Source organism: Equus caballus, chromosome 5 (assembly GCF_041296265.1).
Source record: "Equus caballus isolate H_3958 breed thoroughbred chromosome 5, TB-T2T, whole genome shotgun sequence".
Classification (NCBI taxonomy): domain Eukaryota; kingdom Metazoa; phylum Chordata; class Mammalia; order Perissodactyla; family Equidae; genus Equus; species Equus caballus.
Genome location: NC_091688.1, coordinates 89,331,376 through 89,619,733, shown reverse-complemented (window position 1 = coordinate 89,619,733; position 288,358 = coordinate 89,331,376). Strand labels below are relative to the sequence as shown.

Sequence of the window (288,358 nt, the reverse complement as noted above, 5' to 3'; positions counted from 1 at the left end):
GGCGTCTCAGCCCCCTGAAGACGTATTTAACTAAATGAGAAGCAGCTCATGGGAAAATAACTGGGAAACCATTTTATCATACTAATGTACATTTCAAATTCAAATGTGAAAACATGATGGACAATAGAGGCAAAACTTTGACAAAAGCCATAATGCAAAGAAACATATTATGTCAAGAATTCATTTAGTTCACGTAACAAATGTCTCAATTAGACAAAGGGAGCAAGAAAAAGAGGCAAATGTTAATGTCATTAAATTAGTATAATTAATGTTTAGGTACTATGATTCAGCACGATTCAATACTTGTTCGAATTCCTAAGTGAACAAGTCATATATGAGGGTCTATAATTTTTTTTATTGTCTATGACTAGAAACAACATTTTGAGAGTTACAAATAGTACATTTGATTACGTTATGTTATAGAAGGTTATCTATATTATCTACATTTTATTACAGAAGCAGATGATTATTTCTGGGAATAATCAGAAGCCTGGTTATCCCTTGAGAGCATCATTTCCTTGTAGATCTGTTCGGTGGAGAGGCTTATTCCCTGGGGCTCCTCACTTGTTTCCAGACTGGGAGTCCTATCATTCGCCTAAGACTTCAAAACTCGTACAAAAAGCTTTCAACATGGAACTGGAACCATTTACCACTCTGTCTGTATCCTCCCTTCATTCACTTCTCGTGTACTTTTATGCAAAGTTACATAAGTAAAATATACAATTTCATTCACATTTCAGGCATTTATTGAGGACCATGACTCCCATCTCACAGTCATCCTCACCCCTCCATATTCTATTATGCTATGTGATTTCACCATGTAAATACCTCCAAATATCCTGAGTCTCATGGCTCCTTAATTTCCTCTATGCCAATGTCTTTCACTTGTATTTCCCTTCAGTAACTTAGCTCCACGGCCATCTCCTGAACTTTGCCCTCACGTGAAATGGAACGTCCACACAGTAGGATTAGAAAGCTTAAGCTCCATTATCTTCCCTCTTATTACAGCATCATTTCTTCTCAGACATCATGCTGGTATTCCTACCTTCTTGTTCTTTGATCTTGTTGAAACTTTCAGTCTCTTGACATCCAACTTTTTCTTTTAGTCTCTGGGCTTACTTCAGGCATTCCTTCCTTTTCTAAACACTCAGTTCACTTCAAGCATCCTTTGGCTCACAGCTTAATTCCTTTGCCTCCTTGACCTTTTGTGTCATCCTCTAAAATCCCCTTGCAAATTTAAAATATTAACAATTGACTTCTACTTCCCTACACCTGTTGAATTTTAAAACCAGAGACAATCACACATTTTACAGCTGTTCTTTCATTTATTTCAACAACTATCCTGATCCTTCCATTTTTACCTCCTGCAGTTTAGCTCGTTCCCCTGCAACATTAGAGACAACATTGACTTCTATTTCAGAAAGAGAAGAGGACGAACCACCTAGCATGAATTTTCTTTATTAACTCCCCACCCTCCTATAAACATATCTATGTCTGCCTTCAGAGTGATCTTCTTTTCCTCAGTCTCTTAGACTGAGACTGAGACTAACCCTCAATTTGTGCTTAAATCATATTCCTACTAAGATTTTCCATAATGACGATTCCTCAATAATGTTGTCTTTCTTCAACCTCTTCCTCTCTATTTGCCCTTTTCTATCAACATTAAAAAAAACAAAAACTGTATCTCCAGATTATACACCACCTTACATGGCATCAGATTATCTTTACAGTAGCCCTGGATGTGTCCCTGGTTAAGTCACTTAACATGGGAAATTCAAGCTCAGCAATGTTTTGAAGGTTCGGCCAATGTCACACTGCTATGATAGAGCACCTACTCGTTTCAAGTCTTTGGCTCTACTCCACCATGCTTTGTGAATTATCTTTTCAGATGCAATCTTCCAAATCAAATGCGTGCTCCTTATTCATTGTATCCATCACAGTGCTTAGCCAACACCTAACAAAGTATTGCTGGAATCTGGGCTTCGACTATGGTAAAGTAATCTCGATGATATGATGCTTTAAATGCTGCACTTATAAGACGCAATCACGTAAATGATGCTCATGATGTCCGACTTACAGAAGTGTAACAGAAGCTCCTTTCTAATGACAGTCCAATGGGGGTGAGCATGATCTTTTCAACATCTGAAAAGAGTAATGGTTTACATCACTGAACTATAAAACTGTACTGCCGACTCCTAATGACCTCCTTGACTATTAAGAGATTTCCCTCAGGTTCTCCAAGTGCCTGAAATTATATAAAAAAGAAAAATCTGAAATACTAAGATCATATTATAAAGTACACCTGGAGAAAATGCTTCCAGGGGTCATAAAATCACTAGGTTATGCAGATAAAACAATTTTATTTGAAAAAAAAATCGTAAAGAGAACTTATGCCACAAACCAAAGTACCTAAGAAAAGAAAGAAAAAATTCCGTACATTTTTCCTATTTTCCATTCCACTTGGAATAAATATGTATCAAGTATAATAAAGAAGAGCTTCTGTCCAAATAACTTTATATATTCAATTGTGAAATTACTACATTCATGTGCCACATAACAAGATTTCGGTCAACGACAGACTGTATATATGATGGTGGTCTCACAAGATTATAATGGAGCCGAAAAATTCCTCTTGCCTGGTGATCTTGCAGCTGTCTTGACACAGTACCACACTGCATTACTTAGGCGGTCATGGTGATGCTGGTGTAAACAAACCCACTGCGTTGCCAGTTGTATAAAAGTCTAACACATACAATTATGTGCAGTACATAATACTTAATGATAATAATTGACTATATTACTGGTTTGTGTATTTATTATACTATACGTTTTATCACTATTTTAGAGTGTACTCTTTCTCCTTATAAGAAAAGTTTGCTGTAAAACAGTATGCTGTTACACTGGCAGCAGCTTCATGAATCTCATATTTACTGAGTCTCTTGATTCCATCATTTTCTCTTGTGCTTGACTTGATCTCATGTTGCTTTGTTCATAATGGCCCCTAAGCATAAAAACTCCATTGCTAATGTTGCCAGTAAGAGGCCACATTGAGTGATTGACCTGGAAGTAAAATTAACAGTGATTAATAACTACAAAGGTGGAAAATCGGTGATGATTATTGCTCGTCAGGCAGGCACGTCTTATTCTACCATAGCTACGATCTTGAAGAACAAGAAGAAAGTGATGGAAGCTGTTAAAGGATCTGCTTCACTGAAGACAACAAGACCAACAAAAATTTGAGAAGGGCCTGTATCAGACATGGAGAAACTTTTAATGACCTGGGTTGAAGACTGGACAGAGAATCATATCCCTCTCAGATACATGACGATCACGGCCAGAGCAAGAAGTTTGTTTGTGATGTTGAAAGAAAAGGCTGGACCCAACTATGATTTTGAATTTACTGCTAGCTCTGTGTAGTTTAAATAATTTAAGAATCATTATTCATCACATACGTGAAAGTGAATGATGAGTCTGCTAGTGCTGATGTGAAAGCAGCTGAAGGAGTTTTGGAATCTCTAGATAAACTGATTGTGGAGGAAAATTACTTGCCAGATGAATCTCCCTATTCTGGAAATGGATGCCTGAAAGGACTTTATTCCATTAGAAGACCAAGTCAATGCCAAGTTTCAAGACTTCTAAGGATAGGATAACTGTCTTGCTTGGGGGCAATGTTGCAGGCTACAAATTGAAACCCTTTGTGATCTGGCACAGTGAGAACCCCAGGGCCTTCAAGTATATCAATAAGCACACACTACCAGTGTACTACAGGAGCAATAAGAGGTCGTGGATGACACGGCTCCCTTTCCAAGATGCCCTCCTGAATTGCTATGCCATGGAGAAGAACTGTTTGGAGAATAACATACCTTCAAGATTTTGCTTATTTTTGATAAGGCTCCCAGACATCCTCCTTTTATTGATCATCTTCATCCCAATATCAAAGCAGTGTTTCTCCCTCCAAACACCATCTCTTTGTTCCAACCAATGGATCAAGGAGTTATAGCAACTTTTAAAGCCTACTACCCGAGGAAGACCTTTGCCCAGGCTATTGCTGCAATTGAGGAAGACATTGAGAAAACACTGATGCAATAATGGAAGGATTATAATATCTATGATTGCATCAAGAACCTTTCTTGGGCTTTGGATGATGTCACCAAGGAGTGTATGTATGGTATCTGGAAGAAGACACTCAAGAGATTTGTCCATGACTTCAAAGGATTTGCCAAGGATGAGGACGTTGCAAAAATCAATAAGACTGTGATTGAGATGGGAAATAACTTTAACCTGGGTGTGGATGAGGATGGCGTTGAGGAGCTCCCAGAGGTGGTTCCTGAGTAATTGACTAATGAGGAGTTATTGGAACTGGACTAGGAACATGTAGGCGAGAAGAGGGAAAAGAACAGGAAACTGTAGGAAAAGAAAAAGAAGAACACTCAAGAAAATTCACAGTGAAGGGTTTAGCAGAAGCTTTTGCAGACTTCCACAAGCTCCTTAAAATGTTTGAAAACACAGACCCCAACATCAAAAGGTTTTCATTAATAGAGAGGAATGTTCATGGTATATTATCTGCTTACAAGCAAATCTAGTAATAAGATAAACAAATCAAGCAAACCACCATGGACATACCTCTGAGTGAGGAGAGTGACACTTCCTCAAGAGCCTCAGGTGGGTCCTTCAGGAGCTATTCCAGATGAAGGCATTGTTTTCATAGGAGATGGCAGCTCCATGCATGTTATTGCCCCTGGAGACATTCCAGTAATGTCCTAGGCCTTCGCATTCACTCACCACTCACTCACTGACTCATCCAGAGCAATTTCCAGCCCTGCAAGCTCCATTTATGGTAAGTGCCCTGTACGGGTGTAGCATTTTTCATCTTTTACACCATATTTTTACTGTATTTTTTTAAATAAAAATTGGCACCTGATTTAACATCTATTGCCAATCTTCTTTTTTTTCTTCTTCTTCTTCTGCTTCCCAAAGCCCCCGGTACATAGTTGTACATTCTAGTTGTGAGTGCCTCTGGCTGTGCTATGTGGGACACTGCCTCATGGCCTGATGAGCAGTGCCATGTCCACACTCAGGATCTGAACTGGTGAAACCTTGAGTCACCGAAGCAAAGCGCATGAACTTAACCACTGGGCCACGGGGCAGGCCCCTCCTGTATTCTTTTATGTTTAGATATGTTTAGATACACAAGTATTTACCACTGTGTTACAATTACCTACAGTATTCGGTACAGTACATGCTGTACAGGTTTGTAGCCGAGGAGCAATAGGCTATACAATATGGCCTAGGTGTGTAGCTGGCTCTACCTTCTAGGTTTGTGTAAGAACACTATGCTTTTTGCACAATGACAAAGTCACCTTAAGTAAATTTCTCAGACATATGCCCATCGTTAAGTGATGCCTGACTGTATTTGTAGATATTGCTTTTTAGTCATATTGTGGATATTGCTTTTCAGTATAACAATGAAATAACATTGCTCTCATCTGAAGAATGAATAGCTCAGAAGTAATTTTCCTGCTTTTCTTTTCTTTCCTCTACTATTTTTTAGGATATTATTGCCCTCAAGTGCCCTGTAAGTGTCACATCTGATTAGATGCATTTCCATAAGCTCATCTAGCATGTGTTAAGTGTGCATCTCTGTTTATTTTGGAGAATAGATTACGACAGAGAGATTTAATCCACATTTTAAATCCAGGGCCATCTGAGGAGAAGAACTTCAATCCCAAGATATTAGTAGTGTTCTGATGGAAAACTGATACCTGTCTTATTTACCGAGTAATATTCAAGGGCATTTCCTGTCATAAAAGAATGTAAAGACAAAAGTAAATACAGATCAGCACAAGTATAGTTGGATTTTAAGACCACCCTGTGCAGTTTGAATCAATCAATTTACTAATTACCTAATATGACATACAGTATAATACGAGAAATGCTGGAAATCCCAAACATAAAACTGATGTCATTAAACCATTGTAAGCAGAGCACTGTGCATCTTTGTCTATTATTGTGTATACTTAGAGGCCCCTTGTTCATTTCATGGCAATTATAATATTATTCCAATGGTACCAGTAACAGCATTTGCATTCCTTCACATTCTGTAGTATCAGCTCATGGAATGTATTAAACAGGAATCGTTCAACAGGAGGTGAAAAAGGAGATCAAGAAATGAAACAAATGACCCTCTTTGGCTATCAGTTTGGGAAAACTGATGAAGGTGTTGGAAAGAACTAGGCTAAGTGGCGCAGTGTTTTATAAGAGACTAAATTACATTGAGGTAATTTGATATATACAGTAATACCTGCTAAAACTTTAAAAGTAAAATAGCAATAAAATCACGTCTAATCTCAGAAACATTTGCCTGTTTTAGGGTTGGATATTCTTCTCTGAATTATTCCTTTCTGCTCTGGTGGAATTGGGAATGAGATATGACTTTTCATGTAATCATCCTACTTCCAATTAGATCCATCAGGAGTGGCAGTAGAAGTGGAATCTGCCAGTATGATATTCCATAATTTTAAAAACTATTCTCTAGAGAGATTATGTGACAGATGCAGACTTATACATCTTAGAGTGAGTGACTTCTCTGCTGAAGTTTTATGGAAAGACCTTCTTGGCTGTCTGGTGTGCTCTTAGACCCTTCTTCTCTTCATTTAGCAACTCAATAAATTGTTTATTTGAAATTTATTCACTTAATAAGCAGACAGAAGTTTCAATTTGGAGAAAATCCCACCGACCAAACCCCTGTCTCTTCACCCTATTATGTTTTACTTGATTGTATTTAAAGAGGAGTATTGGATGCATCATTGTTAACAAAGCCTCTTCTTTACCTGACTCTAGTCAGGCTCCTCTAACTCCTCTCTGGGCCGTCACCTTCAGTGTGTGTCCTGGTCAGGCTTGAATCACCCAGTTGTAGCGTGAATCCCTCATCCTTGAAATCTGATCATCATCAATATCTGATCACCCTTGATATAAGTCAGATTTCTTATCCCCCATACTTAGTATCTGATCTCCCTGGCCTGACCTCAGCAAGAATTTTATCAAGGCGATTTAACCAGAATCCTCTCTTTTCGTTCTTTTTTTTTTTTTTTTTTTTTAAAGATTTTATTATTCATTTTTCTCCCCAAAGTCCCCCGGTACATAGTTGTATATTTTTCGTTGCGGCATGTGGGATGTCTCAGCATGGCCTGATGAGCAGTGCCATGTCTGTGCCCAGGATCAGAACTGGCTAAGCTCTGGGCTGCTGTATCGGAGAGCGTGAACTTAACCACTCGGCCCCGGGGCTGGCCCCAGAATCCTCTCTCTTTCTTGATGTTTCCTCTTGTGAACTTTCCAGCCAATGGTCTCCACCCTATTCCTTGGCTATAAATTCCCACTTGCCCATTCTGTTTGGAATTGAGCCCAGTTCTATACTGAGGTTTCTTTTTCCCTATTGCAACAGTTTCTGAATGAAATCTGTTTTTACCACTTTATTGTCCAGCTCTGATTTTCTTTAACATTGTGAGTATGTATATTGTCAATAAAAGGGGTTTAATTTGCCCAAGTAGAAAGTAAATATACAGACTTTTGATTTGGTAAAATTTGGCTGGTACTGATTTGGACCAAAAGGTTTTAAATTTACATTTGTTTCTGATTCAGACAACTTAATCTCTCTTAGAGTGCCCCATGAACATTCTCTCCTCTCTCACCTTCACCATTAGGTTTAATGTTATCAACATTATTCCAGTTTCTATTGGTACTCAAGGAAATCGATCTGATATGTGCATTCATAGTGAGGTGTAAAGGAATTGCTGTATTATTCTTCCCAGAATTGTAGTTAAATAATAGATTTTTAAAAGTCCTAAGAAGAAGTCTAATTAAAAGAAGAAAAAAGCACAGTATGTTGGTGTTTCAAGCATCAGTAGGGGAGTTCTCTGGACCTGGAGAATCAAGTTGTAGTCATTAATTCCATCATGCAACCAACATTCCACTGCCTGTGCATAAAACTTGTGCTGATACAGATGCCCTATTTTTAAAATTTCAGTTATTATATATAGTTATTGGTATTCTTAATAATGGCATTAACTAGAGCTTAAAGGTAATTAATGTATTGTTGCATCATTATTTCTTCTTCTGAATTTCCACTTTATGAACCATTGTTTCTAGAATAATGAACTTTTTATTTTGGCATATGCTCTTCTTTCCCTATAGTCCAAATGCAAACTTATTTCTTTCTATAAAATAGAATTAATTTCCTCATTGCATTGGGCAGGGTACATAGTAAGTTATTGAGAGGTATAGATGTCTTATGGATATTTGTGTGATTTCCAGAGCAAAAGGCTTATGTTATCCTCCCTGGATAGTGTCCAACGCAACTCTCTCGTCTTTAAAGAGAGTGCTGATTTATTAGGCTTAACAGAAATGGATATAACACAATACCATATGTTTGGGCTGTAATCAAGGCATTGTTGGCTAAGGTATAGCATGGTTATCATACTATACATTTTTGCTGTTGCTGTTGTTAAAGAATGATTTTCAAGGGAAAGTAAAAATCATGATTCTCATACTGATATAAAAATGAGTACTTATTAAAGATTTTATTTAACTCGTTAATGAGGAAAATAAGATGTTGCAGCTGTTCAAAGAGAAGTCAAAGAAGCACAAATTTATATAGAAGCATGCGACGTTGAAATTAATGTAGAAATAGAGGCAAAGTTGGCTTTCCCACAGCAGGGGAAGGTTGCCATTTCACAGAACTTATTTGCATGTCGATAGACAAGAATTATTTTGTACAATAGCTCCCATAGAATCAACATTAGATAACCCAAAACAATGCACTATAGAAAACATAAAATTTTCCATCAGAGCACAAAGATTTCCCTACACTGTGTGGACATTATGAACTTGATTGATCTGTCCTCTTGGACTGCGGTCACATCTCCGTGGTTTCGGTAATGTGGGGATAGTGGCCCTTAGCTGAAACTTGGAAGAAAAGTCCTAGAGTTGAATTTACCATCCTAATGGATCAAACACTGACTAGTCTGCAAAGCTGCTCTAGTCACTCCTGCAGTTGCTGGCACAGAGGCGTAGTCTGGATTTGGTATTTCCAGAATACCTGTAGCAGCTAAGTAGCCAGTGAAGGCCAATGTTAGGACATTTGGAAACAACAACAACAGCAAATAACTAGGAACCTGTAATGAAAAACGATGCATTGTTTAGACTGTCATGCATTTCTGGGTTACTGATTCTAGTTTTTCTTTTCCTTTGAGCTGTTTTAAAACTGCAAATTCTAGATAACAGTTAGCAATGAGAAATAATTCTTGTCAATAAACATGCAATTAAATTGTGTCAAGTGGAGATTGAGTTGATTTCCTTCATTGCCCATCCCTCAACTACCCCCATGAAAAAAGCCAGTTTCAAGTCATTTGCAAGTTTATTTCAACATCCCTTTAGTCCATATAAAGTTGTAGTGCTTTGATTTCTCCCTTGAACCGATAGTAATGTCTTACCAGTTACCTCACTTTAATGATGAGTTAAATAAATTCTTTGATGTGTGTTCATTTGATATTTGTATGATAGGCATGCAGGTCTTTACAATTTATCTCTTAACACTGCAAAAGCATCCAGAACCTCCTCTTGAGTAAGAAGTAGTTGCAGTCTCTCCTTGGCTGAGTCACCTTACAAAATAGGTAGAAATGGGAGGAAATGATGGCAAATTAGATTACTTGTAGTTGATCTCTGTCCTTATAATTTCTCTTGTTCTTCTTAGGGCAAGTATTCCTTAGTTTTTGGAATAAAAACTAAATTTTTGGTTTATGAGGGATATTTATTAGATGAAAAACACTGTATAATTACCATACTTGGTAAGTGACTTGTCTTCACTGTATCTTATATTTTTATAGGAACAAATAAGATATTAAATTTAATTCAAATCATCTCAGTTCACTTCAAATCAACATGCCTCTGTTGTAAGTGTCCTGGAGGTGCTTTAAATTAAAAAAATATTTGTTACCTAGGTTATGTATATTTTGTGTAGTTCTCTGAGATTCTTATGGAAAACTATTTCATAATTATAAGGTAGTTTTCAGATTTGCATATAGGCAATAATCAATTATCAATATCTCTCCTGGGTATTGCCAGAAAGCAGTGTCTCCTTACAAAAAATAAATTGGTTTTTACCAACAGCCTTACTCAGACATAGATATTTTTCAGCTGTTCACACAAGTCTCTTAGCCTTCATTAGCACCAAGTAGTTATGCACGATGAAGGGAAAATATTTACCAATGGAAAACATATTGACATAGTGAAATGATGTATTCCGGCTATTAAATTTAGGAAGATAAAACCACATATGCAGGCATCTAATTTGAGGTGATATTTTTATGTTCAATTGCAATTGTTTGAAAATTTTTTTAGGAAGTGCTTATGTTCATAATTGCCTTGGCTAAGTATAAACAATAAACAAATACTTTCCAAAACCTACATCACTAAGAAATTTCTTATGACTTTTCTTAGGGAAGCAGCATTTGCACATCTAATGCCTTGGCACCTTGAAGTGGAAGGGACTCTATATCTGTAGTTAGGGCTGGTATAACAAAATACCCAAGACTGGTTGGTTTAAACAATAAAATTTATTTTCTCACCATTCTGAAGGCTGGAAAGACCAAGATCAAGGGGCCGGCAAATTCGGTTTCTGGTAAGGTCTCTCTTCCTGGCTTGTAGACAGCCCCCTTGTTGCTATGTCCTCACATGGCCTTTCCTTGGTGTGTGAATAGGATGGAGGGAGAGAGAAAGAGGAAGGCAGAGAAGGAGAGAGAGAACTCTGGTGTCTCATCTGATGAGGACACTAATCTTATTGAATAAGGCCTCACCCTTATGGCCTCTTTCAACCTTTATTTCCTTAGAGGCCCCATCTGCAAATACAGCCACATTTGAGATTAGGGCTTCAACATATAAATTTTAGAGGGGTACAAACAGTCAGTCCATAACAGACCATATAGTTCAACTCTCTTGAAAACTTTTGATTCTGTGTGTATAAGTATTTTGTTACAAATTGGAGAATCAATTACTCAATCTGAATAATATTTGCTTATACTAGCACCATTAAATCTTACAGAGAAACTGCCTCTTGCTTCCTGAAACCATCCTTAGTGCAAATATAAGACATATTTACATTCTGTTAGTGAAATATGCTTCCACAGTGCAGTGTGATTGGTTAATTTTGAGCTACCACGTCTTCAGTTTTGAAATAAGACCTTGCATTTGAGCAAAAGTATAATGGTCACTTACATTACAGCTTTTTAAGAAAACTATATATGTTTGTATTTCCCCATTTCTGTCACTAAACCCTTTGAAGAATATTTTTAGTGATAATCAGAATGAGGCTCTAATAGCAGAGTTGAATATATTATAACAAAGAAGAAGTTAGTCAGGACCTTAGTGCCAATACACAGCCATTGATGCATTGTGACTCTTCTCTCCAAAATATCTGCTCTTCAGGGCCTGTAGAGACACGTGTTAGTATAGGCTATGATATAGGCTCTATGTCTGCCAAAGTGAGATTGTCTCAACTGATACGTTTTTACATACATTTCATTTAAAACTTGTCTCCAAGGTTTTCCCATGAACCTGCCAGATCATCACGTTGCTAACAGTATCCTATGCACCCCAGTGTCTCCTGGTTTGCTACTTTCTCTTGGCCACAATGTGAAATTCAACAACTCTACTCAAGCCATGTTACACCAACCTTCTTCCTTCCCACACTCTCACTTTGCACAAAAACTTATATTAAGTATAAATGAGAAAAAGAAGTAAACCCCCCATTCCCAAAAGACTGAGATGTATTCGGTTATTATTAGAAAATTGCTTCTTGCCTTCATTATGTCCTAAAAAACATAAATGTTCTTTGTACTTTTAGTGCACAGTGGTGATTGTATTTCTTGAAGCATGTCTTTCCAAATGTCTCTCAAGTTCCTACTCTGGGCATCATATGCTTCTGTCATTTCTGTCATCTGTTTTGTATTACTTTTTATTGAGGTGGGGATTAAATGCTGTTGGAGAGTACATGGAATTAAAGGGAAGGATCATATGAGCGTGTCTGTCAATGGTCTCAAAATGCACATTCTCATTTAATATTTTAAAAATATCTCAGGGGCTTCCCATTGTTTTCCCAGAAATTGACCATTAGTACTATTTTCGCAGTCACTTTCTTGACTTTAGAAAATGCTCCTTTGTGGTCTTCTAATAAATTATGTGGACTCTGCTCCTTTTTGGAAGCCTCCCTATATTCTTCTGTTTTCATGAGGATTACAAAAGGGAACACATAAATTGACACACATGGAGACCTTATTATTGGGGAGTTCCCATGCAAATGTTATTTATTGGGAGGTGATCAGTAAGAATCATAAGAAAAATAGTTGGTATTGACCCAGCCAGTATGGCTCCTGTAATTATCATACTCAGCCATATAAATCACTTCTCTATGCAGCCAAAGATCCATGGACACAATTCCCAGTAACATCGTTGAAATTCAGCAGACAGACTTTGGAGCCGGACAGAACTGAATTTAAGTTTCAGCTTCAGCACACGTGAATTTAACTTTCTGGAAGTTATTAACCTGTCTAAACTTCTGTTTCGTCATTGGAGGTTGATGAAATTAGAGATTTTGAATATAAACATCTAGTATAGTTCCTGACAAATCTTTGAGAGTCAGTAAGTTGTTAGTATTCTTGAATTTTATGTTATATATCTGTGAGGTCAGGCTATTATTTGATTTTCATAGAAGTAAGTATGATGCAAATTTAGTCTCGAGCTGTGTATGACTTTGTAGAAAATCTTAACAATCTCAAATATTTTGTTATTTTTTCATAAAATCAGTGTGAATATCTTAAAAGTTTCAATACTTCTGTGTTTATAAAATATCATCCTATATAAATTGTGGAGAGTAGATTGCAAGGCAAAAGCGGAGGCATAGGGACCAGTTAGGAGGTTACTAGTCCAAAAGGATTGTGATGGTAACTTGGGAAAAGGGATGGCAATCTCATGGAAAAATGTAGATGGATTGGAAAAGTGTTTACAAGACAGAGTCAAGAAGATTCGGATGATGGGAAATAGGGCTATACAGATTCAAAGAAAATTTCTAGGCTTTTGGCTGAAGGAACTGTTTGCACTGTCATTTACCAAGAAAGAAGACAATAGACTAAAATCAGATTCAGGGATAAAGTGAATTCAGTGCTTTTTAAATTGATACATAACTGGCACACAATAAAATACACAAATCTTAAGGGTTCAATTTGATGTGTTTTGACTACTTTATGCACAGGTGCAATCACAGCACAAACAATATCTGGAACGTTTTCTTGACCTCAGAAAATTCCCTCATGTCTCTTTCCAGTTGATTTCAACTCCCCTTCCCTCGGCAATGATTTTCTGATTTTTATTAACAAAGGTGAGTTTTGTGAATCCTCAGACTGCATATAAATGGACTCAGATTAAACGTATTCTTCTGTGTCTGGGCTTTTCCTTTTAACAAAATGTTTTTGGGAATACTGTGTGTATTGATAGTTCTTTTACATTGCTGTGGAGTATTCCATTGTATGAAACTATCCCAGTTTGTCCATTCTCTTGTCTATACACTTTTGGGTTGTTTCCTCGTTTTGGTTACTATGAATGAAATTGTTATGAATATTCTTATACAAGCCTTCTTGCAGATATTTATTTTCATTTCTTATACGTTAATGCCAAGAGTAGAATTGCTGGGTGGTAGAGTAGATGTATGTTTAACTTTAATAAGAAATTGGCAAACAATTCTCCAAAGTGGTTTCCATTTTTGCTCTCTAAACAACAATGTATGAGAGTTCAACTGCTCTACATTTTGTCCTACATTTAATATAGTTTATTTGCCATTCTAGTAGATGTGAAAAGATCTCTCTCTGTTTTCATTTTAATTTGTGTTTCTTTGATCACAAATAATTTTTGAGTGCCTTTTCATGTGCTTATTGTCCATTTGAATATCTTATTTTGGAAATTGTCTGTTGAAATAATTTATCCATTAAAAAATTGGATTATTCATAATTTTATTAATTGTAGGAGTTTTTATATATTTTAGATATAAATATTTCGTCATGTGTATATGTCTTGTGAATATTTTCCCTGCTTGTGATTTATCTATTCATTTTTAAAATGGAATCTTTCCATGAGCAGAAGTTTCCCAATTAATCAGTTCACTTCTTTTAGGTCTTATGTTTTTCTGTCCTTATGAAAAAGTCTTTGCTTACGCCAAGGTTATAAGGATATTATAGATCCTTTTAGAAGTTTTTTGGTTCTGGGTTTTCAGTTTAGGCCTATGATTTATCACAAATTAATCTTCGTGTATGGTGTGAAACAGGGAGCTAGTTTCATATTTCATATGGATATTTAGTTGTTTACTCAACATTTGTCAATAAAAACCTTCCGAACTTATTTAGCAATTGGCCAGATATGTGAGTCTATTTCTGGACTCTATTCTGCTCAAGGATCTCTTTGTCTATCTTATACCAATATCACACTGTCTCAGTTATGGTAAGATTTGAAATTAGCTTGTGTAATTCCTTCAACTCTATTTTTTTTTGAGATGATTTTCTACATTCTTCGCATTTCCATATGAGTTTTAGAATTTTCTCACCAAGTTCTACTAGAAGTATCATTGGTATTTTGTTAGAGATTGTGTTGAACCAATTGGGCATTTTATAGAGGATGAACATCTTAAGAATATTGAAACTTCTAATTCATGAAATGGCAAACCTATCCCATTAGGTCTTCATTAATCCTTTTTCTATTTTTCAGTATACAGGTTGTGCATATCTTTCATTGGATTTAGTCATAATACTTCTTCTTATCTTACTTTTAATGACATTGTTTATTGCTAATAAGTATGAATACTAATTATTTTTATATGTTTATCTTGAATCCTGTGACCTTCATCAATTCACTTATTAGTCCTAGTTACGTTCTTTGTAGACTTTACAGAGTTTTATATTTACACAATCATGACATTTTCACATAATGACTGTTTTACTTATTTTTAGTTTTTATGTATTTTAAAAGTATTTTTACTTTATTGTGCTGGCCAGGACATCCAATATGATGCTGAATACAGTGGTGAGATTGAACATCTTGGCCTTTTTTCCTATCTCAGGGAAAAAAAGCTTAATATTTCATCATTAAATATGATGTTAGCATTAGACTTTTCATAAATGCCCCTTATTGGATTAAGGAAGTTTCCTTTTATTTTTAATTTGTTTTTTTTTTTTTTAAATCATGAGTGGGTGTCAAATTTTGCCAAATTTTTTTTTGCCTTTCTTGAGAAAGTCATATGCCTTTCTCTTTTATTCTGTTGATGTATTGCGTTACATTTTTGAATGATACACCAACCACTTGAGTGGCCAAGTGTGCACGGTCCCAGCTGAGGTCAATCAAGGGAATGTTCTGCCATCCCCAGTCAGCTCTCTTAATGGAAAAAAGGGTCCCTCTCACGCTCTATTTGGTGCCACATTTTTTCATTTTTGTGCATTTTGGTTATAATTTTGCTTTCAAAATGGCCCCAAGTATAGTGCTGAGGTGCTGTTTAGTGTTCCTAAACACAAGAAGGCTGTGATGCGCTTTATGGAGAAAATATATGAGTTAGATAAGCATCGTTCAGGCATGAATTATAGTGCTGTTGCCTGTGAGTTCAATGTTAATGAATCAACAATATATATGAGACAAGGTGTCTTTAAGCAGTAACACATAAAACAAAGCTATGTGTTGATCAGTGGATGAAAAGTTTGTGACCAGAGGCTCACAGGAACATAAGCCTGTGTTTCCCCCTAGGAGCCAAGGTTCAGTATCCACTACTTCTGTGTTTGCAGTGACTTTATAGAACGTAATTATTGAAAATAATGAGAATCAACTGTAAATGTATTCTCTGTTAAGCCACTAAGTTTTGGGGTAATTGATTTTGCAGCAATAAATAATATAACACATAAAATCCAATGACATAGCTTTTTTATAATTCCTACATGACCTGCTAACTAAAACACCCATCCAAGAGCATGTCTAATGACTAGCCAAAAACATTTGGAGACAGAATAAATGTGTATATTTGCAGGTGGATATTTATTCTTTTTTTGCTAGAATTGACATAGCTATGTAGACTGTTTATTTGGAATTACTGTATTTTAAGATATTCTGCATAGTTTTCTATTTGGGAGCAACTTAATGTACCAAGATTTGGCCACATCCAATGCCTTCCCACTTAATTTTGTTTTCGGGATCTTTTTCAGCAATATGTTGTGAACAACATACCAATATTAGAAAATACCTGTTTTATGGCTTTAATATTGCACAAATCCATTTTAAAAATTTACTAAACAAGGTTACTCTGGATATGTGGAAAAAGAGTATTTTGACAACGCATGATCCCTATTTGGTTTGTGTCCTCCATGATTACTCTCTACTTGTTTCAGACTTTTAAGACAGTGATTATTATTTAAGCTACAGAAGAACTTTGCCTAGTTCTGATGAGCACAAACAGGTGTAGGGTGAGCCATTAGTGAAAGATTAAATTGTTGGCTTCTTATTGGAAAGTTTCATTTAGTTTGTTAAAAGGTTCCAGATTGTGTGTAAAAATAGAAAATAGCTGAACTGGTCACAGGCATCCTGCTGGGAGTAGATGAATGGCAGCTGCAAAACCATTGTGAGATGCAAAAGCAGCATTTTAGCTTCACTAAAAAGACTGTGGGTCTCACTTTCCTTATAGCTTTGGCCCATGTCTTGCTGCCAGCTCAGCTGTTAAATTACTGTGATATTGGAAAACAAGTTGGAGCTGGCTGTGTTGATAAGGAAAATAATTTAGGAAGTCTATGTGCTCACTCCCAATAATGGCACCTTAAATGACACCTTAAAGTTAAAGAATAATAATCACAATATTCAATTGTATGATGTAAATATCAATATCTTAAAACATATATGAAAAGTAAAGTAGCTTACTTGTGGAATTAAATATTTATTGAAAATTTATAAAATTATTCATCTCAGAGACAACACTAAATCTGATGCTGGCTTTCTGTGGGAACAGAGATAATGGAAATCAAGTGGTTGTTTGACCCAGAAGAAATATAAGGGTACACAATATATTTATTTTAAATTAGATAACCCAAAAATCATATACATCAGATGTTCCAGGATTCTTTTTTTAGGTTTTACTAATAGTCAAAGATTTGGGAGTTCGAGCACAGCAACAGGACTCTTGGCCCTCACTCACATTCTTCGCAGTCTCCAATATTGCTCTGACGATCACAAGAGATGTGACCTATTTAGAGTTTAGTCCTGCTTAAACACAAAGTCACAATTCTTGCCTTCACCTGCCAGGGAAAGAGGGAGGAAGGATGTCTAAGAAGAAATTCATCGAGTACTTTGCTTCTATTCTCTTCCCTGCCACAACCTCTGCCTGCCTTCCTCCAGGTTAATAATTCCCACTGGCGATGAAGGGTTATGGCAAAGGGACCTTCAATCCATTACTTCAGAAAAAGAACAAATGGTTACAAAAACACCAAATTTTGGAATTGGGGCGGAGCAACCATTAGGTCTACCCATTTCTAATTTCCGTGTTTTAAAAGTCTCAATTAATAATGTTCATTGTCCTTAACACCACAAAATGGTTTAAATAAGATTTTACTTTCTCTGAATAATCCACAAGGAACCTGAACTAGAACTGTATTCTATGAATTATAGTTTAATAGCTGCATTATTATTTAAACTCGCTGTAGTTGTATTTGATTTTTTCCACCAAATTATTTTCAGTCTAGCCCTTTGGTCTACCCTACTGGAAATTTCCTTCATTGGAAAATCTATTAAAAAATTTGATTTTTTTTTTGAACTTACCCATTAACCAGTTCAGTTCACTGATTTGATTCTAAAACATAAGCATACCAAAAGACTAAAATAATTGGTTTGCTCTGAATTGCACAAGTTCAAATGGATAAAATCTGTGGAGGTAACAGGAAAGCTGAAAATAGCGTGAAAAGATTTCCTTTAGTGGTTTCTTTATGCTGGAAAGAGCGATGGATTTGTATTTATCTCTGAAGCAAAAAATCACCAATACAAGATTATGAAATAATATTTTCTTATTATAAAGATGTATGGTTTACATATAGGTTAGTTTGCATTAATAAAAATGAATTTTAATTTTAACTTTTCAAAAGATGAGAAATATTTGGTAAAATGCTTTAAACTCTGTTTTACTTTATTGTTATGGCCAGATCTATGCATAAATAGTTTATTAAATCCAAGAGAAAAAAGAAAAAAGTTAGTAAAATTAACAATTGATTATTTGTGTTTTAGCGATAAAATTAGTTGATGGATTTTTTAAATTAGTAAACTTAATTTTTTAGAGCAGTTTTAGGTTCACAGAAAAATTGAGTGGAAAGTACAGAGAGTTTCATTTACTTCCTGTCTTCACACATCCACAACCTCCCCCATTATCAACATCCCTCACCATAGTGGGACATTTGTTATAATGAACAATGAACCTATATTGACACATCATTATCAAACAAGGTCCATGGTTTACACTACAGCAGGGCAAACATTTTCCAGATAAGATATATATAATATATATCACATATACACACTTATAAACATATATCTTTATTCATATGATATCAAAAATTTTCTAAAATGTACACATTTATTAGCCAGCCTTGGTGGTCTAGTGGCCAAGATTTGGTTCTCTCACCACCACGCATCATGTTCATCTTCCAGTCAGGGAACCACATCACCCCCTGTTGGTTGTCATGCTGTGGTGACTCCCTGTTGTTGTGATGCTGAAAACTATTCCACTAGTATTTCAAATACCAGCAGGGTCACCCTTGGTGGGCAGGTTTCAGTGGAGCTTCCAGACTAAGACAGACTAGGAAGAAGGACCTGATACTTCCAAAAAAATTGGCCGTGAAAACCCTATGAATAGCAGTGGATCATTGTCTGATACAGTGCTGGAAGGTGAAAGGATGGTGCAAAAAAAAGGCCCCAGAAGGTGCTGCTTTGCTGTAGACAGGGTCAATGGGAGTCAGAATCTACTCAACAGTACCGACAACAACAACAAAAGCACATTTATTGTAAGATTGTAACAAAGACTGGACAATGTTTCCATCATTCTGGGGATGAAGCTTACTATAAATACAACCTTGGAAATCATCCAGAGATTGCAGTGATAGCTTTCTTCTAAATAGTCAGGTGTCCTTTCATTAAAGGTCTCATGTACTCTTAGAGGGATCCTGTGACAAGTAAAGTATAAATGCTCGGTGGGGACCAGAGAGGGTATATTTTCCACATTGAAGTGGTCCTCACTCTTTGACCTTACTTCTTGCAATGGTGCTAAGCTTGTGTAGTGGAGTCTGGAACTGGGCCTTACATGTGGTGAGATATCCTCAAGCAACTGCCGTTTGGCCTGTTTTCTGATTCCCTTCTCATTTTATTCAAAGCTATGTAAACTGGTGCTGGGGAACAGTGTGTCTCAGAAATCTTTTAGTTAATTCCTAACCTAGCACCAACTGATACTGAGTCTGTGGTCATGTAGCAGGCACTCAGATCTCTTAGTGTAATTAACTCTGATGGACCTGACAAAAATAGTTTTATGAACCTTCCAGTGGAGGGCCAGACCTTGAATCATTAAGAGCTCTGACTCTGTTATGGACTGGATATTTGTGTCCCTCAGGAATTCATGTTGAAATCCTAATGTCCAATGTGATGACCTTTGGGAGGTGATTAAGCTATGAAGGTGGAGCCCCTCCTGAGTGGGATGAGAGCTCTCTAGTCTCTTCCTTCATGTGAGGACACAGTGAGAAGGCAGCTGTCTGCAAACCAGGAAGTGGGCTCTCATCAGACACTGAATTTGCCAGAGCCTTGATCCTGCAATTCCAGCCTCAGAACTGAGAGAAATAAAGGTGTGTTGTGTAAGGTGTCTAGTCTGTGGTATTTTTGTTATGCAGTCCAAAGGGACTAAGACTCTCTACCTACACAAACAACCAGTATTCCTATGTCAAATTTTTATTTTTAAAACCTCAGACTGCAACCTTTACCAGGGAATATATAATTCCTTCAGTGTCCAATGGGTGTTTCTGGACTGTGGCAACACAATGTGCACTAGTGGTTAAGCAGACAGGTTTGGAGTCATAGACATCTGTGCTTTAATCAGATTCCTTCTTTTTAATCCCTGTGCAACCTGGGAAAAACTACCTAAAACACACTCTGGTTCTCAATTTATCCATAGAATAATTTCTGCTTGGGAGATTATAATGCTGAATAAGTATTTGTAGTTTAAATGAAAAAATGAATATCACCTTGCATAATTAATATGAAAGACAGGTACTCCGTAAGAGTTATTTTTCCCTTTACTCCATCTTTTAGGTTCCCAGTTTATTTTTGAATAAATTATGCTTGTAGTGCAATGAAAGCGAGCCCTATAGGCAGTGCGTTTCTACATCATGTCTACACAATATGGATAATGATAATATAAAAAGGCTCAATGTGACGTCATAAGGGGGTGTCTTACTGTCTCAGTATTACTACTACAATTATCTCATTTGAAAAATGAATTCCTAATTTCAACAGGGCCCTTGTATCATCACAGATTGCTCTTTAAGAATGAATGGGGTGATTTTACCACCTTTCACGCATTTTCAACAATTGGTATAAAGCACCAAAATTTTTCAAAGTGTGTGTATTTGCTTTTGATGGTATTTTCAAAAACTTACAAGTTGCCTTTCTATATATTCAGAACACTATTTTATTTTTAATATGGGACATAAATTCTCCCACCTTGGCCCCCAGGATACTGGAATTGACAGATATGACAAGTTGTGTTGCCAGAGACATGGTGAGTTTAAAGGAAAGAACAAAGTTATCTTTTGGCCAGTTTTCATTATACTCCATCACTTTAACTGCATTAATCCCCAAAAAGGACTATAGTTTTGATTTTGCATGAAAGAATTTTAAAAAGTCAATAATTTTGTGCATAAAACCTCTTTCCATTTCATGTTTTCTTTTTTAAAAAATAATTTTTACTATGGAAATTTAAAAATAAAAGTTAGAGAGAATAGTATAATGAATCCCCATGTACCATCACCCAACTTCAACAAATATCAGCATTTTATTAATCTTCTTTTCTCTCTCTCTTCTACTTTTTTTTGGACTATTTTAATCAAATACCAGACGTTATATCTCATTATCATCTTACCCATAAATACTTCAGTACCTTATCTTTAGTAAGGAAGAACATAAAAAAAATCATGATGTCATTATCATGAAGCTAACAAAATTGCAAATCATTTATATCATCTAATACCCAGTCTATGCTTATATTTCTCCTTTTGTCCCTAAATTGTCTGTTTTATGATTTTGTTCAAATCAATATCAAAACAAGTTTTACACATTGCATTTGGTGTCTACCTCTTGAGCCTCATAAACTATGGACTCCTCTTCCTTTTTATGTTTATTTTGCATTTTTTATTCATTTTTTCTAACTTCAAATTATCTCTCCCTGTAGAAAGTAAACAAAAGTTTTCTAAGGATTATGTTTTCCATAAGAAGGAAGTACTTAGTTGGAGCACACATATATTAGGATTTCTCTGTAAGATAAAACTCTGAGTACAGATAACACTCAATTCAAAAAGTAGTTTTGAGTGCTGACTATGGCTAGGTAGTGTGCAATTTAACTGTGATAGAATGTTGAGCAAAAAAGGTACAAATACTGCTCTTCTGAAGTTAAGTGTCTAGCAGGAAAGAGAGACATGGAATCAGACATCTAATACTCAGCATGAATAAAAGTGCAGGGCACTATGGAGACAAATAAGAGAAAACCTGACTCAGTCTGGGGGTGGAGGAGTGTTTAGACTGAATTGTGTTCTCTTAAATTCATATGTTGAAGCCCTAACCCGCAATGTGACTACCTGTGGTGATAGAGCCTTTAAGGAGATCAGATTAAACGAGGTCATGAGGTTGGGGCCTTAGTCTATAGGACTGGTGTCCTTACAGGAAGAGGAAGAGACACCAGAGCTCTCTCTCTCTGTGAGCGTATGTAGGGAAAACGTATCTCTGTGAAGACAGAGCAAGAGGATACTGTTTACGTGCTGAGAGCAGATTCCTCACCAGAAATCGACTCTGCTGGCACCTTGGTCTTGGACTTCCACCCCCCAAAACTGTGATAAAATGTATTTCTCTTGTTAAGTAAGTGGTATTTTGTTATGGCAGCCAGAGCACCAGACTAATACAAGAATTAACAGTCTAAAAGCAGCAATGGAGGTCCTGTCCTACCTCTTAACCCTAAAGTGCATGAAGTCTGAGAGAATTCCTTAATCCATTCACCAACAGATATTGACTGCAAACTGATTATACCAAGGGCTAGGCCAAGATGTGTGTTGGTGGAACAAATCATACATAGAGCATGTGCTCATGGGATGTATAATCTAGCGGGCCATACAGATGTTAAACAAATGACATCAGCTATAAATTCATCATTATAGATTATGTTGAATCCAGTGAAGAGGAAGGGAAGAGTCCTAGGAGAAAAAGAGCATTTCAAGCAGAAGAAAGAGGCTGAGGACAGAATAAGCTTTGATCCGTTCCAGAAACAGAACCAGGACTAGTATTTGGGGAGTGCAGTGAACAAGAGAATAAAGACCTGTGGAATGATGCTGGAGAGGAGGGAAGACCCAGATCACGCAAGGCCTAGGGAGCCATGCTTAGAATATGACATCAGTGGGGAGATGCTGGAGTGGGGAAGGCAGGAAACTACTGTCTGATCTGAGAATTAAGAAAATCGCTCAGGCTGCTAAATGGAGAATGATGTCCAATTGCGCAAAAGAAAGCACAAGAGTACAGGAAAGAGAGGAGAGGGGAGGATAAATGACCGGAGCTGCTCACATCTTCAAAGAAACTTAAGGATAAAAGATTTGTTTCTTGTTCAACATTTTCTTTACCACGGTTATAGCATCTGCCTCCAAGCACTAGAACATAGCTAGAGAAAATCACTCCATCCTAACCAGTCCCACGTCATATTTATGATTATAATCTGAAATCAGGCTTTAGAGCTTCCTGGAAACTCTTTTGCATTTTTCTAGTCCACTCATTTTTCCGTTCTCCTAGACCAGGGATCAGCAAATTATCGCCTGTGAGTCAATCCAGTTCTTCCGGTTTTTGAAAATAAAATTTTATTGAAACACAATGATGCTTATTTGTTCATGTAGTGTCTATGGCTGCTTTGCTACTACAACAGAAGGTGAGTAGTTGTGACAGAGACTGTATCATTCAAAAGCCTAAAATATTTAATATCTGGCTCTTTGCATCAAGTGTGCTAACTTCTCTCTTAGATGGCAATTAACTGCATTCTCTTCCATACGCAAAACTTCAACCCTGGTTCTCTTCCTTACTCTCAGCTGAAAATCTTGCTTTTTTATTTCACAAAGAGGGTAGGGAAATGCATCGGAAAAAATTTTGCATTCTTCCAACACCAAGTATATATCTCCCTTCAGCCACTACCCAATTTCCCCTTTTCTGCTTTCTTTTGATCTTCTTGATCTTGGTAAGAATTCCTTGGAAGAGTTATCCATACTTGCTATCTACATTTCTACTTTTTACATTCTGTAATGAAGTGTTCTGGTAAGAATATTCTTGCCAAGGCCAGTAATGACTTCCTCCTCACCCAATTCTTTGGTCAATTCTAACTTGCCTTCTAAGCAGCATTTGACAAAATTCATCATTCCCTCTGTCTTGAAGCACTTTCTTCATTTAGCTTCTCAAAGTCTGTTGATTATTCTCTTACTCTATGCTCTTCCAATTTTCTTTACCCTTTTGCAGATTTTACTTTTCTTCTAATTTTCTCGACATTGCTGCCCCAAGACTTAGCTCCCTTCCCTCCTCTCTAACACAACATCATCAATCTTATCCAGTCTCTTAAAGTAAATGCCATCTATGTATTGATGATTCCCATATTCACTTCTTTGAACTTCAGATTTATATTTCTCTACTAGGCAGTCTGGTTGACATTGCAAATTAAAGGTTTCTAAATACAAAGTCTCAATTTCCTCCTAAAATCTACTGTTCCTCATTTTAAAGTCACCTCTATTCTTCTAGCTGCTCAGGCCAAAAGTTCTGAAATTTTGGGGAAGTTCTCTCTTTCTCATCCTAAATTCAATCAATCAAAAATTCTATTAAATATGTTCAAAATATATTATTCGATCATTTCCTGATACATCTTCTTCTACCACTTTATGCAAGCCAATATCGCTTCTTATCTGGATCATTATAATATCCTCCTAGATAGTCTCTGCTACCAACATTGTCTCTCATCTATTCTCCATACAGTGCCAAAATGATGCTATTTAAATATAGTCATGCCAATATATAGTCATGTAATGGCATCTTTTTCCTTTTTGTTTTTCTCTCCAAGGCCCAAATACATAGCTGTATATCCTAGTTTGAAGTCCTTCTAGTTCTTCTATGTGGGATGCTGCCACAGCATGGCTTGATGAGAGGTGTGCAGGTCTGCGCCCAGGATCTGAACAGGTGAACCCTGGGCTGCTGAAGTGGAGTGAGCAAACTTAACATTTAAATATAGGGGATAAATATGGGGATACATTCTGAGATGTGTTGTTAGATGCTGTCGTCATTGTGTGAACATCAGAGTGTGCTTACACAAACGTAGACGGTATAGCCTACTACACACCTAGGCTGTATGTTACCAATCTTATGGGGCCACCTTTGTACATGTGATTCATGTACAAGCAAAGCATTGTTAAGTGGCACACGACTGTACTCAAAACTCTCCAGAGGCTCCATGGGACAACCATATAAAATTGAAATCCTTGTACAATACAGGCACAATAAGAAACAAATAGCACAGTCAAATTAACAATTTTTGGAGAGCTTAATCAAGGCTCTGTTTACAAACATATAGGCAAGGTAAAAGGGAAACTTGAAAATATAGTGGAGATAATGCAGGACAGTGGGATTAGTGACAGCGGAGGCTGTAACCACCCCTTGTTCTGTGTCACTGGTCAGGAGCTGTGACCTCCAGTTTAGAGGCAAAGCCAGCCTGAGGCAATCATGCACAGAGAGAGCTGGGAGATAAATACCTCACCATCACTCTCTTCTCTCTCTCTAATTTCTTCTCCATGCTTCCCATTAGCCAAATCCAAACAAAAGCTGAAGGGTAAGGCCGGCCATTGATGTGGCCCCTAAAAGGGCACAGGTAAGGGTACAGAATAGTGGGGAATATATCTGGAGGGACAAATGGAAGGCATCCACTTTATAAGGTCCTATAAAACTATACAGGATTTGCCCTACACTTTTCTACCTATTTTTGTACTTGTACTACCTAACAACCTTTTCCTTGCAAATACTGGCCTGCTTACTTTTAGCTATTTAAAAAGTACACTTCCGCAGTAAAAGTGGAAAATTTGAGGCATTTGTTAAGGGCTAAATCTCTACAAGTTACCAATCGCAGATGTGTTCACAAATGAATCCTTTCACACTTTACGATACAATGCATAGATATAAAATGGAACTTCCAAATTATTATTAATTTTTTCAATTTAGCACAACACATACCAAATGCATTGATAAATTCCTGGATTTCAATGAAAGTGCTCTTGTTTAAAATTTCATATCAAAAGAAGACTTCCTGGCATAACCACTACACAATAGCCTTGTTATTGAATTACTAGTCAACGAAATTGTAATGAAAAACCGAAAAGAGAACAGATATTAGAAAGTAGATATAAAACATCACTATTTGAAGACCATAAGGTAATATTCCTAGAAAAACATTAGAAACAGTAAGAAATGCAATAAAATGACTGAAAACATTTTTGAAAATTTCGTGTTTAAGCAATAACCCATATGTATATGATATAATGGTAGAAGAAATCTAAATTACAAGAGCTACCAAAAAATAAAATCTAGGAATAAACTAAGAAATTGTGCAGGATTCATTTTAAGGAAACTTAGAGAATATATTTTTAAAGATTTCTTTTTTATCCAGGAATTTTACTAATAAAAATTGACTGAAGTTATGTATGTAAATGTATATCCATCTTTTACATCCATAAAGCTCCACATAACTAGGCACATATACATATAAACACAACAAATACTCCAAAAGCTATTTATTGTATGATTGCAATAATGAAAAAAAAAAAATAAAGGAAAGAAAAAGAAAAAGAAAAGAGGGAACAAGAATGTCAGTGAGCAGGACATTTGATTTTCAGCTCTGGCTTGGAGTGCATGCCATGTGAAAAGGAAAACAATAGTACTCACTTCTTAGAGCTGTTGTGAAAGTTTAATGAGTTAAACCAGGTAAAGCACTGAGTACAAAGTCTGGGACAAAGTAAATGTTTTCTTTCTTTCTTTTTTTTTTGGAATGTGACCCCATGAAAAGGTGTTTATTATATCATTTAAAAAGAATTTTTTTTGTTTTTTTTTTTTTAGTTCGGCAACATTGGTTTATAGCATCATATAAATTTGAAGCATACATCATTATATTTCAATTCCTGTGTATATTACATAATGTTCACCACCCAAAGACTAGTTACAATCCATCACCACACACATGCGCCTATTCATCCCTTCTTCTTCCTACCTCCCCGCTTCCCCTTGGGTAACCACCAATCCAATCTCTGTCTCTATGTGATTGGTTTGTTGTTGTTTTTATCTTCTACCTATGAGTGAGATCATAACGGTATTTGACTTTCTCTCTCTGACTTATTTCACTTAGCATAATATCCTCAAGATCCATCCATGTTGTCACAAATGTCCAGATTTTATCATTTCTTATGGCTGAGTAGTATTCCATTGTGCACGTATACCACATCATTATCCATTCATCCCTTGGTGGGCACCTAGGTTGCTTCTAAGTCTTGGCTACTGTGAATAATGTTGCGATGAACATGGGGGTGAGTACATCTTTCTGCATTTGTATTTTCATGTTCTTTGGATAAATACCCAGCAGTGGAATAGCTGGCTTATATGGTAGATCTATTTTTAATTTTCTGTGGACTCTCTATACTGTTTTCCATAGTGGATGCACTAGTTTGCACTCCCACTAGCAGTGTATGAGGGTTCCCTTCTCTCCAATCCTCTCCAACCTTATTGTTTCCTGTCTTGTTAATTATAGCCATTCTGATGAGAGTGAGGTGATATCTCATTGTAGTTTTGATCTGCATTTCCCTGATAGTGATGTTGAACGTCTTTTCACGTGCCTGTTGGCAATCTGTATATCTTCTTTGGAGAAATGTCTGTTTAGATCTTTTGCCCATTTTTTAATTGGGTTGTTAGTGTTTTTTTGTTGAGATGTATGAGTTTTTTATATATTTTGGATATTAAGCCCTTATCAGATATACGGTTTGCAAATATCTTCTCCCAGTTTTTAGGTTGTCTTTTCATTTTGTTGATGATTTCCTTTGCTGTGTAGAAGCTTTTTAGTTTGATGTAGTACCATTTGTTTATTTTTTATATTATTTCCCTTGCCTGGTCAGACATGGTACTTGAAAATATGCTGCTAAGACAGATGTCGAAGAGTGTAATGCCTATGTTTTCTGCTAGAAGTTTCATGGTTCTAGGTCTTACATTCAATTGTTTAATCTCTTTTGAGTTAATTTTTGTGTATCACATAAGATAGTGGTCTAGTTTCATTCATTTGCATGTGGCTGTCCAGTTTTACCAACACCATTTATTGAAGAAACTTTCCTTTCTCCATTGTATGTTCTTGGCTCCCTTATTGAAAATTAGCTGTTCATAGATGTGAGCATTTACTTCTGGGCCCTTGATTCTGTTCCATTGATCTGTGTGTCTGTTTTTTGTGCAAGTAGCATGCTGTTTTGGTTACTATAGCTTTACACTATATTTTGAAATCAAGGAGTGTGATACCTCCAGCATTGTTCTTTTTTCTCAGGATTACTTTGGCTATTCTGGGTCTTTTGTTGTTCCACATAAATTTTAGGAGTCTTTGTTCTATTTCTGTGAAAAATGTTGTTGGAACTTTGAAAGGGATTGCATTGAATCTGTAGATTGCTTTAGGAAATATGGACATTTTAGCTATGTTAATTCTTCCAATCCAAGAGCATGGAATATCTTTCCATTTCTTTTTGTCTTCTTCAATTTCTTTCAACAATATTTTATTGTTTTCAGTGTACAGAATTTTCACCTCTCTGGTTAAGTTTGTTCCTAGAAATTTTATTCTTTTTGTTGTAATTGTAAATGAGATTGTATTTTTAATTTCTCTTTCTGCTATTTTGTTAGTTTGTAGAAATGCAACTGATTTTTATATGTTGATTTTGTATCCTGCAAATTTACCATATTCATTTATTTCTAAAAATTTTTTTAGTGGCTTCTTTAAGGTTTTCTATATATATAATCATGTCTTCTGCAAATAGTGACAGTTTCACTTCTTCCTTTCCAGTTTGGATCACTTTTATTTCTTTTCTTGCCTGATCACCCTGGCTAAGACTTCCAATACTATGTTAAATAAGAGTGGTGAAAGTGGGCATCCCTGTCTGGTTCCTTTTCTTAGAAGGAACTTTCTAAGTTTCTAGGAACTTAGAAGGAGCTTTCAGTTTTTCTCCATTGAGAATAATATTAGCTGTGGGTTTGTCATATATGGGCTTTACTATGTTGAGGTACTTTCCTTCTATAGCCATTTTATTCAGAGATTTTATCATAAATGGATGCTTTATCTTGTCAAATGTTTTCTCTGTGTCTATTGAGATAATAGTGTGATTTTTATTCTTTGTTTTACTAATGTACTGTATCATGTTGAGTGACTTGTGGATGTTGAACCATCCCTGCAACCCTGGAATAAATTTCATTTGATCATAGTGTATGACCCTTTTAATGTCTTGCTGTATTCGATTTGCTGGTATTTTGTTGAGGATTTTTGCATTGATGTTATCAGTGATATTGGCCTGTAATTTTCTTTTTTTGTGTTGTTCTTGTCTGGTTTTGCTATCGGGGAATGTTGGCTTCGTAGAATGAGTTAGGAAGCTTCCCCTCCTCTTCAATTTTTTGGAAGAGTTTGAGAAGGATAGGTATTAAGTCTTCTTTGAATGTTTGGTAGAATTCACCAGAGAAGCCGTCTGGTTGTAGACTTTTATTTTGGGGGAGGTTTTTGATTACTGTTTCAATCTCCTTACTGGTGATTTGTCTATTCAAATTCTCTATTTCTTCTTCATTCAGTTTTGGACTGTTGTATGATTCTAGGAATGTATCCTTTTCTTCTAGATTATCCAATTTGTTGGCGTATAGCTTTTGGTAGTATTCTCTTAAAATCTTTTGTATTCCTGAGGTGTCCATTGTAATTTCTCCTCTTTCATTTCTGATTTTACTTATTTGAGCCTTTTCACTTTTTTCCTTGGTGAGTCTAGCTAAAGGTTTGTCAGTTTTTTTTCTCTTCAAAGAACCACCTCTTGGTTTCACTGATTTTTCCTTTTGTTCTTTATTCTTTATTTCATTTACTTCTGCTCTGATTTTTATTATTTCCTTCCTTATCCTGATTATGGGCTTTGTTCGTTATTCTCTTTCCAGTTCCTTTAAGTGTACTCTTAGATTGCTTATTTGAGATTTTTCTTGTTTGTTGAGGTAGGCCTATATTGCTATAAACTCTCTCTTAGAACTGCTTTTGCTGTATCCCATAAATTTTGGCATGTTGTATTTTCATTTTCATTTGTTTCTGATATTTTTTGATTTCTCCTTTGATTTCTTGATTGACCCAATCGCTGTTCAGTAGCATTTTGTTTAATCTCCATATATTTGTGGCTTTTCTGATTTTCTTCCTGTAGTTGATTTCTAGTTTCATACCTTAGTGGTCAGAAAAGTTGCTTGGTATTATTTCAATCTTCTTAAATTTATTGAGACTTGTTTTGTGGCCTAATATGTGATCAACCCTGGAGAATGTTCCATGTGCATTTTAAAGAATGTGCATTCTGTGGTTTTTGGATGGTGTGTTCTGTATATCTACTAAGTTCACCTGGTCTAATATGTCATTTAAGGCCAATGTTTCCCTATTGATCTTCTGTTTGCATGATCTATCCCTTGGTGTAAATGGAATGCTAAAGTCCCCTACTATTATTTTGTTGTTGTCTATTTCTGCTTTTACATCTGTTAAGAATTGCTTTATATATTTAGACATCCTATGTTGGATGCATAGATGTCTACAAGTGTTATATCCTCTTCTTGGATTGTTCCCTTTATCATCATGTAGTGCCCTGCTTTGTCTCTTGTTAGAGTTTTTTGTTTTAAAGTCTATTTTGTCTGATATAAATATTGCTGCTCCAGCTTTCTTTTCATTGTCATTTGCGTAGAGTATCTTTTTCCATCCCTTCACTTTCAGTTTGTGTGTATCCTTAGGTCTGAAGTGTGGCTCTGGTATGCAGCATATATATGGGTCTTGTTTTTTTATCCAGTCAGCCTCCCAATGCTTTTTGATTGGAGGATTTAGTCCATTGACATTTAAAGTAGCTGTTCATAAGCATATACTTATTGCCATTTTGTTACTTTTTTTCTAGATGTTTTAGCAGTTCTTCTCAGTTCCTTTCTTTTTCTTTCTTCCCTTGTGGTTCCATGGCTTTCTTTAGTATTATGTTTGGGTTCCTTTCTCTTAATTTTTTATTGTGTACTCATTATAAGTTTCTGGCTTCCGATTAACATGAGGTTCATATATAACAACTACGTATCTAGCAATCTGTATTATGTTGATGGTCTCTTTAGTTTGACCTCTTTCTGAAATCTCTACCCTTTTATTCCCCTCCTCCCACATTTTATGATTTGCATATCTTATCTAACCTCTTTTGTTTGTATGTGTGTGTCTCTGTTACCCTCTTATCATGGAAATAGGTAATTCTAGTACTTTTGTTTTTTGGTCTTCATGTTATCTTCATAGGTGGTTGATCTACTACCTTTACTGTAGTTTTGCCTTACCAGTGATTTTATTGACTTTCTTTTGGTGATTTTCTTATTTGTGGTCTTCTCTTTCCTTCTTAGATAAGTCCTTTTAGTAATTCTTATAAAGCTGGTTTCTTGGTGATAAACTCCTTTAATTTTTGCTTTTCTGGGAAACTCTTTATCTATCCTTCCATTCTGAATGATAACTTTTGCCAGATAGAGTATTCTTGGCTGTAAGATTTTTCCTTTCAGCACTTACATATACCATGCCACTCTCTTCTAGCCTGTAAGGTTTCTGATGAGAAGTCAGCTGATAGTCTTATGGGGTTTCCTTTGTATGCAACTTGTTGTCTTTCTCTAGCAGCTTTTAGGATTCTCTCTTTATCTTTAGTTCTTGACATTTTAATTATAATGTCTTGATGTGGGTCTCTTTGGGTTTATCCTATTTGGTGCTCTCTGCGATTCCTGTAGTTGGATGTCTGTTTTCTTCCCTAGGTTAGGAAAGTTTTCAGCTGTTATTTCTTCAAATAGAGTCTCTGTCCTTTTGTCGCTCTCTTCTCCTTCCGGGATACCTATAACATGAATGTTAGTGCACTTGATGTTGTTCCAGAGGTCCCTTAGACTGTTCTCATTATTTTAATTCTTTTCTCTTTTCTCTGTTCAGCTTGGGTGATTTTCTTTAGTCTTTTGTCCAGCTTGCCGATCCATTCTTCTGTATCATCTACTCTGCTATTGAGTCCCTCTAGTGAATTTTTAATTTCCATTATTGTATTCTTCATTTCTGATAGGGTTGGTTCTTTTAAAATATATTTTCCAGTTCTTTGTTGAAGTTCTCACTGAATTCATCTATTCTTCTCCCAAGATCAGTGAAGAGCCTTATGACATTTTGTTTGAACTCTTTGTCAGGTAGATTGTTTATTGTTCTTTCATTTCATTCTTTTTCTGTTCCTTTATTTGGAATGTATTCCTTTGCTTCCTCATTTCGCCTCTTTCATTGTGCTTATATCTATATATTAGGTGGGTCAACTAGGTCTCCTGATCTTGGAGAGATGGCCTTATTAAGAGATGCCTTATGAAGCCCTGCAGTGTGCTTCCCTCTCATCACCAGTTCCAAATGTTCCAAGAGTGACCACTGTATGGGCTACATGTGTCCTTCTGTTGTGCCAGGCTTGCTCTTGCTGCAGATGCCCAGGGAGGTGAGGCTGTGCCCCTTGCTGGCTGATTGTAATGCTCAGCTGCATGTGGCTGCTATGGACCCTTCAATCACTTTATTGGGCATGGGGAGCCCCAGCACAGTTGGCTGCAAGGTCTAATAGCACATTCCTGTTGCAGTTTTTCAGTGAAGTGAGTATGCCCCCAGCATGGCTGGTTGCTAGGCTCAGGGGCTTAGAATTGCTGTAGGCCTCCAGCCTGCAAGGCTATTTCAGCTCTCTCAGGATTTCAGCTGAGTGGGGCTGCCCTGAAGCATGGGAATACCCAATTGTTTAAGGCTTTGGAAGGTGGGGTGTATCCCTTATGTGGCTGGTTGAGAAACACAAGTCTTGTATAGCTGACAAGCCTAACCACCCACAGGGCCACACACACTGTCAACACAGTCCCATCCTATGTGTGCACCCCAACCTCCTAAAGTGTACCCACAGCCCACCATAGAGGTCCCATACACTCCACCAATGCCCCATACACTCCACCTGCTCCTAACCTATGACGTGCCCTGCAGATGCAGACTCACTCGCCCAGCTGCAGAGGATCCAGGCACCCAACCTACACAGGTCCACAGGCTTCCAGAGGGCTTGCTGTTGGGTGGTGCTAGTCTCTAGGGCAGGCTGCCTTCCCTGGTTGAGCTGGATTAAATCAGTTCTCTAGTGCGTGGTGCAGACCCTGGGCTGACAGACCAGAGGAAGAACTTCAATGGTGTCTTCCAGCATCTGTGTCAGCATGCCTGTACTAGATCATGATAATGGCTGCTGCCAATGTCTCAGTCCCTGGAGAGGTCTCATCTCTCATCGAGATGCACTGACAGCCTATCAGGTAAGTCTCTTTGCACCAAAGAACTATACACCTTTCTTTCTGGTGATTTTAGGTTGCTTTCCAAGACAGATGAGTTTGTGAATGGGCCCTTTAAGAGTCAACTTTTCTTCCTTTATGTCTGATAGCTTTTCTGTGAGTGTTCCCCATGGTTGTTGGTAGCCAGCAAAGCCAGATATTATGACACTCATCTCAGTTGTGCTGAGTCCAAAGGATGCTTATAGCAGTAATGCTCCCCCACTCAGGTCCCCTACTACTCTGGGGAGGTCTGTGTACCTTAGAATGGCTCCCAGCTGGCCATGAAGTACTGTGGCTTGTGAAGGTGGCTTTTTTCTCTCCAAAAAGGAATTTTCTGCTTCTTCCACCTCGGTCAGGACTATCCCTTGTTGTGAGGGTTCTTTTTATCTAGTTTTCAGTTCTCTCTCAAGGGTAATTGTTCCCAGAGTAGTTGTAAATTTGTTGTGTCTGTGGGAGGAGGTGAGTTCAGAGTCTGCCTACACTGCCATCTTGACACCTCACCCAATGTTTTCTAGTAACAGTGATAATTGAAAGAATGGAATACAGTAGATCTATATATGCTGGGATGAAATCTCTCTAAGAACCATTAGTATATGAAAAAGGAAGGAATAAAACAATGTACATGAATGAACCATTTCATAAAATTTGTTCAAGAATATGATTACACGTATATACATGGATATATAGACAGGTGCATGTGTTCTTGCATGCAAATATTTAGAACTTACATTTTATTTTTTCTGGAGAGGTATATAGTAACTATTTAACTGTGGTTGTCATTTGAAAAGAGTATTTGGGATTAGTGTGAGAGATAAAGATTCTTTTACTTCTCATCTTACATTTTTTAGGAACTTTAATTTTACTAACCATATGCATATTTTACTTTCTAAAAGCCATACACTACAATGATGTCCTCAGATAGAAGTGAAAAATGGATTCTATATTAATTTCTTTTAGGACTCTAATTATGTGAGTGATGTGTGAATTTACATAGCTGTAAAGAGAATTCTGGAATGGCACTTATAAAGACTAGAAGATATATTTAAATAGAAAGCTTAATGTGAAAGAAATTTCTAGATTGATTGATAAAATTATAAGCAGATGAAGTAATCATTATTATATGCCTTTGTGAGAAAAACAGTGGAACATCTAAGTTGCTGATGCTGGAATTTCAGCAGACAGATTGGTGGGAAAATATCTAATTTGCCTTTAATATTTGAAGAAAACCAAAAAATATATGCAACACTTATTGTGGCTACAACTAGTGGTCACATTTGGAGTGCTGCAAAGTTCCAGCAGTTCAGCACTGATACCTCACCTCAGTCTATCACTGAAATCAACCAGATCTCATGCTGCTACTAGGAGATTGTAGGTTTAGCAATTAGCTAATATTACTAAGAGGAATATGGTGAAGAAAAGGATGATACTATTGGAAATAATCTTTAAAAATTGGAAGTTGTACAGTGGCACAATGGTATTGACTCAATTTTTGTTGAGAACCCCATCCACCAAACTGTTGCAAATCTAGACTTTTTTGGCCCTGATAAGTGGGAAGGGGATTTGAAGTGGCTTTTGAGATTCTGAGTAGTTTGATTATGAGCTCATTGAACAATTTCTGTTCACTTTATAGTGATGATGTAAGAGAAAAAGAGAAAACAATTCAAATGAAGGAGAAAATTTATTCCAGAGGTAATCTCTAAGGACCTGATATTGGTCTCAGCCCTGACCTCTTTCTTATGGAGGACTTATGGCTGATATAGAAATATTGAACCCTTCAGCTCTGGACACTTTCCTTCAAAGACTTATTGTACGATCTATTCTTGGAGATATATATCTACACATAGATATACGTGCAGATAGAGATATGAGCTGTATTCTCTTCATAAAGCTCTATTACTCTGTGATCCTCCATATTTCCCCACGTCAAGGAATGCTGCCTCTATGACAAAGAGACTGAGGGGGCTGTTTTCATACACTTCACCACAGTATAGGATTTAGAGTGAAGACATATTCTAATGCAAGTTGGAAACATCAATATTGGCATGCAATAAGAATACAATTTTCCTTTGCTGAATATATATGTAGTATAAATCCTTGAAATGCAAAACAGAAAATTATATTAATTACGTTAAATATCAAGTAGCACTGAACTATTTGCTTTTGTATTTATTTTCTGCTTACGAAAAGAGTTGATTAAATAATCTGAGATTATATGGTTTTGGTACAATTGAATTGATGTTGGAATGGACTGTTATGCATTCAAAATTATGTTCTATTGTCACCCTGAGCACAAAGCAGAAGAAATCCCTCAAGCCCAAGGTTGGCTTGAGCTGAGAATTACCTGGCAAAAGTGTGAAATGGAATTTAGGCTACTGCATTAAAGAAAAAATACAGTGTTAGTTACATTCTGCACGACTAAGCAAAACACATGATGAAACTTAATTATTTCTCCAAAGCTTGAAAAAGTTGTAGAGGAAGGTAATTTCAGGTTCCAAATTGGATACATTTCCTTGCCCTAGTAAGACTGAATTTTAGGTCTGTGCAAGGGATTTCTACTTTACTTTTCATTTACATGCCAGCTCTTCCAAGAACTGTTGTGGCAGTCCGCTAGAAACATCCTTTCATATTTAGAAGTAAAAATCATCCTTTTCTGGAAGTTAAGTTCTGAAAAATAAAATACAACTCCAGAATTACAAGCATGTTCAATTCTACTTAATGAAATATGAAGAATAGATTTGAATAACGGCTATGCTTTTGTTTCCCTGAAGAACACATGCAAATATGAAAGCCCAGCTTATATTAAAATGTCTACACACTTAACTCTGTATTTTAGATTCAATTATGAAGATTCTATATATCATATATATTAACATAATGAGATCTAATAATTAATTGAGAAAAAAATAGTACTTATTCTAATACAATTGTAGGTTTCATGAACACTTCCAAAAAGTAGTAATTATTGTGAAAGATTTAAAACAATCATTTTTTCACTACATTGTGATATCATTTGTTTTTTGTAATACATCCCTTTTGTCAATTTTGTCTTCCTTTAATTGATATTCTCCATTTTAAGAAGCATATCAACATAGTTTCATATTTCATTATTATTAATACCCTGAAGAATTTCCTAAAGATCTATTAGTTTCTCATATAAGATGCTGAAGATTTTATGTTTATAAATGTTACAAATACCAATAGTCTGTCTAATGTGTTATCCATCATGCACTTCTCAAAAAACTGATTATAACAAATTTACATTTACTCACAAATCCAAGAGAGGAAAAAGAAGAAATAAAACAGGCCACCATATTTTAATGTGAAGTTTAGTATGAATACTCTGAATTCACTTTAAAAAGAAATATTTAGTCAAGCGATCATTTTGGAACTTGACTGTAATAAATACGCATATTTTTAGAGTCAATATAGAGCTACAATTGCAAGGAAAGCAGATGTCTTTTTGCTTTAGCCAAATTACTTCCATTTTTTCTGAATATTAAATATATCTGTAATATTTGCATTTTTAAACAAATTTCCAGTCACAGTTATCTGATGCTGCAATTATTAACATATCTTTAAGAATAAGCATAGGAAAATTATACTTTTATTCCAATAGTGGTTTGTAAGTAAATTCAATTGCTTAATAATCGAGCAAACGATAACGGAAATCTAGGTGTCATTGAAATAGCAACAAAATTTGTTTAGATGCAGTCCAGCCTATAAACTGCATTTGCTTCTCACAGAAATCCTGGGTGATGTAATAGGTAATGGGTAATAAACAAACACAATAGCACATATTCAACAAGTGCTCTCTTCCTGGCACTGCGCCAAGAGGTCACTTGCTCTCTCTCATTAAGCTTTTCAGCAACATAGTGACACAGACACTACTATTATCCCCAATTCACAGATGTTGAGACTGAGGCACGTAGAAGTTAAGGAGTATGATTACGATTACACAGTTAATAAATGGCAAAGAAATAAAAATGAAAGTCATGATTGCTGTCTCCACGTGAAAGATGAAGAAAATGAAGTGCAAAGGTGTTACTTGGGCGAATTCACTCAGCAAGGAGGCATTAGGCCAGACGTGAGGAGGAAGTCTCCAACTCTGAATCTTGCACAATTACCACTAAACTGCACAACTTTGGTCTTAAAACTAATGGTATGTTCTGAATTTTTTGTAAATTGAATTTATATTTCATAGAAAATGTCAATTAATGTGGACATAAACTGAGTTATCATGTGACTTTCCCTCATTTTCTATACATATACATGAAAATTTATGGTTGGCTGTAAACCAAAGTTTACATCCTTAGTAAATTAAAACTACCATTTATGGCGTATTTCCTATGACCACACAAACTTCTGAGTGCTTTGCAAAAATTATCTCATTTAACAACCATAAAAAAATCTATGAAGAAGATACAATTACTCCCAATTTTACATGAAGAAATATAAACACAGATTTGAAAATCTAAAGGTCAAACAGCCAATACATTGTAGACATAATTGAAAATCAGCTCTTAATTACTATTCTATGAAGCCTCTAAATTACACCACAAAGTCACAGAATTCAAAATAACTTGAAATGAAAGGTGTTAACTTTTATTTTTTAAAATTACATCCTTTTAAAATATATAATATTGCCAATAATCTAAGAAATGTTATTTCAGTTCTGACACCAATGTACATTCTGCCGTTTTGTTCATATTTTTGGAAGACAAATGAATTCTCAAACATAAACTCACTCTAAATATTCTAAGATCATTTATGTTCTATGTTTTTATTATTCAACTCAAGTGCCCATATTCTATTGTCAAAGGATTGTCCCATGGGGCATTAAGTTTCCCACACTTGTGGATTGCACATATGTGGGAACCCTGAGGAGAAAGAAACGAGAAATGCATTTTTAGTTTAGACTCACAGGTCTTTATCCTTTTTTGATTTGTATTTAAAGAACTACATTTAAAATAAAGGAGGTAAAGCTTTTGATATAATGAAAATATGCATTTTACAGAGACAATCAGAAGAAAAATGCCTGCCTCTCTAGACCGTGATATCAATGGACCCCCAAGATCTTTCCACACTAACATGTGACTGCGTAAAGAAGACAATGCGTTATTTGCAAGGAAGATGACAGCATCAACAATCTTATTGACTGAGTGAAAATGCTAATATTATATGCCAGTCACACTGCTAAACAATCTTTATCAGAAGCCTATGTAAGAGGTAGTATTTTAAGCTCATTTCACAGAAGATAATGAGGCCAGGAATGTTCATTAACTTGTCCAAAGTCACACAGCAGGTAAGAAGCAGATTGTAGGAAGCAATAGAAAATATTTATAAACATTACCTTATCTACAAGACTCAATTCTTAAAACAACTTCCCTGTTGATATCCACAGGTAGCCGCGGGTGTGAAGTCCGACACACTCTCTCTGAGATCCAGCACCTAGTCCAGACCTCTGTATGGTAAACTCTCAATTATTTATGTTGAAGAAATAAAGAAATGAATGTAATTGCATTTAAAAGATGATGAGAATTCCCTACTGATATTTTTCTGATTAAGTCCTTATCTTCTATTTCTGTTAGCTCGAAATTCCATTTTTCTGTGAAATAATTGATATATCATATAGAGATATGGAGTATGGCTTAAGCCAAGTAAACCTTGTTTCTGCCTCATATCTTCTTGAGACCTAGTAAGGAGGAAAATGGAGGATCCTCAGCTACAGAGGGCGGGTAGAGGTCTCGGTTTCTCATCATTCCAGGCAGGGTTTGGAACAAGTTGATGAAGGAGAAGTGTGGGCAAGCTCATTCTGACAACTGGTGAGTCCTTAGGAAAACTGGATCCAGCCTTTTCTAGTCAGAAGAGGAGCCGAACCTTCCTCAACGGATCTCATTGGTCACAGCAGCAATAGTCTGGACACATATGATGGACACGTGGACTGTGCTTGTCCTCTTGCCTTCCGCAGTTCTAGAGATGCTTCTTGGTTCCTTCATTTTATAGGCCAGCGAGTGATACTCTGACTCTTAAGGCATGTGGCCAGGTGATGACAGTTGTGTAGCCTAATTCTTCAAGTGACAAAGCAAAAGTAAGCCAATAACCTCACCTAAAAGCCAATTGCCCTTTTAATTCAAATAGCATTTGAAATTATATTCAAACTCTTATGATGTAGTCACGTAATATCAGCCAGCTTAGTAAGTCAGATCTACTTTAGGAAATCATTTTGTGACCAAAACCAAAGAAATAAAGCCTCATATCAAAGTGATGATTCCTTGGTACTAGATTAGACACTTTTTTTTTTTTATTGTTGAGCTAACATTGGTTTCTAACATATAAGTTTCAAGTGTACAACATTATACTTGGACTTCTGTATTCACTACAGTGTGCTCACCACCAAACTCTAGTTTCCATCTGTCACCATACAATCGATCCCCTTTACCCATTTTGCAACCCCCAGTCCCCTCTCCTCTCTGGCAACCACCAATATGTTCTTTGCATCTATGTGTTGCTGTGTTTTGTTTTTTTTTTGTTCATTTTTTTCATATTCCACATATGTGGGAAATTATACGGTATTTGTTAGACATTTGTTAGGCACATTTTCATGTGCTATTTCAGATCCTCTTGTACTCTCTGTATACTGTTCCATCCAGCTGTGAAAGCAATGCAACTTGGCAATGCCTCACCTCAGTGCCTGCTGAGTGCCTCTCACCTCCTGGCCTATGGTTTTCCTGTTGACATTGGGATGTCACACATGGGATATCACATGTCCTCACTGGGTTCTCACATATGAGCAAACCAGGTGTGTGGGAAACTGAATGCCCATGGGACAATCCTTTGACAAATGAGAGATGAGAGCGAATATGTAAATATTTTTCCTCTTCCTCCATTCACACTCTACCCCCAACAGGCTTCCTGATATACATCATTTAACTGATGATCTGATGAACTGTATGTAGTTTCTAGGAGAGTGTTCCCCACGATTGATTAATTATGGTTCTTATTTGCCATCTCAGTAATTATGGGGTTTTGTAATGTGTCATCTTGGCTAATCTCAACATTTCCCAAAATTCCTTTCCCTTAATGTTTCTGATTAGGGATAGCCAAAAGAGAAATTTTGGCAAGATTTGTTCAGTGATAGATACGTATTTCTAAGAGTTACTGAGGCAGGGGTGTTAAAATCTTCAGTTATAATTGTGACTTTATTTCACTTCTTTAATTCTGCAAGATTTTGCCTTATTTGTTTTAAAACCATTATTAGGAGCTTATAAATTTATAGTTGTTATGCATTTCTAATAAGTTGATACTTTTTTAATGTTAGCAATTCTGATAGATGTGCAGTCCTATCACATTTTGGCATTAATTTGTATTTTTCTAACGACTGATGATGTTGACCATACTCTCATGAGTTTAGTTGCCATCTGTATGTCCTCTTTGATGAAATGTCTGCCATGACTTTTGCACATTTTCTAGGAGAATTGTTTGGTTTTTTTTTTAGTCTCACCCAAGTCTTAGCAAATGCCTGTGGTCCTCTGTGTGACAGAGCAAGATAGGCAGTCCTGTGAGGCGCTGTCACCAGACTGCTGCTCATCCACCTCTCTGCCTTGCGGGAGGTCTCTTGTTGAGCAGGGGGCTGCCCCAGGCAGTTTCTCATTCACCTCCCTGGTTGTGATGAAGTGTGGGACTTCCCACTTCATCACCCCCCCAGCCACCACTTAACCACAGTCTAGAGATGGCTATTCCACTGCAGAGCGATGGACTAATTGTGCTGTCATCTGGCCCCTTAATCCCGTGTCATTCTGCAGGATTAGAGTCACAGGGAGTTGAAACCATCCTGATCTTCCTTCTGCTTTACTTTGTGTAAGTAATAAACTGGCTAAATCCATTTAGGTTCATTGTCTTTTACTGACTGAACCTATGGAAATGTGACAAGCCAGCCCAGCAGCTGCCACCACCTGCTCCTCAGGAACTGTGACCACTTGACAATATTCATTAACCTTCCCCCCAAATACCATCTCTCTTGCCTATAATTACATTTGCTTACCAATCTCTCTGCCAATAATCTTGCTTTCTGAAAATCTCTGTCTTACATTAAAACCAGAGTAGCTTTTCTAAATGCAATTCTAATATTTAGTTCCCCCAGATGAAATCTTTTAGCTGATAGAGAAAGTGAAACATTTTACCATGTGTCTTAGCTAGTTCAGGCTGTATAACAGACCACAGACGGGTGGCTTATAAACAACAGAAGTTTATTTCTTACTGTTCTGGAGGCTGGGAAGTTCAAGACCAAGGTACTGGCAGATTTGGTGTCTGCTAAGGGCACACCTCCTAGGTCTTCTTGCTGTGTCCTCAGAGGGCAGAGGAGTAAGAGTCCTCTGCAGTCTCTTTTATAAAGGCACTAATCTCATTTGTGAGGGCTCCACCCTCAGGATTTAATCATCTCCCAAAGGCCCCACCTCCTACTACCATCACATTGAGCTTTAGGATCGTGACATATGAATTTTGGGGGGGACACGTTCACTCCATAACACCATGGCTTACAATGACTTCCATGATCTGCCATTTGACTACCTCAGCCACCTCATATTTTGCCACTCTCCCTCTTACAGTGGGAGTTCCAGTGGAATTGAACATATTTTCAGTTTTTGAGGCCAGGTACACATGTCAAATTTTAGGCACTGAAAACATTTAGTCCTGGGGCCAGCCCCATGGCCGAGTGGTTTAAGTTCACACGCTCCACTTCGGCGGCCCAGGGTTTCGCTGGTTCAGATCCTGGGCACAGCCATGGCACTGCTCATCAGGCCAAGCTGAGGCGGTGTCCCATGTGTTACAACTAGAAAGACCCACAACTAAAGTATACAACTATGTACTGGGGGGATTTGGGGAGAAAAAGCAGAAAGAAAAAAAAAAGATTGGCAACAGTTGTTAGCTCAGGTGCCAATCTTTAAAAAAAAAAAAGAAAATGTCTAGTCCTTACCAATTCTGAGCACAAAATATGGCAGCAAGATGAAGCTGAGTGGAAAAGCAGAGCAATGTTGGCTTCGTTTGGAATACTGGTCTTGCCTCATTCCTCTGACTTAATGAGGTGGGTGTGCATCTCTAAAATATATCCAGCAACCCGTGATTGGCATGTAACAAGTACCACACTTACCAAATATTAATGGGCTACAGGAGACTGCAAGTCTGGAGCCACATCTTATTCCCTTTTTCCTATATTTCCAGGAAAACAATGACTTGCCAATTCCTCAATTTTATAAAACCTCAAGGGGGATTACAGGGAGCTGACTTTGAAGCATGCTCGATTGAGTAGTATGTGCAACATTATGTAAATGACTCTAGGATTAATTAGGACCTATTTGCTGTAACATTTTGCTACAGCATTTGGAAAGCCAGCAAATGACTCATGTTGATATGTGTCAGCATAAAACCCTAGACTGCGAAAAGGTGTCTTTTTCATCTTTGATGCCATACTCTCTGCCCTCTCCACCTTCCTCAAACTCTGAAAAACTAAGCAGGGCTTTTTAAATATTTTCTAATTGTTTTTCAATACATGATACGCAAAACCAAAAATGGGGTTATCAATTAATTCCCTCCCCCCCCATAGAATGTTCCTCAGTAGGCAACTCACTAGGAAATCAAGAATGATGTTCCATAAAAGTACAAAAGATCTTGAAGAGGGAAGTTTCGAGGTTAAGATGTCATCTTAACACTTGTGAGGGAGAATGTGATCTTTCTCCTTACTGATAGGAAAGCTAACATTTGTGCATCACCCACTTTAATATGTTTAATGTGCATCTGGTACTTGGCAGTATTGGCAGAAGGAAAAATAAGAGAGAACAGAGCATAAATGTGTAAGAATGAATGCAGGATGCTCTGAATTGCAAAATCCCCTAGATATGAAATGGAAATGCATTTTAATTATCACTTTAGAAATACTGCTTTCACACTGGTATTATTAGTTGCAAACATATTCTCTTCAGGTAACAGAGTTACGTTAACGACTGTTGAAATTCAGCAGATATTTCCTGGGTCCTCCTCTCACTGTATTCACAACACTGAATTATGGTTTAGTGATACCACTCTCCTATGTTGTTTAGGGACAAAGATGGGATTAGGAAAATTGCTCTCAGCCACCATAGTAAATTTTCACCAGAACAATCAAGTAGGCAGCTATGGTAGATGACACTGGCTTTTACTTTGACTTCTGAATACATCATTAGAATGGAAATGACTTCACGTCATATCCCCAAATATATGTTCTGTGTTACTATCCTCTGTTGCTGAGATATATTTCCTAAGATTAGTACTGTGAGGGAGGAGAAAATTTCCTCCCCTTGCCCTCTTGGTTCTTATGGCAGGTCAAACAATTAAAATGACATAAGACAGGTTAACAGAAAAAAATAAAATATAATGTGTGTGCACAGGAAATTCACATGAGCATTAAAAATTCCAAAGCTAGTCAGGCAAAATGGGGTAATGTTGTTATTCTGCACTAAGGGGAGGCGGGCAGGGGTCTGAGCCTTCAAAGAGTAGGAGGCAATTTATAGGAAGATGAAGAGTTAAAGAGTTAATGTTTGATAAACAAAGGTTTGTTGGGCCATGTAGAGACAATGAGACATAGAGAGGACGTTGATCAAAGGGGCATTATTAGGTTCCTCTCTGTCTACCACACTGAGTTCATGTTATACTAGAGTTATCTATGGTGATGCCTCTTTCCTGGAACAGGTCCTCCATCTAAATTCTTTTAGATAATTCCTGGGGGAGGTAATAAGAAAAACTTAAAAATAATCAGCTAAAATAATGCTCATGTTAAAGAGATACATTTTGAGGTGGCAAATTTTGTTCCCCATCAGTATATTCTGTGTCCGTAGACTACAGCTTCAAAATAATCAGCACTTTTTGATGAGGATTTTTAGGCTGCTTAATTTTAAAATGGCTTATGATGAGGATTTTTAGGCTGGTTAGTTTTAAAACTACAGATGAGATTCAGGCTCCAAGGAGTGGAATTTGTTTGCTCCTTTGTTGGGAAACATTTACATTTCTAAGGGAAACCTCTATCTGTGAAGATGCCTCCCTCTCTGTGCCAGGAAGAAGGGGGAATGGTCTTATCTCTAGAAGCTCTTGGTCAATGCCAGAGGCAAGAACTTAAGTTGGTTACTGTCTGGCAACCTCATGTAACTGACCCTCCCCCCCACAAATCCTCCTTTTCTTTAGCCGAGGATAAAATTCAAGCGGTGACTTCTGCCATTTACTCAACCCGGTTTGATTCTTATCTAAAAGTTGTGGGACCGCCAAATGGCCAGACCATATGGGCACTGATACCATTTTAACTTTTTTACATATTCTTTGTCTTGTAAAGAGATAACTCACATACCTATGCCTTAAATTTAGCTCTAACCCTCAACTGGCAGCAGCAGGAGCTCTGACTGCCCGTGGGTCCTGTCCCCACGCACCAGCTCTGCCTGCCCATGGGTTCTGTCCCCATGCCAGCGGGGGCAGCAGAAGCGGCAGCAGCAGAAGCTCTGACTGCCCATGGGTCCTGTCCCCATGCTATTCCACACTATTCTCTAAATAAAAGAGCACTACTGCCAGATCTTGAGAGTCTAAGAAATCTTTCTTTCGACTCCTCGGCTCACCGACCCCGCATCATTTCTAACATTCTCTATTTTTAATTTTGATATTTGATGACATATGGTACATAGTCAAAGACTTATTCATGAAGTGGCTAGTATTCAAGTTATCATTGTATGGGGATAAAGGTGAATAAAATTTGGCTCTCTATACTTCATTTTGTGTGTTCTCTGCAGATTCCATATATTTTTCAAATCCCCCAAATCACTCATCAACAGAAATTGTAGTTAAATTTTTAAGTGACAGCTTACACTGTAATGAAATAATTACGTGACCACAAGGAAGCCCAGTTCAGATCAGTATAAAATGTGGCACTAATTCCATGCATATACTTTATCCATTTAACTTTTGAGAAAATATTTTTGGGAAAAGTGTCTTGCTAATTATCATGTCAGAACCCAAACTGCAACAGTAATCACTGGCTTGGAGTTGTATTTTGACATAAATGTCTTCCCTACAGTGAATGCTCCTGATTGCAATCTGCCATGAGGCTCGTTAACTCAAGCTTCTCTTAGAAGACCCTGCTAACTAATCGCATTTCAGTTTCATGTCAAAAGGTCAAACTATAGCATAGAATAAAATGAACCATATTCATATTATATGGAATTTTGCCCTGCAATATTATAACATTGTGCAATTCCTTTGCTACTATGGAAATACAGGAATATGTGAGTCTTTAATCATTTCTCTTCCAGTAATTTTGCATTAATATTTTGACATGAGAAACCAGAGGACTGGGATGTCTGTTCTGACTTTGTCACTTTGTAAGCTTGTTACTTTGGTCAAATCATGTTAATGCTTCCAGACCTTAGTTTTCCCATTTATAATATATAAGCGTTAGATAAGATCATTGATAAGATTTATTAGCGCTCAAAGGTTATCTTATAACAAGAAACTTGCTATTTAGGAGATCTTTAATCTGATTTAACGTGATTTTCATGTGAGATTTCATGAAAATTTTGTTGGTGTTATGAAATCAATGCTACTTTTTTTTTTTTTTGAGGAAGATTAGTCCTGAGCTAACTGCTGCCAATCCTCCTCTTTTTTTCTGAGGAAGACTAGCCCTGAGCTAACATCCATGCCCATCTTCCTCTACTTTATATGTGGGATGCCTGCCACAGCATGGCGTGCCAAGCAGTGCCATGTCTGCACCCGCGATGGGAACCGGTGAACCCTGGGCCGCCGAAGCGGAACGTCCTCACTTAACCGCTGCGCCACCGGGCCGGCAATGCTATTTTCTTAAAACTTAATTACAGTTATCTCATATGCTATATTTTCTTTAAATAATAAAACGTTCCTATTTTTGTGGAAGTATATTTGAAAGAGAAATGTATAATTTGTTTTTTTCTGAAAGACGTCACAAATATTTACCTTTTTGGATCGTATCTGTGTTTTATTTTTCCGTCTAGAATTAATATTTTGTAGAACATAATATCTTGGAGTAAGGACAATACATAAGTCAGCAGTTGAATATGTAATTAGATTTGACACGTGTAGAATGTGATGCTTAATTTTTTTCATCTTCAGGTCACTGCCACACACGGTCATGATGATACTAAGTCAGAAGACAGATAAGATAAGCAATTTAACACCCAAAGGACTCTTTGTGTAAAATCAAACCTCTTTGTGCCAACTTAAATAGAGAGCTTGATTTTATTCCAGAAAATGCAAAATCATCTAATCATCTAAAAGGAAAATGTCTTTAGAAGTGAAAGCATTCTTTAATCTGATAATTATAAAAATGCCAATCACTAGTTACTCCATATACTTTGAAGTATTCTTTGGCTCATGTAACATAGAGTTTGTTTATTTTGTTATTTTTATTCAGTTTTGTTCACATTTTTATTTCAAACATCATTGAATGGAGCAATGATTTTGTTGACTTCAACTCTCTATATGGCAGAGCAATTTGCTCCTGCCTTTATCCATGTACATTTAGAGTCAGGATAGAATTCTCTTTGGATCTGAGAGATTATGTCCACTTACATACAGTCCTATAAGAGGGGCATTGTTAACTGCAAAAGAAACTCATGTAATCTCCTAACAGCGTTCCAGTCAGTCGTTGCTGGATTTACTACACACTCAGGGTTTTTAAGTTAATGAGCTTATCTCAAGAGTAAGTCTAAATGTTTTTCAGAAAATGGAAGACTACAGAGGAGAGTATTAACCTGTTTTCAATTATCATTGATGATTCTGTAGATAGTTTTTAATTTAGCATCATTTGACCCAAGACAAGCAGCTAATTTTCCATTGTTTCAAATCATGTTAAAATCATATATATGTGCACATGTATGTGTGTGTATATATATACATGTATTTATTTATATGTATATATATGTGTGTATATATACACACACAAAAACTAATAGATAATATTTATGACTATTGAGCATTTCAAGATTGGGAGCAAATTACTGAGCCTCAGAAGAAATAACATTTAAAAAATCAAAATTAACTTATTCTAATGACCTTTGAAATCAGATTATATTATAAAAAGAATTTAGCAAATCACGTGCCTCTTAATTCTGAATGAGAATTTACAGTCAAAAATTAGAATAAAAAATGTTGAAGTTATGGATAGCATCATTTTGAGAAAATACTCAGTTTTACGTCCTGATCATCCATAATCTTGGCTTCAAGTCTCAGACTGTCCTCTCTTAAATGATTTAAAATCAAAGAATCTGAAAAAGAGCCACATTATATATTAGAAACCTCTGCTTCCAGCTTTATGATTGATTAGATATTCTAAAAACAAACAAACAAATGAACGTAACTTCCTTCTCCAATACAACTTGATCTTTGATACATTTTAACATGTTTATATTTAAATGAGTGACTAAGCTTACAAAGAAGTAAGAAAAATTACCAGGGATCCAAAAATGGAAATAGTTTGCTGAAACCAAAATTGTAAGCAATAAGTAAAAGCTAAGGTATGTTTCTAGGAGCAAATGCATCAGGTATCTAGATCTTAAAGGTAAATGATATACATGTAGGAAATTAGACATTATATTTAGGTTTACCAGAATAGAGAGAGATGAATGGGACACCACTGCATTAATCTGGGGTAGTAAAGAAGAGCTACACATTAGCAAAAGGGTAGGTTACTAAAAATTTTCTGAACAGCAAAAGGAATTTACAAGGACATCTGTCTGTCTCCATCTCAAAAGACCAAAAAAATATGACATAGAAACAATGATAATCAAGAGGCCTGCCCCGTGGCGTAGTGGTTAAGTTTGAGCGCTCTGCTTCTTTCGCCCCGGGGTTTGCAGGTTCAGAATTGGGGCATGGACCTACGCACTGCTCATCAAGCCATGCTGTGGTGGCATCCCATATACAAAATAGAGGAAGATGGGCATCGATGTTAGCTCCAGGCCAATCTTCCTCACCAATAAATAAATAAGTAAAATAAAATAAAATGATAATCATTAGAGTTCTGCTCCTCCAAGGACACATAAAAATAAAGTGAAACGATGTCACAAACCAACAAAAACTATTTGTAAGCCACAAAAGGAGGATATTTTGACTATATAAAAACTACAAATCAAAAATTACTCAGCAGAAAATAAGCAAAAGATATACACAGGAATTTCAGAGAAGAGAAAGCAGGAATTGTTAATAAACATAGTAAAAGAAACTTGGAGTCGTATGTAATCAAATAAATGTAAATTACATCTGTATTTATATATTATTTTATATTCAAATGGCAGAAAACCATATTCCAAGGAACTTTCAATATGGGAAAAGAAACATGAAAGAAAATGGACTCAATCATCAGGCAAGCAGGGCCAATGAGAGAGAAAGCAAGGTGCAATCACGTAACAGAATTCACCTTCCTGAGTGACTATGGGTGGGAAGAGAAAACAAATCAGCTCTTAAATTCTCCTCTCCTAGTGGGATTCACACTTAAGTGGTAAGTCATTGGTGGGCAATTCTCACCCAGGGGTGGTTTCCAGCAATGATCAGGGCCACCCCGCTCCAGCTTTCATGAGTTTTAGCTATCAAAATCTGCTTTTTGGTGCATCCTTTTAGGACCAGAAATTATCAGTTAAGTTTTGACATAGGCAGTCTCTGAAATAGGGTTAGCGTAGTATATTATTTAATTACAAGGCTACACTACTGCTTAGGCTAGAAATCTAACACTTTCCCCCTAATTCAAACTAGTACAGTCATGTTGTCTAACACAGCACAACAGAGGTTAGATAACAAACCCAAGTGACAGCATCAAAACACTCTAAATAGTACACCATTCCATTAAAATGTGCTAAACTTGAGCAATGTAAATTCTTTGTGCTCAATTTCCAGGAAGAAATTTGATTCCAAAAATAAAACTTCTAAATTAAGCTTCAAAGGAGTTAAAATCCAAAATTATCTTCTCCCTAATTTTTCGATGTTTACTCGCAGCCAGAGGCACCTTGATCAGAGGGTTGGTGAGAGATGGAGATCCTGCAATCTCTGTGTAGCCTGAGTTATCTTCCACGTGAAGGAGTGATATTCCTTCAGCATCTCAAGAGTTGAATTAATTCAGTTCTGAGTCAAGTATGTGTGTTAACATTTTTAAAGTGTCAGAGCTAATAGAACATATATGAATATATGTCCATGCAAAAATTAAGAGAAGAAATCAAATTCCCAATTCCCACAGCAATAAATGTATTACTTGTTATAACCTACATTGTTGTTGCCGGTCGGAGAGTCAGCAGTATTGAGGGGAATAGAGTTACATAGAAAATATCCAAGAAAAGAAAAAATCTTTTTTCCATTTTACCAGGATGCCAGTTATTCTGTGCTGTTTATTTAGAGTCTATAATCTATGAAATTGAACTCATGTTTGGCTGGGGGGGGGGGTTATGGAAATTCCATATACATATCCATGACCTCCCTTGGAAAGAACATTTGAGATGTCGCTATGTTCTGGCATATGTTAGCATATGCAGTGGTAATCACCAGGATGCATGAGATTACCTTTTTAAAACTCTCTTTCTTGAAGTGTAAGATGCATTCCGAAAAGTGCAAAATCTTAGGTGTGAGATTTGATACATTTTTGCAAAATGAAGCCACACAATATCCACTACCCAGAATAAGATATATAATGTATGGATACCACAGAAGCCTTGTTAGATCCCCTACTCCTTGCAGGACATTTGCTCCTATCCAAGATGTCCATCAGACATTTGGCCCATGCAAAAAGGTCTTTGATATTTGCTCCCGTCCAAAACCATTTGGTATGGGCTAAATATGCTCATGGACGTTTTGGACAGGACCAAATGTCCTATGGATGTTTTGGACAGGACCAAACATCTGCTAATCCACCCACCATTCATTTCCCCACTCCCAGTATAACCATGATTCTGACTTCTATCACCCTTGATATCACAATTTATTAATCTGTTTTGCTTATGAAAAATAATATTGGATATTTTTTCACCATTTTATCCATTTGAATATCTTTGCATTTTTTCCTGTTCAGTTTTTCTATTTTTCTTATTGTGGTAAGAACACAACATATCTCCCTGCTTAACCAATGTTTTAGTGTGCAATATAGTATTGTTAAATGTCGGCACTGGATTGTACAGCCGATCTCTAGAACTTATTCATCTTGCATAACTGAAACCTATACCCATTGAAAAACAACTCCCCATTAATTGGGATTTCTTCTTTGGCCAATGAGGTATTTAGAAGTTTATTAAAAGAAGATAGCAAGTGTAGAGCAATATGGATAACATGATTTGGTTTCAAAAAACTTGTGTAGGTGTGTCGGTTTGCATATATCTGAACAAGCAAAGATAAAGATGTGGAAGGACTCAAATCATCCTTTTATTATTAACAATATTAACCCAATTGATTATATCAAAGTAATTACAAAGGGAAAGGATGGTTGGGATTGAGCAATATTATTAATTTTTTACAAATGTACTGTTTCAATGTTTTAAAATCAGGGCCACTGGACTATATCACTCCAAGATGCCATAGGCAATGTTTGCCATGTGAATGAACCCCCTTGATGACAACTCCACAGAATAAAGTGTGAATGGTGCATCCTAAAGTTGCATCTATCTGTGGCTCCAGCTATAATAAGTGTGTATTATTTTTATACCTAATTTGAATTTTCAAATGAGAATGAAAAACCTATACATTGAAACTGCTCATTTTGCAGTGAGTCTTTTTTGTTCTAAAAACATGCTTGGCCTGTCTAAATGGGGAGTGAGCCCTCAGAAAGTCAAGTTGCCTGCCCATTTAGAAGTCACTGAGGACACTTGCCTTGACCCCAGCATGTAAATCTTTATCTCTACTTAAACCTCTGCTGATATAACTTGAGATAACGGACAAGCGCTAAGGTGGATCTCTTCTTTTTGTAAACACAGCCATAGCCTCATATCTGAGGAAACTACACTTTGACATCATCCACAGATGAGTCTGGTCACAGGACAGAAAGCTTCAGTCCTAGCTGCATGAGGAGTTCTGACCTCTCAACCTGGTATTCGGGTCCTGAAAGACCTTGGAGTCTACTTTAAAGACTTGAGGCTCTTTTCTTCAAGGTAGCATAACCACTCACCTCTTCTCCTCTAAGCATTTTTGAACAATTAAGCACAAACACAAGAACCTAAATAGCCAAAGCAATCTTGAGAAAGAAGAACAAAGCTGGACGTATTACATTCACTGATTTTACACTATTCTACAAAGCTACAGTAATCAAAACAGTATGGTACTGGAGCAAAAATAGACACATAGATCAATGGAATAGAATAGAGAGCCTATGGCGCTGGCCCAGTGGCGCAGCGGTTAAGTTCGCACATTCTGCTTCTCAGTGACCTGGGGTTCACCGGTTCGAATCCTGGGTGCAGACATGGCACCACTTGGCAAAAGCCATGCTGTCGTAGGCATCCCACGTATAAAGTAGAGGAAGATGGGCACGGATATTAGCTCAGAGCCAGTCTTCCTCAGCAAAAAGAGGAGGACTGGCAGTAGTTAGCTCAGGGCTAATCCTCCTCAAAAAAAAAAGAAAAGAGTGCAAAGCTAGAATAGAGAGCCTAGAAATAAACCCACACATATATGGTCAATTAATCCATGACTATGGAGGCAAGAATATACGATGTGGAAAAGAGAGTTTCCTTAATAAATGATGTTGGGAAAACTGGACAGCTACTTGCAAAAGAATGAAACTATCTTATACCATATACAAAAATAAATTCAAAATGGATTAATGACTTGAATGTAAGACCTGAAATAATAAAACTCCTAGAAGAAAACATAGGCAGTCAGCTCTTTGACATCAGTCTTAGCAATATTTTTTTGGACCAATCTCCTCAGACAAGGGCAACAAAAGCAAAAATTAACAAATGTGACTACATCCAACTAAAATGCTTTTGCACAGCAAAGGAAACCATTAACAAAACAAAAAGGCAATCGACTGGATGAGAGAAGATAATTGCAAACCATACATCCAATAACGAGTTAATATTCCAAATATATAAATAACTTACACAGCTCAATACCAAAAAAAGAAGCCACCCAATTAAAAAATGGGCAGAGGACTTAATAGGCTTTTTTTTCAAAGAAGACAGAGATGGCCACCAGGCACATGAAAAGATGGTCAATATCACAATATCACTAATCATAAGTGAAATCCAAACCCAAACCACAATGAGATATCACCCTACATCTGTCAGAATGTCTATTATCAAAAAGAGAAAAAGCAACAAGCGTTGGTGAGGATGTGGAGAAAAGGGAACCCATGTACCCTGTTGGGAATGTAAATTGGTGCAGCCATGATGGAAAACACTATGGAAGTTCCTAAAAAATTAAAGATAGACCTGCCGTTTGATCCAGCAATTCCACTTCTGGGTATTTATCCAAAGAAAACAAAAACACTAATTAAAAGATATACATGCACCCCTATGTTCACTGCAGCATTATTTACAATAGCTAAGATATGGAAGCAAAATAAATGTCCATTGATAGACAACTGGATAAAAAAAGATGTGGTCTATACATACAGTGGAATATTACTCAACCATAAAAAAAGAAATCTTGCCATTTGTGATGACATGGGTGGACTTATAGGGCAGTAAGCGGAGTGAAATAAGGCAGACAGAGAAAGACAAACATCATATGATTTCACTTATATGTGGAATCTAAAAACAAAACAAGTGAACAAATAAAACAAAACAGAAGCAGACTCAGAGATACAGGAAACAAACTTGTGGTTACCAGAAGGAGGAGTGGTTGGGGGGTGAGTGAAACAGTTGAAGGGGATTAAGAGATACAAGCTTCCAGTTATATAACAAATAAGTAAGGGGAATATAATGTACAGCTTGGGGAATATAGTTAATAATATTGCAATAACTTTGTATGGTGACAGCTGGTAACTAGACATCGTGATGATCATTTTGTAATGTATACAAATATGAAATCACTATGATGTACACCTGAAATGGACAGGATATTGTATGTCAATTATACTTCAATTAAAAAAAAGAATATTGTTAAATGACTTCAGCTTTGTTTGCTAAGAGAGACTTCAGGGCTCCCATCTCAAAAAAAGAGGCAATTTTGTGAGGAGATATATTAATAAGCTGGATGGTAGTAGTCATTTCATTATATATATCAGATAATATATATATCAAATCATCATGTTGTACATCTTAAGTATATACAGTTTTTGTAAAAAAGAGTATTGCTAAATATTAAAAAGAAGAATAAACATGAAAAGTAAAGTGGGTAATAGCCTTATTAATCAAAGCATAAGATTCCATCAACAGGCTTTCTGAGACAACAAGCCATTGTCTAAGACCATAATAGGGTGTGGTAGGCAGGAGCCTAAGATGAGCCCCAAGATTCCCGCTCCTTGATGTACACACCCTGGATAACCTCCTTCCCTTGAGTGTGGGTAGAAACTGTTAATGTGATTGTGCCTCACTCTCGAGATTATATAACCTTGTACGGCATAAGGGAGATTCTCCTGGGTGGACCTGATCTAACCAGGAGAGACTTTCTCCAGCTGGTATTAGAGGAAGAAGTCAGAGAGACATGCTCCTGCTGGCCTTGAAGAAAACTAAGAGCTATGTTGTGAACAGCTGATGGAGAGAGGCAACCCCTGGCAGCTGAGAGAAGTTCCTGGCCAACAGCTATCAAGAAAACAGGAACCTAGTCCTATAACCTCAGGGAACTGAGCTCTGCCAACAACTAGTGAGCTTGGAAGAGGATTGAGAGCCGTAGGTGAGAATCAGAGAGTGAGCGACAACTTGATTTCATGCTTATCAGATCCTGAGCAGAGGACCCAGCTAACTTATACCCAGACTCCTGGGCCATGGAAACTGAGATAATAAATTTATTTTCTTCACGCTTTTAAGTTTGTTTTGTGCTAATTTGCTACATAGCAGTAGAAGACTAATACATGGATTTCCTTCTCCTTTTAACATAAATTGAAGTTAACTTTGTAAAAGAGCAAGAAGGTGGCAGTAAGGTGTGCTCCACCTAAGGCTTTGCTGTTCCGAAAGGAAAGAGTACATGATACTCCAGGTCCCGCGTGAGTTAGTTGCCTTTAACGCAATTCACCAGTAAGATGATTCACTTCTACCATCATAAAAAACATTCTGCAAAGTTGTCAGAGAAAAAGACTGTGGGCCAAGTGTTAATCTGTTGTGTCTCAGTCTTACGCCTACCCAAGCTTGGTGACTAGGGCTGAGATTCTGAGATTCTGCAAACTAGATTTCCAGACTCCCTTGCTCTTAGGTTCTAACTAAAGGAGGGACCAAAGGGAGATTGGAAGTTGAGCAGAGGGAAGGAGGTACATTCCTTGTAGTCTCCAGTTCCTGTCAGTGTTGCTCCAGCAGCAGTTGGTGCCACCAGCCTCTGGCATCTTTCTGCACTTCGTACACTAGCCCTGTGACCTCAGAGATGACATCAAGAATGAAATACTACTGCCTCCTGATAAGACTAAGCACCAACTCTATGTCACTCCTCTTCTAAACTTCTGAGATCTGGTAACCCCACATCCTCCCTTTTGTTCTTTCAAACCTAATTGTGGTGGCTTCTGCTGTTATTTCACTGAATCACTGTAGTGCTCCCTTCATACCCTTTTAGTTGTCTAACACCTGAGTAATGAAGACCCTGTATTAAATCCCTTTTGTTTAAAATGCCTACTCTGGGGGCTGGCCCCGTGGCCGAGTGGTTAAGTTCGCGTGCTCCGCTGCAGGCGGCCCAGTGTTTCATTGGTTTGAATCCTGGGTGCGGACATGGCGCTGCTCATCAAACCACGCTGAGGCAGCGTCCCACATGCCACAACCAGAAGGACCCACAATGAAGAATATACAGCTATGTACTGGGCGGCTTTGGGGAGAAAAAGGAAAAAATAAAATCTTTAAAAAAAAAAATGCCTACTCTGATTCTGTTTGCCCAACTGAGCCTTTGCCAAGAGTGGACTAATATTATTTTCTCCTGGTGATTGAAGTCTAAGTCTTTTTCACTTTTGGAATTCTAAGAAATGTGGTAATAATTATTCCAATCCTACACGTTTTTTAATACGTGTACCAATATCCAAGCCTGTAACTATTTTACAGCAAGAGGTCCCACTAGTTCAGATGTCATTGTTGGATCATTGACCAAATTCAACCCCATATGTGCCTTGATTTGCAAGCATTGTGGATTAAAAAGCATTTAAATTAGAATGTTTTTAGATGAGCCATATGATCTCCAAGTTGTTTCATTGGTACCTATCCTTACTGTCTTACATTTTCTGTTGTTTTATTTTTAAATTTGCTTTCATGTTGCATCTAAGCTCAATCCTATGCCTGCCTTAAACAAATTTGCCTCTACGGAAACAATTGAACATATACTTATTCTATCTATTATTTGTTAATCCATATTATACCTATTTATTATATACTGGTGATTGTGCCTGAGCCTTTCACCTACATTATATTCTATAACCACACAACAATTTAAGGTTGATATTATTATCTTCATTCTAAAGATGATGGCCCCAAAGTCAAGCATATTAAATATCCCACTGAAGTGTGTAGGAAATTGTTTGCAATATAACAGCGGGGCTACTTTTAATGCATTAGCAGTGTACCTTAAACTTAAAAAATTTTTTTTTTAAACGTGATACTATTTAAACTTCGGAAGAGCAATATAAACTTCTTTTTACAGAAACACAAGGAATTTAAGGGTCCTGATAAGTATCACATAACTATTTAATACTAAAACTGGGAAAATAATTCAGATGTCCTAATAATTGAACTAGTGGTTTTCCAATTGCATCATATGATCCATCAGTGACTTTAAGAAAGCTTTAAAATGCCAATGAAAAATTAAAGATATTCACAGACATAGCTTTACTAAAACATCACTCTCTAAGATCATGATTATCATCCGAGACCCTGAAAAATAATTATGCTCTAGGACATGGCTATTTCTCTTAAATCTAGGAGACTAGTATCTCTTTTGAAATCTCTCCCTTAGACCTCAAACTAGATGGAAGAAGAAATACTAATGAGATTGAGATATGGTACACTTAGAAAAAGAAAGAAATTATAGAGGATGTTGGAAAGTGTAGTCATGGAAACATCAACAATAATAAAAATAGCCTTTTTAGGGCAGTGCTTCAAAGCAAAACACTGCTAACCATAGCCTTGAAAGAGAGTAATTGAGTAATGCAAGAACAGGGGAAGAGGAATAGGTGCAAGAATAGAGACAGTAGCAAAGCAGCTGAGTTCAGGCCTGTGAACAGAACACCTTCCAGGGGAGGTGGCTGGATTGAACTATCATTATCATTTGAGTGTCATCAGTGTGCCAGCAGTTTCTCTCTTTTTTAATTTACTTGTATGATGAAAAATGAAATTGCAAATGACTGCAAAACAATAGTACCTTGACTGTAGTTTTTAGGTTATTGCTTATTTCATAGTTCTAACCTGTTTACAATTGTTGTACCAATTTTTTACATCTCTGGGAAATGATGATCCTTCCCATCTATCTGCTCCCTACACATAAGCTGTAGTCTTATGAGAATGAGTCATTTTATGTTTGTCACGGACAGTTCTTGTTTAATTATGGAAGGAGGTTTGCCTCTTTGCTGCAAATCTGCAAGACAGTGCAGAAACACTAATTAAATAGCTAATAGACACTTATCTGCTCTCTCAAGATAGCATGTTGATACTTTACTTTGTTGATTTAGATTCAGCCTATGATTATCACCTTGTTTCCTGGTTCATCCATGAAAAATTTAATTACATCACTTTGTTTCTCTTGCTAAAATTTTCTCCAAATTTATATCCCCAGCCAGGGGAAATACCTTCAACATACATTCAGAGTTTGACCCTGCCCTGCCTCCACTGCTACTGCTCTGGTCAAAACCACCTTCATCTTTCACCTGGATTATTGCCATAGTCTCTGAATTGGTCTTCCTGCTTCTACCGCTGGACTCTGAGAATCTAGATTGCTCTTCCCAAACCAGATGACTCACTTGTTCTTCTTCCGGTTTCTGCACAAAAGTCACTTTCTTAAATGTCTACCATAAAAAGCCCTACTTAAAATTGAAATTATCCCCATCCACTTCCCATCATTCTCATTGCCTCTCTTCCCATTTGATTAGCAATTATTTACTTTAACATAATTTTTATTACAATTACATTTTCTGTTTTTGATCACTGTTTGTATCTCCAGTACCTGGACCAATGACTGGCCTATGGATGACACACAACAAATATTTGTTGCGTGAAGGATGAATCTCTCAGACAAATGCTGTGGAGGACATCATGTCCTCATTTAACGTATACAAATCAAGGGCCGGCCTCGTGGCTGAGAGGTTAAGTTTGTGTGCTCCGCTTTGGCAGCCCAGGGTTTTGCTGGTTCAGATCCTGGGCCCGGGCCTAGCACCGCTTATCAAGCCGTGCTGAGACAGTGTCCCACATAGCAGAACTAGAAGGATCTACAACTAGAAGATACAACTATGTACTGGGGGGCTTTGGGGAGAAGAAGAAAAAAAAAAAAGATTGGCAATAGGGTTAGCTCAGGGCCAATCTTTGGAAAAAAAATATACAAATCAAGTATATGAAGTCTGGAGAGAAAGAGACTGAAGATAAAAAAAAGAATGTAAATGGTGCAGGTACTTTGATCTACTTATCCACTGAACGAGCATCTGCCCCAGAATTAGCCTGACACAGTACTCGAATCTGCTGTTCCCCATGTTGTCTCAGAGGCCTTCTCACGGTGTGAAAATGATGCCATGATGAATGGGATAATTCTACTCTTTAAAGCTGTGTTCTTTTTATACATATGGTCCTAAATGCAAGCCGGAGAGCTCAGCTGAAGCTCAACCAAAGAACCGCTATCCATGCCAAGGCTGAGGGAACAACAGCTGTGCTGGACTTACATATCAAGAGAAGGCACATCAGTGTCCAACATGGTATTTACTAAGGGGTGTTTGACCAGACGTGATTTTCACCTTACAGCTTCACTTTAGACCTTAGACACTAGATGGGTGGAACTCCACTCTAATCAACAAGATTTTAATTTTTTTTTTTATAATTGAAATGACAAGCTGTATCAGGAACAGACATATGATATGCTATAAAAGCAAAGCTTTCCCACACCACATGTTTCCCATGCATCATCCTCTTTGAACAGAATTTATTTTTCAACTTCCCTGCATTTGCACATCCTTTCTTGCTTCCCAGAATTCCATGCTTCTTCTCCACTTGTCAGAATTCTACTTGCCCTTTGAGATGCATCCCAAGCACCTTTTTGACAGAGGTCTCGTTGTTGAACTTCCATTCTTCTTCAGCCGTCTTTCCATTCTTCACTGTATTATATCATTCAGTCATCTCTTTATTCTGTGTATGCACTAGATGTTGATTTTGCTTATTTGTCTATCTTGTCCCCACTGGACTTTTGTAAATTTTTTATATTTGCAAATTTCTGTACTTATTTGTTATTGATTTATTTGGCAATATTCTGAGGTTCTAGTATAGTGACTGCTATTTGTTAGGTACTCGATAAAAATTTCATGAATAAACGAGGATCAGGAGACCGAGGCTGATGCCTAGCTTTGACTAAAATCTGTCCTGACTTGCAAATAGCTTAACAAGGTGACTCTTTAGAACAGAGAACATATTTGTCTTGTTTACTTGTCAGGATTACTATACGAATTGGAAAATGAGATAATGTAGAGAAATTTATTGAAAGAGAGTTAATTAAATGCAAGATATTCTTACTATCACAGGCTGCAAGGTAAAGGCAAAAGACTTGGAAGTCCTTTCTGAATGTTCTTCCTCTCTTTTCCCCTCCCGCTCCTTATTTCTCTCCTCCATCTCTTCCTCCTTCCTTCCTTTATTCCCTCCTTCCCTCCATTCTTTCTTTCTTTCCCTCCTTCTCTTCCTTCCTTGTGAATACATTTCTAAAGATGAACTCGTCCAGTAAATTAATCATCTCTCTTCTATTTAGAGTAAAACATCATTATATTGTAGCACATCATGATACTTTAAGCCAATTTTTGAGACCCTCTCCAGCTCCACCTTCTCCCTTACCCCCAACTAAACCTCTTTATCTTCTAGCAAACTTTAACTCTCTGAGGAGAACCAATTTGGATTTTTCTTTACTCTGATAAACTTAATTTGCTCAGAAACTCTGACCTTTTCTCTTGAATTGAGAGTGGGAACCAGGATACAAGAGTACGTATGCAACATTATTCTTTTAAAAATATCTTTACTTGGAAATAGATTATTTTGATGCATATATATAAACGAAAAGAAAACAAAAGAATTTCCAACTGCTGCAGGATTGCCCCCCAGATTCCACAATGACATGGGTGGAATCATTATCATGGAGAGGGCTTGTTTCATTTGATCATATCACCTTAGTCATAACCGATGGTATAGGAATTGACAAATGAGGTCGAAACAGCCAACCACAGATTGGTTAGTAGGCCTACATAGAGGGCAGAAAAGCAAGTTCTGTCTGTGAATGTGTGAATATAGGTTCTCTGATTGTAGCAAATGTCCTTCTCTGGTGGAGGAATGTTCATAATGGGAGAGGTTGTGCATGTGTGTGGGCAGAGGGGAAATGGGCAATCTCTGCATCTTCCACTCAATTTTGCTGTGAACCTAATACTGCTCTAAAAAAATAATAAATTCTATTTGAAAAACCCCAATACAGTCCTATAGTCTATTTCCTCTGACACCAATAGCACAGTTAAGACTCTAGGGGAATATGAAAATAGAAGATAAAAAGATAATAATATAGTTAACGCTGCTGAGATCCTTCACCTTCTACTTTTTTCAGGACCCCATGCCCCTCTTTTCCTGAGACCAACAGGAGAACATGCCCAGTGGCACAAAACTCGACATGCTGCAGAGGGAAAATCTCTATATTTCACCAGACAATCCCAACAATCTAAGAAGGTGAGTGTTTTCGTCAAAAGGATGAGAATAGGGGAAGAATTTCCAAAAAGCTCCAGTAGGAGGACAACAATTCTGATTCGATTCTTTTCGGGGGATTTGATCTGTTAGCAAAGTTACATTTACCATGCTAAATCTGGATTTAAAAAATTCAGTAAAAGCTCAGAGGAACTTTTAGATATCACAATGATAAACTGTGGTTTTAGAGTGGAGTGCGTTAACACTACTTACTTTTTGTAAAGTAAGTAGAGCATATAATAACATTTTATTTTACGTTCTCTATATTACCTACATTTTATTCCTAAATTATATTCCTTTTCTATTGCTCATTAGGACTGGAGAGACAACTTTTTTTTACTGGTGCCCTTGAGTTTGCAACATGCATTTACAACAAATTCACATCTGCTTTCAAATAACACCATACTACTTCACAGGTAGTGTGAGTACCTTATAATAACAAAAATAATCCTAATCCCTCACTCTTTTCCTTTGTATCATTGCTGTCATTCATTTTGTTGATTTGTACACATAAATAAGCATATATATGCATATGTAATCAAACACATTGTTGCTATTATTACTTTGAACAAACTGCTATCTTTTAGATCACTTAAGAATAAGAAAAATAAGTTTTCATTTTATCTTCATTTATTTCTTCTCCTATACTCTGCCTTTCTTTATGTAGATATAAATTTCTGATGTGTAGCATTTCCATCTTTCTAAAGAACTTCTTTTAACACTGCTTGCAATGTCTACTAGCAACAAATTCCCTCAATGTTTATTTGAGAAAGTCTTTATTTCTCCTTGGCCTTTGAACAACAATTTCAAAGAGTACAGAATTCTAAATTGGGGTTTTTTTCTCTCAACACTTTATTTCATTTCTCTCTACTCTCTTCTTGCTTGCATTGTTTCTGAGAAGAAATCAGATGTAATTCTTATCTTTGCTCCTCTTTAGGTAAGGTTCTTTCCTCTGCTTCTTTTGAGATTTTTTATCTTTGATTTTCTGTAGCTTGAAAAATGATATGCCTAGGTTTAGTTTTCCTGTCATTCATCCTACTTGATGTTCTCTGAATTTCCTGGATCGGTGGTTCCATGTCTGATGTTAATTTGGAGAAATTCTCAGTCATTATTGTTTTACGTATTTCATTGATCCTGTTGGGAAAGCCAGTCTCGTGTGCACAATCTTTTGACTCCCACTCAGCCTTGGGCCTGGAACACCTCCTTACCGGGAGGTAAAGAGCTCCCACAGGCCGTGCCAGGCTTATTACCTTGTGTGGAATACCTTTCCCTGTTTTCAGTTCAGCCTATGCTCTTTTGTTCTGCTTAAGTGAGTGAGTCTTATAGCACCTGGATAACCCCTCTGTTATATTTGAGGACAAATATGTGTGGGAGGGATGGGTCCTTCCACCGTGGCATGAGAGGAGTGTGTGTAGGCAAACTGCCCTGCATCCGCTGACAGAAGAGACCAGCTGGTCATGGGAGACTGAACCCAACTACTGAATTTAATCTTCTTTTCTCTACATAAGTAAAGTTTTGTTTCGTCCAGTGTTTGACTGTGCTGTCTTTTCCATGACTCTGATATCAAGATGCAGTGGGCAGAAGTGTTTGGACTTCTAGTCCTGGTGGTTGGCATAGTGACGACCTTTGCTTTCCTGCATGCAGTTGGAGTCCTCCCAGGCCAGGGCTTAGTGACTGGTGCATGGTGTTCTGCTCCACGGTTCCTTTCTCTCTGTCTTCTCCTGCTAGTATTCCCATTACGTGTATGTTACGCCTTTTGTCATTGTGCCACAGTTCTTGGATATTTTGTTCTGTTTTTTTTCTCTTTGCTCTCTAGGATTGGAGACTGAGATATCCTCAAGCTCAGAGATTCTTTCCTCAGCTGTGTCCAGTCTAAATAAGCCCATCAAAACCATTTTTCATTTCTCTTAGTTTTTTTGAATCTTTAGCTTTTCTTTTTGGTTCTTTCTTAGAATTTCCATCTCTCTGCCTACAGTGCCCATCTGCTCTTGTATGCTGTCTGCTTTATTCATTAGAGCCCTCAGTATATTAACCACAGTTGTTTTAAATTCCTAGTCTGATAATTCCAATCTCCCTGCCGTATCTGAGTCTGGTTTTGATGTTCTGTCTGTTCAAATTGTGAGTTTTGCTTTTTAGTATGTTTTGCATTTTTTTTATGATTGCTTGATACGATGTACCTGGTAAAAGGAACATCCGTAACTGGGCTTTTAGTAATGTGCTGAGGCAGAGAAGGAGGGGACGCCTTCTATAGTCCTATGATTAGGTCTCAGTCTTTTAGCGAGTCTGTACCTCTGGATTGTGAATTTCTCATGTGCTGCTAAGTTCCTCCCCCAGCCCCTCAGGTGGGACGCGATGGCTAGAGCGGGCTAGAGTTAGGTATTTCCCTTCCTCCTCGTGGAAGGCTAGATCTGGCTGGAGTTGGCTACTTCCCTTCCCTCAGGTCAGTTAGGCTCTGATAAAATCCCAGCAAGTTAGGCTCTGGTTAAATAGTTGCTCCTAGGGGAAGACCTCGTGAAGAAGAACAGAGTGCTCTTGGGTATTTCAAAATGGTTCCTTTTCCCCTCCATCTGGAAAGATCAAAGGGATTTTTCTCTGATATTCACTGTGAGAACCATGTAGGGCTCCAGGAGGTAAAACTCACAAAAGTGTAGGAGCCCCTTGCCAGCTGGGTCCCCCTAGAATTTTCAGTCTCCCAGACTTGTCCACACAGCTTCCAGCAATTCATCAACTAGAGGTCAGGTTTCCCTGCCCTCGCACTGCTTCCCATGGAGGTTTCTGCTCTGGTAAATTGGGATTCTCTGTATTTGCCTGTTGATCTCTCCAATTTGAGGGGCAGCAATTTGCCCTGTGACCTCACGTCTCTTATGGATCTAAGAAGAGCTGTTGATGTTACGGTTTGTTTAGCCTTTTACTTGCTGTTAGGCTAGAGTTTCAACTTCCACACTCCTTACATGCTGAATGAGAAACCAGTAGTCCCAGTTTGGTTGTCTTTAATCTGGGCTTCATTAATGAAACTCAGTGCTCATGAAAAGCATGTAACACTTCTCATGGAGTTAAATTACTTTTATTCCTTCAACATATGTGACTCTGTTTTGCTCGGAATGGGTTGTTGACATGGGAGGCATCCAAACAGTCACAGGTTCCTCCTCAGGACATTTCTATTTGTGGTTAACAGTTTAAGTAGAACTTTCGAATTCACATTGATCACATCAATGAGATTACATAATTAGGACCTGCGTTTTCTTGTTTTAGAAAAGAAGACATTGAAAGACTGATTTGGGCAAAGTCATGTAGCCTTATTTATTTGACTTGAATGACAACAATTTCTTGGTAACAATTGTGTGTTATTTATCTTGATCACCCCAGTGCCTAGCAAGTTCCTGGCACATAGTAGATGAGCAATTAATGACTGGTGAGTAAAGAAGTAAAATGTAAAATTTGAACTTTAAGCTTCTAGCCTTTTACTCATTCCATTTTATTAAGGGGCTTTTAAATTAAAAATATTTTGAAACTTTTTGTTCTTGCCATTAGCATTTACTACTATTATTCTCAAAAGGTACCCCTGGGGGATATACCAGTGCAGGAACACGATGACATCAAGTTTAAATTGCTTTGTGGCTGAATACTGTACATAGATTTCGTGCCTTAATGTTATTTCATGAAAAAACATGTACTTCCTCGATAAACATTTCTATCTCTATAGCTTTAATTAGATCCAATTTTAACTTCAACACTTTCTCTCACTGAGTATTCACTTGCTAACTCATTTAAACTTATTTCTAGACATTACACAGAGGCAACACTGACATCTTACCTTGATTAAATGGACAAAGAAAGGCATATTTATTAGTAGGCCAATATGATTAGTCTTCATTTTAAATTTTAACAAAGGCGTATAAAGTACTAAGGAAATGAGCTGTACTTGTACGTAAATTTCCCTGGATATGCAGTAAACGGAGTTGTGCAAATTTGAGATCTGTTTTATTTTGTGGTGTTTGTAACCTAATGCTGTCTCTACTGTCAATCAAAATGACAACTGCAAATTCATTCATGAATTTAATCTGAGGAGAAGAGAGATTCCTACAGATGATTGAAGGAAAGGGAGAGTAGAGGAAAAAATGAAATTTGTAGAAACTAGGTGTTGTTGTCCACTATGGTTGCTAAAATTAGTCCCAAGTCCTCAGAGAAGTGACTGAAACAGAGCCCAGGTACTAGCTAATAATTTGGAAGGATGTAAGTTGAGATTAGAAAGCGAAAGTTTAAGGTCCATATGACAAATATGTGTGAGCTAGACTGGCACATTTTCTCATCTAGAAACAAACAAATAAACCAAAAACACCTGAATAGAAACTTTAATAGAAAATCTTAAACTTTTGGAAAATTGGTCTGTCTGTCAAACTTCATAATATGATTTAGGTAAGGGTTTTTGCTTGCCTCAGGGAGTCAGAGGGCTATTGGGTTTAACTAATGAGATTTCACGAAAATAGATGAATTCAGAGAAGAATAATTGCTCTAATATTTTTACCCTTTCAATAGTTAGGATCAAGGAAATTACCTATCCATATATACACGTTCCTCAGTGTGGTCCATTTACAAAATTTAGAGCACTGGAAAAAGACTACAAATTCATAGAAATATATACATTTCTGGAGCACAGTAGGTGGAATCCAATAGGGAGTGAGTCAACATATGCTGCAGTGAAAGACGAGAAGGAAAAGATGCAGGGGTACGAGGATAAGAAAAAAGGAGAAGAGAAAGAAAAAAGGAGACTTTGTTATAGTAGTAGCTCTGAAGTTGCGAGTTAATATATTACTGGTTTTTAGGTTTAACCTTTATTAACATTTAAGACGTCCAAAACTATGTAAAGAATACCACATCAAGTGCCCACGTACTTACCACCCAGCTCAAGAAAATACCTTCCCAATACAGTTAAATCTCCTTTACAAGTCTTTCCTGTACACAGCCAATCTCTCCTTTGAAGTAATCATTATCCTAATATTGCTATTTAGTACTGTCATGAATATTTTATACTTTTGTATATATGTATATATCCCTAAGTAATACACAGTGTTTTGAATATTTAAATCTTTATATAATTAGTTTCAATGTGTAGCTTCAGTTTTTTCACCCAACATTATATTTGTGAGATTTATCTATATTCATTCCCCCCCCCATGGTATGAATATATCAACATTCATTTATCTATTCTCCTGCTTAGACATTTAAATAGTTTTTCTTTTCTTTCTTTTTTTTTCTACAAACAATGCTATTTTCATTCTCCCAAGTGGTTGTGCCAATTCCCAATCCCGTTAGCAGTGTATAAACATTCCTGATGCTTCCCTACCTTGCCAACATTTGATATTAAGCAACTTTTTACATTTTTGCCAACTCAATTATTATGAAATGGTATTTCATTATGACTCACCTATTTTTTTCTTAATTACTAGCAAAGTGGAACATCATTTCGTATGTTTATTGGCCTCTCCTGTGAATTGTCTATGCATTGTGTTTGTTTCTTACTGTTTTTAGGAGGTGAGAAATACATACAGTATATTGTACATAAATGTACATGAGTATAAAAAATTAAATATTTTTTCAATTTTAAGGCTCTTTCTACTTTTGTGATGTGTCTTAATGAAAATAGTTTTACATTTTAATGCAGTCAACATATAAATAAACTCATCGCCCAGACTCCCATCCCTGTTAGACTTTGTGCATGCTACTGAGACCGAGTCTGTTCAGTCTATAACCTTTTTACTCTCTTTCCTCCTTGTGCGTTGCACATAGCCTTCATTGTCTTGCCCTTTATTGTACAAGTCCAAGAAATCTGAACTCCAAATGAATCCAATTCTCTTTGTACTCAACATCTACACAGGGGCTTCTCTTCACAGTAGACCCACCAGAACTCATAATCCTTTCACTCTGCTACTCTCCTAGGTAACTATTTCTTGCTTCCTTCTTAAATTTAAAACACTCTCTTATCCATCTTCACTCTCAGCTTATGGCCTTGCTTATTTCACTAAGGAAATAGAAACAATTGGAATAAAGACGCCACATACTTCATCTACCACAATATCCAATTAATTTCAACTGTGTCCATAGACCCTACATCATTCCTGTAACTGTGCTGTTCTCCTATCTAAAACTAAACCTTCTGTTAGATTCCCTCCCATCTTATAGGCTCAATCATCTTTCCAGCATTTCTTCCCTTTTTCTTTTGTGCACCATCAATTTCCCCTTTCTATTGGATCATTACTATCATCATACAAATAAGTAATAATTTTTCATATATTTTAGAAAAAACCTCTCCGGACTCTACCTCCTCTCCAGCTAGCACTCCTCCAACATCCCGTTTCTCATCTCCACTTTCTAACTAAGCTACTCAGAAAAATTGTATATAATTTCCTCTTTGATTCTCTGCTTTTATTCTTCTCTTTTAAGGTTTTTATTTTGAAAATTTCAAATATACACAAAAGTAGAAAGAATAGAGTAATGAAATTCTATGTTCCTATCACCCAGATTTAACAATTATTTGCCCTTCTGTCTACATCTATCCTTTTCTCTTTATTTTCTTTTTTTAGCTGAAGTATATAAAAACAAATTCCAGACATCATATAATTTTACTTCTCTGGTCAGGCTCTTGCCTTCACTATTTCACCATAACTGCTATTGTCAGGGTCAACTGTGACCACTACATTGCTAAGTCCAATGGTCAATTCTCACTTCCCCTCATATTTGACTCATCAGCACCATTTCATAACATTGATCACCTGCCTCACTGAAACATTTCCTTCACTTTTCTTCTAGTACATTCTACTCTTTGGTTTTCCTCCTATTATACTGGGCACTCCTTTTCAGTTTCATTTGCTGGCTTCTCTATCTTTAAATAATGGAGGCCTGGAGATTTACTTTCTTGCCTTCTTTTGTTCTTTGCCTGGATTCATTCCTGGGTGATCTAGTCCAGTCCTCTGGGTTTAAGGGCTGTCTACATATCTAATGATTTTCAGTTGTACCTCCAGACGAGTCTCTTCTAAACCTGACTCATGTGTTCAACTATTTCCTTGCCAGTATCACTCAGATGTCTAACAGGCATCTCAACTTTAATGTCCCAAACTGGACTTAGAATCTTTTCACTTTCTGTCAGCAAAACTCATCCTCTGAAATGCTTCCTAGTCTTTTAAAACAGCGTCTTCATTTGCATAGTTTCTCAAGCCCTAAACCTGCTGGTTCGTCAGACCAAAATTATTGTCTGTCTCTGATACCCAACATCCAATCTGCCACCTAATGCTTTTGGTTCTACCTTTGAACTAGATCTCAAATCTGAACAAACTCACCATCACCACTGCTAACACATCGTCACCTCTCACAGCATCACTGCAATTGGAATCTACATGGTCTCCATGTGTGGCTCACCACTTTGTTTATCCCACGGCAGATAGAGTTGATCTTAGAATACAAAAGAATGTGTATGTTCTAGATATATAATCTATAAGCTGCATCATGTCACTCCTTAGCTCTAATGGTTTTTTATTTCCAGCAGAGTAAAAGCCAAAGTCTTACAAGGCTTTTAAGTAAGGTGAACATACATTTGTTTCTCAAACCAGTACCCTTTGGGAAGCGAAAAAAATAATAAAACTAATTAAGATGATATGATTTTGAAATATGTATTTATGAATGGACAAATTGTATTAATTATATTTGTGGACATAAAATAACCATATTCAAGAAATATTTTCAAAACTAAAATTTTCTCCAAAAACACTATGTTTTTAAAAGTAATATTTAAAAAATAAACATCTTACTTAAAAATGAACATAACCTGAATAATTATTCCTGGTATATTTTCACACACTTTAGTGACAGCTTAGCCATAATTATCTCTAATGTTATGTCACTGGTGGTTTTTTTTCCTAAAAAGCATATATTTTTACCATGGCTTTATTAATTTTATTTTTTTAACATAGTTTCTAATATTATTCAAATTTGTATTGTATGGTTAATTTGAAAGTAATGATACTTTCAGTGTGTTCTTGTTTACAAGCTGCCGATAATTTCAATTTGCTGAAATCTTCAGAACTGGAATTTTCTAAGGGGCTTCATTTGTTGAATTCTTGGAATACTTATAATTTCTTGTCTTGAAAAAAATACATAAAAATTTAGAGGATTATTTTCTTAAAAAATGTCAATACCATTGTAGGACATTTAGCTTGATTGACAAAGCAGTTTTTCAGAGTCAACATTTCCAGAATATTGTTGATGTGGGGAGCAAAAAGATAAGTTATATGCTCCCAGAAAGAAATGTCTTTTTTTTGTATTTAACATTAACTTAATCAGAAAAAGTTTGGTAGTTATGCATGTGTTTGTAAATTTTGACAATTATAGCTACTATTTTTATTTACAGAACATTGCCGACGCAACTGGAAATTATATGTGCATCATAACCAGTTTAAGAATATCTCTATGTTTTTACCTTAGTAAGAACATCAGTATAATAATGTTATTCTTCAATATTTGTTTTACCGCTGTAGTGCTGAACTTACTAACTGAATTAACAAAAGCATTCACAAGAATGTCAGATCTATAACAGAATATCTTTTGACAGAATCAAATTTCAATAATTTTATTTTTATCCTACGAATTCTATGAAAAATCCAAACCACTATTGCTCTTACGTTATGATTTTTTGATGCATCAGATGACGCTGATGTGAAACTGGGATCTTTTAACTGTTGGTAAAATCCTGCTGCTAAAGGAGGCAATACATTAGCAGCTATTGCTGTATCTTCATATGTGCACAAGAGAAGGAAATAATTTCAAAGAAACTTGTGATCTAAAAGAAAAACCACAGTTAACACAGTGACATGTAAATGAATCTTCTGCAGGTACAAGGACTAAATCATCATCTTGTGTGCAATCTCAAAAAAAGAAACACCGAGTGTTTCTCAGTGATGCTTAAATTAAATGGTAAGGGATCTCGAGCAGATTTTTCCTCTGATTTTCATGAGGTCAGTGATATCATTATGGCCCCCATGGAAGATGACAAATGTTGACAAACTGCAACAGAGCAGCAGCATTGTACAAATATTACAAATGTTTGTAAATGTGGGAGTTTAGGAGATAGCGCAAGTCTATGAATCAAAGCCCAAAGGAAACTTGATACTTAGGATCTGGAAATGTGGCTGTCAGGGAATACCGTCTTCTTCTATACTGCCATAATTATAAGAAGAACCATTTATTCTACTGGACTGACCATAAAAAATGAAAAAAAAAAACCCAAAAAACCAGAGGCAGATCATGGTTTGTGTAGGTCCTGATAATTATAATTATAGCTAATCCTTATGAGGTGTTTCGTGTGTGTCAGGCACTGTTCAAAATAAAGTAGACATGTTAATACAGATCTTCCTTGACTTATGACGGGGTTACATCCTGATAAACCCATCATAAATTGAAAATATCTTAAGTCAAAAACACATTTAATACACTGACCTATCAAACATCATAGCTTGGCCTAGCCTACTTTAAACATGCTCAGAACAGTTATGTTAGCTTACAGGTGGGCAAAATCATCTAACTCAAAGGCTATTTTGTAATAAAGTATTGAATATCTCATGTAATTGATTGAATACTGTGCTGCAAGTGAAAAACAGAACGGCTGTATAGGGACAGAATGATTGTAAGAGTACCGGTAGTTTCCCCTCGTGATCATGTGGCTGACTGGGAGCTGTGGCCCAGCATCATGAGAGAGTATCATATAGCATACTTCTAGCCTGGGAAAAGATCAAAATTCAAAATTCGGAGTATAGTTTCTACTGAATGCGTATCGTCTTCAAACAAAAATTTGTAAAGTCAAAAAATCATAAGTTGAACCATTTTAAGTCAACGATTGTCTAAACATGTAATTCTTAAACAATCCTGTAAGGTGGCTTCCCATTTTGTAAATTCCCATTTACAGAGGAGAAACCTGACATCCGGAAAGCTTACGGGTTAAATAATGTGCATGCCTAGGATTACGTATGTAGCTAAAATGTGGAAGACTTGTACTGAAGCCCGGTGCTACGGATCGAATTGTGTCCCTCCCACACCTGAATTCATATATTGACTTAAACTTCAACGGGACTGTATTTGGAGATAGGGCCTTTAGGAGGAAATTAAGGTTAAACAAGGTCACATGGGTAGGCCCTAATCTGATGGGATTGGTGTCTTTATAAGAGAAGGAGGAGACACCAGAGAGCTACCTTGCCTTCTTGCTCTCTCTCCTGTGTGAGGACGTGGTGAGAAGGCAGCTGTCTGCGAGCCATGAAGGTAGATCTCACCAGGAACTGAATTGGCCAGCACTTTGATCTTAGACTTCCTGGCCTCCAGGCTATGAGAAATAAATTTCTATTGTTGAAGCCCCCAGTCTGCGGTATTTTGTTACGGCAGCCTGAGCAGACTAATATGCCAGGCAGCTTGGCACCAGAGTCTGTGCCTCTTACTGATGAAGAACTCTGGAGGCAACAGTAATTTATCCAGGGCTTTTCAAACTTGTGTGTGGAGCACCCAACTTGGCAGCCGTAAGGGAGCATTCCCATACGTGTTTGTTTTCTAGGGCTCCCGTAGCAAAGTGTCACAAACGGAGGGGGCTGAAGACAACAGAAATTTATTTTCTCACATTTTTGGAGCCTAGAAGTCTGGAATCAAGGTGTCGACAGGACCGTGATCCCTCTGGGGTCTCTAGAGAAGATTCTTCCTTGTCTTTTCCAGCTTCTGTGGCCTCAGGTGTTTCTTGACTTGCGGTGGCATAACTCTCATCTCTGCCTCTGTCTTCTCATGACCTTCTTCTCTATATGTGTTTTTATGTGTCCTCTCCTCTTAAAGACACCAGTCATTGTATTTAGAGCCCACCCTAATCCAGGGTGACCTCCTTAACTTAGTTGCATCTTCAAAGACACTATTTTCTAATAAGGTCACATTCTGAGGTTCTAGAAGGACATGAATTTGAGCGGACACTAGTCAACCCACTACCATATCTCCGAGAAACCTAGACTTGAACTACTTGAAACTTTTCAACTACTTGAAAACTTTTCTCTAGGAAACCAGGAAAAGGACAATTGTAAATGAGCCACCTTTCTTCCTCCCTCTGGATTTGCTGCTCAGAAAGATTATGCTGGTTTCTAGGCTCCTTTCCTCAGAAAACAAGAAAGTAACTTTTTTAAAATTTCCATGTCTTGAAGAAGGGGTGGTAGGATTTAGAGCTATGTATGTGGCCTGAAGAGAACAAACGTCAGAGTTCATTTAGAATTGGGATTACTCTGGTACTTGTGAACCTCAGACTATTCAACTTAAGCAATTATAGTGGTTGGAGAAGCTGGTTGAGCTTTAGGAAACAGTACTATTGAGGTTTGTTGATGAGTTTTTCACTTCCTGATGAATATTGAAAACTATAGTTGGTATTTATGGGGAATCCTTCTGAAGGTGTTGCCATTTATACTTTTCATTATTGCATTGGAATAAACACATACACATTGCTATGAAAGATAGTTTGCACATCATTTATTTATCTTGTTAATTTCTAGCTATGATAAGAACAAAGTACAAGAAATGGACTTTGGAACAATTAAGAACTTAAAAAGACTTTGAAAAAATAAAGAAAGCTTGGGGGCTGAGGGAAAAGCTCTATAATTTATGGACATTGAATTATAGATTTGAACATAATACTTCAAATTATGTGTGCCGGTGAATATCTTGAATTTTGGAATGTGGTGAGGATGGACAAATGTCACAATGGCAGACCAAGCAAATCTCAAAGTAACATATAGTAAGTGTTCTGGGTGGGCAAGCCCAAGGTCATATGTCCGTTAGTAGATGATATTAGGCAATTGCCTTCTTTGAACAGCTTGCCTGGTAAAGCTGGGAAGCACCTTCTACTGTATGGAGCTGTGGATTTACATGAAAGGCCAAAGAAGTCTTCTGAACATGGAGCACGAGGAATCATTGGAACCATGACCTCTTTTGCCCCACTGAGGTTTAGCGTAAAAAGAAAAAAAGTCTGATCTACTAGGGTGAATCCAGACCATGCCAGAATATTGGAAGAACAAAAGGAGGCTCTCTGAGGAAACCAGTCTGAAAAGAAAAGAGTGTGGACTGGTGGCCAAATAGCAGCAGTGACTGACCCATCAGAGGGGAGTGCTAGCGTGAGGCAGAGGGAGTAACTGACTTGGGAGTCTATATGGATCCAGTGTATTCTCTGGTGAAATGGACAGGTGTGTGAATTGAAAGTGCTGTGCCACTAAAGAGTGTAATATTTCAGGTCCAGGTAGCTTTGCTGTGATTGGTCTCTGATTAGACGTAAGTGAGGAGGATACATCCCTCTCTTTGACTTATGAAGCCGTGGAGACAGGATGTTTTCCATCTCAGAGGATTGCTGGCACTTTCAGATGAACTATCAAAGACTCTATTTATGTCTGGCTCCACTGTTAGCATGACTGTGGGCAGGGTCCATGCTTCAGTTCCATCATCTGTAAGTGGGAGTAATAACAGTTTCTACTCCACAAGATTGGTGCGAAGATTCAATGAGTTATACACGTGAAACACCCAGAACATTGCCGAGTGCATAGTAAGTGACCTTAATAGAGAGTAAGCACTATTATTAACAGAGCGTGACAAAACACCAGAAAAAGAAATAGTATCAGGAAAAATTTCACAGAAGATGTAACAAGAGAGCAACAAAGTCAGATTTGCATTTTCTGTAAAAGCTTTGATAGGAGAGTCATTTCCCCACTGACCATCACTGCCAGTGGCACCAGTGGGACCATAGGAAAAGGCCAGAGTAAGGGTTGTGACGGTAGCAATAACAAAAGTTAAAGCAGGAAGCTCATGAAGCATTTCCCAAATAGAAACGATTCTGAGTTTAGGGCAGCAAGCTCACTTAAAAACCTACCAGCTGGTGAGTCTGAAATCCAGGGTCCTTGCCGTGGCTTACAGTGTCCTACCTGACCTGCTCGCCGGCCTCACTCATCAACCTCTTTTCCCACTCTGCCCACCTCCACCCCTCGCTACACTCCAGTTTTTTCTGTTTCTCAAATATCCCAAGTTCTAAACTCATTCCAACCTCAGACTCCTGCACTTGAAATTGCCTCTGCCCGAAGTGCTCAGCTTCTAGGACTTTTCTTGCTGGCTCGTGCTCATCATTCAGGTCTTGACTGTGTTACCATCAGAGACTTTCCCCGACCACCTCTTTGAAAGTCCTCAGGAGACCCTAGTCACTTTCAGTCTGACCACTGTATTTTCTTTTCTGCTTTGTACTTGTTACTGTATGAAATTGTCTTTATTTGCTTACTTATATAGTAAAAGCATGGGCTTTGTCTCAACCTTTATTTTTCTTCTGATCTAGAACAGTGCATGGCATATAGTAGGAGATCAATAACCATTTGTTATGGGTGAAAAATATTCTGAGTGCTCAGCAGAAGGGGCTGGAATTTACAGGTGGAAGCTCTTCAGAGCCTGCAGCTGACCGGGGCCGACAAAGTCAGAACAGACATTGTCAGGACTTGTCACTGCCAGGTTGAATTGTTCCGTTCATGCGTAAGGCTGTTTGGGTTCTTCTAAAAAGAATGCAAACCTGTAATCCTCCAGTATACTTTGGACTGAACTGGCAAGTTTATCTCCATTCTTTCTTTGCTTTCCATTTATATTTTAAAATATAGGACTAAAGCAACATTAATTAAATAGGTGAATGAAAAAGAAAAAAGGATCTGGGAGCTGTCTCAGTTTATATGGATTTCTAGCATTTTGTTAATGTACTATTTCAAATTCATGGATAATAGATTGGCTATTCAACACATGATGCTGAGAAAACTAGTTAGCCTTTGGGGGGAAAATGTAATGAAAATTCATACCTCAGTGAAATCAATTTCAGATGGAGCAGTGAATGTAACATTAAAAAGTAAAATTTTGACAATAGTTGAAGAAAATAGAAGTGACTACTTTAGAATCTTCGATACAGGACAACTTTTCTATGCATGGCACAGAGGCAGAAACTATAAAGGAAATGGCTGACAGAGTTGCCTACAAAAACATTAAAATTTTCTGTAAGGAACAATAGGTCCTATAAACAAAATTAAGAGACATTTAACAAACTGGAAAAACATGTTTACAAAATAGCCTTAATATATTTAGAGATATAGTTACACACACACACACACCCCCATTTACAATTCAGTAAGAGGACACAACTTTCCCTAGACAGATGGCACTGGTGGCCGATTCATTAGTCATCTCTCTTCCCTCTCATTTCCTCTTTGTCAGTGTAGTCGAGTTCCCACTAAAGACATTGCATTGTCCCCAGAAACATTCTTGGAAGCGCCCCTGCAGCCAAGCCAAGAGTATGTGACTCAGTCATGGTTAGCGGCATCTGGGCTGAGGTCTGCCGGGCCTCCAAGGATGTGCTTTTCTCTCTGATTAAAAGAGGCTCTGAATAAGAACTACCCCTTTTCTTGTTAACTAGACATTGACATATTTATCTGGGGGGCACATTTTTGTACCTTTGAAGGATAAGCCAAAAGTTTCAAGCTTAAAGATCTAGCTCATACACTACGGAATTCGACTCCATATTTAATTTGAGAAGTAATTAATCATGCCAAAAGTGGAACATGATTTCATACTTTATCATTCTTTTAAATATCCATATCATCTTTCTTTTCTAATCTAGAAGCCTAAGCAGATTACATCTGTCAATAGTCTGAATTTTTTTAAAATTTTAAATCATGATCATGTCAAATATTTGAAGTAACCATCATTCAGAAGACTCGGGAGCTGAGTCTACTGTTTGTGAATCTGTTGCCGACCAGCCCATACAGTGACAGTCTGAGTTTTCTAACAGTCAAGCCACATAGTATGCAGTATTCCAGGCATCTTGGATTTCTGTCAACCAGGCCAAATGATAAAATAAATATCCATCGTCCTCAACAAGATTGTTGCATGTAAGTCCCCCCGCTTCTGACCCCTGTTTTAATCAGTTAAAGACCCAGCTGTCTGCTCCTCTGGCCCATCTGAGCCCTGCTGTTCCATGCATCACTCCACATCACTTTGTCCTTGGGCTACACTCCTGCACCTTCTAAACATTTGCTATATCCCCTGGAGTTGTTCCTCCATAATTGGCAAACTCCCTTACATACTCTGTGATAACTCAGCGTTCCCTCAGTCTCTTGCCTTAACTGCTAACTGCTTCCTTCCTGTGGACACCACTTCTGCCCTTTTCTGTTTATTTCCCCTCATCCAAAAGAACCCATCACCAGGAATTAGGCTTTCATGGGGCTAGCCCAGTGGTACAGTGCTTAAGTTCACACGTTCCGCTTTGGCGGCCCGGGGTTTGCCGGTTCGGATCCTGGGTACGGACATGGCACCGCTTGTGAAGCCATGCTGTGGCAGCAGTCCCACATATAAAGAGACGTAGTTGGGCATGGATGTTAGCTCAGGGCCAGCCTTCCTCAGCAAAAGAGGAGGATTGGCGGCAGACGTTAGCTCGGGGCTAATCATCCTCAAAAAAAAAAAAAGAAAAAAGAAAGAAAAAAAGGAACGAGGCTTTCATATCCTCCTTTATCTCCAGTATCACCTCCAGCCCATTACTCTTCCACTGTCTTGTAAAAAAGTCTATTTTTTTTTTTTACCTCAAGCCAATGTATTGAAGCCTATGTGCCCAGTTTACGGTCATTATCCTGTGTATCTTCAATGCTCACAGGATGAACCCTTAAGTGTCCTGGCATCTCGGTGTTCTGACCTCTTCAACTCCAATGACTTTCCCTTCTATTCCACTTTAGCAATCCACTCCAGTGGTCATTCCTAACATCATGTCATCACCTCCAATTTCTTTTCTTCTAAAATGAGTAATTCAAGTGTCACACTCTTTATCATGTCCTCTTAGACATTCATCTTGTCTATTCAGCTATTTGACACCATCTGTATCACTCATTCTTTCTTATCCATTCATTCCTTTATTTGATAGCAGGTGTCTTTCATGTCTTGTCATCCAGACTAAATTTCATCATTCATCATTTTAACAACACCCTTGCCAATATCTTAAACTTCTTTTCTCTCTCTCTTTTTATTTCATCACATTCACTTGGAAATGTCCCAAGTGAATAAACTTGACTGTTTAATTTTGTTCTGCTTTTACTGCATTAGCCATTAGCTACTTCTAACTTCATACCCTCCCCTTTTTCCCATTCCTAAAGTTTATTATCCAAATTTCTCAACTTAATTGCTTAAAACTTGCCATTTCCTTCCTTCTAATTTACTCGTTAATTTAGTCCTTCAGTATTCTGACCTCATTCTTCCACCAAAACAGTACATGTTAAGACTACAAATGATCTCCATCTTCCTAAATTCTTCAGACTATTATCAATAATTTATTGAACTTTCATCAGGATCCTGTGCTTTTGACTCACCCTTCTTTAAATAACTCTTTTCTTGGTTATCACATCATCATATGCTTTACTTCATTCTTTTCGGTCACTTATCCTCTGTTTCTTTCTGGGGGTTCATTCTTCTCTGCCTACTTCATAAACATTGATATTGCCAATGGTCAGTCTTACGCAATCCTCTCATTTTACATTATATGCTATAGACTGTATCATTAATACCTTGAGTTGAATTGTTCTCAATATGCAAATGCTCAGCAAAATATGGTTTTAGATTTACTTATCCCCAATTTGCAGACTTATAATGATATGTGTAACTGTTAGTTGATAGTTTCTTTTGGATGTGGTAAAGAAATCTCAAACCAACGGCCAAAACTGAACAAATGATTTCCATCTGTCTCCCCAAGAAAACAAACAAAAATAAGCACAACACAGCTTCTCTTCCAGTGATGCCACCATCTGTCCAATTGTATGAATTAGAAACCCTTCCTGTCCTGAACATAATCAATTCCTATCAGTTTCAACCTTCACACAATATAAGTTACTATCATTTCTCTCCAGGAATACTATTCTGGTGTCACAGTCCACCTCTCTGCTTCTATCTTGCAACAATCCCACCCAACAGTTTTCTACACAAGTCCAACTAGATGAAATTACTGTTTAAAACAATGCCTTTCTCTTACTCTAATAAAAAACATTTTAAGTGGCCTGTAATTATATGTCTATCCAATATCTCCTTCTCAGCCTCATTGTACACCTGTCTTCCCAAAGAGAAAGATAGGAGTCAAGATTGACCCAAAGATTTGGCCTGAGAAAATTCTAGGATGGCATTGACATTTCCTGAGAGGAGAATGTAAAAGGAAAGGGGAGAGTTGGTTGGTGTTATTATTTATAGTGGTGGAAATGTTCAGAGTTGTTCTTTTCTGGAAATACCTATTAAACATCCACATGGAGATGTTAGGTAGTCACTTTGATAGAGGATTTTGGAAATTAAGGAAAAAGGTGGCACTGGATATGTGGATTTAGGAGTCGTTTTATGAAATTACCTAAGAATTGAGTGTTAATAGAGAAGAAGCTCAAAGACAGCTCTCAAGCAAGCAAGCACTTAGAAGTCTGGATGAAGAGAAGAATCCAGCAAAGGAGAAAAATAAAGAGTGGTCAGCGAGATAGAAAAAAACCAAGAGTGGTGGTGTCCCAGAAGTTAAGTGAAGAAAGAGCGAGTAACTGCCAAAAGATGCTGATTCAAGTAAATTGAAGTCTGGGTTTCACGATATGAAGGTCATTGGTGACCTCTGCAAGTGCAGTTTCAGAGGGATGGTAGAGGTAATATGTTGATTAGATGGGTTCAAGAGAAGACAGGGACGAGGAAGTAGAATCAACAAATAGTGAATTTCCACAAAAGAAGAGATGTGTCTGACTTTGCTCACCAGCCTACGCCTATAATGATAAGATATAGTGGGCTCTCAATAAACATTTGTTGAATAAATGAATTAAGTGGATAAAATGAATGAAGAAAAAGTCATTATAAACCAAATTACATAAATGTATTCAGTATATTCATTTCTTATCAATGCCTTAAGTCACATATATTTTTTAATTCCAGTTTTCTTTATGTAATAGTACATAGGTAGTATCTTTTTGTTTCATTTTTTGAATTATCATAAAGAAAAAGTGATGTTTTATTTTGGTTTACAGTCATATGAATTTTAAGATTTGCCTGGTTTCCACCTTTATCAGGGTACAGAACATGTGTATTATCCCCCAAACTCCCTCATGCTATCACTTTCTGGTCACATCCTCCCTTTATCTCTTCCCACTGGCAACCATGAATCTGTTCTCTGTCACTATAATTTTGTCTGCTTAAGAATGCCATATAAATGGAATCCTTCAATATATAGCCATTTAAGATTGGCTCCTCTCATTCAGTTTTTGAGAGTCATTTGAGTTATGGTGTGCAACAATGGTTTATTCATATTTATGGCTGAGTAGTATTCCATTGTATGAATGTACCATGGTTTGTTACCCATTCATCAGTTGCAGGACCTTTGAGTTATTTCCATGTTCTGATTTGTTAATTAGTGTATAATCTCTCTCTCTATATATATAGTGTATAACTTCTATAGTATTAAGTTCCCTATAGTCTCACTAAGAAATACTATTATTGGAAAGGATAGTTAAAGGAAAATTTTAAAAATTTTTTATAACTATTTTATAAAGTGGTATAAAATGACAATCTTTTTCTCTTAAAGGAAAGCCTATTTTAAATGCTGTCATTTGTAATATGACTATGATTCACTAGCATTTGTGACTTTGTAGGCACAAAATGCTCTTGAGATTTAGTGTTTTAAGACCAATACACAAAAAAAACTATAAATATTCTGCATTGCAGATGATACATGAAATATTGTTTCTCTACTTCTCTTCAAAGCCTTTAAGGCTATTTGTATGAGTGCATGTGTAATGCTTTTCACATAAGGAAAATTGCTTCAAGAATCAGCTCGTGTATAGGTCCCTGTAAGCAGTGGGTTGTTTCTTCATGAATCTTCCATCTTTTTGCAGTTGTAATAGACTCTTACTTATCTTTCATATACCTAAAAACAAGTGCTAAGTGTAATTTATTTAAATATAAATAAAATCCAAAACATTTTGGAGGAATTTTTCTAATATCAAGACAACACTGGAGGTAGAGCATTCTTGGGATTTAGCAAAATAGAATTGAAATCAATCATTCATTTAATTCAATATAATAATAAGCCGTTGGGATTTTGCTTACAAGCTGAGTGGAGACAAATGTAAGGATGTGCTTGGAATTCTCACGTTTCCAGTCATTTCCAGAAATCACTGTGGGAGAACTGGAGAGAAATGTTATAGCTAGGAGACATGAAGAGGAGTAGAAATGAGCTCAACATTATCACTTAGTCTTTTATATTAATGTGCCTTCATTTGTACTCATTGGATCATAAGGTTAGGCAAAAATCTACGATCACACCCTCGTAGACATCATAGAGATGTGTGATGCGTAATGATAGAGATGTATAATGCAGCACATCCACTGGGGGTTAATCAGCTGTTTTTATTGTCTCTTAAACCAGTTTGAATTGGTGATGGCTTGAAGCCCATCTTCTTGTTCTCCATCCATATAATCTGAAGACAGCCAATCTGTTTTCATGAGGTGCGTTAATGGAAATATAATCCATTTTAATGCACGGCTAAAGCATATCAAGAAAAGCATATCCTCATCTTCCTATGTGTGGAGTGAAAGCTGCTCAGGGCTACCGTGTCCTCGGGATGTATGTGTGGAGCCACTCTTAGTAGTTAATAGAAGCTGGGCATGTGCATCAAGAAGATAATATTATAGTACTTGAGAATGTGCAAAGAGCTATATAATATTAGGGCTTTCCTCGTGGAATAGACATAAAAATGATTGAAATCCTGGTTTAAGAAAAAATGCATTCATTTTAACTGTCTTCTTTGGTGGTATTTATAGAAACAGCTTTTATTCTTCTCCAACAGCTTCCCTAACTGTGGAAAAAAATAAATGATCTCAATATGATGAAACATAATGTATAAACCTGCAACCTGCAATTGTTCCGGCTACCATTCAAGTACAAATAATCGCTTGGCTGGAATTTGGAAGAGAGGTCAAGGTGGCCTACCTCAAATTTGCTTTAAATTGAGAACAGAATTAAAAGATTCTTTTGTGTGTCTCTGTGCATATGTTTGTGTATATGTGTGCAAAATGATACTATAGCACATTAAGATATGGGGGTAAAACAATCAATGATCTAGTTCAAATAGGAAATGTTTCATGCTAAGTGTTGTTTTGCTCAAAGAGACTGTATTTTCAAGATTGTTGGCTTAAAAAAAAATTAAAACACCGTTTGTTTCAAACTCTTCTTCTTAAAATTTCCTATTTTTTGTCCCAGCAAGATAAAAATAATTTATTTTTTAAAAACATCCTAATAAACCTGTGATTAATGAAATTGAGGAGATTTAAAAATTTTAATTATCTTTCCACAACTATCTTTAAGCTTAATGTGATGAGGCCCATTGGCCATTTTTTAAATCTGCTGTCCTGCAGCCTCATGTTCAAATTCAATAAGCACTCACTGTTTGAAGTAGAACTGTATTTCCAATAGATTGTTTCCTTAAATGAGATCGCTAAATAAAAAGACGGACTTTCTCTTCTTTTTTCTCTCAGGAGGAAGTGAGTGGGGGGCCTGGACTGAGAGGCCTTATAAGCTATAATGTCCTGGGCTGAGCTGCCCATTGGATAGTTTGTAACACTCACCTGAAAAGGCACAACCTTTCAGAAGTCACGTCCTTAGAGACTCTGCACTTGTTAGAAGCTGTGATGTTAAATTCAGATAAACCAACACTTGCTTCTACCCAGGATTGTGTCTTTGCATTTTACTCTATACCGAGTTCAAGGTAATTAAATTTTTAAAATTTAATTTTCTTTCTCAAACACCATATGTGCTATTTTGATTCCGTTTCTGCGAAGGAATTTCATTTCTAAAAAGTCAATCCTATTATTGTTTAAATCTATTTAAATTTTACAACTCCCTCTTACTTATATTGGAGCTCTTTTTAGTAAATCCTAAATGAATGACCTTGTCTACTTATATTTCTGTGATTGTTGAGGTAATTCATTCTGAATATATATTTCATTCTCATGTATATACAGTAAACCAAAGTTTTTTTATTATCTTGGGATTTTCTAAAAAATGTGCCCATCAAAAAATAAGCTAAATTCTAAGTATAGCAAAAAAGAAAAATATTTGTATCAGTGTCAAATCTATTTATTCTTCCTATGATTGATTCCATTCAATATTTTTCTCTCCTTATCCTTACTTGAAAACAAACAAATAAAACCCTTCTTTTTTTTTATCAGCTCTCCTCCTCTTCTTTTTTTTGTTATTCTTCATTTTTAAAAAATCTATATTTTTCTTTGTGTATATTTTTCAGCTAATTGTTTCTTGGCCTAGAAAATGTACGTTCATTCAGTTTCTGAATCTCTTGCTTTTAAAGATTTTTCCAGAAGGTGGCACTAAAACACTGTAAAAAGATTGAGTCATACACTTTTAGATGTCACCTGGGAGAAAATCTCTGATGGGTCGTGAGGTTGTTCCGTGTAAAGAAGGTATATTTGCAAACAAAGAACACTTTGCACTTGAAAAATCTTGACAATGCATACCTTTAAACTACTACCAATACTTTAGTCAAATCTTCTCTTCTGTACCAAAGAAATCAATATTCTCATAGAGGTAATAGGAGTCTGCAGGAATGTGTTTGTCTCTGTTGGGGAGAATTAGTTGAGACAATCTTTGTCTCCAAAGAGTTTGCTAAGTGTTGTATAAAATATTATGTTAAATATGCATAAAATCAGAATTAAAAATGTATTTATTAGTATCCATATGGTTATGTTCTCATATCGACGCAAGGGAATTGGTGGGCATGCTCCAACACCTATTACTGTTGATGGGAATTATTTGTCTAAATCCCCAGGTCCCAGTGCATTGAGATGAAAATCTCCATAAGGATTTTAAAATCTGTATTTGTATTGCTTTCGGTTATGAAGAAACTAAAAGTATGGTAGTTGTTCTTATATCTTTAAACTTAGTAGGGATAAGTTGCACCTGAAACAACAGACCTTGAAGTGTTACTTATTCCAGTTAAACATTCAGTTTTAGTGTGATGATCAATTCAGAGCCAAAAACTAGAGAGGTTTCTTGGATTGCCAAGCCTGAATTCTGGAACTTAGCCATCCCCAAAGAGCTAGCGCAGCTGTTCCCATAGTAGCAGAGGTTGCTCCTGGGTCTAGCTTCCAAGAAGAAATATCTTCCTTTCGATGCCAGTTCAAGCAGATTAAAAACAGCAGAGCTTTCTTCTCCCTCCCAACACTTATCTCTCCAGCTCCTTCTGCCTCACCCAGTGGGGCTGCTCGGGTTCCCTGGCACCTGTTGTTCCTGGGCTCCATCTGGATTTGAAGCTGGTCCCTAGTGACCTGTAGAAATAGGTTCTTTCTGGAATGTTCCAGACCCAGGCAATGAGGAGTAAATGTCAGCTGTACTGCAGTAACCAGCTCATCCTGACTGACATGGCTGGTTTGGCATTTAACCAGAAAAGTGAAGAGAGAGTTTCAACAGTTGCGAGATCTCCTGCCCTACAGACCTAGAAGATTTTTGTGCCAGAAAAGAAACCCTTCCATCCAGGAACGCTTGGAGCCAGCCAGTCTTTTTCTCGGCTGATTGTCTTTCCCGGCTCTGCTTTTCCGAGCTTTGCCCTGCCTAGATGACTAATAAATATGATGGCTTGAAGAATCTGTGTGGTCTCCATCCAGCTGCATTCTCTGCCTCCCGTGGTCCCAAAGGCTTTCTGGCCTTAGTTAAAAGCCCTTCTGTTCTTGAGAATATACTGCCAGTAGCAGGAGACTGCATTTTCTGTCACTGGATAAGTTGATTAGCTGATGTATACTGAGTACCGACGATGTGGCCAGCGCTGTTTTGTGCTGATTGTATGAGGGATAGGGGACAAGATTCACATTCTTTTTCAAGTTTCTTAACCCTCTCCATTCTGACTAACCGGCTTTGAAGTAAAACAACCTTTTATTTCTTTTCCTTCTTCTAGGTTGGCTAAGTCTGCTATTTCTGTCCCTGCCTGCTGTGTTTGCCCAGGTGATGGCTGTCACATACCTATCCGGCCTTCCGTGTGTAATGAGCGGATTTTAAAAGGCATAATTGGAGACAGTGTATACTACAAATAGATAATTCCCTCTGGTTTTAGGAAAAGATGAAAAAGAGTCTTTTATGTTAGCCTGAAAATTCACTCTCCTTTATATCTTGACAGTTTTTAATTCCTAAAGTAAAAGAAATGTGTTTTTTTCCCTTCCCCATTTCCTGCTCCAGACAGAATTGCACCATGCCTGTAGTAATGATTTGCTTCACTGGGAGAGCAAATTGGTTGTTGACAATGGCTGACTGCAACTGACACTGCCTAATAAGGGAAAGAGGCGTTTTATCGATTAAGAGACAAAAGTACCCAAACTGGGTTTTGTCCCTTTAAACTTTATTGACTACAAAGTGGAGACCTTGCACCTTTTAAATATGAATTTAGTCTGATATTACAATTACTTTTACTGTCACTCTATTCATGCTGTCTAAAAGGACATATATATTTATTTCTTCACACAAGAAAATGACACTCCTTAGCAGGTATGTTGCTCAGAAATGTTTACAGACATCCACATCCAGAAAAAAATTCAAAGCAAAAGATAAATTGCTCTGATTTTAAGGGGCATTCTGAGGTCATTGCTACAATTTTCTGATTCGAAGTCATTGTCTCCAAGTTGAATATAACATTATTTCTTTTGCACAAGATCCTCAATCCATATCTCATTTACCTTATTTGAAGTCTTAATCCTCTAACACTAATTCAAATAACAGTCCACTTACTAGCTTTCAGGTTGGGTTCCTATTCAGTGAGAAGTGGCAGGCACTGGAATCAGAAGGGCTTAGTGGCAGGTTAGGTAATGGATGTCAAAGAAAGCCTGCACGACTCATCAGCAGGCAGAGTTGATAAATTATCTACTAAACAAATATTTTCTGGGCACTGTGCAAGGCAGTGGAAGCAGTGACCAAAATAATCACCATTCTCAAAAATTGTCGCTGTTCCCAACAGACTCATGATCTGGCAAGGCAGGCTGATACAGAGGAAACTCCAGGAGCTAATAACTGCCATCAACCGAGTGATTCTAAATGTCACATACCTGCTAAGCAGCTAATGTACACCATCTTGCTAATCTTCACAACCACCTTATGAAATATATATTATTATCTCCATTTTACCAACGAGTCAATTAAGGCTGAGAGAGATTATGTCACATGGCTGAAGTGTACCTTATTAGGTGACAAAGACATCATTTGAACCCAGGATTTTTGGGATCCTGAGACAGAGACCTTTCTCCACAACTTGCTATTTCCTTCTCTTGGAAATGCAAATGATCAAGTCAAATTTTCTGCCAGGAACACTGAGGTGAGCACGTAAAACTTCACAGAGAAAGCATCTCTTGGGACTGGGGAATATATTTTCTTGGCACATATCATTAGCTAATTATAAAAAGAAGTGTTAGAGTGTTACTAGGTAGTTTATATTTTATTCCACTTCAAGTTAGGAAAATACCTTGCTTCAAAGCTTTGTTTTTGTATATATTCTTTGTGGGGTAGATCACATTGTAGGCAATTTGGAGAAAATGTTTATAGCTGTACAGGCTGAGAATCTGGTCCTTCCCCAACACATATTTTAATGTATAGCAAAACACAGCCACAATATAGTCCTGTTGTTCGTGAAGCAAAGCTTGATTCTGGGACATATAAACAGGAGTGTAACTATTGGAAACATGAATTAATTCTCTCACAGTCCTTAGCATTTGTAAAGCTGTTATAGGAGCCTCATGTTTAGAACTGACCAAAGCAGTTTAAACAGATATGTGGAATCTGGAGAGAATCCAGAGGAGAGAGTCAGGAATGATGTAAAGATTCCTCAGTCTGCCTCATGTAAGAAAATAATTCAATTCAACAAACACTCATGTGCAAGGTACCCCAGTGGGAAAGGCACAGCCCCAGAAGGCTGCGCCCACATCTGTTTTGGTAATTAATATGTCCACAGTTCTTTACCCGGTTCTGGGTACTTAGTAGCACTTCAGTCCAGATGTGGTGAATTGAATCAAGGGCTTTGGCATCTAGTGGGGATGCAAAAATAAAAGAAGACCTGCAATCCCAGGAAAAAAACACAAGTCATACAATAAACACACAAAGAAGGAGGCAAGAAAGTGATTCATTCTGACTATTTGTTATTGAAGACTTCATGAAGAAGTCTAGTGTTGAGATGGGCTTTGCAATATGGGGGAAATTCCTACAGGATAAAGAGAGTGGGCATTTCTGGAGAGGGGGGTCTACCTGAAACATAATGGTAGAAGAGTTTATGCTTTATTGAGGAAATGCAGGATGGTAGAGCTGCAATATAAGGTTCATGAAGGAAAGAGAAACAGAGAAACAAGACTAGAAATTCAGTTGATCTCAGGTTATGAAAGACCTGAATGTCGTGTTAAGAATTTTGTCCTTTATTTATTAGGCAGTGGAGACAATGAGAGCTAACTTTTTTGAACTACGGTGATATCAAGTTTTCTAGTGAGTAAGTATGCAATTTACAAACATCATCTTACTTAATCCTCAAAATCATGCTGAACCTTAGAGAGTTTAAGTACTATTCCCAAAGTCACGTATCTGGCTAATAGCGTATGTGTCTAAATGGAGATCTGACTCTAGAACCAAGGCTGTTAACCATTACACTGAACTGTCTTCTTATCAGAAGCTTTTGGAGGAGGAAGTGATATGATTAGGAATATGCTATCAGTTGAAAGATGCATTAAAAATACTAGAGAGTAGAAATAATGAAACCAGTAAGATTATTGCCACAGTCCGAGCAAAATATCATTTAAGGCATAGCTATAGAAATGGCAATGAAAGTGAAAATAGAGCCTAGATATAAAAGTAATGTGAAAGGTAATCTAACAAGGACTCAAATATTTTGGATTTGGGGATGTGGTTGTCATTAGTGCTATTAGTCAAATAGTTTTAGCTCTTTCTCTTTATAGACACATTGAGTGCACTTTCTGCCCTCCTGTGGTTGGTTCGGGTCATCTGGTTAATTTGAGGAAATAAGTTGTATATGGAAGTGAAGTGTGGAATTTCTTACCTAGGTACTCAATCACCAATGTATGACCCTCCAGAGCTCTCTCTTTTCCTCTATCATTGCTACTTGGAATATCTGAGAAGGTAACTTCTTTTTTAGCCTGGTCCTTGAGTGGCTCTGAGGAGCGGAGAGCCAGTTGATCTTCGAAAAGCATGATCTATGAAGGACAAAGAAGCCTCTATTGCTGTAAACCACTGAGATTTTAGGCTTATTTGTTACCACAGCAAACCTAGCAGATCTTGACTAATACAGGGACTGAGGGTACCAGCTAATCTTTATTGAGCACTTACTATGCGACACACACTATTCTTGAATTACTTTATTTACTTCTCAAAAGGAATCTAGTAAGTAGAAACCATTATTGTCTTTATTTAGGTGAGGATCTGAGACATAATATTATTAAGAGAGCTTGGCTAAAGGTTTCTTAGGTAAATACTCAATCCCGGATTTGAATCTAGGTAATTTTCCCCTAATGACCACATTTTTGTACATCATGTTATCCTTTCATCACTTTTTCTGGTGAGGATGACTGGAATAATGGTTATGGAACATTAGTTGAAAGAGAGAGAGTAGGTTCCTTGAATATGTGTTGAGAAATATTAATATTTTTAGGTAGAGTTGAAAGTTTCAAAGGCAGAACTTTGGGCAATTTTCTGTAAACAAAACACTTGGGAGAAAAATCAAAGCTAGTGTGATAGACAGAATAATCCACTCCCCCCGCCCCCAGATGTCCACATCTTAATCCCTGGAATCTGTGAATATATTTTACGTAACAAAGAATTTTACAGGTGTGATTAAGTTAAAATCTTGAGATGGGAGATTATCCTGGATTTTCTGAGTGTGCCCAAAGTAATCACAAAAGTCTCTATAAGGGAAAGGAAGGAGATGTGATGATGAAAGTAAGCAGAGGCCTTAGAGTCAGGGAGAGTTTGGAAGATGCTACACTGCTGGCTTTTAAGGTGGAGGAAGGGCCCATGAGCCAAAGTAAGCAGGTAGCCTCTAGAAGCTGGAAAATGCAAAGAAACACATTCTCCCCCAGTCCCTACAAAAGGAACACAGTTCTGTCAAATATTTTGGACTTCTGACCCCAGGAGTATAAAATGATAAATCTCTGTTGTTTTAAGCTACTTAGTTTGTGGTAATTTATCACATCAGAGATAGGAAACTAATACAGCAACAATAGTAGATTTAAAGATTCGTCTAAAGTGACTTGATAGTTGATGCTGGGGGGCTGGTGAGATTGTCTGGAGAGGCAACGTAAAGCAAAATGAGAGGGCTAAATACTGAACTAATTATAATTTGTCTTCAAGAGGAAGACAAGGGAAGAGGACACAGTCGATGGCAAGTTAGAGGGTGGGTGCTGTACAAGAGGAGAGCAACCAGGGCAATAGTCACAGGTCTGCTGTGCGCGAGTGCTGCTCTCTCTGGAAGGAATGGGGTGACTGACCCACAGGCCAGTCACAAAAGCAAAAACCTAAGAAAAATAGGACACACCTGTGTGAAGCTCTGGCCCAGCCAGCTCAGTAGTAGTAGTAGTAGTAACAGTAATAATAATAAACAACGACCAACATTTTAATGACAGTTTACCATATGCTGGGTACTGGGCTCAGTGCTTTAGATGTGTTAATATTTTTAAACATCACAACAAGCCACTCAGCTATTCACTGTCACTAGCTTAGTTTTGTAAATGAGGAGATTATTTGCGACAAAACAGAATTTTAGTGGAAGAGCTGAGATAAGAACCTAGGCAGTCTGGCACAAAGTCTATCTTCCTAACCCCAATGCAGATTGAAATTTAAGAGGAATACAAAGGAACAAGGCCATTGTGAGTTCAATTGTCTGTTAATCCATTTAGCAGATATATAACCATGGAAAATTTTTATTCTTTTTGCACTTCCTTTTTCCTGTTTTTAAAACAAATATAATAATAGTAGTACCTATTTCATATGGCTGCTAGGAGGTGTATTGTTCTGGACCCTACTGCTTGCAGGTGATACAAACCCAACCCAGATAAGCTTAAACCACCTCTCATCCTGCTAAAATAGAAAAGGGTTCTGAGCTGGTTCCCAGCACGGAAAGAGAATCAGGAACTCTTGGAAAGGGTAGAAACCAAAGCAACGCTGGGCATCCCAGCAATTCAAGTGTCATCAAATCTTTTTTCTGCTGGTCTCTCATCCTTACATCAATCAGCATGTAAAATTTGTCCTGTCCTACAGAAAAATGTCTCCCTCTGTTCAGTGGGGAACATGACATATTGGATTTCTTGGGATCTTCCTTGCCACTTTCATGAGTACAGGCCTTTGATTTGGCCCATGGATATTTCTCAAATCTTATTTCCTTCCACTATTCCACTGGCTCTTCTAACCAGCTATACTAGTCTCACTGCTGCTCCTTGAACCTACCAAGCATGCTATCATTTCAAGTCGTCTACTGGAATTCTCCATCACAGCATACCAATAGTAATAACCAACTATAGAGTATTTATTATGTTTGGGCACTGATCTATGGACTTTATGTATAAATTAGTTCACTAAATACTCAGAATCAAACCTCTATTTTTTCCCCATTATACAGATTACGGAAACTAATTCATGGAAAGTTACCTTCCACAATGTCACACAGTTAATAAATAGCATAGCCAGATTCAAGGCCTAGATCAGACTTGGCGTCAGAGTCTGTGCTTTACATATTTTACTCTCTGGCTTCCTTCAGGACTCTGCTTAAACACCACTACCATTCAAATATTCAAATATTGGTTGGACGAATTGAGTGATTGAATTATTGTGTGTTTACTATGTGCCAAGCACTATTCTAAACACTTGCAAGGCACCAAAGATCCTTGGTTTTGTGCAATTCACAATAGATGAGGATTTGGGGGGAAGAAAATAAACAATAATTATAATATAAAAGTAAAGTTTTTAATATGTTTGAAGGTGATAAATTCTATGAAACAAGAAGGAAGTAGAGCAGGGAAAAAGGGGATCAGGAATAAAGTGGAGTAAGGCAGTTGCTAGTTACAAATGAAGAATTAAAAGTGAGAGAGTGAACTGCGAACCACCTGGATATGGGGGTGGGAGTGGAGAGAGCATTTTGGGCAGAGAATACAGCCAGTGCAAAGGCCCTGCAGCCGGAGCTTGACTGGAGAGTTGTCACTAGTATGGTTGAATGGAATGAGGAATTTACATGAGGGGTGGAGGTGAAGGATGTCAGAGGCAGGGGAGAAGGAAAGGGGCCGGGTCACCAAGAGACTTGAGGCTCCCTGTCTGTATTTGGTATTTGCACAGAGACGTGACATGATTTTGCTGGATGGATAAATAAATGAATTATTATAAAAAAGGGAAAAATATAAAACACTAGCTCCACTTAAAAAAAAAAAATCCTTGTAATGACTGGCCCCCTTTGCTTTGGGCTAGTGTCTATTTCTGAACAAATCCCATGACCATGACCAAGAACTTAGGTAGCAAGATTAGCTCAAATTCAGTCACTGCCCACTTCTCAAAATAAGAAAAATTTTGTGGCTAGAAAGATAAGTTATATGAGAAGGTGGTGGATTCATTTTAGTAACATTTAGTTAGTTTGGAAGAGAAAAAACAGTTCCCTAAAAGCCAGAGTGGGATGCCAGATATGGCTCAGGACAGTATAAATATTAGCAGGGGAATAACCTGTACATTCTAATTATAATGCTATTTTCTCTACTTTAGTCATTGAGAAACATTCTGTTTGCACTTGTGGCATCAACTTTAGATTATCTTTCATTAAACTCACTGTTCCAGGTGCTGGGGGCATAACGTTAATTGACCAAGATAGGCCTTCAAGAAGCTCACACTCTAGTGAGACAAAATATAAACAAATCATTGTAATGGGACATGCTCCTTGACATAATGGAGGATGCCCTGCCCGCTGTGGGGACATGCTGGATGGAGCACCAGCTCATTATTCTCACAAATCAGAGTTTCACAAAGTAGTGTCCATGGACTGCCTGGATCAGAGTCACTTGGGGAGTATGTATTACCATCCAGATCTCTGGGCCGCATCCCAGACCTGTTGAATCAGGATCTCTAGGGATGGGCTTAGGAATCTGCTTTTGTAACAAGGCTCCTAAAGACTCTTACCTACACTGAAATTTGAGAACAACTGACATATACTCTTTCTTTCCTCCAATGCTGCCTGGTAACAGTGCTGAGCACAAAACAGGCTGCGATGAGCGGGTTCACAGCTCAGCAGAGTCACAGGGGGATTTGCATGGTCGTCACTCTGCCACGAGATGCACAGATCTGAAAATCAGAATTGAAAATAGAACAGCACAGACTCCCAAGCTACGCTTCAGATTTTAGACCAACGCTGCGGTTGCCCTTGTTTGGAACCTAAATGTTACTGTGGGTGAGACGCTTCATTATTTTTTTATAGTCCATTGTGACAATCATTTTTTAAAACACTAGGCTTTTGAGAAAGTCGGTCTTTTGACCACTGACAAGGCAACTGTGATTCTCCTCGGGGTCAAATAGACATGGTTACCAAGTTAACCTGACTGCCTGACTGGGAGCTGGTGCTTCAACCAATACATTCCTCACATTACAAAGAAAGAAAAGAAAAAGAGAGAAAGAAAGAAAAAAGGAAGGAAGGAAGGGAGGGAGGGAGGAAGGAAGGAAGGAAAGAAACAAAGAACGTCTCTGTCTCTCTCTACCTCTCTCTCTCTCTCTCTCTCTCTCTCGTGTAAATTTTGGACACAGGACTTACTTATTCCCCTCACAAAGTATTTCTCTCTTTATCTATGGAATTCAATTTGGGAATTGACTGACGATGGTCAGCTCAGACATCTCCATCTCTGGAGTCTTGTTTCTCAGAGTCCCACATTAGTGTCTCTTTATTCCCTTGCTCATTTCCATTACCATAGTCTAGAGCCCTCATCTCCCCAAATCTAGCTCGCTTCAATATATTCCTAGTAGTTCCCTTTGCTTTTCTTTTTCCTAGCCCCAAGACTCAGCAGTGCTGCCTGATATATATTCCTAAAGTATCACTTTCATAACGCCAATGTGCTAGTTAGGCTTCTGGAGCCAAAGATTGGAGTTTTGCTCTGACCACCTTACATACAAGGGGATTATTGAAAGCAACTGTCTACTCTCTTACTCTCCCTGATGGCCCATGCGGTTTCATAATATGCTTCTCTCTACACATTTCCCCTTTTTAATTCTTACTCTGCCTTAAACAGTCCTTTATGCTGTCAGTCTGATTGGCTTAACTAAGAATTATCATCATCATCACTGGGCATATTGGGCAGGTCCTTTGTTTATCACTGGGCTGGGTACCCACCCTGATCCAATTAGTTGTCAGCTCAGTGCAAAGAATTGTCCATCTTTGTTTCCTGAGCAAGAGCCTCTGGGTGAGGGCACCTGTAACTTTCCAGCTCAATTACCTAAAATGGCTCTCTGTTATGGCCATAAAAATATTTAAACTTTCTCTCCCTGTATTTCAGTTTTCCTGATAACATGACCCCTACATTTTCCATTTTATTGCTGACTACTCTCTAATGTGTGCTCAGCACCATAATTAAACCAGTTTATTTCAATTGCTTCTACTTACTGTACATGTTCCCACCTCTACACCCTAGTCTGTAATGCTTATTCCACCAAAGCCATGCACCTCCCTCATTTCCCTGGATGGACACCTTACTCATCCAGCCACAACTCACCAGTTCTGTAAGAATCAGGTTCTATCACCTTCATACAACTTCTCCAAGGATTTCATCCCATGTTTATCCTCTCTTTTCTCATTCTTTCTGAACATTATAAGTACTGTCTTATTATCTATGCCTTATTATTCAGGTTCTTTATTTAGAGTGTTTTTTACATAATTCTTTGCTCTCTAATTGGCTTCTGTTTGTCAGTTTTGGCTTAGCACTGTGCTCCTTGTGTGCTAGGACCATATATTACTGTGCTTATGTGGCATAGTGCCCAGCCTAGTTCTAGACACATAATCAGTGCTCAAATAACTATTGTATAGTTATTTGAATATGAAACAGGATAAGCAATTTTTAAACAGGAAATCCCCTGAATTATTGTTACAAGGAAGATGATCAGTAATATCCAAAAGTATCATGTAACTGGTCAACAAGAATCTTATTTTCAGTATGAACCTCAACCATGAGTAATTCTTTTTACCAAAGAAAGAGGAATTTTATCTTTCTTCATCAATGCATCTCACAAAAGTAAATCTTGATCTGGTTAAAGAACAGAAGCTAGGAAGAAAGTTCCTTGAATGAAGTAGAGGACTTGGCTCACAGGAAAGAACTAGAGAAAGTCATTTAAGGCAGAGCAAAAGGCTTAAACAAAAGCATGGAAACAATAACACTCATGATGTGAGCTGGAGTTCAGGTTCATTGAAGCAGCAGCATCACCCACGCCCACCAACCCCACCTCCAAACGGGGTGCTAAGGACCACAAGGACAGGAATCTATTTGTCTTGCACAACTCTGTATCTTCAGTGTCTAATGCAATAGCTGGCATCCAGTATGTCCTCACTAAGTATTTGTTGAAAGATCACTCGGCTTAGGATGAACAAGAAAAATATTTAAAAGACAAAGAGAAAATATTCTTCAGAGCTCACTGAGAGAATGCAAAACACTCAGAGAAATGAACTTATATGAAAGAAAAGTGTGCATATCGATTAGTATTATAACCACATTGCCTGGTAATGAAAGTAAACTCATCATTTGTGGACAAGCAATAAAAAGACTTCGTAATGAGGATGCAGAAGTAAATATTGGTGATTCTAGCACCAAAAGTCATGAAGTGAGATTTCTATTGGGCATACAGAAGAGGAACAGTGGATCTGTGATATGAGTAAGTATAAAGAAACCTGGATTCAATCTGTTCAAAAATTTTCTTTCCGCCTTCCTCTCCAAGGTTTCTCACCAGTTCCTAAGAGAGCAAATTGTCATCATAACTCACGTTGTTGTATTCAAAGTTGCTTTATTAATTTGTGCCTGGGTTACCTGTATAAGAATTTCTGGTTTTCCAGAGAGTACATTATGTTCTTTCTTATCTAAACTTTTTTGATTGAATTTTATCCCTTGTTAAAGCTTACCTTTCAAGTATTGTTATGGGTAGGCGACAGAACTAGGTGGGCCTAACTCAGATCAGAAGTACTTTTTCTGCACAGGTACTAGAAACTCAGTTTAAATTACCATGAGTGAAAAAGGGGACTTACTGGCTTGTGTAACCTTGAAGTCAAGGGTGGATCTAGTTTCACGCACATTAGAATCTAGGGCTTTAATGCTGTTATCAGGCCTTTCTCTTCATTTCTTTGCTCTGCTTCTTGCGACATATCAGTCTGATTTTTTTCTATTCCAGATGAGCTTTTCATATGAGGTTAGCAAAGGAGGCTACCAGTGGGCACAGTTCTCCATGTTTAATAACACTTAATAACACTAGAGGAAATAGTCATTCTCTCTCTACATTTTATCTTCAGAAAAGACTGATTGGTTCTGTAAGGCATGTGGTCCCTATGAACCAAATGGAGAGGCACTGGGTTTTATGATTAGTCCAGTCTTGGTTGTGTCCCTTCCCTTTAAGACCCCCTCACCTCCAGTGGCCAGGGTGTGCTGGGCACCACATGTAACAGCACAGTAAGATTACTTACCTGAATCGTATACTTACTTGTATTAAAGGGAGAAGTCTCAAAAAAAGGAAAAAGTGATGTTGACCATTCAACATACTTCTCTAATTATGACCTAATAGCGGAGATATTACATTTCCTAGACTGGGAACAATGAGGTAAGCAGCATGCACCCTGGCATAGAATGCCATCCTAACAAGTTTTATTTTTGCTTTGTGGTACTTTGTAAGATTGTACTTTATGAAGATGGCTGTAACAAATCTTCTACCCCACATATTTTTCGTCAATATGATCTTACCATTTTGCAATTAAGAGATGGGGTCTAAATCTTTCCAGCTGTTCCCCCAATCTGAAGTGTAGCCAACAGTATAGGGCAGAATTGCCACTGCAGGGCTTCTGAAGCCAGGTTAGAAGTCTTGCAGTTTCTATCATGGTCTCTTGGAATGCTTGTGTGTGGACTGTTCCCTCTTAGAACACAGAAACCATGCTTTGAGAACCCCAAGCCACATGGCTTGGCCACATATAGATGTTTTGATCGATAGTCCTAGCTAAGACAAGGCTGTGAGTCATTTTAGCCCAGGCACCAGCCATGTGAGTGAATTAGCTGTCTTGAAGTATACCCTACAGCCCCAACTTTTCCAGCTCCCAGCCATTTCTGTCACTCTCAGCTGAGGATTTAGACATAAAGACAAAAAGAGAAGCCACATTACTGTGTCTTGGTAGAATTTCTTATCCCTCAAATAGTGGGCATAATAAAAAAAAAAATAGTTATTTTATTCCACTAAGTGTTGGTTGGTTTGTTCTGAGACAATAGATAACTAGAGCATGCTCCATCCTTTCAGTGCCCAGCATGAGTTTTTGCAGAGGACAGAGAAGATATTTCCCCCTTCACATCTGAAACACAATTATTCCAGATTAAAAACATATCGTCTGAAAATAATATTATCAGAGAGAGATTTAACACATAGTTGTAGAGAGAATCTGATATAGTCTTTTAAAAGGATGAATTTTGAGATCTCAAAGTCAGTGAAGGATACAAATTAATTGAGGGAAATGTAAAATAAAACCCAGGGAAAGAATGTTTAGTGATCAGCACCTACTTTGGAGAAGAAATGGACTTGACTGAAAAATATGGAAGAGTAGAGATGAATTTCAAAATGGGGCGATTTATTGGAATCTTGAATGTTCTGTTAAGAAGCTTAGATTTAGATAAGGACTAGTAGGAGGGTGTTCAATTGTATTCTATTAGAAAATTATATACCAAATATGGTAAGAGAGATTGTTGTGGTAACCATGTTTAAAATGACTGAGAGCGAGGAGTAAGAGGAGAAGCTGAAGTAGCCATCCCATCATACAGTGACTAGACAGCTTGGCAGAAAACAGGAAGAGCACTGGGTACATATAGAAATGGTGGAAGAGAAATAGAATAACTGTGGGACTGATTGTGGTTAGAGGTTAATCATAAATTCTTGTTTCTTATGGATGATTAATCTCCATAATAATTCCAGAGCATGACTACAGTTGGTAGTGAGGGACAGCTGGGAAAAGCAGCTTATTTTCAGGGAATTTCATGTGTTAGTGGTTAGTAGAGAGACACAGTTTTCAAAAATAGCAGTGGAAACAAAGATGTTTCCACTTGGCATATTTGCGATCTTCGATTTTTCACACCAGTCTTGTCAATCATGGTTCTCAAACCAGACTAACAGAATATGTTGTACTTGATGTAGCGTACTTTTCTTTAGGACTTTGAAATCCCAGTCATTAGCTATGGGATCTGGAACAAGCAACATTCCTCAAACTTAGTTTTAACATAGAGAAACTATTAATTGACTGTTTCGTTGAGTTTGTGGAAGAATCAGATGAATAAATAGATGTGGAAATGTTTTTGCATACTATCAAATGGTATACTGGTAAAAGATTCTTAAGATGAAACTATATAGTTTTTTTTTTTTTTAAAGATTTTTTTATTTTTTTCCTTTTTCTCCCCAAAGCCCCCCCAGTACATAGTTGTATATTCTTCATTGTGGGTCCTTCTAGTTGTGGTATGTGGGACGCCGCCTCAGCGTGGTTTGATGAGCAGTGTCATGTCCGCGCCCAGGATTCGAACCAACGAAACACTGGGCCGCCTGCAGCGGAGCGCGTGAACTTAACCACTCGGCCACGGGGCCAGCCCCTGAAACTACATAGTTTTTAAGAGAACTCACAAGACTAGATAAGACTATTTAGATTAGACAGCTTTATCGAAGGAGTATGTTATAGAGATAAAGACTCTGAGAGGTATATAAACTGCGCTAGTATCTTGGATTGTATGCGGGGCTGTCAAGAAGAGCAGTTCAGCTCAGACTGAAGATTGGGGAAGATTATTGGATGTTGGATCAGAATAGACCCATTTTATAGGACGAGAAGCCAGAAATAGGTGTGGAGGTGAGAAAACATAAGCATAGAGTGTGTTGAGTCCAAAGGTGAGGAGTCAATGAAGATCAGTCAGAGAAACATATTCAGAGACTGAAGGAAGGAAGCCAGAAGCATATCAATGGCAATAAGTGGGAGAGTCAGAAACAGTAGTATGATCAGTTTGCTCTTCCCATGGTCCTCTCGGGGTTGAGCTTTCTCCCCGAGGATGTAATGGGGACATTCTCACATACAATTACTTAACTATTATGAGCTGCATCCTCTTCATTCTTTCAGTTCATAAAATTGCTGTACCTTATACTTTGAATAAGAGAATTCGCCTTCATCTCTCAAGCTTAGACTCTGACAAATAAGGAATATAAAAGCTGTTGTCCTGGTTGGCTCAGGCTCAGCCTCACTGACAGCTCCCTTCAACTAGGAGGGCAGGTGACACCATAGGTGCCCTGTGTAAAGCCTCTACCTTTATCATGAATCACAAATGCAGCTACCATAGTTTGCTATTGCCCTTTTGAAATCCCATTGCCTCAGAAGTGTTTCCACTGCCTTCTTTGGATTGTTCATTCGATTAGCTTGGGTCTTCATCCTTCTTTTGACCCTAGAAAATGTCCAACGTCTGTTGATTCCATGCCCCACAGCCACAGGCCACCCTTGCTCTACTCAATAATTTTAACGTTGTTCCTTATGTCAAGGTCACAACCTTTAAGAGATTAGTTAGCTATGGCAATTACATATACTGTTAGGTAGGTGTTAACGTGGTCAGCTATAGTTCAGGTCAAATATTGAGGTTATCTCTTGTTTTCATACATTATTTGAGTGATAGAGCAGAACTTTATCATTACCAAGTATATTTACAAATACTTTGTACAAAATAAAAATATACATGTATGTTTGAAAGGAAACAGAGATTGGATGTTGGGTACAGCTTATAAATAAAAAATGCAAAACATATCTTTTCCACTTGCAAATATTTTTTGAACTTTCTGACATGGGAATTGAATTACATTTCAAGGCGAAATTTTTTTAAAAATTCATTAAATTTTTAAAATAATCTTTTCTATGTTAGAATGAAAGGTCTAGATTTATAGAAAACTTGTGAAGATAGTACAGAGTCCTATGTACCCCAAACCCTGTACATTTGTCACAATCAATGAACAAATACTGATACATTATTATTACCTAAAGTCCATAATTTATTCAGATTTTTATCTAATGCCTTTTTTTATGTTCCAGAATTCCACTGAGGACACAACACCATGTTTAGTTGTGGTCTCCTTAGGCTCTGTTGACTGTGAAAATTTCTCAGATTTTCCATGTTTTTGATAACTTTGGCAGTTTCGAGGAGTACTGGTCAGGATTTTTGTAGAATGTCCTTCGATTGAGATATGTCTATGTTTTTTTACATTATTAGACTAGAATTATGAGTTTTGGGAAGGAAGATCACAGGGATAAATTGCCATTCTTATCACATCAAGATTATAGTCTAGCAACAGGACTTCTCACTCAGATGTTGACCTAGATCATTTGACTGAGGTAGTGTTTGTCAGCTTTTTCCACTGCAAAGTGACTTTCTTTCCCTTCTTTTCCATGCTGTAATCTTTGGAAGGAAGTCACTAGGCACAGTCCACAACTGATAATTGGGGACTTAAGGTCACCTCCTTGAGTGGTGATATTTACGTGAATTATTTGGAATTCTACTACCTGGGAGATTTGTCTACTCTCCATTTATTTATTTAATCATTTATTTATATTAATATAGACTCATGGGTATTTATTTTATACTTTGGGCTATAATCTAACACTTTAATTATTTATTTAATAAACTTTATTTTTTAGGAAAGTTTCAGGTTCACAGCAAAATTGAGTGGAAGATGCAGAGAGTTCCCACACACTCTCTGCCCCTACACACGCACAGCCTCTCTATCAACATCACACACCAGAGGGGTGCATGTGTTACAATCAATGAATCTACACTGACACACACTTACTACTTGAAGTCCATATCTTACATTAGGGTTCCCTTGTGGTGTTGTGGATTCTATAAGTTTTGACAAATGTGTCACAAGATGTATACACCATTATGGTATCATATGAAATAGTTTCACCACTCTAAAAATCCTCTGTGCTCTGCCTCTTCATGCCCTCCTCCCTCTAACCCCTGGCAACCATGGATCTTCTTACTACCTCCATAGTTTTGCCTTTTCCAAAACGTCATGTAGTTGGAATCAAACAGTACCTAGTCTTAGATTGACTTCTTTTGCTTAGTAATATGCATTTAAATTTCTTCTATGTATTTTCATGGCTTGATAGCTCATTTCTCTTTAGTGCTAAATAATATTCCATTGTCTGTATGTACCACAATTTATCCATTCACCTACTGAAGGACATCTTGGTTGCTTCCAAGTTTTGGTAATTATGAATGAAACTGCTATAAATATCTGTGTGCAACTTTTTGTGTGGACTTGAGTTTTCAGCTCCTTTGGGTAAATACTAAGGAGTGTGATTCTTGGGTCATATGGTAAGAGTATGTTTAGTCATGTAGGAAACTGCCAAACTGTCTTCCAAAGTGGCTGTCCTATTTTACATTCTCACTAGCAATGAATGAGAGTTCCTGTTGCTGCGTGGCAACACCAGCATATGGTGTTGTTGATGCTCTGGATTTTGGCCATTCTAATAGTGGTATCTTATTGTTGTTTTAATTTGCATTTCCCTAATGACATATGACGGTAAGCTTCCTTGCATATGCTTATTTACTGTACGTATATCTTTTTGATGAGGTGTCTGTTCAGGTCTTTTGCCCATTTTTTAATCAGGCTGTTCATATTCTATTGTTGAGTTTTAAGAGTTCTTTGTATACTTTGAATAACAGTCCTTTTTCAGATGGGTCTTTCGCAAATATTTCCTCTCAGTCCGTGGCTTGTCTTTTCATTCTCTTGACAGAGTCTTTCACAGAGCGGAAGTTTTAAATTTTAATGAAGTCCAGCTTATCAAGTATTTTTGTCATGGATCATACTTTTGGTGTTGTATCTAAAAAGTCATTGCCACACCCAAGGTCATCTAGATTTTCTCCTGTGTTATCTTCTAGTTTTATAGTTTAGTGTTTTACATTTAGTTCTATCCTCCATTTTAAACTAATTTTTGTGAAGCATGTAAGGTCTGCGTGTAGATTCCTTTTTATTTTTGTATGTGGATGTACAGTTGTTACAGTGCCATTTTTTTAAGAGACTGACTTTTCTCCAATGTATTTGCCTTACTCTTTTGGCAAAGATGAGTTTTGTTACAGCTTTGGTCATTAGGAGCTCTTTCCATTGGCCTAGGGTGTCTCCTTTGATATAGTCTCATCTTTTTTTAAAAAAAACATTTTTGAGCACTTCCTTGCTCTCTGGCACTACAAGATAGTCCAGGATCATCTTGTATATTTCCTGCCGTGGTCCTAGAACAGTCATTTCTTCAAGGAGCCCTGGTTCCTTTTATTGGAGAGTGCTATTTGAAATCAAGATCTGAGCGTTAGATGTGCTCATTGTTATCGGGCTATCATTACTTTAGGCTCTTTTAGATGGTAGAGCAATGAAATAGATGTGTGTCTACTCACCCATGTATACAGACGTGTGCACATGAACACACACACACACACACATTTCTTTATGTAATCATCTGTATCTATATTAAACTAATCAGTTCATACTGAGGTCTTCAGCTCTAAAGCATTACCGCATATATCATTCTAGCCTCCTCTCCTTGCTTGACTGTAACCTCTCACTCCAAAAATGAGAAACTTGGTTATCACCATCCACCTTACCTTTACTTACTGGTTCAATTGCAGTACATATGTATAATGATTTCAGAATTGTTAACTCATACGCCCACAAGAAACATCTTTATCAATTAGAATACAGGGCTCACGTAGATGTCTTCTCTTTCCTTTAGTCTTACAGACTCTAGCGGTTTCCAAAGGTACTTCACTCAGCACCCTTCCCCCACTCCCCTCCTTTCAGTGAGGTTGTATCCTACATCTGTAATAGAGTTACACTGTCTTGTAACATTCTGCATTATGTTCTGGAATCTCTCACCTTTCTAAATGATTTTTGAAATTTATATACACTCAGGTTTACTCTTTGTGCTGTAAATTTCTATAGTTTTTGACAGATGCATGGCATCATGCATGCACCATTACAGTATCATACAGAATAGTTTCACCTCACTAAAAAAACCCCTTGTATTTCCCCTATCCACAGATTTACCTCTCCACTTCTCCTTGACAACCATTGATCTCTTTACTTTGTTTAAAGATTTGGCTTTTTCAGAATGTCATGTCCATGGAATTATAAAGTATGTAGTCTTTCATACTGGCTTATTTCACTTAGCAATATGCATTTAAGGTTCATTCGTGTCTTTGCAGGGCTTCTTTTAATCACAAATAGCATTCCATTGTATGGATATCTCACAGTTTGTTTATCCATTCACTTATTGAGGGATATCTTGGTTGTTTACATTTATTTGCGATTATGAATAAAACTTCTATAATATTCATGTGCAGGTTTGTGTAGACATTAATTTTCAAATCAACTAGGTAAATATTTAAGAGCACAATTACTGGATCTTATAGTAAGACTATGTTTAGCTTATAAGAAACTGCCAAACTGCCTTCCAGAGTGCTGGTGTTGCATTCCTACCAGCCACGAATGAGAATTCCTATTGCTCTGAATTGTTGCCAGTGATGGATATTGACAGTTCTTTGGGTGTTGGCCATTCTAATCAGCATGTAGTGCTATCTCATTGTTGTTTTAATTTGCATTCCCCTAAAGCCAAATGATGTTGAGTATCTTTTCATATGCTTACTTGCCATACGTATATCTTCTTTGGTGAAGGGTCCAGATCTTTGGCCCATTTTTCAATTGTGTTGTTGCATTTTTATTGTTGAGTTTTAGAATTCTTTGTATATTTTGGATACAAATACTTTATCAGATGTGTGACTTGCAAATATTTTCTCCCATTGCATGACTTGTCTTTTCATTCTCTTAACGAGGTCTTTGCAGAGCAGAAGTCTTTAATTTAAAAAAAAGTCCAATTTATCAATTTTGTCTTTCATGGATTGTGCTTGTCATATCTAAAAACTCATTGCCAAATTCAAGGTTATATGGATTTTTTTTCCTATGTTTTCTTTCAAAAGTGGTATAGTTTAGCATTTTATATTTAAGTCTATGATCTATTTTCAGTTAATTTCCCCAGCCCGCCTTTTTTTTTTTTTTTTTTTTTTGCTGAGGAAGATTCGCCTGGAGCTAACATCTGTTGCCAATCTTCTTTTTGCTTGAGGGAGATTCTCCCTGGTCTAACCCCTGTTGCCAATCTTCTTCCATTTTGTATGCGGGTCACTGCCACAGCATGGCCGACAATGAGCGGTATAGGCCCATGCCCTGGAACCAAACCCGGGCTGCTGAAGTGGAGAATATCGAACTGAACTAGTAGGCTTTGGGGCCAGCCCCAGTGTGTAAGGTGTAAAGTTGTTTATAAGTTCATTTTATTTTATCTGCATACCCCATTGTCCCAGCACCATTTGTTGAAGCTACTGTTCTTTCTTCATTGAATGGCTTTTTTGTTTTTGTCAAAAATCAGTTGACTATATTTGTGTGGGTCTATTTTTGGAGTTTAGCTAACTATGAGGTAGAGGACATAATCCCCACAAGACCACCCTTGTTTCAGACACCAGCCCTAAGTTCAAGGGGTCCCTCGGACTACCCTGACTTCAAATCAGCTGGTTGCTATGATTGCTAGTTTTATGTGTCAACTTGGCTAGGCTCTGGTATTCAGATGTTTACTCAAACGCTAGGATGGATGTTGCTCTGAGAGTATTTTGCAGATGTGGTTAACATCTACAATCACTTTACTTTAAGGAAAAGAAATTACCCTCAATAATGTGGATGAGCATAATCCATTCAATTGAAGGCCTTAAGTGTAAACACTGAGGTTTCCTGGAGAAGATAAAAGTCAGCCTCAAGACTACCCATCAACTCCTGCCTGTTTCCAAACCGCTGGCCTGCCCCACAAACTTTGACCTCTTTAGCTACTGTAAGATTGCATGAGCCAATTTCTGTAAAAAATCATATATATAGAATACATGTATAACATATATATATATATATATATATATATAAAATCCATTTCTCTTGAGAATCATGAATGATACAGCTACCAATTCAGGAGTCCCTGTGACCACTCACAGGTTCAATAATTCCCTAGAACAGCTAACTTTGGAATACAACATATTTAGGATTAAAGTTTTATTATAGTGAAAGGATACAAATTAAAATCAGTCAAGAGAAGAGATGCATATTTGGACCCAGGAGGGGTCCAAATATGGAACTTCTTGTTGTCCTCTCCCCACGGAGTTCTGGGCAGCATTACCTCCTCCTGGTCACGATGTGAGGCAATACACACAGAGTACTGCCAGCAAGGGAAGCTCACCAGGGCCTTTGGTTTCCAGAGTTTTTATTGGGGCTTAATTACATATTTCCCATACAGGTGACCGTTAGTCTCCAACTCTTCCCAGAGACTAAGTTAATACCTTTAGTCTCTGATTCTTCTGGCGGTCAGACCTAATATGGTATGGCCCAAATCTCCCAACATAAATCACAGTGATAGACTGTGTGGTGGCCAAAGCCCCGAGGCCAACAAGGACATGCCTGTCAGGCAGGATATTTCAGGGACCTGGAGATCACCTTCCAGAAGTTGAAGGCAAAGCTCAGACCTCTCTTTGGGTAAGGTTAATTCTTCACTACACATCACAAAATAAAAGAAAAAAATATGCATTTTAAATATCGTGAAACAGAATTTAAATACACATGGTAGTGGCAATATTTACCAGTGCTGAAAAAATACACACCTTCAGATTTTTAAAGAACTTAAAGTTTTTTCTTTTCTATCAGAAAGTGGATTGTTAAGTTATAATACATTTAAGTATTTTGTAACACAAACTTTTTAATACGAAAAATGTTCAAAATGGACAATTGTTGTACTCAGGCATCTTAGTTGTTGAAGTCTTTCTGTAGCATTACATGTTAGTCTTTATAGGATGTTGTTTATCTCTAACATTGTAGGAAAGAGAAGAACTTCACACATGGTCTTTCCCTCAAGGATGTATTCTTCCAACAAGGGGGGCAATTCTTTAAAGTTAGCTCTCATTCCTTGCTCATAAAATGGTATTATTTTTTGTGCATCTGTTTTTCAGTGATTGCGTTACTATATAAAGGTCTCTTCACTGGTTTCCATTAGCTTCCAATAATTTTGGAATGTCACTTCTTGAAAACAAATTTAACTAAAATCAAAACAGCTGTCTTTCTTCATTTTGAGCCTATTAGAGCCTGTAATGCCACCCAAAGGCAGTTACCACTCACTTTGAGATTTAGCTCGTTAGACAGAGACAGAGTGCTGGAGGAAGCAGGCTAATTTTGGGGTGGTGGTGATTTTCCCTTTAAAAGTGAGAGACGTGAGCTATAGCCAAGGCCACATGAGGATGTGTGTAGTATTCACAGGCTGTGTTGCTTGGGTGGTTTCAGAGAAAAACACTTTTTGAACATAGAATTTTTCACTCTTCCCTTATTATCTCAAGCTGCCCCTGCTGGGTCCATAGGGTGATTATGTTTGATTCAGTAGTCTGTAATACTCTCATCTCACTTGGAAGTATTGCATACAAATCATCCATTAAAAGGGTAGACTAGAAGATATCACTGAATGCTGTTTTAAGATGCGGTAGATGCCTTTTCAATTTCGTGTAGCTTCAGGGGCTGCATCCCTGAAAACTGCTTTCATTTAAAGCTACATACGTGGAGTAGAACTCTGCGCTCTCAATCACCCAATCATTTGTTAGGTTCCGTGGGTAGGGTATTCCCTGCTTTGCCTCTTAATAAAGCTACTGAGTCTTCTTTGGTTGTTGTTTTTACAAAAGAATATCAACTACATTCCTGGATTGATTGAATGCAAAAAGGATATTATTTCACATCTAACAGGTATTTGGCTTAGAGTTTACTTTCAAAATAGAATGCTCCTCAATATTTCTGAAGAACTTCACTCATATAGTCAATAATTACGGATCAGTGACAGTGGGAGGATGTGAAAACTCTGTATTGTCTCACAGCAGTACTTCCAATCTATGTTCCGTGAGATTGCTCAGATCCTAGTTGGTGTACTCAAGGCGAGCAAAAGTATTCTGAGTTTAAAAAGGTAGGGCAAAACTAAAATTAACATCAACATTTTGGTTTGTGTGTTTTTTAAAATAGCAGTAATTCTCAAATCATTTTCTGTGTTAAAAGAATCGACATCCTGACTCAGAGTTGGTGGTGGGGTTGAGCAGGGTATGGGTAAATTATGCAGGGTTTCTCAAAAATTTGTACTTATGGAATGCCTTTATTATTTTATTTTTTGAAATAGATCTCTATTATCATTAATCAGAATACTGGTGTTCAGAATACTAGGACATAGTATGGGAAATACTGATAATGACATGGATTTTTAAATCTACCTCTGGATTAAGATATAATAGCAAAAAATAGTTACCTGGGTCGTATAACTTGCAGACTTTATGGCTTTTATTGCTTTTACTGAATTGTTCTTTGGTGTGATTTCATTGGCTTATACTCAAGGACACTTTAGGAAACAGTCCTATGAAATTCATTGCTTTGTCTAATGTAAGGATATTATTGTGATATATAGACATTAGGAAGAGCATAAAACTTATGGCCGACCGTATTTTCCCAAAATGACCTCAATAATACTTCCTGTTTCCACATGTTCTTATGCAATGTGACCTTGTCATTCCTCCATTAAAAGGGGGATCTATTTCTCCGACCCCTTAAATCTGGGTGGGCTTTGTGACTGACGGCTTTGGCAGAAGGAAAGTGTATGACTTCAGAGGGGAGGTAGTAAGAAGCCTTTCAGCCTCGCCCGGGGCCTCTTGGAATGCTTGCTTTTGAGATGCTCCCTCAAGGACCCCAGAATCCATGCTGTGAAACCCAAATGACATGAAGAGATCATGAAAAGGTGCTTCTCCGGCAGCCCCTGTTGAGATTGCAGCGGACAGCTTTGTCATTTGGCTGCAGCCCCAGTACACAGCTGACTGCAGCTTCATGAGAAACCCTGAGTAAGAGATATCCTACTGGCCCAATCAACCGACAGAAATGTGAGAAACAATAAGAACTGAGGTTTTAAGGCATTACGTTTTGGAGTGGTGTGGTTACACAGCAACATAACAGGACAGGACTTGAATGAGTGAAGTACTCATGTTTTGCTACATTTTTACCTCCATTTAATGGCTGTACTCTTGTATTTCCTTTGTATGTTAGTTATGATTTACAGAAAATGAGAGGGTTGGTTGAGCGGCACTGGATCTCTTCCAGCGCCAACATACCATAATTCTAATACCAACCCCCTTTGACTCAACTCTTGTATGCACTTTGCATTTGTACTATCTAGTTTATCTTCCACCCATCTTTGTAAAGTGCCTTAAACTCATTTTGTAAGAAGTCTGGGTATACATAATTCTTTGTGTTTAAAATTCACATCATGGCCAAGTCAAAAACTATGTATTAATCCACTTACCTTTTCTGAGTTTTATAAAGAAAATAGAGGGATACTAAGAAACAACATTATACTCCTGGTCTCAAGAAAATAGAGATTTGGTGAGCAAGAGAGAGTTTCCTATTCTACTTGTCCCAAAAAGTAGAAGAAAATGGCTGTGTAGAATTATTCAGCTTATGCAAGCTATGCGTGCAAATCTAAAAAAAAAATCACACAATGCCAAATGTGTCTTATAATTTAGCAGATAGAAGAATAAAGAACTACGTTTCAGACCTCTGAGGCATTCTTTATCAGAATGATGAGGTATGCAGATGAGGGTGACAGATATAACAAAACGTCTGAATTCCTAAATTAGTAACAAATAGAATTCCTAGTTCATTTATCTCAAAAATTTGCAATATCTAGTTTACTAAATATGGAAACTAGAAATTACCTTTACATAATAACAAATATATCTTATTGTTCCGGAAACAATGCTGAACATGTAAATAGCACAAATAATAGGTAAAACCAAATGTATTTTACATGTGAGTAACAGACATTTATTAAAGAATATTTCTTTCTTCCTACTGAAGATTCCTGTATTTTTTTTCTCGTGTTAAAATAGCTCATTTGCTTTTGCCTTTAAAGAAATCAAGGAGCATGGTTTCTATGGTTTTACAATAGGTAAGAGCAAATGAAATGACCACAAAATGTCCTGAATGAAGAATATGAAGTACTCAAATCACGCCATATAAATTTCTCTCTCATTTATAGGAATATATGGAAAGCCAAAAATATCAAATTATCTTTGCTTGAATTTTTAGAAAGCTGCGAATACCAAATTATCTTTGCTTATATGCACTATTTAAAGAAGGGATTACATTTTTCAAGCTCATGTAAATGCTAATAGTATTTATATTAAAATAAAAATATATCAATGCACCTTTGTACAAGAAAGCCATTTAAATTAAATTGTAGGACATTAGCCCTGCAGGGGCACAGATTTTACATGCACAGAGCTGTGTGGGGCCTGGACTGGAACCCCAATCCAAAGAGCATGTCAACAGCGTGGAACATTTGAATTCTCTCTGACATCCTACCAGCTCCACAATGGGTGGCAATGAAATTTGAGGTCAGAGGTTTTGAACGGGGTGGGATGGAGGTAGAGGAAGTAAACTGGGACGTTATATAAAACAGAGAAAGTAAACTTTGAATTTGGCTTTCTCATCACTGATTTTTATTTTTACTGTTTCCTCGCCTGTTTCAGAAACAACTTGCCAACAAATCAATAAGTGGAAATTCTGACCCTATATAAGACATTCGTGTCTATTTTTTATTAGTTTGATTTTTACCAGTGCATTTCACCACCCACCTAGAACAGTCACTGGCACCTAGTAGGTGTACAGTCAATTGTTGGTCACCCAGGTTATAATAATAACAGCTAATACTTTGATGTCACTTGTTATGTGCTAAGCACTGTGCTAATTATCTTCCATATGTCAAGTGATTTATTTCTCACAACGTTATAATGCAGATACTGTTATCTTCATTTCCTATTTGAGAAACTGAGGAACACGGCCATAATTTGCCCATGATCACATATCTTGCTAGATGTAGAAATGGGATTCTAGCCCAGGCCGTCTGACTGCAGAATTTGTGCTTGTATCTCCTACACGGCACTGCCCCTTGAAAGTCAAGTTGTAAAATGTGAGAGGTGGCTGTTTATTTACACATTCCTTTAGGAAAATCTGAGAAATTGATCTGAGTGGGAAGATCAAATCAGGGGGCATTTAGGTGGTTCTGCAGAGGAGTTGGCGGCACTTGAGGAACAAGAAGCAATGTTGTTTTGAATAATTACTTTCTTTACTTGGGTCACATAAGGTCTTGCAGAAAAGCCTCCTGCATTAGATTGAGTGAAAGATGTAGTTGTCATGATTGCCAAGTGGGCTGAAGTGACAGAATAAATGAACTCACTGGAACAGTGCCGCTCTCCAGGAGGCAGGATGCGCAGAAACTCCAAGGGAATGTAGGGTAATTTGAACAATGTTTGCAGCGGTGGGAGCACATGGTTCTTTCTTCACAGCAGGGAACAGAGGCAGGGGGTCCTTTTTAGGGCTCTGTTCTTATCACCTAAAACTTCCACAGCTTAACTGACTGCCAGGATAATTAACCCCGCTGCATACTGGAGGTTCTTTTAGATCCACTTCTGATACGTTAAGGAAAAGAAAGAAATAATCATTTTCAGGTTGAGCAGCCTGGCCCTTGGATGATGATATATGGCAAATTGCAGCCCAATAGGGAATGAAACCACATTTCTTAAGGACAATTTTGAAAGCAACCTATTATTTTTTCCCTTAGTTTTGAATGCATAAAATTGTAATATACTTTATAGATTTTATTATTTACAATGCCTCAAAGTGGGGGGTTGGTATTAGAATTATGGTATGTTGGCGCTGGAAGAGATCCAGCGCCGCTCAACCAACCCTCTCATTTTCTGTAAATCATAACTAACATACAAATCTATGATGTGTGAGGTCTGAATGAAATACCAAGTAAAATGGTCTGTACTTTCAGATTGCCTATTGATCTTAAAGCTTGTTCAAGCCTTCCATCTAAGGTAAATAATTCAAATCCTTTCACTTAAATGAAAATGCTCAAGGAGCTTTGCAGATCTCAAATCCCTGGTATAGTTTTCACTGAATGCTTACAAGAAATAATGAGCAATCTCTACATGATTGAAAGGGTTATGATGTTTTGGCTTATCAACCTGGGTCTATATCTCTCATAGGATAAAAAGTAACTGTTGGCATTTGGTGTTTTCAACAACAAAACCAAGACACATGGTGGGGAGAATGTTATTTCTGAAAGATATTGAAGTCTTCTAATGGATTACTGCATTTGTCCAGATTGCATACCAGCTGTGCAATTTATGGGCATCCTGAATATGGAATATTATTCAGTCAATAAAAAGAATGAATGAGCTATACACATTAGCTTTCCAAGTGAAAAAAGTAGGTAACAGAGACGTTTTTATAAAGTGATCTCATATTAATGTTTTGAATATGATGATATGAACAGAAAGAAAAATATAGAAGAATATATAGCATGTAGTTAAAATGAATTGCCTGGTTGAGGGTGTGAGTGGGGATGGGCAATAGAAATAAATAGGGAAAGGATAGGGAAGCAAAGAGAAAAGAAGAAAAACGCTTCACTGTAAAACATATGATACACACTTATTTCAAATTGCATATGCACAAAGGAAAGATACGCTATAATGCTATGCTAAAAAAGCATGTCATGGGGCTGGCCCTGGGGCATGGTGGTTAAGTTTGACATGCTATGCTTTGGCGACCAAGGTTTGGATCCTGGGTGCAGACTTCTGCCACTCATCAGCCATGCTGGGGCAGCAACCCACATATAAAGTAGGGGAAGATTGGCATAGATGTTAGCAGAGGGCTAATCTTCCTCGGGGGGGGGGGGGAGGGGAAAGGCATGTCATGGCTCCTCCACCTCCAAGAGAATGTAATTGTAAACAGGAATATTGTCCTTATGCTATAGGAGTTTATAGCTATGGAACAATGGAACACACACTAGACTTAGAGGCCGAAAGTTTGGGTATGAATCCAGTCATTTAACTTCCTGAGAGTCTGAGCAAGCTCCTCAGAGTTCACAAGCGGAAGCAGAAAGAGCAGGGGCTTTCAGTCTGAACACCAACTGTGCAGTTTCCTAGCTGAGTGACACTGAGCACTTTTCACATTGAAAAATGAGGATAGAGTTGCATACGTATCAACTTTCAGGAAGAAATCGTTTTTTTCCCCTTTAAATGCCGTCTTTATTTCTCTCATATCTATAATCTAAAACCTAAAAGTTCTAAGTTTGGACATTGCATGATGACTTCACAATGACCCCTATTAAGTGGGATGTCATTTTGTACCCTCTGTAAGTGCTATAGTTGTAGTGATTGGGGGAAATTAATAAGGACCAAATTGATCAGACAGGCTTCATGGTGGGAGGTCTTGAACGGTGGGTAGAATCTGCATGACGGAAGACATTTCAGGTAGAGGAAAAATCTGAACAATGAGTACTCTTTCTGGATCCATACTGAATCCATAATTCACGCTTTCCTCAAAGATTTCCTGTAGAAGAAATTAGAGAATAATAATAATACATAGAAAAGGCTCAAATTTTGTAAGATGAGTACAATTAGTTAGGTTGGATATGTAGAAAATTAAGAAATGCAGACTTACTCTTTGATTTTAGGGGGTGGCATTGAATTGAAAAGGACTAAAGAAATGATGTCATCATCAAATTAATATGTCCAATTTGTTCATTACGCCTAGTATGCAGATTGTGGAGCATTTGCTTATAGACCTTCTTATACTTTCTCTAATTGTTGTATTCTGTGTAAATATATTTTTCCTAACCACGGTGTACTCAATCAACCAACAGATATTTTTTATTAGGGGATTAAGGTGCCTCTAGATAATAGCAAGTTTTCATAGTCAAGGAATTTATCTTATACTTCTTTGGTGACCACTCATCTCATCGTTTGAGGCCAAACTTAAAGTACTGAGTTCTCTGATTGAATCTGTTGAGATCTTACAACCCTTCACATGCCCATTTGTTTATGAAGAAGGATTTGTAAATTAACATTTATCGATGAGTTTATGATACATTTTAGAGGCTGAGGAGATTGAGTCTAAAATCCCTAAGTCTACCCCACTCACTATCAAATGAGGAAGTAGGAGAAGAATAACAGGCAAGTGGAAAAATGAAGCACTTCTTTATTCGTAGTTAGGCAAGCTCCTTACAAATCCCCAATGAAGGTCTTTCCTGGAAAAACTGAATTGACGCCATTGTATGAGCTCAAAGCTACACTGGTGGCCTAGTTCCTCGGCCTGCTCCCCTTCACCAATTTGAGATGGCTGGACCATGTCTTCCCACGGACTGCATGACAGTTCCAGACAAGCTCGGAGGAGCTTTGCTTGAGAAAGCTGGCTTGCCCAATGGACTTCCAGTACGGGAGACCTAAAGCTAAAGGCAAAAGCCAGACTGTTCAGAAGGTCCAGACCCTCTTATCGTACACACGTGTGGTCACAAGGCAGTAACATTGATGCAGGAAACAAAAAAGAGAAAAGATACTTTCTTTAAAGGAAGAAAAAACTGGGTACAATAAATGTCCTGAGCTTGGGCTAAATAATTGCAATACACTGTGAAATGTTAAAATAGGTTAAGTACTAGATGGAGTGGTGGCACAAGGTGGGAGTTATTAACTCCTTGTTTGAGTCAAGGATGGCTTCATAGAGAAAGGTACATTAGGAATAAGTAGCTGTTTATAGGAGCAATCATGGTACCTAGGAGGAAATTCCAGAAATAGGGACTTTGGTAAACCATGGGAAATTTTGGGAAAGATAAACAGCTTAGGTGTGCCTGAAGAAACTTATATAGGACAAAAGTGAAAACCAGGGAGGTAAGCAGCTATGACAAGGTCTGAAATCTCATGCTAAAGAATACAGGCTTTATCCAACGATATCTACAGGAGGGTTGATGACCACAGGACCCTGGAATTAAGGTTTGCCCTAATGATGTGAACAACTGCTTATCTCTAAAGATGTGAGTACATACGTATTTCCATAGTATTAGTTCCCTGTGGCTGAAATAACAAATTAGCAAAAAATTGTCAATAAATCTGTAACAAATTATCAAGTAACTTGGTGGCTTAAAACAACATGCAATTCTTCTCTTTCTGTTCTGGAGGCTGGAAGTCTGAAATGGATTTCCCTGGGCTAAAATAAAGCGATCAGCGGGACTAATTTCCTTCTAGAGGCTCTACTGGAGAATCAATCTTCTTGCCTTTTTCAGCTCCTAGAGTCTGCCTGTATTCCTTGGCTTGTGGACTGTTTCTGTCTTCAAAGCCAGCAATGGCTGGTTTGAGTATGTCCCATGCTGCATCACTCTGACATACTCCCTCTTCCACTTATAAAGATCCCCTTGTGATTACACTGGGCCTCGCTGGATAATCCAGGATAATCTCTCGTTGTAACTAACATAGTCACAGATCTGAAGATTAGGGCGTGGACATTTTGAGAGGGCCATTATTATGCCTACCACACATCATCTTGACTCCATTAATGAAACAGATTGGTTTTTCAACATTACATTCCTACAACACTGTCTTATAATGACAACGATAATCATAGGTCACAGGCTTACCATATGAGATCAGAAGATATAATGAAAAGTTATTATCACGGATCCTCTAAAACATAAGGTGTATCGGCAGGTAGCTCATCCTTCTTGAGAAAGCAACTCAGCACAGCCATAGCAGTATCATTTAGATAACATTTTATTTGTTAGAGCAAGATTTGACAGGCTTCATTTTAACAGCTGAAGAAATTAATTTAAAATCACAACCTTTAGTGTATTAGCATACTTTTACATGGAGGTGCAGAACAATTACATATTTTTGAAATAAAATCACTGCTTCTAAATTTTAATGAGATTTGAGGATAGATAGAAGCCATCCATTTAAGCAGCTACGCTTTAATAGATAGTAGAAAACTGTCAGAGAATAGACTCACTGTGAAAATTTCTACAGTTCTCAGCCATTTCTTTGTTATAAATAACATTTTTAAATGTGTACTTTTCTGAACAGAAAAAATAGCAATTCACTTGATGAATACTTTCATATTTACAATGCCCTTTTAAAAATAGTAAGTTAAAAGGGAATATAGAAAAGTGAATTACAATATTTCTAAAATTAAAAAAAATAAAGAACTCAAATATACTAGTCTAATGAGATACTGTATTTTTCACTACATTGAAAGGTGATAGAATAGCTTTATATACACCATTTTTACATTTACAGGCATGAACAATATTATTTTTTGACACATTTATGTATTACTGATCAAGCATTTGAAGTCACAATCTGTGAAATAAGTATAGCAACAATATATACGTCATTCTAATGTTAACCTAAAAATAGAACAGAAATGTTTGGTTTTTCCTTTTGTGAAGTTTTCTGTTTTTTTAGAATATTAGAAAAGAAAATGCATATAGCAAGCACAAGTCTAAGTAGTTTTAGTGGGAATTTAAGTTCAGAACAAGTGACAAAATGGTAAGACGTGTTTACTCAATTCTTTATCTCTATAATTTTCTCACCTCGTTTACAAAAGAACAAAGTTACTCAAAATACATTTCATGGTTAAAACAGCCATTCCCTTTCTACTGTTTTATATTCTGCCCCTTCGTTCTCTCATGTTCCACCTTCTGTAAGAGAGCTCATTATCAAGGTGACAGGGGCCTAGTTTCAAAAGCAACATGAGTCACAAAAATATCAAGCCAGTGGTTTCCTTCAGGACATTCACATATTTCTTGTGTTAGAAAGAAAATCTTTCCTTGGGTGCGGTGATATCACTCCTGAGAAACCAATTACTTTCTGAATATCTGCAATACTATTTTTGACATCACGTAACTAAAGTCCCGCGGGAAAGCATACTATGGCTATATGGTACATACTTTTACCTCTTACTATCTACAGGTCCTACACTGTAAACGGAGAAACCGATTTAAAATATTTGATTATCTAGTAATTAACCATTGGATGATTTGAGTCATTTTTATATTTTGGCCATCCACAGCACGGTCTTTTTATTTTTGTGTAGCATATTTATCCATAGTTCTCTCTGTTTACCTTAAACATCCAAAACAACACGGGACATTTTTGAACAATCTATAATATTCTTCTTGGATCTGAAAAAAAGAATAAGAAAGGAAGGCATGTTAAATGTAATTGCAACAACCACATCAAATTATTTTGAAATCACATTAAGTTGTTGTATTTGGTTTTCTAAACTATTATTGTTTTCTGATTATCTGTCAGAATATGCTCAAGTGAACACAAACTACATTTACATTCCTAATAGCAAGTTTTTAAAAGTATATTTCCCTGTGATCAGCTACGTGTTCTGATTATCTCGATGCTAAAATGTACTGCATTTAGGTAATAAAGGCAGGAGTCATAAATCTATGAGAAGAAGAATTTTTATCAATTTGGTAACTGATGCTATGTGAATATACCATAGAGTTGACCAAAATAGCAAATTGCTTACCTTTCTAGATAAAACACACAGGAATAAGAAAATGAACATCCCCTGGAAGGCATTGCTGACGGTGAAGAGGTAAGCTGTCACCACGGATGCATGCACAACATGAAGAACCCCAAAGATCCAGGTGGTGCCTAGAAGGAACAGAAGAGCAAGGGCTCCTCTGGCACACGACCTAGAATACATTTGAAATCTGTCAGTTAAGAAGGCTATATATATTCAACACATCTCCAAATTCCTCAAATTATATGGGAAATGAGTTTTTGGGATAGCCAAGAAATCTTTTGCAAAGACCGATAATGATTTTGAAACTGACAAACTGTGCTCCAGTTCCATGGGACAGCCTTGAGGGTAGGGTGCTGCACTGTGGCAGGGATGTGCTTCCCAAGTCAAGGCAGCATATTAAAATACGGACGGCACTTTTCAAGGAATTTTCTTAATCTAAAAATATTTTTCTCTCGTGTACTGCAGTGTGTATGCTTTGATTTCAAATCTAACGTTGTAGTAATTCTCGAAGGTAAGACATATAACTACTGGGAAGTAGTTTTCGTAAGAAACCTTGAAAAGTATCCCAGGTGAATTGGGTCAGCACATGAGCATGACATCAAAGAACGCTTCTGCTTTCCTTTTAGGGTTGGTAGAGATGAAAGCGTAAGATATAAAATTAGATCTTTTTGTTTTGCTTTGCAATAGTTACCTCAAAATAAATTCATGTCAGAAATACCGATTTCTTAAAAATTAAAAAAAATACACACACATACTCACTGTTACATATTTTTAACTTATTGCCTATGACTTTTGGTAAAACAACATTCAGCTCTGTTCACTGAGGACATTGCTTTGAAAATGAAGCAACTAATGATTATTTTCTCATTCATTCTTGGTCCAATCATTCTTTACTGCAGAAGATGTTTTAGCAATGTACCTCAGAAAATGAGTCATTTTCAACTTTATTAAAACCAGCACAGTACATGAAACTATGAATGGTGAAGAGTAAAAGAAAGTAATCGATCAAGCATTAGCTAAATCCAAACTATAAATCTTGTGCAAGGTATTGAAACTACAGGAGTGTTCCCAGGCAACACAAATGTTAGTTATTTCTAATGTTCCCAATAGTAATTTCAGTTTTTCCTGAACAAACCATTTTCAAGGTCTCAATAAATCAGTTTTAAAGAGAGGAGGTTGAAGGAAAAATTGTGGGAGCATGCAAACTAGAAATCACAAGAAAGAAACACAGATATTAACCTCTGAGAAATGTTTTGCAAAGGAAAATCATGAAGGCCTCCTTTTCCCTTAAAATACAGTCATCATCTTTTCTTTCAAAGGGAACTGTGTTTGAAAAGATTGCTTGGTTCCTATTTAATCTGTGGTGTTTATGGTCTTATTAAGTGCTATTTAACAATAAGTATTTTAAATATGGCAGAAGAAAGTGTGAAAAAATCATTTACAAAATTGTCCTTCCAAAAAGTTATTTGCACTTTAAGTTACTAAAGCTTTCCATTACTACAGAAAGTAGACTTACAGAAGCATTTACCTTATGTTCTCATAACAACTAACTCCTGGTTTCACCCCTGCGGTGTGACGAAAAACTTTGTATATGATAAATCCAAAAGCCAAGAGATTAACCTGAGAAAATAAATGAGTTTCAAAGAAGAGGTAATTTTCATAGTAAATTGGATACATACAAAGGAAATAAACAAATAAAGATTTCAAATAAATAGAAACTCATGACATTTTGATGTATATTACAAAGTACAAACACTCTGGGACACTTAGGCACACAAATCTGTGGTTGATCTTTACAATATCACTGAAAATTGTTAGTACAAATGGTAGTTAGTACAATTTGCCAGATTGTCTTGAGCAACCTGTTCAAGAACCTTCTTCAGATGTTACGATCACATCTACAGATTGATGAGTATCATCTGCTGCCAATAAGATGATTAATATACATATTAAGATAAGTTTTGGTTTCAAAAACTTTAAGAACACTTGGGAAATTAAATTTTTGTTCATTAAATTGTATGCTGTTTCTCTGAGCAGAAGTGTTAGTGATAATTCTGTCAACTCTTTAAAAATTTAAACTGGAAAAGAGATATCAAAAGGAAATGTAAAAACTCGACAAAACACCCTCAGCTTCTATTGCTAGAAAATGTCTGAGTGTGTTTCCTTTTGTATGGTTCCTCTAGTTCTCTCTCCTAAAATTTATAGTGAGATTTCCTTTCCTCAGATTTAACCTCATAAACTTTCAAAATATTAATCAATAAAATAAATGTTTATTTGAAGGCATATACATATTATTGATAAACATTTATCATTATTTTATTTATATTTCCTAATATGGGCTAAATAGAAAACACAGAATTTTCACCCCTTTAAAAGTGACTGCATTATGAAAGTTTCTTCTTCTTTCTTTTCCTTTTCCTATATTTTTGGAAACCTGTAAGTCATATTTGCAGCATCAGAGAACTAACTGAGCGGCATATTTTAAATGTATATTTATTTTAATATGAGCATACTAATAATTTAAAATATTAAATATTATAGACATCATCTACAGATTAATCCTTTGTTGACTATATTTCATTAATGAAAGCAGATTTTTCAAAAGCCATTTATTTAGTAAGAACAATAACAGAGTGCAATATTTTAATTTTCAGCTAATTCTTATACTAGTATTTCAAAAGCTTATAGTTATAAAAAATTCTGCTTTTGCATATCATAAGGAGTTTTATATAGCTTCTCAAAATGAAATTTACTAATTAGTATTATAAAAAGCAGCATAAAATAATGGGTCAGATAATTTCATGTTGTTACTTCTCCATGGAGAAGTTCTTGAGAGAAAATCTTAGATAAGAGTCTAGTCCCTTCTTCCTCCTTCCAAATGTCCATTACTTCTAATTATATGATTAATTAATTCTAATTACAGTAATGCTTCCATACAAAGAAAAGACTTCAGCAAGAGGGGAGATGAAGTGTATTTAAATTGATTTAGTTGACAGTTTCACCCTATGGTGTCCTCAAATGACTAACTGAAGTGACAATTTAATAATATTTAATTTTATAAATCATTTTTACTACTTCTGAAAGAGGGATGCTTAGTATTTTCTAGGTTTCTTATAGCTATAGCTTCTTTAAATAAATTTGGAAACAACAGTTGTATTACATTTTATAAATATATGCATATTTTTAAATAATAAAAAGTATTAAAATTTGGTTAGTATAAATAATAGTAATCAAAACATCATTGGTTTGAAAATCTTCAAAGGATTTTTATGAGGTATCTATGTTGAACTTGTTATCTCAACAAAAGAAGAGTTATAAGATAAAATAACTTTAAATGATAAAAAAATTATTCTCAAATCCATAATTTTTACACATTAAGTGATGTACAATACTTATTAAAGTTTTTTTCTTAAACAGATTTGAAAAACAGTTTCTCATACTGCTCTGGTTTCTCAGAGAGCATATACATTTTAAACACGCTCTTCTGTACCATATGCTAAAATAGTGAAGTGTGGAAAAGGAACAGTCCCTACGGGCGATCCAGTTCTGGAAAGTACATTTTTTCTGCACAAGGGGAAGATGTTTACATACTTATAAAAACCAGGTGCTGCTGGACAAGTAGGAGACTAATTCGTATTCCATAAACTCAAATTTTCCCAATTGTAAGAGAAAACAGATTAAAACATTTTTATCAAAAGGTATAATGGTTTTATGTAATGAAAACAATCACAAATAATTGATTGTATTATCCACAGTCATTGATGATACACTTATATGGAGCTTTTTATTTGCCTTTATTCTACACATTTTATGAAGGGTCTGTTCAGTGTCTGGTATAGTGGTAAGGGCTGGGTACGCACTAATGAACAAAATGGACATTGTCCTTTGTTCTCATAAGCTTATTAAGAAAATAGATAGTGAATAATCACACAAATACTTATAAATCTGAAAACTGTGATAAACACTATGAAGTCACAGAGTTAGAGTGTTAGGAGAGACAATATGGGGGTGGATTACAATGAAGGTTTGGGAGATATCTCTCTTAAGACTTAACATTTAAACCAGAACCTGATGAATTATAATACACTAGCAGATTTTTTTTATCTATGCTTTCACAGAAGAATCACTTGTGTACTGTAAACCTTTTCCTCAAGGAACTGACAGCCTAATGGACGAGACGAGCCATCAACAGGCAAGTGCAACACTGTTCAGTGAGTGCCATGCAGTGGTATGCAGAGCAGAGCAGTACAGGTGATGACATTCTAACGTATGATTTCTAAGCCAATCTTGAATGACCAGTAGAGTCAAAGGAGGGCAGCCCAGAGAAAGTAAGTGCCTACTTCGGATCTCAGTCAGTGCACCTGTGTACTCTCATTTCCTAGGTGATCAGACTCAGTGGATCAATATACTATCCTTGGGCCCTATCTGAGTTCTCCACCAGGAAGTCTAATAGGCATCGTGAGTTAAAAATGTCAAAAACCAAGCTGCTATTCTCCCCGTAAAGAATCTATTTTTGTTGCAATCTTCCCCACCTCAAAAAAAGAAAAAAAGTGATCTCATCCTTTTAGAAGACCAGCCTTATTCATCAGCAAATCCTTCGCCCCTACCTTCAAAACATATTCAGAATATGACCACAACTTACCATCTTCACAGCTCCTATCCTGGAAGAGGCTGCCATCATGACCCTCCTGGGTGACTGCGAAAGCCCCCTCATTGTCTCCCTGCTCCCGTCCTTGTCTTCCTACAATCTACTCTCATTGCAGCATCAGATTGATCCCTTTAAAATGTGAGTCAGACCATTTCTCTGTTCAGAACCCTCCAATGGCTTCCTATCTCACTCAGAGTTAAACCTGACAATCTCACAGCGGCCTCTACGGTCTGAAATGATAATACTTCTTCCCTCGAGTCCTACTTCTCTAGCCTTTGATCATTTCACTCCACTCACGTTGGATTCTCTGTCCTCCCGGCACAGCAAGCACGTCTCAGGGCAGTGGAGCTTGCTGCGCCCTCAGATATTCCCATGGCTCATTCTCTCACTACCTCTGTGTAAATGCTCCTTATCTACATCCTGCCTCCCAGCATAGTCTCATGAAAAACTGAAACTCAGGTGATAAAACCAGAGCTCAGTTCAATTCTCTGGAAATGTAGAGAAAGATGGTATTCTGTTTTGGACCAGGCAATTTCAGTATCCTTCGTTTGCCTTAGTCACTAGAAAACTCACAGACACTCCTGGATGAAACTTTAGTCAGCTTCCTCTGAACCCGCTTCTCATCTGGGCCTTGACCTTGGGCTTCAGCGTCCATCCTTGCAGTGTCTTGTTTGAGTGAGAGTCCTGCTAAGTCAGCTTAGAGAAGATCTTTCCACTCTTGCTATCTGATGCTTCTCAATATCTAGTCAAATCCTCATCCCTCACCCTTGATATCTGCTCATCCTGGCCTGCCTTTCAGCAAGAATCCTGTTAAAGTAAGTTTAGCAAGAATCCTCCCTACTCTGGATGGCTCCTCTTAGTCACTTTCCATCCACCAACCCCCTGTCCCCACACACAACCTGTTACTTGGGTATAAATCCCCAGCTGTCTTCATTATATTCAGAGTTGAGCTGAATCTCTCTCCCCAATTGCAACAGACTTGACACATCACCATAGTCCCGAATAAAGTCTTCCTTACCATTTTAACAAGTGTCAGAATAATTTTTTTCTTTAACAAAACTCAGAGCCTAATCCAATGTCATATTATAAGATTTAGCAAATTCTGGATAAATGGAAAAAACTGCATTTGCTCCTTTTACACTGTCTGCATTCTCTCTTTATTCATAAATATAAATAAAGAATCAGTATCACCTAAAGGCACATGACTTTACTTACTTAGAGGTGGAAATTAAGTTGAAACTCTATGCATTTTAGACAATATGGAAAAGTATCTTCTGGGAGGAAATCTTTTATGAAATAAGTATGAACAGTCTGAGAGGAGACAAAAACCAAAGCTGAAAACAAGATTATATAGAATTAAAAAGTATTTCTGATAATAAGAAATAGTTTGCAATTATTCATGAAGTAATGACTTTGAGGATAGATAGAGAAAATACTTGCATTATAGGTTAAATAGTTGGAAAAATACCATGAAAACTGTGTTTACAGGCAATGACTACATCAAAGATAAGTGACTTGAATACTTGAGTAATTATTTGAAACATAAGAAAAATCACTAATATCAACCTTAATTAAGAAAATGCTGTCTTTAAAATGACTCACACTTTTGCTCATTAGTGTTTACCGATATGCGCTAGTTTTATCAGCTGTGGTCCCCTTATTATTTATCTCTAAATGTGAGTGCCACAAAAGCACAGGGGCTAATTAATGACTTGCAAATGAACAAAGTCATTCATTATCATTTTTATCTCAATTTTTAAAAAAACATTTTTAGTTTGTCAACCAGGAGTCCCTAATACTTTTCTAGGAATAAACAAGACAAGGACATTAGATGTAAGCATAAGAACTCTGAAATTCCTTGCTGCACTTTAGAATACAGACAAGAAGGAAAATAGCTGTGGAGAAAAAAATTATTCAAAGTCATGAAAACTTAACCCTTAAGAGACAGTAATATTTTAAATTTAAAATCATTCTTCTTGCTTCATCTTAAGGAATATTTATCTACACAGATATGTTTCTTAACTCCATTGACATATGTAGTGACTTCAAAGTTTGGCACACATGTTCTGATGTTTGACAGAGCGTGTTAAACATTTTTAAGTGCCTTATTTTTTTTTAAACAAGAGATTTAAATAGATGAGCTAGCGAGAGAGTGGGAACTAATTCTGAAAGATTTAGACCTACAGGTACATTCAACCCAAGGGCTTCCTATTCAGACTTCAAAATGAAGCGTCCCAATCAGTCATTTTTCCTTTCTTAGTCTTTGTCTCAATAATTGATGAAGCCATCTACATGCTAATGTCAGATCATACCAAAAAGAATGAGAAAATTTCTCTTAACAGCACTTTGAGACCCACGCTTTAATTTTTCATATATATCAAATGGAATCTGGTTCATTTAAGAATGTGTCATGATCACAACTGCTATGTCCTTTCAAATAGTTTTATTACCTTTAAATTAATTGCCCTACGGCAGACTTGCTTCTGCCGCGGACAAAGGGTAGGTTTCTACCCGCCTGCAGAGAGGCCATAAAGAAAAACAGTGACTCATTCTCAATCCCTAGACCACTGCAGAGACAGCTAAGTAGTTTTCAATTTAAGCTTTAAAATGAAAAGATATGATCTATTAATTTAAAGAAATTGTCTACTAGCTAGTTTGGAATCAAGTAGTTGGAATTTTGTCTTTTGCCTGATTTTCTTTTTTTATTATTTCTCAACTGGAATCACCCCTTTAATTGCCTTATAATGCTAATCACATGGAATATTAGAAAAATTGGGATAGGTGGTAAGCAGAATAACATCTTGCCTCCAAAAAAAGTCCACACCCTCATGTCTGGAACTCGTGAATATGGCAAAAGGGATTTCACAGATGGAATTAAGGTTACGGACTTTAAGATACGGAAGTTATCCAGGATTACCCTGTTGGACCCAATGTAAACATGTGAGCCCTTAAAAATAAAAGAGAAAAGCAGAAGAGATTCAGCAGAGAGATGCACCAGAAGAGACGCAGGAGACATGAGATCAGAGAGAATGGAAGACAAAGGGGGCCATGAGTCAGGAAATGTGGGAGGCCTCTCTGCAAGCTGAGACTGACCCTGTCTGACAGCTAGCAAAGAAATCAACTGCGTAAAACTGAATTTGGCCAAAGACCTGGACAAGAACAGAAGTAAGTTCTCACCCAGAGCCTCCAGGATGGCCGAAGCCGTGATTTTAGCCCAGTGAGATTCTAAGCAGGGGAACCAGCTGAGCCACTCTGTACTCAGGCTTCCCACCTACAAAACTGTGAGCTAACAGACAAGTGTTGTTTTAAGCCACTAACTTTGGGATAATTTGTTACGACAGCAATAGAAAACTAATAGAGAACACTAAATAATTAGTTTTCTAATGCTAATTATACACAGTCATGCATTGATTAATGACGGGGATATTTTCTGAGAAATGCATTGTTAGGCGATTTCATCATTGTGTGAACATCATAGAGTGTCCTTACACAAGCCTAGCCTACCACACCTGGGCTATATGGTGCTAATATGGGATCGCTGTCGTATATGTGATCCGTCATTGACTGAAATGTTGTGCTGTGGTGTATAACTGTGTATCTGTATCTATGAAATACCTTATAATTACAGTGTTTCCTATTTTTTAAATAAAAATTTAAACTTAGTCACACTAAGTATAGATTTAATGTATCTTTGTGAGGTTTCAGCCTGATAACCATTAAAACCAAGTATTAAACTCAACTTAGATCTATACCTTTGGATTGCCGATTAAAAGTGTAATCAATGTTTCATTTTTTAAAAAAAACACTAATAATATTTTAGTGAGGATCATATTGAACAAATTTAAATACTGTTATTTCATCTTTAATCTTTTAAATTCATATTTTCAGCGTGATTTATAATGTGCATTGTATATTGTATAATGTAATGCACATAAAACAGTAAACTAGTAAGTGTATATAATTTTTCAAGATGTAAACATACATTTATTGAGGTACATCTTTTACTCTTGGGCTCTTTAGTTAAAAAAGTTTGGAGAGCACCGCCTTATATGATTTGACAGTTTCAAAAAAGCAACAGATGCATCTTCAGAATAAATAGAATAAATAGACTCTAGAGCCACACTTCAAGGACTCAAATTCCAGCTCTGACACGTGCTAACTGAGCAATTTATTTAACTCTTCATATTTCGCTTTGCTTGTGTGTAAAATATGGATAACATTAGCACTTACACTTGCGTGTATTAAATTACATAATTAGTGTAAAGTACTTATAATAGTGCTCAACATATAAGTTCTCAACAAATATCAATTATTATCCCTAATGGTTATGACATTGATATAGAAGTATGTTCTTCCAAATTGTCTCAATTTTGAAAGGCCCAGTGATAAATATATATTTATTCAACAACTAGATAAGCATTATTTTGTGATATAGTCTCATTGGATCTATAAATAGCACCTTAAAATATCAGAACTTATATCTGTCAGTTTTTATTTTGGGTAATACAACCTCAACAGAAAATAGGAGGTCTTTTTCCACTTTCAGGACTTTCCCCTAAGCTAATGTCAGCAAAACAAATACTTAAATATATATAATTCGACAATAACTCAAGTATTTATTGTTCATATAAATGATTTCTTATCTTTGTTGAAACTCCCGTTAGGGTAGAATTAAAATTTCCAGATCAAAAACTTGGTTATGTTCAAGAAGGTAAAATTATCAGATACCTTAAATATAAGAAACATATTCTTCATGAATCCAGTATGATATTCTGTAACATTTTATGGGAGAGGATAACTATCTTTTCTTATAACACTCTAGTGTAGCACAGGGGTCAGGAAACTTTTTGGGGAAAAGGGCCAGATAGAAAATAGTTTAGTTTTTGAGGGTCGTATGCTCTCTATCACAAATACTCAACTTTGCCATACCTTTAAAGCAGCCTTAGACAACATGCAAATGAATGTGACTGCATCCCAATAAAACTTTATTTACAGAAACAGGCTGTGGTCATTGCTGACTCCTGCTCTAGAATCTCATTATGGGTGAGAACTTTTTCCTCTTTTATTCATGGTGTATTCCCAAGGCCTAGAACAATGTCTGGCATATAAAAGATGCTTAATAAACATTTGTTGAATGAATAGAATGATGAAGGATGGTATACCCAAGTCCCAGGTATCCTTAATGGCCTATTAAAGGAGCACTCAACCATTACATTGATTAAACATTTTTAAAATTATATTTTTTGTTTTGTCTCAAAGTTTGCAGATTTTGACAAAATAATACCTCATTAGAAATCTATTATTTATGGATAGCTATACCAATGGAAACTGAGAGATACATTATAAATTACCAAAACATAATGACCCTCTAGGAGTGACTCTGAGTGGAGGAAAAAGATGAAGTTTTACCTCCTTTATTTTATGGATACCTTGGGATATATGCGATGTTTTGCATCTAACAGAAACCACAGACCCTTGGATTTTATGATGTATATGCCTTAATCACAGACTTGGGCACACAGGTAGGCCACAGCAAAAGTCTCAGTCAACAAGTAGGCAGAATACTGCCTCATTAGGAAAATATCTTCCCACATCCCCTGAAGTAATAGCTAAATAATTGCTCTATTTTATTATGGCTAAAATCCCATCCCAATATTTAATCATCTTAGGCATTAAAAAATATTCACACTTCATATTTTTAACATGTTTCCTTTAGGAACATTTTAATAACTGAATATTTTTTCTATGTTTGAGAAAATAATTTACTAGTCTCCAAAACAGAGTTAAAAGGTGGAGAGAACTAGAAATTTATAAACATGAAGGATAAAGTGACCTCCGTGGGTGTAAGTGAATTTCATGGGCTTATTTTTATAGCTGGTTTTAACTGTAGATGGTTATAAGCCATAGGAAGATACCAGAAAAGGAAAAAAGATGAAGGAGAAAAACTCTAGTTGTGGAGTATTTACAACAATTTTGCAATTAAATGTGACAATGAAACCTGAGTGATGAACTCTGTTTTGTTAAGATATAAGGAAAAATGTTCTTTGTATATATTTTCTGTATAAAATGAGGATAGAGGTTAGTGAGAATGAAAAAACTTTACGCAAACTTACATAAATCATTTGACTATTACTGAGCATCTAAGCTAGATCTTGCACAATTAAATTTGAAGATGATGATCGCCTGACTAGCTCAGTTGATAGAGCATGAGGCTCTTAAATTCAAAGATGTATCTAAAATCATTGCCAATTTAAAAGGTAAAAGTAGAAGAAGAGAGACGATTGTCCCAAATTATTAAACATTTTCTTTTTTTAACTCTTAAAGGATGCTTTTATTTTTTTAATTTTATTTCTTTTTTTACAGTAGCTCTGTAATACGGAGTTGGCATCATTATCCTCCATGTACATACTATAAACCCAGGGCACAGAAAGGACCTATGGTGTGTACTTTTTACCAATCATATCACTTTTGAAAACCTCTGACATTATTTGGCCAGGACCTCATTTTATTCAGTTAAGTGTAAGAAATGTTAAAGTTCCTAGTGAAAGTATGCCATCGATAGATAGATTGATGTAGATAGATACAGCAATCATTCCTAAGGAGAAAGGAAATAAAGTAACAGTGATAGGCTATAAGGAATGCTTCAGGCGTTATCTCTTCTGTGAATTCTTCTCAAAATAATCCCATTTCCATGGTGATGATGACTTCTTGAAATTTCCTTTAGTAGAAAGGAATTAACATTTTTTACTAACTACTATGTTTAGCACATCATTTATTTATTCATCCAATAGTATCACTTGAGTGATTACTACCTGGTAAACCTCAAGGGTAATACAGCGGGAGAAAATCCAGAAGATTTTACTCTCAAAAGAGCTCACAGTCTTCTGGAGGAGACAGGTATGAATCAGTTACAAATCAGTCACTCATACTAACACATGTGTAATTATAAATGGAGGAAAGTATTCAGAAAAAAAAGGGGGCTTCTATGAAGGCATATAACAAAAAGATATATTATAGGCCAGTGAGTCAGAAAGTGATGTTTGCATTGATATCCAAAAGACAAATGAGAGTTAGCCAGATGAAGGGACGGCCAGAGGGAAGTGATAGGGAGTGTTGTAGCGCAGAGGGGCTGAGATGGGAAGGTACAGAGAACCTCTGAGAAACTGTAAAGCAGCTGATTCAAGCACAAAAGCCCATGGGAGAGTCATGTGAGATGAGTCTGAGTTGCAGACAGGGGCCAGAACATGCAGTGCCTTCTGGCTCAAGTGTCCACTTTACCCCTGTTTGCCAGGCCCAGTATTTTTTGCCTGTTGCCCAGTGTTCTATTCCGTTTAGCATTTATCTGAGTTTCTTATTTGTTTACATCTGAGATAAGCTTAGATAGGTTTGCTAAGCTCCCCTTCCAGCTTCTGCCGTGTCTCCTGGGCACTGTGTGAGAGTCACATGTGCAATACCCATTCTTTCCCACGTGCTTAAACATGGAAGACAACCAGCAATATCCTGCCTCTCCTTCCAGACCCCATCCAGAGCAGTGTAAGCATCACCTTCCTCTCAGCGCTCAGGCACAGGCGTTAGGGACAGCTACCTCCTTCACATACCTATCAGAGGGTAGTGGAAAAAGGATTCAAAATGGCCGTCGTTGTCAGGCACGTGGTGCTATATTCCAAATAATTGTTACCTTGTGGGGGAAAATAACCCCTTGAACCCAGATGTTTGAATAGAGCTGTTTTATAGGTCCACCAATATAATGAAACCAATTTGAAGCATTTTTATTACTCATTTTTACTGCTGAAAAGATCATTTTGATGGTAAACTAACATGGCACCTTGATCACAGACTTTGATAAAGGTTTTAGACTTGACCCCAAGAGCAATGTGAAGCCAAGAAAGATGTAAACAGGAGCTGAAGAGATGTTCAGATTTGCTTTTCCAAAATCCTACCTCAAGCTTAGTAGTGTGTTGTCTTAGAGTTGTTTGTTTACATATGTCAACCTGATAATCTCTCCATTTATGACCCCTCAGTTCCTAGCACAACCTTATTGAGGCTTTGATGCTTAATAAAGTTTTAACCTATTCTAAAAATATTTGAAGTGTTGTACCTATTTTTTCCCAGATTTTTTCTTTTCACATTAGTTGCATTTTTATTTTGATTTAATACTACCTATACTGATAGAGAAATACTAGTTAAAGAAAATCATATGGATTTTTCAAAGAATCCAAAAGAACACGTCTTTTCCTAAAGAAAATAATTTTGCTAATTAAAAGAGTGAAATTAAAGAGAGTTAAAAATGAGTGAAGCACTAAATTCACCTTTCAGCTTTTTTTTGATGAGAGAAAATAAAAAAAGGAATTTGAGCAATTAGATGGCATACACAACATTGGAAATTACTTATTGATGAAAATCAATTAAAAGAACAATAAATATCCAGACTATCTGTATTCCACATATTGATCTATAGTCTAATATAGTCAGGATTTTAGGTAGGATATTTTGGTTAATTGTTGAATATTCTAGGCAAGTATTTAGATAAAGCAATACAAAGTGGGGGAAGAAATATTTATAGTAAACAGGATTCCTCTCATTTTCAGCAAGATGGAAGGTCATTTATTTTGATATCTTCACTAAGTAAAATAAAGAATTGAAAGTTTATAAATTAGTTTTAGAAACTCTGCAGTTGCTAGGTCTCTCACCACTCACCCTGAAACCATTTGTGGAATCTAGGAGATAGGAACAACTTTTTCACGGACCTAACAAAGATCTACTCCCTTCACTCTGGCGCATGGAAAGATGAAAGGATGTGCAGCAGTGAAACAGAACAGAATGTGAATTCAGAAAGCAGGAGCTTGCCTCCCACCACTCAGCAGCTGGGTGATCCTGAGGAAATTGCTTAAGCTCTATAAAGGCCTTTAGTTTCCGAATATTTAAAATACAGATGAAGTGGTGGCTCTTACCCAAATAAGTGTGAATTAACTTGAATAACCAAAGGCTGTGCCCTAACACTCAACAACTTGGGCTCTCTGTTTGATCAGATACCATCAGGAAGCATGTTTTTTTTTTCATCAGAAGAAATTTTCAATGTTTCTTGAGAAGCCCTAAAACTAGACACAACATTTTCATATGAGGAACAGAAATCAAGACAGAGCCACACAGATAGTCCATTCTCTCAGAATGAGTAGTTCATACTTTGCAGAGAATACTGAAGGGGACAGAGGGATACTTGTAGGGAAGATTAAATATTTTCAGGTGTGTTGAAGAAGAGCTCTGCTAACGCTGATAAAGACTGATTCAGAGAAGGACTCCCTCTCGTCGCAGACCAGCTTGGGCAAGGGCAGTGTGTCACACTCAGAGGATGATCAGAAGTATCAGAATGATCAGAACATTTCCCGTGTTCATAGTCAAGTTTGAGAACTTTTATGAATTCTTAGTGAGAGAAGCTTGAAGATTTTATCTGTTACCTACCTAAGAATGTACATAATTTGCTTTAGTGTAGCCAGACCTACACTTCTTTAACAAGTTGTTAATAACAGAACCCTCATAGGCTCTTATCAACAGACAAATCTAGTTATATAGTTACTAGATCTAGTGAAAGTCTAGTAAAACATTGTCTCTTACTAAATGCTATTGTTTTTATTTTGATATATTAACAAAGCTTTTGCGAAAATTAAAAGAGATGTTAAAAGAGTTTTGGAAAGATGAAAAGACTATAGAAATGTAAAGAGATAATAATTCTGATGACTGTCCTTCTCTACCAACATCTGTCGTGTTTCCCTTTCACCATATCATTAAGTGACATCTCTCACTGTGAAGCTACATTTATAAGAAGATAGCAGTGATGAACTTCACTTTAGCCAGGTATTTCTAATTGGTTGAGAGACCCACGGGATTTGTTTTTCAATATTTTTTGAGATGTCTGATTTCTGTAAAGGTATTCAATTTTTAAGAAATTTTCTAGTACGAGTCCCGAGGAGATTATCTGTGAAGGTATTTCCAGTAAGAATATAACTCCCATGTATAGAAATACATTGAAAACTACAAATGTATTATTTACGTTGTTTTTTTTAACTCCACTTTTTAAAATTCCAGCTACCTATAGTTTCAAGAAGGTCAGAATAATATGAAAAAAGTAGCTAAATGTTACAGGCACTGAAATGCTTATTAATGCATAATACGGAGGAAAGGTTAGAATATGAAAGTGCCTTGAACTACAGAGGTCACTAAAAAATGCATCTAACAAATATGATGCCATTGAATTAAAACATGTAATTAAAATGTTGATTCTGTTATCCACAATATTTAAAATTTATAATGGGTGGTATTTCTAATATAGCTTCAACGGGGTTATCTAAAGGACATTGCCCAAACCATGGTTTTAATTTCCTTTCTTATATTTATACCATCTAAAGAAAGCTGCAAAATGTACTCCTATACAAGATACTTAATATCCAAGTCTAGACCAGTGGTTCCCAATGAAAAGAACTGAGGATATTATTTCCCATGGGACCCTTGGTTGTGTCTGGAGACATTTTGGTTGTCATAACTAGGTGGTGGTGCAACTGGCATCTGTCAAGTAGAAGCCAGAGATGCTACTAAGCTCCCTATAATACACAGGACAGGCCCCACAACAAAGATTAGGTCCAAAGTGTTAATGGTGCCACTGCGGCAGAACCTTGGTCTATCATAATCCTTCATTTTGGTTTATAGATTCCAACTTAGCTAGTTAGACACCACGATAGATAATAATATCCAGTGTTGGCAAAAATGTCCGAAAAAGAGCATTCTATATATTGTTGATGGAAGTATCAGTTGAAGTAAATGTTTTGGAGGCATTTTGCAAATTTAACAATCTGCCTCTACTCGCGTTTCCAAGAGGCACTTCCTAACGATTTTATATAATAGATTTAGTAACTACACGGGAACAAGGATTCTCTGCACAGTTTTATTTGTAATAAAGAAATGTTGGAAACAAATTAAATGTTCATCAATAAGGAAGTGGTTAAATAAATTAGAGCATACTCATGCAATGATAAAAAACTGATAGAGTTGTATAATTTAACAGGAAGAGTGAATATATTATATTGCAAATTATAAATAATTCAGGTTATTTGAATTTGTAATCAAATTTTTTGCTTAAATTTATATATATGTATACATATATGCATATGTGTGTGTGTATGCATACAAAGGTCCCAAAGGGTATACAGTAAATATTAAGAAAAAGGGTAGTCATTGAGGATTTAAGTGTGAGATGAAATGTTCACTTTTTACTTTACATAGTCTTGTAATATTTGCATTTCTTTCAAGCTTGGGCAATCTGTAACATTAAAAAAGTAATGTGAATACATCACAATAATAAATATGTAGACATGGTCCATCTTGTAAAGGTTATGCGAGGAATTCATTTTTGAGTAGGTTGTAATCGGTATTTCCTGGTGAAAGGGAATTAAGAGACTGTCGACACAGAAAGAACATGTAGAGGAGGCTGCTACAAAAATCTGAGTGAAATTCTGGGCAAATCTAAGAAGTGGAAAAGACTAGCAATGTAGAAGCACTCAGTTACAAGAGCTGTGATTGAAATTCAAATGAAAGCTCTCATTTTTTAAGGAAAGCGCCTTATTTGGACATGGCTTAATTAGTGTTTGCCTCAATCAAGCACATGCTATTCTTCAAAACTGAACATGTCTATGGAAAACTTCAATTTCTACTTAAAAGTTAAATTATTTTCACAAACTCTTCTTTGTATTTGTATACTTGAATCTAATCACTTGCACAGTTTTATTTGAAAGAATTCAGCGTTAAAGATTAAAAATATTGGAGAAAGAAATAAATTATGGAAATTATCTTCAGTTTGCAGCTTGCTTTGCAAAGATTTAGAAGCCTCTTTCTTGTACAGCTCAGTCTTTCAAAAGCATGGCTAGGCCTTTTCATGTATAGTTATAATCTTAACACTCTAAATGTACTGATTTGTAGATAGAATCAGTGGGGTCGCTGGTTCATGCTTCAGAATTCTAAGAGATTCTTAATATTAATGAGTCAACACTTGAGGAAGTACTTTCAGTTGATCAATGCAGAAAATATTGCTGCTCAAAAATCTAAGTAGTTGACATTTATCAGAGTAGATTGAAAGCTTGCATCTTCCTTTGAAACCACACACCTAGGGGTAGAAAAAGCCACCAGTGCTGAACTAATTCAGTTCTTACTCATTTACATATTGTTTTAAAGGCATTTCACATTATAATCCCAAACCAGACGTGCCCCAGGGCTCCATTCATAAAAACAAGCAAATATCATTTACTCTACAGAAGAAATGCAAGGATTCCATGTAAAAATGAAAGCTACTGCTAGTTGTTCTACAGAAACATCTTCTCCGGGGTACAAGTCTTCCCAGATTTGCTCAGAGAAAGCTGTGAAAGCAATTTTATCCCCCATTTGAGGCCAGGCATAACAAAGTCATCACTAATTCTTTAAATTTGAAGATTCATTTACATTTTGTCTTTATTCTGGAAAATTAATACTATTTATTCTATTAAATTTCTACTGTTTTTCTTTAAAATAGTCCATACTTTATTTTATTTTAGTTATGTAACCATAAAACCAGGAACAGAATTTGCCACCCCAGAATATGCCTGTTTGGCATAAGGGCTATTTTGAGCCGGTGATTATTAAGAAACAGCCAATGCAGGAGGAGCTCTGCAAACCTAGCAGAAGCTTACTTGTGTAAGGGAAACTTACATTTATAAGGGAAATCTCCATTTGTAAGGGTGTCTCCCTCTCTGTGCCATGAAGAGGAGGATGACACTCAATCTTTAGAAACTCTTATCACTGAAGAAGGCAATGCCTTAAATCTGTATAACAACTTTACCCTTGTTACTGTACTTTTGCGGTAACCTGCCATAACTGACCCCATCTTAACAGCACAATGTTAAAGCTATTTCTCAGGGGCTGCAAACCAGCCAGGAGCATGTGCAGAAGAGAAAATTTTGACCTGCCAATTGAAACTCATCCTGCCTGTCCTTGCATACCAGGCAGCCCCTCTCTAATCCCTGCAACTCTACACCCCTGGATGGGTGAGACAGATTGGAGAGCTTGGCATCCTATCTCCTTGCATGTTGACCTTGAACAAAGCCTTTCTTTCCTCAAAAGCTGGTGTGCCATGGTGTTAGCTTCTGTGTGCATTGGGTGGCGAGACCTTGCTCAGCAACAGTTAAACTTTTTCTAGCAGGGTGTACTTCTAACAAATTCCATGAAGCAACATGCACACATATTATAATCATATCTTGCTGTAATTAAACAAGCTGTCACATCTTCACCAATATTTAAAAAATTAGGATCTATGCCTAAATAGATATTTATATACGTATGTATATATACACACATACACACATTTACATACGCACACAATATATTGGCCACACATACATTCCCTTGCATACAATTTTTGGCTGTACAAATCATGGTTTTAAAATTAGATTTTTGATTTAATTTTTAATGCAAAAGGTAAAAATAAGAGAGTCATAAAATTGTCCTCCAATTATTGTGTATTTTTCTTTTTTAATTTTTAAAGCATGGATACTTCTTATAAAAATTTTATCTTGTTTTTACCATAGCCTGTTGTGTAGGGTTGGCATCATTATCTTCATTTTACAAGTTAGAAACACCATGTGATCTTTCTGAAGCTATGAGTAGTCACATAGCTTGAGAAAGTTCACATGGTGTTTCTTCCTGCCTCATTTATTACCATGGTCTTTATTAACAGATCAATTAAAATACACAGATAATTACTGAAGACAAAGTACTTCTATGTTATGAGGTGACCAAAAAGAGGGCCACATAGTTTACTGTCTAGGGTTCATCATTAACAGAGAACGCAACATGAACGTTGCTCCATAGAGAATCACATTGCAATCTATGCAATGGTGGCCCTTAAGGTCGTGCGACAGAGTGGCATTACTGAGCAATATATGGTCAGTGAATCAAGAAACTCATGGTTCAATGTCCTGGTGTTTGGATGTGGGGGATTGGTAGAATAACGCATGCAGAAAATTATCATGTGCAACAAAATAGAGCATTAAAAGTACCACACAGGGTTAGAATGGAGATTCTACGGGAGCATGTGGAGAAAGAGATTAGTTGCAAAGCGGGAAAGGTTTTCATGAGGCTGTGAATTAATTAATGATAAGATTTCAGGCAGCGGAACCTTGTACAAGGTGGCAGGATTATTGAGTGTAAAGGAAAAAGAAAATATCCAGGCACAGCAGGTATTCTATGGAGGATAAAGGTCTCAGAGGAGCTGTTTTGTGGAGGTGCACAGTGTGAAAAACGCTGAAAATCGGCAAGGTTCAGCTGGATTACTGAGGACCAGTCTACGGTGTTTGGACTACAGGCAAAGGGGACCTCCCACTGCAATTAAGAAGGCAGGCCATGGATTCAAGTTCACGAATGTGACTTTCAGCTCGGTTACTTACTAGCTATCGAGTAAGGTATGTGATCACTCTGTGCCTCAATTTCTCTAACTTCAAAATCAAGTAAATGTCACACACACAGAGCTATTTTTGAGTTGTGTTAAAAACAAGACAACAGGCTCAAAATGGAGTTGCTTGTGCTAAACCCCACGTCACCAAACTGAGACTTAATTATAGTTTTGGCTCTTCCAGAAATAGAATCTTAAACCAATCATTTAGGAATTGCCTGACCAGCTCTAGTTAGGTAATCTGCCTGAGAGACCCCTGCTATCCTCTAAAGCAAAGTCACCACACAATAACCAACCTATGTTTTGCCTAGTATAACTTCCTTGTTCCTGCTCTCTTCTGCCTATAAGAGTCTTTCATTTTGTACACCTCCTGAGAGCTTCTTTCTGTCTGATAGGTTGGATGCTGCCCAATTCATGAATTGTTGAATAAAGCCAATAAGATCTTTAAAATTTACTCCCTTGAATTTTGTTGTTTAACAGTTGTTTGAAGGATTGTATTAAATGCACTAACACATGGAGAATGTTTCGATTAGTGCCAAGAATACACTAGCACTTAACGTTACTGATCTTATTTTTCTTATTAATACTTCCCATTATCTGAAGTGAGTTTGTGGCAGTTTATTATGGATAAATTAAAATGAAATGGGACAGAATGGCAGCAGAAAGACAGATTAGAAGGCAACTGCAAAAGTGGCAAGGTAGTATGAGAAGGCGGGCATTAGATTAAGACTGAAATAGTTTCAAGTTCTAGCCTCAGTATTTATTTGTGGACTTAAAGCTTTGGGCCAATCACTTAACATTTTGAATCAGATCCTATTTTTTGTTAACTATAAAGTGTGATAATAACTATGTAAATGATTTAAAGAGATTGAGTGTTAAAATATTAGCTGTGCATTTCAAAAGTAGTAGCTCAATAGACTGTATATTTTAAAAGCCCTATTACTGTTATTAATAATGCTTTATTGTTATTAATACTAGACTCTTAGTAAGGGATAGCAGTGGCCTGACTATGAGAGTAGAGGAGAAGAAATGGATACGTTTATGGAGGTAAAAATTTGATTAATTAATGACATCTAGACTAGAGAGTGATGATCTAGGAAAAGATGATTCTTGAATACTCTCAACAACAGACAGATACTTTGGTTATTTATGGTATTATCCTGTTTATAATGGCAACTATTTCTCTACATCCTATGTTTTCCCTCAGAGGGAATCTGGCAAGCTTACACGAAGAATCTTCTGCCACTTCCTTATCATTTAAAGCAGAAGCTGCTCTTGCCCCATCTACAATAAGTCCCTCCATCTAATGAAGACTTGTTGAATGATTATCACAGTCCCTACGGATCTCTCCCACATCTCATCAGTATCACTTATATTTAATTATATATTGTCCTTTGTCATTTACTTATCTTGCTTTCTCCTCATTGATACTATAGCCAGCACGGGATAATTCTTATATTTCTTTTGTACTCCCATCATGCCCGGACTACTCAATTAACATAGGTGGTCTTACTTACTACCAGAATATCCCCAAACATAGGATGATGATGTTCGATTCAGTCCATCTGTGTAGACAAGTGTGGTGGCCGTATGGTTGGTTCTAGGCTACTGCCCCTCCATTGACAAAGTTCAACTCCTCTGCTGTTGGGGGCTAGAGGGAGGTGAACACCTTTTGGTGATGGAGGGAACTTCATGACATCACTTGGGTTTAATTTGGTTTCTATTACTGCTAGTAATCTTGGCTTATGTGATGGCTTCCACTTAGATGGTATATGTGATTTTCTTGGTGTTCATAGTATTTCATTTCCATCTTGACCCCTTCTATCCTTCAGAGAGTGGCAGCCATGTGACCATTTAACCTCACCTATATTCAACCCATTTCTCTTGTTGTGTATAGCTTCACTTGACTTGACAACCTTCTGGGCAGTCCAACAACTTCTCTAAATTTTCTGTGCTTATAGGATAGCTGAGTCTTTGTGTGTTCCCTCATAATTTTATTCCTAGCCACACTATATAATAATCCTTTTACTTCCCTCCTGTCAAGGGATAGTCCAGTGAGCATGCAGCCTGCAGGAAACTGCAAATAAGGTCTAGTCTCTATGTTCACATTTGACCCAAAGTCAAGGAACATATGTCAAACGCTCATAAAAATTTGCTCATCATACTTTGCTCTTCTTATATATGAAGAAGACATGAATATTCCAGTTACACTAGCATTTAATCTGGGATCAGGATGATAATTTTACTCTTACTATTTCTGATTGCATTCTCTACAAAACTTTTGGGGTACTCCTCCACAACTTATCTTCAAGGAGCTGGGGAAGAAACTAACTTTTTTCCTGACTGGCAGGGAAAAGCTTTACAAGGGAACACTGTATTCTTCCAAAGGTCAAGGGCTCCTAACTCTGAGCCACTACCCCTTGGGTCCCCTTCTCCGGTCCTGTTACTAGGCTACAGCTGGTCCTATTGTCTCTTTGTAAGAACTGTGGGAAGCGTCAAGCCTAAATTGTCGGTGGCTCAATTTGTTTGGTGCTCAATATTTCTTTTACTTTATCTTTGAACTCGATGCTATTCTGGGACAACAGCAAAAGTTTCAGTTAATGCTGCATTGTACAGCTGTATAATAATAAGAATATGCCAGCATTAGCACAGAAAGCCAGGGATAACTAGAGTAAATGAATTCACTTCAATTTAGTAATTATTTAAGGAATTTCTGCTATTTTTAATGATACCAAAAAAAGATAAACCATATGCAGTTTTAAAGTAAAACTGAGGTACCTCATCCATTTCTTAAGTAGCCTGACCCTCTGGTTAAACGGAATGATTATCATACTGAAACTGTATGGAAGATAAATTGGTTCATTAACTCCAGACTAGAACAGTGTGACATTGTTCATTTAGGTTTCTACGAAGGTTTGCAGGACTCATTTTTAGATAAGCCCCATTTAAAGTCTGTGGACTCTACTATAAGATAATCCAAAGTTATCTTTTCCCTTACAGAAGCAAAAGTTAAAAACCATTTCAGAGAACACTTTCCCTTTCTTACTTTAGAGAAATACGATTCTATTTTTCCTGTTTTCAATATAATTTCTAGCCCACTACTTTTCATCCAAACTATAAGAATGACTGATGCATAGATCTTTGTCTTGCACAAAACAGTATCAGAGATGGTCCACTCAGTAGAGATGGAATCAGTAAAATTAGAATATGTAGAAAGTGTTTTCACACAAAATACTCATAGGGGCAACACATGAAAATATGTGAATGGGACATCATTCAGTCTGAATTCTCATGTGGGCTGAAAATTTTGGAATTATAGTAAACTAACTCTGTTTCAGTTGAAATCTAGCCAATGGCTTCGTTTTATATTTCCAGATTCACTGTGAGAATTATAAACAAGTTTCTGCGATGATTAGGAAATATAGCGTCAGAATGCACTTTATTTCTCCCACACCATTAAAAAATAAACCTTGATGAAAATTCTCTGCTTTGCATTTCAAGTCTTTCTCCATTTAGCAGTTTCCTCACAACCATAAAAATCATGGGGAAAGAATGAGAGGAAAAAAATTCAAAAAAGATAGCTAGCTTATGGTCAAAACATATGTGAAAAAGTTGTCCAAAACATTGTCACAACTCCTCCACTGACAATTCATTCCATTCTAGAGCCTTGTCAGACCTCCCAGATTCATTGACAGACCATTATATTTAGAATGGCTTTGAAAACTTACAGCACTTAGAAATGCTCTTGAGACGTATAAAAATGTCTTTATTTAGAATGGAACATATAACACCTGCCAAATTTGTAGGTTTGAAACCACTTCCAATAAGAATTAAAAGGCCCTCTTCCTAGCTGAAATAGGACTATCAATATGACTTGTCGGCTCAGGAGAAATAGTGGGTTCTTGTCTCTGACGTCGCAATTTAGTTTAAAATCACTTTCATGATGACAGGGTACATAAGGATGAGAAAACTATAAAGATGACAGTCTAATCTTCAAAGATCACTGATCATCAATAGAAGATTAAATAACATAAACCCCGGAAAGGCCAGATTATCAGCTTGCTGGCACACTCTCGGTGTTGAAGCATGCTGAGATACTACTGATAAGTGAACAATGCTTTTCCTATATGTTGTGCAGAAATATATCCTCCTCCAAGAGGGGCAAAGAAATTGTAAGAGCTTTGAGTTTAAGATGTATATATTTTTTCTCCATAGTGATACAATATATGTAAAATGTTAGTAAACGACATACGGTAAAGTGCTCAAAATTATTTTTCTCCCTCAGAGTAATGCCAATCGCCAAGAGTTTTAAGCACCTTCTAATTATTTTTTTGAGTTCTAACAAACAACAATCTTAAATATACGTACAAGAATGATTAGACATGCCGGTCCTATGAAACTCCAAATAAAGTTGTTTTCTGTGCTAAGCCAACATCTGAAAAGTAAACAATAGATAAAAACCTATAAATGAATTTGAAAGGAGTTCCACAAAGCAAAATTTTCAATGATATACAAAGCATATTTACAAGTACATTTCAAATACCTAAGAGATTGTCTGAACTTACACTTTGGTAGTGCCATAATATCTATATCCTAACGATGCTGAAAATCCAACTACCACAGCTGGGCTGAGATAGCCGAAGATGTAAAAATTCTTGTGCAAAAACCCCTTGTTGTAGATGACTCCTACGACGATGAGGTAGAGGTGGATGCCTTCAATGCACATCCACGCAAAGGCGGCCAGAAAGAAGTAATGCAGCAGCCCGGCGATGATGGAACAGAAGAGCTGGAAACCAAAGAAGGGAAGAAACCATAGCAACGTTTGCTTTAACACTATCATAACATAAGACCTGGACTTTCTCCATAAGCTATGCCACTTTCTATAGTGCTTGATCACATTAAAATATCCCTGTCAAGTGTCGGTTTAGGATGTACTATTCCCAGCTGATTTCTTTTAAAGCTATGCTTCATGGATGTGACGCATTTACCAATCCTGAGACAGAAGGAAGTTACCGTTCTTGTTTAGAGATTTGTACTTTTTATACATTTATGTTATGTGATAAATTGTGGCTTATTCACATGTAAACCATGATATCTTAGTGAATATGTTGTGATTTAAGTTGATTTCTGTTTTTGAGATGCCTTTACTCTCCTTTATTTTACTTATGCTCAAAGAATGAAAATTACTGCTAATACTATGCTAAACAAACATAACAAATATTTTGATTAGTTGACAAATGATGAATTTGAAAACAGCCAAATGATTGATATATTTTACAAAAATATCCATTATAAAGTCACTTTAAGCTATAAGATTTTCAGGTAAATCTGAGATGGATTTCATTTAATATTATTTCTTAGTACTTACTTCACACCAAGAATGGGAGTTAGGCTTATAAGGAATAACAGAACAAGCCATTATACATTTCTGTATTAATAGAACCAGCACTGTCTATTACTGGAGAGATAATACACACTTACATACCTATTGCACTTATTAAAACAGAGTCTAATTCAAGCATAACAAGTTATAAAATATATCAGAGAATATTATAGACAGTTGGGAACAGAGAAATCACTGGTGATTAAAATTTGGGAACCATTTTAGTGAGGAAGTGAGATTTGAAATATCGCTTGAAAACGGGAAGAATTTGATAGGTGAAATAGAATTGAAAATAAACACTATAAGGAACAGTTTGGGGTGAGGATGATGCTGGGACAAAGCTGAAGGAGATAGGCATTGTAGGATAGAGGGAAGTATATAAAATGGAAAGGTGTTATGAATACCAGTGTCAAACAAAAAACAGATATGGAGTCTATTGCCTAGTGTATGCCATTTAAAATAGATGCTTTGTGGCATCTGATTCAGAAGAAAACATTGATAACTGATGGATAGTTTTACTATTTGAAAGATTTCTAACAGGGATGGAAATATAGAGGCAATTTAATGTTTTCTGAGAATGCACCTCTCCAATCTCCAACTGCAGGGAGGGCAATGGACCTGGGGCTCCAGGTGCTGCACCTGGAAAGCCACTGCTGTGTTCACATTTCCCACAGGCCGCTGCCGGCCAGTGACTGAGCACAGCGGAGTTACTAGGACGTTCCTGTTGTTGAGAGACAAGGATTCCTCTGCCATGTGACTCTGACTCACGGTCTTCTCAAAGGACTCCTTGACAACCACGCTGAACTTTCCTTAGAACTGCACTGCTGTGTCAAACACCTCCACCCACTCATCCTTTCCTCCTTTTCTCCATCGTTCAGAGTCAGACCTGCATCTTGGTCTAATGGCTCTCCTCGTCTCTCTTCCCATTTTCTCTCACAACCATGCCGCCTAATAAATTTATTGCGTATTTCATCCCATTTTAGTGTCTGCTTCTAGGAGGACGCAGACTAACACAATATGGAAACTATTTGGTAAGGCCCTACATCAATAATGGAGGGAAATGGGTAGTTAGGGAAGTGCAGTTATGAGGGAGAGCCAATTTATCATATTTCAGCCTATGAACGCTAGTTGCTTTTAAGTCCCTGTGTTAAGATAATCTTTACTTCCAATTCTCTCTCTCCTCTGTCTTTATTTAATATCCATATAAAAACAAAACAAAAAAAGTTATTTCTTCAGTTTGTTACAAAGTTTTCATTTGTCCCAATAGTTCATCATAATGAGGGACCTTGTGGCTAATGGAATTGGTAAGCAGGTTGCTTAGATAAGTTGACATTATCAAACTTAGAAAAGACTTAAGAACAAAGTATATAGAGTGTTTACCCCATTAAGCCCTTAGTTATAATTCATGTTTCTACGACATATGTATTTAGGAAAGTACAAATTCAGAAAATAAACAGAGAGACTAAGAACAAGGTACATACCTTATTAGTATTTGTGTTGATCCCAACAAGAAAAACAAGTTCAGCGAGGAATAAGTTACAGCAGAGATTTTTGTGAATTGTTGTCCTGGTGCTTTGAATTTCACTGAAGAACCAGAAGGTGAAAATGCATATGGCAAGGCAAATCAGTGAAATAATTATTCCTAGTTGAGTGATCCTTGTAAGAATATTATAATCTTTAATACCCTAAGGGAAAATAATAATAAAGCTGTTAAGAGAATAACTCAGTAACTTGTCAAAGAAACTGCAAATACAATGAACTTCCTTTTTAGGTGAAACATTAATCAAAATGTTCATATAAATGGAAAAATACAAATGTGCGTTTAGATGAGAAAAATTTCATACTTTTGAAAATGCTCAATGTTCAAAGAAATCTGATATAAATCATGTAGCACTTTAAAAGTTCTATAATTAGTGATTTTTTTCTAGGCATAGTATATATTAGTATATGATTTAACAATGTTATTGTCATCAGTTCCATGATATCAGAAAGGCAATTCATTATTGTAATGTGAAAATGCTTAATTAAAACATTCATCAGTGGTAAGAACAAGCTGGTTCTATGCAGCGATTCATCTAAAACAGAGGTATTAAACCTGTTAAACAGAGGTATCAGAAATGCTGACTATATAGACTATCAAAGTAGTATAGTTGAAGACTTTGAAATGGGAATGGTTCATTTTATTCTAATCAGATGAATATTTATTTTTTATATACAGAATAGAGGCTTCTTTGCATATTTAACATTCAGAAAAAAAATCATCTTTATGACTGACATTATGGTCAGGCAGATTTATCTGGCCACTTTATATATTTGATGGCTTCTAAGTATATGTGGAAAAAACCTGTGATCTAATAAAGACTATGATATGGAGATATAAATAAGAAATTATATAATGTAAAAGTAAGATATTACTGATGTAAAATGTATATTATAAAGCTTTTCACCTAAGAAAGGTTTTTCATATTTAAATCTTGTGGGGGTTCTACATTATTAAAACACGGTATTAGTTATAAATGTACCAATACTTATTGACCAAATATTTTTGGTCAGTATTTCAAATATTGCGTCAAGTATTATCAAATTATCTAGGGATTAAACTTTCAAAAATTATCAAATATTAGCAAAGTATCAAATATTTTTAACTAATTTGTCAAAGGCCCTTAAAGTCCACAATACATTAAAATGGTCCTTAAAAGTAGCATTAAAATCTAAGAGTCAATGGGTAGATATTTAAAGCACAATCTACTAGATATTACAGTCTAGATAAGTCCTAGACTAAAAATAGCCTAAAATCCAGACTAGACATGTCATAGAAGGCAGGTAGGAAAACAAAGACTAAAAAAAAAGATAATCTTAGGGTTTTATCAATTAATGAAATATGCTATTTACACCCAAAGAAAACATATAAAAATTAATTATTTTTTCCATTGTTGCAAAAAAAAAAAGAAAAAAGAACAGGCAGATATATAAATATGAAGTGGAAAATTGCCTTACAATGGAAGGACCAGAGGACATCAAAATTGCAAAATGTGTCAGGTGGTTACAGTGGCACGAGGTGTGGGTCTCATTAGAGTATGTCAGCTCGCAGCCCTCCGAGGACCAGCTGCCGTTCATGGTGTCAGGAGAGTAGTTCCAAAATGCACACTGACTCCTAGACTTATCTGTGGTCTGAAAAAGAGACATTTTACTGATGGAAAAAAAGAGAAAAAGTTACACATATGGTCATATTTAAAATACCATTTTGCATATCAATATAATCAAAACCATGCCCACAAGTAAAGCAGAAAGTCAATGCTAATACACGAACGCTGCTGTTATGTGGGAGCAAAAATGCTATACTTTATCGATCCTGTGTTGTGAGAATTATTTACTATCAAATGAAATCATGTATATGTCATTTAGAACAGTGCATGACATATAATTATCATGTTAACTTCAATAAAGGTTTACTGAGTATACACTAGATATCAGTCTTTGATCCGGGTGCTAAAAATGCAACACTGGACAAAACAGAAAAAGTATTTGCACTGTTGACCTTACATTCTAGTTAGGAGATGAGAAATGATGAAACAAGAAAAATAAGCCAGGGAAAAGAAAAAGAAAGTAGTCTGCAGAGGACTTTCCCACGAGATGACATTTAAGCAAATATCTCAGTGAAGTGAAAGAGTGAGTCCTAAAGACTTGGGCCCAGAGGGTTCTGGACAGTTGGAATGGAAAATGGAACTGTTGTGAAGTGAGACTCAACAGGATCTTCCAGAAACATCTAGAAGCCAGAACAGTTTGAGCACGGTGAATGAGGGGAAGAGTAGTGATGACATGATCAGAAGTAGACAGAGACTGATCACATAGACTGCAGGACGGTTGTTCAATGAGTAGTAGAGCTCTCTTTATCATATATTCATATTAACTAATAATAATATGATACCTAATGCTCTGTAAGTTGTAATAACAATTTATTCATAGAATGTTGAACACCCTATACTTGTATCTTGTAGAAATAAAAAAGCTATTTATAATTATATAACAATTTACAGTTAACTAGGTGTTTTCTCATCTGCTTTGTTTAATTTGATCCTCAAAAGAGCCCTGTGAGGTAGGTATTGTGTTAAGAGGCCAAGAGATGTCAAAACTTATATTCAAGACTAACCATTGATAAGTGGAGTAACAGCATCAAACCCAAATCTTCAGACAACTATTTATTAAAGAAAATATCACTTGAATATCAAATATTTGATAGGCACTATGTGAGGAGCCAAGGATTCTCAGTTAAAAAAATAAAGCATCTGTCCTCAAGGAGGGTAGAAACCCAGATGATTTTTAATACAATAAGACAACTGCTTTAACAGGAAATATACTAAATCCAACACTTGGACCAACAGTTGGAACACTGGCGAAGATGGACTGAATTTGATTGGGGTGAGTCTAGGAAGACAGCGATTGAGCTAAAATTGGAGAGATGACAAGAATTTTTTCAAAGAAGTCAAGCTATGTGAAGAAAACTGAAATTTTATATCCAGTTCCCTAAAAACAGCCAGGAAAATGCCCAACCCCACTCTTTTTTTTTTTTTAAAGATTTTTATTTTTTCCTTTTTCTCCCCAAAGCCCCCCAGTACATAGTTGTATATTTCTCGTTGTGGGTTCTTCTAGTTGTGGTATGTGGGACGCTGCCTCAGCGTGGTTTGATGAGCAGTGCCATGTCCGCACCCAGGATTCAAACCAACGAAACACTGGGCTGCCTGCAGCGGAGCGCGCGAACTTAACCACTCGGCCATGGGGCCAGCCCCCCAGCCCCACTCTTGATGGAAAACATAAGCCAGAGGAAGCAGAGGGACTCTGGAATTGGGGAACCAGAGTCGTCAGCTGAGAGTGTGAGCGCCATTTAAAAAACAAGGAGTTCTGTGAGAGTCTACATGCTGAGCCCCCATATCACCCACCACATTTTCTTCATTCCCCTAATCTTGCAGCCAAGCTTCTGTCTTTAGGCAGGAGACTACAAGGTTTCCTTCGTGAAACTCACAGGCCCAAGAGAAATGACTATTAGGTAGTGACCTTCAGGACCTTCCAATGCAAAGACTAGAAACCAGCCTGAGGGCCACTCTCTAGTGAAGCACATCGCTGCCACAAGCCATCTGCGTGTGCAGTCATCTTTCAAAGGCCTCATTATTAGATGTGAATGGACAGTCATGAACCGCCAGACCTCTGAGGACGAGCTCTAACATGAAAGACAGAGAACAAAGGCAAACAAGCAAACAAAGGGAATCAGAAGCAACATAATATTGAGAGCAGAAAACAGTTTTTTTTAAAAAAACAAATAATATCTCAGAGAGAGACACTGTATCCATTAAACAAAAGCAACGATAAAAAATAAAATAAGGTTTTCAATGATAATTAAGTATAACGTTGAAATAAAAAAATGTTGGCAGAAAAAAAGAAATTAAAAATGGTAAAAAAAAATTAAAAAAACACCTTACAGGCTCAGCTGGGAAGTCTAATACTCAAATAATAGGAGTAACAGGAGAAGAGTATAGAGACCCCAGAGAAGAAGAAATTACCAAAGAAATAATATCAGAAGATTCCCCAGAACTGAAGGCCATTCATTTTCAGACTGAGCAGACATCATGCCTAGTACAATTAACAAAGACCCACACCACAGTTCATCTTAGATCAGAATTCTTGAGAATAAAGATAAGATCTCAAAGGTTTGAGACAGAGGAAGACACTGATCACATGCAAAAGACTGCATATTTTCAGTAAAATATTAATTGCATTCAACTTCCGCAGGTTAACTTTGAAAGCTAGAAGACAACTGAGCAAGGTCTAGAAAATTCTGAAGAAAAAATGATTTACAATTTATAACTCTATACCATGGACTTTATCTAATAAGTATAAAGATAAGATATATAGATCACCTGAAGGCTCAAAAAACTGGCCTTTTATGCACCTTTTCTGAAGAAGCCACTAGAGAATATGCCACCAAAATACAGAAAGAAAGAGGAAACATTGGCTCAAGAAAACATTGAATCTGACACAGGAGAGAGATTGAGTTGCATGTCCAGGATGATGGTGAAAGGCATGTCCGGGCTGATAGCTGTGCAGCACGCCGAAGAGTAGACCATGTGGACAGGATCAAGTTCACAGGGGCTTAGGAAGGATGTCTCCAGGACAATAAATTAGCTGATAGATAATCTTATGGGTTTGAATGTTTTGTGGGGAGATTTATAATACTGGCAGAAAGTTTGCGGACAAATCAGCAATGGATAAATTGAAAACTAAGCAAGGTAAGCTAGAGGAGTTTACTAACATTGGGAAAATGGTTCAGCCTCATGATTCAGTTGTGAACAACACATACAAAACTATAATAATATGCTAATTAAAAACTGATTTAGCCAAAAATTTGATGTCAGCATGAGAGGATGGATAGTTGGGGGAGTGTGTGTATCATGGTGGAAGATGTGTGTAAGCAAACTAAATCCAAATTTTCCATAGACAGAAGGCAATAGATAATATCTATTTTCTAGAAACTTAAAATGAACAGGATTTACTGAGTTTTGGGTGAAGGAGATACAGGGCCAATAAAGAATGTTTACCCTGTATGTAAGAAGTCAGAAACTTGAGCCTATTTATTACGTGAGACACTGGCGCCATCGTGGAGAGATGCAGGAAAGATGAGAATAGGGATGAAACGTAATTTCCTGGTTGGTAGTTGGAGGAGGAGTTCAGAGGACAGGATTGGGCGGGAGAGTATCACAGCTGCCGGAAGCATGGCTTCTGGAGGAAGACTCCGTGGGAATGAGACTTTGTTCTACCAGTCGGTTGCTGGGTGATCGTGGGCAAGTTATTTAATCTCTGAGTCTCAGTTCCCTTATCTGTAAAATGGAGATAATGGTACATGACTCATAGGGCCCTTGTGAGGATTACAGGAGTTTTTTTTTTTTTTTAAGTAAATAACTTATAACATAGCCCGGTCCACGATAAACACTATATAAGTACTGGGTGCTATCATTATTATCATTATCATTATCAGTATTGTTATGAAGACTACTACTAATATTCCTCTGAGGTAATAGAGAAATATATATTAACTGGTGAAGTTGCAAGCAAATAAATTATCAGGGAATCAGAAAACTGAAGGTGTTCTATAGGCAATAGCTTCTATTTTTTCAGAGAAAACAAAACGGGATCTGATCTAAATTTTATTCTCAGAGAGAGGGGAACCAGAGGTTAGGTAGGTGTGTTGTCAGCACAACAGGATGAAATTTGATGGTACTCATTACTGTGAATGGGAAAAAGATTTGAGGAGAGAGGAAGATTAAGGACCATCAAGTTTTCCCATTAATTATGGTGAAGAATTTTTGTTTAGATGTGTATTTTGTTTTGTTGTCATGTCAAACAGAGATGAGTCAAGTGGGCTGTCCTTGGCCTCTCTTCTGCTGCCAAAACATTCCTTTAATAAAAACTGTAGAAAACCCATCAGACCACATAAAAGAACAATGTTTGGACTGTAGTGTCAAAAGGTCATTTGCATTCAGCATCTGAAAACGTCTAAGTTTAGTTTCCATTCTTAAAACATTTCACACCTTCTTTTTCCCTCAACATAATGCCTACCAATGTTGAAGTTTGAGCTACTATATTCTTGCATTTCCTATACATTTGTTTTCTCTCTACATTGGATATATTTCTTTACAGTGACTTGTCTGTATTGTGTGTAAGCGCATATGGTCTTTTTGCTCCCTCTCTCCCCCATAAACATGCAAACACAATCGTTCAGCTTCAAGTGTTCTCCGAATGGAGCGTACTTTAATCACATATTAGGAGTGAAATTCAGTTGAAAGCTCAAGAAACCATCAACTGCAAAATGGCAGCAAACAAGCCATGATTTTGAGTTTCCCCATTCACTTTTAGGAATACAAAAACACTTAGTTCTTGGTTATTTTTAATCATGTTTTTTTATTGTATACTGTCAATAACATATGAGTTTAAAAAAAGATTTAGAATAACAATAAAAGAGCAAAATGGTCTCAGCTAATTTCTCTATAAAATATTGTAAACTTCTCTGTGATTTTATTTTAGTCACCAGCCAAATCCCTGCAAACATTATTTTAAATGACAATTATTAACCAAACACTTCCCTCATTACACGAGTAACATTTATCTCTTTGGCTCTGACATGTTTTTATAACTCCTTCCTTGAAAGTATGGAGACTTCTAAAAAGAATAAGTACTTAAAAATAAAACTGACATGTAGCTTAATTTCAGAGAATCAAATATGTGAAATTCTTTGGTGTTTATTAGAAAGGTTAAAGAGCACTAAATGTACAAAAATATTTTAAAGATAAATTAGTTGAAACCATTTTATTATTTTATTTTAATTTTGAATCTTTTTTTTTTTTTTTGCTGAGGAAGATTTGCCCTGAGCTAACATCTGTTGCCAATCTTCCTCTATTTTTTATGTGAGCCACCACCACAGCATGGCCTCTGACAGATGAGTGAGGCAGGTTTGTGCCCAGGACCCAAACCCATGCCTCCAAAACAGAGCATGCCAAACTGAACCATTAGGCCACTGGGGCTGGCCCAAACCTGTATTTTTAAACTCAAGAACTCACAGCTAATTAAAGTGACACAGCAAAAAATGTCCACTTCTGTGAATGTTTCACAATCATAACCAATAATCACCAGAAAAACAACTTACCTTTATGTGACTTAACGTAAATGTTATTTTTTCCAGTTCATACAATGTGGGTGGGTTCGAGCTAATTGAGACCGAAATTACTGAAGAGATGACTCTTTCTTCCTCTTCAGAATTATCATGACTTTGAGATTCCAATAAGAGGTTGTCAGATGATGAAAACAAAGGACCAACACTCTTATAATATAAAAATGCAACTGCAGCATTGCCTATCAATCAAATAGGTGTATTTAGTGAAATTCTTACAAAACAAAAATGTATTTAAGCTCTTAAAATAAACATGAAAATTGAACACACAAAATTTTTACTCTAGGGGAATCATACAAATACCCAGATACTGAAATGTGAGTCATAATAAGTACACGCCTACATCATCACATCATATTAAGACACGTTCTCTGACCTCTATGACTCTGAAACTGATCATGGACTGTAGCATCCCCTTTGTACAAACTATATTTAAGAGAAAAACGGCTTTAGATAAATTTACATCCAAATAATGATTAAGAACCAAAGTGTGAAATGTATTCTCTGGCAAGATAAAATTTGAGTTATTACTTCATTGTGCAAATATATGAATTAGAAAGATATTGGGAGAAAATTATCACTGACTTACAGTATTAAGAAAGTTTAGAATTGAACGAGTTGTGAGATGCCACTGAGTTCAACCTCATGTCCCCTGAAATGTTTCCTATTTAATATTGATGACACATAGTTGTGCAGTCCCAGGGTAGGAAATGTATTGCCTTTTGTGGCAGCCATTTGTCCACGCTCCCCGACACTCCTCAAATGCAGTACATCTGCACACGACCCAACACTAGAAACGTAACCTGATCACTATAGCCTATCAGGTGACTATCTTTCCCTCAGCCTGGACACTACACCTATATTCACGGGTCTCGAATTACCTTGGTTTTCGTAGCAGCTTATCATCACTGATACTAAGTGTATGAACAACTCAACATCTAGATCTATTACCTTTTAAAATTCCTGTTTCCATTTAGGTCATATTCCTTCTCTATTTGTTGCACAGAATTATGAACACTAAATTTATAGCTTTAGATTCCAAATTTACTCTTGGAATTAGAAGTTCTGGTTTCAGTCATTGCTCCCATTCATGTGGCCATGGGTAAAGCAGGTAACAGCTTTGAACTTCAGCTTTCTCCCTCAGAAAATGATGGCAGTGATACTCAGCCTAGCTATTTACTAGGATAAGGTGGAGACCAAATGGAATAATACATGAGAGAATCTTCTGCAAAATTTAAAATGCTATAGTCATACGATTACTGTTATACTTATTAATTAGAAACATGATATGTTTGCTTTCGATCCTTGGGCAACTTAGGAAGAACTCTATCATATTCATTTGTTCCCTCAAGTCTGTGACACAAGGAAATAATTTGACAAGCATAAAATAATCAAAACTGTAAAGACAAATATTGATAATACTATCAAAAACATGGGACTATGATACAAGGCTGGAACCCTCCACATCACAATATCACACCAATAAATAATATTCTTTGGATATGGTTATGTGAGCTAGAAGTTGCCAAAGTGTATTGCTATTCATGTTTTCTATTTTAATCTAAAAAGGCACCACAAGAGTCACTGCTAAGAGCCTTGCTAAAATTCAAATACATTACATAGAATATTTTCCTGGACTGCCAGTTTAGAAAATTTATATCAAAGAAAGAAACAATGTCAGTATAACATGGTTGGGCTAGTGAAATGATGATGACCCTAAGAGATGACAACTAGCCCAGTCTTTGCTATGGACAGACCACGACCTGAAACAGGACCCAGAAAACTTTTCGGTCAACTTGACCTCACCCAGTTGATGAACCAGCTTCTGCAACAGAGATTTCTCAGAGGTTGCAGTGTGAGATAGTCCAAAATCAAAGGAAGTACCAAAAAAATAAGATGGATTTTAAAACTCTATTAATCACTCTTATCCTTTCTAAAGAAAAATCTTTATTTAACGGCAATTTTTGACTTTGGGTAAAAGGAGATTCATGCCACAAAGAACGCTCCAAAATCTCTTTTTAACCTCCTTTCTGAATATTGTTTCAGTATTTGTTCATTCTCACCATTTCATACCTCCTTTTTTATTTTCCAGGAAGACTAGCCCTGAGCTAACATCCACCACCAATCCTTCTCTTTTTGCTGAGGAAGATTGGCCCTGAGCGAACATCCAAGCCCATCTTCCTCTACTTTATATATGGGATGCCTGCCACAGAATGGCTTCATAAGCAATGCATAGGTACGCGCCTGAGATCTGAACCGGTGAACTCTGGGGCACCAAAGTGGAGTGTGCAAGCTTAACTGCTACGCCACCAGGCTGGACTCTGTACCTCTTAATTCCCATGATTTCTCACTAATTCTAGGCCTGATCTAGTTTTTCTCTCTCTTATCAGATCTGCACCTTCTTTCAGTAAACTAGGAGTTCATTCTCTAATGACAGGGACTAAGATTCAGTCTACTAAAAAAAATTAAAAGTCCACCTGTGCCTCTCTTATTTACCTACCAATGACACTATGCAGCTTTTAACTAATGCATGTTTTTATTAACGGGTTTTGTCAATAAATGAACAATAGCATGTAGACATCATTGAGCAAGTCTCATCGGTTGTTTAGACTTGCCCTTATTTTTAAGATGCAACCTTGAGGAAGACAAATTTTCTCCCTCTGCTTTCTCAAGAGCTGATATTACTGTCTCTTTCAAATGCCAGAGTTTGTATCGTGATCATTAAATTAACAAAACTACCACACACTCAGACAGGATCTCTTTGAAATATTAATTCCATGACAATTTCCACATCTGTCACTATAAGTACTTTCAATGTCTTTATTCTCAACTTCTAAACACTACTCAAATTGTCTTTGAAAATACAACAGTTGAACACATTCTTTGCTAAATATTATATGTGTACTTGGGTAATCAGAATATGATGTAATAGAGGATGAGCCAGGGGTTCAGTGGCAGTACGGCTTAGTTATTTTTGCTTTGTTTTATGGCCATCTGTTTCGTGCTTTTGAATAAAAAATGACAAAGAATGGAGAGGATGATATCAATGGATTAGAAAAGAATCCCACATTACTATAAAAGTTTTTTTAAAAAGATGTTTTCTAAGAATGAATGTGCAGCATGTTTTTTAGCAATAAAGACAATATATCATTTTATGAAATGGTATCCTTAAAGGGAACATATGTGTGTTATTGCATATATTTTTCATTTGTATTTATGACCCCCATGCATTCTTTGAGAAAATATTATAATTCATATTTTCCTGAGGTAATATATTTTGACCTATAGGGGAACAACAACAACAAATCTACTACCAGCAGAGATTTTTTTTCTAAGTCACTGCACTAAGAGAGCAGAAAAACAGTTAAATTAAAATAGCAGCTGCTAGCTTGCCTGTGGTTAGGTGACAAGGAAAAGGCTGGTCAGGTCAAGGCTGGGTTTCTTTGCTAACTGCCTCCATTCTAGTGCAGGTTCTGTGCTATCTGTTGACGTCCATGGAGACAAATCTGTTAACTTCTTTGTGCCTTAGTTCCATTATACACAAAATGAAGAAATTAGGGTAGATAGTCATTAAATTAATTGCTAGTCCTAACATTCTCTGGTTCCATTTCTTAATCCTGCCTTTAGTTTAGTTGGACAGTTTACTGTAAAAAGACTCAGAAATGAGAAGTGGAAGAGAAGTCCAAGCCTACGCAGCAACTTTCTGTCTTTTTACCATTATCTCTATTTGTTGTCCTCACGCAATGACAAATTCAGTCTCACGATGAGGAATATGAAGGATTATTAAAGAACTACTAAAAGAACTCTGTGGAAATTATAGCATCTATTGACTGCCGCAAAAAGAGTCATAAAATCACAATTCTCCTGTATATTTTCGTTAGAATCTTAACAATATCCGACAGTTACAGAGGTTGGAGGTAAGACAAGAAGGATCTAGACTTGTCAGATCCTAAAATTCCCCTCAGGTTATTTATATCACAATAAAAAGCTCAAGTACAAACACGCAAATTCTGGATATAAACATAGACTATTTTTCTATAGGAAACCACATGTTGTATGCACATATGATACAATCAAATGCATGATAAGTATTTATTGCAAATCACTGATACACTGTAATAAGGTAATCAATGTCCTACCATCTGAATCATATGCAGATTTTCTCTTTGGAAATATCTTTATATAATCTCCGTCGACATTCATATGGGGATGAATATGTTTCATGTGATACGAATCAAAAAAGAAAGCTTTGAGAGCTGAAACAAAACCATAAAAATCATGAATTCTCTGAAATTAATCAATGTATTTATCTAATTAGAGACAATTTTGTCCATCATCATTGTATTTCAACTTCTTATTTACGGTGGGTAGAACAAACATATTGTGAACATGTTTCAATGTTATAATTTTTATCTTAAAATCTGATTCAAGTTTAATTTTTTGATTTCACTATGGCACTTATGGTTTAATTTTATCTTTATTGAATTAAAGACAAAATATGTATGGACACAAGGGAGCTATAAATCATAATTACTAAAGCAAAGACAAGCAACTACAATGTCTTAGAGGATGATATCTACAATATAATTTACGAAGCAGAGAATGATTGAATTAAATTCTTGAGTGGTAATTTCCTTATCTGGTGTATTTCCATTTTTTTTTCCTGCAGAAACATCATAGAAATGTAGGCTCTTATATATTAGTCACAATGCTTGCTACTTTAATTTGAGTAAGTGGTGAATCCTGATGAGATAATGATTTCTGTATATCTACTATTGCATAGCAGGATGTCACCCAGAAAATATAATATAGATGTAAGCAATTATTATTTCAGAAAATGTACCTTGTTTCCTCGGAACAACTTTACAGGCATCCTCAATTTGATCCAAGATCCTAATGTTGTAAGTATGAGAGTGCATGAAGCAGGAAACATTCTAATTTACTATTTTGATTGCTTCATATTATCAAAAGTCAAAGGATTCCTAATGAGAAACTTAAATATACCACATTCAGAAAATCTGTCTGTAACTATCACTGGTCAAGGTAATAAGTCATGAGATGACTAACTCAAAATGACAAGGCAGTAATGTATTCTGAGCATTTAAATGCTGAACAGTTCAGAACTAGGAAAAGGCGGAGATGGTAGGGAGGGAGCAGTGCTTATGTATCCATCTTTTTTACTTGTACTTCATTCATATCACTTTTATAATATGCATCACTATTCATTTCTATATTGATAAAACAACTGCCAATTTAACAGTATTTAAAATACTTTCCTTCCCTTTTGAGAATGGCTTGTTTGGAAAACTCTACTGCTTAGAAATTGACCTTAGCTTCTTACCTACATCACTTGAATTAGCATCAAACTGAGTGGTCTTCTGGAAGTTCTGAGATATCCTTAAGGTAGCTTGTTCCGCAGCATGCATCAGTTTCGTAAGATGAGTTCTTCTACGATTCACAGACAACTTGTTCCAAACTATAAATGTATCTTTTTGAACAAAATTATTCACAGTTTTTACAAATTCCTGTTGAAAAAAAGTATGTATTTTAAAAATGTTGGAATCTTACATTAATCACAGATATAAGAAGAATTTTCAAGCTCAATTATATTAAGAGTTAAAGCTCAACATACTTACAGTAAGAGTTGAATTAGAAAGGGCGTCCATGGCTGAGTTGGTGCTATTCACGTAACCCAGCAATGGGGATGATTCAGCTAATACTTCTATATATGTAATTATATCCGTTGGTGACAGATCTTTCACAGAATTTCTATAGACTTCTTGTAGCAAAGCCACAGGTTCTTTTATGGGTCTAATCTGAACAAAAATGAGTCCAGAAAAAGAAAACCAATTTAGAGTACTATTGGATCTTTTCAAGAATAAAGTTGCATGTTAAATCTATTCTGAGTTTGGTTTTCTTGTCCTACACATTAATAAGTTATCAGACTAAACCTAAAGCATACCATGCAGTACTGAAATCTGAAAGTATTTACAAAAGGTCAGCAAATAACCTAAAGTGAACAGAAATTTCTTCTGAAAAGAAATAGCATGTTTGAATTGACAATTTTTTAAGTTAAGCTAGCTTTTAACAGTTATAACAATTTGAGGTATATTTCAATCAACTAGAGAAAATTCCTTACAAGGTGATAAACTAGAAATTTGCTTTAGCTGATAATTACTCATGTTGAGATTCATACTTTCAATCAAATGACAATAATTTTACGAATGTCCTACTTTATCTGCTCTTTGAAATTTTTACTTTGAAGTACAAAATCTAGTTGCATTCAACTATGTCTCCTTAGAATGTAGGAATGGGTCTGGGGTCAAAGTGTGTTTTTACTATTTTATTCATCAAATTTCTCTACACTTTGAAAAGACTTTTCCAGTGAACTGAATAGTGAAAAAGTAACATAAGTTAAATATGTAACAGTCTTCTTCAATACTTTGGCGATTTTCAAATTAATCATATCTGCAGCTCAAACAAAATACTTAGATCTCTATACGTTAGTAGTTTCAACTCTACGTAAAGATCAACTGCTTGTTACTCTTTAAAATGTGACATTGGAAGGATTTTAACTGAAATCAAAATGTCAAAATAAAATAAACTTATAATTCGACTAGTCTACTTACTTTTGTTAAAGTTTTATTAATATTTGCAGCAATACAGACATTGTCTAAATGGCACTCTGCATTCACTTCTGTAGAAAAAGAAAAATTATATGGTAAGTTTTAAAAAATATTTTTTCCTAAGATGATCATATTGATTCCACTGATTTTGCTCACTTATTTAAACATTAAAAACACATTTTTAACATGTTTTATTTTTCATTTTATTCATTAAAATTCACTTATTTTTAAAATTTTTCATTATTGTTTGTTTTACAATTTTATTCATAATAAAAATTTTTACTTTTATTCATTAAAATACACAATGTTTCATGGAAAATGGAAGACTGTAGTTACACTAAGGAATAGAGTATGTTAACTGCATAAAACATGTGGTCTACACCTTCTACTAAATAAAATAATATCTTTTTTATTCTTGTTTCATTTTATAGATGATAAGGGAATATTGGCACATTTCTTTTTTTTTTTTTTTAAGATTGACCCTGAGCTAACATCTGTTGCCAATCTTTTCTTTTTTTTCTTCTTCTCCCCAAAGCCCCCTAATACGAAGTTGTATATTCTAGTTGTAGGTCCTTCTAATTCCACTATGTGAGATGCCACCTCAGCACAGCTTGATGAGTGATGCTAGGTCCACGCCCAGGATCTCACCTGGTGAAACCCTGGGCTGTGAACGTAACCACTCGGCCACTGGGCCGGCCCCTGGCACATTTCTTAGAAAGAGTAGCTCTTTGATACTTCACAACTGTGCAATACATATTTACGTAGTTCTTTGATAAAATATAAACTTCAACAACATGATTTACCTTGACAGTAAGTGCCGTCGTTAGGTGTGAACTGTGATTTTCCTGTGGATGTCTGATAACCTTCCTTGCAGGAGCAGTTATACCCACCATCCACGTTTTCACACACTGCGTGATCACCACAGGCAGCGGATTCGCTGCACTCATCTATATCTGGAAATATTTGAAAAATTAAATTTTTTAGTTAGTGCTCATAGAGTTACTACCTTGTTGATGATAGTATTACATATGGTGAGTGATTTCATACCAAATTTTACAAGAAAGCAGAGAAAACCCCATCATTTGGAGAATGACAAAGCAAACTTAGCTGCACGTATTTTTGTATTTTTTTAACTCTGATTTAATTGACCCAATTTGACAGTGTTAAATCTCATTTAAGGACCAAACTCTTAAACTGTTTTCTGAATAGCATGATTCATCAACAAGGTCATTAAAGTAATTTCCATCATTGACAATGTAACATTTAGTCCTAATTTAATCAAGACTCAATTTTTAAAATACATTTAAAATTTTTTGCCTTCTAGTATTACACTAAATTGATTGTAACAACTCAGTTTAGAGTAGTCTGGAGGACAAAACAGAGTGGCCCATTTTCTTTCATTTTTGCATGTAAGTTAACCTAAAAATTACGATGTAGCAGAAGGTGTGATTCAATTCCCTTAAAATTTTACCACAACTTATTACTTTTGTTCAGGTTATATTTTACTGTGATTCTCAATATACGGCCATCATAGATAAGGTAACAAATTGTACAGCATTAAGTCTTAGATTTTCAGTAGTCATATATCAAAGCCACAGTAAAAATGCTACATTATAAGCTTGTATAATTTATATTCTTAATTTAAAATTTTACATACTACAGTGAAACATGTCTTAAAGTTATAAATATAGTATAAATACTCTGCCAGTAGGCAGAATTCCAATAGGGAACGATTCCAAGTAACTGAAGAGTCCAGATCATTACCCTAAATTAATGCAAAGATTTTTGTGTTCCCCACCTAGCTCTGACATCTTAGAGCTACTCTAAGTGGCACAATACTGTTTGCCATAAAAAACGGGGGAGTAATCAAAGTCCAATTTAAAATGTCATCTAGCTAGTTATCTTAAATGCAGCTGATCCTAATTTCTCACTTTAAAGATGCAATAAAGACACAGAAAAACATTAAAACTCACACCACGAAAAACTGGAACTGACAATAAACCTCTTGCCAAATTCTTGAAGAAATTTCCATTAGCTAGAAAGGTGATGGTACTAGATTCAAGAAGACAATTAATAGCCCAGGCCAGAAAAAAGGTAGAAAACCCCTTGCTCTCCTGCCAAGTCTCTATATTCACCATCTGTTCGCCACAGAAATCCAAGTACACTACTTTTAAAGACCCAGGAATGCCGCCCCACTACCCTCACCCTCTTCCTCTCACTTCCATATATCCATGTTCAGAAACTGCCGCTCACACACGCACACACACACGCACACAAGCAGAAAATAAACCAGAGGATGAGTAATGGCAGACTGACTTGTAGGATACGGAGAACCATCAGAGAAAGCATTCCAGGTTGGGCTGAAGAAAAGGATCCAGGTGGGAGCGCAGACGAGAGTTATTATTTTTCACGAAATCCATGACGTTAGAAAAAATATGAAAAGCAAAAGACTAGTCTTTTGGAGCAATGCTGAAAAAGCAGCATGTGCCATACCCAAACGGGGAAAACACCCCAATGAGGGTGTGAACAGACCTATGAAGGAGCATAAACAGAACGACTCATTTCATGGATAAGAAAGCTATGTTTTTGAATACCCACATTTTGTACTTTTAGCTGCCTTCTGTGGCTAACAGGAAATAAGGTATTGATTTCTCTCAATTTCCAAATTATTTAAAAGTGTAACTTTTCTGGGGAACTTCATCCCAAACTCAAAGTCTGAGCAACACATAAATCTTGGTTCTACAAACTCAATTTCCATCTTCCCGTTTACAGTTTGGACACAGGTATACATATCTTGGTGCTCGAGATTGACTGTGCTCAGCTTTCCCCTGTGTCCTCCGCACCCTGCAGTGCTTGTGCTGGGGTCTCTGCTCTACGTCAAGCCCTCCCACCACCACTCGCTCAGCTGCGTGGTATCCATCACGTCAGCCTCGGACCAAGTAGAGTATTTGATTCTGAATTCACTAAGTGACAAAATGTTAATCTGTGAGGATAATAAGGAGGTAGTGTCCTAGGAGACTAGCATTCAAAATTAGGATTCTACGAATCTTTATATTCTGACTCCAAACGTTATAAAAGAAACATCTGACCAAAGTAATGCTTTTCAAACCTTAAACATCCCATCACACTAATGTTTTCCAAATTGCTTATACCTTCCTGGTTTATACTTTCATTTCCATAACTTACTACTAAAATTGTGGAAGCGAGGTTTGTTGAATCGGATAGCATTCTTATTCTGGGCCTCAGCAGTAGTTTATTGATTTTAACTTAGTAGTGGAGTGCCTGACTACCACAGCCAGCTGCAGGCCGGGGCAGTGAAAGAGCTTCCACTAGCCTCAGCCTATCACTCTGTGCCCCTCTGCTCCCTATAATATGCAGAGAATCATAAAATATTGAAAGAGTATGCCACACCCAAAGGAGATGAAACCGGCCTAGCCAAAATGAATGTGACTGCCATTTTGCAGCAAGATCCATGCTAACTTCTCTTATAATCTCTTGCAGGATTGTGACAGATGTAATAAAACCACAATGCATCCTCCCCGCTACAGGTAAAGGCCCTGTGGAAGACCTTAATTCAAATCCTGACTCTAATACTCATTAGCTTGGTGATCTTGGGTAATATTGTAAAAAATATTTTTTAACTCAAAAGAATTATTTTTCATAACAAATGACCAAATGCATGTGAAGCTGTTTGGAGTGGTGCCTAAGATATAGTAGGTGCCTGATATTGTCATTGGAGATCAGGTCCAGTGATTCTATTTGTATTGTGTGTTAATAGCAGGAGCCCTGTGAATACGTAGGTTTGGAGAAAACAGATTGATAACGAGTGTCTCACTAGACTGCCATGTCTCGGTATTCCCCAGAGCTGTAAAAGAGCCAGAGAACCCTCTCCCTTATCTTAATAAAAGCTAAATTGCTACTATGTAATTACTGCGGTCAAGCTGGAATTGACAAACCATATTTAATAACTGATCCACTTTTTCTATAAACAACCTAATACTCGACTTAATACTAATAACTTGATTTCACTAAATGTACGCACACCATAACAATCATTTGCTTGTTTTGCACATCAAAAAACTCATTTGCTACATTTTCATTAATAAGGTCATGCTTGTTTTTCATGTCTACAACGAGCCAACCCAGCGGTATTTTATCATAATCATCTTTCAAAACATGACCATATGATTGTTTTGATTCTTAAATTTTCATCAATAGCTGAATTTTCTAATGTTGTTTAACTCACAGACTGCAAAGAAAAGATAAAATGTCCAATTACTGGGAGTAATTTGCAAAGACGAAATTAAATGCTAATATTATTCAAAGCCATGAAAATATCTAAAGTTACCAGAGCGCCTAAGGCAAGAGAACGTAAAAAATTACAAGCAGTAAACACTGCTCTTCAGCACTCGGTGAACGTGGAATTCTTGGGTTCTACTCATCTAGCCGTGGGAGAATCACTTTATTATTAGATGCCTCAGTTTCCCCATCTGTGAAATTCGAGTCTGGAACTAAGTCTCTTGGGAACTGGGAATCTGAAGTTCTGGTTACTGTGATGCCAAAGGGAAGAAAAATGTGCACAATGCCAAACCTCACTCAAAGCTTTCTGCAACAAAATTCCCTTATCTGTGGAAAATTGTATTTGAATATAGACTAAAGGCAAAGAATTTTGCTTGGGTCATTTCTGGCCCTGAATTGGAGTTTTTCATTATTTACTTATAGAGGTGCTTAATGACTATAATTACCAGACATGTCAAATTTAAGGATCAGCTAAACGTTCAAATCAGAAGCAATACACTACAAGGGGATATAGTAATGTGAAAAGGGAATAGAATTATGGTTTTCTGTTCAAATTCCCTGAGGATTATCATAGTGCGCAACGAAAATTACTACACACTGGGAAAAAAAACAGAGAAAGAGCTGCTCTGCTTCTCAAAAAGGCTTAATCCTTAACGACAACAAATTGGTGAGAAGTAACAATTTTTCAGAGAAGGAGTTTTTTCACTGAATAATCCATCAAACAAAATAGGTAGAAACTGAAGGATTCTATATTGGGTATTGAGTCTTAATATAGTCGCTGTGTTTACTGATTACCTAAAACAGGTAAAAAGGGAATTAGCAAAAACTTAGGGCCACTCCACAGTATCTCAATAATAAATGAGTATTGGGAGAAAGAGTCTTAAATTACAAGTACGTAAAATGTTGGCATTCAATCATCTTTGCGTCTGTGTGTTTTCTCTGTGTCTGAGATTCAGTTTTTCCTAATACAGGAATTCTCTACTTGTAAGAAACACAGACAGAAAAATATAGCCCTCTGTGAATTGAGGTGTATGAAAAGTAAACATGATCAGATGAAAAGACAGATATCTTCTAGAGACAAGAGGGAATGGAGAGCAGAGTTAAAGTTGTATTAAATTCCAGTGATTAAGACATTACAAGTTAGATTTCTTCACTAACTGGAGCATGTCTAGTAAAGCTTACAGAATGACATAATTAGAACTTAACTACTAAAGATAACATAGACACATTATGTAACAGTCTAAGACTAGCAATGAGAATATAGGCTTGAGAAGAACCAATAGTGAGATGCTGTCAGTTTTCTGGGCAGAACTTCATAGATTCCCGGTTCCTGAATATACGGTAATGCTATATTCCAATACAAAGGTTTGCTGCAAACACTAAAGATAAAATTATCGTTCAACAGAAATAGCATTATTTTCTCATAGTCTACATCTTTTCTGCTCTTGCAAAGCTTGATCCACTGTATTTGCATGATTCAGATCAACGTGCGAGATTTAAATGGCCCGCTCACTTTAGTCTCCTGTGGAAACGACAATCGCTTTCTAGACACAAGACTGTGATTCTAACCCTCCCTTTCCCCTAAATGTAGCCTTGGACCTGGAGTAGCCTTGCACTTCCTTTGGCTAGAAAATGAGGAGGATAAAATCTTCCCTGCTCACACAGCAGACTAGATGTTATGAACCGCAGGTACACGAGACAGGATAATTTCTTTGAGACTGACATTTCACTGAGCAGTTTTCTTCAAGCATTATCTTCTAACTTATCGTGTATTAATAATAACATTGCCAGACTTCTCCTTAGCTTACTGATAAGCATCTCACTTGGGAGGTAATCCAAGGCTTTAATGTGCTCTAGATTACCTTGGATCTGTCTCTTTATCTACATAAAGTAGAAGCAGCACTATATTCCTGTCCGTGTTGCATAGAGTCCTGACTTCCCATCCCGTATCTACCCCTGGCTCTGTGACTTAACTCTCAGGGCCTCAGTTCATCTATTGATTTTGTAGATTATTGTCAATCATGATTAATTATACTAGTTGACAAATAGGACAATTTTTTAGAAACCAAAAATGATTAAGATGATTTATAATTTATTTTCAAAGTTAAACTCCTTGGCTGCGGAGAATTTGCCTCTGATCTTTTTTTCTCAGACTGTAATCCCAATTCTATAGGATCTGGTAAACCCAATGCATGATCTGGTAAATCCTTGGACCAAATTACGATAGAAGGATATTTAAAAACATCTTCTACTCTCTTCAGACTCAGAATTATATTTCACCTAGGGAATGAACTGAAATTATTATCCCTCCAAAGGACATTTTGGTGAAACTAAAATGGTTTTCTAAATAGAACTCTAGTGTTCAGAAAAACTTAAAGCAGGGGTCAGCCTGGTGGCCTAGTGGTTAAGTTTTCGTACTCCACTTAGGCTGCACAAGGTTCGCTGGTTCGGATCTTGGGCGTGGGCCTACACACTGCTTATCAAGCCATGCTGTGGCAGGTATCCCACATATAAAAATAGTGGAAGATGGTCACAGATGTTAGCTCAGGGCCAATCTTCCTCAGCAAAAAGAGGAATATTGGCAATGGATGTTAGTTCAGGGCTAATCTTCCTCAAAAAAAAAAAAAGAAAAGAAAAACTTAATGCAGATCTGAAGTGTCACTAACTCTCAGCAGACAATAGTAAAAGCACTAAGACAATTCTTTCAGAAATAATGCCTTCCTGAACATTTTCTAAGTAAACGTAAAGCCCATCTCAGAGTGCATATTTATAAAAGCAGCAATATCTTTTCACACAAATGATATTTTCTTGAGTTAACATATTATTTTTAAGTGTAAATATTTATCCTATTCTGTGCTACCATGATATATCTCATAATTTCATGAAGATCTTTTTGTAAACTGCTTGATTTTTTTTCCCCCAAAATCGCTTTTTCTTATATTCTTGGATAAATATTCCATAGTAACTGGTTATACAAAGCTGGAGAACTACAGGAATTAATGAAGCTTCTGAAAGTATTTAAAGTAGGGTACAATCAGTGACTGGCAGAATTTGGGTGGAATATAATTGAATCTCTGGAGCAATAGGAGATAGGTACAAATTTTAAACGAGAGAGTTGAACTTACCTATGCAGATGGTTCCATCATTAGTGATAAACCTCTCTTGGTTACTGCTGGATTTAAACCCAGGCACACACATACAGTAGTAACTTCCCTCCGTGTTAGTGCAGTTAGCATGTTCACCACAGGACTGCGTCAAATTTCCACACTCATTGTCATCTGCGGACGGAGCAATTTAAAACATTATTATTATATAGCTGAGATGAATTCCTAATATTTTCCATCAGTATTCAGAGATTTTGACTGTTAAATTGTTTAAGGTAATAAAATGTTTATTTCTAAGACAAGTTCGTACTGAAGAACCCACATTCCACGTTTGTCTTATTCTTGTTTAAAATGTGAAGTCTTCTTTGTAGCTGCAAAGCCAAATAGAATCTCTTACTTCAAAAGTGCTCAATATAGCCATTGAATCTATATTGGCATATTTTTCAAATTCTATATGTAATTTTTAATTATAATAACGTCAATCAATCTATACTCATTTGTGAATTTATATTACTTTTCATAATTGGTCAAATGCATATCATAAGTTAAAAATGAAAAATCAGAGCTTTAAAATTGACATGCTCTAATCATGTACCATTTATTTTTATTACTTATTCGCTAGGAGAATTGTGCATTACTAGGTCTGCACCCCTTCATTGGTCCATTAATGCATTTATTCAATACTATATGCATTATATTGTCCTATAGAAAAGTACACAAATACCAAAAAAGAGAATTATATCATGATCCATTGTCCTTACCGTTATGCACTTATAATACAATTTCTAAGAAAAGATATAGATTCATAAACCCTTTATAAAAATCAGAAAGCAGATTTATATTATCTGTCAAATAAATGAAATAGAAAGGATTAGGATGGGCTAGAGGAGAAAGAGAATATTTTCAGGTGACATTAAATCCTGTTGTGGGTTGAATTGTGTTTCCCAGAAAGACACGTTCAAGTCTTAATTCCATCTCTGTGAATGTGACTTTATTTGGAAATAGCATCTTCTGTGCTAGTTTGTTAGGGGAGCCCAAGGAAACTAATAGACCCAGCTGGCCAATCTGGGATAGGTGAGTATCAGTTAAGACAAAGAGAAGGAAAGTCATCATAAGGAATACAAAATGTTGGGCAAAGATGAAAGCAAAGGGTAGCTGAGCCATTTCTGAAGGTAAAGGGAAGCCTGATTGGGGAGCACAGAGAGAAATCATAGGGGAATGGTTGTAAACACAAGTCAAGTTTGAAAAATGTCTTGTATTTTGATTCTCCCTTTTAATCAAACCAAGTTTAACTTCTTTTTAAAGAATGAACTGTAGAGCATTTAATTCATACACAGGCTATTGCACACATACAGTGATAACTAAGAGTTGGAGACCTTCCAAATGTTTTACAAATATTAATCACTTGATCCTTACACAAACTGTAGGAAGTCGGTACCATTGTTATCCTCTATAACTGAGGAGGAAAATAAGGCATAGAGAAGAAAAGTGACTTGCCAGCGTCACATGGTCATTCAGGTTCAGAGCCAGTTAGTTTGGTTCCAAAGGCTGTTTTCTTAATTGTTGCATCCTGCTGTCTCTGCGAGGATCATTTTAAAAAGTCAAAATGTAAGATAAGAATGTATTGAATGAATTATGGGTCTATTGTGGGAGAAGGAAAGATATTAAGGTAGCGATTTCAGAAGGTAAATAGAAACTTTATATTCTATCTTTAACTTAAATTTTATTTCCACTTATCCATTTTCAAACATTACAGATAGAATTAAAGAAGCTAACATATGACAGACAACTTGAGGAGAATTCCTCTCTTTTTTCACACATAATTACTATGGACAGGTCAGGTAAGTTTGCAAATCCCATTCTTCCAAGATATTCAACCTATTAGTTTTATCCCATAATTTGATCTTATTATTTATATGTGTTATCACTTTGACTTATTATATTAATTATAACAGGCCAATTGCTACAAATATTTCTAAATACGTAACAGCTCAGCACAATGAAAGATTTGTTACGGCTCCAGTCAGAGACTAGGATTAGTGTTCAGGTCGATGGTGTGGCTTCTTCCACAGTGGTTCAGGTACTCGGGCTTATTTCTTCTAATGGCTCCACCACCTCATAGGGCCTCCAAGCCCTCTGTATTCATCCAGGTGGGGAGTGGGAGTCGAATAGAGGGTAGGAAAGTTATGAGCCATGGCTATAAATGACACCCATCACTTTGGTCCACATTGTCTTCACTAGAATTCATTCAAACAGCCACACCTAACTACAAGAGACGCTGGAGGCCGGCTGTGTGCCCAGGAAGAAGAAAGAAGAGACTGCGAACAGCAAGAGTTCTCTGCCAGACTTATTCTTTCACAAGGATAATGATACTTATATAATGAAACCAGATACATATATAGACAAACATCAAAAAAGTTACCAAATATAAGAAAATCATTTTGATTAATACCAAACCAAAATAAAATAATTGATGGGAACACAAAAGGGAAGATAACATTATACTCGTAATGGTATTTTAATTTTCTTAATCAAAAAATATCATTTGAATTAGGTACATTCACTGCATTAATAGCTTTTACTCTTTCCTTGGCCAACCATTTATTTTACATCTGTTTTTAATTTGTGTTGATATTTTGGTTTTGTGTCTCTGATGGGAGATGAAAGGAGAACCATGGCACTGCCGCTGACTTCCGGAACCCGGGTATCTTGATGAGAGGACGGAGATGTAAGCAAAGCGGAAGAGTGAAGTGTGAGAGTGGTGAAGGAAGCCTGCAAAGGTGAATAACGGACTCATTCAATTTACTTGAGTGGGGGGAAAGGTCAGAGAAGATTTCATTGAGTCTTGAAAGATGAGGTTTTCCTGCATTACATTTTTACATAATTCTCTTTGGATGGAATTTTACATATTATGGAACAGTTAAAAGAGGTTGTGAACAGAGAAGAAAATAATGTCATTGAGGTCTTTTCACCTCCCACCTGAGGGTAGGTTGGTTCCCTGCCTTGGAGCTTCCATACAGGTATGCTAATCTTATTATTATTTTTAAAATATTATTATTACTATTTAAGTTAGTATAAATCTGGTCCTGTTACACCCTCCTTAAAATTCTGGGCTTTAGTACGTAGTGTAAGGTCCTTCATAAATGAATGAGACTTGTCCCTTCTCTATGGAGAAGTGAGCTCCCAAAGTCTGGGAACCAGTTTAAGTCAATCATCCTCACACATACATAATAACAAAGATATTTATAAAGAATCTATGATGTACAATCTCAAAATGTTCAGGGATTGCATCAGTATGAACAGGGTATATTCATATTAAACACAAAAAAAGATCAAAATTAGTTTCCCCATAATTCAGTTTTTAAAATTCCAATAATTTAATGCTGCTCTTTATAATTCTTTAACAGATTGCTGGAAAAAAAGAGAGAACATAAAAATCATTTGTAATGCTATTACACAAAGCAACCACTCATCCTTTGAGGCACTTCCATTTTAAAGATAATTCAGATTGGGTAAAATATCCACTTTTGTATATGGCTTTATAAAGTACCATTATATTAACATTTTTTCCCAGGAATTATTCCATGTTACTAAAAGCTATCCAAAACATCAAGAAAATGGTGTTATTTCATTTTATGATGTACAAAAAATATAATTTACTTTACAATAGCTCTCTGGAAACAGACTTTCAAATATTTGAGACCCGGCATTGACTGTTAATCATGAGGTCCAAAGCTCCACAAATGTAAGATCTTCATTACCCTGAGGATACCCTTGAATTCAGATCTATCTCATGGTGAGACTGGCAGGACCCTGGGTTAGCCTCCTTTGCTAGGCCTGAAGCAGTCCTGTCCCTAAACAGAAGAAGCAAGCAGCACCTAGAGCGCCTTTAGCTCTGAGCACACACCCAAATCTCGACTTTGGACACACTACCATTTCAACTGCTTGGAAAAAGCAGTCCAAGAGGAAAATCAGTCAGCCTGTGAGAAGCAAGATCATTTTCTCCATCATCACCAGCAAAGCTAGGCCAGGCCTCACACCTAAGGTTTTTTCATGTTATGGTATCAGATCTCTTTTTACCTTACCATTGACACCTCTCTGACTTTTGAGTTCTACCCCTTGCCGTCTTGAAAGTCCTAATCCCCAGCTTGTGACCTGATTTATTCTTGGGTAAATAGAAGGACAGGGCAGCAAGAGAAGAGTTTTGAGCAACCCCTTGAGGCCAGCAGCTTGGAGACATGTAAGAGCAAAAGCTGAGCTCTCAAAAGCTTGCATAGGCCAAGCAGGGAACTGAAAGTTTGATTCCACCAGCTGCCAGACGATAGAAGGTGCTGAGCCTTATGATACCGAGAAGTACACAGCTCACCTAAAGCATTTAAAATTTTAAAAATTTAAAAAGCATACTTAAAACACTTTTTTCAGATTTAGCATTTGGCCATGCATTTTTCTCCCCTAAACTAAAGCATGTAGAGGTTGGAGTAGTTGAGGAAAATTGCTGAAAATATGATAATAAAGTAAAACAATTTGCAAATGGCCTTATATAAAATGCTGAAGAGTTAATATCTTATTAACATGTGTGCATTTAATTATTAATCTATGTATTCTGTATACAGAGATATGTGACTCTAGATGACCATATGTACTTACATGCTCAGAAAGCGAACATATATGTTCATGCATACATTCAAAAGAAGTCAGTCTAGTTTATTAAAATTACCTGAGAGTAGCTCACAAATTGAACACAAGCATCTAAATCAAGTTAAAGAAAAATATTTCACACACGTTGGGTCTGATTCAATCATTCAGTTACTCAAATATTTATGGAGTTTTCCAGTTCCCCAATGCGAATATGGCTATACTGGGAAATAAGTAAAAATTAATCAAAAAGTCAAGATCTGTGCCCTGCTGTCAGAGTTCACATTCTAAAGTAAGTTAACACAGGAGCATGTAATTGAGTTCTTATTAAAATAAAAGTTTCCATTTTTATCTCAAAATTTGACTCCCTTCACGGCATACTGGGAGAAGTTTATATTAACTTTAGAAGGAATTCTGCTTTCATATCAGTTATTGGTAATATAGAGAATGATGAAGATTGTGTCTCTTGTGGTTTATAGCTGCAAAAATGATATGCGAAAATACAGAGGAAAAGGACTCAGTAGGTCTGAGGCACTGGTCACAGTCCAAGAAAATGAACCACTTTTTAGCACCTGACTGTGTGTCTAAAAATAAATTAACATACCAATATGTTATTTGACTCCAACATATTTTTAAAAGACTTGGGTAACATATTAATAGGCAGAAAAAACAAAGATTGACACTGATTTTTGTGTCTCTCCCTACTGTGTGGTTTTGAGCACTTGACCTCTTAGGTTTCTTAACAAGAATTTGGAAATAAAAATATTTCCTTATCTATCTCCCAATCTTCTGGACTGGATATAAAATATGGACGAATTCCCTAATGGTCTGACTCAAATTTTGTTCGGTAAAATACCACTTATCTGAGAGTAACTTCATCTCTTCCCCCAAGATAGTGGAGACAGGCAAAAAACAGTCTTTGTGAAGTAATATATAAATTTGAATTATTTAAGTAGCCTTAAACATTCCAGTGTCCAGCTTTATAATTAATTTTCAAGGAGAAAGTTTCTTTGGATGGGTATGCTAGAGGAAAATAGAAACCTCCTTCTTTTGCGCTCTTATTTCCATTGTTCAAATCAATTTACCAGTTATGCTATCCATTCTCTGTAACTCCATATTTAATCCTTCTTGTGGGATTATAGATTAGGATGTCATTTGAAAAATTCATTGTAACAGTTAAATTTGAGATAAATTTTTAAAATTTATTAAAAAAATGCTAATAAACAGAAATAATTGGCATTCTTTCAGCAAAAATTGTTACTGGCTCATGTCTAATACGCTGAGTTCAGTCAGCATTGCAAGGACAAAGGCCTGCACACAGCCTGTAACATAATAGGATCCATGGCTACCGGAGAAGATGGACAAAGATTCCAATTATTAAAATGTAATGTGTGTAATAAATAAAAGAGGTATTCAGCAGGACGGTGGTAACTCAGAGAAGAGAATAATTTCCCCGGCAAGTTTTCCGGGTAAAAGGGTGAAGGCTACTTGCAGGAAGAGTTAGAAGACGTGGAGATGCGGGAGCCGGGCATTGAAGTATAGGAAGAATTTAGATAAACAGAAGGGCCCCAATAATCCATTTAGACAAAGGAAAGAGCTTACCTAAATGCCTGGAAGCCCTCAGGAGGAGGATTATTTAGAGGAGAATAATATTGTTGAATACTAGGCATGAGAGTAGAGGTTGTAGGGCAAGACAATCGCTGCTGGGAAAACATTTGCTAAGAATTTGGGACTATATTCAGTGGGTAAAGGATGGCCATCATCAGATTTTATGTAGTGGAGAAATCTGATTGGATTTGAATTTCAAAACAGTTTTTGAAATATAAGGAAAATTAGCTAAGATCCAGACAGATCTGCTAAAACACTGTAAGACAAGAAGAACCCACAAAAGCAGAGTCAAGGAGAAAGAGGGGTGGGCGATATTTCAGAAATATTTAGGTGTTAAAATTCAGTGATCTGGGGAGAGACAGGAAAGTGGGTAGGATTAAACTAGATTAGGTACGAATTGAAAACTGTGTGATCTGGATAAGCTACACGCAGATCTTTATATTATTATTTTTACTTCTGTGTGTTTGACATTTTTCATAATAAAATAATTTAAAAAATATTAGTGAGGCTTGGAGACTAACTGGATATGAGTTAGTTAGAGAGAGAGGGAGCAAGGATGACTCCTAGGGTCTGACTTGGAGGAACCGGATGGATAAATTGACCCATTAATCAGGACAGGGAGAAGCAGAAGAGGACCTGTCTTTGGGGCTAAGAGGGTGAGTTTTCTTTTGGGCATGGAAAGGCTGAGGTGCCTGTAGGACACTCAGATAAGAGTATCAACAGTTGAATAGTCAACCGTGTGGCCATAAACTGTTTAAGCACAAGGTGGAGCTCAAGACCCCTTTCTTCTCTTCCAGAGGATGCATCCAAATCAAGAGCCTGGCATTTACCAGGTCCAGAGCAAGGGGCAAGCCTGCTGTCTTTGCACTTGTCTCTGGATGGCCCTCTCTCCTGACTCTGCCTGCTTTGAGCTCAGTAGTTTAGATGAACTTTGCTGTGGGCATTATTGCACTCTTGCTCTTCCTTTTGTTTTTGGCATGCTTTTACTTGGGTTTGCCCCTTCCTACCAACTGAGTGATAAAATCCTGAGGTTAGGATGTAAGAGTAGAGAAAAAGGACCAAGGAAACCCTTAACTTATTTTTCTTCCCACTGTTGACCAGAAAAATCCTTGGGGTTCCACCTGGTTCAGTCTAGCTCACCAAAAAACCGCACAGGAGTTTACAATAATAAGCACAGGCATATGCCAGAAATAGCCTCTCTCAATGTATTTTTGGGCAGCTTGTTCCTGTGGTTGGTGGTTACCTGTGGGCTTATATTAAAACTGGATGAGTGTGATTTATACCTAGGAATCTGAAAGAAGAGAGGAAACATTTGTCAGGTATTCTGCTAGATGGTTTATTTTATTTTATTTAATCATTATCATAACACAATGATTGATATCGTTTCCATTTTACTTATGAGGAGACTAAAGCTTAGACGGATTAAATCATGCAAGTTTAGAGAGAGAATCTCTTGGACAAGATTTTTATGCTTAAGATTGCTTGGCTTTAAAGACCAAGTTGTATCTTTGCCTTGTTGAGCCAAGTGTACTTTGTCATAAAGCATGCTTCCAAACAAGGCCCAAGTAGTGGGCATCTAATTCTCCAAATTCAAGAGTGATACTAAGTACCCTAGTAATGACATATTTATGGCAACAAACCATATAGTTATATTACTTTCTGTGCAATAAAGTAGAATATACTGGTTTTATAAGACACTGGCATTCCAGAATCTGAACAAGATTCTAGTTTGTATTCCATTTTTCAATCTATTGACCACAGACAGGGAAAAATAATTTAAAAAGAGAAAATACTCCCCCTCTTTTCCTAGCACCTGAGATATTATTAGCGGGGCTCAAATTGATTATAACAACTGGAAAGCCAAGGAAGGTTAACAGCAGCATCACTCTTACACACATTTTCCCTCTGAACATGATTGCAGTATTGCTCCGTAAATTTGAACACTAAAATGACTATAACCATTATGTGATTCCCTGTGAAACAGGCCCTCTATGTCAAAGGTGGAGCAATGTGGAAGGTTTTTTTCTATTTCTCCCCAAGGCAGCCTGCTGGGCTCATTTGTTTTCAGTAGCACTGGCAATTCTCTTCTCATATCCAGCACTCTAATGAACTTAGAAAAATCATCATTATTAGCCTCCTCGATTATGGACTTTCAATGGTTTGTATTTTTCTTGGGAATATCAAGATAAATACATAGGTAAGGAGGTAAGAGGGAAGGAAAGGTCAGCAGAAGGAAAAGAAATAAAAGCGAACTGCAATGAAACTAGAATGAATTCGGTCAGTCAAGAAAAGTAACGGAGTTACTGCTTCCACGCTGGACCTGTCATTACCATCCTCTATATAAGACAAGGAAAGGTACCAAAGGAAAAACATAGAATTACATCTTTTTTCCCCTCTGGGAATTTCTTCTGCACCTGAATCTTTAAGTGCAGGCCAGACTACGAGTACAATACACACATAACCCACCCCTCCATATATACGTATTCACATACGCAGAAGTATTAAGATGGATAAAAGAATAAATCCAGTCCAGAAGATATACTTCCCACTTTTCCACTGTTGATTAAAAAACACATAGTGTAAACTCACATTTCCCATGACTGTGGATTTAATGAGTCCCATTCAGTGCAGGAAAAGTCAGACACATCAAATGTAAAATGTTAGAATTATCATGGTAAAGAAAGGAGAATTACACAAGAATAAAGTGTTTATGCTGAGTATTTATTATTTTTTAAAACTTCTTTAGTGGAAATGTTTTTTTTTTTTAACTGTGTAAAACAACAAGTACAATTTCAAGTTTTTTTTGAAAGGATCAGATTTTGCAAAGGATATATAAGCCAGGAAAAAACAAAAGAACATATAGAATAGTCTCTGTTGCTGTTTTTGCATTTACTTGTATTCTGAGGGTAATGTAGCACAGAAAAAAATGTTCCCAGTTTATACGACTGTCAGTTTTTGGTCCTCTCTTTGTCAGAACTATTAAAGAACAGACTTCAGAGGAAACAAGCAAAACTGACTATGAGTGGGCACATAGAAGAAAAAGAACCCATCTTATTTCTCTAGACACTGGAAACCACCTTTCTTGTTCATTGGATGCGGAGGATAGGATAAAAATTCTCATACATTTATTTCAAATTATGAATCAACAATTCTGAAATTTTTTTCATTCCATTGGATCTATCAACTGTATTAGTAAAGATGAATAATATTCTTCTAGTCTTTCTGGTACTTGAGTGGTGGTTATGAAATTGTTTTTGAGAAACTAGTTTTATTGATTTTTGTTTCTAATCGTTAAAGTAATGCACTTTCAAGGGGAAAATCAAATCGATGACTGAAGAATCTTACAAGTTCTCAGTTGCAAAAAGACTTGTCAGTTTACAAAGGAAAAATGATTAGACTAGAATCAGATTCTCATTAACATAACTGAGAGACAGTGGGGTAGCGTGTGTAAGTCATTGAGATAAAATGACTGTGATCCTATAATTCTCTAACCAGCTAAAGAAATCTTTCACTTATCAGGGTGAAAAACATTTGTAGAAATGAATAGATTCAGCGAGTAGATCCCCTATGCTCTCTGAGTGAAGGAAACATTCAAGATAGTGTTCTAATCAAGTAATAATGAATTTAGAAGACAGACCTCAATGCAGGGGAAAATTAGATAGAGGTGTAAACAGTGGTGGACAATAAATTCTGCAATAGGTAAAGTCAAATGAATGATTACTGTATGGTTATGAATGTGTCATATAAGAGATAATTAGAATTCTTATAAAATATTTACTGAGGGCCAGTCCCAGCGGCCTAGTGATTAAGTTCAGCGCACCCCACTTTGGTGGCCCAGGTTCATTTCCTGGGTATGGACCTGCACCACTCATCTGTCAGTGGCCATAATGTGGCGGTGGCTCACAAACAAAAAGAGGAAGATTGGCAGTGGATGTGAGCTCAGGGCAAATCTTCCTCAGCAAAAAAAAAAACAAGTTAAAAAAATAAAATATTTGCCAAAAGGAAAAGCTAATATATAGTCTGGACACAGTAGGATTTATAGAGTTCATATGATTTTTGGTCAGGGTGAGGCTAGAGTACAGTAGGCAGGTAGTACACTGCAGAGATAACATGTTGTCACCTAGTTTTAGTAAAGCCCAAAAAAATATATTTCATTATAAGCATCAGGAATAGGAAATGAACTGAAAAGTCACAGTTGAACTCTCAAAAAAGCAAAAGAAAAAGGGATGAAAAGTATGGTGACAAAGTTGAAATTAGGAAGAAAATGAAACTATAAGTAAAAATAAAATAGCTAACATGAAATAATTTTGGTGAAATAAAAGTATCAAGCAAATATATCAACTGATAAATGGGAAAGACCCATATTACTGCAATATAAGACCAGACTTGTTAGATTAGATTACAAATGAAATCTAACTATATTTTGTTAATAATAAACCTACTTAAAGTTTAAATTAAAGCAGTCTTAATGATAAATTGAAGGACAAAGAAAATAGGGATGGCACATTTAATATCAAAGTATGTACCTACATCACTGCCAGCCTGACAATTATTAACGCGACTTTATTTCCTTGATTTTAAGATGTCATACACTTTATGACACTTCAACAATGTGATAAAATAGTTTGGAGAAAAATAAAAACTATATCCAACCTACACTTGCTCAAAATTTAAACATTTATCCATATAACTATGTAGCACTTTCTTTCCTGTATCATAAAATCGATGCTAATTGCTTTTCACATTATATTCTACAATTATTTGGAATTCCCTTTGGCGTCCAAGAGTACATAGGATCACGATGATATGCTGCCTTCCGGAACTTGTGATCATAACTTGACCTATGTACTACATTTAGGTGTGACAGATATTACTGAAATGCAAAAACTATCAGTTTTGTCTGCATTTTCTTTTTAGCTAAACTAGGACTTTGCTCCTTTCCCTTTGGCCACATTGCAAAGCAGTGAAAATGTACATAAGTTCCCCAGCACTCAGCTTTAAGCTGTGACAGATAGATGTCCCAGGCCTCGTGGATACTCCTTCCTGGCACGTACGTTGGCTGTACCAACTTCACCTGGCCTCGCACATTTTATTACCCATTCCTAGAGATATGATTGTGCTAATATCCGAGCAAGAAATGGCAATGAACTTACAACTTATTTCTCTATCAGCCAACAAGTTCATCTTAATATCAGACTGACTAATATAGAAAAATAGCATTTGTCTAATGTTCAAGTCTATGTTACTTTTTTATTTTTGGCAAGGCAAGAGCCTAACACGCATTTTTCAAATCCCTCAATCTAATTTAGTGTCCCTCTATTTTTCAATTCTTTCTGGCTAAATTAGGTTACCCCACTATTATTTTTCATAATATATGATATAGAGTAATATTGCTGACAATAGCGAATTAAATTAGGTATCAATATCATAAAAAGTTAACAAAATTTTTTAATTAAAATTATCCAATGTTTTAGAAAACAACAACAAAAAACCAAGAACTTCTAAATAATGCATAGGACACAGAAGAAATTAGAAATCATAATGGAAATTTTTATAACCTTTGGACACTAGAGTATATAATTCACAAAAGAAATATCTAATTGCTCTGTAAAAAAATATTTATCCTTACCAGTAAACAAAGGAACTCAAATTAAAATAGCAAATGCAAGGTCAATTATCATCTTTAAAATTGGCAAGGTATATTTAAAATTTATCATCACTTTTTTAAAAGCTAGAGATTTGTCATTATCTTGTGATTAATAAATAGTCAAATTGGTTATGACACTATCCCACATGGTATTCCACCATTTGCCAGTACAGAAGTTTTTAAACCAGGCTGAGGCATATGGCAGGAAGCAAAGACACATGGCTATCTTCCTTAACATCTTACTCCAGTTCCGCCCCCACTGTGACCTTTGGATAAGTTTTTTTCCTCCTAGGGAAAGTGTCAGAATAGTGTATGGACTGGTCAGCAGCCTGGTATTACAATCTTTTTTAAAAAAATAGCAATTTACAGAAGTAATGAGATTCAACTTGTATTTCTTTGATTTTGTGGGCCTGAACTCATTTTACATTACTTTAACATTTTAATTTTCCATAACTGTAAATGAGAAAATATAATAACTTAAGAGAATACTGAACCAGAGACGATATAATCAGAGCACTCATACATCCTGCTAACAGAAGTATCTACTCTTTTATACCAAGAGCCCTAAAAATGGCCGTCTCCTTTCTCCCAGGAGTCTCCCTTCTAGGCAATAATTCTGAGGTTCAGAGATCCAGCAAAAGTTATAAACCAGAATATTCACTGAAGTAATACAATGGTAAGAATAAGTAAAAGCCTAAATACCCAATAAAAATATTTTGAATTATGTGATAATTCACAACCATTCAAAATAACATTTTGAAGAATATTGGCTAACTTTATACACTATCCATAGTTTAATAAGTGAAACATCCTGAAAAACACAAAGAGGAATCCCACCTCCCAGGCTTACTCATTAGTTGAAATCTCTCTGGCATCTTTTACCGATCTTACTCGGAGGCATATTCTCATGTGAACTGTTTTGCTGAAATATAAATGTGGCTTCTTTTAAAAGCATCTGCTTACAGCATGATTTTTCTAAAACTATTAAATTTTACAAAAGCTATTCAGATGTTTTTCGAACTGTATCTGTATCCATGGCCGTTCATGATTTTATATACTGTATGTTGCAGCTAATATCTAGAGTTAGAAATTATCACACAAATGCCACAATAAATACTTAAATTAGGTTACTGGTAACCATAGGCCTTTGGGATATACCATAAATACGACAAGGATTCCTTGCTCTTGAAATGTAATTCTAGCCCTGACACCCTTATTGAGTGACCTACCATAATTATCTTGTATCCCAGACCAGGTAGATCGCAGAGCCAACTATGATCAAGATGGGAAGTCAGAAAAATCTGAGATATTGTCACGACTCTTTCACTTCACTGTGTATTTCCTAGGTTAAGGTTTTGCAAACTATTTTTCTTTTGACAATCACCTACAGTAAAAAAAAGCACTTTACACATCCACATGCAGACGTAATTATAAATAAATTGAGACAACTTTTCCATAAAAAATACCCATTTGTCATATAATGTGCTCTGACATTTGCCATTCTATATTACTTCAGTGTGTTTTAAAATGCTGATCATGATCCACTGCATTGACCGTGTGGCCTCTTAATGGGTCTTCGCCTACAGTTTGAGCTAGCATAAATGGCTCAAGTCACTTGATTCTGTTTAAGGTAAGTTCCACACTCTACGGGCACCATTTGTTGATGAACGCCACTGCATGCCAGAGGCCAACAATGTTTTTCACTGGCACTTACAACGACCCTAAAGTATGGACATCAGGGCTGCATGGAGAGCCCTGATGTTCTTGATATGGCACCACTGTAGGTATTAGAAAAAGATGCCCTTTCTGGGTGGACATGGCTTTGCAGGTGCATGAGTAGGTGAGCATATGGAGCCTTGGCACCAATTGAAAAAAGCATCCCTTCCTCCATGCAAAAGCAGTCCCGCCTCATGGCACAGGGCCTGGAGAGCAGAGCAGCAGCAGGATTTCAGGCTATATTGCAGTCAACATTAATGCATCGCTAATATGCCTCAGTCAGCGGCCCTTTTGTCCTTCCCCTTAGGGGTCACATTCCTAGGGGACATTCCTACATTTTTTTCCCACCCTTGATCTCTCACCGCATCTTAATTCCATAGCCACTAGATATTCCTACTTACCTCTCCCAACACTTCCCTACATTAAATACGGGAAGTCTTAATTTATTACCGTCCTCTTCAAGGATGACAGCCATTTTGCCTCCCTTGAGTTCCCTTTATTCACATCATCATTCACGAGTCCTCCTGCAGACCCGTGTCGAAGACATCTCAGATTCCTTTCTCTCCCGTCTTCTCCATCCAAGCACAAACTTTATCTTGACAATGTTAAGATGACATCTTTTTCTTTAGATATTTCCCAAAAAGCATACCAAACATTTATCAAAAATTATAGTGAAACGTTATTTATGCATTTTATTACATGTGGTTTTAATTACAGAAATTTAACTTCAATGGTTTTTCCATCTTTCTGGTAGCGTATCCTTTCAAATCTGACATAGCTCATTATGTACAAAATAAAGTGCAATAATGGTGAGGACGTATTTAAAACCTATGGCTACATATAATCAAATAAATTTTGACCGATACAAAATGAAACAAATAGTACAAAAAATGGTGCCAAACTAATTGCGAAAAATGGCCATGGAAGCTTACCTTTTCTTAAGCAAACCTTATATGCAAAACTATAGTATGTACAAAAGCTTGTTTTCATATTTATTATTTGTTTCCATATTTATTATTATAAATGGATGAACTCTACAAATATGTCCTCTATTTTAAACTGTGAGATTCTCAAGGAAAAGGACCATAAATTGTCGATATTTGTATTTTCAGATGTGCACGTATCTCGAATACAGTAGATAAACAATAAATGCTTGTTCAATGAGGAGACCACAATGTTGAGTCTTCTTGCTTACACTCTGATCTGAGTAGGTCATATATCTTTTATTGACAAACTCTTTAAAACTTGCTATGGGACGTGTAGGAGATATAAACCATGCTAGTGTTCAAACTGCCACACAGAGGCCGTGCTGCTCAGTAGGCAGTGCGCAGTCTATATTTCCTTTGTCTCAATCCCGCTTTGCTACTTTGTGAACCTAATTGCTTGCTTACCTGATCCCAAACTCCCAGAAAGAGCTAAGGAGACTGTCTGTTTAGGAGTATCCTCTCTCCAAAGGTGCTGCCAAAATTATCTTCCTCTGTCTTTTGAAGTCTCTTTAGCGAGACGGAAACCTCTAATTGGATTTGCATATTTAAGGTTCTACGTTGGGACCGTGGAAAATGAATCTTGTATTTCTAGTTTTCGTACTAGCAGGATTAAACATGACATTTATTTATACTTTAAGACAAATCTGCCTTTATCCTAAAGCATGCCGCAAAACTATTCTTTTATCATTATTGTCTGGCTGGTCTCAAATCATCAGTCACTTGACTGTTTTACATAATTTCTTAGTAAAAAAAATAAAAATAAATTTACCCATAATAAAATCAAGGCCCCCAAGAAATAATTAAAGCACATAAGAAACGCCATTTTATGGGGCATATAATAAACAAATGGACATTTCTTCAGTTCTTGGAAGAGTTCATTGATTTACAAATTCTTGATTTACACATTGTATTCAAAAAAGGGTGTGAGTAATTTACAGCTATTTAAATTGAAAGTCATACTAGGTATAATCAAATATCACGCTCCCCACCCTAGAATAATTGCCCTAGGGGTCAGTTAGAAATTGCTATCCTCTATCACTTTTGCAGCCTGAAACCACTGCCTAGGTACACTGAGCTGTGTGAAGATGATTTAGCTAATAGTACAGACCCAGGAAAAGACATGATGCCTTATTTTCTGGACCAGTGACCTGACCCAGTGTGGGATGGTAAAACTGATTGTATAACTGGAGATATGAACACTTAAGAGCAAAGGAGACTGATTCGCAAACTTTGTCCAACTTGAAAACGAGCGTTCAAGATCGGAGTGATCCTGATAGTACTGTATCATGAATGTTTCTTTATCACTCGTGCTTTTCTAGCTCAGAGTATGCAGTTACTGCATTTTTTTATGTTTAATAACATCCTCTTATGACAAGCTACTGAAGTCTTAGAGGCATCTCATTTTTATTTCAGATGCTTTCTGATCAAAGTACAAAGCAGAAAAGGTTGCAACAATAACCTTAGAATTAAGCTGTTTACACCCCATATAGGATGCAAAAGTAACAGCAAACAGCAAGGACATTCCAGGCAGCTTGGATTAGCTGGCGTGCCTACTATCTACTTGAAATGTTTCATGTTTATACTTCGCCTAGCTCTACTGTTAGCAATGTCATTTCAAAACCTAATAAAATTCTTCCATTTAAGTCCTTTTTTTCTAAAATGTTTCATCAATCATAGTAAAATTGTGCTCTGTCAAGGGGTAATTGCCAATTGGCATGCCAAAAAGGGCATCCACATGCCCCTGTCCCCTTATCTCCACACCGGGCAAGGATGACAGCCAATTTATTAGTTGAGATCTTGTTAAAATCATCAAATAAAATACTGTTTTCTGCTTCTGTGGTGTTTTCTGTTACAGTCTCAAAGCTGTTTCTTTCGAAGCCCATTTAAAGACGTTTGTGACAGCAGTTAGTTATGCCTAATGACTTCGTTGTGCGGACTTAGGAAAATGGGAACTTCCTGGTTCTGGCTAAATGACTCATATTAGATATTTTGAAAGAGGAAAGATGTGTAATCAGAATACAACTCTGCTTATTACTGTGTTAAAAGTTCGAAGACTTTAAATCAGGAAGATAAACCCCAGCCCTGGATTGATTTCCAACCAGTTTTAGTTCCGGCAGGTCACTTAGTTCTATTTTATGTCTGTTTTCGCACCTACAAAGTGGTGATATTAACACGGCACCTTTCTAAACTTCTGTAGAATTGTTTTCAGCGATAAATAAGATAGTGACTGTAAATGGACTTGAATAAGTAAAACTGTGAAGCTATTTTATTCCTAGTATTTTAAATAGGAATTCATCTAACGCATAGTATAGAAATCTAATTAATGTTTATGAGTATTTAGTCCAGAGTTCTGATAAAATGCAAACATATATTTTGGGAGATTCCTTTTTAAATGTAAAAGCTAAAATAATTTAAATTGTTTTAAATTTTTAAATAATCACACAAATATGACAAACACCTATAATCTGTATAATACTTTGTTATAAGAATAATATTTAAGTGAAAAGTTAACTAATGATTCAATTTCAACTGTACTAAAGGAGATATTTGGAGCACTAACTCCTTATACTTGCTTGTTTAGAGCAGGGAAACCTTGCAGGCTAACATAGAAATAAATACTATAAAACAATATGCTAACATTTTAGTTTTTATAGTATTCCTGGAGATACCCAAACAATGAGGTGTTGATTTAAGGGGAAAAAATGGAGCATTTCCTGACCTCACAACCTAACAATTTTGTAGCAAACAATAAAATGATTTACCAAGAACAAACATAGCTCTCATTCTCTTTTAAATAACCTACTCCAAACACCAATACCTGGAAAGAACAGGAGATTGTAAGTATTCAACCACTGTATCCATTTCCACCTATCTCTTATAATAAGAAAGTAATCACTAACATTAATTGAGTGCTTATTATGTGTTTGACAGTTACATTAGCTATGTCATTTAAATATCAAAACAAAGCTTTGCAATGACATTGCCCCCATTTTAAAGATGAAAATACTGAAAGCACAGAGATGTTAAGCAACACACTGAGGGACATAGCATTAGAATGTCAGAGCTGGGTTTTAAATCTGACAGCTCAGCTAACATTAAAAATAAATAAGATTTGGGAGCCAGCCTGGTGGCTTAGTGGTCAAGTTCATACGTTCTGCTTTGGCAGTCCCGGGTTTGTGGGTTTGGCTCCTGGGCACAGACCTACACATGGTTCATCAAGCCATGCTGTGGCGGCATCCCATATACAAAACAGAAGAAGAGTGGCACAAATGTTAGCTCAGGGCCAACCTTCCTCACAAAAAAAGGGAAAAGAAAGAAGCAAGATTTGCATTCTCTCCAATGAAGATGGTGCCAAAAGAACTAGTCTTCAATGAGAAAGTAAAATTTATTTTAGTTTAATAGTCATGATATCACAGAACCAAAAACATGAAGCTGTTATTTGGAATCTTGGTTGAAAAAAGCCATCATGAGATTGGGGGGAAAAAAGCAGATTGAAGAGTCATACAGAACAAAGTTCGAAGCTTATGTGACTTATCCAAGTTTTAATTTCCCCTTCAGCAAAATGGAATTAAAAATGATGTTCACTGTAGGGTTTTTGTAAAGATTTAAAAAGTATCAAAGAGAAGAAGGAGGGATAAATAGGCAAATCACAGAGGATTTTCTGGGTCTGTGAAATGGTCTGTATGATATGTAATGGTGGATAAATTTCATTACCCATTTTTCCAAACCCACAGAATGTACACCAAGAGCAAACCTTATGTAAGCTATGGACTTTGCGAGATAATGATGTGTCCATGTAGGTTCATCAGTTGTAACAAATGGACCACTCTGGTGGGGATATTGATGACAGAAGAGGCTGGGCAGGTGTGGGATTAAGGGGTGCAGGGGACACCTCTGTACCTTCCTCTCAATTTTCTATGAACCTAAAACTGCCCTAAAATATAAATTTAAAAATGAAAACATGAAATATCTTCAGGTAGTACTTGGTACCCTTGGTACACATACAAATGTTATGGATAACAAAGCATGCTAACTTTTCAATAACTATGTAGGAAAGTTAATAATTATTTGTAACCCACTGCCTAGGTTACCGAATCCTATTTCTATTCACGTAAAGCATGTATTTATCACCATACCATATCATCATGATGAGAAAGTCTGACTGGATTTTTTAATCAATATGAAAGTTTGGTCTAATGTTTATGGTCAAACCATTAAGACAGTAAAGAGAAGCTTACACATTGCTGTGTAATTCTAAGATTAGAATTAACGGATCTCATTGTAAATCTTATTGACTCATAATTTTCTAGCATAGCATATTTAGAACAAACAAAAATTGCAAATATGTTAAAAACAATAAAATCCAAACATGAGAAACTTACATAAAAAAATAGTTCCAACTCTTTGTAATTTGAGGACTGTATGCATTCACCACTAGTAGACTGACATGAATTTGGTGAATTAGAAAGGGAACACGTTGGGAAATAAAATTTATTATTTGAAAGACAACGAGGACAGTGTTGGCTATTTGGTTTCACAAATATAATCTGCTTATTGCTAAAACTTTCTCAAATTCTAGGCAGCAGTTCTGTTTTCTGATTAATCTCTCAAATTATAAGATCTTTCACATCGTTTCACGGCCAACATACATCTGCACGTGTTTCCCCGACTGTTTTTTGTACCACAGAGATATTCCATCTGTTGTTGCCACCTCGCCCTTTCTGCACCAAAAGGTGGGAAGTCTGGTTGAGGAGTAAGACTGCCATTGGACCCTGCTCCCAACAGGTGTGGGCCTCTCAGCTACGAACGGCAGGCAGACTGAGTTCAGTTGCAAAGCACACATTTCTGTGGTTTTAAAGGAAGCCAGACAGGTGGTACCCTTAGGTTGTTAGCATTTGCATTTTCTCTCAAGTATCCAGTTTTCTGTACTTTACTTCTTTGTCTTCTTTCCAGATTTCGCCTTCTTTTCTTTCCTTATGAGTTAGTTTCAAAGCATTTTTTTAAGAAGTTTCTTAATTTTGGTCAAAGTTTAGCATTAAACCAAGAACTCCGTACCACCTAATTTATATGTCTTTTTAAAATGAGTTTATTTTTGCTCCATGTAACAGGACAAATATCTAGTAACTCCCTTCATATATGTATAGGCATTATAAATAAACTATATATAGAGAGAGAGATGGCCTTCAGTTTAAAAGAAATGGATTCTGAGTGACTGTTCTGCTTATAATTAAAAATATTATTTTACAATCTTTCACATAAATATGTATGGTTTTAAAATATATTCTGATGACTATACTTAAAGTTTCAAATAAGGAATATTTTATGAGTAAGTTCAAATACAATTTGAATAAAATGTGACACATATCATTTTCCCCTGATATGAGATGTATCATATATGAACATAGTTAGATGTCAATAGAAATAAGTGAAAAAGGAAGGCTATTTATATAATGTTAGCTTGAACACATAAAACATATTTTCCGACAGTTTTTGCCATCTAAAAGCTTTATGATAAATTAACCTGCTTGTTATCCTTCTCCACTTGTAAAATGTGCTAAAATATCCATTAGTGCTAACGGGTTTCTGTTTTATGTTGTCTTACTCATATATATTCATTCATATTCCATAATTCCTCTTTTCAACAAGTCCAAGAAGAGTTCTGATTAATTTAATAAACGAATTAAAGTTAGAGCAACTGACAAAATCTTTAGGTATTAATTCACGAGCTTTAACTTGGATTTCATTATTGAATCATTGAGAGTATATTGATAACGATCTTTAGAGGAAAATATACTGTCTTTTCTTCGCTTGATCAGTATATTGAATACCACCCCCCGCAACACACTTCCTTCCTGCACCCCATACTAGCATGCCCAGCTGCGGCTATCTTCCTCATGTGATCCTACCTGCCCTGTTGTTGCCTTTTATACACACAAACACAAATATTTTTCTTTTTTTCCAATTCATTTTTACTGCAAAGTCTTCTACTTCATTTCTACTCTTGGGGTAACTACTCTGATTTTAAATTATTATTTAATAATTACCTACAAAATTGGAGGAAAAAGTTGAAGCGGGGTACCTGAGGGTTACTGTAGAAACTAAACCAATTGTCTGTTTTCCTGTTTAACTTGAGGGATGACTCAGGGGTCTCAGGAGTTGTGAGCTTGTTTTCTAGAGGATTTGTGAGCTTGTTTTGCAGAAGAAAGAGAAGGGTTTGGGGAGGCTGCGATCACCAGATGGCTGTCCCTCAGCAGCCCTTGATGCCTAGGAGTCAGATTGCCCAGGGACTTATCAGGAGTGGCCCCTTTGTTTCCCAGAAGCTTCTGCTGCCAAGCCCCTGAGCTCTATAAAACACCCCTGCTTTCTGTTCTTGGGGAGGCAGATTTGAGCGAACCCAGGCTCCCACCTATTCATTTTGGTCCATTCAAATAAATCTTTCTCCATCTCCAAGCACGGATGTCTCAGAGTTTGGCTTGCTGTGCATCAGGCACATGAACTTGAAATTAAGAGGCCTGATTTAAAGTCACCCCCTTCTGTGTACATCTGCCTGTGGATTCAGGTGAATTTTAGGGCACAAAATTTAGGACATGTCTGTGGGCACAGGTAAATTCTAGTACTACAATCTATATTTTTCTACTTTTCCAAGTATTTAATGGCGACCCAATCATTCCATTTGGCTTTAAATAATTTTTATAGTGTCTCTTTTAAAAATATGACTTCAAAGTCACATGAGTAAAAGAAAAAAAGAAAAATACATCCAGTGATGCTTTTCATGCTTATACAATATTATACCCAAGGAAACATGCTCAATTATTGTATTAATTTCCTACTGTTGTTATAAACAACACAAATTTATTATTTTATAGTTTTATAGGTTGGAGTCTGAAATGGGTCTCACTGGGCTACAATGTGTCAGCCAGACTGAGTTCCCTTCAGGAAGCTCTAGGAGAGAACGCATATTCTTGCCTTTCTAGCTTCTGGAGGCCAGCAGCAATCTTTGGCTCACGGCTCCCTTCCATCATCAAAGCCAGAAATGGCTAGTTGAGTCTTTCTCACGTGTCCTCACTCTGACACCGACACTTCTGCCACCCTCTTCCACATTTTAGGACACCTGTGAAATTACGTCGGGCCTGCCCAGATAGTCTAGGATAGTTGCCCTACCTGAAGGTCACATGATTAGCAACCTTAACTCCTTCACCAGGTACCGTAACAGATTTACATGTTCTGAGGATTAGGGCATGGGTATCTTTGGGGGTCATTATTCTGCCTACCAGTTACCTATTTTAATATGGTGAAGAAACACTAATAAAACCAGCAAATAGACTGCAGTGGATGGGTGAAAACCTCTGTCTTTCAGATCCTATTACAATCACAGAGAGAAAAAAAGTGAATAAATGAACTAACTTTTCTTTTTAGCGTGAAACTAAGATTGGGAGTTTCTTTACGTTATTATCAAGCAATTCTCACTCTTGACCACCATTTGTTTCTGGATATAACTCTGATAAATAGAACAAAAATGGTTTCCGAATTGTAAGTCTGATGGAGGGAACATTAATTATTGCTTGGAATAAATATCTTATGAAAAATTAATGATATGACAACTATAGCATAGAAACAATGATAGGAAAATCTGTAGTTAAAATAACAAAACAACAAGGAAATAAAGTTGCCAAATTTCAGAGCAGAAAGAACTTAAGCCTACACTAATATCACATTCTCATTTTACAAATGAGAACTCTGATACACCTTATTCACCTAAGTGGGTAGTGAGAGAGGCCTAAGTGTTAAGAAGTTAAAAAGTGTTCTTTGCCACTGATACAATTATCTCTCCACCTCAACTCTCCATCATCCTGATAAGCCATCTTAAAGGGTCTTATATGAACTCTCCATTTGACCATATTCAATTAGACGGACCCAGGTTGACCTCCGACTTTGTCACTGCAGCAATTTCCTAGGCTCTAAAATGGAGATAAAAATCTAACTCAAAATTGTCTCGCTATTTAAATGAGCTATGACATATAAAATACTTCAACCAATATCTGAAGAGTATGCACTTGTCAAAAATATTCTGGCAGAGGGGCCAACTCGGCGGTGTAGTGGTTAAGTTCGTGTGCTCTGCTTCAGTAGCCCAGGGTTTGCAGGTTCAGATCCCAGGTGTGGTCCTACACACGCTCATCAAGCCATGCTGCGGTGGTGTCCCACATACAAAACAGAGGAAGGCTGGCACAGATGGTAGCTCAGTGACGTTTCTCACCAAAAAATAAAAAATAAAAAAATAAAAATGTTCTGGCAGCTAACCTCTACAGAGTCATTATTTCGTGCCAGGCAGTGCACTAGTAATTATTATGCACATTTTGTGGATAATGCATCAGAGCAACCTGATGTTTGAGTATGAAAGGAATATATTTATAGAAACATAAGGTTTTGAAACACTTTTTTTTTGGTACAAAAACTTTTATTTTGCATATATATAGAAAAGTGAACAAAATAAAGATGTAAAGGTCAGTGGTTTTTCATAAAAGAAATATTTATGTAGTAAACACTCAGGTAGAGAAAGAGAACATTACCTGCATCCCATAAGACCCCAGTACTTCCTCCTGATCACTATCCCAATTCTCTCCTAGAGGTAACACCTATCCTGACTTTCATAGAATCACATTGCTGCTTGTCTTTATAATTTTATTGCACAAGCATGGTTACCTAAACACTATACAAATTTGCCAAGTCCTAAAGTTTATAATGCAATATATATTCTGTTAGGTCTGTTATTTTTTTAACTCAAAATTATATTTGTGGGAATCACTAATATGGCTGTATGCATAGCTTTGCTTTATCTATTTTTATGATTTTATTTAATAATTATTCCATTATATAAATACGCCTCCATTGATTTATATCTTCTACTGATAATGGTCAATTGGATGGTTCGCAATTTTTTTTTTTTTAAAGATTTTATTTTTTCCTTTTTCTCCCCAAAGCCCCCCCGGTACATAGTTGTATGTTCCTAGTTGTGGGTCCTTCTAGTTGTGGCATGTGGGATGCTGCCTCAGAGTGGCTTGATAAACAGTGCCATGTCCGCGCCCAGGATTTGAACTGACGAAACACTGGGCCGCCTGCAGTGGAGCACGCAAACTTAACCACTCAGCCACCGGGCTGGCCCCGGATGGTTTGCAGTTTTAAATATTGCTGCTATGAATATTTTTATGTCTTTTGGGCATAAGTAGTAGGATGGCTTATCTTCAAATACACTAGATAATGCCAAAGTGTTTTCCAAGGTGGTTATAGCACTGCATATTCAAACTAGCAATGATGAGAGTTCCCATTGTCTCAAAATTTCACTAACATTTGACCTTGACAATCTTTTAAACTTTAATCCATCCTGCTAGGTATGTAGTATTGATGAATTGTTGTTTACTTTTAAGCTCTGTGATTATTAGTAAATGTGAGCACCTTTTTTTATGTTTACAGGGTACTGGATATCTTCTTTCATGGACTTCCTACTCAAGTCTGTTGTCCATTTTCTATTGGTTTCCTTGCCTTATTATTATTTTGCAGAAGTTCTTTACATATCCTATGTAAAAGTCACTGATGGATTACACACATTGCGTACATCTTCTCTCACTGGATGGCTTACTTCTTCGTTAATGACGTCAGTTGAAGAAAAAATATATTGAATTTTAAGTTAGTTCCATTTATATTTACCTTTATGGTTACTAATATTTTCTCTTGTTTAAGAAATCATTTCCTAACCTCTCAATCTTCTACAAGCTGTCCTCATTTGCAATTCATAGAAAGATTTACAATTCAACTGGAACTAACTATTTACATGATATGAATAGAGGGCATACTTTTCATTTTTCCACATGGATATACACTTGTTTTATCAACATTTACTGAAAAAACTATTCTTTCTCCAGTGTCTTTAGTACCTCTCTTATTGTAAATCAAAATAAGCATGGACAAGAAATATAGAATTAACTATTAAAGAATTGACTCTGGGACCAGCCCTGGTAGCCTAGTGGTTAAGTTTGGTGCACTCCACTTTCGAAGCCTGGGTTCAGTTCCCTGGGATGGACCTACACCACTCTTTGGCCTCACTGGACTCATTGGTCAGTGGCCATGCTGTCGTGGCGGCTCACAGACAAAAAAAAAGAGGAAGATTGGCAACAGATATTGGCTCAGGGCAAATCCTCCTCAGCAAAAAAATAAATAAATAAATAAATAAATAAATAAAATTGAATCTGTAATTAAAAGTTCCCACATAAACAAAATACCAGGCCTGTATGGTGTACTATCTTGATGACATAATGAAATAATGCATTTCAAAAATCCTTTCAGAGAACAGAAAAGATGGAATACTATTCAACTAATCCTAAGAAGCCAGAGAAACCTTAAAACATAAAATCCTGTCAAGGACATTATGAGAAAGAAAAATTACAGATCAGCCTCATTCATAAACACTGATGCCAAAATGCTAAACAAAGTAGCAGCAAATTCAATCTAGTAAAATATAAAAGTGGATAATATGTGACTGCTAGCTTTGATTTATTCCAAGAAAACCAAGATGGTTTAACATTTGAAAATCACCGTAATTTACCACACTAGTAGTATAAACAAAAAAATTGCATAATTATCTTAAGATATAAAGAGCAAGAATTTTATCAAATTCAACATCTTGATGAAAATTGTGACAAGCTGGGAATAAAAGGGGTGATACAGAAAAGGCAATATTTAATGGTGAAAAGAAAGTTTTTCTTTTGAGATAAGAAATCAGACAAGGATGTGTGCCTTTACCACATCTGTTCATCATTGTACTGGAGATCCAGTGAGGCAACAAAAAGAGCTAAAAAAGATATAAGTATTAAAAGGAAAAAATAAAATAGTAGATGATTTGATAAACTGTCAGAAATATAAATAAATGTAGCAAGCTCATTAGATATAAAGTCAAGATAAAAAATCAATTGTATTCATTTGTTACATTAATAAGCAGTAAAATTAAAATATCATTGAAAATACAAAAAATTAATAGATATCTAGAAATAAATCTAAAAAAATGTGTAAGTTCCCTACAAAGATGATTAACTACTACCAAAAAATACTGAATTATTGTAAAACAGGCATGTACCATGTTCATGGACTGGTGACCTCAATATTATAAAGACATCCATTTCAACCTGATATATAGACTCACTGCATTTTGAAACAAAATCCCAACCAAAAAGATCAAACTTTCGTGGAACTACCATGTTGTTTTTTTAAAATTTACATAAAAATACAAAGGGCTGGAAATAATAACAGAGATCAGATTTACTCCCCTGCCAGAAATAACCAACATTAACAAAGGCAAAAAAAAAACAGGAAAAATATATGAAACAATGGTTTTCAGGACACTGGACAACAGATCAAAAGACACTAATTCCTAGGAGACGAATAAAGAAAAATGAGGTAAGTTTACTGCCTTGAGAGAGTTTCTTGGCCATGATCCTGATGCAACCTGATGAATTCCCTCGGTGGAGCAGATGGAGCTAACAGTCCTGGGAGACCAAAGTGGCTACAGTTTGCAGGACAGAAAAAAAAAATGCTGCAGAGAGAGAGAGAGAAGACTAGAGAACTACAAAGTTTCCCCTTAGAGGTTGAGCAAAGTATTGAATAGTCAAAGAAAGAACCATCTGAAAAAATAAGAGAACAGTACCCCTTGCTCACACAGCAACAGTTCTGTTCCCACAAGCCAGATGGAACACAGGCCATTGGGTAGAATGTTTAATAGTGTTGGGCTTCAGAAGGTTCTCCCATATGTTCAAAAATTACATACAGATATGGAAAATTAAAAATAAAAATTCTAGAGATAAAACCTTCAGTGTCTGAGGTGCAAAATACCCTGTTTTTATTTTAATTTGGTTTTAGTTCTGTTTTTATGGTCCATGAGCTAAGGATGGTTTTTATAATCTAAAGTGATTACATAGCAAATGATTATATGTTACATATACAAAATACATACATAATCATGTTAATGATTAAATAAATTACATACATAAAAGCCTTGATTTTGTCCTGCATAGCTTGAAATATTTACTTTCTGGATCTTTATGGAAAAGTCTGGCAAAGCTTGACTTAAATGAAATGGAAAAATTTCTTATAAAATACAAACTATCAAAGCTCATGAAGGAAAAAATAGATAATCTGAACAGTCCTATGTCTATTGAAGAAATCAGTTTTGTAATCAAAATCCTTCACAGAAAAATAACTCGAGGCTCAAATGGCTCCAATGGTAAATTCTTCCAAAAATGTAAGAAATAAATACCAATTCTATACAAACTCTTAGGGAAAATTCAAGAGAAGAAAATCCTTTCTAATTCATTCTATGAGGTCACCATTACCCTGATACCAAAATCAAATAAAGACATTACAAGAAAACCTCATAACAATATCCCTTATGAACACAGATATAAAAATTCTAAATACATTTGTAGCCTATTTAATCCAACCCTACATACAAAGTGTAATATATCATGAGCAGTTGGGTTTATCCCAAGGGAATAAGCATAGTTTAACTTTTGAAAATCAATCAATATAACTCACTATATTAATCAACTAAAAAAGAAAAAAAAATCTGATTATCTCTATAAATGCAGGTAAAGCGTTTGACAAAATTCAAAATCCATTTCTGATAAACCAACTTTCAGCAAAGTGGAAATAGAAAGAAGCTTCTTCAACCCATAAAGGATATCTACAAAAAAAATCTGGAACCATATTTAACAGTGAAAGACCAAATGTTTTCCTGTAAGATGAATAACAAAATGAAAATGTCTGCTCTCATTACTTCTATTCAACATTGAACTGAAGGTTTTAGCAGGTCCAATAAGGCAGGACAAGGAAACCAAGGGCATTTAAGTTGGAAAGGAAGAAGTAAGAGGAGGCAAAGTAAAGGACGACGTAAAACTGTCTTTATTTGCAGGTGATATAATCATCTATTTGGAAGAAAATAGTCTTTTTAGCAAAAGGTAACGAAATAGTTGGATACTCATACTAAAAAAAATAAAATTTTAATCCATATCTCACATCATATGTAAAAAATTAACTCAAAATGGACCATAAGCTACAACATGAAACCAAACAGGATGAATCTTTGTGACTTGGATTATAAAAATATCTTTTAGATACAGCACAAAAAGCACAATCCATAAAACATCAAACTGATAAACTAGAGCTCACCAAAAATTCTACTCTTTGAAAGACATTAAGAAAATGTAAAGTCATAGACTAAAGGAGAAAATATTCATAAAGAATATATGTCGCAAAATACTTGTATTCATAATATATTACAAAAAAACTGTCAAAATTCAATAACAAGAAAACAAGCTAATAATTTTGGGCAAAATATTTGAAGAGACACTTCACCAAAGACAGAGATAGCAAAGAAGCTTGCGAAAAGATGCTCAACATCATTAGTAACTTGGGATATGCAAATTAACACCATGATGAGCTACCACTACACATCTAACAGAAAAGATAAAATTAAAATGATAGATCATACTGAATGTTGATGAGAATGTGGAAAAACTGGATCTCTCATGCATTATCTATGGGCAAGTAAATGGTTTAACTATTTTGCAAAACATTTTGTCAGTTTCTTATAAACATACACTTACCAAATAAACCAGCAATTCTATTTCGTAGCACTTACTCAAGAGAAATATATGTCCACACTAAGACTTCTATATGAATTTTCATAGCAGTTTTATTCATAATAATCCCAAACTATAAACAACCCAAATGACCATTAACAGTGAATGATTAATAAATTCTGAATATTACTCAGAAAGAAAAAGGAATAAAGTACCAATATATCCCACAACATGGATGATTCTCAAAATCACTATGCTGAGAAAAAGAAGCCATATTCACAAAAGTACATATTTTATGATTGCATGCATTTGAGATAGATCCAGCCTATGGTGACAGAAAGTCAATCTGGTTGCCTCAGGTCTGGTTTTGGGGTGGGGAGAACATTGATTATGATGGGGATTTTTTGGGGTGATTGAAATTTTTTATATATTGATTACAGGACCTTATAAATTTATCAAACTTATCAACTGTAAATTTAAAATGGGTGAATATCGTTCTATGCAAATTATGCTTCAATAAAGTTAATTTTAAAAAATGCAAAAGTCTAAATACTTCTAAGATACTCTTGAAGAGAAGAAAATAAAATGAAACGACTTTACCAGTAGAGACTTAATATAAAGTTACAGTAATCAAGACCATGAGATGCTGTTGCAAGGACAGACTAAGACATCAGTGAAATTTTTAAATAGAGAACCCGGAAACTGATCCATGTGCAAGTAAGTGTGTCTATAGTAGTGGTAGTCGCAATAGTAATAGTAGCAGTGTGTGTATATTGGTGAGTAGTTTGGAGAGTAAGTGCTATTTTTCATCTGGCACTACCAGAACTTAGCTATAGACTATTTAGGCTAGTGAATACATTTTACAACATAGGTATAACCTGTAAGTGGAATTAACTAGCAAAGACTAACACAATCAAAATAGTAGACAGTCATCCCTATTATGCATTTGTGGTAGAAAATACTAGCAAAGGAATATAAGCCACTGGACCAGAAAAAAAATTCATCAAGTAAGTAAAAAATTTAAGAAGTCACTAACCTTTCTAAATTAGTAACCAAATTAATAGTATTCTCCCCACCAAATTTTGCAACCATAAAAATGTCCATAACCATTGCCCCCTCTGCTCTATCTCTTCATTTACCTTGACCATGTGGAAAAGATTAGAGGATCAGCTTCTTTGGCATCGAAAATAATAAGACTTCCACTTGGCTTTTGGACCTTGAATCATGTATCAAATTATCAGCATTATGGTTCCCTTCCAGTTTAAAAGTAGCCATTTTGATCTCTATTCCCAACTCTAGCCCCTGTGCCTATTGTCATGTTCCAAATTTCTGGAGCTTGGGGTACTCTTGGGGGATTTTCCTGACCTCCACAAGGATCACTGTAGACCATCTATTGGCATAACTGGTCCTTTAACCCACACAACTGTTGTTGTATTAACAACGCATTGCCTACCCTACAGCTGACACTGTAAAAGTGGACGGCCCTATCCTTGCCCACAAGAACATGGGAGACGAAAAGCTACAATTTCCAAGTAGAAAACTGCCTGCAATAATCAATGTTTCAATTCCTCTACTGTGTGATCCTCAAACCATTGTTACCAGTTATTTCTGTTTTTATTATCTTTTTCTCATAACCTTACTCTTCAATGTATACATATATAACTATACGATATATGCTTCCATTTGAGAAGGATTCCCTAAGAAACCTTAGTGCATTTTACAAATATGCACAAGAGCAGACTAACATTTATCAAGTACTTTCCAGGAGCTGAAATCTGTAAGTGCTTTATATGTGTTGTTTCAATTGATCCTCACGAAAATTCCTGTGGGTTAGATTTTATAAGTTCTATTTCACCAGTTGGAAAACTAGATCAAAGAGGTTGAATTTTCAAAGTTCACAAAGCTGGAAAGCTCAGAGTCAGGACAAAAACACAAGTTAATCTAATGCTACAGATCTTATTCTTTTTTTTTCTCTATCCTAACATATTTATTTTATATTATTTCATTATATCATATTATATTATATATATATATTAGACTGGTAATCTAATGTCGATGTTCTAAATTTGGGCTGTTAATACTTATCATTTACCACTAGCAGGAGCAATTTTTAGAATCAGTATGACTGTTTCTTTCCAATGCCTAATGATTTTTCAGCTAAGAATACACATTTAATATTTAGTTTAAAAAAAACACTGCTTCTTACAATATAACACTATCTCCAATAGAGACTTATAAATGAAGTCCATTTGAGTGTTTCACTGAAAAACAGTACTGACTTCTCTAATTAAAAGAGTTTTACCTAATACTCTTAAAACAGAAAATTTTATAGTCCCTGAGGAGTGAAGGTTTTATTTATATAGTAAAGTCAGAAAATTTAGAAGAAATCCCAAGCAACTGGTTTGCCATTGAGAGTACCAACTGCAGTCTAATGGAATTTATGAGCAGTTCAGAAGAAATATTTTATTTCTTCACAGAATTACAAGGCTGGAAATGAACCAGAAAGGCCACTTACTTTATCTCTCACGTTTAAATCATCCCAGAGAGCTGAGAAGCTATACTCTTTGTAAAAACCTCCAGGAAAGTAGATATGACACTTCTCTTTGTAACTCATTCCAGCTCTTAACACCTTTCACCCTAAAAATCTTTCCCTAAAGGCAACCTAAATTTCTGTTGCTGGAGTTTAAACCTGTTTCCTCTTGCACCTTCACTGTTTAAGCCTGAGAAGAGCAAGTTAATCCCCTCCATGTGAGCAGCTTGTACGGTGAAGCCTATTACTGGAGCCCCGAGTACTTCTTTTGTCTAAGGTTGAATAGTCATTTTCCAAACTTGTGTTAATCTTTGTGCCACCTCTTGGAATTCTTGCCGAAGGCATGAGTCTCTCTCTACGACAGCCTTCTAATTTCTACTCCTGCCCCTCACCAAGCCCTTCTCCCAAAAGTGGTCACATTATCATGCAAATTTCAAAGAAGAAAATATAAAAAAGATCTACTGAAAGTAAAATAAATTAATTAATATGGAGTGTTTTACTCAGGCAGAGGAAGAGACTAATGTAGACAGATTGATGGTTATAAAGCCACGATTTTATCATGCCCATTCCCTTCATGATGTTCCAAGTTATTTCTATCAATTTACTCCACTACTGATTCAGGCATAAAAGTTAAACTGTAACCAAATTTTCACCGGTAACACCGTTACAATAAGAATACCTACTTCATAGCATTGATAAGGATACTGTGAGTGAATTAAGAGTTCTTGCACTGAGTAGGTGTGCAGTAAATGCTAGTTATTATTATTAGTAGTGTTTGTGGTAGTACTGATGATCCTTCATTCTCTTTAAACGTATGAACCATATCATATAATTTTAATTCTCTAAAAAGCTCTGATATGATTAGGAATATGGTTTTACAGAAACAAATATAAGTCTATTCGATATCCTAGTTTTCCTCAGTTTTGTAAAAGTGTCTGCTAAGAATCATTAATATCTCTTGTGTTATGAATTGTTTATACAATAATTAATATAAAACAAAAATACCAATTGAATTATTTAAATAATTAAATATTCTTTTATGTTCCTTAACGTCCTTAATATCATTACAGAACATTTTATTATTTTCACTTCATGTACCATACATTATAATTCATTTTCAACTTTCACTTTTAAACTCTATTTTCAGACTTTGCTACCTGCCTCACTTGTCGATTTCACTTCCCCTTGAGTTCAATCTTTAGGATCTCTAGGAAATATGGCGGTATCATTTTCTTTTTTTGAGCTTTATATAATTTTTCTCTTCATATATTTTACTTAAATAATATTTTTGGAATTCTTTTTCTGATTTGTTGTGCAATCCTAAATTTAAGCTTACGTGAACTTTCTAACTTGAAAATCTCACTTATATTTCCCATGTTTGCAAGCACCATTCCAAAATACGTGTGCCATTTTTGTTAGAGCCAGATAACCCCTTGCTTTAACGTCCTCCCATGAAACATGTGCCCACAGCTCAAGCCAATATGGCCTCACGATCAGGGCACAGCTGGGGACAGTTGAGAAATCAAAGCAAACAGATTACAGATCTTGTAAGATGCTTTTGACTATAAGAAACAGAAAACCAATTTCAAAGTGACTTAAACCATAAGGCAATTAATTATCTCACAAAAGAAAAAGTGTAGCAGTAGACTGACTACTCGGTCGATTAATTTAGTAGCAGAACCATGTTATCAAGTTTATTTCCTCTTTCTGCTGTGATCCACAGTATTGATGCTTTTTCTCTTGGGCTAGGTTTCTTCATGGTCATAAAGACGGCTTACATTAAGCTTTAAATTTCTCTTCTAACTATATAAGGATTAGACCATCTTAACATCTTTCTCCAACAAGATACCTAGAAATACTAGATAAATCAAATAAAATAAATGAACTCTTAAAGGTAAAATTGAGCAGTCTAAAAAGTAAGAGAAATCCCCAGGAACAAAAATAAAGAGAAAAATAAAAGCGAGTGTGTAAAACTAAGCCTCAAAAGATTTTTCGAGGGCTCAAGATTTCCAATAGCTTCTCTGCAAGAGGAGATCAAGACTGAAGTCGTGTAACATGGGTCTAGGAATAAAACAATTGTTTAAAGTCGGGACCACCAAGGGTTACATACGCAGTGATAGGAAGGATTTTAAAAAGATATGCACCAGAAAAAACAGGAAACAGAAAAAATTATATCCCTTGGCCTAACGTGTGGAAGAAGAAAGGTCATTTCAGAATTCATAGCTACATGCTTGTGGGTACGGAAATCCCAAGCTGACAAGCAGAAAGTAACTCTGAGGGGATAGTGATGAAGGCATAGTAGCTGGGAGGAGGAAATGGATATTCTTCCTGCATAGAAAGACCCTTGACACAGGGACCGCAGGCTTCCCACACATAAAGACTGGCTAAAAGAAATTCTACATCTAAAACTAAACACACACACGCAAATGCAAAACCCCACCGTGAGTGAGGATCAGCAGGAAAAATAAGTAGCAAATTTAGGATCTTTTACAAATGGAATTATTGGAAACAGTTTATAAAATAACTATGTTTAAGACATTAAAGAGATAAGAGACAGATTTTAAAATGCGTGAAAGCAACAAGCAGGGTTCTGTTAAGAACTAAGTAGAAGTTCTAGAATAAAAAAAATCATAGTTGGAGTTGTTAATATAGTGAACTGGTTATACAATAGATTAGATACAGCTGTAAAAAACTGATGTACAAGCTAGATCTGAAGAAATCACCTAACGTAGCGTCTATAAGCAAAGAGATGGGAAATGAAAAAAAGTTTAAGAGACTCAAAGGATAGAAAGAAAAAGAATATTCTACTGTAATTCCAATGAGAGTAAATGAGGGAAGAGTCACTATTTTAAGAGCTAATTGAAGACAAGAATATTTAAATACAGGAAATAGAATTCCAAGCAAGATAAATGGAAAGAAATCTAAGCCTGGACACATCACTGTGAAACTACAGAGATGATCCTATAAACAGATGATCTTATAAACAGTGTCATGGACTGAATGTTTGTATCCCCCAAAATTCATATATTGAAGCCTCCTAACGAGATGATATTTGGAGATGAGGCTCTTGGGAGGTAACTGGGGTTAAACGATGTCATGAGGGTGAGACCCTGGTCTGACGGGATTAGTGCCCCACAAGAAGCAACGTCAGAGAGCTCTCTCTCTCTCTCTTCCTGCCATGTGAAGACAAAGCTAGAAGGTGACCATCTGCAAGCCAGGGAGAGAGCCCTCACCAGAGCCCGACCCAGCTGGCACCCTGATCTCAGACTCCAGCCTCCAGAACTGGGAGAAAATAAATTCCTGTGCTTGAAGCCACCCAGTCGGTGGTATTTTGTTATGGCAATGTAAGCTGACTAATACACACAGCTATAGATAAGAGACAGATGAACTACAAAGGTAGATGATTGCAGACTTTTTAAACAGCACAACTGAAAAAGAGTAAATCACAAATCTTCAGAGTTCTTAGTTAACAGTTCTTAGTTAACAAAATTGTCTGCTAACTCGGAATGTTACATTAAATTAAAGAACAAGAAAAAAATACAGACATCTTCAGATAAACAAACACTGTACAATTTACCACCAGTGGTGAACCTCAGGGCAAAGAATATGGAACAGAGAAGGAAAGTATGGCAAACATGAAGGAAAGAAATGGATACATGGCCAGGTAGCTCTAAACCCACTTGTTATACAAACAGTACACTCGAAGAGACGCTAGAGTAGCAGATCAGAACAGATTTTCTGGCGCTGGTCTGCCTGGGTTTTAAATCCCATCCACTCACTAGCTATCTGGGTAATCTTTGGCGATAAATCAGCTTCCACATCTGAAAGCTAGCTACTATGAAGACTGTAAGAGTTAATATAAGCACAAATGCTAGATCAGTTCCCGGCACAAAGTAAGCAGTTTATAGCTCTTATTATTGCTATTATTATGACTATTACTTTAAAATAATATTGACTAATTTGAGGAACAAAAAAAATACCAGACTACAATAACAAGACAATAGGTGAGTGAGTGAAATTGAAATATTTAAGTTCTTGTATTTTGAGAGTTATAAGAGATATTGATTATCTTTGGCTTGTTTAGTTAATTATGCAAGCTAAAAATTAAGAATTCTACGAAAGGAAGAGGAACAAAGGGAAAATGTCTGCCTGGACATAGTCTGGATAAATTTTGAATGTAGCCATCTAGGCAGAAAAGGCATGTCATCTATGAGAGGGAAAAGATAGGCTGGCCTCAATCTTTGACATGACAGCTGTCACTGCCAGAAGACACAAAATGTGGTGTGCAAGTTCTAATGAAAAAACTTGGACTTAAAAATACTATGTCCAGACAGATTTTCAAGTATAAAAGGAGCAGCTAGACATTTGCAAATACAGAAGAACGTAGAGAATAGAGAGGCCAGAAATTCTTCTTGAAAAAACATATTCAATGATGAAATTCAGCTAATTAGGAAGAGAGGTTTTTTAAATCCCCAGAAATGGAGAAACTATAGTGAAAATTACTCAAAGGAAACACTAAAATCTCAAAACATAAAATCAAGACTACACTTCTATGGGGATTATGGTAGAATAGAATATCAAGTTATAAGCCTTGCCAAAGTAAAAATAGTTAAGCAACCAAAACCAGGTAAAAAGGGAAGAATGAAGTAGAACGTGCTACTGTGATAATCCGTTCAGCTTTCATAGCAATGGGCAAACCAGTACTGTCTGAAATTAAAATGATGCTTAAAAAAATTATCTCAGCAGTCTGATTCTATTCATACATTTTTTCCTATATTTACACAGTTCTTTTAAAGTTTATTTCACTTGTGGTTGAAAAGAGAAATCGCCATCAGTAATTCTTTCAGTTTCGTTTCAGTTTCTTTGTTGTCTGCTAACTTCTAGAAAAATGAGTGAGCACTTTCAGTAAAATAATAACCCAACTGTTATGATAGTTTGTCATCTATACATCTATGTATGTCTCTCTTTACCTATCATTTACCAGTCATTTACCTTATCTATAATATCCTCTTATAGGCGTCCATAGAAAGATCCCCAGAATAATGTTCTTTAAATACACAAAAGCTGGTTTGGAGGTGTGGAGATCTGAGTGATGTCTTGCTTTCTCCTGTGTATGTTTTAAATGGATGAAATTTTTATGAGTATATATTGCTTTTATAAAAACAAAATGCTATTCTAAAATAATATTTTTAAACAAAAGAATAGAGTTTATTCCTTATATGATAAATTTAACAAGAGTATCCTAATTTTGACTTTTTAGTTGTTTTGCATAACTAACAAAATATGCTTTCTCCAATGGTAATTTCAGATGGGTCGATGGCTATTGCATAATTTCTTATTTCCCTTCTAAATGAAGATAAGACAAAAATTACATATAAGAACATTAAATGGTGGAAGCTATGAGTGTCAAAGCTTAAGCAGTATATGAAAAATATGATTCATAAAGTTTTCATATAGCAGAACTATGACTAATTGACTCTGTCTTTTTGGCAATGAAATCTGCAGCAAAGATGTCAATTTTTAAAAAAGCAATATGCATTATTTTTTCTTCTCTTATTCAAACTTTCAAAAGATGGGCTGTGGAATAATATTTGCAACTAATAAAATGAAATTGAAATCCAAATGTAAACTGTGTTTCCACTCAAATTCAAATATTTTCCAAGTTGTTGACTCATCATAACTAAAAGCAGCTGGTGTCCTATTTGAAATGGCTGTAAACAATCTAAGATAAAGCCTCAAAAGATTATCAAAAATAGAAAAAATGTATCTTGGAAAAGAGATTGGATAAAGAGTCTAAAAATGAATTTGACCATAAGGGAGGTGTTCTGTAGCAACAAGATGCCTTGAAGGCACTTTCATCTCATTACATGTGCCATGGAACAAAAATAGATAAATCATGGCATGATGGCATCATTTAAAAAGGATATTTTAGAAGGAGCTGTCAGTGCTATTTTTAATAGTAAATTTTCAATCCCAGATGAATATTTTTCACTACCAAGAACATGTTAAAAGTAGCTGCAAATCTGATTACCTAAACCAATATCTAACAGAAAGCACAATCGTTACAATTTCCATGCATGATTTAAGAGAGACACACAATATATATATACTAGGCTACCATGGTATACTTGTCAAAGAGGACTTCATCAGTACCAGTTGTTTCCAGACTACAGTGGGAGAAATGTACCCAAAAATGTATGCAAAACAATCCATTCATATACAGGAAAAAATGTTAACATTTCTTCATTTATTTATGTTTTATCTTTTTCACATTTCTATTTTAGGGTGTTTCATAATTTCAAGTGGTGTGAATATAATTAATAAACAAAGATATATATAGGATGTGCAGTCTGAAAAATTCTAATTTATGACATAAATGCAGGATCAAAAAAAAAATTCTTCATCATCAATTAGAATGGGATTGATTCCCATACCAATTCTCATTATTTGGTAGTTATTGCTCAGTACACCATTCTGAGCAAAATTCGAAGGCAATGTTCAGCCAATTATGGTAAAGGATACTGTTATGGATTGAACGTATCCCCCCAAAATTCGTATGTTGAAATCCTAACGTGGTGGTATTTGGCGTTAAGGGCTGTGGGAGGTAATTAGATTATGAGGGTAAAGCCCTTATGAAGGGGATGAGTGTCTTTTAAAGGGGCTGAGGGACTAGAGCGTTCCCTCTCTCTGCTGAATGAGGAGACAAGAAGATGGCCATCTGCAAACCAGAAAGAGTGTTCTCACCAGACACCTAATCTGCTGGCACCTTGATCTTGAACTTCCCAGCCTCGAGAACTGTGAGACATAAATGCTGTTTAAGCCACCCAGTCTATGGTATTTGTTATGGCGTCCTCAACTAAGACTGAATCGTGATGATTATCTATGGGAGAAGATAGGAAGCATGGCATCATGGGAACCACGATATGGCACCCTGCTCTAGGCATTGGCAAACATTGCTTAGTTATTTCATGTGCAATTTCTTTGCTGCTATATTATCTTTTTCAACATTACAAGACTCCTATTATTTTCCTAGACAGGTCACATTTATTCCCTTTTTTGTCTCCCACCACTCAGGGACTAGAAACACATGAGGATGCTCTAGATGCCAAACCTGTGCCTGTGTCTACAAGTAAGCCAGAATCTTCTCCTTCCCTAAACCCTTACTTAGCCTGGGGTCCTTTTCCTATGCTCAAGATCCAACCATTTTTGTCTTTATCAACTCTTTCTTCTAGTCCTTTTGTCTCATCTTCTACTCTTTCTCTAAGACTCAATTCTTTCCAATGGCCTTTACATTTGGTCAATTTCCATATTGGCTTTTCTGTTTACCTTCATAGCCAAACTACTTAAAAGGATTTCTTTACTTCTCAAGTACTACTCAGCCCATTCTAGATTGGATTCAGTCATAAAAATTTCACCAAAGCAGTTCTTACTAATGTCACCATTGCTCACTCTACTAAAAGAGTTATTGGGCATTTTCAGTTTTCATTGCGCCTCTCATTAGCATTTGAAACTGTGAACCCTCCTTCTGCCTTGAAGTACCCATTCCCTTAGCTTAAATGATAATGTATATGTTCTCCCTACCTTTAAGGCCACATCTCTAAATCTCCCATGTCAACTTTCCTTACTTTCTCTACTGATTAAGAATTTGAGTCTCTTAGGACTTGGGCTTAGTTCCTCTTTATTTTCATTCTATGATCTCCCTTTATGTGGTCTCTATAGGCAATTGTATTTGCTTTCATGGTTTCCATTGACATCAACATCCTGCTAATGACTCCAAAAATTTTCTCAAGACTTTTCTAAGTTTCAGACCAATGTACACTATTGTCTCCACTTAGATATAAGATTAGCTTGTCAGTCATACCATATCCAAAACAGAACTAATCATTTTTCTCCATATACATTTCCTTTTCTCATCAAAGGCATCAACATCCACCCAATTGTTTATACTACAAACCTAAGAGATATGCTTCACATCTCTCGCTCTCACCTGGATACCAATTCATCATCAAGACGTAGAGATCCTTACAATTTATATATCACTTCTCTCAGTCTTCTTTCATCTTTTTGGTCACTAATCTTGAATAAGCCAATATTCTCTCTCCCCGACTGATTCAACAGCCTCAACCCGATGAGCTTGCATCCACACTTTGCTGGCCTCCAGTTCATTTCCCTTGTAGAAGATAATGTGATCTTCAAAAATGCAAATGTTTGAAAATAGAGTCCAATTTTTCTATGGATGACATCAGGACCCTAGATACTGTGGCCATTGATCAACTTTTTAGATATATCTTCTACAATTATAGCACTATACTTCAGCAACTTATTTTTGCATCTCTTTATCATTCATCAGAGCTTTCCTAAGTGCATGTAATGATCATTCTTACCACCCATTCCTATCCCAAAGCAAATGCTTCATCAAGCTAATGCCCAGTTCAACTCTCGGTTTAAACATTGCCTTCTTAGGAAGCTCCCATAAGCACTCAGACCACTCAGACCACTCAACTGATTAAGTGACAATTTGTGTCATTGTGTTTTTAATGTCTCTCTATCCTTCTAGAATCCTTGAGGGCCACATATACTGGTTCATTGCTTCATATTTACCTTTATAAAGTGCCTAACATATCGAAGGTGCTCAACAAGTATTTCTTGAGTGAGTGAATGCATGAATTAATGAATAATAACTTAAACAAAAGAGCTTCCAATTTGATTCAACCTTATTGCTCTATTGTTGAAAAAAAGTTATCTATACTAATTATAGATTTTTAGATTCATGATAAGGGATTATTTATCATACTATTTCAAATATGTTTTACATAGCAACTGCAAATTTTGTGTCTGCAATTTAGGAATATTGACAAATTAGAATGAAAGTTGCAAAATATATTAGAATTAAAAATAACAAATGTAAAAAGTAAAGAAATTTAAGTTATAACTTAGTACTTTCTTGTAAATTACAAAATTAAAGTAATGAAAATCAAATGTAATTATATTAAGGCTTTAAACACTTTATTTCAGGACATTTTGAAAAAGTTAAATTGATCATCAGCTCCTTGATAATAACTTTGAAATGACAGGTTGAAAAATTAGAGAGAAGTAAATTTAGACTTCAGAGAACCTGATGTGAGTTTCTATCACCGGCCCAGTATAAGAGGTCTATTTTAGCTTGTACAAAATATTAAGTTGAGATTTAGTTTCAAAAGGATGCATTTTCATTTTTAATCAATTGAATTTGCAAGTTAGCCTCCCTGCTTTTCATTTTTTGGGAAGGTTTCCAAGGAATTACAAAGGGTTCAAATGCAGTGAGAAAATATTTGATCATCTTGAGTTGACATAAGTTAAACCATAACTCAGAAATGTTGCTGGACTGAATAAAGGTGTCTTGACATATTTCCATTCAAATCTATCTTTATTCAGGATGAGATACTACACTGACGAATGCCTGAACAACCACAGAAATAAAGAATCTTGATAGAGTAATTCCAATCATCTTCTCAACCAGTTCTATCAATGAACATGGTCACTTCTTCCAGGCACTGAAAATCTTATAAGTGCTGTCTCATGATGTTATTCTATGGATCCGTGATTTCTCTCAGAGTTTAAGAAGCTACTTTCAGATTATACAGATCACTTGAGAGGTAAGACACCAAATTATTGTTTTTGAAACAAAGCTGTGCCAAATATTCAATCCTCTGCAAAATTATTTTCCTTTACATTTTTCTCAGAATGGTCTTATTCAATGAGAAATGAATCTTATTTCATATAAAATGATTCTATTTTATATATACACACAGACATATATATACACACATATTCTACTGTATTCTAATGAGCTCTATGCCAAAGTATCCTGCAAGTCTTTTAAAAAATTGCATAATAATTGATAGAAACTTCATATAGAGAAATATCTATCATCTATGTATTTTTCTGTGTCTATCTACCTTCAAATATTTTTAAACAACTAATGTCAGTGGGAGATTTGTTAAGCTAAAACAAAAATACCTACCTTTTCATAATACAGAGTTTTGTTTAAGTTTTCATGTAAACCCTATAGTTTCCAGCAATAAAAAATGAGATGGATATTAAAATATTTTTTAATCAATTATGATAAATATTCACAGTAAATAAAATAAACTATTTTCTGAGAATTTACACCTTTTTTTTGGCTTCAGGAATATTAGCCCTGAGCTAACATCTGTGCCAATCTTCCTCCACTTTTTACATGTAGGTCACCTCTACTGCATGGCCAATGAGTAGTGTGGGTCTGTGCCCACAAACCCAGGCCACCGAAGCACAGCACACTGAGCTTAACCACTAGATCACGGGGCCAGCCCCAGAATTTACACTTATTAATCTGTTTCTTACTGTACTTTATATCTTCCATTAAGTACCATGTCTTCAATGCTAGACATTTTTTATATAATTTTGTTTATTGGTGTATATATACATACACACAGATATATAAAATACATGTATATTATTATATATATATAAAATTGGAGAGAATTTAGTTCCAAGATTCTTTTTTAAACACATTTCTACTTTAAATTTGGTCTTTCACCTTGCTGACCAGGTGATTAGCACAAAGGAATTTAATGAAACTCCCTTTTTAAAGAAAGCTGACTCATAAGTAAAAATTTGTTTTCCTTCAGACACAGCAAACCTAATATGTAAATTAAGGATTAATGAACCATTGACGAGCAAGGAGTAATCCGCCCTGATTCCAGGTATATGCTGAAGTGCACATATGCCGTGTGTTCATAGAGTTGGGGAAAGAAGAAGAGCTTCTTGTTATTCTATGTGTAACATTAGCCACAGCACCTAGATGATCTTCATCTGGTTTCCTGGATGACTTGGGAAAGGAGAAAGAGAATGAACCTACCCAAAACAATTTGGCAGAAAGTGACTGACAGATCTACATTAATAACAGTTATCACTTACTGAGGCCGTTCTGTACGGCAGGTACCATAGCTCAGTGTTGCATTTGTATTATCTTCTTTAATCCTCAAAAACTATTTTGGTGTTGTCTATAAAACTATTTATATTCCAAATATGTAGAAACTGGTCCAAATCTTATAGCAGGTAAATGACAAACCTAGGATTTGATTTCACAGATGGCTTCCTCAGAGGCGCTGCTGCTTCCGTGGGCCTGCTTCCCACAATAAGCTGTGATTCCACTTTTGATCCATCTTGGTTGAAACCATCAACAGTGGCTGAATCTAAAAAGCTGAGCCCCAGGTTTCCAAAGTGTGTTTCCATCAAAATGCTTCCCCTTCTGAAATCTACTTTGAAATTAACAATAGCCATTTTTTTCTCTCTTACATTTATTATCTGTACTTGATATCCTAGTGTCGAATACTTATCATATACCAAAATTTTTTTTAAATTCTACTCTCCAAGTGTATCATATTTCCATTCAATTTTAAATATTATTATAACGAAAATTTCTTTTCCATTAATAAAAGAATCTATCTGCAAATATTAAGGCATTAGTAATAGTAAGTCCTTGGATCACAATGTATGAATCACTGGAATTTTTTATTAAAACTCTATCACCAATAATTGATAAGACTTAGGCTTTCTCTTCTCAACATAATAATGAAATTGTGCTCAGGGTTATAATCTAAAGAATTCCTTAAACTCAGATTAACTCTATACTTTATTCTTAAAGCATGACTTTTTTTTCCAAAGGGTAAGGATAAAGAGATTATTGACTATAAAACAACAATTAATGCCTCTACTGAAAATTTCCTGACATATTTGTCAACTAATAAACCGAAATTCAAAGTCCACAATACATTTAAAAATGATTCTTCTCCACATGGTATTCCATTATGAAACTGTTGCAATGAACATAACATTAGTTGAACAAACAAACATAACCCTATAATCAAGCATCTGCTCGCCCTCCTGCATTGCATATACAACAGAGATATGCTGTACGTTTTTTCAGCATTCTCTTTATGTTTGCATGTTTATAAAGGTTCAGAAATTATCTTCAGAACTTATCCTCCATATGGCACCAAGAAACCTGGCATAAGAATCCTTTTGATACAGAGGATATACAACTCTCTTATTTCAAAATACTAAAAATTTCCCACAAATACGAAGCTATCAAGGAAGTGTCAGAACCACCTAAACGCTGTTCAATCATCAAAATGGATAGAGTTGTCTGTACCTGTCAACTTTAATTACCAAAGATGCACAAAAAACAGCATATTCTTCCCTAATTCGAGTTCTAAATGTTAAATACAACTTCAATTACATTTTTAATGATAAATTCTTTAATACTCAGGATGTGTTCGTGTTGAGCAGAGGGCAATAAAATGAAGTCACCAAATAAATGTGGCCCAATTTTGGTTCTGATGTTATATCCACAAAAGAGAAGTAAAGTGGAGAGGTTCACTTGGCTGGATAATTATTGTGTAGATGACTGACTTCTTCATCGCTCCCAAAGACCCTCATGGAAAGTATATATTTTTGCGTTCCTTGGGAAGATTTTACAAATTTCACAATTTGTTTTAACTCTCCTTTGCAGTTATTTTTTTCCTATGTAAACGCAACCTGAGTCAATATCTGTTAAATAAATTAACATTGAAGACGTATGGAGAACAATGACAACCTAACTACCTTCATTCTATTGTAACTTCTCATAAACTACATTCTAAAATTTACCGAATAATTTAAATAACAAGTAACCTCTATTTATGTCTAAACAGGCTCATGTGCACATAATTCCTTATTTTTGATTTTATAAATATAACCCTTAAAATATTAGAAAATATAAAGTACTATGTTTAATGTGTAAGTAATATCACTCTTAAGTAAATTAAAAGCCTCCACCTTTAATATAGTGAACCAACTAAATATAATGTCTATTCTGTAAAACCCACTTGTCATGCAATAGAAGGAGATTATTCAGACCCCACAGTGGCAAAAAGTAGTTTCCTTTCCTATAACGGTAACAAAGTGATTAACTTTCGAGTTCAACGTGAAGGAATAATATGGTTCCAAGAACGCATGGTTCCTTAAACCCAGTCAAGACACATTGCCAGATATTTCAATTAATGTGTAGCAAGGTCACAAAATCAATTTCTTATCAGCCAAAAACACTCATACAGTAAATTTTATTTTCAAACCATAATCTCTAAATTAAATCTGTGTACCTAAAAAATACAGTACAGAAACTCAGTCACTGGGTTTTCTCCCTGATAGCATTTTCACAAATGGCACAGGGCTTTGTATGCTATATATAGCCCACAATGTTTGGTTAGATTCTAATCTTCCTAGAGAAAGTCATTATCTCTTTCCATGGCAAATAAAGGACCAAAGTGTTAATTTCCTCCTTAAAATAAGTACAAGGTTTGAACGGTTCTGACATTCTATCTTCCAGCAATTTATTTGGGAACTTTTAAACAATTATAAAGAGAATCTATGAAGCTGTATACTAATCCGGATTTCTTGGTAATAAAAATTAAGTATCTGAACATAAAATTGCAGGGAAAAATCATGTTAATATGGAAAATAGCATCACCTTGCAGTAAATCCCACGTAAAAGAACTTGGCAGGAATTGAGCTTGTCTGACCAACGACACTCAAGATAATCACATTTTTAATGAAAACTCTTCGACTTGAATATCAAATACCATCATCTGTTACATTCAGGTGTTTGGAGTTCTTTCTCTATATCCAATTTTTTTAAACAGAATTTTTTTTCTCCTAATATCCTCATTCACATTCTATTCACAACTACACATGAGACTACAGTAATTTAAGCATTGGTACCTTTCACCTATACTCAATGGCAATGGACCAAAATAGTTAAAGGAGCTGAACTATTTCAATGATCTTGCCTTAATCTTTTAATATTCAGAAAATTATATTTCATGCCAGACAAATAAGCTTTGTTCTATGTTTTTTAACATTCTGAATGTTTGAGACATTTGTATAAATAGTGTATAATATACATTACGTAGTGGTGTTCTCTGATACAGCTGACTAACAAATCATATAGATTTATGTAAATTCAGGTAAATTCATATCCTTGGGATCAATTTAATGTTTTATAGTTGGTTAAATACAGGATATAAGATCATATCTCAAGCAGACAGGAAGTAGAAAATTATCTGAAATAATTCCTTTAGAGTTTTTCAAGTCAGTTTTCCCACATCATCCTAAACACATAATCTTTTAGTTGATTTCAGCACTGCCACATGGAATGAAAAGATTCTTTCCTAGAGCAAGGAAGTGAATAATTCTTTGGAAGGGTTAAAATATATATTTTTAAATTAAACAAAATGTTTTCGTGGACGGAGATAATATTTTATTCATAATTCTCATATAATGGAAGTATCAAAATTCTAATGAAATGATTCAAATTTAGAGAGTAAGAAAATGGGATTCCTTCCCAATTCATTTATGAGATCATTTATTCTATTTTAACCAAACTTAGAGCTTGATAAAAACCAAAAAATTTATTTTAATAACAGTCCTTAACTTTGTACATATTAATGCAAAAAAAGATAAAACTTCATCTTAAACAGTTAACTAAAGAATAAATACCGCTTCATGTAAAGTATTTAAAAAGATCAATTCATTGGAAGCAGTGATAAATGCAAGACAAGTATTTTCAACAATACAGACTAAAATTCCTTTTAGCAATTATAGAAAGAACTGTCAAAGTACTAATACAATTAGAAGTAAAAATATCACGTTTCTAAGTGTCAATGATTTCACACTTCTTATGATTTTTGTGAAAAAGGCATATTTGATACATAAGACACAGAAGGCAATACCATAGTCAACATGGGACTAAAGATGAGGGCCAAAGTGCCTCAAAACTGGGGACCATCATGAGGGATTAGTACCAATATTGCAACTGATCCTGCCTTAGGACACTGCTTCCCAATTCATGAAAATGTTCAAAAGAGCAATAAACAAGTTAACGAAAATTCAGTCTTGTATATTGATCACTCAAAATGAAATAGGAACATAAAGATAGCCTAGAGAAAATCAATGTCAAGTTTATGATCATTCATGCAAATTTTCCATCGGGCTATAATGGATACTCTTTATTTACAGCAAAATATTTGGGATGAGATCATGCCTAAGATCATCTTGCTACACTGGTCTTTACAATGCATAAAATTCAACCAAATTTGAGGGCTGATTCCTGCAAAGCAGGAATATGATCCATAATGTATTAATAAATTCAGCATAGGTAAGGAACAATAGGAATGAGGCACCAACCAATCAGAGCAGTCACTCAAAAACAATCCATAGTATTTTACAGATTGGACCCAAACCAGTTTGGTAGTTTCCAAGGACACAATCAAGAATAAGAACTAGTCACTGTCCTCAAACAGCACTCATTTTTGAGATTCCCCAGCAGCTATTGAAAAGTAGGCGGACTCCATCAAAACTTATGTATTAATGCAAAAATAAAAAGGAATTATGAGTAGAACACGACAAACAGCACTTTTTTCTTTTCTTTTTTTTTTTTTTCGGAGGAAGATTAGCCCTGAAGCTAACATCTGCCACCAATCCTCCTCTTTTTACTGAGGAAGACTGTCCCTGTGCTAACATCCATGCCCATCTTCCTCTACTTTATATGTGGGATGCCTACCACAGCACAGCTTCCCAAGAGGTGCCATGTCCACACCTGGGATCTGAACTGCAACCCGGGGCTGCTAAAGCGGGACATGCGAACTTAACTGCTGCACCGCCAGGCAAGCTCCACAAATGCTTATTCTTAACAGATGGAAATGAGAAAGGCCTTGCAAAGAAAGTGATGTGTATTGGGTCTTAGACAATAAGTCTCAACTTGTAATACTTCCAACATTGAAAGTGCTCAATTTCTCCCCTGAGCACACATAACTAATTATCCTATTCTATCCATTGAGCCTGACACAAGGGTATTTTGATGTCTGTAGATATATGTAGTCCTCAGAATGGAGAAATTTAGCTACTGGTTTCCAGCTGAGAAGACTGCCCCTCTGATCAACTGCACTCTCACCACCCCTGTCTCATCACACCCTCACAAGCACACAATCATCAAGGTTCTTTTGGAATTGCAACACAAGGACAAGTTCCATTTTGTGGCAGTTTGTTCCAGATAGCAGTTAAATGTTGGTTAAAAAAATCACGTGAATCACAACCCTCCACCCCCTAAAATCGATACGCACACCATCGTATTCAAAGGGGTACTCTCAATCACGTATAACAGTAACTAAATCTCTCCGATAGGGGAGCAAATATAAAATCAAGGTTTTACAGCCTTCTTGTTTGTTTTTAATGGTTCAAGTGACTCCAATATTGTACTTCTTTTGCTCATCATATTATATTGAATACCTTACTTTTCAGCACTGTAATACAAGAGGGCCCACTGAAGATTGGTCCAGAAATTCCTTCCAAGGGTGGAAGCCACCAGAGAAAATAGGGAAAATAAGTTTCATTGATGTGCCAACCTCTCCTGATTTGTAGCATCTGCCTGGAGAACTTGGAGGTCACATTGCGACTCAGCAGGAAATAGTATCATGATGTGTCATGGTCCCAAGCAGGGAGGAGGGGAGCACAGGAGTAGAGGAAAGCATTGTCTGCGTTGGTCATGCCAGCTCTAGAGATCGGAGTTAAAAATACAGCATAGTAAAGTGGAAAGTGCACTGAGTTTAGAGGCAAGAGACCAAAATCCGTACTTTTCATTTTCATGTTTTAAATTAAGCCCCAAATCCAGGCTACTTCCCCCAAAAGTGATTGAATTGGAAATTGACTACAATTCAAATAAATGTCTCACAATAATAGAATCAAAGAATTTTAAAGCTGGGAGAGACATTAATAATGATCCTAGTGAAATCTGCTCATTTTACAGAGAAACTGAGGCTCAGATACTCTTTGCAACTTATCATGAAAATCCCAGCTGAACAGAGCTAGTCTGTACATAACAAGTTTGGAGACCTTGGCACAGTGATATTAGAACTTATTACCAGAGAATCTAGGGTGGGGGATACTAGGAAGGTTCCAATTTACAGGGCTGGGTCTTAGTTACTGGGATAAAAGGATGTAAGAAAGATTCAATAATGGGAACCTAAAGGATAACACTTTGATCGAGAAATTATTTTTAAGATGATGAGATAATATGACAGTATTTCTAAAATATGACCCCCCCCCCCCTTCCTTGGGCTAGAATTGGTCTCAGAAAAGTAATTAAATGAAGTAGAGATTAAAGAAAAGTGGATGAATGGAGAAATGGTGGCTCAAAGAACTGATAGAAACTTAGCTTATAGTGGTCATCTACGTTTTTTGGCTGCTTGGCATCTATTCACTCCCCTGATGCTAACAGTTACCTAAACGTCCTTTTGAAAACCGGTTTCTCTCACTCTGCCCCTATGATCTGAATAGATTTTCACCCTAGGCTCCAGGAATGGAGCAGCCTGATGTTAAGTCAGCCAGTATATTCCATTACTATTCAAGGATATAAAGGTAATAATCAACTTGAATGTATAAATAAAAGTGACAGATTATTAAGTAAACTATACTCCTCTTTTATAGCAGTATATCGATCAATAGATATTCCTTAAACATAAGAACATGGGAAGTGAAGGCACAAACGTTCTGTCCAAGAAAGGCAGGCACTAAAGTGCTCTTTCACTTGAAGACTCATGTCTTTCTCAAGCTCTGGGAAAATTGTCATATTTTTTATTATTTCATCTTGTTGGATGCCTTCTTCAGTAAGAACTTCTGCTAGATGGAAATTAGGTTCCCCATGTCTGGTCCTCTGTTCCTCAGTTTTGTTCTCATATTTTTCATCTTAGTTTTTTAGTTCTGCAATTCTTTGGATATTATATTTCAGCCGTTCTGTTATAGGTTATTGCCTCAATCTTGGAATAACATTTATCAGAAGACAAATATATTTTACCGGAGGAGAAAAATATGTTAGGTTTATATCAAAAGTATTAGCCAGGGAATTCTGTAAATCTCTTCGGAAAACAGACAACATAGGGAGACTGCAGACAATTACAATATTATAACCACAAAAGTTATAAGTGAGTCAAAAACAAAGTTTGGGCCTAATCAAATGGAGCTGAGGTTCTCCAATAACAATCCACTATTCCTGGTTACCACATACGGGCTCCATCCCCATATTAATGACATTATAACATGAAAAACCACAGGCAAATCATGCAATTAGGTTTAGAAGACACATTGGCTACCTCATTTCACCTTTGAGATAAAGCAGGGAGGAGAGGAATTTGGGGGAGAGGTTTGGGCACAGGTAAAGCAGAAGATCACAAGGGGTGAAATTAGGTTATATTAAAAAGGGGGATTAAATCCCCTTGACGAGTCAAGAATAGTTTGACTATCTTCTACTGAAGTATAAAAAAATTTATTTGTTGCTTCCCTGTTCTAGGTGTGGTCTTCCTTGTAGGAGAGGAAACACAGGAATGGAGACTTTAGCCTCAATCTTCTGGTGGTTTTTAAGCACTGGTTTGCCTTACTGAAAATTTTACCAGCTTATTGTCTTGACCCTTCTTGCTACAAAAGGAGAGGAACAAGAGGAGAAAGGAGGTACCAGGGACTGAGGAACACAAAGGTTTTAGGGTATATTGAAGAAGAATGTATTTTTGTGGTGTGATAGCTCTTTTGTACGTAGAAGCCTATTCTACTTTTCTGTTGTGTTTATTTGGGTGCCAAATTTTCCAGAATTTCTTTGACAGTATAAGTTGGACTTTTTCCCTCAACCTCTTTTCTCTTCCTAAAAGTATCATTTTCCTGGCCAATTGTTCTATTTAGTCATCTTTGTGTTTGTATTATTGGCCTTTCTCCAATGCCTAGTTATCCTTAAATGACCCTCATGTTTATAATTCAATAACGATGTTGATTAATTGGGGTAGCTTGGCCCAGGTTTTGCCTACCAGCCATTACAACCTCTTTAGTGCAAGAGAGTGCAGAGTTCTCTGTCTATGTGGGTGGGCACAGCACTTTTCAGGCATTATTCCAGCAAAGGTATAAAAAAGTAGGCAGAAAGGTGGCATCAATTTTCACTCTCAAGAGTTCCTTCCACGCAGATCACAGAGTTTCCTTTGAGAATATTTTCTTGGCTTTACCTGGGAGCACACACTGATAGGAAACAGGAGCCCAAACTGTGTAACCTTTGGGAAATACTGTCTCAACCTATCGCCTAGATGTCCTCTCTCTGGGAAAAGGATAGGAAATCACCAACACCAGGAAACGCCACCATCTTCACTGCAGCCTTCTCTGTGGACACTGAACTGCCCCCTTTCGTAGCACTGGATCCTGCTTTGAGGAGTTCAATCTTAATGAGTAGACTACTCATGGTCCCACTCTGATTTCATTGATTTTATTGTGAGTACATTGGCCTTGAAGTCTGCGGACGAACAGGCGTCAAACAATTGTAACTGACCTATGAATTTCATCAAGATATTGAAACTTGTAAATAGTTTTAACTTGCATGCACTTATTCCTAAGGTATCTTAAACATACACACCACGTAATTTTTTCTTTTTAATCAATTGTTTTGATAATGTAGTGGGAAAAAAGCAGATACATGGATGGGGGGTACAACCAAAATAATTCATTTCATCTCAATGAGATTCAATCCTTACTTGCAGATTTACCTCACGGAGTAGTTTGAGGATCACATGAGGCAATTGTTTGTACTTTCCCTGGGAAAATTATTTAATTTATAAATTGAGGATAATACTAGCCTTTAGAGAGTTTTTATGAGAATTAAATTCATAAATTCATGTAAAGTGCTTATAATAGTCTCCAGCTCACAGAAAGCACTAAAATTAACATCAATATTATTACTCTACTTGTGAATAAGCTGTAAATCTGAAAGTTACTTATTTAAGCATTAAAGAAACTAAGGAAGAAGAGAAAAAAATGGGAAAATGGACAATCAGAAGGTTAATTTGCTTTTGAAATAACTAGGTATTGGCTATAAAGTATGTTGATGCCCTAAAAACTGGGATCATAGATAACTGACATTCCCAGAACAACAACAAAAAATCATGTTTTGCAAAATAAAGTTGGCAATCAGAATATCATCAAAAGAGTGGAGCTGTAATAAACAAAGCAGAACAACTGACTCATAAGTTACTTCCTGGTATTGAAGGTGCTATTGCTATTGTCCCTTTCTCTTCTTTCTACCAGTATTTTTCTTGAAAAGAAACAGAGGATTAAAATGTATGCAAATTCCACATACAGCACAATTTTGATTTAATTTTAATTTCGTAGTAGCTCCTAAAGATATGGTTGGAGAGAAAATATAAGACAGTACAGCTGTCATGTTCACTTCACATGCAAAATGAAAGCTAATTCTGGAAAAACGATACCCAATTTTTATTGCCATTGATGCATCATCATCCACACATATTATATAGCATATACATTATGAATTAATGTTGTAGGCTGAAGTAAAAACAAACAATGGTAGTTTCCACTTGAAAAAAAATCAGCACTCTAATAATGTGAAGTCAGATGGTGTCTTATTTAGAATTGATTTAACACAGAAGTTTGAATAACTTTTCGACTGTTGAAATTAGAACTCAGAAGCTGTGTGTTAACTTTTACTATTTCAGTTTAATTTTCTGTGTCATTAGCTATCTGATATTACTTTTATGATTCTAAATATGCAATGAATCCATCTCAATAACACTGATTAAAAAGTGATTAAAAATAAATAAGACTTCCACGCCAAGAAAAATTTTCATGATGTTTCATTATAAATTACTTGGGAAAATCCAAAATCTTATGTTCATATTAAATCTTCAAGATCTCAAGATATTTCTTTGTTTGTATCTCATTAATTCTCATAATTGTCCTGTAAGATAAACATGAAACAAGATGGCTTAGAAAAATGATTCCTGAAATTCAGACTGAAAAAACGACATTGTCAAATCAGAACAGAGAAGTTTTTCACTTTAAAATTGTGGAGTTGATCAGCAAAACTCAAAGGACACAAGTCCTATTTTTCTTCTCCTTTTTAAAAAAAACCCGTTAGCCTAAAAGAAATCTTTATAATGGTTTATTGTTTTATTTTCTCTTTCTATCTGTTGAAGGAATTTGTAATCTTATGGAGTGGATATTTTTGAGGAAGTTCCACCTAATTACTGTGGTAGATTTTGTTCTCTCTATTGTGTAACTCTTCTTGTCAACAGACAAAAGAGGTCATATTTCTAGTACAAGGAAAGGGATTTCTGAAACTGGCAAAGGTATTTTATTTATTTGGATGAAGTTCACAGAAATCGTGCATCCTGGAATGTAAGCCTTGGGTTCATTTAGACTGTCACTTCTTAAATAGGTTACATTTTCCATGCAGTACAAGAAATTCCATGGAAGTATGCACCTCACTTTAAAACAAATCTGACACACAGCTATCTAGAAGCACATCAGAGTTCACACTTTTTCAAGCTGGTATTGGTATTCATTTACCTAAGAAGTTCCTCTGGAGTGTGTAAAAACACATTGGTTTTACAAAAAACATTTGCTTCCTCAATGATTATTAGTAACATATTATATGTGAAGGAAGATGTATATATAATGTTATTGTGATCTATATTTCCAATTCTTCAAATATTCTTTAAATATTACTTAAAAATCAGGAACAACTTCCATCTGAGGATTGAAAAAAGAAAGAAAGAAAGGAAAGGAGAAGAAAGAGAGGAGGGGAGGGAGAGAGGGAAGGAAGAAAAGAAAATGCTCACTCCAGCTGTTACTCAACTCTCTACTCCTGCATCTCAATACTACAAAAGTGTAATAAATGTAAAAGGCCAAGAAAAGTTGCAGATGAACCATCAGAAGAGCTGAGAATGCCTGATGAGAAATGAAAACAAATATTCAAAAGATACCCATTTGATTTCACAAGGTTGTAAACTATGATAATCTTAATAAAAAGTTTGTTTCTCTCAGACACAAAACGCTGTAGCATGGAGCTCAAGACAACTGGTTATGACCAGTCATAAGGGTGTTTGTAAACAAAAGATACCATCTGTACTTTTTATTTCAAAAGCTTGATATGATAATTGAAGATATATTGGGTACAAGTGACACGAACTGTACAAATATAAATACAAATATAAAGTTACTATTGCTTTTATAGGTTGACCCTGGCTAATCCATTCCTCCTCTCCCTAACAGGGTCATCTTTCTAATACACATAATTTATCATGTAACTCAGCTACCAAATACCTGCCAATGGCTCTTTGTTAACAGGATAAAGCCCATACTCTTGACATCTTGATTTAATTTCCCTGACCCCTCGACTAATACACCCTGTGATATACACCCTGCAGGAAATACTCGGAGCTCCTTAAAACGTACCATCCATGTTCAACTTCTAGGCCTTTGTTAAGACTGATCCCTTTTGCCTGACTTCTCTGCCACTTTGTCAATACCATTGATAAACACTATTTATTCTTCAATTCTCAGCTTAAATGTCACCTTGACTTGGAAGGCTTTCCTGTAGTTGGTAGCACATCTCAAATTTACCTCTATTTATGACTTTTATAACATTGCATCAAATGATTAATACAGTTTTGTAACTATCTCTAGATAAACTGAAAATAAAAGCCAATTTCTTATTCATTATTTCAGTCCAAGGGCATAGTAGTACCTATTAAGCAGAGGCTTTATGGTCAAAGATAAAGAGCAAGATACAAGCGCTGGAGTTAGACCTTAGTTCAAATCTTGGCTCCACCACTTATTTATTGTATCAACTGAGATGTTCACTTAACCTTTCTAAGACTCTATTTCCTTATAGATAAAATGGGACTAATAACAGATGAAGGTATTCTGCTAATGAATATCTCGGACTCAAGGTACAGTAGATTTAGCTATCCTGATGATGGTGATGAAAGTGCTCAATAAATATTTATTCAATAAGAAAATGACTTCATGAAATAAATTCACTACTATTAAAACTTGTTTCTGTATGACTATGTAATCCAAATTCTAAACAACTTGTTCAAAATTACCTCTTCAAACAGAGTACATTTAGCGAGGTTGAGTTATTACCACAACATTTATTTGGCAGGTCTCTGCGGGAGCCAAATCAAAGATGACAGTAATGACACCAAAAAAAAAAAAAAAAAACTTTTATTCCTCCCAAAGTAGGCATCCTCTGTAACAAAACTCCTGTCCAGTCATTTTTTTTTGTTAACCTAATACCAATCTTAGAGAAAGACAGAAAAAGTGGGGAATCTTTTTAGAGAAGAAAAAAGCTAACAAGAGTTTTTAAACCCAAAATATAACCTAGACTATTCAGCAGTTGAGAATACAATGTTTTAAGTTTAATTCTGAAACATATTAAATATACGTACTGAAAAAAATATCAAAACTCTATCAGTGAATTAAAGGCGAAACTGAACAGTCTTAAGAAGACATCACAAACCTTTGAGTAGTTTGAAGAGGACATCATCAAATAGTAAGCATTGAAACAAGTAAATATATAACTTTCTTTAAACAAGAAGGGGATTTAAGTTAAAAATGAACTTGAAAAGAAAAAAAAAATTCCCATTGTAAGTTGTGTTCTTTGTGAAAAGAAATTGCAGGCCCAAAGGTCTTGAAGTATTTCTTTTCAACAGAAAATATTTTCTGTCCTTCAGCGGGCCATTGACTAGGCGGTGGGGGAAAAAAACAACTACACTGGATAATGGGAAAAATACTCTCAAAAGAAATCATGAGAAACATGATTATAATCTAGTTGGCTTTTGCAGGTCCAAATTGTGAAAAGTTATTGATGCTAATGATGGTAATGATGACAGTTGAAAAGTATCTGAATAACAGAAAGACAACAGCTTATAAAGGACTATGGCACGACTTGTAATGATTGCTGGAGAGCACACTAATATGTTTGCAGCAAGATTTTGAAGGTCACTCAACTAGCAACTTGCCATAATGCCATTCAATTAAATACACAATAAAAATCTAAGATTATTTATGGAAAGAATTTTGTAGTGCTTGTAGAACAGCATATTACAAATCCTGGCTGTGTGTACAAGCAGAAATGCCTGATCTAATGCACCATAAAAAAGCTGTAGCTTTCCTCTACATTTTTAAAACATTAAACTAATTATGATGAGGTTTGGTCTTACTCTATACTGCATATTTAATCTTTTTTAAGAGCCTATCAAATTGAATCACGAGATACAACTTGTTTACGCTATAAGCAAACACATGCAATATTAACAATGCACAATATCCTGGCTTAATTAGAAAAAGTCCACGTTATCTTAAATACATTTAGGAGTATAACACCACACAGTTCTAATTTGACCTTGCCATTTAATTATATTCTAAAACTAATTTATACGACTTGGAACTTTTTTCTCTCTCTCCTACCCAGGATGTTGTTCTATTGACCCAGTTAAAACTAGATTCTGCTAAAAATGAAAGAGAATAAAGAAAGATTGAGTGAGGCTTGAGGAAACAGGAGCAGAGGTGGTGGTGGGGACCACAGACAAGAAATCACTTAAATCTGATGATCGGATGGTGTTCTATCAAGTCAATGGGCTAAACTGCACCGTAGAAGGACTCTTTCTGGCATTCTTGCTCTGGCCTCTCGCCTAAAGTCTTATAAAGAGGATCCACTTTTTCAGAAAAGAACGAATTTTCAAAATTCCCTTTCTTTTCTCTCTCTCTCTTTCTTTTTCATTTCTACACTCAGGGTATGCAGGAGAAAACCTCAAAGCTCTTCACATTATCCTCAAATTTAGGTAGTCAAGGACTAAAGAAGGCATGTGATGCCACACATCCCAGTATAACCTGACCTTCACGAACTCTGGGTTCCGTAGTTCCCAAAAGTATTGACTCGACTCTCTGCAACTTAGTGTTCCAGCTTAAGTTCTAAGGCACTCTTTAATATTCGCACCAAAGATAAGATATACGTGGAGTCATCAACAATCAATAATCAAGTATAAATTTTGAGATTGGAAGTTCAAATTTATTGTTTCAGTAATTAAACTATTTTTTTATCAATTATATGAAATCAAACAGTATAATGTGAAGCAACTTAATTTCTGGACAAAGGAGAAGTAATCATATCAGAATTTAATCTTACAATAAAATCCAAAAGCAGTCATGAAGATTGTTTACCTTCACAAATTGAGACACCGTTTCCCGAAAACCCCATGTTGCAGTAACAGCCTTCAGCTCCATTCCGTATCTCACATTTTGCATTTGGGAGACAAGCGGTGTTGGTGCAATTCTGAGGGCAGGCACAATTCAGCAAAGTGGAAAAACCCACTAAGGAAAACAGAGAAACACAATTTTTCAGAAAGAAAAGTCTCCCCCCATCGTTGAGTGAGACTGCAATAAACACAAATCCTCTTCTTTCTTTCTATTTAGATAAATGGATTATGAGAATTTCCCAAGGGAGCATTTAGCTAAATAATAGCACAGAGCAAGTAAGTAAAAAGAGTAATGCTTTTCTTCAATCTCAATGTTTATCAAGCAAATCTCCACAAAGCTAAAATGTAGTAAACAACACAGCTTTATAAAGAAAGCAGCATTCCTAGATCATTGGACCCTTCGCCCTGACGTGAGTTAATTTTAAGGTAACTACATGATGGTAAAGCAATTTCCCTTCTTTGGGGATGATTCTGTGCAGAAACCAAGGTAAAGTAAGTATCTGGGTCTTTTCAAATTCAAATCTGTGTTATTTTAAAATGAGAGCAACAAGTGATAACGTACAGGAAGACAAATGCAATTATTGTTTTTTCTGTGCTTTAATCCTCTTTTAAATTCTTCCTTTTCCATAATAAAATTGCTTTCACATTTTCTCCCATTAGGGGAAATTAAAGGAAAACTCAACATACTAGTCAAAGATTGATCTGGAAACGGAACACCCCACAAACACAACCAACAAAATGCAGCATGTGAGAGAACAAGACTTTATTTCAGAGTTGCTGAAAACAAAGTTGGAAATGGTATTTTGCGGGCTGGTAGGAAAAGATAAGGAAAAGCGTAAGAGCTCATTTTTTAATGGTTGTCCCAGGCCGTCTCAAGACAAGCCCACTTGGGGATGAACAGTTATGAATCATGCAAGTTATTGTTCTGAAAACAGTCATCGGAGATAAATTGTCCTTATCTGGTAAAAAGAGATTCTGAAACATTCGATTCTACATCCCAGCCTCACAAAGGGCTGTATATACTGTCTAAACCAGAATTAATTCGCCTTCAAATATGTGATTTATTGTCTTTCTGCACAGCATCATCAAAAGAGTCTTTTAAATGAACCCAAAGTCTGGGCTGGCAGTCCCCTTAAAATGTCAGGAAACCTCCCACAAGTCTTAATGTTTTGGAGTTTCCCAAATTTCTTGCAGGGAGATCAGAAGAAAGGTCAAAGTCGGAGACTTTGGGGACTTTGTCAGAAGGAATGAAAAGGTGACTTCGTCCCTGGGCCCTAAATATCGAACTCCAGAGTTGAAAGGCCAAGGAGAAAAACATCCTGGGAAGTACTGTGTCAGCTCTCGTGGGCGGCTTGGTCAGATCCACTGGGCACCTGAGCTTCACCTGGAAAACCCCCTCCCCTGGCGCCGCGGGCCCCTCCGCAGCCTCCGGCGGGCGCGGGCACTCACCGAGGAGCGGGAGGAGTCTCATTGGCGGCGGCCGCGGCGGTGGCGGTGGAGGGACGCGGGGGCTCTGCGGGCCTGTTCCCGGGACGCGGCTGGGCGGGCGCGCCAGGCTCCCGGCTCCGTGCCCCGTGACGCGCGGGCTTCCTCCGGACACTTTCCGGCCTCTTTTGTGTGCGTGTGTGTGTGTGTCTGTGTGTGTGTGTCAAGTCCTAAGTCAGCTGGTCACGTCCGGCCCCAGCCCCTGCCCCCACGCCACCCTGACTTCATCCCCTGCCTCTTGGCCACCAGCCCTGAGCACTCCTGCAGACCCTTTGCGGGGTCATTTTGGCCCCAGGTGCAGCGACCGGAGTGCCGTCCTCAAAGCCTGTGCTCAACAGCCAAAGCGCTGGAGACCCATGAAATGTCCCTCCTGAGAGCGTCCAGAACTGCAAAGGTCTTGGGGTCCTTCCTATAGCCTCAATTCCAGGACGCGGCGTTCTTCTGGTCACGAATGAATTTCCATGGAGAAGGAAGGGCCGAGAAGCAGGCAGGAGCTCTGATTCCCAGCAACATGGCCTTCACTGCCAGGATTCAATCCTCGCCTTACAGGGACTCAGGGCTACAGGGCGTTAAATAAGGACTTACTCTCTCTTCCCTACAGGTTAGGACTGTGCCTAAAACGGCCTAGTAAAAACAAAAAAGCCAAGTTTCAAGAATTACATGGCTATGGAAGTGCAAATACTGTTTTCCATTTTCAATTTGCTGGTACCCTCAACCCCCATCCAGCCCTAAAACAAGTGGTGCCTGAGACATAGTTTTCCTTTTGCATGTTACTGTTTATGAGTTGATTATATAGAAACAGATCGTTCAGGTTGAAAGATAGAAACAATTCTAATATAAAACTTAAAAAGTAAATGGCAGGCACAGTTAATCTGTAATGACAGAAAGAGGTCGCCTGAGGTTGGGGTGGGAAGCGGGGACTGACTGCAGATGCACCAAGGAAAATTTGGGGGTAACGGGAATATTCTGTATCTTGATTGGAATGGTGCTTACATGAATGTATGCGTTTGTCGGAACTCTTAGATTGGTACTCATAAAATTGGTACGTTTTATAAGTAATACCTCAATAAAGTTGGTTTAAAGAGATGACTGATGTTTGTGCCATTAACACAAGTCATTTTACCTTTAAACAGTTGGGCTCTCCTCTGTCACATTTCATTCAGATTCTGTTTAATCTAACAAACATCTACTGAGCATCTGCTTTGTAAAGAGAGTACGCTGACAAAGATGAATAAATCATGGCCCTCAGACTCCAAAAGGATTGTAAACTAGTGGGGCAACAGCTAAAACTAGTCACCATGACAGAAGTATAGACCTATTTCCCCTGCTCTCCACTGCATTTTCTTAGACGCTTTCTGGCTGAATTTAATTCTTGCAAAACCTCCTGACGGTAGCACCACAATAGAAGGGGGAAATGAGGAACAGAGGTGTTGTGTGACTTGCCCAGAGTCACACGGCTAGTCTCAGCGACTGGTTTGATTCAAACCCAGGCTATTTGCTCCTGAGCCAGCACTCTCAGTCAACTTGCTATGTTCCTTCTATAGTGGTCCCATCCTCAGAAGGGTGGTGCAAAAGTGAGGAGTCACCAGTTAGTCTAGTCAAGGAGTTTAAAAAGGTGATTTAAATGCCCTAAATGCCATGAAAAATAAGTTTGGGACTTTATTCTGTTGTTAATTGGTTTTCTTTTAAAGAGTACTTTCTTTCCTTTTTTTTTTTCCTTTAAGAAAACTAGACAGTGATTCAGTGAAGAAATTCTGGCAGCTGTTTGAATGAGGGATGTTAAGGAGACATCAAAGACTGGGAAGCCAGAGGGGTCCAGGAAGCAGACTACAAATGCCTGGACAAGGGGAGACGTCTTTGGATGACGAGATAGGGAGACATTCCAGAAAGGGTTAGATAAAGACAAATTGATGTCTGGTTGACTTGCTAAGGTTGAGGGATATGTTTGAGACACAAAGAGTGTAAAGGTTTTCCAGCTGCGTGAGCGGAAGAAGGTGGCAAGCATTCACAAAAATAGGAAAGGTGGGATGAGGACTGGCTTTGAAGGGAAACAAGTAATGAGCCCAGTTTTAGGATATAAAATTCAAGGAGTTCCAATGACCTGACTTCATTCAGCTAGTTTTCCCAAAGTCATTGCAAATACTCCTCATATGAAGTCGTTGAATATACTCATCATTCAAAAGACATAAGTATAGAAATGTATTATTTTCTGAGACAAGTTATAAACTGAAACACAACAGCTATTTTCAAAATCATTACCCTAAAATAGTTTACTCCACATATCAGCCACACATACTAACTCTTTATTTTTATTCTAAAGAAAATAGAAAACAGCCAATTTTTAAAAGATCTTATTCTTTTCAATAGATTGCTTAAAAAATGTACAAAAGTTAATTAAAAAAATATTTTCCCATCTTTCCTTTTGTATGGGTGTTCTTTTTAAAAAGCAAAAGTTTGTTCGTGTATTTTTATCAGGAAAATACAGGAGAAAAGAATGAGCATGAAGTATTTAATGATGCTTATAGTTTTAAGATTGTTCTTTGTAAAAATCAAAATTACTTAAAAATTTGTTACTTGGAGAAGTCTGTTTTCTTAAGAAATAGATATAAGATAACTGCATACTTTTGGATCCATTGTCTTTACATTACTGAAAAAGAACCATTTGGAATTTTCAATTCAAGCAAATATTTTAATTGTGAGAAAAAAGCGTTATTTTAAAGAAGTACTCTTACAGGAATATGGAAGTTTAAGTTTAACCTTTTATCAATGATCTTCACTTGGGTACCATTCAGACATGTCTAACTTTGGAAGATAAAATAATCCCTTAGAGCTTGATTTTGGCCTACACACATGGAAGTTATGTCATTTTAAGCTACCTACCCAATTGTGGTTTTAATGCACTGTATGAACACTCATTCTGCATCTTGAGATCTTATCAAATCCGTGATTAAGTCTATCTTGGGTCTGTCTATAACGTGCCAAATTAAACAGGATTTCCCTGAAAGGTTCTTGGTCAGGTTGGAGTTCGCCATGGACAGTGCACACTAACTGGGAAGACCAGGGTTTACCTCTGGCTTTTGTCTTGAATAGGTTCTTCAACTTCTTTGGGGCCCCGTTCACTATCGCAACATGGAAATAATAAGGCCTGCCCTCCTAGATCACGGTGGGTTGCTAAGGTTATTAATATGCAGGTCAGCACTGTTTTCTATACCTTTAATATTCAACACATGTAAACATAGGAAATTAATGCACAGTTGAAATGAAGACATTCTCCAAAGGTGTATTTCTGGTGTCCACAGAAACTGGCACAAGGAACATACGCTGTGTCTGGACTCCCTTCACGAGGCCTCTGCGACAGCATCTAATTCCTCACCCAAGCGTTAATAACGTGATTGGGTTCTGAGTGTTTGGCCAGCTCTGTGACTATACCTCCAAATGTCGTCATTTCTCACACATCATTTGACTTTTCTCAACTTACGGAAAGTTTGTCACCAATTTGTTAGTTTAGGTAGTTCCTCACTCCTTCATATTATCTCTATTTCCATAGTACCCTCAATAGGATTACAATTTACCAATAGATTTGTCCACCACAGGTCTGTTTTAGTCAAGCTCAGCATCAACGATGGACACTTGGCAAAAGCGTAAAAGGTAAAAAAGGAAAATTGCATTATGTGTAAGGTTGAGAAGAGTAATCTGATGGCAACATACTCAATGCTGAAACCAAGAAAAGCTTTTGAAAGTGGGACATCAGCCCCTCAGTGTAAGGGAACTGTCGTGAATGGGTAAGGATTGAAGTTCTACAGGGTGTACGTGTCTGTTAATGGTTCTTAATCTGGTCTCTTAGAACGTGAAGGTGAGAAACAAGTTTTTTTTTCCCTCCATGACACCTTACACAGTGCCTCAAGGAGGATAGGTATGTGATAAAAAATGTGCTGATTGAGTGAATGAATAAATCAATAAATATCTAGAACTATGCATAGTAAAATTTATCAAAAGTGGAAATCTATTTTTGGAGATGAGCTGCAAATTGTTTGCCTAAAAGGTCTTTTAAGTTTCTAGATGTATTTCATGTTACTGGAATTTGGCAAATCTCAATCTTTTGCATTTAAATTTAAAGGAAAACTCTTAGTTATTTGTACAGTAATGCATAGTTCTCAAACAGTAGGGAACTATGTTTTTTGTCTGCTGTTAAACTCATCATCTCAAATAGTCAGGAGAGAGACACTGCCATTTGCAAACCCAGCCATCTGGAAATTCATGTCTGTTTAATCTATACTGAGTCTATTTAATGTCTGTCAACATTTTGTACCAAATATAAATGATAACGTTTTAATGTACATTTCCACTTAGGCATTTTTAATAACTTTATCCTCTAATTATAAAGCTCGAGTTAGTGTTTAAAAGAATATTTTAAAAATTGAGTTTCCAAAACTATGAACAGAAAGGTTTGATTGGCTTTTATGCTGCTAATTTTTTTAGTGGAAGAAGGTGCAAGAAGCATCTGGTAACTTTCAGTGTTGCCTGGAAGGGAGGAGATCGGAGTTCCTTCCCAGCCTGGTCATTCAATTGTTTCGTGACCTTCAGGAAACTCACTAAATCTTTCCATTATTCTCTTTAACATTTGCAAATGTCCCTGTTTTCTATGAATTTTTCTCTCTCCTTCCTCTTCATAAAGATTTATAAGTTAGCACCCATGCTTAACAACTTATATTTGTAAACCAAACATTGATTTAAAAAAAAAGTTCGTTATGCTAATTATATGCGTTATCACTGACTTCTAAATTATTTTATTAATGTATTTTCCTTTGTTTGGACCTTTTCCATGTTACAAAAGTATTAAACTGACCTCATTTTTTAAAAGGGCACTGCTTCTAAAATAGAAACCATGCTAAAATCACCTGCTATTTAGTATTGTTACACTTTTTAGCTGTGCTTTTTAACATGTTGTAGCATTGATTTATTCACAGTTGATTGTTCTTCATTGAGTTGTCCAAAATGATACCCTGAGAGGTCACAGAATCCATCAGGATATACAGGCAATTTAAATTATTTCTTTAGGTGTGTAACGCGTTGTACTTTACATTACATTTCATCTATCTTTGCGTTCTTCAATCACCAGTTTAGTATACCTTCTTACAATTCCCCACAATTGCTCAATTTTTTTAAGGAAAATTAAATATTGTAATTATGTACTGTCAGCGTATTTCAGCTGCTTATTATTCACTATCAACCATTCTTGTTAACATGTATATTGAAGATACAAGTCTCTGGTTCAAATCTCCAGGGAACATCATTATTAATTCCTACCACTTAGAGAATTATCTTTTTGTTCTTACTCTCTACTTCCTACTTTGTCACAAATCTTTAATCTCAGACAAGATTTAATTTTCCTATTGTAATCTGTTTTATTAATAGCCTTCCATGAGAAAGGACCAGCTCAAAAAATAGAAAGCTATTTGGAAGTCTAAATAAAATATGTTAGCCTATAATCCTTTGTAATTTATCTCATTCTTAAAATTTTTCTATTAAAAGTGGACATCAAGCCGTGAGTTTTCCCCACATCTCCATCTATAACCATAAATGAAGATAAATAGTGTTGTTTCCAACCAATTGCTAATACAATTTTGCCCACACAGAAATAACAAGACAACATTAGAGGTAACCCCTTACTCATCTAAAAGTCTTGGGGTGATGTAAGGCATCATAGACACATAACTTGGAAATCAACATTTTAAAACAAGGGCTAAGATACAGAGTTTAGTTCTCACATATGTCTTAAACATTATTCACAAACCAGTTGCACTAGTTTCCCTTTCAAAATTCTTAGATAGATATTGATTTTGCAAATTTTAATTACACCAGATACTACTACTTTTTCTTGTAACATGGTATATTTTAATTTTTAAAATCTACGAATAAGAATGTTTCCTTGTCATATGAAATTATATTAATACATTTGTTTTATTCTAATGCCTTACAAGAAAGTAATGGAAATCTAGGATGATCATCATTTTTGCTGATGGTTCCAAGAACATTTCTTTCTATGAATGCATTTCCAGAGAGGGAAAAAATATTTTAAATGCTGTGTTTTCAAAGTGAATCTTGTTTTTGAAATGTAAGCAAAATTTTTTAAAGTGCAAAGCATGATGATATGGAAAAAATTCTCACATTATTTCATTTTCGTGACAAATGTGATTGGTGAACTTAGAACATTGGAAGAATGAAGAGTTAGTTTTTCATATGTAGATTTTCCAGATATTTATAAGTAACTTTCTTAATAAAAATGCATATGTTTTAAATGAAAAGAATTCTAAACTGCAATTGTCATGACATTGTTTAGATGTCAACTTGTTTAGCTGTGAAAGAGAGAAGTTATGGTTAAATTATTATCAACATAATTGACCCTTTAATCCTGAGGTTGAGATTCTATTTTAAAGTATTTTTGCATTTCATCTAATTAAATGAGAAGATAAAAATAAGATTCCAGTGTAAGCTGTTAACATTTTCATTAATCTAGGCACTTCCACTTCTTAAAAAAATATTGAGCTACATATTAAACACTTTCTTAAGTAGTTTTTATTTGATTTCTATTATGTTATTTTATGCTATGGGCCAGATTTCATTTTTATGACTATTCTTCATTTTGTTTCTAATAATTTCAGTATTCTATCGTGAGCAATTTACCTTGTAAATATGTCCTTCATTGTCTCAATATTTTCGAGAATTAAAGTTTTATTTATACTCGTAAGAAAGTACTTTTGAAAACTTTATAATAATGCATACCACTTTAAAATCGTGAATCCTCTTTTGACTGTCTTCTTGTTTTTGAAGGGTGAAATTAATATTGTGTATTGTTTATACTTTCAGTGCTAAGATTGCTAAGGTTGATGTGTACAATTTTTAAGTGATGTGTCTTGTTTCCAGTGTGCTGTGGTCCATTACCATAGCATTTGAGAGGAACCATATGATTATGGTCTTGGAGGTTGTCCTGTAAATATACTAATTTTGTTCCATTTTCCTACTATTCTTGTCAGTAGAATGGCTAAATCTCATCTTTTTCTTTTTCTTTTTGTTTTTATTTTTTCTGAAGGACTTAGAAGGCTGTCAACAATATGGATTAATTTTGTATTCTGCCATCACAAAATGTTCAATCCTAACAAAGAGTTATCCTTGAATTTACAGTATACCTCATACTTTCACTGTGCAAAAACTTTACTGAGTGGTAATGTGCCAAGAGAATTAATCTATTCTTATCAGAATCTTTAAATGGTAACTTCCTGCTTCGTGCTGAATGCTACATAGCACTAAAAAAGTATGTACTGTCACATCTCAGAGATATGTAAGTTTGGTTCCAAACCACTGCCATGAAGCACATATTGCAATAAGGCAAGTCACATGAATTTTTTGGTTTCCCAGCGTATACAAAAGTTATATTTACACTATACTGCAGTCTATTAATTATGCAATAGTATTATGTCTAAAAAAACAATTTACATAGCTTAATTAAAAAGTACTTTATTGCTAAAAAATGCTAACCATCATCTGATCCTTCAGCAAGTCGTAATCTTTTTGCTGGTGGAGGATCTTGCCTCACTGTCGATGGCTTCTGACCGATCAGGGTGGTGGTTGCTGAAGCTTGGCGTGGCTGTGGAGACTCTTTAAAAGAAGACAGCAATGAAATTTGCTGCATCGATTGACTCTTCCTTTCAAGAAGGATATCTCTGTAGCATGCAGTGCTGTTTGACAGCATTTTACCCACAGTAAAATTTCTTTCAAAATTAGAGTCAGTTCTCTCAAACCCTGCTGCTGCATTATCAACTAAGTTTATGTCATATTAGAAATCCTTTGTTGTTATTTCAACAATCTTCACAGCATCTTCACCAGGAGTAGATTCTGTCTCAAGAAACCACTTTCTTTGCTCGTTGATAAGAAGCAACTCCTCATCCTTTAAAGTTTTGTTATGAGATCGCAGCAATTCAGTCACGTCTTCAGGCCCCACTTCTATTTCTCATTCTCTTGCTATTTCCACCACATCTGCAGTTGCTTCCTCCACTGAACTCATTGATGACGGTTGGAATCAACTTCTTTTACTTACTTATTTATTATTGCTGTGACACTGGCTTACAATATTATACAAATTTCAGGTGTACATCATTATATTTCAATTTCTGTGCAGATTACATCATGTTCACCCCCCAAAGACTAATTACAATCCATCACCACACACATGTGCTTAATCACCCCTTTTGCCCTATTCCCTCCCCCCTTCCCCTCTGGCAACCACCAATCTAATCTCTGTCTCTATGTGTTTGTTTGTTGTGGTGGTGGTTGTTTTTAACTTTTTATTGAGATTATGATAGTCTACAATCTTATGAAATTTCGGTTGTACATTATTGTTTGTCAGTCATGTTGTAGGTACACCACTTCACACTGTGTGCCCACCCCTCACCTCCTCCCCCTTTCCCCTGGTAGCCACTAATCTGTTCTCTTTGTCTACATGTTTAACTTCCACATATGAATGGAGTCATACAGAGATTATCTTTCTCTATCTGGCTTATTTCACTTAACATAATACCCTCAAGGTCCATCTGTGTTGTTGTGAATGGGACAATAGCATCCATTTTTATGGCTGAGTAGTATTCCATTGTATATATATACCATTTCTTCTTTATCCAATCATCAGTTGATGGGCACTTAGGTTGCTTCCACCTCTTGGCTATCGTAAATAATGCTGCAATGAACATAGGGGTGCATGGGACTTTTGGAATTGCTGATTTCAAGTTCTTTGGGTAGATGCCCAGTAGTGGGATGGCTGGGTCATATGATATTTCTATTTTTAATTTTTCGAGAAATCTCCATACTGTTTTCCATAGTGGCTGCACCAGTTTGCATTCCCACCAGCAGTGTATGAGGGTTCCTTTTTCTCCACAACCTCTCCAACATTTGTTACTTTTTGTTTTGGTTATTTTTGCCATTCTAATGGGTGTAAGATGGTATCTTGGTGTAGTTTTGATTTGCATTTCCGTGATGATCAGTGATGATGAACATCTTTTCACGTGCCTATTGGCCATCCATATATCTTCTTTGGAAAAATGTCTGTTCATGTCCCCTGCCCATTTTTTGATTGGGTTGTTTGATTTTTTGTTGTTGAGTGTTTGTCGTTGTTTTTATCTTCTACTTATGAGTGAGATCATATGACATTTGACTTTCTCCTTCTGACTTATTTTGATTAGCATAATACCCTCAAGGTCCATCCATGTTGTCACTGGAATCAGCTTCTTCCAAACACCTGTTAATGTTGATATTTTGCCCTCTTTCTATGAATCACAAAATTTCTTAATGGCATCTAGAATGGTGAATTCTTTCCAGAAGGTTTTCAATACACTTTGCTCAGCTCCATCACAGGAATCACTATCTATGGCAGCAATAGCCTTACAAAGCATATTTCTTAAATATTAAGGCTTGAAAGTCAAAATTACTCCTTGAGCTGTGGGCTTCAGGATGGATGTTGTGTTAGCAGGCCTGAAAGCAACATTAATCTCATTGTACATCTCCATTAGATCTCTTGGGTGACCAGGTACGTTGTCAATGAGCAGAAATATTTTGAAAAGAATCTTTTTTCTGAGCAGTAGGTCTCAACAGTGGGTTTAAAATATTCATTAAACTACATTGTAGATGTGCTGTTATCCAGGCTTTGTTGTTCCATTTATAGAGAGCAGGCAGACTAGATTTAGCATAACTCTTAAGGGCCCTAGGATTTTCAGAATGGTAAATGAGCATTGGCTTCCACTCAAAGTCACCAGCTGCATTAGCCCCTAACAAGAGAGTCAGCTTGTCCTTTGAAACTTTGAAGCCAGGCATTGACTTCTCCTCTCTAACTATGAAACTCCTAGATGGCATGTACTTCCAATAGAAGGCTATTTCGTCTACACTGAAAATCTGTTGTTTAGTGTAGCCACCCTGGCTAATTATCTGAGCTAGATTTTCTAGATAACTTGCTGCAGCTTCTACATCAGCACTTGCTTCTTCCCCTTGCACTTTTATGTTACAGAGATTTCTTCTTACCTTAACCCTCATGAACCAACCTCTGCTAGCTTCAGACTTTTCTTATGAAGCCTCCTCACCTCTCTCAGCCTTCACAGAATTGAAGAGAGTGAGGACCTGGCTCTGGATCAGGCTTTGACTTGAGGGAATGTTGTGGCTGGTTTGATCTTCTATCTAGACCACTAAAAATTTCTCCACATCAGCAATTAGGCTGTTTCACTTTCTTATCATCCATGTGCTCACTGGAGTGTGTTTTAATTTCCTAAAACATTCAATTCTTAATGTTTAAGAACTTTTTCTTTTCATTCATGACTTGGCTAACTGGCGCAGGAGGCCCGGTTTTCAGCCTATCTTGCCTTTCTGCGTGCCTTCCTCGCTAAGCTTAATTATTTCTAGCTTTTGATTTAAAGTGAGACATGTGGCTCTTCTTTTCACTTGAACACTTAGAGGCCATTGTAGGACTATTAATTAGCCTAATTTAATATTGTTGTTTCTCAGGGAATAGGGAGACCTGAGGAGAGAGAGAGAGATGGGGAATGGCTGGTTGGTGGAGCAGTAAGAACACACACAAAATCTATTATGTTTACCATCTTATATGGGCGTGATTCATAGTGCTGACAAACAATTACAATAGTAGCATCAAAGATCTCTCATCTCAGATCACCGTAACAAATGTAACAATAATGAAAAAGTTTGATATATTGCGAGAATTACCAAAATGTGGCACAGAGACATGAAGCGAGCAAATACTGGGAAAAATGGTACCAATAGACTTGCTATATACAGCATTGCCAGAAACCTTCAATTTGTAAAAAACACAATATCTGGAAGCACGTTAAAGTGAAGCACAATAAAACAAGGTGCACCCATATATTATCTAACTCTCAACCAAATAATCTGTTATTAGAGTGTCAAATCACTCTAACACTGAATCATCTCCAAATATTAATATCCAATGAAAGCAGTAGTCTATATGTCTAATAAGTAACTAAGACACTAGGAACAGTGGAATATAAATATCTCCGAAGTGCCTGCTTTATCTGCAGAGCTGTGCTCTGGTTCACATTTATCACTGCTACAGTAACATCCTCATTGGCTCCCGGTGACTTCATGTAAGTCCAAGCAATGTCAAACTTCTTTATGTCCTGAAGCCAAAGGTATTGCTTCATCTACCTGGCCTGATATCTATATCAGAACAAGAAACTCAGCAATGTCCCTGCCCATCCTTCCTGCTCTTCCTTGTGCCTCAAAACCAGTTGCAATGGCCTGTTTATCCCTTATATCCTCACTGAGAAGTTGTTTTATAATGAGTATTTTTTCTTTATGATTAAGGGAAACTATTCTAATTAGCTAATTGGAATCAAATTGAAAGAAATACAGTAAGTTAAAAAGAAGAGCCTAGAATAAGCTTTCATTCTGATGAGCAATTCCTAAGACAAAGGCTCTTAGCATTACTCCAGCAGAACTCACTCCATATTTCCTTTGATAGAGTCTAGAAAGATTTGGTCTTTCATGAGAAAATACATACTGATGGTTCAGCAAATCTACATAAAGGTGACCTTTTTTTTTCATTTAAATAAAGAAGCAAACAATTCAAGCATTAATGTATTTCTCAATATTACTTTCCAGTGTAACATCGGGTATCCTCTAAGCATTCATTAAATCTCTAATCAACTTTACTGAGTGTCTACTATATGTCATAATCTGTGTGACACTCTGGAGATTCAAAATTATAGCATGAGAAGCAGAAACATCCCAAAACAATCCTAGGGGCTAATTCTGGGTTTCCTAGACAATGAGCCAGGTGGGACTTGGAGATGCACCTCTGCTTTTATCATTAGGGGATGCAGTGTCAAACCTGACTTCCATGGGGCCCCAAGGTATCCAGGTACCTTCCCAGACAACTTTGTCAACAGCTGATATCAAAATTCAGACTTCCTGGTGACCAAATTGACTGATAATTCCTTTCTCTACAACTGACAAGATGGATCTCTTACTCACCCCTCCAAAGGGGAAAGCACTAGAAGGTACGTCTGTACTTCATGTGCAGCAGAAAGGCCAGGACCTGCAGCCCCCTCCTGGGGATGACAGGAAGACTGGAAGGCCTGTGACTTCTCTTCGATTGCTGACCCTTGGCTTGTAAATTTACCTGGATAGCTGCTTGTCAGGACACACTGTATGGGTTTGGATTCCAGTGAAGGAGTCTTGGTTCTCTGTTCTCCCTTCTTATAGGGCAACCTCAGAGGAAGCAGACTTCTGGGAGCCAAGGTAGTAGCTGACTAAGAGCAGGGACTTTAGCGCCCTCGAGAGGTTGTAACTCCTCCTGTGGCTGGTTGGGGTGGGAAAGAAAACTGCCTCCTGATGGGAGAGGGAGAATCTAATGCAAGCTGTCTTGCTGGACAACCCAGAAGGAATCTTCAGGGTAAGTTCCAGGCAGTCCTGCTTCTCACACTATGAAACTTGACATGACATGTTCCTGACTTCGGTAATGCCAGAGGTAAGCAAGGATAAACCCTAAATTTTAATACAAAGAAATAATTGTCAATAATGGTACACAGACTGGAGCCTGTCATTGAGGGTGTGGCAGGGATTGCTGGTTGCTTCCCTGACAAATGTTTCTTTCCATCTTTCCTAATAATGGTACCCTGTACTTGAAGCTGTGACCTTGGTGTTCTGAAGTAAAAATTGCATTTTCTCTTCTACCTTGCTGCTGGGACTGCTGAGAGTAAGCTCCGGTCATTGAGGTATAAGCACAAGCTTTGGATTTCACTCTTAGAAACCTCCTCAAAATAGACTGTGCTTCTCCCTGCGTTTTCCATCTTGCTGCTTATGACACAGTGGTCAAAGTCGGACCTCTCACACTTATCCTGAGCTGAGAGAAAGAGTCACAGCCTCATGACGGTGGACAGATAAACTAGAATCCTCCCAGAGTACTGTAGAGTCAGGGGAGCTTCCCGGGACTGGCAGAATTGGCTACGCCTCTTCTTTAATGCGAGAAAAATAACCTCCTATCGTGTTTGAGTCATTGTTATTCTGCGATTTACTCTTAAGCATAAATAAACCCAATTCCAACAGATAACATTTTCAGAACTAGCAGCGATCTGGATTCGAGAGGGCTGGAGAAGGGGACAGAGGTGTGTTGCACCAGGACAAAGGCATCACTGCCTTGGCAGTCTGCAGGTGCACCTTTACTGACGTAACACAGGGCTTGATCTAACTTGTTCTTGATTCCCAGTAGGTAATGATTGGAGACTGTCAGCCAAGGAAGACAGAGGCTCCAGTAGGAAGTAAGAGCATAAGGGTAAGACAGAGCTATTCCATGGCCCTGAAGTGCAGTTTAGGGAATTAAATACACACGTACACACGCATATAAATATGAATGTATACGTATGTGTATATGTACATATGTGTATACACGTATATATGTATCCATGTGTGTATATGTGTATGTGTATACATATATTTCTAGATAGACACAAGTAAGGTAAATTTTTGAAACTGTAACTTCTTTTCATACATAAGTACAACAAAAATATCCAAAATTAGAATCTTTATTTTCATATATTTTTTATTTATTTATTGAGTTCAGAGATTAAAACAAAATAAGGGCAAATAGGTGTTTTCTCAGTATTTATTACAAGACAATAGGTTTAAGTTAGATCTCTCTTTATCTAAATTCTTTAAGCATACTGAGCTTATTATAACGGATCCTCAAGCTGTAAATTAAATTAAAAAGATCATCTCTGATTAAAACATAAATGCCGCGTGAAAGTGCCTCAGTGTGGCAAGCCCAAATCTGAGTGATTTAACTGCTCACGACTCCATCTGAGTGCTTTGCTTAGTCTATTAGAAATAATGACAAGCCTTCCTGATTTCAAAGAAACCCATAAGGATTTTGTTCAATCAAAGTGTTACTGAAACATTTCCAGAGAGTTGACATGGTGGCTTTTATAGATTATGAAGATGGTCATTAAAAAAATAAGATAGTATTTATCAGAGTAACAGGAAAAAAGCATCCCGGCATGCTGCAGGTGATAATGGGAAATTTGTTAATTCATTACTGTCACATGGGGTGTTTGTCACACAATCCTGGGCTTTGAGTAAAGCAAATGTGGCTTATTGATAAAGTCTTTTGGTTTATAAGTAGTTGACATCTTAAGTAAAATACTACGAACTAATAGCTTTATTTGTAAAATTGTCAGTTCTGGTTTTCCTGTCAAATGCAGTCATTAGATAATGTTAGCTTACAGATATTGGTGGATTTTCATTCAAGGTTAAAAAAGATAACATTTTGATCTTTACAAGTCTCTTTATAGTTTTTATCAAGCACACTGTCTTTTGCTCTATGTTGGATTTATTTTGCATGATCATAAATAAATTGTTTCTTTACAATTCATATTATCTTAGAAATGTGTTGATATGGATAAGATTCATTGAAAAATAAATTTGGGGGGAAACATGAAGAAAAATTTGAAGTATGTTTTTCATTTATAAATAAAATAAAGATTCCATATAATGATCAATTAAGGAACAGAATAAGAATACTCTAAAAGCCTTTTCACATTATGAGCACACATTAGTGAGGAGGAACAGCATTTGCTCTGTGATTTATGATTCTTTATGGAATTTAATTTCTTCATTCTCCAAGTCTCCCTGGCTTTATTTCTCTCTTTTCACTCCTACCATGGTCTGCCTCAGCGTTGATACTTATGTAGAATGCCCCACATTAGCCAGTGAGTGCCCTCAGGGACAAAGCCTGCCTTGTGCAGCTATACATATGTCATTTTGAGTCATATCCTATGCTTTCTCATTGCTGCCCACTATGAAAATCTATCATGTGGATATTGTCACAGCAACGCTATTTAAGAATGACTTGACACAGGGGCTGAGTACTGCAAATTCTTGGCAGTTAGTTAATTAATTATTAAACCAACCAACAAAACAAAAGCACACACCTAAACTGACTTTGAAAGCAATTTCTCACTGTGCATCAACAGCCTTAAAAATCTCTCACCTTTTGACTCAGTATTTTCCATTCTTTACATATATTGTAAAAAAAACACAGCAAACACCCCCTAGATTTTGACAAGTTTTGTGCACCAAGGTATAGACAGCCACTTTAATTACAGCATTCAAATATTGGAAACAATTTAAAAACTCAAAAGAAAAGGAAATAATTAAGGAAACGATGCCACACCAGTCAATGTCATAGCATATGGCCAAAAATATTAGGGATAGTAATAGTGGGGCAAAATTGATTTCTTGGTAGTTTTTTGAATTTCAAAATGCTAATATCAGTGCTACTTTATTTTATAAATAAATAGTTTGGGATTTATAAAATAAAATGAGAGTAATACATGATACATTTCAACTGCAATAAATTATAAATATATAATGTCATGGAGTAAAATTGCCAATTTATATTTTCCAGTCAAATATAAGTTACCATAAAGTATTTTCAGTGAACCAAAAACAATATAAAGTGAAAAAATAGATTTAATTATGAAATACTTACAGTAAAATATTTGACCTCTTTTTAAAAGTCACTATCAAAAAAATTGTCAATGCCATCAACGATAACTCGTAAGTATATTTTTGTGAAGATTATTTCCTGCTGCTGAAGAAGCTCTTTCTGACTGCACTAGTCAAGACAATGATGCAGAGACAGGCTATAAAATAACTCCAAATACTTCATTCTAAATCTTTCATCTTAAAATAATACATCCCTTAGTTGACAACTTTGAGATCATTTAAAATAAGATTTTAGGATTTCTTTTCCTGTCTTTACTCTTTTTACTGATGGCAAGCTATACATTTTGTTTTTGTTACAAAGAGCAGTTTCCTGGTTTGTCCTTTTCTTTAGTTTATCACTGATAAATGGAAGTTTTGATGAAGACTTACCTATGTAACAGTGTCAGTATCACTATGTTCGTATTCTGTTTATTTGGAATGTCTTTGAAGTAGAGTAAGAATTCTTCTTGAAAAAGAAAATTTGCTATATCACAATACATTTGCCTATTTAGATTCTCTGACACAGAACTGGCTAGGCTTGTGGACTAGTTACTGATTTGTCTTTTCACATTAATCATATAATAGAGTCAGAGATCTTTAACTGGATAAAATAATCTACAGATTTCAGATTTTTACAATGCCAACATAATGATATAATGCTAACAAAACAGACCAGTGTATTAATTCTTAAAAATAACCCCCAATGCTGGAATAACTGAACACGGTGAGTATTGCAAACACTATTTTAAACGTTGCTCGTAAAGACTGTTCAGTGACATGGAAGAAGAGTATAGTATAATTCTAAGTAAAGAACAGAAAGATACAAAGTGGCATACACAATAGTAGTAACAATAATAACTACCATGTAGTAAATGTTTGCTGTACATCAGCCACTTTAAAGCATTTGGTGGATGCAAACTCATGTACATTTTGAGATAACTCCATGAGCTAAATGTGCATTACCATTTTAGAGGTGAAGATCTGGGGCCTAGCAAGAACAAAGTGTCCAATGTCATCTAGCGGCGAGTGGCAGTGTCTGGATCCCATCTCACAGCCCTTGTTTCACCTGTCACATCAGCATTTGAAAATTGGTTTGCCTGAAACCCATAATAAGAGATTTGTTTAGCACTGCAAGCTCAGTACGTGGACACACACATAAGCACACACATAGCTTGGTATATTTAGAGTTATGACTTTAAAGACAACCATACACTACCTTACTCATCCTTTTCAGCTTGTGTCCTAACATGCAATTTGGTACTGCATTTTGATGAAGCAGACCCACCTCTTCCTGTCAGAGCAACAGGAAAACAAACTTCCTCTTTCCAGGAGTGGTCTCAAGAAGTGGCCAAATATCTTGGCCTATTATTGTCAGAAAAACATTTCACTATCAATTATGGAAAAATCAGAGTTATTGTTTTACACTAAATGACCTGGTATTCTAATAGATAAAACTGAACTGTGTTCCACTTAACTCGTTTACTTATGTGGAGGTCTGTTTTCTAACATCCTAGCCGACTCATGGGAATATCACTTTCAAAATCAAACATGTTACAGGAAGCAAGTTACTTAGTGGATAGACGTCAGAAACTAATAGATCTGAAAGTTGCATTCTGAGGAAATTCCTGACCCTATCCTCAAGTACTCCCACTGCGCAGCTCCCATGGAGGTAAAATTATGGCAGGATTTTAGATTTTCATAATAAAAAATTTGTTCCTTCATATGTAGAATATTTATTGAGCACCTAAGAGCAATGCACTATGCAAGATGATGGGGATGTGACCTTGCACAAGCCGAAGCCCGACGAGGCTGCCGTCTTTGGTGTTTATCCTTTTCATGTTTAAGCTACATTCCTAGCACCAAGAACCACTTACTTAGATATGTCATTTGAATGTCTATAACACTTTCCAGAATTAAACTTCTCTATTTTCCTCTATCTCCCCAAAGAAAAGATCTGAAATTGTGTCCACTTCTACATTTAAGTTAAAGACAATTCCGTCCTGTTACTCAAGTGAGACACAAGCGTTGGACTCACCCTTGGCTCCTCTGGCTCACATCCAACATCTAACTCATTAGCAAATTCTTTGAGTTCTACCTTCAGAATCTATTTAGAATCATTCTACTTTTGACTGCCATCAACACCTTGATCCTGGTCCAAGCTGCCATCGTCTTTCTCCCGGATTTCTCCATATGTCTCTTAACTGGACTTTCTCTTCTCACCTTTGGCCCTCATATAATCTGTTCTCAATATAGCAGGCAGAGACCTTTTTAAAATGTGACTTGTATCCTGAGCCTCCTCTGCTCAAAATCATCTAATGACAATCTATGTTCATTCAGAACTGAAGCCAAAGTTCTTCCTCTGACCCACAGGGCCTTATATAGTGCATACTCATTTTTACCTCTCTAACTTCACTTCCTAGAATTCTTGTCTCTCTCTCTCTCCCATTCAACTCAATCAGTACCGTCCTCACTGGGGAATTTATTCTTACAAATCTGCCATCTGAAAATGTTTCCTTCCTAGTTTTCACATTGCTTTGTCTATCTCAGTCATCTGCTCAGCTTTGACATATTGCTTTTGCACTTCAGATATTTTTTGAAATGTTACCTTATGAGTGAGATTGCTTCTGACTACTCTAAAACCGCAGTCCTAAATTTATCACTCGTTTTTCCCCCTTTCTCTTTCTTATTTTTCTCCACAGCATTTACCGTCATCGGAAAAACTGTATTTGTTGCTACATGCCATCAAGTTGGCTCTGACTCCTAGTGGCTTTATGAATGAGTGATGTCCACAACATCTGTCCTCAACAGCCCTACTCAGCTCCTGTAGACTCATGCCTATGGCTTCCTTTATGGAGTTAACCCATCTCATATTTGGTCTTCCTGTTTTCCTGCTGCCTTCTACTTTTCCCTGCATTATCGCCTTTTCCAAAGAATCCTGCCTTCTCATGATGTGCCCAAAGCAGGACAGGCTCAGTTCTATCATTTTTGCCTATTCAGGCTTAATTTGCTCTAGGACCCACTTGTTCATCTTTTTGGCAGTCCGGGGTATCCATAGAGCTCTCCTCCAATACCGTATTTCAAATAAATCGATTTTTTTCCTGTCAGTCTCCCTCACTGTCTCGCTTTCACACCCGTACATAGTAATCGGGAATATGAGGGTGTGGATAATCTTGACCTTAGTCTCTGATGACACTTCCTTACACTTGACGATCTTTTCTAATTCTTTCATTGCTGCCCTTCCAAGTCTCAGTCTTCTCTTGATTTTGGCTGCAATGTCCGCTTAAAGTGATGGCTGAAATAAGGTAAACAAAATCTTTAACAATTTCAATCTCTTCGTTGGCTACATTCAAGTTACGTAGTTCTTCTGTAGTCATGATTTTTGTCTTGATGCTCGAATGCAGTCCTGCTTTGGCACTTTCTTCTTTCAATTTCGTCAGGACTTGTTTTAAGTCATTGCACTTTCTGCCAGTGAGATGATGTCATCTACCTATCTTAGATTGGTGTTATTTCTTCCACCAAATTCCACTCCTGCTACATCTGAGTCTAGCCTGGTTTTCATACGATATGTTCTGCATACAGTGATATGTTCTACATACAGATTAAACGGATAGGGAAATAAAATGCACCCTCGTCTGACACCTTTGCCTATAGGAAACCATCTGTCTGTCCATATCTTGTGCTGACAGAGACTTCTTGTCCACAATACAGGTTACCCATCAGGACAATCAGGTGCTGAGGCACGCCCAGTTCTTTCAGAGCAGCCCACAGCTTTCCCTGACCCATGCAGTCAAAGGCATTACTGTGATCTATAAAACATTGACGAACCTTCTTCTGAAATTCTTTGGAGCACTACAGTAGCTGATGGATAATCGCGATTAGATCTCGTGTGCCTCTTCCTTTTCAAAGTCCAGCGTGGACATCAGGCATTTCTGCTCCGTGTGCGGTAACTGCCTTTGTTGCAGCACTTTGAGCATCACTTTACTTGCATGGGAGATTAGAGCAATGGTCCTACAGTTACTGCACTCCTTGGCATCTCCTTTCTTGGGGATTGGGATACATATTAAACATTTCCCATCTGTAGGTCATTGTTTTGTTTTCCACGTTTGTTGGCATATTCTTCTTAGGATTTTGACAGATTCAGTTTCTGTGGCTTGAAGTAATTCTATGGATCTCCCATCGACCCCTGCTGATGTATTTCTTCCCATTACTCTCAGGGCAGCTTTCACTTCACTTTCTAAAATCTCCGCTTCTCCCTCAAAGGCATCTGTCATCATTTTGTCTCTTCTGTGTAGATCTTCAGTGTGCTGTTTTCACTTTCCCTTTATTTTCTCCCGATCAAATAGTGTGCTTCCCTGTAGGTAGTTCAGCATTCCTAACTTAGGTTTAAATTTCTCTTTGATTTCTTGAATCTTCTGGAAGAAACCTCTTGTTCTTCCTCTTTTATTGTTTCCTACTATCTCTTTGCATTGGCCATTATAACAGTTCTCTTCATCCCCTTATGACGGTTGCTGAAAAACTGTGTTGAGGATTCTAACCCTACTTTTGTCAACTTTTACTTTGGCTTCTCACCTGTCCTTAATTTTTAGTGTTTCTTCTGTCATCCACCTCAATTTTTCTTTTCTTTTTGCTTCAGGCATTGTCTTTTTGCATTCTTCCTTAGTAATATTTCTGTTTTCAGTCCATAGTTCTTCTGGTGCTTGGTCAATTAAATTTAACAATGCAAATCTGTTGTTTCTGTGGACTCTAAATTCATTGAGAATGCGGTTCACGTTATATCCTGGCACTAGGATTCTTCCAGTGCTCTTCCTGGGCTTTACTCTGATGTTCGATGTTAACAGTTCATGGTCAGGACCACAATCTGCTCCTGGTCTTGTTTCGGCAGAGAGAATACAGCTTGTCCATCTCCTGCTTCCAATTACATAGTCTGTTTGACTTCTATATTGGCCATTTGGTGATATCCACATAGACAGTTGTCTGTTTGGTTGCTTGAAGCATGTATCTGTGAGGGCCAGATTATTGGCTTCATAGAATTCCATGAGCCAGTTTCCTGCCTTGTTTCTGACCCCTATTCCAAATTTTCCAATGATGTTTGATTCCTACTTTTACTGCATATTTTAATTATATATTCTATGAAGATACATTTTCATTATTAACTTAATTATTTTAACTAATAGTTTAATCTAATTAAACCATACATTTCAATTTTTTACTGTGTTTATATATTTTTTCTCGATAGATTGTAAGATCTATGAGGGTAGAGACTTTGGCCTAATTGAACTCTGTCCTGATGGACCCACAGCACGTAGGACAGTACCTGGCATATAACAGACAAGAAATATTCACTGAATGATCAAATAAAATAACCAATCAATAAATCCATGTAATTTGAATGGTAAATGAATAAAAACCCTGTGAATGAATAAGATAGATAAGATTATTGCTTTCTGGAGTTCACAGTTTAAGAGAGATCATTAAACAAGCAATTATCTCTCTCATTTCTGATGTCACCTGCAGGCTTCAAGGGTTCCTTAGATCACCCTCAGGTTTGATAATTCACTAAAACATTTCCCAGAACTCATCAAAAGTTGTTAAACTCATGTTATAGTTTATTATAACGAAAGGATACAGATTAAAATTAGCCAAGGGAAGAGAGACTTGAGGCTGAGTCCAGGAGAGTTCCCAAAGTGGAGCTTCTGGTTGTCCTCTCCCAGGGGAGTCATTGAAGTGTTAACTCCTCCAGCAATGGCATGAAAACGTGCACAGAGCATTACCAAACATGGAAGTTCACACAAGCCTAAGTGTCCAGAAGTTACATATTGGGCACATAGAGACGGGTGGTAGACTATGTGACTGAATTTTCTCTCCAGTCCCTTTGGTGGTCACGTTGATACTGCATAACCCAAAGTCCCCACCATAAGTCGCATCATTGGCATAGACTATTTGATACGGCCCAAGGCCTCCACTTAAAAAAATACACTTGTATCAGGCAAGACATTCCAAGAGCTTAGCGATTACCTTCTTGGAACCAAGGGCAAAGGCCAGATCTCTCTTTGGGTGAAGTGAAATTCTTTACTACACACAAAGATCCATTTGTAAAAGGTAAAGATTTCTTCTGAGTATAGCATGATTTCTGTTATTCAGATATTTTTCCTAGTCTAATGCCTCTGTCAGCCCAGAACCTTGAGCATCTTCTGGAAATACAACTTTCTTTATTTTGAGGGCTTCTTTTAATTCCACTCCAATCACATGGTAAGAATGGGAGCAGCCATGTTTCTACAGACCCTGACATCTTCACCGTAGTTGAGTGGAAAATAACATAATCCAATTGAAGACCTTTCTCAAAATTGTTTAAATGGAAAGAGAAAGATGGAAACTTACCAATGCAAGACAAAAGATATAAAACACAGGATTTCTAATGGACAGACAGTTCTGGTGGACAGGGGCTCTGGGGCTCTGGAGCATATGTGTCTAGATGTGATTTATGACTTTACCACTGATGAGTTGAGCAATCTTTTCCATGCCTCAGTTTCTTCATCTTTAAAATGGCATAATGATAATACATTGCCTCCAAGATTGTTACAAGGATTATATGAGTTATATGCAGGCACTTAGAACTTTCAGTAAGCACTTTGGGTTAACTCCTGTTATTGTTGCCAAGAAAGGTGGTTTTTCAGTAGAAGAAAGTTAAGGCAGTATTATAAATCATTTTCTTCCAATTGATTTGTAATGTTTGGCCAAAAAGATGTATTTCAAGACAAAAACAGTTTTTCTTGACTGACTAAGGAAATACAAAGTTGGGATAGTCCTATAGCAATTTTCATAGTATTTAGAAGTCATCTCACAGAAAAAAAAATCAAATTCAGATAATTTTATAGATGAGTTTTATCAAATTTTCAAGGAACACGTCATTTTAATCAATCCTATACAAACATTTAGAGAATAGAGAATAAAGAGGCAGCCTATTCTATAAGGCCTGTATAACGCTGAAATGAAAACTAAGCAATATAGTACAAAAAAAAAATAGTAACAGTCAAATACACTGATGTATAAGAAAAGGCCAGTTTGGTTTTAGCCCAAGAATGAAACTTCAGAAAAATCTTTAACTGAATTTATCAGATTAACTGGCTAGAGAAGAAAAAAATAATAAAATGGGCTCAATAGGTATAGAAGAATCATTCGATTAAACTCAATGCTCATTCTTGTTTTTTTAAAAAAATGTATAATAGAATACGTTTAGATTACACAAATATCATTCTGAATGGGAAACGTTAATAACATTTGCTTTAAATTCAGGAAAAAAAGACAAAAATGACATTTTCACTTCTTTGAAACATTGCACTGAAAGCCTGGCCAATAGGGTAAGAAAAATAAATACAATGTATTAGGATTGAAAATAATAAACAAAGCTGCTATTATAGACATATGATCTTAGAGTATATGCATTATTAGAAATTTTTAAAAAGATTTACAAAGTGGCTAGATACACGATCAATATATAAAAATCAATTGCATTTTTACATACCATTTACACTATCAACAAAAAACCCAGGTAACCTAGCATATATAATACAATTTGGGAGGGCTGTATGGAGAATATTATGAAATCTTATAGTAATGTGTATAGAAAATTAAAACAAATCAAGAGATATAAGCTTGTCATTTCTTTACAAAAATGATCCATAGATTCAATTAAATTGGAAACAAAATCCCAATAGAATTTTAAAAAAACAGCAATAAAGTTGTTCCAACGTTATTGGGACAAGTGCAGGTTGGCAACAAGTAAGAAGCCTGACAGTATCAAGAGTTGGTATGGGTGTAGACCAAGTGAAATTTTATATTTTAACGTATCTACTTAGGAAAAAGAATTAGCATCTACACCCTTAGCAATTCTATTCCTAGATATGTAATATGAGGAACTCTTGCCCATAAGCCCTAGAAGACAGATACAAAACTGTTCATAGCAGCTCAGTTTGAAATACCAAAACGAAATGAACAAAAAACGAAATACTGGAAACACCCTGCCTGAAGAGAGCGAAAAGAACTGATAAATAAGCTGAAGTATATTCCCAGAATGAAATATTATTCAGTAAGGAAAATAAATAAAACAAATGGATAAGTCTTAGAAACGTAATGAGGAGAGAAAACAAGGCACTAGAGATGACATAAAGTATGATGCCATTTTTATAAAGGTCAAGACCAAGTAAACTAAATTATTGTTCAGTGATAGATACATGTGTGCTAAAACCATAAAAAGCAGGGAATCATACTTAAAAAACTCAGGATAGCGTTTACTTCTGGGTGGGAGATAAAAATAAGTGATACAGGAGGGATAGACAAGATATATGGTGGTATCTAGTTTATTCTTATAGCTTGTATATACTTCTGCATGGTTTTTCATCTGTATTGAATATTGCATAATAAAAATAAAGAACAAAATATAAACAAAAGAATGAAATTGTGAGTAATGCTAGCTGCAAATGAAAGAGGGTCTATACTCTAGAACTATTAAATTCATATCATGTAACTTACTTTTCCTATGCTGTTGACCCATAATGCCCTCTCTCTCTTCAAAACTCTTAAAGCATTTATCACTGTTATACCCACCCAGCAGGCAGCCAGCAAATATTAAATGATGGCAATTATGACATTTAAGCTTATGTTAGGTTCCGTTGTGTTCTTTAGGCTGATGTTACTTGCACAATTTGTTTTCTCATTTAACTTTCCTAGTGAGGTTGAATTGCAATGAGCCACACTGTTTTTCAGTTCGTGTCAATACATTCCATGATTAATTACACATAAAGGAGAACTCCCTTTTAGTTCAATAAATTTCATACTTGACCTTTTTATGAGAGTCTATATATTTTTTAAATCAAGCAACTTTAAACTACGAATACAAAGTATTTTATGAATATTAACTCATTGGTTCCCATACAATTTCAAGAGAGGTTGTTACTATTACTATCCTAACATAACTTTAAAAATACTCATTTTTATAAATGTGTGTCATTGGAAGGAAATTGGTGATCCGTTGTTATAGGACTGTTTTGGGGTGTTATTTGACTAAATTATTAATCTTTGCAAATACTTAGTCTGTACTCAGTTAAAAAGCAGTGTTAGCATTTCTTGATGAGGAAATTTCATGTGAGTGAACCATAAGAAAATTTAGAAACACCACCACAGATCACTTCAGCACTCAGAAATGAAACACTGAAATAATCGTCTCTAGAGCAAAGAGGTGTCAGATCTCTACTTACTAACGTGTTTCTTCCTAAGAGCAGTACATCCACACCTAGTAGCTAAAAGTACAGCCTTTGTGTTCAGAAAGCCTGGGTTCGAATCTCGCTTTTGCTACTTGCAAGTTCTGTGATCTTGGACAACCAAGTGTTAGTTTTATTGGGGAATATAAAGGTCAGCCTCATAGTTTTACATCAGCCTCATAGTTTTGCTAGGAGTATTAAATGAGATAATACATATCAAGCACAATTCCTGCATGTAGTAATTTTCAATAATGGCAGCAATTTGCAATCATTATTTCATAATAGACCTGCAAATACTGTTGTGGAATACTTTCAACTGGCCCCCTGTTGACAAAAGATTTGACTAATGAAGAAATAGAAAAGCAATTTTAGATATAAAATTTATCTTTCTGTAATGAAAGAGAATTTAGCTCAAAGATTATATTTAGGACCAGAGTTAGACAAAATTATAACACAGGCAAATCTGGTCTCTATTCTGACTTCACTTCTACTCTTGCCATTCCTTTGGTTTGTATCCCTGCTTCTAGCCCTCTCCCACACATCAACCATCCCTCTCTACACTTGACCAACTACATTACTACACCATGTAATAATGTATATGGTATGCATTCTTACCTTGGCTAATTATAACTGAGCCTATGCAAGGTCGTTTAAGCTTTTATATCAAGACAAAGAAATGGATCACTTAGGGTAAAATTTTAGGACTAGAGAGATCGGTAAAGGATGGGTTCTCATTTTTACCTGCCTGTTCTGTCTCCCTCTTTGGCTGACTTTAATTATGTTGATGGTGAGATAACTAGAAGGTATATATTCTTACTTATGTTTTGCTCTTTTGGATTCTCTTGCCCAGTCACTAACGCTGTCAGATTCATTTCGCTTGCAAATGCAGTGTGGAACTCAGGAAGCTTTGGACCGTGCTCAGTTTAATGGACCTCCTCAATTTTTCTTTCTTACTTCATCTTCGAATGGTAACAAAATGGTGGCAGCTTTTAGCATGCCACCTTCTCATGGTGACATGCAAAGGCTGAAAGAGGAAATGTCTGTCTTTGTGTACCCATTTTTCGGTGAACTGAGGGCCTGGGCTGTGTCTTTCTTATGTCTGCATCCTGGAACCTAGCACGAGAGGGTCCTTCTGTCTAATGAAGTCGGTGAAAGACTGAAGGATTGAATGCTTTGCCCTGACCAAAGCATGTTTCCATTTCGGAATTTTGCCATTTATCAGAATTTGTTATGTATATTTATCTCTAGAGCTCTTCTTGGACTCATGTGGGCTTAACATAACTTCCTGAATGTCAACAGCTATTAATAAGAATAATGAAATGAAACAAATAGAATTAGTAGAAAACTCTCTGTGGTTTAAGCATTTGGATTTTGAATTTAGGCTTGTATTTATTTCTAAAATGTTTGATCAGGAACAGTGGAAATTTTAACCAGTGCCTCAAGCAGTGGAAAGAGCCTAGCGATCCCTGAAAACACAGGTGTGCAAATGCTGGGTGAGAAATGCGAGCAATTACTGACTACATCAGGGTTAAACTTTCTTCCTTCCTAACTTCTACCTGAAGTATTTTGATAACTGTGTATTTTTCCACCGCTTCACCTCTTAAGTGATGGAGTTTAATTTCAAAATATCAAAATCAGCAGTGAAAATGCTTACCAGTTTTGTAGTCATAATTTCAAATTTGCTAACTTCCTCTGCAGTATATACTGTAGTTCAAACGTTTCCTCTTAAATCACTATCTAGTTCATGATAAATTGCTGTGATAAAAGTGCTTCATCTGGTGGGAAGAAGTGACTATTCATTTTGCTAATGTACCTCACATCTGCCATTTTCAATCCCAAAATACTCTGTCACAATACAGAATATAAACCTTACAGAGTGGGTCTGTGAAGAATGTTTTCATTTTAAGAGTCACTATCTATGATGTAATTTGGAATACTGGAATGATTAGATCAGTCCTTTTTTTTCTTTTCTATCACCACTAAAGAATAAGCAGGCTAACTATAGAAATGTCAACTTTCATACTCCCTGATAAAATGAGCACAATTTCCAGGATTTATTGTAAACTCAGATTGTGAGGGTGGAGACTGATTCTTATGTGCCCATTCACACACAGTTAAGGAATTCTTTGTGGTTGATAAGCACTACCTATTTTCTACTCGCTTAGGAAAAGTGCATTTGCGGTAGCAACAACTGTCAGAGGAAATTTGGGTGGTACCCTGTTAATTCAATTAATTTAAGACTGAGAGTTATTATATGAAGGAAGGAAGTAGTTATCAACTTTTGCAAAAGGAATGTACAGTACCTAGCATGGTGCTCATAAATCACAAGCATAGAATTATTTAAAGTTGACTATGACTAAAGAAATTGAAATGTACATGTAAGGATATTTCTGTTTTCAGCATCTCACTGAGAAATTCCTATTCAAGCAAGATTCTACCTAGTCAGAAATGTGATTGGTTGATGAGCCATCTCCGTGAAGTCCATAATAATAACTCAGAGGTATGCATATAACCTGGTATATATGTAAATAATTTTTGTAATATATAGGCTGCTGGTTTTGAAAGTGATGTTGACGTTCACACTATGAGTCATTTTAGGAGGTAAAATTTGGCCAAAAACCAAAAAGTTCAAGAACTGTTTTGAAACAAGATTTTACATAATATACTACTATTAATTATGAATCACATCAAAAAATATATGTCATAATACTCTGAATCCATATCAATAAGGAAGCAGTAAAGTATTATTCACTGAATCTTTGTTTCGTTTTTTAAAATCTACCTTTGCATATGTTTATGTTATATTAAGAGATTTATTCTGCTTGGTATTATACATAAATATATATATATATATTGGGTGATACTAAAAGACATACTGAATATGCAAGTCTAATGATGGAATTTTGGAGGCTACTGGTAGACTGTGGAGGTTTGATGGAGCTTCAGAACCCAGGAAGGGTTTGTGAAGAGATAGCGGGAAGCCTCAAAACTTCCTGAAATTGCGTTCAATCTAAGTGTGTGTGCTGGCCTGTATGTTGCTAAAGAGAGCCTACAGACCTGTCAGGACATTATCATGGAAAACTGTGACTCGTTTTCACTTAAAAACAGCCACATGTTATCAATCCCTTATAGATTCAGACTGAAGGATATTTAAATATATTGGTAACAAATATTTAGTATGTGATGTTTGACCAAATTTTTAATAAATTGGATTTATTGCAAAATAAATAAGCCTTCATAGAATGATGTAGGTTGCAAAAATGTATAATTATGTCAATTGACTGGAATGCATCAAATAACAGGTGTGACAACTGATAGCTAAAATGATATTTAATAGAAATTCGTATGGCAGAATTTCATTTTTTTTCCATTTAGTCCTCAAAAATACATGATAGACGGTATAAAATGAAAACAGATGAAACAAATTTCCACATGGGTCCTGCCAAGTTTTATCTTCTCAGTGAGTTCCTAGGAAGCCCAGGCTCTGTTCAGGCGAGCATGGCTGGAATCTACAGAACCTGTGAATTACTTCTTCATTCTGCCAACTGGCAAAGTGCTCAATGAGATGGAATACAGGCGATGGTCGTAAGTTTGTTGATTAGGGCATCAGGATTACTTTCCTTCCTCATCTTTCCCCTCCCTACCCTGCCCCTCCCACTTCCCTTTGCCTTCCCTGTCTCCATGCATGTCTCACTCCCTCCCTTCCTTTCAGTTCACTTCGTAATTGAAGAAGTCACAATGCTCTCAAAAGCTATTATGATGAGATTTTATTTTCATAAATTTTATAGAAAGTATGTATTAAAATGCAATAGATGCATTCACTATGTTCTGAGTTAAAAGACAATTCCAGTTTACTAAAATAAGGAATAGAGCCATGCGGGAATAAGTTTTAAAGTTGCGCTGGAAAATTTAAGTTTTAGCAAATCAAAAATAGTCTCTTCTCGGTCTATATGCTAATAAACTTTTGGCAGTTATATACTGTTACTCCCTGTCACTCAACCAGAAAAAAAGAAAATCTACCAGTTGTCATGAGTTTTCTACCTAAATTGAGCTTATTGAAAGAAGTAGGATTCACAGTGTCTTAATTTGTGGTACCTGTTCAGCTACCTGCAATTTATTATAATATATTATTTTTTCACCAGGAAATCAGTACTAGGGATGAAAGAAAATTTTCAAGAGTTAACATTCAAATGTCTTTGACATCTAAATGATACACAGTCTCTATCACTGTATTTCAAATTTGATGAGCTACATCAAAACTCATGACATATTATAGAACATGAAATTTCAGGCACAGAGCTGTAGATCATGTTTCTAAAATATTTATTTACATGGTGTCTTAAAGCAACCTCAAGAAATGATTATTCTTTTGTATCAAAGAAATATTAATATAAGATATTTAAAAGCAATTGGTATTAACAACATGAGTACATTTCTATTAAGTGAATTAATTAGCTTTAAAATAAAATGAGTATGATTAAACTTGATTCAATTCAACTCTAGAAGTTTTATGGTTAGAATATGATTTATTTACTCATATTTGAATCCAGAGAAAAGTGAATACTTTTAAACATCATAATAATTATATGTATTTTTCACTTCTGAGATACAGTTTGAAATGCAAGTACAATTTATTAAGGAGGAGTGCCTAATACTTCAAACCTTAAATGGTCATTTTCGCACTATGAGCTAAAAATATTTAATGAAGAATAAATAAATAGGGTTAGTTTTGTGTATTAACATGCAGAATAGAACATTTCAACCTTTGTATATTTTAATCTATCCCTTAAGTCATTGGAAATTTTACTTTTAATAGAAATTAAGTGCTCTATAATCAATGATTTTTTCTTTTTGAGAGAATATGTCATCCTGAAATACTTTCATTCTCTTGGGATGAAAAAAATCTGGATTCTCAGCCCCAGCTGAGCATCTTCTGTTTTTATCCATGGCATATTATGCAGCCTCATTTAGCATTAGTTTTCTTATCTGTAAAATGAAGATAGTAGTGTCTGCTCTGGCTCCCTCGCGAGTTTTTTTTCTGGAGATGGAGTGAGGATCATTTGAGATAATAGATATAAAATTATGTTTGCGTCAAAAAAAGTGCAGCTTACTGTCAGTATGACTGCTGTTAGTGATCTGTAAAACAATATTCATTTCTGATTCTGACCATTAGCCTGGAACTTTAATGCTGGATAGAAATTTGGGGACCTGTATCCAATCCGTATATTTTACTGAACAAGAAAAACTGAGTCCATGATTTGTTGGTGACTAGATCTCAAAATTCCAGACTTACTTCAATGTATATTCACTTTGTTATGATGCGTCGACTTGTATATTAATTCACTGCTTTATTATTGTCAACGGATTTCCATTAAGACTCAATTCTCTGATAAATATAGATATTTTATCTAGTTTAAGCAGGGAGTTTTAACTACCAAAAATGTGTTAAAATTGGATGAAAATGTATCCACTTAAATTAGCAAAAAAATATTAATCATCATCAGGACCATAATCCACTATATTAGCATAGACCTTTATTTGACAGTGTATTTTACATATATAACTTCAGTCAATAATAGCAAAAATAGCACAAAATACAAGTTTCATTGCATTTTAGAGAGTGTTAATGCTTTGTCCAAAATCTTTCATCCAGCAAAATGTTTTTTGATGTTAAATTTACTAATGTACAACATGATAAATTCAAAGCTGTGCAGATCCAAAGCAAATTAATTTAAAATGTTGTTTTAAAATGTCAGAACATTATTTTATAGGTAAAGTGTAATTTAATTAAAACTTGACTTATTCCTGCCCAGAAGCCAGTAGTGTCTTATCTAACTTAATTTCCTAGAAATTGTCCTTAGTTCTTACTTCTTCCCAGTTCCAACATGCCGTGTTGGACTTATAAGTCAGCATTTTGGGTGGTTTCCTAAAGAAAATGTTGGCATGGACTTGATAATATGGAGGCAAAGATTCTGTTTGGACCCCTCAGAGATGTAAATTTTGGAAAGGGCTGAGAATTTGACTCTTTCTGATCTTATTCTTTTATTAAATCTAGTAGTATAATTCTACCAATTAGTCTGGATAGGCTTTCTCTAACATTGCATTTGAATGATGTTTTATAAAGTGTTGGCTTTAGAGCAAGTAGAGTGTTACTAGGAAAACTCTACTGATTTTTCCTGTAATTTATTGGGACAACTTAAAAATTCTGCTACCCATTTTACGCTACATATCATTTGCGTTTTCTGCTAGCAGGAATCGTTTCGGCTCTGTAATAAGAGATATATCATTGTTCTTCTCTATCCATGGGGAAAAAAGCCAAACAAATGACAGATATGACACTAAATAAATATTCACAGCATTTGAATCATAAATGATTTATTTTTGAGTAGCAATAGAGTTATGTTGTCAAAAGAAATGTCATTCTGCAATGATGAATTCTTAATCTTTGATTCTTTTCTAAATCCTTCCTTTTTCAACCTGAATCTTAACTTAAAGAGATTATTGAATGTAAATAAAAATGTGTTCAAATTTCTTATCAGAGTCCTACGTTTTACACATGATTTTCTGAGCATAAGTTATTATTAAAGTTTGAAATGATGGTGGAAAATAATTTTTACCCTTCTATTGCATAGTGAAGTAAAAATAAGATTACTTGTTATGACAAAATCGCGCAGTACCTAATAACATTACATCATATTTAATTGTTCTGCTCAACTGTGAATAAGTTTTGGGGTTGTGGATAATTGCTTAATTAACTCTTTAAAGAATAAAAAGCAAAACCAACTATCTTCTTTATAACAACGGCCCTTTTAATAATTTTTTACGTGAGTTTGATCACTACTTTAATCATTTCATAAAAAAAATTAGAGATAGTAGACACTTTTAAAACCGGATATAATACCATTATGAAAAATTATTTCATATATATCTATTAGAGGAACCAGATATATTTATAATAATAATTAAGTAGTTTGCTTTAGCTTATTTCCATAATGTGTGCAGTAAAAACAAGGTATATTTTCATCATTTGCCTAGGTTATAGACTGTAATTTTGTTTTGTTTTTATAATATTCAGCTTCCTATCAGCTATTGAAGAATGGGACAGACAACACTTTTAGAGTAATGTAACATTTAGGTGTTTTTAATTAAAAGACACTACTTTTACTCAAAGTTTCAATACTTTCAAAAGGAACCAGCACAATATATTTTTGTAGAGATGAAATACAGTCTCTGAGTGAGCAAGAAAAGGTTGCATATGGCAGTGTCTTAAATGGCAAACTCTCTTGTTGTGGAGATGTTTCTAAAAAGGAACCACAGCTTGCATTTAAAAGTCTCTTCAGACACAGCTGAAGATATTTTCAGAAATATATCATTCTTACAGTTCTGAGAAAGTGTTGTTACTAGTTCTTTGGGAGAGCTACCAGCTCAACTCTAAAGGGAACTAAACTTGTCAAACTGCTCCAGTAGAAACACACACACACACACACAATTTAAAAAACTTTAAATGCTGATCATCATCGAAAGGTATCTTAGGGAAAAACGTTGTGGGGTTATACAAAAACTCACGATCGTGTCTCTGGGATAGAGTCTAGAAGGATAAGAACAATCCGACAATTTTAAAACATTCTGAGAAACAGCAAGGACAGACTATGTTGAAATTTTTTAAAAAATTTATAGCAAGAACAAGGACAGATGGTGTAATTTACTATATAATTATAATGACTTATGCTTATGTACTCTATTATGGTTTCCCTGCTTTGTTTCCCAATTTGGGGCCTCGAAACAGTGTTGTAAAACAAAGCAGGAAATTTTTTGCCTGTTTCAGATAAGGAAACTATGTTCGAAAATTTGCCTGAGGGTTAAACCCAAATCAGAGCTAAGTATTTTTATTTCTTTTTTCCTCATAGTATACTCACTCACCCACACTATTCCAATGCTATTTTACTTTCAAGTTCTCTTCATGGAGAATGAACACGTGGAGGGGCCCAGATCCAGCAGGCCCTCTATCCACTGGGCACACCTGTACTTGATCTCAGGTCCTCATCTGTAAAAGAGAGGATCGAATTTCATATTCTCCTTTAGCCATTCCCCATTCTCCCATCTAAAATGGGAAAATTATTTTCTGACTGGAAGGCACAGAACGCATATGGGACATTATTGATACAAGATAGAGAGAAGTCTCTGAGATCTTGTAAAGGGTTTTATGTCATGGTCTGGAAGAATCACATTGCACGAGTCTTAAACAGAAGGGAGATATAAAATCATGGCTACTGATAATGCTTTGAAAACTCTTGGAGAAAGAGAGTTGCAAAATACTGAGGACAAGTGTCCTTATGATCGAAAAGAGATTTAGAAAACTCTAAGTTGGTTGATCCCATAAAATCGTTGGAGAGAAGTTAATGTTGTGTCATTTAGAAAAGAAGGCAGTGACAAAAGGGGAAGCAGGGGTCCTTAACCAACAAGGTAGGTTAAATTACCTTTGTTTAATTACAATATGAGACTGGTAGATTAGTTTATGTGTGTATGTCATCCTAGAATAACTTTCTTGATATTCTTGTGGTCAAGATAAAGAAATCAATGCAGGCTAGATCATCACCAGGTTAGGTTGGGTTTTAGGAGAATAAACAACCCTCAAAAGTATTGACTGATAGTTTAAATTAGCCTGGTGAGTGGTCTCTAATCATTGGCCATATGCTACTATGGTTAATCATTTTTTAGTATGTATTTTTGCATACTCCTTAGAGATTTGATTTAATACTGCTCTCATGACTTCCAAAAATTCAGGCTTCCATTAGACTTTCTGTTTAATGAAGAAATAATCTTTTGGTCTATGCATCCTAAACGTCCTAATTGGCAGTTTTTGTTATTGAATCAGTATTTTCTCTTTAAAGTGACCAATGTATTATGCTGTCTACATCATTGCCTCCATTATGGCTCAGTGTCAGAGCACAAAGTTAGAAGTCTGAGAGACCTTTGGTTAATGTTGCTAAATGTTTCTATGTGTACAAATGTGTTGTCACTAACCATGACTTTAATTTGGTGGTAAATTTACTGCCTCCACTTCTAAAGGCAAAGACACAAAATGTTCCATTTATTTGAGTATAATTTCCTTTTCTTTCTCTCAAAATAACTTTTTGATTTTCTTCCAATAAACAATTTTATTTTGTTTTAGAAACCTTTTCAAATGGATTTAAATTTGTATTTTACATATTTTAATTACATTATCGAAGACTTAAAATTTGGACATAAGCCTCCAGAAGACATGCAGTAGGTATGGACTATCTGGAGTGTTTTAGGCAAGCAGTATAAGGTGTATCCAAAAACATAAGAGTTTTCAACCAGATCAAGAATTTCACTCTTGCAATATTATACCTGGCATTGGAAACTTTATTTCTCACAAAGCTAGCATGTGGTACTTTTAAGAATATTTGTATAATTGTTTTATTAATATATCCTATGGGGAAACGTCAACAGCTACATTAATAATGCTAAGCTCACATAAATGTCCATTTTCCTACAGTACTTTGCTATTTGTAGGAATCAAAACAACAGTAATCCATAGTAAAGACAGACAATTAAAATTGTAAAATTTTAAAAGTAATAAATAACAACTAAGGAAGCTAATTAGAAAAGTGAAACATGAAGTTTGCTGGCCTAGCAAAACTTGTGAAACCCAAATGATTTAAATTTATCAGTTTTGTCACTGTTGATTAACCTTGAATACTTAACTAAATTATATAAAGTATGTGTTGTTTCTGAAACACTCAATGTGCAAAGGTATAAAAATACAAAATCAGTATTTCTTCATTTTAGATTACAAGATTTCAAACATAGTCTATTTCATGTAGTGTTGTTTTTTCAAAAGTGAACTTGACAACCACGTACTATTTCAATATCAGGATCTACCGACATGGTACCTCGCTATCAATGTAGCTTATGTTACCACCTCTTTTGTTGTATGGGCTTCTACTTTAAGTGGTTGATCAAAATTAATGTGGTTCTCCTACTCAATGGCATTTGTTTTGGTTATAACATTAGAAATGTAAATTTGCAATAAAAGAAGAAAATAGGAAGCTGGTTTTAATGAATATTTTACACATGACTAATTAACAGAATCCCCTACAGGAATTTGGAAGTAATAAGGAATTGACTGAAAATAAATTAAAAATTAATAAAGGAGTCTCCAAACAACTTTGTTTATGAACATTTAACAGTTGCTTTCTTAGTTATGAATATTTCAAGCTGTTTTGTTATTCAGCATGTATTATTCTTGTAGAGTTCATAATTTTAGAGGTGATTAGACAAAAAGGGAGTAACACACAAAACAAAATGTCTTAAAATGATAAAAACCCATCTTGGGAAAACTTGCTAATGGAAAAATAATGGCTTAATATTCATGAGTTTTGTCTAACAATATCTGCAAAACAGAGTCTGATTCCATATAAGGATCAAAAACCCTTAAAAAGAGTAAAAGAAAACCCAGGAGTTGATTTCCATGAACTTTGTAAATGTTTTCAGAGAAGAAACTTTTGAGCAGAAGATAATGCTGCTCTTTGCCAAACATTTTGAAAATTAGTTTAAATGATATAGACTCATTCTTGCATGTAAATCGGTGAGAATATCTTCCCAAGAGAAATATTATCGAATCATCTTTCTTCAGGTATGTTTGGTTTTAATTTATTCAAGCAGCTGAATATGTATGGATACTTTCCCTCAATGTTTGCAAACTAAAGGCATAAGTTAACGAACTTTACCTGCAATGTCATGAGACAAATTTTTAAGTAAGTTCAATTTCTTTCCAAAATTAAAATGGAAGAATCAAACAGATTGAGTGGCAATTATTCTGTAGGGGTGGAGATATTTTCCCTTCTACCCTTCTCATTTTTTTGGCTGGTCTAATATTAAATGGACATAAGACAGATTAACAGAAGAAAAACAGATTTAATTTTATACATACAGGAACCCTATAAAAATATGAGACCCAAGGGCATGTTGGGCCGTTGAGGCCTACATGACATCCTGAGCTAAGTAACGGAAGAAGGGCCTGGGGCTTCAGAAGGGAGGAGAGTAATTCACAGGACAATAGGGAAAGCAGATGTTTGGTAATTAGCTGTTTGCCTTACCCTACAGATAGGTCATCCAGATAAAGCTGTCTCTGGAAATAGGTCTCTCTCTGAGCCAGGCCCCCTATCTCAATTCTTTTAAGTATTTAAGGGAGAGATAAAAGTTTTTCTTGAGTCTGCTGGGTCTTGACTGTCTTCAGCTCAAAATAATCCACATGCCAAAGTAGCATATTTTGGAGTCATGTGTTCTGCTCCCCTTTAGTCCCACTTTTGAAACTTCCCAAAGAAGATTTCACAGTCCGGAAGTTGAGTTGGAAGATTGCTCCATATCTCATTGAACCAGTTTTTCACTTCAATTCCTTCTACTTATCTTCTCTCAATGGAAACAACGAATAACTTTCAACTGTGTTCTGTGCATACAGGGGGAACCATGTTTAGAAAATGTGCTGCATAAAGGAAATCCGAAATGTAACTTTCAGATATATAGAAAGTACCAAATGTATTCATACGAACAGATAACATTTTGAATAATTGAATTAACACTTATAAATGATAATAGATTCAAATATTTAGTAAAAAGCAACTTAAAGTTACCTCAAAGATAGGTAATGTATTTCTTGAAATATTAAAATCCCTTAATGTGCTTAAAAATCATCAGACGTACCAGAAATATTTTGTAAGGAAATAATAGACATAGAAGAGTGTTATAACCTCAGAGGCATTTAAAAGAAGAAAACAGTTAGATTCCCAAAGTTAGATAAAGTAATATTCTTTAATCTTCTCCCAAACCTGAAATGTAGTAATAAAAAACTTTTTTATCTTCTTAAAATACTACAGACCTTTTAACAAGAAAGAAATGTTTCCCATGTCATGTACAAATTTAAGAACCAAATTTAATTGTAAACGTTCTGGAGTAAAGTGTCCTCCTTACTATCAGTTCCACTATGGATCCATCTACAAGATAAACATTTCACTTTAAGAAACAAAAAGCTCACTACTTCCTATTGGTGATCAAAATCTGAATCACTAAGGCCTTGAGTATTTCTCACTGTAATTTGGGTTTTCCACTGGACAGCGGATATTTTTTGTGAAAGATAAAGAGGCAGAGGACTTAAGTCAGCATGATATTGTGCTTCTGGTGAATAGACTGCATTTGGTCAGAAATAGAAAAAGAAGAGAAAGGAGAAAACTGAAAGAAACAAAGAAGGTGATGCAAGAGAGTGAGGGAAGGAGGAAGGGACTGTGGCCTTTACTGGATGGTAGTTAGGGGTTACAGGTTATATGCAGAGCTCCTTGGAAATAAATTCCTTAAAACTCTGTAACTACTTTGCTCTACTTCTTCCCTTTAGCCAGCACAGAATACAGCAGGAGGAGACGCTGGTGATCTCCTCCCCTCCAACCCTCCCCCTCTCTCTCCCTCCCTCCTGCTTCTTCCTCTCCTTCTCTCTCTCTCTCCCTTTCAATCCTTTCCTCCCCACTCCCTCCCTCATTCTCTTTATCTTTCCTCTGGCATATTCCTCAAACTCAGAGAGGTATAGTTTATAAATAAAACTCCAGAAAAAAATTATATTTTGAAACTAGCTGGCAACGATTATAGGCTTTGTATTTTTAGTAATATTACCATTACGAATTTCTTTTTTCTCAGCCTTTAAAAAAGGCGTTTTACTTTATTTTTGATCTTGTCGTATGCAAAAAAAAAAAAATCTACTTTATCAGAATACCAGCCAAACATGAATAAAATTTATATCAGCACTATATAAAATCTGCTTCAAGAATCTAAATGGTTGCAACTATGTCATCTAAATAATGGTACTAAAGTTGAGTTCAGATACTCATTTTGATTTCAAAAACAGTAATGATCTAAGAATATATTTATCTGCCAACTTTTTATTAGCTCCACTACCAGGCATTCCAATGTTATCATTTATGGAGAAGTTTTGAGTATTGAAGGAAACTTAATCTTCATTAATAGATAAATAATATAAAGTAAAAACAACTTGAAACTCTGGAATTGCGATTTTATTTGTCACTGCCATCACTTTCACGTTGTTCCTTCCTTGAAAATTCATAGAGACAAGTAGGAGAGTGGATGGAGCACACAGAGTGACAGTGATTTGCCTGGACTCCCATGCAAACAACAGAGAAATACACCAATTCGATTAAAGCTAAATTTATTCTAAAAGATAAAAAGATAAAAGGTACAGATAACTTCTGATCCTAAAATGATCAAGGTCTATAAAACACTTTGTGGGTATAAACTCTTCACTTTTTTAACTTTCAGGGAGTCAAGTGGGGTCCAAACACAGGCTCAGGGGTCAGGAAATTCAGATTGCAGTTTTAACATCACTTCGAAGGTGATTCTGTAACTCTGACTAACTCAATTACTTAGTTTTCTGTGACTTTACTGTAAAGAAACAGGAGAATTCCCTGTGAACCAATGGAAACTGCTCTGTCTTTGCTTTCTTGAAGTTTCCTTTCCAACTGATGGAACTGGGTAAATGGCTTTGGCTGCTTATCCTACCTAGCTTCCAAAGAACTGAAAAAAGTGCCCAACAATTAAGTGATTTTCTTTGCTTCAAACAATATCAAAGGCCAAGAGATACAAAAGTAGCTATTTTCCAGGCAGCCTACTTCGGGGAAGGATGGAATATAATAAGAGGTACCATATGTGCAGAAACTTTCCCTTTCTGTCCATAGATGCTTATATTTTGAAAAAGCTACTAAGTTCCCCAGTTATACTTGTTTAAGATAGTGTCTTTTTAAACGTACTTGTACACCTTCCAACTAACCTATTTATAAGAATACTAGATTTAGCAGGTATTTACATGCCTATTTCATTTTAAAACTAAACACGGAAGTAGCCTTGTCTTGTTAATCTACATATAACAGATGGCCATTTATGAAATGCTGCATTTTAGAAATTAAATTATGTGACTTTATAAAGCCGATAATAATCTTTCATTCATTTATAATATTACAGAACTTGAATAAGCAAATGACTTTCTTAGCCTCTGAAATATTTATGCATGTGATATCCAGTGGAGTTTTAGCATATAGTACTTGTTCGAAATGATGTTGCTGCCTATATTTCTGTTATTAGTGGAAGGTTGGGACTGGGAAGAAGAGAGTAGTGAAATGATAGAAATTATTAGCTCTACAGAAAAGAAAGTGTTGGACTTCGAGTATTAGAATTCTTTCAAATCAAAACAAAGTACTGATTGAGAAAAATTGCAATCTCTGATTCTGCTTGGTAATCCTTTGGAACAAAAATTTAAATAATCATTGACATGATTAACTGAAAACAGTGAGGACATTTTCTATGACAATTTAAGACAGGAAACATTTGGTTAATAAGTTTGGATTACATTACGTCAAAGTTGCTACTTAACTGAACTTCAATTAACCCAATATTCTTTCACTGAGAAAATATTTGTAACACACATTCTATGGGCCAGAGAGTTTTCTATATTGTGGGCATGTGGAAGTGAACAAGATAGATGAGACTTCTGCTCTGCTGGAGCTCTTTTTCTGGTAAGAGGGAGGTAGGACATTAAATACTTAAACAAATCAACTAATAAAGGCAGGAAAGAAAATAAGAAGAAGATGTGTGTGCAAGTTTGACAGGTGCTCCTAGCTGCCTTCTCACTATCTATTCTTTACTGCAAACAGAATATCACTGTGATCCAAAATGGCGAGAATTTTACGTGCTTAAGCGTCCTTTGCAGCTACTGCTGGTTGTGTGACACAGTTCTGACTAATAAAATGTACAATGACTTTTGAAATTTCTGGGATAGTTTTGTTTTCCTTATACAGGCATGCCCCCTTCTTTGCCATTTTCTTCTTCTTGGCCAGAATGTAGAAGTGATGGCTGATGCTAGAGAAGCCACGCTGTGACCATGTGAGAAAGATAGGACAATGCTCTCGCATAACTTCACCAATTGCCTACATATATCTTATGCGTGAGAAATATAAAGTCATATTCACTTAAGCACTCTTTGATTGTTTTCTGTTAGTTCCAGACAAAAGTGATTCCTACTTTCTACAGAAACGATGGAGGATGACTTATACTGGATAGTTAGGGAAGGCATTTCTGATATGTTCACATGACGAGAGGTGGCCATGACCATAAAAAATAAAATTAGGAAAAAGCATTCTAGACGGAGGAAAGACCTAGTATAAGACCATGTGTCAGCCATGACCTTGACCATGTTGCCAAATTGTCATGAATTATGGAGAAATCCTCCATGACTATGAGGTAGGTAGCTAGAGGACATTGTCTAGCAAGTCTCCATGGAGACTGGGTTTGAGAAGGAGATGTGTGAAGCAGTGATATGGAGAGGGATAATAAATGGAGGAAAGAGGAGTTATTTCTCTAGAGAAATACCACTGCATACACAATATATACCATCATTTACTCTGCTACTTAGGAATCAGTCACGTATTTATTTTAATATAAGGAGGCAGAAGGCACTTGACTTATTTTCTTTCTTTGAATACAGAGCCAAATATATTATTTCTCATTGGAAAGTAGCCTATAGGGGCCAGCCCAGTGGCGCAGCAGTTAAGTTTGCATGTTCCACTTCGGCGGCCTGTAGTTCGCTGATTTGGATCCCAGGTGTGGACATGGAACTGCTTGGCAAGCCATAATCTGGTAGGTGTCCCACATATAAAGTAGAGGAAGATGGGCATGGATGTTAGCTCAGGGCCAGTCTTCCTCAGCAAAAAGAGGAGGATTGGCAGCAGCTAGCTCAGGACTAATCTTCCTCAAAAAAAAAAAAAAAATGAAAGTAGCCTATATACTGGGAATTCTATTTTAAAAAGCACATTATATTTACGTCCATTTATGAGTACAAACAAATCTACTGTCTAAAATATAAAAATGAAAGTCAACATCTGAAATCTAAAACTTACAACGGAACCTAGAAATCCACACGGAAGTGAAACTCTGTTAATACTGGTTTGTTAATGAGTGATATGATATCAGATTTAAGCTGTGACACTTTACACTCGGGTCTAAATTCTCATTAAACGGAGACTATATTCTTTAGATCTAAATAAACATAAATCCAGAGAAAAACAAACATTGGTTCCTGGAAAGAATACTCAATTTGATTTCAAGAAATCGAGAGATCTGCTAAAGTGAAAGAAAAGGGAAGTTGCTGCCGAGAGAGCTCATGTCTTACAGAGTCAGCATGGTCTTATTGAAGCTTTAGAGCTATAAAACAAAATATAATCATCGACCATGTCTGGATTTTAAAATAGGCCATTGCATGTTTCCTGTTAACATTTGCAAAACTTTGTCAAATTATTAAATCTTGTAATCATTCATTTACCATAATTATCAGTTGGTGTTTAAGTTAAAATAAACGTTCTTTGCAAATTTAAAAATTATATATTACTGTTTTGCTTTTCTTATGAAAATCTACTCCTTTTCCATTTCCTGAAGTGGAGCTGTTAAACACCCTTTACCAAATGATTTATAAATGCAATTTGTTTTTAAATAAAAGTACAGTGGTACATTGATACAAATTATTATCACTAAAGCTTTTAATTAAAACCTGAAATATGTGTGTCACTGTTAAAGAAATTACAATTTCCAGAGCCTTAACAAGAAAAGCTATTTGTTAAGGGGTCCTAAAGCAATTGTGCTTTTGAAGATAAGGCCTAAAACAACTTCAGTCTGGCATTTGTTTTTATTCTATTTAGCTTTTGAATCTTGCTTTGATGGAAATTTTCTCTATTCTTTGTGTGGGAAAGCACCGAGAATGTATCTGCCGGAAGGGAGGACCTTTGCAAAAATTTAGGAAATCAAAAGGGTTCGGATGAAAACGTGGAGAGTTACCCCAGCAACTCTGGCAGTAATTCCAAAGCAACATGATTTGTTTTGTTGTTGTTTTTTTAGAATCTTAGGGTATTTATCTTGAGGGATTTCAGACATTGAACCGTAGTACAAGAGGAAAGAGTTTTGTATGGACTCATCAGGAGTGCAGTGTAACCAGCAGTATTAATAGGGACTTGATGCTGCAAGAACCTGCAGGTAGTGGCTGAACAGCTGGGGAACAGTTTGACTCACAGATGCTTCCACATTGGTAGAAGGCCTGTGGTGAAATTCACGTATGTTTTACAAATAACAAATCCATTGCCGTTCCAGCTGTGCGTTCTCAAGCTGCAGATAGCAGTGAAGGGTCCTTATGCCAAGTGCCCCCAGAACTAAAACAGAATTGCTTGTATAACACGGAGCCCTTACTGGATAATAACTCTTCCTCAAGAGTCAGATCATCCGTCTGTCAACATCGAAAGCCAAGGTTCTTATTTAACATCGCAGTGAACTGGCAAACTACCTGCGATGCAAATAGGAACCTTTTCTTTCACTTAAATTTCTACCTTACCTTCCAGATTTATCAGATTTGGTCCCTGGATATTTAAATATGCAGAGATTCCCCAGTCATCTGTAGCCTCATCCTTTGGCAATTTGTTAAGGCTTAGGGTCTCAGAATAGATTTTCTTCACTGGATAAAGCTGTGTGGAAACGTGGACTTTGCCAGGGAAGTGAGTCCAGCAAGAAATAACCAAGCAGAATGAAAATCATTATGGTGTTAAGGTTCTGGCAGCAATTCTGAATTATTCACTAACCTTCCCCCTTTACTCAGCCCACATATGGTGCTGTAGGGGTCTTACTTTTATTGAAAACTGGAAAATTATTCTAAAATACAAGGCTTGCTTTTACTTTTTAATCCTTTTCAAATATCTATGCTAATTTTTAAAAATATGCTCAGTCCATAATCAAAAGTTTAAGATAGCTCATTGCCATTTACCATTAAGAAATTTTGGGTAATTTCTTCTACATAAAGGCAAGAAAAATGAGGAGCTGAAGATCTAGGCACATTGAGTTGAGTCAATGACTTGTAGAGCAAAACTCTTCTGCAAAATATTGTTAATTTTAAAAGGCTGTAAACCATGCTAATGTTTGTGTTCTTTCTTATAAAGAATATTAAATGTGACAAAATTATAAAGGTGATGATGGCTTTTAAATGTCATGAATAATTTTAAGAACATATCCTATTGTTTCCTGCAATTGAGCTTGGAAAAAATTTATTTCTTTTTGAAACATTTATTACTTTAGTTTTACTCATGTACTCAGAGGTGCATTAATCAATGGATGTTATTACACGTATCCAGGAAGGCAGTTCAATCATTTGAGGGTGACTTATTTTACTTGGGGTTAATTTGTAGGCAGCTCTAGAGCTTTATGGCTTTAAGAAGTTACTGAAGGTGACAAAATGAAAATTAACAGCTTTAGCTCTGTGTGGCTGTATACATGGCTGAGATTGAACAAAGCAGAAATAAGAGGCCATTGCAATCCCCAAGATGGACTTGGCTCGAAGAGTGTCAGCGTGCTTTGGGTTTTAGTGTCACCACTGGAGGCTATTTTTATGCAAGCAGATCACAGGAAGCCTGTGAACCTAAAATATATGAGCAAATGATTTTTCTGGAAGCAACTGTTTATAATTGGCTGGGTCTAGCAAGTAATTTTGCGTTAACGTTTAAAAATGCAAGTACTTTGCCAGTTCCAGGATATATGTATATATATGTCTCTCACTGTCTAACTGTCACTTTGTAATTATTCCCATTTTACAGTTGAGGACATTGTGGTCCAGAAGAGTAAGGGCCTCACTTAAGCTATTTATTCTTTCTTAGGCATAAAAACAGTAAGAATAATGTGGGGGCCATTGCAATGATCCAAGCTAGACATAATGAGAACTTGAGCAAAAAGTGTGTTGCAGAAGACAAAAGATAGTACAAAGATAAAAATGGCAAACTTTGGTGAGTGATTGGTGAAGGGAATGGAATTAAGGGTGAAAATGACTCTGACATTTCAAGTCATTGACTAAGATAATAAGAATATAGGGAACATTTTTTTAACTTAGCTGTTCACTTCGAGATTAATTTACACTTACAGAGGAGCTGCAAAAAAGGTACAGAAAGTTTCTGTATTCCCTTCACCTAACTTCCCCTAATTAACATCTTACATACTGCAATTATCGATATTAACAAATTTACAATGTTGCAATACTACTAACTAAACTATAAATATCATTAACAAATGTACGTAAATGATAATCAACTTCACTTAATTATGTGAATAAATATCTCTCCATCCCCTTTTTAGTATTTTTGTTTGCATTTAAATAAAACACTAAGGAACGCTTAACAGACTCTAGCCATAAAACATCAGTTTGTTATTGATTGGATCTTACTGAGGAACACTTCATTTCTAAAATCTGAAGTCATTATGGAGAGAATACCGTGGTAATTTGTTTTCTGGTCCTGTGATTTGATGTATTCCAGCTTATTACATTTGATTGCAATGTTGGATGCTGTGACCGATTTAGCTCAACTCAAATCCATCTTTTCAAATGGTTTGATAATTAGTTTAAACGATTTATTTCAGACTTCTGCTTCCAGCCAAGATGGAGTAATAGTGACCAGGTTTACCCTTCTCCCTGAAATAACCAAAAATGGACAAAATGTATGAAATATTGGTTTTCAAGACACTGCATTTCAGGAGAGGAGGTGTTGATCTTCCACCCCAATCCCTGCCCACAGAAGCCAATTCCAGTATTGTCAGGCAGAGCAGGGATCTGATCTCTTGTCATCTGCCTGGTGGATGCAGGTGGTACTCCCATTGCCCCACCAGGACAGTATCAGTGGGGTCTAGTGGCCAGCTGAGCCTCCATGCCACACCAAGAAGCCAAAAGACTTAAGGAGGCAGTGCGGGTATGATGGGTCACCAATAGAATTCACATCCCTCTCCTCCATGTCAGTGGGAGGAAGAGCTTCCACTCCACCTAGCCTCAACAAAATGAAACAAGGTGATGCAGGTAGGTGCTAGTAAGTACTTCACTTTCTCCCCACTCCGGTGTCATTGGGGTGCACTGAGGAGCTGAACTTCCATATCCACCAGACAACAATAAGAGTGAATGAAGCGCTTTGAAGCAGGGCTAGCCACACTCCTGTTTCTGCACACAGCTCCCCCGTACCCTGCATGGATTGCAGATTTAGTGGCTTGCAGAGCATCCACCTCAGGAGGTGCAAGGCGGTGGTGAAGGCAGGATTAGTTGACACTGCTTATTTCACCTGCCTTCTCATGGTGTCTGGGAGTGGGGGTGGAGGTGGAGAGGGCCAATGAAGAGCTGACTTTCTGCCTCCAACCTGCTGAATAAAGCAGTTTGGGCTTGAGCCCTTCTTATCCCACCTCTTTGGTGGCAGCAAAGATCAGTGGAAAGCTGATCTTACCTCTCTACTCAGAGGTAATGAGGTGGTGTGAATAGGCGCCCCGTTTTTAATCAGAAGGTGTCAGCAGGGTCAAGGGGAAGCTGACCTTCCAGCCTAGCTTTCTATAACGAAGCAATGAGAGTCAGTGCCCCACGTGTGCAGGAGTAGTGTCCTCAGGGCACATTGGGAAGGTGAACATACATGCCCAATGACCCAGTGTTACACTTCACCAGAGACTACCTACGAAAAAGCTTAGATAAGATTTAGAGTCTCATAGTATAATGACAAATCTATCTATAATATAATAAAAAAAGTACTCCTCACACTAAGAACCAGGAAAATCACAACATAAGAAAGTATAATGAACAGATGCCAATGTTGAGATGACTCAGGTGATGGTATTATCTGGCAAGGTCTTTAAATAGGCCATCAAAAAGTGCTTCTATCAGCAATTACAAATTCTTTTGAGCTAGTAAAAAAATAGAAAAATATCAACGAAGAAATAGAAGTTACAACAAAGGACCAAATAGAAATTATAAAACTGAGAAATCCAATCACTGAAAAATGTCTCTGAATGGGTTCAATACTGCAATGAAGATGTCAGGGACAGGATCAGTGAACTTGAGGACAGATCAATAGAATTTACGGAATCTGAACAACAGAAAGAGACTAAAGTGAAAAAAAAAAGACCTGTGGGACAATAACAAAAGGACTAACATCTGGATCAGTGCAGTTCTAGGAGAGGAGGAGAGAACTCAAAGCATTTGAAAAAGTATTTGAAGCAATAATAGCTGAAAACTTCCCAAACTTAAGGACAGAAATAAACCTACGGTTTCAAAAAGCTGAGCAAACTCTAAATAGCATAAACTCAAATAAATTCATGAGACACATCATAATTAAAATGAAAGCTAAGAGAAAAAAATATGTATATATTTATAAATTGAATGCAGGCCTGGAGAAATTCCACGTTACTTATGGAGGGAAATCAATTTGAATTAGAGTGATTTCTTGTGTGAAATCATGGACCAGAAGCAGCGGCACATTTTTTGAGAACTGAAAGAAACACATTGTTAACCACAAATTTCATATCTGGCAAAAATATCCTTCAGGAATGAACAGGAAATAAATATATTCTCACACAAAGGAAAATTAAGAGAATTTGTTGCTGACAAGACTATCCTTACAGAATGGCTAGAGGAAGTTCTCTAAACAGAAAGCAAACGATAACAGAAGAAAGCTTGGAACTTCGGAAAGGAAAGAAGAACAGCAGGGAGGATAAAAATTGGATAAATAATGGACTATCTCATTTTTTTCCGAGTTCCTGAAATCATAATTGATGGTTGAAGCAAAAAATTGTATCATCAGATGTGGTCCCCAAATATAGAGAGGAAATATTTAAGATAATTATTTTTCAAAAGGGAAAGTAAAAGGACCTAAATGGAAGTAAGATTTTTACGCTTCACTCAAAGTGGTAAAAGACTGATACTTGTCTACTGTAATAAAGTACATTTATATATATTGTAATACTTAGAGCAACCACTAAGAAAATTATATAGAGTGATATATTCCAATACACTATAAATAAATCAGAATGTAATCCTAAAAAATGTTTATATTACCCACAGGAAGCTAAGGAAAGAGAAACAGAGGAACAAGAAACAGAGGAAACAAAAAGAAAGCAGTAAAATGGAGGTGGATGTGGCTATAAAAGGGCAACAGGAGAGATCCGTGTGTTGACAGAGATGTACCGTATCTTGACTGCATCAATGTCAATATCCCTTATGATATTGTTCTATAGTTTTGCAAGATGTTATCACTGGGGGGAACTGGGTAAAGTGTATGTGGTATCTGTCTGTATTATTTTTTACAACTGCATGTGAATTAGTAGCTATTTCAAAATAAAAAAGTTTAATTAAAAAATACACAACCACAGTGAGATACCACCAGATAGCTATTAGAATGTCTAAAATTAAAAAGACCGATCACACTAAGTGTTGGTGATGTTTTGGAGTAACTGGAACTCTCATACTGCTGGTCAAAATGTAAAATTATGCAGCCACTTTGGGAAAGAGTTAGGTCATTTTCTAAAGACATTTAACCATACATCTGCCATACAACCTAGCCATTCCATACCTAGATATTTGTTCAAGCACACATCGATATGAGGTTTGTTTAAAAATATTCATAGCAGCTTTATTCATTCTGAGTTTTATAACAACCTAGATGTCCTTCAATAGATAAATAGGTTTTCAAATATTCATACAATGGAATACTGTTCATTAGTAAAAGAGAACAAACTATTGATGTATGCAATCATGTAGATGAATCAAAATGATTAAACTGAGTGAATAAAAAAAGAGTATACAGTCTATGATTGCATTTATATAAAGCTTTAGAAAATGCAAGATAGTCTAGAATGACAAAAAGCAGATTAGTGGTTCTGTGGGGACTGGGAGAGGCAGGAAATAAGGGGGAGGGATTACAAAGGAGCAGGAAGAAACTTTGGTGGTGACGATATTGATGAATGCGTTCATTATCTTGATTGTGGTGATGGCTTCTCAGAGAGAGAGATATATATATATATATTTATGTCAAAATGTATTAAATAATAACTTTAAATATGTTCAGTTTATTTCAAATTTACCTCAGTAAAGCTGTTTAAAACAAAAGCATCCCTGTAAACTCCTTTCTTTGGGTTACTGATAATTAAAAAAAGAAAAAAGAAAGAAAAACAGATCATATGTCCTTGTCCTCACTGTATAGATTGGGAAATTGGATTACTGAATTCTGCAGGGAAAAACTGCACGTTGACGTTTCAAAGGCCACAAGAAATATTCCCCTGTCGGGAAGCCAGAACTCCTCTTTCTCTTCCTGTCCACCACAAACTTTCACTCCGTGCTCAGGATAGTGCACCTATAATGTTAAAAAACAAAGGCATCAATTTTACACTATGTTATCATTTGCCATGCTGAGACGTCGGTAGATTAAATTACAAACTCTGCCCAGGACATCTAAAATACTGTATCTAAACAGAGACATGACTTCAGTTTAAGACCTGCATTTCCTTTTCTGATAATTTAAAACATTATCTGGCCATGACTAAAAACATAAAACAGTTATTAAACATCTAGAACTACTATGATTTCAGAAGTCTGAAAGGAGAATACTTAATTTACTGATGGTTTTCCATGTACTAGGCTTGTGCTAGGAACCTTATGTATATTATTTTGTTTGCCCCACACAGAAATCTGAGGTCGATATTATTATTTACTGCAAAAAGCTGAAAACCAGATAGATTAAGAAATTCAATCAAGCGAATAACGATAGACAGATTTTTTTTTTTTATTTTCAAGGCAGTTTTTTTTCAGAATTTTTTTATCCTGCCAATAGATTTCTATGTCGTCAATAGTTTTTTGTGAATTATGCATGTGAATAGATATTTCACAGAATATATATATATTCCATAGCCCATTTAAGTATTTATTTCTTTAGTAATATCTGTGAATTTTCTTAATTTAACCCCATTTTATACTCAACCTTATTTAATCACTTACTTTATATAAAAAGTAAAATAATAGGTTTAATAGTAATTTTGACCACAATGCTTATGACAATATTAAAAAGAGATAGAGGGTGGCTAAAAAAAATCCACGTCTTCCTTCCACATTTCAAACATTTAACTTTATAAATCACAAAAATGTGGAGGATAAATAGAAAATCCTGCAGGCTGGAGAAAGCATCAAAATCTCTCTCTCGGTCTCTCTCTCTCTCTGTCTCTCTCTCCCTCTGTCTCTCTCTCTCTGTCTGCCTCTCTCTCTCTGTCACATACAAGGAAGTGGAAGAGGAGAGAAGAGGAAACCAGCGCCTTGAAATTGGCAGTGATTTCTGTGAAAGCCCGAGGAGTCAGGCTGGGCGTGTCTCACAGATCAGCTCCCTTCTCTGGAGACCCCTGTGAGGCCCCCTTAATGCAGGAAAACACTATTCTGGTTGGAATATTGTCTTCCTAGTTCTAAAACAGCCAGAAGTACCCCAAATCATTTTTGAAGCTTTTAAAGCTTTTATCTCAAAAAACCAACAATTTAAAGCTACAGGAAAAAAAAAATAGCCCTAGGAGCTGAGTGTTTTTACAATTCCTGCAGGCTTCACGATACCATTAGAAAGATTTTATTACAAATATTTCATTAGGAAACCAAAACAAAACCACAACCCTCAGTGGGTTCTTGTGGTGTCTGGATTTTCTCTCAAACTGAAACTGGAACAGGAATGAAATATTGAATACCAAACTCAACTGCAAACAATGGAAGAGTTGTATTCTTTCTAACCAATTCTAATTTTGGAATTGTTCTAACCAAATCTGATCTTCCCTATTTCAGCTTTCACAGACAATGAACATACGATATGAAACTTTTATATTTGATTGTAGGGCATTATGGAAGTATCGAACCCCGGAGGATAGAGTAGGAGGTAAGAATGAGTAAGAAAAAGCTTCCTAGAAGAGTTGACAGGCGATTCTTAAAGATAAATAAGAGTTAGCTACATTCCCAAAGGAGGCAAAGTAATCCAAGCAGGCACACGAAATGTAAGACATTTGTAGGGAATCGAGGGTGTGTGGCATGGTTGGAGGGGAGAGTGAATGTGGAGGATGGGGGGACAACAGAAAAATAAGGGACGCTATTTTGAAGACAGTTAAATCGCTCATTGAAAGACTTTCAGCAGAAAATATACTTGACCAGCTGTATGTTTGGATAAAAAAATCTTTTTGAGGGGCAGAGTGGAGACAAAGAGGCCAGACAAATTCTGAAAATATTTCAAGACAGATTGAGTGTTGGTTTTGCAAATGGAGAGGAGGAAAAGAGTTTAGGAAGCAGAACCCACACACCTTAACGACTGTGGAGCGGCAGAGGGAGAGAAGCCGGCAGGACTGACAGAGCGGTTCTCTGGACGACTGAGCATGAGTCCACAGAGGACCCTCGCTTAGATGGAAATGTACTCTCAAGAACGTTTGGGGAGAGATTAAGGAGCTGAGTCATGGACATATTGAATTTGGTATGCCTGTGCAAATCTAAGAAAATGACTGCTAGATACTGGATACAGCTAATGGTATGATAGGGACAAAATGGTGAAAATAAGAAAAATAAAATAAAACAGACATACTCTTGCCCTCAAGGAGTTTCCTATCTATGGGAGAAGATAGAGCAACCAATTATAAAAATTAGTATTAATTTGTCAGGTGTTAGTGTTGCATAGGGAGGTGGAGTATGTAATAAGAAGTTCCAACAGAAGATTTAACCCAGCCAGGGGCACAGGGTCTCAGAACTCTTTACAGTGACAGGGATGTTTAATTTGGCCCTGGAGATGAGTGGAAATTGGCAAGGTGATGAAGGATGTGGGGATAGCATTGCAAGGGACAGAGGAGATACAGAAGTAGAAGAAACTAACATGTTTATGAAATAAAGATGGAGAAACTGATCGCCCTGGTTTTATGGCTGTGAGAAAACTTTGAAGGATTTTAAAAAGGGAGTGACATAATGTAGAGGTCTCAAGCTCAGAAATATTAATTAACAGAATTAACAGTCCAAAGTCACAGGTACAGTATATGGGTAGGATTAGATTTTTAGAAAATATTTCCATGAGAGTAGGGTAAGATTCTCTTTTTTTTAGTGTCAGAAAGTAATATGACTTCTAATTTGCCTTGAGATGTAATGTTATGTGATGATAAAATCCATCCAAGGGGAATATTAATAATAAATATATTAATTATTAATATAAATAATATTAATAAGTGCTGGTATTGATGGTAATAGCTAATATTTGTTGAATGTTGAAAGTTATATCTGAATCTTGGTTCCACTATTTAATGGTGATGAGTTACTTAGCTAAATTCTTTAATCTAATAAAGTTTAGCTAATTTTATTTTCAAAATGAGTATCTTAAAAGAAGCTTTGCCATGTGGTTCTGTGAAGTTAAATACTATATGAAACACATAAAGAGTGCTTAGAAAGTGCCTGTTCACTCAGGAAGTGCTCAGTATATGTTATCTGTTATTATTATTTTTAATATATACATATCCCTCAGAGGCATTTCACATTAGACTATCTTTTAATATCACCTTAATGTAAGCTAGTTTATGAGATCACTTCCCATCTTCAAATAAGACGGGAAGCAGAATCTTAGGTATTGCTGAGAAGATGAAGAGATATTCAGCATTTGCTTCCTGGGCTGTCACAGGACCTGGCATATGTAGTTCTACACCGTTCACTGTCACAGTGAAATACACACCACAGATGGGCAGAGAGAGTTTACACATGGAAGGAGCACATATATAGCACGGAGTCAAGTTACCACCTGGTTCTCTCCAGCAGTGTCTTTAACTTTTACTCCTGGAAATAACTTCATTAATACTGGAGAAAAAGAGGGAGGGGCAGAGTTTTCACATTTATTTAACTCACCGAGGACAGAAAGGCTGAAGGAGACTGGAGTACATTGGGTATATCCATATAACCCATCATTGGTCATATATATTTTTTCATATTTAATCTAGATAACATTCTCTCAAGGTGGAAATTATCATCATTCTCAATAATCCTGATGAATCAGTGTCTCAGAAAGGAAAAACGACTTTCCCAAGATCATACCACTTATAATTGCAAGATACTAGATTTGAATCCAGTTTCTAAGGCCTCTTAGTGATGCACACATGTGTACTAGGCCCTTCCTGTTCTGATCTGCTGGTCCTCACTCTGTCTAGTCTCCTTTTCCATGCTACATTATCATTTACCCAATGCTGTCTTGATTCTTAAGCCCTCCCCATAGTACGATTACCATAAGTGTGTATCTGTGTGCGGGGGCGGGGTGGGCAGGCAGACTTTACTAAGTTCAAAGATTTGCAGGTGTTTCAATAAAGTGTGCTAGCATGATGCCATTTTCAAAAATTCCTCAGCCATTTCCCCAACCACAAATTTGTCACTAACTCACATGAACTCAAAACCTAATTAGACTCCCGTCACTTCTTTCTCAGTCTTACCTTCTAACACTTGTCCTGGTCCCCAATCCCCAAAACCTTTACCAAGAGGGCAATTTGCCCTTGATTTTTCTTTTTCTTTTTCTTTTTTTCAGAATATTGAAGGAATGTCCACCATAGTTTAAAAAATGTTCCAATCCCAGGAGGAATTTGAATTTTCTCTTTGCAACATATATAAAACATTTAACTTAGTCCCAGGTGCAGAATAAGATCCTGATTCTCAGTAGCTTTAAAAGCTGCAGGGAAGCATCTTAAAGATATTGACTACTTGTACAATTCCAATCCTCCTATTACTACCTCAACCCTTTTTTTCTCCCATATAAGAACACACGAATAAGTGATAGTGACCTTGTTATAGGGACAAGTTTCATGTGGTTCCAATTTACTTTTTAAAAAGTTAATTATGTGAAAAATTGAAGATAGTCCATTGTGCACTTTTGCAAAAGATTCTAATATCTGATATTTGAACAGTACTTTGAAGTTTAGAGACAATTTTCACATCTATTGCTTGCGTGAACTTTGGCCATTATTATCTCCAGTTGATTTGAATACCAAGCTTTAAAATTGATAGAATGAGGTGCCCATGATTGAAGGGCTGCTAAGCAATGGAGAAGGGTCAGGACCCAGGCCTTCTGGGTTGGATGGTTCTTTCTCCCACATGACGTGGGCCTGGTTTGGATTGGAGGGAGTAGATTGTTGCAAATTCTCAATGAGATAATTTGTAAAGGTGTCCAGTGTAGTCTTTATTTTAGGAAGAGTTTATATATGAGAATTTGATCCCTTTTCTGTGAGGATCCTTAATGGGGAAGGTTAATGTCTTGAATGTGTACATGGATGTACGAGAAAACGGGGGCTACCTGATGGATCGAAAGTTGGACTCAACATTTTAAATTTTTAAAAGATTGCCAAGAGGAAAGTATGTAAAGGAAGACTATAACCCTGAAAAACAAAACAGATTTATAACACTGCTCCTGGCACAATACTAGAAGGAAAGGGGAAGAAAGGGAAAGAAGAAAGAAGGCAGGTGGGGAGACAGGCAGGGGCTAGAAAAGTCTTTTGAACAAGATAGTGGGAAGACAGTGATCTTTCAGGTGAATCTTTGAGTAATGGAGACAGGAGTCAGCAACAGACATTCCAGCAAAGGAGAGAAATAAGATTGAAGATGTGCATGCTGCTAAAGTTCACATGGATATCCAGGAGGCAAGTGGAGTCAGCATGGAGTAGATGTTAGGTGAATGCAAAGAAAAGGAAGTGGATAGCCGTTGTGGAGACTCTTGATCCATATTTACTTTGTGTCCTCTGTTACATACAGCATCTTTCTTTTTTCCTCTATGGCTCCATAGATAATGTGGCTTCGTTATCATGGATAATTCATTGTCTATACTGCAATACCTTCTGAGATAGTTTTGAGAAGCGACTTTCCAGGTAGAACTAATTTTAAAATGATCTAAACAAATCTCCTAGGATTCTGCTTTTCACCAGTCTTGAGTACCTAAGATTTTATCCGGTATTCTATAAATTCATGGCAACCCAACCTTTCCTTTTCAAGAGAGTTTCTAAACACTGACACTGTGGGATAATGACCATTTATGGAATTTTGATTGAGAGAGAAAGTTGCCATCATAAGCACACTTCCTGCTAACTAGACTCGAGGATACCTAAAATGCTTTCATTTATATTGTTTACCCAACCAAATACATTCATGTGGGTTCTAGAAAGACTTTATGTAGCTGAAATAACACCCAGGTCAGGGCTCCACCACAGTAAAATATGTAGGGAATATCCCAGAAAGGCGAACATTAAGGAACTATAAAATGTAGGCTTTTCCAATACAATGATCTAATATGTTCCTATTACAAGTCTTCCTATTATTTAAACAGCTGAACTGGCAGCTTTAAGGCCCTTTAAAAGTTAATCATGGAATTTCAGTGAAACTCTTAAGTCCATATGTGTTTTAATGGATGTTTTAATTACAGTATTTTATACTTGTTCCTATATGTGTCCAGAATTATATGTTTATAACCATCCGTATAAGTTACATTACTGTAAATCCGTATGTTTAATTTTTGTGATTGAAATTGCATTGTATTTCACTTTTGTTATTTTTCAAGATGTCTGTAATGTTTTGAGTTGCACAATATACAATATTTTCACAGCTTTCTGAGCTCGCATCAAGAGTCCTCCCAAACACTATAAGAAAAGTGATTTGCCAAATCATTTTAAATAAAACGGTCATTTCCTTTCTCTTTCTTTTATGGACTCATGCTTTACTTCTCGTGTATTTTGGCTTGAAAATGAAAAAAAAATTTATTTTAGAAGTGTCTCAGCCATTTTATGTGAGTTTCTCAACAAATATTCATTCAATATCTACTGCATATAAAGTGATATTTTCATGTTTTATTGACTTTAACAAAAGTTGTTTTAGATAAGGGATAGTTTCTGTACTTTTTTAAAATTTTGTTTTTTGGAGGTAAATTTAAATAGCGTATGTAATCACACTGTTAAAAGTATACGGAAAATCTATCAGCAATTTTTGTTTTATTTCTCCCTTCTTCTTTCCTTCCTCCATTCCTTTCTTCCTTCTTTCTTAGCTGAAAATTGCAGTTAATAAAATTTACCTTATATTCTTAGAATTTATTTATCTGTATATCTGGAGATCAAATCAGGCACTTAATGGCAGCATCTTTGATTCAGAAAATTTGAACCCTACTACCAGAAAATTTGAACCCTTTTATCACCATAGAGTAATAGAAAGAAGAATAGAGTTTTAGCATTAAGGTCTGTAAAATAACACATATATTTTAAGAATATAGGTTCAGTTTATTAATTTTGATCATGATGCTCATTATATAAGCCATTTAATAAGTGATGATCTGATGTTAATATAATTATAGGCATCATGCTTTGGAAAGGCCATGGGAAAAAGTCTTTTCATGTATTTTAACGACATATAAGTAAGTACTGTAAGTGGAATTATTCAGTTGCTGTATTATGAAAGTGTTTGGAATACATTTTAATACAAATGTGAAATGGGAAATATGTCTTTTTAATCATATAAGTCAAGGGCTAGAAACAATCTCTCATGTAGAGAGAAATCAAAAGCTGTGATGATGGAGAGAATGAGATATGTTCAGCAGATGTTGAAAAGAAGAACTTAAAATACTTTTGCAACCTGATGTGTAGAGCATGAAACAGTGAAAAATTAAGAATGTGTTCAAATTACTTTAAGTAAACTTGGAATCTAGTAACTGAGATTTAAATCCTGGTATACTTGAAACCAGAAATGCAGCTAGTTGTATTTATCATCCTCTAAGAGAAGAATTTTATAAAGAACAACTCAGATTTCCCACAAAAAAAGTAATAATAATAAGGATAATGCTACAGAGAGCAATGGACTCTGGGCTCCATTTCCTGAGAAATGATGTAACTTTTATACATCAATGTGCCAAGGAAAAGGAGTCAGTGGAGGGGGCTGGGAGATGTTGATAAAGAAGGTGCTGACTTAAACCTTATCAGCTTCTGAAGATTGTTTGGCCTGTAGTTCTGGTTCCTTCCTCAGGAAGCTGAGATGTGCATGGCTGCCTCTCGGATGAATCATCACCAAACTCTGTTGTGGCGTGGTGGGGAAGGAGCCGACGTCAGGAAATCTGGGACACTTCATGACACTCCTGCATGTCTACGGTTGGTAGGAACAGTTGATTCGCATCTACACATAACAAGGCTGAGGTCAGGGATGTGATCCCTGTGTGGACCAATGAGCTTTTTTCTGTATAAAGATCACAGACTGCACACCTAGCTCTGGCCAGCCAGGTGTCATGCACATGTGAGCCACTCATGAGAGAATGGACAAGACACTACATATATTTGAATGAAAAACTTCCTCATAATCCTGGAAAAACAACTTAAGCATGTTATCATCACTTTGTTAGCACCAATTTCATTTATTAGGTAAACCTGATCAGATTCTTTAGAAAACTGAAGTCATTTTTCAGATGAAATTATCCTTTTCAATAAAACAAATCTTCTTAAAATCATCTTGTTAAACGTGTTCTCAAAATAGTGGCTTATGGGCCTGATTTCAGGGAGAATTATGATAATAACTAATACTTCCTTCCCATAAACTATACTTTTAAATTAGGTAAAATTAAAGTGTTAAAAGGTTAAAATAAAAGCCTTTAAAACTACAGGTGACTATTAGAAATAGTTTAGAGACTCCTTGCAGAATTGTGACGCTGGTGAAATTCTATTATTGAAATAGACTAAAAAATTGGATTTATCTCAGGTGAGATTAAGTTGTAGATATATGTTGTTTAAATAATGCTCATATTTTCCTTTGGAAAGTCACTCCTTCTACAGTCTTTCTTTTTGTGAGGAAGACTGGCCCTGAGCTAACATCTTCCTTTTTTTGCTTGAGGAAGATTATCCAATCCTCGCCCACTTTGCATGCGGAATGTCACCACAGCATGGCTTGATGAACAGTGTGTAGATCTGTGCCGGGGATCCGAACCCACGAACCCCAGGCTACCAAAGTGGAGCATGTGAACTTGACCACTACACCACTGGTCCAGCCCCTCTTTTTTCGCTCTTAACCTACATCTTTATGTAGGATGACCTCACTTCTAAGATCTAGGAGATGCCACAAGATTTATACCTAGCCAATGAAATATTGTAATGAAATATTACATGAAAATGAAAAATGTAAATGAAGTATAACCAGTGCCTTTTTTTGCAAATTATTGGAAAAGAGAGATTTTTCTCTGCCTTGGTCACGTAGGTAGCAGGATGGAACTTAGGGGCTGCCAGAGCCACTAGAAAGAAAGGACCTACCTGAAAATAAGGCTAATATGGAGAAAAGGGGAAGACAAAAACAAAAGCAAAAAAAGAGAATCCTGATGATTCTGAGATGCTGGATCTAACCATACCTGAGGGTAATCTTCAGGGCTTTAGAGTTTTATGAAGTTAATAATTCCCACACCTTTTTTTGAACTTGAATCTATTCGATTATATTCCTATAACTTGCATACTTAAAATAGCTAGTTAGTAAAAACAAGAAGCAGAACTTTTAGTTAATCTAACAAATATTTATTAAACACCTACTTTGGGCTTTAAATTTAATCACTTAGCACTGGTTTTTATAGAATCTGATAGGGTAATATTTTCATATTATGTATGATGTAAATTACATTAATCTATAAAAATGTGTATGTTCAAAAAATTGACAACATTTGCATCCATTTAAATATTTAGCATAAAAAGTAACAACTCTAAGCAAAAGGAATATGTGGTGCATTTTTGCTCCTTTTTTCACAACAAACATTGTGCCGTTTTTGTTTTAAAGACCTAAAATGCTAACATAGGCAATAAGGTGTTTTAAAATTGAAATGTAAAATTACGCAATGAATATTGAAACAGGGAGGCTGGAGGCTGGATGTTTTTTAAAAAACAGGTTTTGTAGCATTGAATCTGCTGTATCAACCAAGCTGTAACGCTCAGCACATGCAATCACATGGAAAACCATATCTGTTGCAAACATATTACCTATCATTACTGGTACTTTCACATTCTATTGATTTTCACTATGTTGCATGAATAGATAGGTTAGTTCATAGGGACAAAGGTCACACTACAGAAAATGACATTTTTGTTTAGGAAATAAATCATGTAATGTTCTTGGTTTGTCCAATCATACAATATCAACATTATCTGTAAACTATAATGGATCAATAATGTTGAAGACATCAGGATGAAATATCAAAATCAATTCAGACTTGAGCAGAAATACAACTATATCTTTTATGAGGCGTTAGCATCCAAATAACTGTTAAGAGTAATCTTCCATTCTAGTTTCTCTCTCCTTTTTACACTGGCTTTCTAAAATACCTCAAATTTGTTAGGAGAGCCGCAAAAACCTTTAAGTGATGAGCTACAGTGCAAAAGGGTTAGAATGGCTAGAATAAAAGTCAGACTTGAGTACACGTTTGATGTTGCCTTTTACATTGTTATTCTGTCCTCTACCTCTTCTCCCATCAATGAGAACACTTAATAGAGAATAAAGTGCCATCCTTTCTTTGGCTCTTCCTTCCATCTTTTACATTACAGCATTATGTCACATTCCCTTTCAAACTTTCCCTGTCAACTTGAATACTTAGTAATGCAGAAGGTCCTTTTATGTGGCTGCTGGTGGGAGGAGTGGGGTCATAATTCAGATGTTATGTTTTCCTTTGGGTCAGTGCACAAGTTTCTTTTCCATCTAACAAACAAATGACAACTCTAGATCAGAAGGATCGAGATCAAACCCAAACGCCCTAAATGGATGGGTTTCCTTTTCCCTCTTACAAAAGAGGAAATACCACTTCCCCACCCCTTCCTCTGAAAACACATGGCCTGGCTTCTTTCCTCCTGAGAAACGTGGAGAGAAGCTGGAGGGCAGAACAGATAGCTCATCCCTCTGGCCAGGGTGTTTTACAGACCTAAATTAACATGCTTTTGCACCTCACTGACAACTCTTAAAGGAAAACTTAAATCCATTTTCTCAGGGTCCAAATCAGGAGATTTTTGTCTAGAATAACCCCCAAAATCCTAAATGACAACAAGGAAATTCTTCAAGCACAAACAAATGAAAAAGAACAGAAAGAAAATCTTAGAAATAGAATGAACTTTTTTTGTCCAATTATCAAGACAAAAAATGGCGTGTATGTGTGGGTGTGTGTTTTAGTCTTGATTCCTCCCTCTCTCTCGATAGATGGGTGATATTTCCCTAGGACAGCTAACTCTAGTGGTCTTAGAAAACAGTCTCCTCAGCAATCTCATATATTGTAACTGCTTTGTTCATTTTGTTTAGAGGGAGTAACAATTAGTTTAAACACAAATGCTAGTCACCATGTTGTTTTCTCTCCACGTAAACTTTGTTTCATGATAGCATGAGTATGACTGTAAGAATGACAGCTCATTATTTCATATTAATTAAAGCCTTATCGTTTCTTCAGACAACAACCATCAACACCACAACAGTGAAAACAAACCTACACTAAAAGCAAGTCAATGAACAAAAGGTAGACATTTCGGACACACAGTTTGAAAAATAGAAACCAATTTGGAATAAGACAAATCTGAAGTTGACTCCTCGTGTCGCCATTTATTGAATGTGTGAGATTCTTCATTTCTAAAAAGGAGAAAAAGAAACTATGAGTAGTCAACGAGGTAGAGTTATTAAGACCTATTGCCCGTACTGTAGACATAGAAACTTTTAGTACTTTCCAATTTAATTTGAAGAGTTTTGAAAGTCTTCTACATGCCAGACTCAAAGCCATGCCGTGAGCGCTGGACAAGTGAGAAGTCCAATGCAGGCCACCCAGAGTGGCTGGCCTGGGCAGAAGCCCCACCCAAGAGGGCGTCGCCGCTGACTGTTAGGAAACAATAGCAGCTATACCTACTCTTTCTTTTCTAAATGAAGGCTTTCCTCAAGGCGAGGTTCCTTACCCTCTTTTCTCTCTCTTTGTCCCTTCTGTAGTGACCTTATTTATTCCAAATTCAACTTTATGAAGCTAATATCCAAATCAAAATTGGAGTTTTCTCCAACTCTCTATACCAATTCCATGAGTATCATGTCAGATCCTTTAATTGGAATTATAGCAATATGAGCTCATCTTCTTCTCTGCCCAGAGCACTTCCTCCTTCTGACGTCTGTTTGTGTTAATGACCGTACCATTCATGCCCTTCTCTCTGTCAGATAGTTGTAAGAAGTGAGATAAGTGTGATGCAGTGTTTAAGAGCAAGTTTTGTAGGGTAAGGCCACTCAGTGCAATCCAGCTCTGTCATTGAAATAATAAAGTGTCTTAACACCTTAACCTCATATTGCTGTTCTATGGATTAAATTTTATAGTTGATAGTACTGTAGTGCACATTTGAAAGTTGCTAAGAGAGTGATCTTAAAAGTTCTCATCACAAGAAAAAATATTTGTAACTATGTATGGTGATGGATGCTAACTAGACTTATTGTGACGATTAGGTCACAATTTATACAAATATTGAATCATTATGTTGTATACCTGAAGCGAATATGATGTTTTATGTCAAATTATATCTCAATAAAAAATAATAAGCAACATTTTTAACATAGGTATAATTCTCAGGCTAGTGCATAGTATATGGTTAGCACTGTAGAAAATAGTGTACATTGCGACAAACACATTTATTTGCTGTCTTATCAGCACACACTAAGTATTTGCACCAGGATGGAATTAGACTCCCGTCCCCTGTATCTCTGCCTGTCTGTGCAAACTCTAACCATCATTCTAAAACATCTAACAATCTGCACAATCAAATATAAGTTTCTCTTCATTTACTCTCATAATGTTTAATACTTCCTTTCTGAAATGTATTTTCCACTTCATGTTAATTCTATTTGCATGCTAACCTTATCCTCAGTTCATTAGTAAGATCTTAAGCTCAAAAAACTCTTTCATACCCATTTTGAATCCTCAGAACAAAAGCTTATTCATTGCAGGGTCTGAATTTGTAAAACTACTTTGAATTAAATTATAAATAGTACTCTATACAATATTAGAATTGTTAGTGCTGTAAAAGGTACTAATCACATTTCTGGGTTTTGGTGAAGGTGTTTGTCTTTCTCCTTTCCAAGCTTCTGTTTCTCTATAGGTTTAATTGGGGAAAAGAACACTAGGCTAATCATATGTCACTAAGGTGTGTTAGCAAGGTGTAGGCTGGATGTCCTGCAATTTTCTTTAGTTTTAGCTGCATAATTTACATGAAAAAAAACTATTTGGAACTTCACTATGCTATTGTGAGTGAATGCCACTTACTGAGAATGTACAGTAAATTGACACAATGAGTTATTAAGGTAGGGTTCTCAGGCATTCGTGTGAAGGAATTGATGAATTACTTAACCCATCAATTTTACAGCTCTTTTTCCTCCAGAATAAGACTGCTTAATGACAACTGGTGACTTGAATTTATTGATTGAGGAATTTAAGTGCATATTCACGGGGGAGATCCTAAGATGACTGATGTTCTTGCTTTGGTGTAACCTTTATAGTGTTAAGTTCTTTCTTTTTAAAAGTTAATACAAGATTGTTAGGGCAAGAAAACTTAGAAATATTGCGGTGTATGCTTGCACTCAGTGTGACATTAGAAAGAATGGGAGAATTTCTAACAGGAGGAAGACAGAAGATATGAACCACAATCTGCGGAGATATAACTTTTCTGGGGTTGGAACATAGGAAAGGAGTACTAACAAAGCTTGCAGTAACATCTTCACTTGAGTTTGTATAGCATCAGAGACTGTAGTAGGCAATTGGAAAAAAACTATTTATTTTGTAATCTACCCACCTTTCTTCTCAGTTTCTGACACAATTTCATATCCTTTGTTGGAATCATGTGGTGTTCTCTGCCTTTAGCTACTATCGAGTTATCCATTTATTATTTCATAAATTCCTTTTCCCAATTTTAAGCACCAATATTGTTCATACATAACAGTAGGTACGAGGGGTAGCATGATTAATGAGAATGAGGTCCTTGCTCTCATAGACTCAGAGATAGGATTAATTTTAATTAATTAATTAAAGACAAGATTAATTTCAATACTCTAAGATAGTCTCCCTCCTATTTCCAAAGTAATTATACTTTTCATTCATCCAGAAATGTGCAAACTGATGTCTCCTGCTTTATGAGAGAGCTTCATGGTTCTGTGGATGTTGTGTTGACCTTTAGCTCTCGACTTCACAAATATTGCCTAGAGATTCTTAGATTTTGAAGGCTGTCTTGTATGATCTCACTTTCCAATAATAGCTTTTAAACCCAAAAGCTTCTGAAAACCAATAATGTTGTTTTCAGCATTCAAAAATCTTCTCAAAAATTCAGTTTAGTAACAAGAGCACTGAATAGTTTGTTTTTCTTTGATTTGGGTAAATTAGTGTCTCAGGATCTACCCATGGGAATGAAGTCTTGGAGCATGCATTGTCAAGTTTCAAAAGTAGCATATTTAGCCTCAACTTCGTGGAGGTGCTCCTACTTTGACAAGAGACAGCTGTCCGGGTACAGGAACTGATTATTCTTGAAGTGGCTTTTAATGGCCTCCTGGTTATTTTGCTAAAATTTCTCAAAAGCAATAAAAACTTAGCTTTCTTGGAATGGGGTGGAAGAAATGTGCTCATAGTAGATTTCTTGAAAGCACCATGGAAGGTATCTTGATGCTATAATTGGCACTTGGTAGCCACAGATCTAGTCATACAAATCTGCTGTACTCTCAATTCAATCAGTATCTTTGTTTAGGTAATAGCTTCCCCTAATCCAGAAGATGAAACAGAGAAATGATACTTCAAGAAAATGGAAGCAGAAAAATCAAAAGTATAATAGCTGAGCTAGTTAAAGGGAAGCTGAAAAACACCTAGCTGTATTTATCACTCTGTCGAAACAACCAGTTGAAAAAAAATATAATTTGCCCAAAATAGTCACGTCAGGTAGAACAACTGCACAATGTGGTGTAAAGAGCATAAAATTTGGAGCGGAACAGAATCAGGATTAAATTCCTTCTTTGCCGCTGGCACTGCTGACATTGGACGTTACTTACAGACCTTCCGTTTCCTCAACTGTAACGTTAGAAAATATAATCCTACTTATTTGCTGTGAGTCTTAAATAAGAATATGTATGTAATATACTTGACACAGGACCAAATGTGCTTGATCAACAGTGGTAGTCCTCACCCCCAATAAATGAAAAAAAAAGAGAACATAAACTATAAAGGAAATCTTTACCAAACATAAGACATTTATTTTATTGAGACAAATAAAATTGTTGTTTATGGAGAAATAGCTTTTAAAAATTTCACCATATAATTAAATGAGGAAAGTAATCTTTCTTATTCATTTCTGACTCTGTTCAAGATTCGATTTCGGAGCAGCGACACGGCATTTATTCTATTCTTTTCCCTTCTGGAATCGGCACATCTTTAAATGTATCCCGGTGATCAGAATTGTGTCTTGACTCCCATGAGCATTCTTTTCCCGGATGTGTTTATATAAGCAAACAACATAAAGAATTATGAAATTCCTTCAGGTATTAGGCTTATCCAAGAACACCCTTGTTTGTATTTTCAAGTAATAGGAATCCCTGGTGGATACAGAAGGAGCATCCGGGTTAAATATAGCTGTCTCTATAAAGAGCTCACCTGAAGAATTGAACACATGGTGGTTAATGGTGACCCTTGCTGCACTTTACTATTGGGTGTGAATTTCAGTGGAACTTCATATCCAGCAAGACCTCCCTGGGGAAATCAGTTCTGGACAATGGAACTCTGCCCTTAGCTAGATGGGACCATCTTTACAGATAAACTCCATCAAGGTTCTCCCAATGGTGACCCCTATTTGATAAAGTTGGAGAGATATTTCCTCAGATTGTCCAGTCTAGAGAGCAATAGAAGAAAGTAATAGTAGATACTTGTTATATTCGGAAAAAAATACACATATGTGCCTCATGTCGTGTAATCTTGACAAGAAATCTTTTAAAAAGGCTTTATTGGATATAGATAAATAAATATATATTTACTAACATTTGTCATATTGGAATAGTTTCTGAAATTGCATCCTTTAATTGTGAGTTGGAGAATCATTACCAGAATCTTGAGGACAGTAAATATTTATATAGCCCTTAGCTTACTGCCAGACACTTAATATACAACACACTTTCCACACATTAATTCATTTAATTCTCTCTCCAATTGGTGGGCATTACCAGTCTCATCATTTTATAAATGTAAAGTCAGCTGAGACACAGAGAAGTAGCTGTTTCGAGGTCATTGAGCTGGTGTGGCTCCAAGTCCACGTCTTTAATCACTCTTCTACTTCAAACCATCTTCTTAAAAACTTACTCGATTCTAAAGTTGAAATCAAAAACGTTAAATGAAGCCCTCTTCTAATTTGCCAGACGGCACGTTGTACCCAGCAAGTGCCTTCAGTATTCATTCAACTGTTTCTTGAAAGTGTTGAAAGATCAGTCAGCTGTTATTTTGGGAGAATTATGAAAAGTGTATAATTGTCACCTTTCTGGTTAGATGCAGTTGCAGATTGCCTGCCAAAGTTTTAAATCCTCCCCAAACTACTTAAAAATGTTAAAGAAAGAATTTTATCGAATATTAGGACGCTGAAGCATTTGTAGACACAGCAACTTCTTTCTATTCCGCACACATTGATTCAGTTCATTTTCCATGTACACATGAAATAATTTATTAGATGGGTGGAATTGGTTAACCCAGAAATCTTATAAGAAAACATAGTCAACTAACAGAAACTACGTCTGCCATGCTTGACGGATGTGATGACAGACTGGAAGCATTGCTATGGACATAGAAGCATCTTATCTATTTTATTCTAACAGGAGAGGAGGTTATGAGCAGGGGTTTTTGGCTTAGGGTGCATTTTTGGAGGTGAGTAAGGAGGGAAAATAAATTAGAAGGAGAACAGAGGCAAGTGCTTACAGAGAACATTAATAAAGGGAAAATGACTTACAATATGACAAAGCAGGTATGGGGGAATCGTAGACAGTATCAACAAAAGGTTAACATTCTCTCCCAGACTTCCTACCAGAACACAGATCTAACTACATGTTTTATGTTGTAATTTTGAGTTTGACAAAGGTGAGAGCTGTGATCTAGCCATGGTCTACACCGCTAGAATGACTTGTCTCTATTATTTTCATTCTTTTGTTATCTTTTAAAAATATTCTCGCAAATATCTAAAAACCACATACATCATTTAAAAATTTTTTCATTTGTAAATTCTTATTTCTCCCTGGGATTTTAGGCATTCTGGTTGCCTATTCCGTATGCCGTTTGGCAACTCGCTCTACCAGAGCCAACTTCTGCTGCTACTTTGTTTTCTTTGATGGGAATATTTTTGTGTTGGAAATCGGAGTTCACTTTTTGCTGCCATTAACTATTTTGAGAGAATTTATTTAGGATCTGTTCCTAGGTGGAACTTTCCATTGGTCTTTGTGGTTGCTTTGAGTTCCTTCTTTGTCTTGTGAAATTTGGATTTCCCTTTCAAAAGATAAAAAATAGTAACAATCAGAACTGGGCAAAAACTGTTTGGGGGTTTCACTGAAAGGTCTACTCCAATTTGTGCGTACACTGAAGGACAGTATTTAAAATATTGCATTTCTAAGCTTGTTTGAGGAAGTGTTCTTTACAACAAAGATAAGGTTAATTCACTTCATTTTACTGTTATATGTACATATTTTATATTTGAATTGTTTTGTCTTTTTAAATCTTTATGCTTTCCAGCAAAATGCATGCCGTGGAGTTGCATGCTGCATGCTACCTCTCTGTTGCAGCTCCTCCCCCACTGACACATCTCTGCAATAAAAGGAAAACCTTTACCCACGCCAATTTAATGACTCAATGAATGTTTCATAGACTCTTAAATGATTTCTGTTCTAGTTTTCATATGAAAATTATATAAGTGAAGGAAATAGTTTTTGAATATTTAGCTTATAATTTTGACCTTTATGTATGTAACTATTACAGTCTTTTTTTCCTTTCATTGCTTGGAGAATAACTTCCCCAAATGCAGAACTTTCTTACAAGTGGAAAAAATATTCTTAGAATACAACATGATTGTTATGTAGTTTGATTTCCGTGATAAATAGGTAGCAAATTGTGATTCCATGTAATGAAAAGGAGATTTTGGAGACTTATTAAAGGAGTGATTCCCAAGCAAATTTGATGCTGAATTTAATTCAAGAAGCTATGGGCCATGATAAGTTGGATCATGTCTGACAGAAAGCCATAGAATGTTGACTGGTCTGGATGATAATAATGATAAAGGTGAAAGAATTAGACCCAGAGGAGAGAGTGGCCACAGCAATAGCATCAGGGTGAGTAAATTCAAACCAAGTTGTTTTCTCAAATCTTACGTATAATTCATGTAACAATCATTATTGATCGCCTGCTAGGTTTTAGGCACTGTGCTAGGAGACAAAGTGCTAACTAGAATAAACATATTATCTTCCCTCATAGAACTTATAACCTGGACTACCATAATTTCTGATCCATGATATTTCTGGACTTCCTAAATGCCTATAAATTCACTGTGCTAGAGTGCATCAAGGGAATAAAAATGTTCATTGACAATTTAATTAAAACTAGGAAAGTGGAGAGCCAAGATTTATGAGTAGAAATACAATGTGCCAATGCGTATTCTGGAAGCTTCCATAAGTCTAAAATCAAGGCCATCCTCAGAATCAGCAAACTGAGAGTAACTACCACAGGACCTATGCGTTAGGGGCTTCAGATATTATCTTAGAACAACAGCAGTAATTTGAGGAGGCAGCTGATAGAGAAGAAAGGATTACCTACATCATCTGACATTTAAAAAAGCTTTTAGACAAATGACTGTTCATGACTATCCCTTTCACTCCATTTACCCACGTGCATCAGAAAGAGTAAAACATACATAGTTCAGCACGTGGACTGTGGCACCAGACTGCCAGTTTACCAGGCTGCCAGGTTTTCAATCTTGCTCTACCACTGTCCAGCTGTGTGACTTTAGGCTCTGCCTCCGTTTCCTCATCTATAAAATGGGAATGATAAGACTTTCTGCATAGGGTTGTGAGAACGAGATGCATTAATATCCATCACACAGCCTGGAGCCATGCTTGTCACAATAGTCAGCAGCCCGTCTCAGTTTTAGCTTTTGTTATTGAAGTCACAAAGTTAATAAGGCGAGATTATCTCTAGGCTCATATTTTGTGATTACACATAAACCCCTTACATGGCTAGTCGCCCTCTGAAAAAATGAAAAAAAACAAGCCGTGATCGTCCAAGGCAAGACATGTGGGCACAGGGATAGCAAGCACTCACTTGTCTGAAGTCAAGGGAGGTAGAATGTGAGTACAGAAGCTGCTTCTCTCCATCCTACTTAAGGCTCTTAGGCTAAAAGCCAGAGAAAACCAAGGGAGGTATGCGGATTCTCTTTTACAGCGATTTCACTTTGTTGTTGTTTAAAGCAATGCTTTGGCCACAGCAGCAGATAAATATAGTGCAGTTTATTTGGGGCAGTGGTTCTTAACTGGATGTACAATCCTCTAGAGGTCCTTTGGGGCATTTGGTTGTTATGACCAGTGGAGAGACACTGCTGTCATGTAGTGGACAGCTGCCAGGAACGTGGGCTGCTCTGAATATGTATGGGGAAGTCCTGTACAATGACTGATTGTATGGTTCTGTGTGACTTTCTCATGTTCCACTGAGTATCCACGTAAGGGAAAGACCTGTTTATAAATAACTGAGCCTAATAAAATCAAATATTTTTGTGAATAGTTTTAGTACACACAGATTGCTCCAGTAATGCAACTACTGTGTTGAGAAAAGATTGTCCTTTGTTTTGATAAGATCTTTACCAAGAGTGGTTCACCGTTTCTCAAAATCACATGACCAATGGCACCGTGCTTCTCTAGTTCTGAGGTGACAATACAACAAAATAAATGAATTTCTGTTTTTATCTCCAGCATTCACAGTGATGATATCCATAAAAGTGAGTATTTACCTATTTCATTATGATTACTAGCATAGTGATGGCAGAATTTATATATCAAATATATGATATTTTGTTATAAATTAATTTCTGTATTTTCCTCCATATTATAGTTAATGATTTATTTTTTTAAATTGTGTATTGATGGATGATATTACCTGTGAATTTCATATTGGGAGAATGAAAGTGGCATTATAAAAATATTTATTATATAAGGGAGGTATTGAGTTTGATGGGGTTGAGATTTAATGGCCTGGAGTCTTATACCCAAAGGGATAGTTCTGGATACTAAAAATTTCTAGGAACAGTTCAGCCTATAACATATTTTTTTCTACAGCATAATGTGTTCCAGACTTTTCTTGTCAGTAATTCTCATTCGTATGTGTGTGTGTTTCCCTTGATGGAAAATCAGTGAGGCAATTACTTAAAGATTTCAACAACTTAATTTAACATATACACTACTTTTCTAGTCAAAAGTAAGCTAATAAAAATAGTAAATACAGGAGTAATTTGTTGACTGGTATTTCCTTAACTTTTTAGAAAATTTAACAATACCTTTAGACAACTTAAGAATACCATTAGATACTTAGGTTTGTTGACTAGTCACAGTGGGCGATGATGATGCTGGGAGAGTCAGAAATCTGCTTATTAACAAGAACTATGATCACACACGTCATTCAGTATCCATTTATAAGTTTGCTTTACAAAAACAATACTCCATCAGAAAATCACCATCCTTTAACTCTCTGATTATATTGTCTCGTCTTTACAAACTGCTCTGCAAAAATTCGGAATTTAAATCTTTGCAGTGATATGGAAAACTCTATACTTCCATTTATATTTTCAATTCCTGTAATAGTTCTCTAAATGAAAACAAAGGCAATAAAACCAGGCATAGAATGTTATGAAGCAATCATTACAGGACTATGGAAAATTGATTATATAGAACATCAAAACACTTTAGAATTGACTTTATAAGAAAAATCTTATTAAAAAAACACTATTGGCAAAAGGAGGAATAGGAAAACAATAGGAATATATGTGACAACTAGTGAAATAGAAAATGGAATATAAATGTCATATTAAAATGTGAACTAACAAAATGCAATATTACTTGTTTATGTTACTGAGTATCTTAATGGAGAGAAAAATCTTGAAATGGCAAGGAGATGAACTGGATGCCTCAGATTCCTTTTCTGTGATTATTAATGAATAATTATATTCTATTTCAGAACCGTATCTTCCCAAGTACTTGCATGTAATGTGCCCTTTCTCCAGTAAGGTATTTCCCGGCAAAGGGAGTGTGTGTGTGTGTGTGTGTGGAGGGTGATGAGGGGAGGCGGACCGTGATCTTTTGGAATTAGAAGGTAAAATAGTGTAGAACACCGGGCAGTACATTATATAGAAACTATGGACAGCACACATCAGCATATTTCAAGGACTTAGAACAGAATTTGAAACAATTCTACTTTGAAATTTTTGTAAACTAAACTTTTATAGATTCAGATAGAGATTAAAACAACAAACAGAGGTTTTGTGTGTTTCGTGAACTCCTAGCAAGTCTTATAAAACAATTTGGATTTTGCAGGAGTCATGAAAACAGTGGGAAATGACTGACCCGTTGTTGTCAAGAAAGGAATTCCATTCAAAAAAGGTAATCTGTCTCTTGGCTGTCTTGGGTCTAGTTTGTAGTTCTCTGTTTTTTGCAGGCTGAGGGATGCAGAGACACAAGAGTGAGTTTTTGATGTCCTGTACTCTCTTCCTTTGGAAATTTGGCCTTGCTTCAGGTTATTCTCAGCTTTCTATATTTTCATTTTCTCTTCCCTTTTCCACGGCTTTTTTACAGTATTTTATTGAGATGTAACGTATGTAGGATAAACTGCACAAATCTTAAGTACTGTATGGTGATGTTTCATATATACACTCACAAGAATATCCCAAGATCAAGACACTGAACATATCCATCACCAAGTTTCCTCATTTCCTTTCCCAGACAATCCTTACCTCTGTCCTAACCCCCCCACTTACCTTCCAGGAACCACCCTTCTGATTCACTGTGGATTAGTTTTGCCTGTTCTTCAACTTCCTGAATTATATTATATGGTATATGTTCTTTGTATCTGGTTTCTTTTGCTTACAATATGCTTTCAAGATCCACCCGTGTTGTTATACATCA

At 36.3% G+C, this 288,358-nt stretch overlaps 1 protein-coding gene across 3 annotated transcripts; it reads right to left on the bottom strand.

Annotated features, from left to right (window-relative positions):
• Window positions 1-112,061: 112,061 nt before the first annotated feature.
• ADGRL4 (adhesion G protein-coupled receptor L4) lies at window positions 112,062-219,014 on the bottom strand. 3 transcript variants are annotated; one of them, XM_005610471.4, is made up of 16 exons: window positions 218,432-219,014; window positions 216,948-217,097; window positions 161,112-161,264; window positions 154,491-154,640; window positions 153,691-153,758; window positions 152,698-152,877; window positions 152,403-152,586; window positions 151,201-151,317; window positions 147,038-147,243; window positions 141,343-141,516; window positions 139,827-140,030; window positions 137,528-137,748; window positions 137,331-137,397; window positions 115,376-115,467; window positions 113,848-114,016; window positions 112,062-113,488 (listed from the first exon to the last, which is right to left on the bottom strand). In XM_005610471.4, exons 1-16 carry the CDS (start codon window positions 218,451-218,453, stop codon window positions 113,426-113,428), a joined length of 2,220 nt encoding a protein of 739 aa, XP_005610528.1. In that variant the 5' UTR covers window positions 218,454-219,014; the 3' UTR covers window positions 112,062-113,425. The 3 variants fall into 3 exon arrangements, with proteins under 3 accessions (XP_005610528.1, XP_070123571.1, XP_070123572.1); XM_070267470.1 differs by lacking the exon at window positions 115,376-115,467 and having other exon boundaries at window positions 218,432-218,987; XM_070267471.1 differs by lacking the exons at window positions 112,062-113,488; window positions 113,848-114,016; window positions 115,376-115,467 and adding an exon at window positions 129,418-130,646 and having other exon boundaries at window positions 218,432-218,984.
• Between the last annotated feature and the right edge of the window lie 69,344 nt (window positions 219,015-288,358).

What these genes read in the sequence shown, in the direction of transcription:
- ADGRL4 (XM_005610471.4), bottom strand. Translation starts at nt 218,453, where the DNA reads ATGAGACTCCTCCCGCTCCTCG. An exon ending in ATCTGCATATGATTCAGATG is followed by an intron (nt 147,244 to 151,200) that starts GTAGGACATTGA and finishes TTTGATTGATAG; the next exon opens with GCAATGCTGCAGTTGCATTT. An exon ending in TATTATGGCACTACCAAAGT is followed by an intron (nt 137,398 to 137,527) that starts GTAAGTTCAGAC and finishes TTTACTTTTCAG; the next exon opens with ATGTTGGCTTAGCACAGAAA.